Source organism: Chiroxiphia lanceolata, chromosome 1 (genome assembly GCF_009829145.1).
Source record: "Chiroxiphia lanceolata isolate bChiLan1 chromosome 1, bChiLan1.pri, whole genome shotgun sequence".
NCBI lineage: Eukaryota > Metazoa > Chordata > Aves > Passeriformes > Pipridae > Chiroxiphia > Chiroxiphia lanceolata.
In genome coordinates this window covers 86652761-86937769 of record NC_045637.1, presented here as the reverse complement: position 1 = coordinate 86937769, position 285009 = coordinate 86652761, and the positions used below count along the sequence as shown (strand labels likewise).

The window sequence follows — 285009 nt, the reverse complement described above, 5'->3', positions numbered from 1 at the left end:
GTTAAAGGCAGCAACTTGTTTGCTAGAAGAAAACAGATCCAGAACCCAGCTTAATTCAAGGTCATGAGGCTGCAACCATCTAAGATGGCAATTTTCCTTTTGTTTACGTTATTTGAATCCCTTTATTTAATACAGACAATAAAACACAATCTTTTGAACTGAAACTTGCATCAAACCTTCTGGGTTTGGATTGACATTCATTTACAATACTTTTAAAGGCTTATAAACAAAAGTCAGCTCAGCAGAAGTCCACCCACTTTTTATTTGATGTATTTCCTAATGCAGTCTGTTTGAAAACCGGGACATGAGAAATCATATCTCAAAACTATGTTGGTTGAGGAGGCAGATAACTAAACAAACACCTCCTGTTGTACAGATGTGCAGAGTGGATCATATTGCCTATGGCCACCTTCCCCCAGCTGTATGAGACCCTGGCAGAAACCAACCATTGCATAAAGAGCCACTAGGCCTGAAACTAGCGGCCCTGTTGTGCTGCTAACGGAGTACTGTGGTGGGTACTACCCTGAAGGCACAATTGAAAGCACTGTGCTGTAAGGGAAGGCCCTATGCTCTGTCCTGTGCCCTGTCTGGCTCAGTAAAGTGTTGTCTACATCCTCCACCCCTGCTGCCCTCCAGCGTGAAAAAACCTTTCAGTGGTACCTACCACTCTCCATCTCTATTCTGGTGTCTGAGGAAGTAGTGCTCTGGTGGCTGTTTCTTCCTTGATGTTTTGTACTGTTTGGACCTAACAGATGGATACCAAACAGCCCTTTAGGATACCGAACTATTTAGTGGTTGGCTCTTGATTTTCTGTTCAAGCGATAAAGAAAAGCTTCCTGTAAATCATGGCAATCTTACAAATTAAGCTGCAAAGCAGTGGCAAGAATTGCTCAGAGCTGGTCAGATGCTGTATTGGTGCTTCAGGAAGAACTTCTGTCTTTGTCTCCAATGGAAAATGACAGTCTTACTTGGTGCTTTTCCTCTTGTTTCTTGAGCACCCTGTCCTTTCAAGGAATTCTTCCACAAACCCAAGATCTCTTCTCGTTTACATGGAGGAAAAATAGCCCTTTATCTCTCTCTTTGTGCTACCTCAAAGTAAATCTCACCATAAAATTTGCCAGAAAGCTTCTCATTTTTCACTGCAAGTGCTCCACTCAAGGACTGCTTATTCTGTCTTTTGTTCTTACCCCTCCAGTTTGTTCAGGGTATGCTGTTCATGGGGTGCAATGGGTAGCAGGGGGCTGCAGAGCCTATTTAGGAAGGATCCCTGTTTCAAAAGAGCTAGCACAGCTGTGCAAGGCTGGCAAAGGCAGCTTTCATAGGAATTGTCTTCAGGATGGGCAAAGGGCATGATAGGAACAGCAAGGCTGTGGTTCATCTGCCATTGGTGTGTAAGTTATTTATTCTCTTGCCATAAAGGAGTCATTCTTAGCTAGTCTTAACATTAGAGAAATCTGACACCTGGCTTCTTCCTTGCCCAGCAGATTTTGGCTGCAGAGGAGAAGCAGGTTGCCCTCAGCATGGGTGCAGTAAGTCTCTGCAAAGCTGTATAAGGCCGGCCTGGGCGTCAGCATATTTGCTTAACAACATGGGAGGATTTGGAGGTGAGAGGGAATGCCACATGTAATTAGAGGGTGAGAGAGCATGGATGCTCATTCTTGGGCACTGAGTGTTAATAAGCTTTGACAAGAGTCATAGATGAAAGAAAAAATGGTTGTAAAGCTAAAATGAGGCTGGCTTCAACCTGGAGACATCTTGTGTGTTCCTGCAGAAGATATGCCAAATGAGCGTGCAAAATGATGGTCCCCCTCATTTGTGTCTGAATTGATTTTTGAAAGGCACTTGATGGCCAGTGTGGATGGGCTTGGGACCATCCATCAAGCCTTTGGCATTACAACAAACGAGGCTCCATGGAGATGATGAGTGCTGTGCAGGAGCAGGTGCCCTGAGAAAGGAGCAGGTTTAGCTTTAACAGCTCTTTCTTTACTGCCATAGCTGAGATGAATAAGAAGTAACAGAGGCTTCAGCAATGCAGGCTGACATTTTGTAGGTAGATGATGAGGATTTTTTTACACTTAATCTTTAAAGACCACTTACTGCTGCTAAGTGGCACACTAAAAGCTAAACAATGAAAGGAAAGTAGTTGGATTCACATCAGTTGCCCTCGTGAAACTGTCATGGCAAACAATATTAATACACTGGAAGGCAAACAGTAGTAATGAAACTGTGTTCTTAGCCTGGACAGCATAGACTGTCCAGAGGGAATGCCAGAAAAAAGTCAGTCCAGAAAAAACTGAAGCTAACTTAAACTCTGTAAAGAAATCTAGCTGAAACAAAAGAAAAATTCAACATAGCATAGCTGTGACACCTTGTGCCCTCCCAAAATAGTACAGGACTTTAAAAGCTTTTGTTCATGAAATGAAAAAAAATCTTCCACTGGTGATGAAATTGAGAAAGAACTTTCCACCTGTTCACTGAGCTGAAACACAACAGAAGTGCAGCATGCAGATTCCCTCCAAGAAGCTGTCAAACCCAGTTCATGAGGTACAGAAAAAGCCCTAGAAACCCTTATAGAGAGAAGCAGAGCAGGTGGCAGTGGACAGCATGAAGAGGAAAGCCTTAGCCCTGCACAGCATTGCTGGCCTTGGGCAGGTGCAATTTGAGTGTGATGCAAAAGGTGTGACTGGAGCTATTCACCTCTTGTAAAGCTATTTTGTTTTCTTGTGAACATCAGCCCCTCCTGAGACTGCAGACTGTACCCTGCATGGTGCAGCACAATGCTTTGCAACACTTATGTGCCCTGACATAGCCTACTTCAAGCCCCTCATCCTCGCTTTCTCCCTCTGCTAGCAAAGAACAGAGCTGTAAAGGAAAGCAGCTCCAAAAGCTCTCTGGCTCCCTGCCCCAGTCCTGAGTAGCTGTGCAGTGGCAGAAGCCCGAGGTGCGCCAGCAGCAAGCTCCACTCTGCCACCCTGGCAGCACAAGCTTACCTGTCCCATGCACTCCAGCCTGACCTGAGGGCGCCCTGCTCTCCAAACTGGTTTGCCATGAGTCCCAGGCTGCTTGCTGCTGAGTCAGCAGCAGATGAGGGTTTAATTAAACAAGCCCAGGTTGCCACCTATTTTTGCACAGGCAGCACCATCAGGTAAGAGTGTAGGGAGTGTCTTTGCTGCTCCTCTCCCATCCTAAAAATGAGGAGAAATCTTGTTTCACTAACGTTATTCAATTCTATTAAATAATTCCATTGATTTAATTAAGTTTTATAGCTAAGTAACCTGAAGCTGCTGGTTAAAAATAAAACTAGTTTAGGATGATCACCATAGCAGAAGCACCTGCTTTTAGCTGAACTGCTTCTTTGGTTTAACTTGTTTTCAGCAATGCAAGCTCCAAGATTTTGAGAGCATGAACCTGTTCCCTTGTATATCATAGGAGTAACTAGGGTGTAGTTACATCACACAGACAAGACCATGATTACTGGCTGGGATGATCATAGCAAAAAAATATGTACGTGGAACACAACATTTAATAAATGCTCTGTACTTGAAGTTGGGGGTCTTTGAGGAGCTATGGGCTGATGGACTGAAAGGAAAATTTGTACCTCAAATTCTTGACTGCTGTCATTTCGCTCTGATTCCTCAACACATTTTCTGTGTGTTGAGCTGTTGTTTTAAAAACAGCATCTACTACTGCCTGCCTTACCCTTTTGTTTACTTACCACAGTGACAGATGGATCATTCACTTGTGCATTGCTCAACATTTGAAACCAAAGACCAAAACTGGAAAACCAAATTTCAATTTCAAAACATTTGAAACCAAAACCAAATTGGAGCGGGGGATTTTGGACTGATCTGTACAAACACTTTAACTGATTTAACTGTAATCAGTTATGGAAAACATTACTTGGAAAGATAATATTTTGGCTGATAGAAATTATATCTTAGCTTGGTAGTTTATGAACATGAAAGGAAGTTTTAAATTGATATGACAACTCACCAACTGAAAGGTAAATTGCTCTAAGCCATAACTGTTATAAATGAATACAATGGTGTTCCCAGAGGAGTTTCTGAAGGATTAACTGAATCAGTTTAATATCTGATTGTAGTTAAACTGGTGGGAACTATTTTGTGCAAACCAGTCCTTGGGGCTGGGAGGTTTCACAGCAAATCAGGTGAAGATTTGCACAGCAGCACCTGGGGAGAAACATCAACAACTGTTTGGAGCTTAACGCAGAGATCTGCTTCTCAAGGAGATCTGTGTGTGTCAGCAGAGCATAATTTCTTTTGTTGTTATTAAGAAGACACAAAGATCTTCCTAAAACCAGATAAAAAATGCTTACAACCAAGTGACACAAATGGCTAGTACAGTATAGTTCTATTCTGTTGCTTCCAGTTTCCTAAAAACATATCAATGTAACACCTATTTTTTGACGGGCTGTGATAGATCAATTATTGCTTATCTATGTCATCAAAAGATGCTTCTGGGTCTACTTATACAGTTATCCTGTGAAGTGTATAAATTCTGCATTATGTGCATCAGCTCTTTCTGGCAGAGATATGTTTGTGTGAACATGTCTAATCTGTATCAGATTTGTTCTCAGTATGGATTCAGTTTTAATGACTTTTAGATCCTAGCCTAAGAAATAGCAGCCAGGGTATGCATTAGACTACTCCATGTCCCATGGCTGAGACCGTGTAGGTTGTGGCACACACATACTGGAATCATTTCCTTGGAAAGATAACGGCGTTTCAAAGAAAGCTTTGACTCAGTGATGAAGAAGAAGAAAATGTCCTCAATTATCCTGCTGTGTATGCGCAGAAAAGGTAAGCAAATGTTTTAAGGCAGTGACAGTGAGAGCACGGATCACAAAATTTGTAGCATCTCTGGGTAGTATAACTCATATAGCATTTCCTTAGGCATCCAGATGGAAAGGGTTTAAAACTTCATCTTGAATATTGATAGTAATGGGAACAGCTGTTTGCTAGCATGTTCAATTGTAAACAAGGTGTTTAACACGCAAAAAATCATCTGTTTGCAAAGAGCAACCCAATCTGGCCTGTGTACCAGACCCAGACTCACTTTGCCCGGGCGCTCAGTGTTGTATATGGGAGGAGCCAAAATGTGGCTCTGTGGGCCTGACTCCTGCACCTCAGTCTTGGGCTCTACAGCACCGTCTGTGCACCTGAAGCTGAGTTTGCCATCACCTCAGCTATCACAAAATGCCATGAACTCTTTTACATCATGAGACATCTATATTATACATTAATGAGTGCTATCTGGCACCTTTGAGAGCCCTCTTGGCAGAGAGCTTGGTGATGGATGGGGCATAAAGTTTAATTTCTGTTGGGTCAGAAAAGGAGTAAGTGAGAAGGGGCATAAAGATTAATTTCTGTTGAGTCAGGAAAGGAGTAAGTGAGAATCTGGACAGCTCAAGCCTGTTCTATCTACGTTGCAAGGGGTTGGGGTCTTCTTGTCTTTTTTTTTGGTTTTTTGGGTTTTTTTTTTTCTTTCGGTGGTTGGTTGGGGTTTCTTTTACATTTAAGCCATAGCCATGATCAGGATTGACTTCACTACAATAAGTAAATACCATACCCTTAATCAGGATCTGTTGGCCTGGACCCTTTTCCTAAATTAAGAGATGACAGGGTGGGTATCAGTTTCTGAGGAGTTAGTAATAGAAGGTGGGAAGCAGTATGATGTATTCCCAGTTCACCCTCAGTAAATTCACTGAGCTGTGTACACATTGCACAGACAGAGACTGTTTGTTCAAGAAAGGCATCGGGCTCCACTCTCACCACAGAAACAAGCTCATTAGGAGCTTGCAAGCATCAAAGGATAGTCCTTTCTCTTCTTTGTATTTAAATTATGAAATCCACAAGAAATACAAAACAATCCATGGCTACAGAACACTGTCAGCATCTCGTGTTTTAAGTGAAAATGTCCTGTCTTTTTCTCCTATACCACTGGTGGTACTGCAAAGTTAATAATTTGAAGTGGTGTATTTATCATTGAGTGTAGCAAAGAATTTTAATGACATCCTATTTATATCAAAAAAGGCTCTGTGCATGTGTAACCCTTGTGTTTTGATGTAGTTGTCTCTCAAATATCTTCTGATAGTCATTGCAAGGCAGTAGGAGTAAAATCTACTAGGACATTTACCACAATACCAAGTATCTTGACTTGTATTCCTTGCTGTGTAGTGCTCCAAACTATACTTCACTAATCAGGTCTGGGAGGGTTTTTCCTTGCCAATAAAGGGCTGTGCTACCGTGAGGTTCTTGTAGTTGTCCATTATCACGTGTTGCAAAACTGCCCTCAGACTCACAACCACAGGTAAAGTACCAGCATTTGCAGTCTGCTTGGACCAGACACAACAAAGAAATACTAAAAATATGAGGGAGAACTGGGTCAGAAGGACAAGGGTAAGAGCGTTAAGGGAAAGGGGTGCATGGCTGTAAACCCCTGCAGGTATGTATGCTGCATGAGTCAGCTCATGCAGTCCATTGGCTAATCTCATTGCTCCCACCATGATTCAGGGTTTAGGAATGAGGATGCAAATGAAGGCAGCCAGTACAGGCTAGTGAGCAGCTGTGTTTTCCAATCACCAAAACATAAGTCTGTGAGCAAGAACCTAACCCTGCTCTAAGTCCTCTGTCACAGCTTCTCACTCAAAGAATGTAAAGGAGGACAGGAGCCAATTGTTCTCAGCAGATCCCACCGAACTGGGAAAGAAGCAAACGAAACAGCTGCACTGATATCCAGCATCCAAAAGATAATTCCTATCACAGCAATTTTTAAGAAGGCCACACTTTCTTCTTTCGTATTTTGAGATTTCCTTTCAGTGACATATCTCACGGTATAAAATACATTCTGGTGGATAAAGACGATAATTTAGTTTTCAGGTGCTGTAAATAATGATATATTATGTTTATGCTGAAACTTCCATCTCAGAATGAAAGTGACCTTGCTGTGATACAGACATTGTACTCACAATAACCATCACACAGATGGGGAAATGACAGCTAACCCAATGTCACACACAATCTCTCTGTCACAGCTGGGAAGAAAATAGCAATCTGTTGGTCCTTGGTTCCCCAAACAAGATCCTCCTCAAGAAGAAATCGTTTCTTAACTATGACATGGCTAACAACTTTTGTACAGTTTCATGCATTAGTAGCTCTGTTCTCTATAGTCTTTTTTTATAGATGAGTTTGCCTCAACTGGTTGAGAAGTTATGTCTATGTATCAGGTGCACTGTACTCTGACAGAGTTTTTGTTGCTACTCCTTCATTTCTATCACACTTTGGGGTTTTTTAGGTTTTATAAGAATAAATGTGATCTTCACTGAGAAGAGAAGAAACAAATAAAAGCAAACCTCCACAGGGTATACAATCTAAAATATCCTGCACAGTATCCAAGAATGATGGTCACTTTAAAGAAAGGTGTCTGGCTTTTCCCAACCCTTTTATTTTTTTTTTTAGTTTTCAATGGCTGTTAAGGCTAACACTCTTTATTTTACATCTCTATGTAGCCATTTAGAGCTGTTCAAAGTGAGTATATTAAAAAAAAATAAAAAAAGATAAATCCTTCCATTTCACCCTGATAAAAATGACCACACAAAGTATCGAATGATACAGAATTTTTTTTCTTCTCCAAGCTGACTAGGTCTATCAGTGTGGAAGACTGAACACGCTGGCATTCAGCTCTGTAAAAAGCAAAACTCCATGATGTGCTCTGTTTCAGCAAATACTGATGTCCTTTGTTGCAAGGCTTTCTGTATGCATCATCAGTCACTTGACATTCTGTGTACCCTAGAAACCCAAAAACAGCAGCATCAATGCTTATTTGTTCATATATTTTAAGAAACATCATTTGTGGTTTGACTTCGGTCACATTATTTCACAAATTAATTTTCAAGTGCCTATCTGAAAAGAGAATAACTGGAGACCAGCCAATCTGCCCATGGCCTTATCATTTTTATTCCTTATTCCTCATTCCAGTGACTCAACTCACCCACACCACTAGGACCTCCATAGTACTCATGACCTCCCTGAGGCTTGCTAAACATAGTTAGGATTCACACACTGACTGGCACAGAGGACCACATTCATGATACATGGGTAGAGCTAAGCCCCTTTAGCTGTAGGGCTTAATCCAGCAGATGGAGCAGCTGCATGACACTCTGCAAATACCCTGTATCTTTGTCCTGGCCAATGTGATCTTGTGGCCTGGTGCACCCGGTAATTATTAACAAAAATGTGGTAATTATTATTTGCTAGCATCCACAGGCAGGAGAGAGAGCTCTGTTTCATTGGATGCTTTGAAAAACTTTTACTACTTCCTGTGTTCTTGTGCTTCCATTAAAATAGCTCCTAATTTCAGAGTTTGTCCTTAGGCTCTAAGAGCTAACAAGGCAAATGGGGATCTCTGCCACAGGTGTAAATCTAGTATGTCATCTGACATTGGCATGACCCATGGAAACTGATCTGAGATCCAGCCCACTGTGGGGCCTAAGAGAAACAGATGGTACCTGCTCGTTTTCTGGAATTATCAGTGACTTTCTTTATAGTCAAAGATAGCCTGATGCACCTTGTGAACTTAGGGACCTCAAACTAATAATGGCAAAACATGGATGCCTTTTACCTTGTATATAAGCTGTTTCACATCACCCTGTGGGGATGGGAATGCAAGACAAACTTAACATTCCCACAGTTTTGTGTGCTGGTACTACATTTCCCCTGCTCTATCCTGGATCACTTTTCTGTCTTATTTACTTTTTCTGTCAACCTTTTTACATGGTGCCCTTTTCTGTCGACTGGGTAAAGTGCTGCTAAATTTATTTCCATCTTGATATTGTGATATGTGCTCTAGAGATAATGACAATTTCGGAGAAACTGTGGCATGATAGGCCCTCATTCTAATACTGCTTAAAAGTGTACTTCTTTAGGAAACCAAAGAGAAGCAGATAATGATGCCATCCGTATCTTGACTATGAATCTGGGTCTATGAATGCAAAGACTGTAGCTGTCCTGAACACAGGAACTACTTTTTGTCATCTCAGTGCTCCAGGCAGGGGAGCCTGGAGGGAGAACTCACACCAAGCACAAGGGCAGTATCTTTGCATCCTCTCAAGCCCTGCTCATTGAGCCTACACAAAGCTCATGGGGCAGTTCAGGTGTTACAAGGCAGCATGCTGCCTTTCTCAAGAGGCAAACTTAGGTTGCCCGCTAAGGTTTTGTGCACTCATGCCATTTAAAGGTGTTCCATAGACATGTAGAGTTGTTACCAGGGTAGTAACACCTTGCAGGGAGGTAAAATTACCCTTTGATTTTCTTTTTTATATCATTTTAATGTGGGCAGAAATCCTTTGAGCGAGTGCCAGTTTGGCATACTTCACCAGCAGAACCAAGGGAAGCTCTACCAGCAAAATCATTCTGTTGTAGCGTCTTTTCTACAAGCACTTGTTCCTCATGTAGACCATGAACTAGTTTTCAGTTACAAGTGACTAGTTACAAATCTCTTGCTAACCTGAAACTACTTCTGGCAAAATCCTAGACCCATTTCCCACTTGTTTTCTTGCTGAGACTTAGTGAATGCTGTGGGCTTGGTTGATCACCTGCCAACAGTATCCTTGCAGGATTTTAGGCTAATGTCATAAATGAGAGCACTCCCTGGACTGCTTCTGCTTTTTCCATGCTTGGACTGGGATTTACAATGCATCTGGAGGTGATATAAATTTGCTCTTGCACTGAGCAGAGCTCTGCTTCCAGAGGCACTCTGGCTCTTTGTGATTAATTCTTTGGTTAAAGCCTAGGTGTCTTTGCTTTAGTTTTTTCTGCTTCTAAGACATCTTCTCATGTTGCAATATTAAATATCTAAACGCCTTAGGGATTAATTAGCAATAAGTAATACAGGATGTGGTATGAAAGCTGGGAAAGAGATCTTTCTTGACGATATGCAGAGACCATGTTTCAGGCAAGAGGCTGGCGTTTGATGGAGCTCAGGCTCCTACTTTGCATTCCTGAGCGCTAGCTTCTTAAAATACATACTCCTTTCTGTAGCTGTACCTTAACTGGCCATAACAAGGAGTGAGCAGTCTACTTTAAATACTTATTTCCAAATCTCTTTTTAGTCTTCATATAACAGTAATAACATCTCAAAAAACACAACAAGGCTGTGTTCAAATCAAGTATTTTGCCTTGGCTATGTAGCTTCCTGTTGTTTCAGGAATCTCAAAAAACCCCAAACATAAGAGATCTAATTTCTTGATTTTCTAATTAACTGCCTTTCTGATACTTCACAAAGGAAATATATCCCTTGTGGATAAATCAGTGGTATTTCTTTCTGATACTCTAAAAGCTAAGCTTGGACATGACCTCAGTGCAGGCAGTACTAACATCCAGTCTCTGCATTTTTTATCAAGTATTGTCTAAGATGCATAATCAAACTAAATCCAGTGGATTGGACTTCCTAAGGGGAGCCTGTCCTGCCTCTTCACATCTTTACTCTCTTCTCTTTTCTGAACAGCCAAGGTGCCAAGTAGTGCCAGCTGTGGTTTGATGTTATGGAAACTTACCCAAGCAGAACCAAATGGAGACTAAGCTGCCACGAGGCGATACTGATTGCTTTACTGAGCCAAACAACTCCTGCAAAGATGGTGTTAACCAGCCATGCATGTGTCACCCAATCTTTCTGTGTGGGTTCCCCCTTAATACAACTTTTCTTTTTGACTTCTGTCAAGCCAAGAAACCTAATATTTTCCCCAAAGCCAAGCTGTAGAAGCATCAACTGTTTGGAGAATTTTCTTAAGGTAATAACAATAGCAAAAGCCTTGTCTCTCCTTTTCTCTGCTCATGCTCAAACCATTCAAACTAGCCTTGAGGTAGAGAGCATTTGTACCAAAGAGAAATAGTGAAACCCTTCCCAAGCTGACAAGCCGTGACAAGCTCTGACATTTTATATTGCTGTTTCTCTGCTCCTGTAGCAGGGTAAGCAGATACCTAGTGAATGTTACTGGGAAATGAGCCTGTGAAGCTGCACGGGAGCTACGTCAGAGAAATTTGTGTGGGTAGAGCATTTGCTACTCAGGTTGTGCCCTGGTAGGGTGAACTGTCTTATTGCAAGAGCAGGATGCCTAACTCTTTCGGAATGAGAAACAGGCCTAAAGATTTTCCTCCGTGATGAATGAAAGCTTTGTAGTGTATACACAGATGTTTAGGATGAACTAATTTCCAGGCTGGTTTTATTATCTCTTTGCAGACCTTGGCATCTGCCTGTGCAGTGAATTGTTGTAGTTCATTGGTGAGCCCGCATTTCTGAGATGCTGGTCCCTGCCACCTGAGATGACCTCCTTTACCTGGACATGTCTTGTCCTTTCATCTGGGGAGTACATATAATTGATTATGACTTATTTCTTTTTGATTTAACATAAAGAAGATTGATAACTTCAGCTTAATATAAAGGATTTCCAGAGCAGAAATTGCAGACATTTGGGGGTTTTTTGTTGTTGCTGAGTTTGGGTTATTTTTTGGTTTTGGCTTGTTTTTTTGTTTTTTTTTTGCAGTCCAAGCAGTGACCTCTAGCTTTAGAAGCCCCAGGTTACAGTAGGCTGAAAAGCACATGAAAATGTTCAGCAGGTTAAATTCTGCAATGATTTAATTCTGGTATTCTTCTGCTGGCTTTTGTGGAGCTTTCCCACCAGGGCAGAATTTCTGATCGCTCAGGACTACTTCCATTCTCAGCAGGGAGTGGAAATGTTATACAAAAGTGTGGTGAGAGCTAAGACCTGGGAAGGAAATCTGTTCTCGCAAGATTTCTGTCCATGTCTCTGGAATCCTCCTCACATCTTGGCCAGTTCAGTACACAGCCAAAACAGGTTCCTGGAGCAGTTTGGGACTCAAAAGCACAGCTATTCTATTCTTCTGGCTAAGGCAGTATTGGCTGCAACTGTGTTGCTCCTGACAGAAATTTGAAGGAGAGTAGGGTTTGGCAAATACTAACTCTTGCTAAAATACTGTCTTCTAGAATGCTTGGAGATAGATGAACTCTTACAGCTAGGCTGCCAAGTGTAACCAGTATTTTTTTGGTGACATGTATCTCTATGAGCTTTATTGTTATAAACAACCATCCAGAGCAAGAGTCATGTTGTCTTTTGGCTGTGACTTGGGCCCATAACTTCCAAGGAGATGAGCAAATTCCAAGCTGGAAGTCCTGTGCATCCAGCAGGCTCAGATCAGATTGTGCTGCTTTTGAATAGGTTGAAGAAAAATCTGTAGGGTAGAAAAGAGGATAGTTATTAAAAGGCTTGGTAGAGGTCTCTGAGTCTTGCACAGGTCAGGAAAGAAACTGTAGAGAGAAGAGCCAGAACACTCAAGCACTGGACTTTTCTCCTGAAAGGTGTAAGGCAGGAATGAGAGAGAACCATTCACTCCTGGAAGAGCTCCAAAGAGGAGGTGAAGATACTGGCGGAAAGAGATCAGGAGAAGATGAAGGAGCAATCAGATGAAACCATGTTATGAGTGACCCTGAGGGAAAATCTGATGCCTGGTCATGCCTCACCAGCTAAGTCTTTGCTGGACAGCTGATTGTGGTTGTTTGTCATCAGCTATCTCCCTCAACTGGGTAGAAAAGCCTGTGCTGCAGGATCTCACCTTAATGTATATGATGTTTCTGGTGTCTGCCCTTAGACTTTGTGTTTGGGAAGAGTTTTGACTTAGCTAGTGGACTGAAATTCCTGCTGTGTTAGATCCTGATGGATGGAGAGACACTGAGGGACACACTGGGCAGACATAAGCTGTGCCCTTTCCAGGGCTCCACTGACCTATAGATTTCACAGAATATTCTGATTTGGAAGGGACCCACAAGGTTCATCAAGTCCAAATCTTAAGTGAATGGCCTATATGGGAATCAAATTCACAATCTTGGTGTTATTAGCACCATGCTTGTAAACTTTTTTAGATTTGCTTGAAAGATCTTGCTCTCTTGTATGATGAGCAGCAAATTTCTGATTCTGAAGTCCTCTGTTAAATCAGTGTGTCCAAAATACTCACAGATAAGCAGAAGTCTCAGAAATAATGCCATCTTCTGTAAAATTTGGCTGAAGATCAGGCAGGTGTTATTTTGAAGGTATGCTAGTAAATACACCCTCAATCAAACAAATTGAAAGAAATTTCTTGGTTTAGGAGGAAAATGCTAATGGAAAGCAGATAAGGTGTACATCCAGAAACGTGCCCTGTTACCAAAAGGAAGACATTTTAAATCTAATACTGATTTTGAAGAAGGTGTTATCCAAATTGTTGGCATTACAGGGAAGTAGTGGTCTTCAGATGTACTTGCACATGCTGCCAAGTTTGAAATTACTTTTCCTTGATACAAATATGTCTATGTGTAGAGCCTAGCTATAAACTGCTTCTTAAAAATCTCTATTGCCTTACAGTAAGCTGAAAATTAGATAAGCAAGTCTGGCTTTACAGTTTGAGCAAAGGCTCTTCTTGACTTCTCTATGCTATAATAAACTTCTAAGTACCTGGATCAGTTTTGCTGAACTAGGAATTTCTGAAATATCTGCATTTTATTGTGCTGCCTTAGAAACCTTTTGCTCTTGTGTAAAACAAAATGATGCTTTAATTTCCTGGAGTACCTTACAGAGATACAGGCAGAGCAGATGGTAAAAATGTCTGTATGCTTGGCAGTGTCATCAGCACTCTAAGAATCATTGAATATCTGTTACTTTATCAGGGACTATGAGAAATGAATCTCCAAGTGAATTTTAAATATGCTACCTTCTGCATGAATAAACCAAAATAAATATTAAGTTTTGAGATGTCCAAAAGCCAGCCAATAGTTGTTATCATTTACTTTTTGTTGTAGATTTCTAAACCAAAAGCCTTTGTTATACAAATTCCTTTACACTTACTTACACAATTTGCTGATAAAGAAGGCTAGTTTAAGTGCTTCTAACCACTTCTTACTTCCTTTTCTTTTCTTTGTAATGCTGTGTGGCCAAGTGACAATCTTTACTCCGGTGGAAAGAAAAGCATGTTTATCTGTTTGGTTTTTTCTCTTAAGATTTAGTTTCCAGTCTAATCAATTATGGTGTCACTTGATTGTGGTTGTATATAATTAAACCTCCCTCTGTGTTCTTGTTTTGTTTGGGTTTGTTTTTTGCACTTAAAGTAAGAGCTATGGATATCTTGGCTATGGCTTGGCTACACTGGTTCAGCAGCTTTGTAGCACGACCCTGAGAGCTACTGATTCTGAGAAGAGGAAGAAAGAAACCATGAATTTTGCAATATACCAAACTGCATATATTAGTATTCTGCACTATCTCTGTCTAGAATAAGGTAGCATCCAGAAGCCTTTCCCAGGATTAGCTGGCAATGTGAGAATGCAGAGTGGTCTTATCTGCTCAATACAGTGCAGTGATCCTGGTCAGGAATGAGGATCATGAAGTCTAGCTGTGATTATTGCCTTGGTTAATGAGGCAAGTTCTCAAGCAGGATCTACTACTTCAGGACTTAGCCTAGCTTCAAGTCACAGCTGCAGAGAAAGCCTATGGGTGCGGAAATCTCCCTTGAATATGTAGCAACACTGAAAAGATTTGATTCTCTTTTATTTGGTTGGTCCTGAGAAAAAAAGTAATACTACAGCTGAGTTAAGTTATGAGAATTCTTGCAAGACGAGTGAGAGGCTGGAACACAGAAACACTTTCAATGGAAATTACTATAGGCCTATTTTAGTATTCTAAAATTATTTTTTCTAATAGGTTGGAGTGTGAAGTTTGTCCAAGTAAAAAGAAGATGCTGAAGTTGCTGAAAAAACAAGGTGAAAAGGCTTCTCTGGTGTGTAATTGAGTAAAAATGGTCCAAGATGTGGATCTCAGCTTAAGAGTTGCTGGTGAAATGGTCAGTGTCACACTGTAGTACAAGCATGAAGCCTCCTTACTCATAACCTTTTAATGCTCTCCTCTGTCATTGGTTTGTAGGCATGGTGTTTTACTTGTTTATGCCTGGGTGATATATGTGAATGAGAGCTGGCAGCAGCTGGTGAATAATGGATGAAACACCCGAATTCTGCTGGTGGCAATTTCCACAGCATGGGAGTTGTGCTGAGGGCTTGCTGCTTCCTAGGCTGAGCATTTTGCTATTGCTTTCCTGTCAATAGCAAGAAACTTCCAGCAGGTCCTGAGGTGTCTCAGTGAAGTATGTCTTTCTGCAGAATATACCTTGACATCTACATCATGGTCTGTTTCATTTTCTAGCTGATTGCTCCCATTTCTAATGAAGTATCTGACTAGCACTGGTCTACAAGAACAGCAATCTCCTCTTTTCACTGCCTTTCGTAGCACTTTCAAAGTGCATCTTTAAAGATTTTATGCACAATTTTCAGTGATTAAGCTTTACTAAGAAAGACAGCAGAAATGTTTTAGTTAGAGTAACCTAATAGGCTGGCTGAGATCTGAATACAACAGTGGCAAAAGATCACTGAAAAGCTTCTACCCTTATCTGGCCTTAATTATATATCTTGGTTTCCAGGGCACTTGAAGGGTTTATTTTGAATGCTTCACAGATTACACTGACTAATATGAGAGCAGGGTCATTAGTATAATAAATCTCAGGTAAGTGTACAGCGAACCTTAGGAAACCTTTCTATATTTGGTCTCTGATGTTGTTTGCTCTATGAGTCTATAAAAAAATGAGTGTTGACATCTGGTGCAGGGTACCAGTACACATGTGTCAAATGCTAATGCTGCCATTTGTGCAGCAAGAATAGGCCAGTCAGTCTTAGCTTTGGCAACATAGCTCTGTAACGTCTTGCTTGCCTTGGAGGAAGCCAAGCTCTTCCTTGCTGAGCACCAGCCTATAAAAGACCAATAATGCTAAAGGTCTGATTACAGTTCAGTGGCTTGTTCACACATCGTTTAATTGTTTCCTCCACTAACTAAGGAACTAGCATCTATAGCACAGCTGATGAAATAGGTATTTATAACCTCATTTGTAGGAGGGACGGGAGTTGGTTGAGCTACAACAGCATGGTTAGAAACATCTGACCACCATCACATAAGCTGTGGTCAAGGACTTGCTCTGCTTCTTGCTGTTTTGGCCAGACGGGGCTTGACCTCGGACTTCATTTGCTTCACTCATCTGATGACCCCTGGGCTTGCAGTATGTGTGAGAGGGGTGCTGGCTGGCTCCTCTGTTTGTTTTACTCTTCGAGTCTGAAGGCTAATCTCAAAGTCCACACAGGATAGGAAGGGCTGGACAACCTGTGGAGAGGAAGAAGAGGAACCAGCGTGTGGGAGGAGTATCGAGGGTACAACCCAGTAACATTTGCAGTAAACCAGCTGCCCTCTGTCTGTGGCTGCTGTCTTAGACAAATTAATAAGGAAGGGGTTTTAATCCTTTTTAGTCCCAAACTGTTGGGGATATCCTATAGTATAGCAGTGGTGGAGAAACAGCTACTCTGCCCCAAGTTAAAGTGATCAAATATCGCCCAAGCATGTTTGAAAGCACACCAGCAAGATTATTTAGTGGGCCTGCCTTTTGGTGGTGTGATTAAATTGCATCCTAATAAGTTCGTTGCTAATTCCATGCTAGCTTGCTCTGTTGCTGTAAACTGATGGAGATATCTCTGCTGGCTCCCTTGCTCTGGCACACAAAGGCTTCTCTGTGTACATGTCTGTAACAGTGTCGCTATTTTGTTTCTTTTTTTTTTGTCCTTCGCTCCCAAATGATTCTGAACAGATTGCTTTCCCCTCTGTATAACTTTGTAAGAATAATAAAGTAGCAAAAGCAGCAGGGAGCTGTGGGAGAGAGGATTATCACTCTGTTCCTTGCTTTAGGATTAGTGATCAGACGCATGAGAGGGACCTGGCTCAAGGAGGTCTGTTCTCCTTACGGTCCTGACATGGCTCCTGCCCTTAGGCTGGGATGCAACTCTGCTATGCTTAACACCTGAATGGCTAAGGAAAGCTGAATGGGGGGAACGGGGCAGTGCTAAATTGTGCATGTGTGTCATTGGGTAACTTCAGCAGGACAAATTCACAAAAGCCAGCGCAATTCTCCTACAACATAAGAGCTACCTGTTTAGGGCTCTTTCCCATCATTTGTCACAGGCCTGGAGAAGCCTCAGTTCATCTCTGACCAGCAGGTTTGTCAGCAGCTGCTCCCTTTTTTTGGCTCTTTGGCATATGCCCACCAGCTGAGGGGGATGAAGAGCAGCAGCCAGTGGGGGTAGATCCTGTACAGGGTAGATCTTGTACAGGGCAGTAAGACCCCATGCAGGATGGTTCAGCCAGGCCCAGCGCTGTGGCACAAGGGTGGGAGATTGGAAAGCCTTTCTGTAGGACAAGGAATAAAGGATGGCACCAAAGGGGCTGGGGAAAATAACCCTTCTATGCAGATGTGCTGTGGATCCACCCTGACCTGCACAGCACTGCTGGGCAGGCACTTTTGGTGCTTGCAAGTCATCTTCTGAGAAGGGGAAATGGGGTACAGGAGTTTGTCTGTACCAAGGGAAGGGTTGGTCTGAGAAAACTGGCTTCCCTCTCCATGAAGTTATAGCATGAATAATGAGCAAGGTAAATGATGTTTGACCTGGAAGGACACCTTTAGGTCTGGAAATACCAGCTTTCTCAGACCACCAGGAGGCTTTCCTTTGGTTGCAAAGATGCATCTTTCCTACTTACTCTGTCTGAAATTTCTTACTGGATTTTCAACGGATTTCAGAGCATCACAGACCCTCTCTATTCCCCTTCTCTGTGGAAAATTAGACCTCAGTGTCTTCTATTCAAGACAAAACTAATTAAAATACGTAGGACATAAAGCCTGCTTTCTAGTCCCTCTCTCACATACTGGACTTACACTTCAAAATATCTACCTCTAATTACTGCTCATCCTGTGGAGATGGTGGCCAACCACAAGCTCTGGTGGAACAGGCTGCTGTGCTCCAGAGAAGGAAGCTGGCTGCTTACAGATACCTGGCTCACACTAATAGGACTTCTAGTAAATATCTTTAAGGAAATATTTAGCAAATGTCCAGAGCTACTGGTAAGAAGACAGAAGTTTCTGAAGCAGTTTAAATAATTCTGGTCCTCTGTGAGGTGGTGGTGGTGGTGGTGGTGGTGGTAAGGGCTCAGGATGTATTCCTGCTCCTCCGTTACTGAGTATTGCTTTCAGCATCATCCATTTCTTGGGAATATCCCACCATGTGTGGCTTCCCTCTGCCTCTAAAATAGTCATGCTCACCTTTAATCCACAACAAAAATGCTGATTCAGCCTATAACACATGCTGTGCTGTACCTTGCCCCCTTAATCTGACTCAGAGAGAGTGAAGAGCACTTTGGTTTGCTTTATCATTTTAATCTTTCCAAATCATGATTTTGCTTTAATCTGTTTTTCTTGGTTAAAAAGACAAAACATTGGCTTTTAACAGTAACTCAGGAATCCCGCTTCTGAGTAAAAAGCTAGTGTTATTTATATTAAACATGTTTGGGGGAGGGTTATATTTTTGTACTTATTTTTTGGCTTTTGTGTTTATTTACACTTGTACACACCTACTTTAGCTTTCTAAAAGGAACTAGGCCACTTGTCCAGCAAGCAGTTGTCTCCAAAGCCCAACTGCAGACATTTTTGGGGGACTTTCCTCCATGGACTCCTTCCAAGTCTGCCCTCACTGTTCCTCTCCTGTTCCTCTCCATCTATTTCCCTTTAGAGTTTGCTTTTTTGTCTTTAGTGTAAATGCTCATTGCTCAGCAGTAGAAAATAATCAGACCAGAAAACCTGGCTTTGTTCCATCAAGTCAGGTACTTTTTTTATGATGCTTGGGAGTGAGGGGGGGGAGGAGAAATGAACCCTTCTTAGCTATGTTTTCTGCATTGTCTTTTCAACATCTGTGGTGGTTCTTTTGCTGATAGTCACTGCTGGAGAAGCAAAATGTCTTATCAGTGCCTCTCAGGGCTGCTCTGAGGAGTAGATGAGCAGCAGCTGGTGGCTGCCTGAGCACAAAGGCACAGAAACCTGTTGCAACACAATACATGAGCCACACCATGGAAGATGATTACTTTTTATCTTTGAGTAAAACACAGAGAACTAGAAATGCTGTTTCTGAGGTAAGGGGGAGGAGCTATGGCTTAGGGGAAGGGTGATGTTTTCAGAAAAAATCAAACAAAACCTACCTTTTTTTTCTCCCTCAACCCCATTGTCTAATAATATGACTTTTCCAAAGCTGGCAACAATATTTCAAAGTTTTCCAAAAAATCAGGACAGTTTGGCAGGATTGCTATGGAGCTCTTCTTTTACTTTCTGAAAGAAGTTCAGGCAGCCCTCGTGACACTCACGTTATCGTTATTAGTCACCCTGTGTGGTCATGGTCTTTCAGAGGTTCTGTTTACTCTTGGTAAGAAAGGGGAAAGTCCAGTAACAGTAAACCTGGAAACACGAACACATGCTTTCATATTTACTTGGATTTTATTCCTGGATTTGGCTTTTCTGACATAAAAATGAGGATGAAGCACTCTGCATAGTTAACCTACTATTGTTTACTGATAGGTAAGATCTTATTTAATAAAGATCTTAGTTTCTTCTTCTTTGCCCTCACATGTATTTACCCTTTCCCTAGTTTTTAAGAGCATAGCGTGCTTTCTAGAGTCTGACTATCAGCATTTAGAGCAGGCTCAGGCCATAAAAAAACACCCATGAATTTAAAGTTGTTCTCATTGAAATCAGCTGCTGCTTTTTCGTGTTTTCTGTTTTCCTTCTTTATTTAAAATTTAAATACATGTTTATAATGACCCTGTTTAATTACCTGAACCACACAGATGTCTGAAGACGTGATGCATGTCTGAAGGTGTTATGCTCCTTCCAGTGGAACAAAACCTAAGGCAAGCCATGCAGACACTGATGCCTCCAAGGGCTAGTCCTCTGCTGAGGGCTACTAGAGTACAGTTGACAGCCATCTGAATAGGAGCCAAGAGGTTGACCCTGTACCTTCAGTGACATATTCAAGAGGAAGGTATTGAGAGGATTAAACTGTCTTTAAAATAGAGCTTTTAGAGTATTAGGCTTTTAGTTACATCTCTCTTGCTCCTAAACTGAGTCTGGTCTGATATTGCAGAAGCTTGACTGTTAATTTTCCTGCAAAACAACTCTCAACCTCTTCACCTTGTAAGGTTTTAAAAGCATTGCTGCATTTGAAACTATAGTTCATGTTGGATAGGTCCAAGCTGAGGTCATGTTGCAGATTGGCTGAGTTTGAGTATTCTGAAGGTCCAGAAGATAGGGTAAACAGGTGCTAGTCTTGTTTTACTCTGCGGAACCATGCTTAGCTGGTTGGCAGGGAGATTGTCTTTTAGTGCACTCCTTCACTTGTGGTTTGTAAGATTTTAGCAGATGAAGAGGAAGGAAAAATCAAGACCAGACCATCATACATATCATTAGTCATGTGAGCAAAAAAATTTAGTTGAGGGATTAGAGTGAAACAAAAGCAGTGAGTGAACACTAGGGTTAATCTAACTTTTATAGGGCTGTTAGTGAAAAGTATCTAATCTTACTATGTAACACATTTTTCAGATCCTTAAATAATTCTTCCACTTAAAAGGGAAAAAAAAAAGAAAAGAGTTAGGAAATGCTGACCTAGCTTGTATCTATGAATAGTCTTCTGGGTAAGCGTTCCAGCTTGTGAGAAAAGGCTTTGAAATCTTCCCCTGCTTGTAATGGAGCTGAATGAGTTCAGCAGTAAATATGCAACAAGTGTAATGCCTGTTTCCGTTCTTTGTTCCCCTGAGAGTCATTTAAATGAAACAAATTCAGTGCACACTAATAAAATGGGTAGGTAGTTATTGAAGCTTAATAGCTTGTCCTCGACCATTTTACTTGGCAAGGAATTTAAGCAACATTTCCAGCAAGGTTATGATATCTTCATCAGGGACTGTTATCAGGAGTTGCATATCCCAGTGTCAAGTCCTGGTGCTGAAGATGCGATGCTCTTTGGGAGCCTGGGACTGCTCAGTAGACACAGAATTAAACACAGTGTATTTGCTGCTCCCCATGGCCCATTGTTATTGCTGAAGTCTTTTCCACTTGCATTCAAAATGTTTTCCAAACGGAGTATTGGGAATTTATCTGTTTGCTTTGCCTTTTTTTTTTTTTTAACTATCTTTGACAACTGCTTTTGTCTAGCTTTACCATTTTTCGGCAATTCTACTTCTTTTCTTCAACTTCCTTTTAGTGAGAAGCAGAGTAAAAAATGTCCTGCTCATGGTGCCTCCTGGATCTGTTGCTCCGTGTTCAGTGCAGCTACCTGAGCAACACAAAGAAGTGTTGAGCAAATTTGCTTAGCTACAAAGAATGATGAGAGTATGTGTTCCTTCAGGTTGTCCCCTGCCCTCTGGAATTTGCCCAGTTCTGCTGTAGGAAACCAGATGAGTGACAGGACATGGAGGATGGGGGATGGGGTAATGCAGGAAGGTCTAAAAACTGTTTCTCACTGTCTTGTAGATAAAATAAGTGGGAACACATTAGGGGGAAAAAAACTAAGAGTCACAATATTCTCACTACTTGCATTGTATTTGTGCATCTTGAGCTGTGAGCCTGTTCAACACTTCCCTGCAGAAGAGGACCTGGGCCACATTTCAGCCTGACCTCGTGCCAGTTTTGCTGCAGCTCATCTGGGCAGTCCCCCCAGCCTAGCACTGCCACCTCCCCTGCACAGCTCAGGGACTTCTCAGTGGTGACTCTGTGCAGACAGGAAGTGGGGACAGCAGTTGTCTGAGCCAGAAATGCTGCTGGGATTTACTTGGTGAGCTGTGCTCTAAGCCGCCTGACCCACTCCCTGTGCAGATCTTATGCTGAGCATGTGCAACCAGTGTGAAACTCCCAAAAAAAGGAAGAGGATCATCTTTCATCTGCACATGGATGACTGTGTGTTACTTTTTTGGTCTTCTAGTGATCTTTGGCAAGTGGTGAAAGAAACTAGCTCTGTTGTCCTTCTCTGGACTTGCTTCAGCACTTCAATGTCTTTCTTGTACTGAGGGCCCCAAAACCAAGCAAAGGACTTAAAGTGTGACCCCACAAGTTCTGAGTACAGGGGTACAATCATTTCCCTGGTCCTGCTGGCCACATTATTTCTGATACAGGCCAGGATGCCATTTGTCTTCCTGGCTACCTGAGCACACTGCTGGTTCATGTTCAACTTCTGTCAACCAGCACCGCCAGCACTTGGTCTTGTTGAACTTCATGCAAATGGCTTTGGCCCATTGATACAGCCTATCCAGATCCCACTGTAGAACCTTCCTACCCTCCAGCAGAACAACACTCCCACACAACTTGGTGTCATCCACAAACTTACCGAGGGTACATTCTGTCCCCTCATCCAGATCATTGATAAAGACATTAAACAGGACAGGCCCCAATACTGAGCTTTGGAACCCCACTAGTGATTGTCCACTAACCAGACATGGCACTGTTCCCCACCACTTTCTGGGCCTGGCCATCCAGCCAGTTTTTAACCCAGGAAAGAGTACACTGTTCAAGCCATGGGCTGCTAGGTTTTCCAGTAGAATGCCATGGGACGCAGTATCAAAGGCTTTGCTGAAGTCCAGGTATACGACATTCACAGTCTTTCACTCATCCACTAGGGGGGTCACCTGGTCATAAGAGGATATCAGGGTGGCCAGGCAGTACCTGCCTTTCCTAAACCTGTGCTAGCTGGGTCTGATCCCCTGTTTGTCCTGTATATGCATACGCTTACACTCATGATGACCTTCCTGGGCACTGAGGTCAGGATGACAAGCCTGTAGTTCCCTGGATCCTACTTTTGGCCCTTCCTGTGGATGGAAAGCAATTAACAATAATTAACCTTTGGCTTTAACCTTATTGGCTATGATTCTGCCACTGTGCAAAGCAAAGCTCAAACATTATTTCATGTCCAATGCTGCTGCGAGTAGCTTGCTCAACTTTGCACACATGGGTGGCTGTTGTTTATAACAGTTTCTGTAGCTGAACTCTCAAGAGTCATTTTTTTGCCTCTCAGAACAACAGTATCTAAAATGCTTTGAGCCAAACGATGTGCTTTGGAGGTTGGTTTTATGTGCCCTACTTTTTCAAATGGCACAGACCACTGACTTAAGTAGTTCTGCTTCTGAAAACCCGTCCATCGCCATTAATGCTTACCTGTGGATGCAGGACCTGATTTTTTAGCATGGTAGCTTAAATGTCTGCATCACATCTTAGAGCATATTTTCCATCAACTATACATATTTTGCGTGTTCTGGTACCCTCCAGGCAAATGCACACCTACTCTGAACCCCTCTCCAGAGCACTCATGTTAATAGTTAATGGTCTTCAGCCACCTGGAAACTATGGCAACAGTTCAACTTTTCCACTCTTTCTACTTGCCCTTTAGGTATCAAGGCGCTGTCTCTGGTATTGCTATCTTCAAATCAAAACAGGACTGTTTTTTTGTGTCAGTGGATGTACTGTGCTCCCTTTGTGTAGCACCTGATTGCACCAAACTGTACAGGAGTAGGGAAAGGTGGTGGGGTGCAGATCTGGATGCCGCACCCTTGAGAGCAATGAGATTGAGACCAGATGTGTTCCAGGTTGAGGAAGGAAGAAATAGGGATGGGTGCCCATGGTCACAGCAGGGAAAAATGCTTCAGAGGTCTGTAGCATCTCCCACAAATTGCTGCAGTTGTCAGGATTCACTGCTGTTGCAAAGCCTGCTGTGTGGTGGTCTTCTGTCCTGCTAATGCAGGCATCAATGGACTGGCTATTCCATCCTCATAAAGGAAGCCTATGTTTTGCAGAGGACATGATGCAAAGAGTCTGCAAGCTTGAAATATTTGGATGCCTTCCAATTTCTATTCCCAGAAGTCTTGTTCTAGCAAATGCTGTTGAATGTGCACACAGTACAAGGGGGTGCAGGGAGCGGCTCAGCAGAAGATGGGATTGTACAAAGCATTATCAGTCGTGTCGTGACAGAATTAAATAGTCTTCACTAGATCTTTTTTAAGTTAAACTGGAGGGATTCCTTGTTTGTTGAATTCCATTACCTGACAAAGGTTTCACCCTGTCTCACATATGTGATCACCTACACTTTTGAATTGATGGGCTTATTTTCCAGTTCTCCTGTAGTCCTGCATGTGGATTTCAGGATGCACCTAGGCAGGAATATTCAACTTAAGTGAGAGCCACTAGCAAAAAGCCAGATGTTGGAAGTTTCCCCACCCACTCTTGCAGATGGATAGTTTTCATTTGTAAGTCTAGCACAAAGGAAAATCAACAAAACTTTCCCCCATTCTCAAACCCCCAAACTTTCTGCTTCCTCTATCTGAGTCCACAACAGTTGATAGTCCCCAAATTGTCCAAGATCATAATTGTTTCCTGTTTATTTAGGTTTTGAAATTCACAGACTCGGTTTGGAAAATGATTATACCAGAGCCAAGTAATGAAGTTTGCTAAAGGAAGTTTTGCGGTCCAAGAAGAAACTGGAAAAATTTTTCCCTCCGCCTGGGTGAACTACTGACAAGCACAACAGAGCCATTGGCCTTTAGGCTCTCTTCAACCTCGTTTAATCTCCTTGAAACTCAATATGCAGAGCCAGGCTCCTTTCCCATATGTTCCTGGGAATATGGTAACAAAAGCAAATGCAAGGCACATCCCAGGAGGAATTAAAGAACCACTTTGAAAAATAGGCATATTGGAAAAATAAATCATAGTAATATAAACGACCAAAGGAAGAAGAGCACAAATCTATTAGTCATCTCCTAATTGCTCTCGGAACCCAGTATGCTTAACAGCCTGAAATAGAAAGCCCAACATTTCAATTCTGCACATTAGTAATTTAAAAAGAAATAAAGTGAGATCTCCTGAGAATGAAATCATATATATCTATTCATATTGTCAAACATGTATTTTTCCTATTTGCAACCTCTCATCTTAATCCTTCATTGTATTCAGGACTTTTAGACAAATTCTTTATTGGACAAGTGGAAATTTTTTCCTGGGTTTCAAGGAAGCTAATTTCGTATTGCATGACCTGAGTGTGCCAACATGCTTTCAGGAAAACTTATGAATGAATAAACTTGAGAGCTGAATAAGAGCTCTCAGGCTTGAATATTTTCTTGCTTCACAGAACCGCACATATAAGAAGTGAAGACATCTAAAGATACATTCAATCAAGCAGAGTCATCAGGTGCCCATCAACAATTGGGCTCCCATCTTGAAAGCATTTTCATTTCTCAGCTGTCAACAAAATCTGTAATTTTTCGTGTAGTCTCTTCACCACTTATCAGCTCAACTCACTCTTTCCCAGCTGCACAGTAAACATAAAGGAAATACTCAGAGTGGGACTGTTTGTTTTGCACTTAATAGATGTCGTGATCTGCCCTACAGATCTCCAGGGACTGTACATTGTTCTCGTTCCTTTGGTGTGTTGGCTATGCCAAAAACATCATCATCTTTCTGCTGTCAAAGGACATTTCCCCCTCCCTTTCCTCCCTCCCACTGACTCTTTTTCTCCCATTCCTGCTTTATGCACTGGTAGTATTTCAGCTCTCAGGAGTCTTTGGTGAAATTTCTGGGCATCCACTTTGATGCACTCATTCCTCATATACAGTTCTGGTTTTGAGGCATCAGTCCTTTGTGCATGATGTACTGGGGCTATGAAAATGGTAGCCCTCTGAAATCAACATCTATGTGTATTAATGGCAGGCAGAGAGTTAATGCTGTGGGATCACAGGTGACCTATAATTTTGACCTATAATTTTTCTCAGTGTTGCTCACCTAACAGCCTGCAACTGTGACCAAGCAGGTTTGCTGTCTTTTCTATGTTTCTCATGAGCTATTGCTTGCAATATTTTGATTATGGAGAAAATGACTTATTGGGAAAAACCTTTAGTGATTGTAATTACATGGCTGAAATTAAAAGTATTGCATGAAGAACGGTTGTTAAATGAAAACTATCAATAGTGTTTTAAACTGAAGTGGCATTTCTAACTGTTTTCTTTGAAATTAATACCTAGTGCTTTATTTAGTTATTTCACCAAGAATGTGTGGAAACCTGTATTTCCATGAGTTTTAAAAGTACTTTTTAGCAGTAGATTAAGATATTATTTAAAAAGGGGTCAGAGTGATTACCAAGCCTTTTCACTTCTGAATCACAAGTCTGCTCTTTCTGACAGTTGTTCAAGAGTCTCTAGAAGGAAAAAAAAAGAGGGTCTGGAGCAAAATCTAAAGTCAGAACTCTGGGAGTGGAGGTCTGAAATTAGATTTGGGAGGTCAGCCTGATATTTTGGTCAGAATCCAAACTGTCCACCATCAGCACCACATTGCCATGTGGCACAGATATCCATGTGGCTTGTGATTTCCAGTGCAGGAACCAGCGGGACCTGAAAAAGCTGTTAAGTCTCAGAAGAAATGGTACATGACCCGAAAACCTTCTAAGTGAAGTGAATAAAACCAATGAGATAACGGTCTAAAGGAAGCACAAAGACACAAGAGTGACAAGACTTGTCAGCCCTGGAAGCAGAGACCTTTGAGGCACATAAACTGCTCAACAGTCGTCCAAGCCCCGAGTAGTGCACACGGCAGAGGAGACAGAGAAAGCAAACAAGATGGATCCAAGTTGGGTGTATAGAGTTGTATGGGGGGCAGCCCAAGAAGAAAGCATGAAGATGCTTGTTCTACTCTCTAATAAGAGGACTATGAAGTGCCCTTTGCCCATGAGAAACACAAAGTCAGACTTCGATATATCCTTGTAGAGAGGTTGATGACTGTCAAATACTAGTGGGTTTTGTCTCTGTACATTAATCAGAGCTTGGAGAAAACTTGGTTAAACAGTATATCTTGCTATACTAATTCCAAAAGGAAGCATAATTTCCTTCTGCAGTGCTCCCTGCCTCAGTACACTTCATCAGACCCAAATGCCATTGCACCGGTCTCTCAGATGAGCTCAGTGGGAGCAGTGGCATTTGCAGCACCTGTTAAGCTGACTTTCAACGCTCTGCTGCCAGTGGATTCTGTAGGTAACATTGGAGACAGAAGAAATATTGTCATCAAAGGGAAGAAATTCAGAGAAAGAGTATTTGAAATGAGGTTTTTAAATGCAGCTGGGTTTCAGGCATCTTCACTGCTCTTATATTACTGAGAGCAAATACTTAAACCAAGGGTCACTGAAGGAGAATGAATGGGAAAAAGCAGTTTTTGAACAACACCTGGGAAATAGAGTCCCTGCTATTAACTTTGTACAGTGGAGCCAAAAAAAATTCTTTATTTCTTGTTTGTGCCTGGTGCTATGTCCTACAGTCCAAGAGCCTTCTCTTGTTATGTCAGAGCAATTGCTCTCAAGTTTAGCTGTGAGCAAGGAAAACTGTGGAAAAAAAAAAGTGTTTCTTTTAGAAACACAAGATATCCATAGTGTGCTGGACTTGACTTTTAAAGTGGAGGTGTGGCATTGGCAGCAATGACAAGCTACAGCTACGGAGAGAGTTTTCACCTTGCCTCAACAAGGAGGGAGCTGGACATAGCATACCACATGGGAGCATAAAAATGGCCACTGGGCTTGAAAGGCTGAGCTCCTACAATTACTCTGAGCAATGCTCCAGACCCACATAACATGAGCTGTGTTTTATAGTCAGTGGCTGTGGAAAGCTTATGGTTTTGGGGTTGTTTTGGTGGTTACCTGCATCTGCTGGATGGTCCTGGCAGCTGAATGACAAGATCACAGGACAAGCTTGCAGGGGAGAAAAATGACATTATTCCTGGTGGAGTATCATGCTGACAGCCTGGCTTCCTGCTGCAAAAACAGGAAATGATGAGGTTTTTTTGAACAACGATGGACTAATTTCAGTGCTGGGGCATGTTCACAAAAGTCCCTGCACCTTTACAAGTGGTCGGTTTTTTGTTCCAACTGTCCCAGGAATAATAACTAAACCTTCATAATAAATGAACCTTTTAAGTAGGTTCATTTTGTCTTGCCTGTAAAAGGCTGGGATTTGTGTGCTTTGGTGTTTTAGCCAATCTACTCCTAATGGGTCTGGCTGGTTGGCCTTTACTAGCTGTTCAGAGACACTACTCCATAAAGTGCTTCACTGAGAATTTTTTCAGTACTGAGCTTAAATTTTCCTTTACGATTCCCCCTGCCTCTTCCTGGAGTACTTACAAGATGGCCAATGGGTAGCAAAGCTAGAAGCAGGGATGGTCAGGTGGTACCTTTTTTCTTTTCCCCTTCCCTTCCCAGCACTGAACTGTCAAAACTACTTGCCTAGTTTTCTGTTGTAAATACCCCTAGGTGTGAATTGCTAAAGAGTTTTTTTTATAAGCAACAGTGAAGTGGATTCTTTCAGATAATTTGGGACATTTACAATATACATTGTTGAAAGGCATATTTTTTTCTTCTTTTATGATTTGTGCCCTCTGGCTATTTATTATTAAAAAAATTAATCTGTACTGGTAGAATATGAATGTTGTCCACTTGTCTAACTAAGGGAATCTGGAATATCAGCTATTTTGTATGTGTGGGATGATGATGCAGAAGTAGAATGGAGTTAAGTGTTCAGTACAACTCTGGGGCAATGAAATTATCAGTGCAAGCTTTTGAAGCTGTATCACAGAACATAAATGTCTACAAAGATTGAATACAGTGTACACACTAGCTCTAGGAGTTTAGTTTGTTTTATTTTTTAAGCCAAACTCAACTTCATTTGAGCATAGTGAATGACATAAATAATTTCTTTCTGTACTATTAAACATTTTAAAATAATTATCCCCTCCCATCCTTAACATATATACACTTCTGTCTGATAGGTGCACTCAACAAGCTGAAAGCACACCCTCTCACAAATAAGCAGGGCTCTCCAGGCAGAAGTTCAGTCCCTCGCAGAGAGCCTCATCCCAGGCAGGATGAAGCAATCAACATCAAGATCTCCACTGAGCAGAGACTCACAGAGGGGAACTTGTTGCTATTTCATTCTGCAGCTGAAGAAACATACAGCAGTGGCAGGGAGCCTTGGGGCAGCTGATTTAAGGACTGATTTTGCAAGCTGTTCCTTACTATCTGGCATTCATAAAATTCTCCTTGAATAACTGATTTTCCTACTGAACACTTAAACTTTCACCAAAAGAGCATCCTGCTGACTGAACATGTTCAGACCATCTCTTGAGCTACGCTAGGTCATAGAAAATGCACTGAAATGTAGTGAGCAGGGATTTTTTTTTCCCCTGTCAATTGTAAGGGTCTGCTCTACTCCTTTCCTGGGAACTTTGCTAATGCGAGCCGTAAAGGCTCTCCCCAGAGAGAGCCTCCCCCTGGCTTCAGCTCTGTACTGAGAAAATGAGGTAGGATTAAAAGAGTACAATTGCTTCTGGGCAGTTGGTTTCTGGCCAGCCACGTGGTAGAATAGCTTGGACATAAATTTTAATTTAATGCAGAGTTGCTAATCAACATCAAACGTGACTGTCAGTGGCTGATAAATTAAATTGAATGTTTGTTTAGGAGCATTGCAGGAAGTATGTGCTGGAAGCATCAAAGAGTAAGTTTTAGAACTTCAAACAATACTTTGGCTACGTTTTTGGGAAGGGCTGTCACCAGATCTGTGCTGTTTGGCTGGTGCAGTGATACCTATTGCATCAGTTTCTGAACTCGCACGGTGCTTACTAAAATGTGCATGTACATGAACAGACTTATAAAGAACAATATGTTCTTTAAGTATGTAAACAGACCTATGAAGAATGATGTTAAAAAAACATCATCATGGTGGGCAGCAAAGATCTGGCTAGGAAATGCAATCATCAAGGATTCCTACCAAATCTTAGTTTGCTCCTCCTTTCATCCCGCCACCATATATTGTGGGCACGGATCTCATTTGAGCACACGCTACATTCCTAGCAGGATCATGAATGCACAGAGTGGCTCTGGTGCTCTCTCTGTCTGCAGTGGGTAGGGCAAAAGGTCTGAGCAATGTCAAGGAGATATAAGTTAGACTTCATGAAGAAATTGCAAACAATTCTGCAAGCAGCAAAATGCTGGCATACAGCCATCCGGAAAGATGGAGGAATTGCTGATCCTCAGAGTGTAAGGTAAGGCAGGGCTAACTCTTTCTGCATCATGGGAAGTGAGTGGACTAGACAGCTTCCAGGTTCCTTTTACACATTCCCATCCTGTTCACTCTGAATCCTTGTTTTCTACTTCTTTTTCACTAAGAATAGAAGTCAGAAGGTACGTGACAAATGGGGCAGGCACTGGTGGAAGTTTTGGAAGCCGAATGTGATCCTAGAGAAAGGCATCCCTTTCAAGCTCATGCCATGGAGCTGCTGCAACATGCTATAGAAGTTTTGCAGCTCTCAGTTGTTTCCAGTTGGCATTCCAGTTGGCACCTGCAGTCTCATTTGAAGGATTAAGTTTAGACTGAAATTAGCAGAATATGTACTTTGAATATGTGATTTTGACCTTTCCAGAAAAATACATCCTTCTGTGCATCAGTTGCCTTTCTGTAAAATGAGAGTAATGCAGAATTTTCAGCAGGATTGCATAAGTAAGTTCGTTAATACTTCAAAGAACTTGGATGCTGTAGTGTTGTGCGGTGAGCATGAGGCCACAAGGGAAATGATGAATTTTGTCCCCGCAGCGGGGTCTGAACAGCGCACCGTAAAGAAAGCCAAGGGCCCCATGCTGGGTGACAAGAAAAACAAAATATTGGATGACTGCTGATTGAGTGGGAACTTTTCATTCATCTTGTGGAATGAAGCAGGAATGCCAAGGAAAAAGTAGTATGTAGTATCTTATTGAAGACTGTATAATAACTCAGTCTCCTTTTGCATAAGTAATTAAGTGTCTGATTTACCTTGTCCTCCTGTGAGAAATGTAAAGCATTATTACGCTACAGACAAGTATCTACCTTAAACTAGGAAATACAAACCACCCAAACAACAGCAAAAAAATCAGCTCTGTAAATCTAATGTCTATGCGATTTGCCAGCTGGTGGATCCCTCAGCCCAGCACACAGAGGAGCTGACAGCATTGGCAAGCTGACCTTCTCCAGGCCAATCAGTGCTAGAGATCTGGAGCTCATTTACCAGCAGTTGGACAAATGCTGATGCATGACAGGGGAACAATAGGATTTGGGTAGCCTGCCTTCATCCCAGATTTGAGAGGCGTTATACTGAAGCAGGCATAGACTTTTGTTCCAGTTCTTGTCTTGTTTTCCCTGAGAAGTCCTTGGTACCTTCTGTGGCCACTGTCTTGGCTGCCCAACTGTGTGTCATCTTAGACATAAAATTAAAAAAATAGCAACTTCTGATACCCCCATCCTACAGAAATGGCCTAACCATTGTGGGTTTTTTGTGAGAGATGTTGGGCAACTTGCATGCAGTTCTGCCTGCAGCACCCTGTCGCTGTGTTGTTACTTGCAGAAATGGCTTGAGGCTGTGAAGCAGAAACTGTAGGAAGATTTAATAACTCTTATTGTAGCAACTGATAGAGTTCTTACAAACATTAAAAGCTCAAGATGGATTTATGTCTGAGAGCTCATTTATTTTGATATCAGCTATGCCACTGAGGGTTTCTACATACATCACCATATAAACCTCTCTGGTCTTCAGCATGTCAAGCGGGAAATCATGCTGTGGTCCCATAGATTAGGAGTGAGTTTGGAAGAGTATGTCTTGAGAAGTATGAGGCTTAAAGGTGGAGGTCATCTCTAATACAATGACAATACCCGGAAGTCCCTCATCTCTCTCTATAGAAGATGAGGTTGGGCCATGCCATGTTTTAGCAGCCCAGGGTCAAGTAGTCTGAACTGAATGAAAGCCTCCCAAGTTTTGAGCTTCAGGCATTCCTTCAGACCCCAAGCACTGAGGGACAAGAAATGAGTTGTATCAACCTCTCTCCCTCCTCCCTCCCTCCCTGCTGTCTCATACACCCCATTGTCTCTCTCCCTGCCTGGAGACATGTCACAATAGCCAGCCCTCACTGCAAAGCTGCCCTGGCAGTCCCTGTTTCGCTGTTTCATGTGATGAGCCAAACAACACTGGAAGAAAAAACATCATTTTCTTATCCCTATGGACATTCTTGCAGCAGAGGACTGGGAATGCTAAGGATAGGTGACTATGCCCTATCAAAAGCCAGAGAAGGGGAAAACTTGTATATAGAAATTATGACAAAGAGCTACATAAAAATATTGGGGAATTAACAGAGTTTGAGGATTTCCCTCCTCCACACCCTATCACAAAGTGTACTACGCCAGGGATCTATCTCCATGCTATGGTGGCTTTTGCATCTGTCATTTGCTACCCTTTTCTTTGGATGTGGCAATCAGCAGGGAAAAAACGCTGCTTTACACTAGCCATTCCTGTCAGCAACCATAAGTCAGTCTCTGGTTCCCAGATTTCCTCTGAACTGCAGGAACAAATGTAGAGCTTCTGTCAGCCATCTAAGAATTGCTATGCAGGGTATAACTACCTGCTAGAAGAAGGGGTTATCAGCCTCTTCTACAAGATAACCCTGCTCTAGTGATTAAAATTCAGGAATAAAGTTGAGTCTCTTAACGGTGCTCCTGGGAACTGTACATCCTTCTGGGGAGAGTATGGAGTGCTTTGTTCTTCATTCCAGCAACTTGTCTCCAAACAATCCTACATCCTTATTTTGCAGGACATAATCTGGGATGAAGTCAAATGCCAGGCATTTGCAGAGCATGTGAGAAATGCTGTGATACTCCAAATGAAATAGACTGTACCATGGACAGAGAGCAATGTATAGGTTTCCAAATGGATGCAGCTGGCATACATATATGACAAGAAAGTATAATGGTGGGCTGTTGTCAGATCAGAGGTTTTTTCCAACTTCTTAAAGAAAAACCTGAAAGAATGATGCAACCTCCAGTAAAACATCTCATTCCTCCTGGCTGTTCTTCTTAGGCAAATGATGCAACATCTGAGGCTGTTGACACATTGAACTGATCTCACAGCTGACTAATGAGAAGGCAGTCAATAAAAGGTGAGACTATGCCCATAACTTGATTCAATGGACTTGATTCCTTTGTACAACTTCTTATGAACAAATATTATTATATCAGCAGAAAAGAAGACCAAAAGAGATTACATTCCCCTGGGACTCCCTAATTTTAGATTAGAGAGTGAGTTATTCAGATAAGAGATGTTTCAAATGAATAGGATCATCTTTCACGCATGCTTGGAAATTCCTTGCTTCAATCACAAAAAATCACTAATAGAGCGGTGGTAAAGCAAAAGCTGAAATTCTCAGTCGATTTCTGCCCTCACTTACCCTGCTGCAGCCACAGATCTGCCTGGTCCCCTGGCTCAGCTGCAGCTAAGGACACTAGGTTACGGTTAAGGATCTTTATGGATGCTGTTGATGCTTGCACTGCAGAGCAACCTGCCCAATTAGAGATGGAAAAATCCATATTTTAAATATTTTTTAACTGAACGCATTGCATCCAGTGGTAGAGACACTGTAATTACAACAATTTGTCACTGTCTGTAGTGTTGCTTCTTTGAAAAATAAACAATGATCCTACAGTCTTTCAATATGTGACTTTCATCAGCTTTTTCCTGATTATAACTATCATCCTCAGTAGGTATTCAGTAAATGGTCCCTCTTTCACTGTGAAGCTTAAAATAACAATATTTGGAGTATAATGCAATGAATTCAAGGTGTCTTCTTAAATCTATTGGAACTCTTATTTTAGTTCCACCAATGTTATTAATGAGACTTTTGAGGGAACATGGATTTCTTTGACATTGTACTCCAAGACTGACTGTTTAACAATAATAAAATCTGGCCTGACTTGTTTATCTGAAATTTCAAGTAAAAAGCCGCTGGTGCAGCATCAACAGCTAATAGACTGAACAGTTTCCCCTCACTGGAGATCATAAAGATAAAATAAAAGAGATCAGGGCCTGATTGTTTTCTAATGGAGACAGCTGATACAAAAACTACTGTCGCATTAACAGTGTGCCATTTTCAGAGGGGAGGTAGGAGGTGAGCTCAGCATGTGAGAAGTGACCCATGCAGAGCAGCTCTGCAGTGTGATACTAGGCCTCCTGCAGAACGCCCTCGGGGTGGATTATTGCTCCTCTGGGAACAAAACTCCAAGTCTGTCAGAAAGGCAGGGCAAAGCCAACACCTGCTTGTGGCAGCTTAAAGCACAATTGGCCATCTGTGTCTGCAATACTACTGGTGAGCAAGGAGTGAGTCCTAAAGCACCAGCACACATTCAAAAGCAAAATCCCATAAAGCAAATAAATGTCTACAAAAGAGGCAGGGAAGAAATGGTAAAAGGTATCAAATGGCCTCCAGGACACTGTCACCCAAATATTAATAGAAACAAAGAACTTCTAGGCCAGGTACCTTTATGAATAGCCCAATCTCCAAAGCAAGCCCTTAGAGTCTCACTAGCATGCGTGTGAACTTTGTTGTTACAAACAGTCTCACCTGAGACAGAGGGCACACGCACATGCTTCTGCATCCCCAAGGGTGATCATATAGAAGGATGTATAAGAGCCCCACTCCATAATCCTTCCTATCTCAGTTCAACCCTAACTCTCTAATAACTGCAGGCTGGCTTAACACCTGAAGCATAACAATCTCTCTTAAGTTAGCATAATTATTTGTAATTTTATTCTCAGTGGTCACAAAAATTATTCTCTCTCTGAAATCTGCTGTGTTCACTGGTACCTGGGGCACAGAAGTCCTTGCTCTTTGTGAAGTGCTCATCCTCTCTCTTAGTTTTGTAGTTATCACCTTTTAGAACCATCAGCTGTCCCCTTGCTATTGTGTTGCTAGTTAGGGAAAATAGAATTTCTACATCTTGAATAATTCATAATGTATTATACTCTTCATCTCCTATTTCTAGCTCCTCCTTAGAACAAGAAACTCCATGGGGTTAATCACATTAACTTGAGCCTTTCTAGGTCTTTGATTCCCTGTTTTTCCTTTTGAAAAACATTTGGTTATTCAACAGCCATTTTTTTAGGATAAGCAACACTAAGCATGCTGTTGCAAGAGGCCAGCCCATTCATGCATCTTATGACAATATGACATTTTTTGATTATGATCTTCATCTCATTCCTTACAAATTCATCTTGCTTCCTTGTTTACTTTTGAAGTTGGAGATTGAGCATAAAACATCATTGAACTGTGTAGATTTGAAAAATGTGCCTGTTTTTCTCTAATTTATTTATAAGATAAGGACTAAAAAAAAAATCTGGGGAGAGGAAAAAACCAGAATTTACTTCTCCCCTGCCCACGTGCCAGCTTTTATTGTTCCATGCAAAGTTCATGGACTTGACTTACAGATGTGCAGTCTTCATCTAACTGCGGTGTACGCTTGAGGTAATTAGGAGCAAAGTAGATCATTGGAAGACCTGCAGGTTTTTATTTGAAATAAAATCTGTACCAACATAAAACACCAAGGTAATCAGAAATACCAATCTTGTTTTCTCTCCTCATAGCATTTTTTCTATAGACTTTTATATCTGTAACTCTACAATACTGCAACAAATAATGAAATCACAGTTTGAGTCAAACTATAGCCAAACATATAACAAAAGATGCAAAATCTTGAAAATATTTAACATCATAGCATTATTAATCTTTATCATTGAAGATCCAGTGCATAATTATAGTTCCAGACTTTTACATATATACTGAGCATTTGGATATCAAGACTTGTGATTATAACTTTATGTTGATACAAATACTTACAGTGTATTAACCATCCCCTGGATGCTGTTTTGTAGTGTCAGCAAGTTTAATGTTTACTAACCACGGGATGAAACAAGAATGTGAAAGCACTACCGCTTCTCGGTAGCTTCTCAGTTTACTATGCAGCACTCACAGGCTAAAATCCACCTGAAAACAGAGAAAGGCTCATGCAGTATTCAGGATCCAGTGCAGGTGAGAAATTAGATGCATGACAAGCTTGGTAGCCTGCCCAAGTTTTGCACAGTGGTGCTTGCTTTGCAAAATGTAGGATTTAATAAGGCAAGTGAAAGGAAGGGGTGATGGAGAACCTCACCTAAACCAGATTAGAATGCCGAGCTCATACTGCTCTGCAGACCGGCACAAAGCAGAGCACTGACCAGAGCCAGCAGAAACACTTGTTTCGTTGGTGGTTGCCAGGTAGCGTAAGCCTTGTGAAGGGTTTATTATCCAAATAACAAAAGAGGAGGGTAAGTTTTCACTGACATAGAAAGATTACATTGCTGAGGTTCATCTCTGCACAACAATTTTCTTCCTGTTGTTGCTTATTTTCTGTCTTCTTCCAAGTACAAATAGAGCATATCAGAAGTGGGAGAGGTAAAGCAAAGCTTAGCCTGTAAAAAGAGTGGAAACTTGATTGCAGACTGATTTTAAGATATTTCAGAGCTTTCCTAGTACCAGCAATTTGTAAGTTTGAGCTACTTTCCCACCCCAAAACTTCATTTGAGATTGATGAAGTCAGTGAAGCTGTGAAATAGTCCCTTATTTGTGGAGAAATATGCACCTCAGAGTAATTGCTTTAATGAAATAAAGGCTGGCATGTGATCTCCAAGCTCAAAGTCCTGGTTTCCCAGGATAAGGGACATGGTCAGCATCTGTATGTGTTTGGCAACAGCAGGACACACGTTTGTGCTGCTGGTGCCACCAGTGTTTACAAGGAGATGAGCAGGTTCATCGGTGAGGGGAACTGATGGAAGGAGGTTCCCCTGTTTTTTTATCAACTTCTTGCATAACCTCTTGGTCCGCCTACCTCCGCTAAGAATCACAGTTATGGTTCTGGTGATTTATTTGAGCTGCCTGCTCTCAAAATGCAGCCTCTAGCTCTCAGCTATTTTCATCTTCATATAGCTAAAAGTAAATGTTGGAGGTGGGGGGGATGGGTAGGGTATTTAAACCTTAAAAAAGGCTGAAAAAGTCTTGTCCCCTAGACAAACCAATATCCCAAATTGATAGCTTTTACACAAACCCCTTGTTTTATTCTGACTGTCCCTGCTGGAGTTACTGACCACAGCTGGACTCCCGTACTTCAGTAATGCTCACTTTAGAGCATGACAGTGTGTTGGGTGAGATGGGATCTGACCGTTGTAAGAAGCAGTTGAAATGGAGAAATTAGTGCCATATCTGGTCTAGGAATGTAAAAAAGAAGGAGAAACAACAAGCAACCTGAATCACTATGATGCAAATTAGTAATAAAAAATATATTGCTGCATTCCTCCACTAGTTGCCTTTACTTTTAGTCTCTTATCCCTCTTCTGTGCTACACAAGAGTTTCCCATAAAGAATTATTTTCACTACTGTTATCAAAATTGCTAACAAGGGACAGTTTAACTTACAAAATAATTGTCACTTCCTGCAGTCTGCATTGTCCCGTTAGGTGTGGCATCCCAGCCTGGCCATAGACTCCCATATAAGCTTCTTGCTTCCAGCAGGACTCCCTCTATCTCTCAGGAGCAAGTCTCAGGCCCTGAATGGCCAAAAGTGGCCCATGTGGAAATTCATGCTCCTGAATGGATTATACTTGTCCTTAAAATGATCAAAAGGCTTTTGTATTCAAAGTCCTCAAAACAGCAAGCCCATTTTGACCACAAGGCCATGAGGGCAAGGTTGCCTCTTGATGATGTCAGATGGCATCCAGAGTTGTAGGAGCAGACCTTTCTGAGGGCTTTCATTCAGTATTGTGAGTTATTCCTGGGCAGAAAAAGGCCTTTTGAAGGACACAAGAACTTGGAACTGCTATGATTTTTATTTTTTTTAGCCTGCTAAGAATACATCCTATGCAGGCTGCTTTTCATATTGTGTTTTCTTCCTCTCCTTTGGGACTAACACTGCTTTTCTTTATCAAAAGGAAGGATGTAGTTGCTTACAGACCTGGGGAAGAGGGAGTTTGCCTCTGCTGTCTTTGTTGTATTCATTTGTGGGTTTTGTAGCCTGGTTTCTTAAGATAAGCAAAGCCTGTACAGTCAAGTCGTCTGTCTTACTACAAATTATTCTGGAATTTATTGGCTAATTTCATTCTAACTTGATAGATGTCCATGAGATATCAATGTTACTATATTTCTGTAAGTTTTCAGAAATAGATGGCAGTTCAGCGGGATGTTGTATTAACATCCTTACTAAGGGACGAGCTACTGAACCAATCCTTTATACCAGAGAATCTGTGGAAAAAATACGTGCATGTACTTCTTCCATCTATGGAGATACTACAGAAAACTAGCTTACATGCCAGAGGGCATACAAAAATTAAATATTGTATTCTCAAGACGTGATTAGTACTAAATTATATATGTAAGTGGAGTATACAGGGTATGCTTTGCAGACAAGGTGGTGGTGCAGCCACTTCAGCGTGCAAGAGAAAACATAGCACACTTGTGCCAACAACACTTCCTGGCTATAGGAAGCCTGCTGAGGAATTTGGGGAATGACTACTTTCTAACCTTAATGAAGAGTCTTGGGGAGGACTTACCAGCTTACTGTCTTAGTTTTCATACTTGAAAACGAGCTGCTCTGAGCTCTGGTGAGGGTGGTGCCAGTGCAGCATCTATGGTATGCTCAGACTCCTCATGTCCTCATATTAATCAAGAGCAACAGCATGAAGGGCAAAGGTATTAGTTGCAGAAAAGGACAACGGGTCAAAATCACTTTTGTCATCTCCTATAAATCTCACAGCTCTACCTCTAGGACTAAAACCTAAAATTGCCCAGTGTGCAACTTCTGTGTATAACAGCACAAATCTTAAATTGCTGGCACTGCATTACTCTGCACTTGAAAACCCACTGGCTGTATTTTTAACTACACTTAGGTTGCATGCTGTCAAGGGAAGTTAGAAATTCTATCTCTTTGAATTCAATTATATTGATGATCCTTTAAATATCAGCAAGGTTCTTGTTCTGTAGTATAGTGGCTTCTGATTTTTGTGGGTTTTCAGTACACACAGATGAGGAAGCTCCTGCGAGTTTGTCTATCGTGGACTTATCACCAGCCATTACAGAATTATTTCTCTAATATTATTGCTCTAATTTGTGGCAGTTTATCTAAGATAGATGGATTTTTTTTAAAAATTATTTTTCTTAATTAAAAAAAGTCATTCTGGTAGAATAATCCACCAGATGCCTGTAAGTAACAGTTACTATGAAGCTACTTGTGGGCTGAGAGCAAGTTCTCCACTAGGATGTAACAAAAGCAGGGGAACACCTGCCACTGTCTGTGCAAAATGGCAGGTCCCAACTGTGTGTGACTGGGGAGGGAATGGAAAGGCGACCTCAGAGGATGCACCTCGCTGAGGCGAAATATCATACTAATGCAATTAATAAAAGAACCGGCATACTGTTAGACACCAGTTCAGTTATTATGGGGTCAGAACCCAGTGGAGTGTGTGTCTGTGTTGAGGGGGAAGGGATGGGTTGAACCTCACAGAGGTGGGGTGGCGTTGTGTCCCTCATGGCAGGCCTCTGGAGCCCACAAGGGGAAGCCCTGGAGTGGCTGTCAGTCACAAACAGTAACACATCACACCTCCTGGAGCCCCTAAGCCAGGGTCAGATTGGCATGGACAGTGAGGACACTGCCCTTCACCCTGGACCCCAGAGTAGCTGGTGGGTCAGAGATCCCTCCCGGAGTGGTTGGGCGTAGGAACCAGAGCAGATAAAACCATAGGCACGTGTTTGTCTCATATTGTGGCCCTGCCACTTGGACGTGTGAGAGCCAGTCTTCCACAAGGGCTCAGTGATAGATATCTCTCTCTCTTTCTCCATCTCTCTTTTTGCTCCCTCTGCTTCTCTATCTTTGCCCCTTTCTCGATGCTTAGGGTGGCTTGGAGCTGGAGGGATTGGATCTTGACTTCAGTGTTGTGGAATTGGTTGGATCTTGACTTAAGTGTTGTGGATTTATTGGATTTTGACTTAAGGGTTGTGGATTAATAGTATATGCTGAGTCAGTATTGTGGTGGAACATTTTTGTCCAAATTTTGTGGTGTCCTTTTGAATTTTGGCCAAGCTCCCTTATTTATTCACCTAAATTAATAAAGAAATCCCTTGGGAGCAAGTCTGTGGCATATTCTCTTGATGTTATCTCAAGGTATTAAAGAACCCTACATCTATATATTAAACTCCTGGTCAAGCCCATGAGCCTGCAGCTCCAGGGGCTGGAGTCTTACACATACTTGCCATGGAGTACACGTGCTGTGGTCTGAGACCTTCTTTGTTGTAGTAACATACCTGTCCTTCTTTGATGCTCTTTGAATAAGACTATTAAAACCACTAGTGTAGTTTAAATCTCAAGTTCAAGCCTGCTCAATGGTTTAACAGGTTGGGCAAGTCGCTGGCTTATGGTCGGACTGATATAGACTTCCATTCCTACCCTAAGTCCATGATCTTACCCCCTTAAGGTTGTCAGTTCATAACACTATAGGTCACTTCAAATGAGCTACTTGATGAGAGTGATGGGAATGGGGCTAGCCCTAATGTAAAATACTGCAGAGGCAGCAAAATGTCTGTCAGAGGAGGAAGTAAATCTTGCTGTTCCTAAATGACAGCTATAGTCAATTTAAAAAGGGGGGGTTATATTCTGAAAAGTAATTACTGTCCAGTGGTTTTTTGCCCAACCATGACCAAGCACTTTTTCTGTAGAAGCAGCAGTGCAGGAGGAAGGGATTGCTTGTCAGACCTCCAGCAAGGGACTGGAAGATTTGCGGAATAAATAACATCAAAAGCCTAATTAAAAAGTTGATTTTTTTCATAGTAATACTTTGGGATCCTTCTTCATTTCAGCCATCTTTCCAGCAGCACACAATTACTAATCAAACTAGCCAGCCTCTGAGAGTTGGGCCATTTCGGTGGAATAATTGAGCTTTATTGGCTGTCTCTTGGGGATCATTACTATGCTTACAAAAATGGACAGTACAGCACCACCTGTATTCTAAGTATATTTTAGTGGAGTTCCACATATCTACAGCCACCATGCCAATTACAGAGTCTCAGTCACACACAGTCTCAGTCACACACAGTCACAGTGGCTTGTGAGTGCTAAAGGGGGCCAGGAGAAGGCTTTGTTCAAACACAATTCTTGACTCTGGCAGTTCTTGACTTTCAGAGGGGATATGGAGTTAGGGAAGATGGATGGGTGAGGAGAGACTTGTCTTGTGTGCATTACACCCCTGGTACAGACAATCAGAATCCCTGGATCTTCATGCCAGACTTGGCACCATCATCGTGTGGGACCTTTGCTTGCTGTGCCTCCCTCATCACTCCCTCTGTGAAATGACCCCAGGGAATATATGACATGGCATGCTGCAAAGATTAGTCTTTGAATGTAGATTTATGATCTTCAAATGAAACTTGCAGTCCATGTAGCGTGTAATAGCAAGCAGAGTGGTGAAGTGAGGTTTCTTTTGTAGTTGTGTGCGTGGTCTAACAGAGAAAGTTTCTATTAGCATGTGTTTTGCCCTGTGGTAATTTATCCACGCAGTTAACCTTGTTGTTGAAATTTCTCACTTTTAACTGCTTTCTGTGTCAGAAAATGGATGTCAACTAAATATTCCCCAGCTATGCACTAATTGGCTTGGAAGACAGCTCTGGTGAAACTGAAGCTCAGTCATACGTGGGGATTGTAAAAAGTGAGCTCAGACAGAAAGAAGTCAAGGGGCCACAATGGGTTCTGCATGAAGGGACAAAACTGCCAAAATTTGTTTACAAAGGCCTAGCATTCAACTACTGAGAATTTATATTCTTATGTATTCTGCAACACACTGGTGCCAACTGCTAACCCAAAAGAGCAGACAACAGAATTCAGGGGCACAAAGACATATGTCGTTTTTCTGCTCTACCTTAGAGAAAATAATTTAATGTTCCATTCAGAAAAAAATTATTTCATAGAAATACTGGTCTTGTAAAACAGGAACTTAGGGCCAGACCACCACTGGATCTACTGTTTTAGCTTAATATTCACTTGATTTAAAATTCAAAGTATTACATGGGTCTTTTTTTCCATCTTTTTTCAAGAGCTTTTTGCCATCTCTCCAGTAAGCAAAGGGAAGATGACAGCAATATTCAAAGTCTAATCTATTGAGCTCAATTTATCAGTTTACTTGTGCTGAACTGATAAGCTGCACTTATTGTTTAAGTTAACTTCTTAAATTTCAAGCAGACAATACAAGCTCCCTCATACAATTGCATGAAATACCACTTGGCCTGTGGGGACACTCCTGCTGTGTCTTCTCCTATTGTTTTCATCTCATCTGTGGTATCTCCACCCTTTGCATGATACCAGCCACTTAACAGTCCATTCTGCTGTTGCTGACAGCTTAGTGTAAGCTGTCTAAAAAGAGATGTGCCGGTTTTCTTTGCATGTTGCACCTGATAGATGGAGAAGCTTAGCACAGCCATACTATTACAACACACAGCTACATATAGCTACACAGTCCATTTAAATCTTGATGATGCATTTAAACTAAAACTCAAAAATGCACTTATTCCCATTCCTTAACTATTCAACAAAATGCCAGCAGCTTGAGTAAGCTGTGAAAGAGTAAGCTTGGGATCCGTGGGAAGCCTTGCTGGCTTTCTCTTAGTTTGAGGAAACAAATAGAATTTGGAGTGCAGTTCATTCCCATGGAGAGTATGGACAAAAAACACAAGCATCTTGAAGACCTATTTTGTGGATTCAACCAAGACTTAATTGGTACATTTTGTGGTAAATCATTACCAGGCATGAATTGCAGTTCAAGTGAGCACAACTCCAAATTCACGATTTTGCTTGTTGGATTTAATTTTTTTTAAGATCTTTACTTTTGCTTTTAAGAGAACAATCTGAGTTCTTTTCCCTGACATACCCATAAAATTGTTCTCAAATTCCCAGTGAATTACGTTGTTCAAATCCTTTCAAAATCCTGAGGTTTCCATGGTGTCACTAAAAGGCATAATTAAAAGGAATGTCATTTCTCTTAAATAAATGAGGGTAGAAATTACTCAGAGAAAATTCATTTTTACCATCTTCCATGATAAGAGAAATAAAAAAATCAAGAAAGGCCTCACTTGAATGTAGTAACTCCAGACTCCATCTTCATCAGTGGCAATTAGAGAAATTATCTTTTTAGTTTGCATACCGAGCGCGTCGACTCCTGGATTACACCATGCTGCTACTATTTCTGCTGCAGTGAAGAACAATGTTTTCAGATGTGAGTTCCAAAGAAGTGAGGTGATCCAGATCTAGGGTACACTGAACTTGTATCCACTTAGCACAAAACCCAAGTGCCATCCTACCATCCACTCAGGTCAGCTGAGTGCACCTCTGTTTCCAGGCTATGAATGTGCTGGTCCTCTACATGTTGGCACTGAACCTCACAGTTAAGATGACAGAGCGAAAGTGCCACTCCACCCAGTGTAGCTAAATTGGAGGTTACAGTCAGCAGGTCTCTGTGCCCCACACAGCTCCTTGGAAAGCCTGTAAATTCACCCATTTTGTTTTCCAAGGATGCCTGGAAAGCATCACTGCTGAAGGTAGTGGCTGTCATGGCTAGTTTAATTAGTACTTATGCACTTTAGTTCTACTAAATTTAGCACCTGTGTCTGCTATCTACAAGGCAGTTGGAGGGCATTAGTTATCAATGCAAAATGGAAGATAATTGCTCTGACTTTGGGGATTAAACACTAAAATTGTGATGGAGAATTTAGTAAATAGATACTTTTTTTTCTCTCAGGGAAACAAAAAATTAGAAAATTATTACAAACACCCGCAAACAATCAATGTGTTGAATATCTGCATTCTATTCACACCCAGTAGGATACATGGTATTATTGAATGATTTTCAGATCAAGTCCCAAGCAAGATTTTACAGAGTGATCCTATTAATTACCACCTGTTCATTATCCGGAAGTAAGAACAAGGAGGGTTTTGTATATGGACGCTGGTGGAACATCAAGGTCTTTCAGTACATTGTCTCTTCCCATGCTGTATTTAGGGACTGAAAATTCACAGCCACAAGGTCCCTATGAGCAGGAGGCTAGACATATTCTCTTCCACTACATCCAGGAAGGACAATACGGTTAAATAGTTAAATGTTATTTTTCACACTCCCTCCAGAGACTCATAAAATTTGTTCTCTTCAGGCCCGAAGGCGTACAGACTCCTGATAGTCTCAGAGGGGTTTCAGACAGATCATCTCTCCCCAGGGTATCAGCCAAGACTGATCAGCCGAAGATCCCCAGGATGTACTCTGATTCCATTCACCCCTCCTTGAAAATTGAAAAAATGAAGAGGAAAAAAATTGAAAAGCTGAAAAGATGCCACATCTGTACTTGAAAAGGGTTATTCTCTTCTTGTTCCTTCCTCTCTTCCTGCATGAAGTCCCCACCAAGTGAGGAGATGTTGTCGCCCTACTCCCCACAGATCCAAGGCCAGGTGAAATAACTCTGCCTCTGCTCAGCTCTTCTGCTGCTTGGTGGGAGCCCCCACCTCACCAAGGAGAATGGGGAACAAAGGTACTGTGGGAGTCATACTTCACTGGGGCTCGGTTTTTGTATCCTTACCCTAGACTCACTGTGCCAAGACACAAAGGGTGAAGGGTATGACCTTGCTCTGCCATCTAGGTCTTTTGGGGTTCACTTTACAAGGAACCACATAAGCCACCTTTCCAGTACAGTCAATAGCTAAGGAGCAGGGTTTCTGTCTCACCACATCCTAGACCCTGACAAAAAATACAGTATGTGTGTGTGTGTGTGTGTGCGCGTGCGCGTGCACGTGTGAAGCCAACAAAATAATTCATGCTAGCTGGATAATGTAGATTTTTTAGAAAATGCATTTCCCTTAAAATCCTGAAATCCTACACTATTCCTACTGCTGACAGAATATGGAAGAAAAGCATATACTTTAAGGTGAACCATGCTAACATGGCTGATTGAAAAGGATTAGTGTGGATAGAAGACACACAACAACTGATGTAAGGTACGTAGCTTTGTGCACTCCGTGTAGTTCTCTGGAGGTGTCCAGCTCTTACCCTCAGCTTCAGAGGTATGGCAGGCTTCTACCTTCAGGTATCTGTATTGCATTTAAACTTGCATTCTCCCCCACCACTGTTGATTAGGATGAAATGACAACTGCCTGTTTGGGGGTTTGAGCATAATAATTTATGCTTAGTTTCATGTATAGGTCTGGAAAACTTGGCTTTTCTCTCTATTTGCTCTGGTTTATTTGGTTTTGTTTTATTTTGGGTTTGTTTTTTTTTTTCCAGTAATGTTTCCACTATTCAGAAACCCAGTGACAGCAGATTTAGTTTCTCTAACTAGAAATTTCACATTCAAATTACTTGTGAAGCTGCCCAAGAAAAGCTTTTACATTGCTTCTGTTTCTTCTTTTGGGTGTGGGAAAAAATATTGCTTGAGTCAAATTCTGGATGTGTCGGGCTGTCATATATCCCTACAAAACAGATTCTTCAAAGTGAAGAAAGCAAGTAGTAATGTCCTGATTGAAATACTAAGCACTTTATCTTGAAAAAAAAAAAAGAAAGAAAAAATATATTTGCCCTGCCATTATGCTGAACAAGGGATGTAGAGTTGAAATTCTATTCAGCTGCTTTGTGTGCAAGCAGACTGTGACCCTGGTGTTTTATTGCAACAAATACTCAACTTCATTTGTTTAAAATGAGATAATGAAAACCATAGCTCTTAAAACCACAAGGGGAATTTCAAAAAAAAAAAAAAAGAAAGGACTAAACTGTGGTGGGCAAAATTATAGCACTTTCTAAGAAAGTACAAGTGGTTCTGCGCCTGCTATATGGGGGCAACAGCATGAATGTTCCTGTATCATTCACTGGATTATAGAAGGTGGTTTCAGGATTGGTATTATTCCTGCAAAAGCTAAGACTTACCAAACTATTGAGAATAATATTACGATGCAAATTCTGAAATGGCAACCCACAGCTGACTGTAGTCAGGCTGTCAGGGAAGCCTGTAAGCTGGGAACTTGGCACACAGGGAAACTATTGCAGAAAGTATTTACCCAGGGGATACTCTTGAAAATGTTAATAAAATCTGAAAACAGAACTGAATTGAATGTTTAAAGGAGAGGGTACACTTTGGGACGTGAAATGTAAAATGTTACACAATTTGTTCCTCTCTACACAAAAAACAGCTTGCCAGCAACAAAGCAGTTCAACTTTTGGAAACTTTGTTGCATTGTACTTGATGTAGGAGGTTGAAAGAGACTCAGAAGTTCAGTAAACACCTTAAAGTGTACAGTCAAAGTTATACAGCCCTTACACCCCCATCCCAAAAGAGCTCAAATTTCCCCGTGATATTGGACTGGATTTTAAAAGGAGGTTGCGAGTACTACGGACTTCATCAAACCCATGTCAGAAGCCCTGCAAGGAATAGACACATCAATAAAAACTTGTTCACATCAGTGGTCTGATGGATCAAATCCACTTCCACTCCCCGAAGAGTGGGAGTCTCAGAATTTCCTTCCCTTTGAGGAAATGGAATTCTCCCAGAAAAATGCATATAGAACAGGAGACCCCAAATACCAAAACTTAACAGAGTATATGTCTAAATTCATCTCCTCCCAGAGATTATGTGTTATGTACAGTATCTAATCAAAATCCAATCAGAGACTCTATTTTATCAGAGACTTTATTTTAAAGCCTGAGAACATCACCACACCAATTACACCAGCAATGCAAGACGCACTACAGATGTATGGGTTAGATTTCAACCCCGTGCAACTGGTGACTCAGCTTTGCCTGTTGCAATCCAGCTATCAATTTGCAGAAGGTCACTGAGGTCCACTCCAAAATATTTTTTCTTCAGCCAAACCAAATGTTGACTGTTTTGCAAAAAGGTGAAGCTGACATTATTGCTTTTCAAGATAGTAGCAGCCAGCCCTAAAAATGGAAGGAATATAGATGCCTATTATCAGTCACAGTTCAGGAGTCTGAACCTTATGTAATGAAAATTCTGATTTAAACCTCGCAGGATTTTTGGGTAAATGCACTTAAAGAAAACAGCAGTTGAACTTTGTCCTACTTGGACTCCATTCTTCTTTTTGTGTTTTTAAAAGAAGTAATCATTAGCTTTGTAGCATTTCTACTTTGTCTACTTCTAAGATGGTGAAGAAAAGAAACTTTGTCCTAAATTTTAAAACTTACTATCTCTAATTTTCTTCCTTTTTTAATGTAGGCCAAGGCTCATTAAGCCCTGCACTGGTTTGCTCTGAGATCTTGGAGCTGTAGGTAGGATGCTTCATTCCCAGCAGAGTGAATAACATACTTTACATCTACATTCACCAGCTGGATAAAGGTTTGTCCTCAAATCTGAAAATAGTGGAAGGATGGGTTTAAGTATCTAAGAGGAAAACTTTAAAATAACTGACTCCAGGAGCATTTTCCCATAGCAACATGCTTTTAAAAATAATTAAGAGAGGTTAACAGAGAATTCCTGCATAATTACACACATACGTTTTTATCTTTTACCACTGGGTTCTTAATCACAAAAGCGTATTGCAGAGGAGAAGTTGAACTGGGCACCAGTCGGTCTTCTGCTCCAGGTAGGCTTATGAAAATAAGCAGGAGCCAGTGAGGTGCCTAGTCAGGATAACTGTCTGGCACTGAATAAGGAGATCACGAGTAGCTCAACACTACTCTGAAACTAGCCTAACAATCTCCCTCATGCCCAGGAACAGTACTAAAGTCAATAACCATACAGAGCCTTTTGTCAAAAGCCAAATGACCAGGGACATTTGATCCTTATGGAAAGGAACTGGAGACAGGAAATGTCCTGCCTAAGATATCTGGCAGGACAGCTAAGCTGCACAGAAGGCTTTTGCCAAGGTAGGTTTTGACTCATTGCCTATCTCATTCCAAACGAACATGAAACTGGTGGAAGCTTTTGATGCTCTCCCATGGTACGATCACAAGTGGGAACAATTTACAATGTCTACAGTCACCAGTACCGACTTCTTTATATTGTAAATCCTAGGTGCTTCAAACTCATTGCCCAGTTGATGTCTTCTTGAGGAAGATGGCTGAACCTCCGGCATGCCTGAAACAGGTTTGCCAGCAAGACTCAGCCTCCTCCTTGCTGATTGAGGCCATCAGTATTGCCTGTTCTGCTGGCTGACCATCCACTGACCAGCTGAGGAGGTAGGGAGAAGCAGGGAAAGGCCACGGCAAAAGCCACTCATCAATAATCCTTTGTTCTTTTATCTCTTAAACACAAACAGAAATCTTGTAACAATAAAAGCCCAATTTCTCTTTTCACCATCATCCTATATCAGTTTTTTCCCTTCACAGTATTGTTTACAACTTGCTATTTTCTTTGAGGTTTTAAGCCTGTTTTGGATTTTTTGTTTGTTTTGTTGCTATTTGTTTATTTTTAAAGACAAACCTCTCCAAGCCAGGCATTTATTTCCAGTTGACTCCTCCCTTGTAACACTTCTTGATCCAGGTGTAGCTTCTCATTCTCTGATTGCTTCTGGCAACTTTTCCATCCCAGCAAAACATTTCTAACTAGATGTCTCCATCTGCAAAGGAGCTTGAATTTTCAGACTGTTTTTTGTGTTTTCAGACTCCTCAGACTCAGCATCCCCACTGGGCAGCAGAGGGAAAAAAGGCTGAGACAACTCTGCAGTAAGTTATCTTACCATGTTGCAGTGTACATGGTATGACTGATGCCTCTTACCTTTCCTCAGATATGCTGGGTGAGTGCTGAGTAAACATCCTGGCAAACTGCATGTGTCAGTCAGACCCTACTGGTCCAGAACAAAGCTAGCTGGAATTTCACCCTTCACTTCAGATGCAGAAGGTCCTGGGGCTCTAGTAGTGTAAAATGTAGAGCCCCTTGGATGAATGAAGGGACTCACCTATCTCATTCTCTCCCTTTTTCTCTCTCTCTCTCTTTTTTTTTTTTAATTATATTCAAAAGTCCATGGACTCCTTGATTACAGGCTGCATAAATTCAGGGAAAAAAGCCCATTAAGAGAAGTGCTTGGCATTTCCAGGGTAGAGGCTAACAGCTCAAGACAACATTGCTAGCATGCTGGAAAGTGAGTTTTGACCTTTATGGGGTAAGGTATAATCAGTGGTTATGCCTGAAGAGACAAAGTCTGCCAGACTAACTGCACTGCAGAGCTGTATTGTGCAAGGCTGGCTTGGGTTCCAGGTAACTACAAACTATTTAACTCCAGCAGTGCAAGCCTCTTACCTCTCAGATCTTCAAATGTTGATAGAAAATACAACAAAAATATTAAATATTGTGTTATGATTTTTTCTTTAATCTCTTTATTTCCCTTTTTTCTTAAGACCATTATTTTTTTTCAGAACAATTTTCTTGAGCAAAATCATATACTCTTTCTACAACTTGAATTATGTTCCTTTTTCCTTCTTAAGCCATAGTGCACAGTCATACTTAGTTTGTATGTAGAGATGAGAGATAATATGCTCTTCTCCTTGACATTTTGGAAAGGATTTATTCGAAAGAACCACAAGCTGAGCTGTAAGCCACGGGTTCAGGTGTCCACCATGGATGGGCAGTGGGAGCGTAGCTAGGGCTGCACTTGTTCAGATCAAATTTAGCAAGGTCTGTGCAGGAAACCCAGTTATTCCTGCCTGAGAATAGAACAGAATAGTTGGAAGGGACCTACAATGATCAGCTAGTCTAACTGCGATCACAACTTGCAGGGTACAAGCAGCACTGGGTGCCGGGTAATGTATAAACAGATAGATGGATGGATGTCAACATCATGAGGCTACACAACATGGTTTAATTAAGACTTCGTCCCTTCTCAGCCTCTCCACATTTAACATCCAGTTTGGGCCTGTGTTGAAGGATAGAAGAAGCTCAAATCTTGCTTCTGTACCAGGGAGCTTGCTCCGAGCCCATGTAAGCAGAGACTGAGGGCAAAATCATTTGGTTACTAGGTGAGTCTGAGCTTGCATATACAATATAGGAGCAGGCATGGAAAGAACTCCCCATGGAGAATGTCTTTTAACCAGGTGTAAAGGGAAAAAAAAAAATCAAAGACAAATGTGCAAATAAGGTTCTTGATTATAGGGTTCCATTTTATGAAATATTCCAGTTAGATCCTGTGAGATTGGAAAACTTGGTGATTCATACATTTGAGGCAAATAGTCTTTGAGTTGCCATCCTTACATTTGTTTGGTTACTTTCTGTAGCATATACACATTCTTGTACAGTTAATCTGCATGCAAGGTTTAATTTGTCTGTCTGAGGACTGCACTCTGAGTCACTGAGTTCCCTCAGGGTGTCCTGATTCCTTTCCTCTGATAATCCTTAAGGAATACCCCAGGTACTGTTTGGTTTTTGCTTTCTCTTTAGAAACTGAGTTATACACTAAAAGTGACAGTAGACATCTGCATGTATCTGGCTGTGATTCCCATTATAGGTGGAAATACACCCATCTTGCTCCTGAAATAAGTATTACTATGTCAGCCTCAGTTTTTCTGTTAAGAATCTGTCAGCAGCCTTAGAGGAGGATGCAGGAAATATATACCTGTATTTGTGCTAAGTGGTTTTTCAACATCAGATGTTCAGCTACCATCTTCTGACCAAGGGAATGTAAAATGAATCCTGTTAAAGACTTTCGTCTCTTGAAGCGGGAATCCAGCTCAAAGCCTGTTTAATTTAATTTAATTGTTCATTTAATTTCATTTATTTAATTCTAGTATTTGAAGATCTGTTTAAAATAAAAAAGCCACTGGACTGACTTAATTCCTACTTGGTTTCACTACATTCCATTGAGGTATTCAAACAAGCTGTGTCTAAAAATTATGCACACTGTAGAACTTGTCTTGTGTAAGCACTCATTAGTTGTTTTGCATTGTTTTAATGTATATACACAGAGAAAAAGCCCTACATTAAAACACCATGAAGAACTCAAAATTAGGCACTTGAAAGTCAGAAACTACACAAGGTAAAATAGCTTGTGTAAATCTAATTTGGCTTCCCTGTGTGTTCACATAATGTCTATGTGTTACACATATATATATAAGGTGTATAATATTTATGTATGTACACTGAGAAAAGCCTTTAATTACATGACTACTTACTCTTTTGTCCACAATGTGTTTGCTTTACTCAGTGAACAGGATAGACTTGCTTTACATGTGGGCCACCTTAGTGAGAAGGCAGCTGTTCCCTACACGGCACTGCCCTGTTAATTATAGTGGTAGGTGAATCCCAAGTGAGGTGGGAGACTGGATGAAGAGTTAAGGGGTGTCACTGCTTCTCCAGAGAATTAAACTTACAACTTAGAAAGTTAACTGGCTGGCTGCTGACAGGTATAGAGGTGTCCGAGCAAGCTCTTGAGCTCCCCTTGAGGAAAAGTATCAGGATAAGGTTATACAATTCTTGTTGCTGTTCTGAGTGAACTTCACTGATTTACACTATTGTAAGGTAGGGATGCATGCAGGAACTGCTCTGCAGGCAAGTTGGAAAGGAAACTAATTTCTATCTAGCAAATGGTCAAAATAGCTGGTGGAGGTAAATTTTTCTGGTGCCAGAGGTGTGGTGTAATCTTGGTCCAGGCTGTGAACATCTATCTATCATTCTTGCTGTACAGTTACTAACAGTCCACATCAGTACCATTGTCTTCATTAACCAAATTAATAAAGTCATTAAAAAAAAAAAGGTAGTGTAACAAAGTATATTTTTCTTAAATGCAGGTTAACTGGCTCTAACTATCTTACCTAGTTTTAATTCTTTATTAATCCAGTGCTACATCAGCTGCTCCATCATTTTGCCCAGGAGTGATCTTGGGCTTCTGTCTCTTCCTCAAAGCACTGTATGATGTTATTCCAGTTGTATTTGTCTAATTTTGCGAGTACATGCCTTAAGACTCTGGAATCAGATTTACAAAAGCACTGCCCAATCACAGTTGCCAACAGGAACTGTGCTTCAAAAATGCAAAATGCTGCACCATACTCTAGAATGAAAAACTGCTAGGAGCTGCAAGTACCCAAAACATCAAGGTTTTTACCTTAACCTATGTGTCTCTGAGATTTCCAATATGAAAAGAAGGTAATAAACCTTCCCCTTATGGAGACACTGTGAAAATAAATGCATTAATATTTGTGAAACACTTGAATACTTCAAAGGGGAAAATTATAAAAAAAATCCCATGAGGACATTAATCATTCTTTAGAGCAGGGTTTGAAGTTAGTGCATTAAATAAGTCATGGGGCTCCATACTGAACAAGGAGAAAACAAAATATTGAATTGCTCCTCATTAAGACCCAGATTCTCAAAGGTATTTTAAGTGCTTAAATCCTTCTGAGAGTCAAGGCTTCTATGTGAGCATATCTTTAAAAAAATAAATATTTATTTTTGCAGGAGATTGCAAGAAAAATTATAAGTAATAATGTAATTATAGGTTCCATCATAATGCACCATTCGTTAAACGTTACATCAGAATGCATGTGCACTGATCCAGGGCACAAATTGACATTGCCCAAGCAATCTTAGTTACAGTGTTAACCAATGTCAGATTGCTTGATTTTGCAACATGTATGATTTTTTTCCCAATAATTAGTGGACAAATAATTTTTTTCTGGTTTTAGGATAATAAACAAAGCCACCCACATTCCCCAGCATGCTCACACCCCTAGCAGACAGGGGATGGGAATCCTTCTGCAGCTGGATCCCTTCCCATATGAGGTACACACCTCTGCCAGCAGAGTAAATGACAGATAATAGGTCATCATCTTCTATTTGAATCAGCATCAGGAGGGTCAGAATAGTTTGCCAGTGAGTTTTCCTAATGTTTGCTGACATCAGAACAATGGTGAAAGTCAGGTGTCTTTAGTTCAATCAGGATTGGAAGAGAGCACATTGAAATAAGCACAGGCTTTCCTGCCTGTTCCCCAAGTGGCTTAGCCTCTTTTACCACTTTGAACTGATTCTTCTTTCTTTCCGTTTATCTTGCTTCACATCTGGCACTCATCCTGCCCTCCTGAGCTGAAAAATCCCCTATAGCATTTTGATAAAGCACTGCACATCCAAATCTGACCCCATAACTGATTCTGCTTCAAGAGTAGTTGAGACTAAAGACCTCCTGATCCTTTGCAACTTGAATTATCATGCGATCCTATGAAGACACCGTGCTATTCTCCAGTATATAAGTAGTCTTCATTCCAAGAGGTGATATTATTAATCAAACTTTGTACCAAGTAGCTTTGGTTTATTGCACTGTCATGTTTTCACCTATACAGTATAGGATTCCTTTAGACAAAAAAGGCAATGAAGCATACATCCCATAAGCCAATAAAATATAGCTAGGATTGTTGCTATGTGGAATGAGGTTGTTTCAAATTCCACATAAACCAGGAATTTATGCCAGGAGTTCTTCAAAGTACTGCAGCTGGCCTTTCAGGAATGTGAAAATGTTAACGCTAAGGGAACTTGATTTTTTTTTTCTTCCTTTCTGTAAACATAATGATATTTTTCTGGGTCCCGGCTTCAAACCCTCTGAGCTGCGGTGGGGTACTACTGATAGACAGGGTGCTCATTCTGCAACAGGAGGCTTGTTCTGCAATAGGGCAATCAAACTACTCCTGTCAGAGTAGGCCATATTCATCTTTTCTGTTCCTCCTCCCCAAACTGGTGAGGAACCAGGTTGTAATGATATGCAATTTTCCTAATATAACTCAGTGAAAGTGGAAAAAATAAGCCAAAAAGACATTGATTCATTATCTTCTGGAATGCAGCTTATCTTTTAAATGGTATCTTTCTGCATTCCAGTGAAGAGGTATCCCAAAGGTTCTGTGTCTTCTGAGGTCGAAGAGGCACTGTTGGAGAAACCTTGCTTCATCACAAAACATAGCTCCTCATGAAGCCTTGCTCAGGAGAGAGAGGCTTGCCTCTTAACTTCAGTATTTGCTTATGTGTAAGCTCCACCACACAGTTGGAATATTCCTTTCAAATATTTTTCATTTCCTCATTTAAACCAAAATCAATTTTCACAGGAATATATAAAAGCATTTCTGTTACTTGAAAGATATTTTTCCATGAAGTTTTGCTTCAGTCGTATTTATTTCATCAAAAATTTATTTCTTAGCTCCTAGAAATGCGTTTTCTTTCCTCTTTTGTCTCCAGCCTTCTTCTATGCAGAAACAGTCTCTCAACCATTACCGTTTCAAGGGTAGAACTCCTACTATGTAAAAATACGTAACTCCTAGGAATATGTTACCTTTGAAATATTTTAGTTCCAAACAAAAACTCAGGATGTAGGGGGAGCCTAGAAGAGGCGCTGGGGATGAAAATGTTTGATCGGCTTGAGTAAGGGTTGTAATGACTTGTTATGGGCTTTTCATTGTACTGTATAACTTTATATATAACTATATAACTCATTCACAGTAATCCTACTTACTGCTCCAAGGGTTCTTCTTTTCCTTCCCATCTCTTCCCAGTTTTCAATTCTTTGCTTTCTTCAGCCAAATTTCTCTTTCCTCAGAACTTCAACTTGAGACCTCTGCTCCCAAAGTTCTTTTCCCCTCAACATTTCACTTTGCCGATCTCAGGCCATGATGAGGCCTTTCCTCTCTGTGGAAAAAGACAACAAGTGGTAGCTAGGAGTTTCTAGAAGACCTGTCTATCCCAAATGATTCCATTGCAGAAGAAATCTGGGAATGTTAGGAAGCAGATGATTGGGCTAATCATGAGCTTACGAAAAGCAAGCACAGAGAAAGCAGATCAGGTTTCCATGGGGTGAGGTGCGGAAGTGCCGCTGCCAAGAACAGATAGGGACAAATACAAAAAAAGCCAATTCAACAGACAAAACTTAACTATCAAGAGCTTTGCAAGTAACAAGAAATTGTTTGGTGACTACATAAGTGGTAAGAAGACGTCAAAAGCTTTCTCTTATCAGAAAGAGAAAGCTGTTGCCTGATGCTGAGAAGACTAAGAGTGCTTAGGCATTCTTTGCACCAGCCTTGGCTAAAAGAGGCCACTTGTAATCAGGTGATTGACATAATACATATTAATGACAAGGGAATAAGGTTTCAGCCCAGACTGAGACAGAACTAGTTACAAGAGTACTTAGATAACTTAGAGGTGTTCAAACCAACAATCTGGTTGCACTTCATGCCAGGGTAGTGAAGGAAGTGGCTCAGACAGCATTGGAAACACTAGTGTTTATCTCTGAGAATTCAGAGATGACAGCCAAGGACCCTGCTGATGGAAATAGGCGAAATTGATACCTATCTTTAAGATGGCATTTGAAAATAAATAAGTAAACAAATAAAAAAATAGACCAGCCAGAATTTTTCCCCAGAAAGCATCTAGTACAAATGGACACACTACTTGTAAACAGATAGAAGGAAGCAATAAGATAAACAACTATTAACATGAACTTGTCAACAAGAAACTGGGACAAGCTGGCCAAATTTCCTTTGGCAGTGGAGGAACAGACCTTGGTATGGAAGAAAGGCCTGCACTCACCCGTGTCTTAGTTAGACTCTACACATGTGTTCATGAATAAGGGAGTTCAGTTTATTCAAAAAATTTAGGTAGTGGGTACAAAACTGTGGAAAGAGCCACCATCAGTGGCTTAGTAGCAAGCAGGTGGATTATAAACACAATTCCAAAGGCATCTGTCCTGGAATCTTTCATTAGCAGCCTTTGGAGCTGGCATTAATTGGGGAGTGACTGCTAACACATTGGAGGATGAAATAAGAATTCAAAACAATCCCATGAAGTTGCTTGGAAAGCACAGAACATGACTAAAAAGCAATTAGAGGAATTGTTTTTGGAGGCAGGGCTACCTCCTGCACACACAGATGCTGGGGCACTGCTCAGTGCAGGCTGCAGGCACCAGCTGAGGGGAAACTGGAGGAGAGGTGAGGGCAATTGGTGGCCAAAGAGACAGCAGTACAGGTGGACAAATTGCAGCTGGTCATCATAAAGAAAACATGGCACAGGGACACGATAGCAGCCATCAGATGTAAAAGGACACTGCAATGCAGAAAGAGGATACTTTCCTGGGCAGGGAGCAACACATTCACAATTCAGCAAGAAATCTTCAGACAGGAGGATAAAGTGTTGCCTGGGGAGGCTTTAGGGCCTCTTGGGTACTGTGTCCCTCTCAGAGCAGGACCAAGGGAAGCCCCACAAAAGGGATCCAGAGCTACCCTGAAGTAGTGTAGATAGGAAACTTTCTGGTGTCCTCTGTAAGACAAGGAGTTAAAAGGAGTAAGCTTGAAGGCATTAATGGTGTACAATTTGCTTGCAGAGGCCAGATCAAGTAAATGAAAATCCACCAACAACTTGCTCTTCCATTTATATTTGGCAGTGATGCCAGTCCTCTTCTAATGCACACAAGCATTTTCTGCTCACTAGCCATGTTCATGTGTACAAGCGTATATTGATCTGTTGTCTCTCTTTCCCTCCTTACAAAGGAAAAAATAACCCACACAGTTCAGTAATGCACGGCTGCGCTCCACGATGGAAATAGTGTGAGGCACTTACATGCAGAAGTAAATTTAGCTTAACATAAAAATAACCTTCGAAATAAAATTCGAAATGCCTGTTTTACAATTAACGTCAGGTGCTAATTTTTTTCTGATGTGACAGGCTGGTTGAAGCGATCCAGACACATCTTCTCGCAGCGCTCTAGGGCTCAGAAATGCCCTCGTCGCCTTTCGGTTCTTCCCTCCAAGTCTCGTCCTCTCTTCAGCCACCCACGATGCTCCTGCGGCTCGGCGGTGCGGTGCGCTCCCGCCCAGCCCGCTGCAGCCGCGCTGCGTTATTAAAGGCACACACACACCGTGTAAATAATTGATATGGAAACAGCGCGCTGCAGGAGCGGCTGCGCCTCCTCCTTCCCCCCCCGGCCCTGCCCACCCCACCCTGCCCCGTTTCGCCGGAGCGCAGCGCGGCCGCGGGCGGCGCGGAGCCCCGCGGGGCCGCCCCGCGCCCTCCCCGCCCCGCGGCGCCGTCCCGCCCCCGGCGGCGGCGGGTCCCTGGCGGGGGGCCGGGCCGGGCCGGCGGCGCGGCAGGAGCAGGTGCGGCCGCCCCGCACCGCGGGGGCGGAGCGGGGGGCGGTGGCGCCGGCGCCGGGGCTGGGCCGGCAGGTGGAGGCTGCCGGGAGGCGGAGGGCGAGGAGCCGGGCGGGTTTGCCTGCCCGCCTCCGGAGGTGCGGCCAGCGGCACGGCGCGGGGAGCGGGCTGCCGCGGGATGGCGCACGGCGGGCAGCGGCGGCGGTGGTGGTGGTGGTGTCCGCGTCCGCAGCCCGGGCCGCGGAGGGGCCGGCGGGGCCCCTTGCTGCAGAGCTAGATGCGCGGGACGCGGGGCTGCGACGGGTCGGCGGGGAGGTGCTGGAGGCTGCCGCCGCCGCTGCTGCCGCGGCCAGGGGGGAGCCCTTAGCTGTGCGGGAAGCGGGGAAGCCGTGTCGGGAGCTGTTATTTTCTTCTCCTCCTTCCTTTGCCTTCCCTCTTCTCCCTCCTCCCCCTCCTCACCAAAACCGGGAGAGGAGGCGTGTTCGGTGCCTTGCTGCACCGGTTTTGCTTGGTTTGTTGTTGCAGGGTTTCGTTCGCGGGGTGGTTGGGTTTTGTTGTTTTGTTTTTGCTTTTTTCCTCCTTTTTCATCTCCCCCGCCTTCTCCCTTCCTCTCTTTTGGCTCATTGCATGCTCGGATCCGGCTGGATCCTTCCTTTTATTTTCGGCTGTGCCTCTCGGAAGGGGGAGGGAGAGCTGGGATGAGTGCAGCTTGACGCACAGGCGAGGGGAGGGGGGGCACCGCCGGCAGTTGCAGCGGTTCGTGGCCGCAGGGTGCGGGTGAGGAAGGGAGCGAGCGAGGGGCTCGCTCGGTGCCTCCCCTTTTCTTCGCCCCTCTCCTTCCTTCCCTCCTTCCTCTCTCCTTCCCTCCCTCCCCCATCCGTCTCCTGCCGGGTCCGGCTGGGAGCGTGTGTGCAATATCTTACGTTGCAAGGTGTGTGTGTGTGTGTGTGTGCGCGCGCGGAGCAGAGGGAGGGAAGGACTCGCGAGGGAGCCGGGGCTGCCCCAGCTCCCCCCTATGTGAGCCTCCCCGGGCGGCTGGATGGCGATAGACCGGCGCCGTGAGACGGGCGGCGGGGGCCGTCCGCTGCCGGAGGAGAACGGCTCGGTGCCCGGGGCTGTGGGGGGGGACGCCGCCGCCCCCCCGGGGCCGCCCCCCGCCAACGCTGCCGGGGTCGAGATCCAGGCGGTGCCGGTGCCACCGCCCGCCGCCGCCTGCAGCCCGCTCCTCCTCGACTACGACGGCTCGGTGCTACCCTTCCTCGGAGGGCTGGGCGGCCGGTACCAGCGGACCCTGGTGCTGCTCACCTGGGTCCCGGCACTCGTCATCGGCTTCAGCAAGTTCTCGGACTCCTTCCTCTTGGATCAGCCCGACTTCTGGTGCCGGGAGGCGGACGGGCAGGGCAACTGGAGCGGGACCCTGGCGCCAATCCACGCCAACCACAGCGGCAACGGCAGCATCTTCCCCCCCCCGCCCGGGCTGCCAACCCCCGCGACGGGCAACGCCAGCGAGTGCGGCTGCCGCGAGTGGCACTACCGCATCAGAGCCGGCCTCGTCCAAAATGTCGTGAGCAAGGTGAGAAAGGCGACTTCTCTCGGCACCCCCCTCCCTCACCAGCCCTCACGGACCCCCTCGGCCCGACCCTGGCCTCCCTCGGCACCCCCTCTCTCCAGGACAAAGGGAGCAGCTGGACACGATGTGGATCTGTCCTTGCATGTTGCTGCCGGGTCAGTCAAGTCCCTGTGAGTTACCCTCCCACTAGGATTAGGTGAATCCCACGTCCCCGCAGTCCTTTCCCTCCCTGGGTGTCAAGTCATGCCGGGTGTCCATCGTGTGGGCTTGTACCTGGGCACTGGTTGTGGCTCTGGGTTGCAAAGTTACGTCCTGAAACGGGATCCTATGTGTCTCTTTGGGATCCTGGCAATGGTAGATGTCCTGCTGTCTCTGGACATGGGTGTCTGTGGGAAAGATGCTGAGGGCATGTGTCTCTAGTTAGTAAGAGGAAAGGGTTGCGAAGCAGACTGCAGTTGTAATATCACTGATCTTTGTGCATGTATCCTAAAGCAGCCCTACAAACCAAAAACCAGGTTGGTTTTTGGGGAAGCTGAAGAGATGGTGATGAGTGAAATAAGACAAAGTTCTACTGAATTCTTCTGCTTTTGTACTTGATAACTGTTTTGGCAGAGCAGTTAAAGAAGAAATGTCTCACACAAGTTGTTTTACTCCAGCAGCAGAAAGTGCACGCTGCTCTGTTTTGTGTTACCTCATGTAATGGCTAAAGTGGAAAATTTCTAATGAGGAGACTGTGCCGCTTTCTGCACTCACTTTCTATTTGCCGAGTAGCGCATGCAAAAAACCCGCCTTGCCTTTTCACCTGAAAACTCTTGCGTGTTTGCGGTATCAGCCCTGTGAAAACCCTGCTGGCTGTGAATGGGCCTTACTGATATAAACAGGCACCTGGAGCTCCTGGAAATGTAAAATGAAATGGTTACACCAGGGAAGTAGTTCCCTTAATCTCAAGATCCCCTCCTAAGATCAGCAAAAATTACTTCCTGCCTGGGAGCAGTGTTTTGGCTTAACTGTGTTTATCTAGTTGGGATAAGAAATGCAGAAACAAATGGATGACTGGCATGATCGTGCTTTGGTCAGCCAGCACACATTTGTATTGAATCATTGAAAATCATTTTGGTTTCTCTTTGTGTCCCTTGAAAGCGTGTGCAACCGGGAAAAAGCAGGTAAAGCAAATCCCTCAAAACCTTGAACCCAGAATGGATTAAAAAAAAAAAAAGTAACCCAGCTACAGTCCTTTCATGGGAAAAACACAGGTGCATGGTAGACATGAATGGTTTGTGATACATAAATGCATAATGATGTTAAATATTTAAGAGGGTCAGATTTTGTTCTGTTTATATCCAGAGACTGAGCTATTCATATGTTTGGGTGTTTAACACTGACTCGTTGCATGAAAAAATTATCTTGAAATATATCTTTTTAGTCTAAAATGTGAAAAATTTTTTTTTTAAAACTTTGAACCTTTTGAAGGTCATCATGAAGTTGGCCACAAAAGGTCGAGGGAGAGTTAGTTTGCTGTCTTGCATGCTCCTTTAAAAATAATAAAAGAAGTGTTCTTTGGAAGAACTTGTGGTAAAGGGCAGATCAATTTTAAGGGGTAAACAAACATTTTTGGCCCCTGCTGTCTTGTTTTCTATTAGAAAGAATAATAATAATCTTTTGAGACTATGGGTTTTTCCAGTGTGGAGTTTTTATTTTTATTGTATGCTTGCTTCCAAAAACTTGGCAGCTTTTTTGCTTTGATTTGTAATCCCATGTAATTATAATTAGGTTGTTTTCTTGGGGTCAGGATTCCTCCTTAGTTGGTGCTTTGGTTTTATTTTGGGGGTTTTCTGGGTGGGTGTTCTGTCTGTTTTTGTCCTAATGAAGAAAGAGAAGAAAAATTCAGATAGAACAACAGCATAGCTTGATTTGGACTTCCTTTCTTATCAACCCCCAGGAGCTCTGATACTGTGGGAGCACTTCTTGTAACTGCTGACTCCTCTTACATGCATCTCACTGTCCTCTGTAAGAAAGGGCTGCTCTGGTCGAATTCAAGAGACTGGATGTTCAGATGTTCCTTAACTCCCCTCAAAAATACATTTGTTTCTGTAATGTATTATGCAATGTTCTCATCTTTCTAAATAGAGTTTTATTAAATCTCAGTCTAATATACGCATCTGTGTAGTAGCCAGGGGTTATATTGAAATATCATAAAGAGAGCCAAAAGTATATTAATAAAAAATGTACTTTTGTTTGGCTAGTAAATTCTTTTGTACTTATCTTCAGCAGTCTGAGCTAATAGCTGTTGGATGCTCCATCATTGCTTTGTCTTCAGAAACAATGAAACAATTCTGGTTATTAAACACAAAGCATATTTGATATACATGCTCATGAGACATCTCCCTGCCCTCACTCTGTTTTCTTTGGGAGTGGGATAGCTGTCCTTAAACTGTGTTAAGTTCCACTGTCTCCATAGCCTCTCTCCTAGTGGCACCCTTCATTAGATGCTGTATCTCTGTCCAGGCTTTCTCTGCTCTCCCTTCCCTGATGCCCATTTTCTCCCAGCCTGTGTCGTACTTGGATTGAGGGAGTGGAGATCTTGCTGTTTCCAGCCCTGCTCAGTGCTTTGTTTAGCCCCACTTCTGAGTCTTTGCTGGAGCCAGGGGTGGCCTTGCACCTTCCTTGAAGACTGGCATTTCTGTGTTAGATGCTGCCATTATCCTGACCTCCTTGACTGAGTCACTGGGAATGGTGCTTTTTTTTAGTGCTGCCAGTCATTGGAACTGGAAATGGTAATAAAGGATGTAGTGCTTATTATTTAACACTGCTGAAATACATACGGGGAAGAGGTCAGATGCATAATTTAACCACAGGGATTCCAGTGGCCATGTTAAATCACCCTTCTGAGCTAATGTCCTGACTTGGCACATAAATCTTGAACTTCAGCTTGGTTTGTACATAAATTTCTTCCTTTAGCACTTGCAAGGCTTTTTCACTGCTAAATGCTTATTTAAAGATTTTCATCTATTCTTAACACAACATCACCATACTGCTATAAACAGAGTACACTGTCCAAAGGAGGGATGCTGAGAAATACACTTTTTTTTTGCCATGGAGAAACCTGAGATCTCATTTTACCAATTTGCACAGTGATACTTCTGGTAAATTATTAGCACTAACACAATGAGCAACATAATGACAACTAAATGACAATGACAACTAAACATGAAGCTTAGCAGGAAGTTGGAGTTTGTGCTCAGCAGGGACTTTTCTAACTCTCTCACTAATCTTTAGTGCCTGCATCTTCGGACCATCTGCAAATCCAGCTGTCATCTTGGGACAATATTTTCATGGAAGCTCTTAGTTACAGGATTCATGTTTTTTGGTTTTTTCCCCTCTGTTACTTGGATGGCCTGTCCTCTGTGTTTGATTGCGTTAAGTGAGGTTTTGTTGTTTGGCATGCTAATTTGTATAATGGATACCAAAAGCTGATGATGGGCAAGGACTGAGGCTTGATTAAATTGCAGAGGTTGATGGCACAGCATCCCTCTGTGTGCGCCCCCAACATTCCAGATCATTCCACCCCTTGGGGTTGGCATAGAGGGAAGCGGTTAGTTGAAGGCTGCGTTTTAATCACTCAGAGCGATTATGTAATAATATTTCATGTCTAGTCACAAGGGAATTCCTGTTGTGGCTGCTTTTATGCTCCAGATGCCTTGTTTTCCTGCAATGCTGTTCTCTTGGCTCTCAACTTCCCACTTGATTTGGGTTGAGTCATCTTCTTTCCAAAGCAACATGGCAATCATTTTACCTATTTACCACTGATTTGATCATTCTCATGCCAATTTGGCTCAGCCTCTAGCAAATTGTCCCTGCCAAAAAAGCGGAGCTTGAGCCAGGAGACCCAAGTGGTCCAGTAGTAGTGCTGTCTTGGTGTGAACTTGGAGTGCTCTTTGCTCCTGCTGAGGGAGATGTCTGTGACGTGTGAGTCTTTCTTTTCCTTGTTTTTATTGCAGTTCTGGCACTTTTCTGGGCACACCTTCAGCTGAATCACCTTCTCAACCTGGTAGAAAACTTTCTGTTTAAATATGTTTTTTATTATTTTTTTTCTGGGTGTTTTGCTGAGTTAATGAAGTGAAATTGCTCTGTGCAGTAACATGTGCCCTAGTCTGTGATATTGTCTTGTGTAATTATTGTAGGTATCTGCAAGTAGCCAGAAATACCACAGCAAACAAATTTCTTTGTGATAGTAGTGATGATAAATTGGTCACAGCTTGTAGAGTGATATTTCTTGGGGGTAGAGGATAAGTGTGCATTTCAAATGAACTTTCAGAGCATAGTTGTTAATTACTTTGAAGGGATCACTCTGACAAGGTCCTTCCCAAAATAAAAACTATGCCACCCTTATCTCCTCCCATTTGTGCCTATTTGTAACCTCATTTGTTTCTGCATATTCTCCAGTTGGCTGGTCTCTTCAAAGAGACTTCAGAAGTGCTGATGCTTCTCTTTTTTTTTTCCCTGCAACTGACAGGATTTGTCTTGTCAATGTTAGTTCCTGGCTGACTGGCTTCTGTCTAGTCCCAAATCAGTAAAAACATTGTGTTATTGTACCTACTGCAGTAGTTGGGGCAGAAGTGTCAAGACTGAAGCTAGTACATCACCTGTGCCCTTGCTTCCATTGGACAGATTGAAGGGGGTGTAGGGACTTGCAAGGCAGATACTTACAATGGGCAGAAAGCATTCTAAATGTCTTTGTAATTACTCTCTCAGCTCCTCATGGGTGCTGAAGAGGTCAACGAGTCCCTGTGGTCAGAGGTATCCAGAAATACTGGCAGACCAGAGCAAACTTCTACTACTATTTTTTTTTCCAGCCTTCCTCTGCTCTGGGAGAGATCCCAAGCTTTTTTTTTCCTCTTCCCTCTGCAAGTTAGCTGATAAAGAGTCAGTGGTTGCTGCTCTGAGCCCTTACAGACTTGAGAAATCTTCCTGTTAAAGAGAAAGCAAAGGGGACCTGCTGGCTTGTCCTGTTGCAGCTGTCCTGGGGCCTGCTCATACACATCGAGTGTGGTGGAGTCTCCCACTTATCAGGGCACTAGTGAACAACACCCTGAAACAATGGGGCGAGTTTCTGGCTAAGTGGCATGAAGGAAGGGGACAGCTGTTTCGGGAACAGTACCTGCAATTTCCCGGTGGTGAAGAAATGTCCTCTGCCTGAGAACAGGAAATAACCCGATGTTTGAGATAACCAAGTATGATATCACCAGACTACTTGTTTAGTGAGCTTAGATACTGGTTTTGTTTATTTGGAAGTGTTATGTACTGGCTAAAAATTCTTGAAGGAGTTGGTCTAGAAAACAGAGACTGGATTAAGACCAATACTAACATCGGAACTCATGTAGTCTTAGGTTATCTGTCTGGTAAGGATTCTTTTTACTAGAGGGGATGTACATAGAGTTCATGTTTATTATCACCCTTAAGATAAAGCATCTCAGTTACAGGAATCTGATTTCAGGCTACTGAAATAGTTTGTAAATAGTAAATAGTTTGTAGCATTGGTAGAACTAACAATGTCATCCACAAAGGTAATTCCATATTGAAATCTCTTGAAGACATTCTCAGCTTTCTGAGACTTGCTATTGAGCCGTTCATATGCGTAATTTTGTGTGTGTCAAACAATTGCCTTTTATTTTTTCCTCCCCCTGGATGGACGTGATATTTGAAATGGTTGGGGTTTTGTTTGATTTTGCTTCCACTTCCTAATACATCTCAGTCATTTAATTTAAATACCGACTCTGCCCATGTTGTGGCAGAAGTTGCAGGCTACAGTGAATATTTCCCAGCTGTTCAGGCTGTCTAAATCCAAATTTCTGAAGTGCACTAACAGTTTTATTGCTTCTCACCCTGGCTACACGAGTGTAATTCTAAAAGGTGACCTCATGGTTTTTTTTAAAGTGTTTGTCAAAGAGGAGGAACTGGCACTTAGGAAGGCATGTAATTTGGAGCCAGTTCTGATGGTGATGTTGAGATGAGGATTACAGGGCAGTCAAACATGAATGGGTTCATTTTTTAATGAAACAACATCTGGAATAGCACGAGATTTATGGTTTTCTTGAACTTAAAAACTTTTGGCCGTACTAATGGTGAAAAGTCTTAAATTAAAGTTTTCCAAATAAATTCTAGAGAGCTGCTAAATTTAGAAAATGCTGAACGAGATAGACTGCTTTTGTGTACCTCATCTTTTGTTTTCCCTGTCAGGCTGTTTGTTTCTGCCTAGTTTCCCCTCCACGCTACCTGGCATCCCTGCTTAGGACAGTTGCTCTCCCTCCCTTTCATACTCCTTCCTCCTCCTGCTCTTCTGCAGCACAGCCAGGCTGGCACTGGCTTACCCACAAGTAACTGTGGAATTAATTAGGCTGAGATCTTGCTATAGAACAAAGGACTGGGGTCTGCTTGCAGACAATATGTGGAAGATCAGAGTAACCTGTCATAGAATATGCTGCAGCTTTGCAGCAGTGCTGAGTGTTTAGTTCTGGCACTGGATTCCCTCAAAGCCGCTTCTCTTGGGCTGCGGTCACTTCACTCAAATGTGTGCCTAGCTCTCATAGTGTAATTTATATTTTTTTTCCAGTAGACTTTCGACAGCAGGTGACTTTGTGTGTGTTCTGAATTCCCTTTTAAAGGCAAGGAGGAAGGAGGGAGAAAGGAGTTTCAACACCCTTTCAGGCCACATCATTAGAGGTCTCCAGGCAAACCCCATGTCAGTGTCTGATAACCACCCAGCACTATACTAGAGCTGCACCGGTCTGGGCCCGGTGTGGATGCTGGGGAGCCTGCCCTCCCCACCAGCCTGTAAAACCTGGCAGACAGCAATGATTAATGTGTATGCTGAGTAGTTCCCACCGATCTGGGCCATATTGTACCTGCTGGCAACACACAATAGGTCTGTGCCTATTCCCACCTGGTGGGAGGTGGATCAGTGCTGTGTTTGGTGCGACTGGTGCATTTGGGGTGGGGGGGGAGGGAACTCCTGTCTATCCTGTGAGCTGATGAGGCAAGGGTAAATGTGCTCTGGGGATGATGTGCTGTGTAGGAAAATTCGATGTAATAGTGCCTTGTACTACACAATTTTTTTTCCCCTTATAATCTGGGAGAGCCCCAATTGCCAGTTGTTATGCTGAAACACAAGAACAAAAGATTAGATAACCGAATGTATCCTGATACTCATTTCTGGGATGCCTATCTAGATCCACAAGGAGGAAAACTCCTTGTGGATCAGGAATGCTACTTGTGAGATCCAGGGAAGTGGTGTGTTCTCCTTCTCCAGCAGCATGTGATTTATAGTTACTCTTGTGTGTTGTTTTCAGAGCAGGGTGGTCTGATTCCCTAGAAGAGGTTCTTTTCATCCAGGCAGTAGTGGAGGAATTAATTTTCGCCCAAGTACTGTCTCTCTGCTACTCTGCAGCTCTCTGGAGCTGCCTGGTCTCCCCATGGCCTCTAGGTCAAAGTCCACGAACATTTAGTGTTGCAATGTTCACCCTGCAAATATTATTAAGGATAGGGACTGCAAATTAAACTGTAAGACCTTTTCCCTGCTATGTCTTCCAGTGCAGTGTAAAACATGGTCTGCCTGAACAATACAAGCTTGACAGACCAGTTTCATATTCTGATTTGTAAAACAGGTGAAATATTTTTTTCTTTCTTCCTTACCCTTAATATTTATTTAGGTCTGAATTAATGCCGGACCCCGGGGTTTTTTTATTCCTCTGCCTCTCCTTTTCTTCTTGCCTGAGTTGCAATAGCTGTAGTCTGCAAATGATGAGAGGGCAGGGTCATGGCAGCAATTGCATGTCAAAGTTAAGGTGTCCGATCTTTTTATCTACAATGGCAAGTATTTCTCATGAGGAATTACTTTCTCCTCTTGTCTACTGCTTCACCCTTCTCCATTTCAGAGTTTTATGCCATGCTTGACATTTTCATTTTTTTCCCCCTGGTTTTAAAAAGACCCAACAAGATAGTAAGCTGGGTTATGCCATGTCAGCCCTCTCAAGGTGGCAGCCTACAGCATGTTTTGAGCATGGTTGTTTTGGTAGGCTGAAAAACACCAGTTCACAAAGTGTTAACTTATTTTTGATAATGAGATGATAACAAATGTTAATATTTAACTACACTGTTGGGTTTTTTTTTAGATGTAGCTTCTATTTACAGCGCTTAGACCTGTTCTAAATACAAATTTGATAGCTACTTTAACTTTTTTAGTTTAGTTGCAAAGCAGCACGTACATTGTTCAGAATAAAGGTGGTGGTCAGCGGAAAACTGGGAAATGGCACTCAAATACCATTTTTCAGTGTGTGTCTCAGTCCTAGCGATGGGTGCGGTTACTCATGGTCTTCATGCAGCCAGAGGGACATGAACAGCTACAAGGTCTTATAGCAAAGACTGGGTTTTACATTAAAATCAGTTTTGTGGCAATGTCTCCTAATCATGTCAGAATAGTGTAGAAAAGATCCTTAATTGCAGCACAGAGATGTAAAAGAGATACTGAAATATCCTGATGCTGCTCTCTGGAAAATTATGAATATACTGTTATGAATAGAGTATTCAGGGAAGCTGCAAGCAAGATCTTGTATCTCCCAACCCTTTGATGTTAGCTGACATTATGCAGTTGGGATAAGCAAAGCAGATAACATCAGCTGAGAAACAAGTTAGTTGACTAATCTGTGGAGGGCAAGGCTGGAAAAGATCTAAATGTCTCAGAATAAAGGGAACTCCTACTGAAAATAAAAGAAGTAGTGATGGAGAAGTGGGTGGTACCTGGATGCTACTAAAGTTGATTTAATCATGTTAAGTATTCAGAAGAATGTCATATGATTAACAAATCATATTTTAATTGTTAGCATATTAGCAATGATTATTTACTTAGCAAACTTCCTTCTTCCCTCTCCCAGTGGGGAAAAGAAAGAGAGCAAAGTTGGAATAGAAGAGCTAATTGCCCCTGATTAAAGTATGAAGTTGAAGGATAGATGAAACTTTTCCAGTTTTGCAGTGTTTCAGATGCTATCTCATTATCTTGGGATTTTGGTGATGTACTTTGTGGATAGCTTGGAGAGTCTTTTTTGCTTATGGCATAGACTAAGCAATAATTTAGTGCAGAATGTTAAATCTTTTCCAAGTTAGTTTACTGGCTCTGAAATGAAGTCAGTCTGTGTCCTTTTGCATATTTGAAGTGTTGGGCTTGTTTTGTGATTGCAGTGGTTTTTGAGCCATTTCATCACACTGGAGAGATGGCTCTTAAAAGTGAGCCATGACTGAAAGGCCTTAGAAAGGCCTTTCTGCTTCTTTGGGGCAAATGGAGCCATGCACATGCTGTATGTCCCTGTGGGGCATAGTGGGGACAGCCTGTTTACCCTGAGGTAATTATTATAAGAGGCAATGTGCCTCTGCCTCTCCAGTTGCAAACAGCTTGATGCAATCTGTCTTAGGTATCCCATTATCATGACAGAGTTGAAGTTTGTAAACCAGGAGGAAGTGCCATGTCTTATATCAGTGTTAATGCAGTGATGTGTGGCATTGAGCCTGTGTGCTTTATTTTTAAAGCTGAAATACCAGGCTTAAGAAATATGCACCTAAAAAGCTAATGCAGAAATTTCACAGCAGTCATGTGTATCAGAAAATGCAGTTTTGAAGGATGTGTTTCAGCAACTTAAACTACATTAAACTTAAGAAACCATTAAGGAAACTTGTGAAGTCCATGGTTATGCAGTCCAGTACTATTTTGCGGGGTTGGAAGCTGTTTTCATAGGTTAATGAAACTGCTTTCATACTATGCTGCACAATCTAATTATATCTTTCTTGGAAGACAGCTAAGCATGTGTCCTCTGGCTCACATGCCTCTCCTCTTTTTCTCTCCCCACTCCTCTGCCTCCCCATGTCCCCAGAAACTTTGTGGTAGTAGTCAAAAGTAGTTTCTTTGCGTTACTTTTCAAATGGTGCGTTGCCCAGATGGTTGGTCATGTCTATAGTTAAAGCAACCTGACCACTTACTTCTATGACCTTGTGTTCAGTGATCACAAGTGATTTTTCTGGGCTGCAGCTTTCCTTGCCAGGTGTCTGTCATGGTCAGAAGTGGATTACTGGTTTCTGAGAATGAAAAGTGAAGAAAATGTTGTTTCCACTGCAAGAAAAACAAATTGGATAAGAAGCTGAACAAAACAAACCCTTGCATCTGTTGAGTTAGTAAGCTCTCTAGTGTATGAGAATAGGGCCCCCAGGTTTGTTGGGAATGGGAAGAAGGCAGATGTTGAGCTAAAGGTGATACTCTGGTACAAAAAAAATCTCTGTTGACAGTAAAAGTTCTTGCAAGTTCGGATGATTATAAACTTCTCAAAATACCAGTGTGTACTTGCTCAGTAAAAATTTGGTTTTGAAGTATTTATCTTTAAGGTTCTAAGCACTTAGGCACCAGTCAAAGCTTTTCAGCAAAAGCATCCACTTATGATAAAGCTGAACTGTGTTACATGTACTTAGCTCTTGGAGGTCTAGCATCACACAGAGAGGAAGTAGCTTGAAAGTCAGGTGTTGACTGTGTATTGGGTTGAGGCATTCAAGCGTAGGTGGTGTAGGCTTATTTGAGTGGCTGTTCAAAGAAAACAAACAACAAAACCCTCTCAATAGCTGGTTTGTTGTTTTTCTTGTGTGTTGTGTTTTTAATGACTCTTCTGGTTTCCAGTTCACTTGTGTCTGATTAAAAACATAAGGAAAGATGTAGTTTGGAGATGTTTGGTTCTGAATGTGACTGGTAAAAGAAAGAGCAAATCATTAATTTTTATACCTTCTCAAGTCTTCAAGGATTGTTACTTTTAGTTTTTTACTCTACTTAACGTCCTCATTTTGAAATGTGACCTTCTTGATACTTCCACCTAGCTGGTTGTACTGATGGTCAAAAAATGCCGTGTGTTCTCAAGAACATTTTATTGACACTTAAAATACAGATCAGGGAGTGCTTTGCCCAGCTGTGACCTGAAGGAAGAGGCATCCTTACTCTGAACGTTAAATAGTTTAAATACGCTGATGTTGCCATGGCTGAGGTGTTGCCATGGCGGTTTTACTACCACAGAGATGCCTGTGGTAGTAAAACCGCCCCAGCTTTAGGTGTTGCAATTGGGCTGGCACATCCCTCTGGGAAGCTTCTTCTGCAACCTCTTTAGTGTGGTTTTACTGCACAGTTATTTTCTGTAGAGTTGGGTATCACACCGCTTTCTGGAACTCGTGCACTTTCCTTAACATTAAATGCAGCCACAGTGTCATCTTTGGCCAGCAGCTGAGAAGGGGAGGAGAGAAATGTCCTGTGGCAGTCTGGATGGAAATTTTGCTACAGTGATCTCCTGTGTCTTTAACTAGGAGTGTTACTCAAATTGTTTAGTACTGGGAGGAGGCATTAGTGCTAGGTAGAAGTACTAACTTCTTTGCTTTTCTGTTTGTTTTGGGGTTTGTTTACAGTGCTTCATCTGCTGACTTTGAGATTTTCCTCCAGAAATAAGTACCTGGAGACTGCCCTGCCTTTTTTAATGTATCTTATATGAGAAGCATAACTTTATTTTTTTACTATTTTATTCTTTTTAAAAACAACTTTGGTTTGTTTTTTTAATAAGAATGCTCTAAGAGAATCTGAAAGCATCATAAATTTTAAGTCTCACTAGGTAAGGTATTTACATAGAAGATGGATTCTAGTGCTGTGTGGGGTAAATTGACGGGGTTTAGTTATAAAAAGATGGAGCAGGAAGGAGAAGAACAAAGAAACATGAGAACCAACACACCTCAGTGACAAATGATAGATTCTTATTTTCATTTATTCGTCTTAAAATCATTATCTAATGTGCAGGCAAGCTGGTGGCTTTTCCCCAGGCAGGGGGGACTTTGGGACTGCTGTGGTAAGCTGTGGCATACGTGACTGATATGCAGAGGCTGGGGCTACCACAGGGAGGCTTTTACCCAAGGGGTTGAGAGACCACATACAGTGTCTGGGACATGTTACCTGCGTTGGGAAGAGTCTGTGAAGGCCAGCACAGCAGCCAGGTGCTCTCTGGCTGGGGAAAGACCAAGGGTGCAGCTTCGTGCCCGGCTTAGGGCCTTCCAAGGCAGCAGCACTGGTGATCCTTTGGTGTCCTCTTGCTGAAACCACTGCAGAGAGCAGTCACGGCAGAGCTACCACCCACCTGCAGACCGTTTAGGAGAGGGCAGGCTTTCTTTCAGCAGCAATCTGGGCATGAATTGTTGGAAACAGACTGTGAACCCACAGTGTGGCAAGAGTGTGTGTGTCTAGTTCCCCTCCCGTGGGCTTTTTGTGCCAGACTCCGAGCAAGCATTGTACTAGAGCATCTCTCCTGTCTTATTGCTTCTTTTTAGGACAGAAGAGTCTACATTGCACTTTTTTGTGTTGTCAGGGTGAAGGTAGAAACCAAATCCTCGGTAGACATGTTACTATGACCTTTTAGCAGTGGGTATTCAGTGTGCTTAGATGCCACAGCCAGCCTCTGGAGGACGAGGACTTGCGGCAGCTTGTGTTTGTAGTTACAAACTTTGCATTTGTGACTTTGTAACTTCATTGCAAATACTGACTCACTGCATGAAACCTGTCCGGATTTTCACCCCTTGTAAAGAGTTACAGAATGGTTACTGTTTGGTTGCATTACCTTTTGCCAGGTGCTTTCCCGAGCAACTCATATTTTAAATAGTCCTCCATCTTGATTGTGAAGCATAGTGAGTCACAGCATGGGTGGTGACTCACTGATACCCGTTAAACATTAGGATCCTTAAGGTGTGATTCCTTAAGCTTTGACAAAAAAAATGCTGTCACAACATGAAAAAACCCCACTTGCAATATATTGCACATCTGCATAGGCGGCAAATTCTCTACAATGTACCTTTTCCACCAGCATATATGCGGTTATTTTTGTTTTGGCATAACAATACAGTCCTTTTTCTTTAGCAAGTCGTTTATCTGATCTCTTGTATTAGGATGATGGATGGAGGACAGAAAGACAGGGGCACACAGAGAAATCCCAGAGAAAGTTTAGCAGCATCCTTCCCTTAGGCTTGGCACTGTTAACTCCTGAGTGGGACACCAGGGAATTCAGCCAGAGCAGTTAGGGGATTTTAATGGTCTCCTGCTTGTAACAGATTAAACTACCTCTTGCAAGAGGTGGTAGAGAATTACTACCCAGTCTCCAGCCAAAACAACCTCCCAGTGCAGATTTACTTGGAGTACCAGTTGAACTGCCAGTCATCAGCACTGCCCACCCCAGTCTTTTGTTCTGCAGGGACATGGAAACCCATCACTCCTTTCTTTGTGGAGCAAACCTGAGTGTCATCTTTGCAGAATGAAACTACCAGCACTTGGAGCAGGACCTGCCATGGCTCTGGGCACAGCTGTGCCATGTGGGCACATGACAAATAAGTTCTGCTCTGCTGAGCCCAGGTGTATATAAGGGGAGAGCCAGCACTGTTGCTGTGTAATAGTTCCTGCTGTATTTCTAGCTCTTCAAAGCTGAGGTTTTTCCATGTGGATGGGAAGGGGCAACACAGGTCTCTGGCAAAATTTCTGCGTTTTCAGCATGATGAAACCTTACTGGTTTGCTCTGCTGCTGTGTTAAGATGGGTAGGGACGATATGCTAGCTATTAAATATGTATTTTGTCCTATTAATGTCATCTTTACCTGAGGCTGCTTTTGACTGTAGCATCCATTTTTCTTCTGTCCTCTCTCCTTATTCTCTTTGCAAGTTGAATGCCCTGGTGACACCTACCACTGTCGTGCCAAATTTATTTTGGGTAACTGCTTCATGGTGACCTCTCTGTGGTTTGTGACAGCTGCCAGAGGAGAAACCAGGATATACTTGAGCTCTTAGTACAGAGCGAGTAATTTGGGGTCATGGCAGATTCTCTGGAATTTTTTGTTAAAGCAACTGTTGATATATTTCACCATTTCCCAATTTACAAGTTTGGAGGGTTTTGCAGAGGGAGAGGTTTCAGGAAGGTCAGGGGCTGCCTGGTCTGCTAGCACCCGCATTAGACTGCCTGTGTGGGCTTGGGGGATCTGCTGTGATTTCTGCCGGCCTGCAGAGCGAGTGCTTAACCAAGGGCAGGGAAGGGCCAGATGCAGGGTTTGCAAGGAAATAAGTGTTCTTATTGTCAGAGCAGCTGGGGAGTTGGACAATAGCCTTAAAAACAAACAAACAAAGGATGACTTGCAGATAAGTTATCGAGAGGAGTGGGTGTATTTTGGGCACCACTGAAGGACAAGCTGATACATTGACTTTTCTTCTGCTTTTAAACTCTTACTTTGTGTGCCAGCGTGCCAGAGGGGTTTGACGTCTATTGTCCTGGCCTGAAATTTAACAACAGTCCTTGAGATTTTGGCTCTTCCAAACATGAGCCTTTACCTATGTGTAATGTGGCACTGCACATTCTCTACCATGGGCTTGTGTGAGGGCCAGCTACCTTTGGTTAGCAATGGCAAGCTTTGAAAATGGAAAGACGCCAGGGTATCTCTTTTTTCTTTTTGCACTTGGAGGACACTACTGTTCCTCTGACATCAATAAATTTAAAAATTAATTATTGAATTTTAAAATGTGTGCTTGTATAAATATGACTATCTTTAATAAATTGAATTTGTTCTCTACAAACAAAAATGATTTTTCATTTTCAAGTAGCATATACACCTTCTGGATTGTGAAAATGAAGCTGGAGCATTTTAAAGCCTGCCTGGAGCTCAGATATATTTCTTGAGTTTTGTTTTGTTTTCAGCTTGTCTGGGCAGATATTTTTATTTGCTAGCTGGAAATTGGTTCTAGAGTTGCAAGTATTGGTAATTGCATTTCCTCCACTTGCTCCTGAAAAGTCAAGGTTTTTGAAGAGCAATTCTCACTGCCTTGCTGAGCTGTTTGCTGCAAATAATTCATAGCTGTTTGGTGGAAAAAATCCTAAACTACTTGTTTATGGTTCTTTAGTGCCTTCAGTCTGTAGGGTGGAAGATGACGTGTATGTCCCAACTTGTACAGATCAGTGCAGTGGAGAACTCAAAAATACATTTAACTTAAACAAAAAGCCTGATCCTGAGAGCTGGCATGTTTCTTTTGGCCACAAAATTGTTTTACCTCTTGGTGACATGGTATATTGTAGTGAGGACATCGCTGATGTTGAACTAGAGGGCTGAGTCTTGCCTTATTTGTGGAAGGGCTGTGCGTCATGGAATTGTGCAGTGCACCTAATTGAACTGTTTTGAGGGAAGCTCTTTTTGAAGCTGCATCTAACTTTTAAAAATAAATTGCGTACTTCTACTTTGTGTTTTTGGCTATGAAACTTCAGTTCGTGGTGTCAGGAGGGCTGCTACTATTATATTACACACAAACAGCCATTTATTCTACAAAGTTTCAATTCTAGAGTATCTGACTCTCCAAAGTTAGCTGTACTTATTTGTCATGAAATGTGTATAGCTCCCATTACCATCAATATTTGAGTGCCTCACAAACCGCAAACAAACCTATCTTCTTATATTTATTCAAGGGTATAATAGTAAGTATCCACACTTTACACATAAGAGAGATTAAGTTACATCTCTGAGGGCAATGAAGTTGTTGGGCTAAAGCCAGGAATGCAGTCTGGTTCTTCTGGTTTCCTCTGCCTAGAAGGAAAATGTCTTGGAGTTTAGGGAAGCCTCACTAGAAACCTTGTTTTTCCTATCTTTCTCATGGGAATGAGGCAGTACCCTAATGACTAATTGCCTGAAATGGTTCATTTCCCCTTCTTTTGGACAGAAAGGTTAATTTCAGTTTTAGGCATAGCTTTATTGTGGAGGTTCTGAACCTGTCTGGTCTCTGAGCTATGAAATGTCACCATGAGGACTGCTGTCCCAAGAAGTTGCATGGCTGTGCTGGGATCTCCAGCTGCCCTGTCTGGCTCCATGCCAGGACTTGTCTTGACAAGCTGTGCCTTTGTTTAGTCTTCATCCCCCTTCCACCACCTGGGGAAATCAAGATGCTTTTCTGAAAACAAAAGAATCCTGACACTGAGAGCCTGAAGCTAATGGCCATCAGGGTCTGTGGCAAAGCAGCTGTTTTTCCCTATGTTTCCAAGCAACTCTGAGGATATCAGCCGGAGCACTTGCTCTTAAATTGTCAGGCTTACTGCTGGTGGGCTTCATGGGGCTCTGATAATGGGTGTCTGGGGCTGCAATGACAGTGAGATGCTTCAGCTGCAGCAGTATTGCCAATGTCAGATGGAGATATCCCCTTAGGCTAAACTCGTGTGACCTGGAGAGGGGGAGACTTAAGTGTTGGATACCGTCATCTTACAATTAAGGGTCTGATAAAACTCACTGAAGTAAATGAGTCTTTAATTTGCTTGACTTGAGGGGGAAAGCTTTCCTCTGCTGTTTCCTTGCACTTGTGTTAGGACTGACATTTGGAAGAAGCTCTGCACTGATATTACTATGTTAAAACACATCTGAGTAACTAATTTATTTCAGTTTATCTGTCTCTTTTTTTCTTCCAGTGGGATCTTGTTTGTGATTCTGCCTGGAAAGTCCACATTGCTAAATTTTCCCTGCTTGTAGGATTAATCTTCGGTCACTTAATAACAGGATGTATAGCTGACTGGTAAGTGAAAAATTCTTTAATGCAATGTAACTACAAATAAGTAACAGTATAAACTATTGTTTTGATTGTCTTCTACTTTATATTCATGAAGAACCTTTGCATAATGATTTCTCAGGTTCTGAAAGAACCATGATGGACAAACAGTTTAAAACTGTTTTAATTGTTTGAACCTGAGTAATTTATATCAAGGTAAATAACACAGACTCTTCTCTATTTGGCTTAGCTATTTCCTGCTGACACAACTTATTACAGCTGTAAAGCTAGTACAGAATTGAGTATTTTCTAATTATACAAGTGAAGCCTTTAGTTTAGGGTTTTCTTTTGCTTAAATAAGAAGTAAGGCCAAAAGAAATTGGAAGCGGCATTGATTTCACTGAAAACGTGACTAATGTAATGTCAGCCTTGTGCTTACACAGTATCTTTCAGTGAGTTGAAGGCTGTCTTTTGCAAACTTTTCCCTTGTTCTTCTTTTAAAGTTCTTGTTAAGCAAACATTTTGATGTAGTGTTAAGGATTTGCTGACTAATGTCGTGCTAGTATTGGGATATTAAACTTAAAAGAGTAGACTGCAATTCTTTAAACTGCTATAGTTAAAGGTGTTATTGGATACCCCAATTATGCTGAGGATTCAGCTTTTATTTTAGAAAATGGTCTTGTAGTGTAGAAGAGGGGAAAGAAAAATTAAAGGGATGACTCAAGTGATTTCAGTGGAAACTTGCAGCATCTGAAGCAATAGCTCTATGATGCTGTCCCAGTCATTTCAGTGGCTTCTAGCACAGTTGCCAATGTTGGTGCTTTAAATGGTCCCAAGTTAACTCTTTTGCCATTAACTAGAACAGGAAAGGAAGAAGAGTTGCCTGTTAGGGAAATCTTATAAAGCCTCAGCAACTCACCAGTCAGCTGGGAGAGAAAAGGCCCCCTGCAGCTGTGCAGTAATTTGGATCAAGCATTCCTAGTGAAATTGCATCTTAATTCTTGAATAGTCACTGAAAGTTCTTGGGCAAGCAAGGAATCATGACTTTTCAGTGAAATAGGGAACATGCATGAAATACAGTTGAATTTGATTAAAATACCACAGTAAAACGGGGCTCTAAAAACTCATAGCAAGTATAGAGGGGAAATGAATGAGGGATCTTGCTTGGCTTTCCTAAAAAGGAATCAGTGTGGAGAAAGCAGACTTATTACCAAGTTAGGAAAGTGGTGCTATAATTGACAAATAAGCCACAAATAAGTGAACCACTTGTTGCCTAAGGCACTGGCTTTGAGAGAGAATTGCAGTAAGCAGGTTTAATAGCTCTCTGCTACCAAAAGGAGCATTCTGTGCTTCCATCCATTTCTGTCCCCAGCGTGTACTTTGCGCTGCCACATGAGTTTGTTGGACCCCTCTGCGAGCTGCTTAGCTGAGCTAATGCAGCATAAAATTACCCTAATTTTAAAATACCTAGAAATGTCTAGTGAGTTTACGAGAATCTGGCTTCCAGCTGTGGTGCAAAGGAGAAACAGGGTAATATGGTGGCTGGAGGGAACAGTGACCCTTTTGTGGGTGACCAGAATGGACACAGTTTGCTGCTACCAAAGCTAGTCCTCACACTCCTGTTCAGTGCCTGTTGCCAGCTGATGTACCTAACCCAGCAGGGCTCCTGTGCTGGATAGTCTTTTCGTCATTTAGCAGTAGCATTTGGGAACTGGTAAAAGAACACCTAGATGGAATTTACTTTGCTGTTTAATCACAGCTTCAATTTCTGCAAAGGTGGAGAGTTGTGTGGAGAGATGGATACAAAGGGAATTGTACGGATTGTACCTGTAGAAAGAGAAAATTAAGTAAAAAAAGGATGTCAGTCCCAAGCAAGAGCAGAGGCGATTAAAAAGAGTAATGTATAAGAAGTGTTACAAAATTTCAAAATCTGTTCTCATTTCACTTATATGCTGCTCTCCAGTGTAGATAATTAGAAGATGCTTTGGGTTTTTTTAACCACTAGGGGTTTTGCTTTTCCTTTTTGAAAGAAGGTTTTAAAGGTGTACAAAGCAAAGGCATAGAGTGTATTAAGGCAATTTGCTAAGTAAAGTGAGTGCTCTCTGTTCAAAATACAGTTGGTGTGCATGCTGGGATAGCTCTGTGTGGAAAATCTATAGGAGGAAAGTCTGTAAACATGCTCAGATATGTGAAGACCGACTGTGTCCAGCGCCTGAATAAGTTACTTGTTCCACAAGCAAAGTGCTGCTGGCAATTTCACCAGCTCCAGACTGAGGTTTGTGTGGAAGGCTTCCTTCTGGAGCAGGTGGGCTTGGTGTTCATGTAGCATCAAGACAGTAGGTCGGTGCCTCTCACTGTCCTATAGTGCCCCTGCTTTGCCCCTGCTCTGATGCTTTTTGAAGCCTTTATGTTAGTTCAAGTCCCAAAAGCAAGAGAGAGCCTGCAAAGAATGTCATGGGAAGAGCAATTTGATCAGCTGCAACAGCAAGGTACATGCGTAGGAGCATGGGAAGAAGAGGTCTTGTCCTCAGACCGTTCACTCTTCCCCTGTGGTGCAACTCTGACATTAGGAATATCTTTTTGATGTATTTGCTTATCACACTGTGTGGGTTGCAGATTCTTCAAAAGCCTGGGGTTGCTTGTATCCCTAGTTATTTACCTGTGCAGGCAGCATTTAGCATTTGATCTAGATAATAGCATGCAGTGTAGGCTGAGACTTCCGTGATACAGAAATCTCTCTCTGGAACAGTTTGGATGGCAGCAGATAGCATCCTGGGGCTGTTTTACCAGCGAAATTGTGTATGGTTTAATTTCTCACAAGCATTTCCATGTACTGTTAGATAATTCTGTCTGCATATAAAAGGCTTTTTTTATGCTCTAAGACACCGTCCTGTCAAAACACTGCTGGATCACCAAATCTATGGCTGATAGCTGCCCTGGAGCTTTGTTTTTTGAGAAGTGTGCTGCATGCCGTGGAGAAGAACACTAGTTTTGTGTTTGTGAGGACATGCCTCCTACCAGAGGGCTTACCTGGCCTCAGTTGGCTTTCACAGGCCCAGGAGGCCCTTCGATTTTCTGATTTTTCATTACCAGCAACCATTCATTTGTATAACTGGTATAATGGTAGAAGAAATTCTGTGTCCTAATAATGAATAACCTCAAGTACAGAGGATGGGAGGAGGGGAAGAAGGAAACTGAAGTATGCTGAGCATGAGGTCTTTTTCAATCAACATCAGGGAATGGCAGGTCAGGCTTGTGATGAGAATTAAGTTCCTAATTCTGAGGGTTTGCATAATGCCTTTCATCTGCAAAACACTTCCACAAACACTAATTGGTATGAATTACAGCTTGGCATAACAAAAATGGGGCTGCAAAAGTCTGTGCAGATTGCTGATAACGCCAAGTTCATTGGCTTTTTGTCTGTAGTCAGGGTTTCATGTGAGGTACTTCCCTTCCCTGCCCAAGTGCTTTGTGTTCCGTAAATATAAAATCTGAAGCATACACAGCAGTAACTGCCCCCGTGTCCAGCATGTCCCCAGTGCATTCCACATCACCAATCCAGAGATGTTATGTTCCCACCCTCAGCTCAACACCAGCTCATCTTCTGGTGGGCTGGGCTTGTATGCTGATGGAAAGCAGCCTGCTCTGACCATGCTGTCTTCAGTTTGCACATTGGTTCTGTTTTAAAACATTGTTCTTTTTTAAAAACTTTTAATGGCTAATGCCAACAATTTAAATCTTTGAGGTGCCCCACAGGTGATGCTCCAGCTGAAAATTATAGTAAACCTGTTTTCATGCAAGGAGCCATGACATCACTTTCTTAGGTGTGACTTTGAAAAAGCCTGAATGATGACCGGTACACTCTTCCAGTTCCCAAAAATGTAAAAAATTATTCCAATGTCTCCTTTTCAGCCCTTTTCTCCCTATTTTATGGATCTTGTCCATTTTAAGTAATGCAACCCCCAAAGTTATAATTGTGAATGCATGTATATAATGTGTTTAATAACTACTGGTAACAATCTGCTGAAATAATTGAATAGAAATGCTACAGTATGTGAAGCTGGACTAAGTTGTGAGGTTTAAATGCTCTTTATTGTGCTGACATTCAACCTGATAGCTGGCTTGCAGCTGACAGACTGCTTTGAATGGGTCTGTGAAAGCTGCCTACGAAAAGCAAGTTCATGTATTCTTTGTGGAAATGGCATATGGAGCTGACTAAAAGGGATCCTCAGTTCCACTGGAAAACTTGTGGGAGTTGACAAGTTGAAAAAGATTTGGAAACCTCCACATAATGATCCAATTTTTGCTTAAAAATAGCCATGTGCTCTGGTGCTTCGTATCATTCTCCTTGCACAGGAAGAGAGGGGGAGAAGGGGAAATTATAAACACTAAGCATATGAGTAAGAGATGTAAAAATCTCATGTTCCTTGAACATAAAAGAGCTAAACTCTGGAGCGACTGCCCCCACATTCAGTGGCAGCATAATTCTTCCTCCTTGTCAGCACTGCACCAACACATGCAATTAGAGGTTGCAGCTGCAAAGGAGAGCTGCAAGTCTTCGTGCCCCTGTTGCCTGAAATTATTTTTTGGAGTGGTTTATTCCTCACCTTCCAGTCAGGCTGATTTTTTGGGTCTCTGCAGCTGCTGTGGGGATACCAAGTGGAGGGACTTGAAGCTCACAGTTTTCTTGTGAGTGTTACTTTCAGCTCTCTGAGGCTCAGCAAAGTGACATGAGTCCTGTTTTGTTAGGCTTACACTCAACAATGAGATCAAGAAAAGTAGTTTTTTTGAGCCACCTGCTCTTGCAGATGAGGCTGAGAAGCACATGTCTGTTGGGAAGCGGAGGCCCCTGCAGCTAATAATGTACTATACCATATATAATACCATATACTCTCCCATGCTACTACAGAAAACTCTGAGGAGTTGTTTTTCATCTCCAAGGAACTTATTTATGGCTTTGTGGTAGTTCCTAGATGTTTCCTTGTTTATCTTTGGTGTTTTGAAAAATGCTGTGTTTTGTGCTGTCTCTGCTTAATCCCATCTGAAATGAACTTGTCAATGCAAAGCTGGCAGAGAAATCTGGGGTTTAGTAAGCAAAAAAAAAAAAAAAAAAATTGGAAGACTGAAACAAGCATTAAAAATTGATGACAACATTTGGAAGGGATTGTATGACTTGTTCCCTTCTTTGCCAGTTTTAATGATCTAGCATTATGTCCCTCCTGGCTTTTAACTGTTTCTCCATACTTCCTTATTTTTAGGGTTGGTCGACGGCCTGTGCTGCTCTTCTCTGTCATATTCATTTTGATATTTGGACTGACTGTGGCACTCTCAGTGAATGTGACCATGTTCAGCACACTCAGGTTTTTCGAGGGATTTTGCCTGGCTGGAATAGTCCTCTCCCTGTATGCACTGCGTGAGTATACCTTCATCACCCATACAAATGTAACTTTACCCAATAAGTGGTTTGCTGTTCTCTGGCTTCCCACTTTTGTTCAAACAGATCAAACCAGGATCGTATGGACTGAAAAAGCTTTAGCCTGAGTTTTGGTAAAGAGGTAGGGATTTTGCAGCTTTCTCTTTAGGTTGCTACAGAGCAGTCTGCGAAGCTGTCTCAGAGCTCATTTTAAAAGAGTTATAAGACGGTTTGGGTTTGGCTGTTGTTATTTAAACCTAGAAGTTATTTGTGTGGTAGCCATAATGTGTAAGGGGAGTAGATTTCACCTTGCTGTATTGAGCTCAGTAGGAGACTTGCCACTTCTGCTGTCTCTAGCAGTATGTACTCTGGCACATTTTCAGAATTTCCTCTGTTATTTGGAGCAAGATATCCTGTGTCCCTGCCTCAGGATTGTAAAGTTACAGCAAAAATATGTGAGAAGTGCCTGAAGTCCTTTTATCAACTTTTTGTTGTTGTTTCTGTCTGTTTCATGAGGGGAAAAAAAAGAAATCTCTGAGAGAAACTTGAGGGAAAGCTTGTAAGACATATCTACATGCTTATATGTGAGGTGACTAGTAAACTTGTAGCCAAAACATTTGAAAACCCCTTTGGGAGGCCTTGCCTATGGAGAGTACATACATGCCATCAGCCTAATCTGTGTCCCTTGGATATGTTCTGGAGATCATCTTCTGCTTCCTTGGTTATCTGTAATTAACAGGTAGTACCACACCAACTGAGGAAAACACAAAATTTCCTCCTCTTTATTATGGCTCTGTAGAAGTATTATCTAATTATATCCTGGAAGTTGCTGTGCAGATCTTCATAAACTTTTATTAACTTCCTATTGTAGATGGCATCTAACCCATCAAGATTTAGCACAATATCGTTACTTTGTATGGAGTATTTCGTAGTATTAAGTTCCCCAGTTTTTGTTTTGGTTTTGGTCTGCACCAAGGGGAAAGGGCCTGACTGCAGGAGACAGGAGTTTGTTCTGTATTGCACTACTTTGTTATACCTGATATGGAATCCAAGATATGTGGGTTTTTTCCTTCTTCTTGCCTTTGCTTATGTAATCTCTAGTAAGAATTTTTTCACCAGACCCCAAAACTACCACTGAAGCATTATAGTTTTTTTGGGAAGTAATTTAGTCTGTGGTTCCCATGGGAGGGGGCTTCAGCCATTGCCAGTATAACATTCAGCTGGATAACAGGCTTGTTGGAATTTTTCACAGCCCAATGCAACATGTTAGATTTTCTTGGTTGGTGGATGTTTTTTTAACTTTTAAGAGAGTCATTGCAACTGAAGATTTTCATGCAGAAATGCCAACTAAGTAAATGTTTCATTACAGACCTTTTTATGATTGGAGTGAAAGCGTGTTTGTGTTGCCTTAAACCAGACAATAGCTTGCCAGCCAAGGCTTTCATTCAGAAAATGGCATATTCTGGTTACTTCATGCTCTTCTTGGTCCAGAGTAATGATTTGAGTCTGATATTTTGTCCCTACTTCCCCTGTAATTCAGGTGTTTGCTATAACCACTGCTGTCTGCACAGAGAACACATAAATAGAGCTAGTGGGTGTTAGGAGAGATCTGTGTGAAATTAGCTGCAGGCTGAGCATCAGCTCATTTCCACGGAAGTGAGAAAATGTGAAAGATGCAGCACCTGCACCTCTGATAAGTCTTCTGGCCTTCTGTCTCAGAAGATGAGGGGAGTGGGTTTTTACTGTATTAAAAACTTTCATTTAAACAAAACAAAAAAAAGGTGGTCACCTTGGTGTAGAGTAGCCGGAGAAAAGTAATCCCTAAGGTCATAAGAGAATGGGAGTAATGGGTTTTTTTGTTTGGTGGTGGTTTTGGTTTTAGCCCTTGTAATCTATTAGGCTTCCTCTCAATCTAGATTTACTATCTTTTCATTTCTGCTGGAGGCCATAGCATGCCATTGCACTCCTGTGTGGAGTAATCTTATGATTCATAGCCCCTCTTCCCTTTCCCTTAATGGCCTTGATTTCTTCCCCTGGAGGTTTGTTGCCCCTGAATTCCCGGCTGGCTGCCCTGAACAGAACAATAGAAAGTGGAAAGTTTGATCTGCTAGTCACAGTCATTAGCCAAAGTTTCCAAAGCTACTGTGCAGAAGCAAACTGTATAGGCTTGCATAGCCTGCAAAGGTAATTAGTGTGCCACTGGGATCCTTTTACGCTGTGTTGAGCTTGCTAGTTGATCTTGGATTTATGGCCTGCCTGAGGGAAATTGTAAATAACAGTTCTGAATGCTTTGGGAGTGGGAAGAGCACCAAAGTGCTGTCTTATTTAAAACACAGGGCTGCCAAGGTTGAGTTGCCTTCACTATTCAAACCACACTCCTTTATAGCCTAGTACTGTTTTCCTACCTGTCTGCCCAAATGTGCTAAGTGAGCCCAGAAATGAGTCCTGCCTTCTGTGGAGACACAGCACTGAGCCCAAGCTGCCTGTTCTCCTCTGCAGGCTTTCCTCGATGTTGTGGTGAGCTCACTTCTTGTGGCCTCCAAGTACAGCCTCTTGCCTGGAGCTGCTTGGAGCTTGTCTAAAGAAACCACTTCTGGATGTTGATTTATTAAACTGAAAAGTTTTCCTGCAGCTGCTGCAGTTTTGTTGGAAAAGGTGTTTCAGATGAAATTTCTAGTGAAGCTGCATCAAGAGACAGGCTTTGAGCAGTTGATCATGTTTGGTGTGAAGGAGGGAAGCAGAAGAGCAATAAACCTTGGGCTTTCTCCTCCTGGGTGCTGTGGGTCCTTGCATCATCTAGGAAAATGAAAGGCAGCAAATCCTTTTCCACTGAACAACCACACACAGCTTTGAAAGGCTCTTGTTTCGTGCTGATGTGGAACGTAAGGAGCTTCTGTCTTCCAGAAGTGGTTTCCTGCCTGGTACCAATCTTCAGTGGGTTCCCGTGCTCCTCATCAGCTGGCACACATCTTGTGTGGTGAGGCACAAGCAAGCTCCCAAGGAAGCTTTGCTCCTGGGGGATAAAGTAGTTCCCAATACACCACACCAAGCAGTCATCTAATGCACGGAGCTAGACCTGCCTGTTGTGATATGCCGGTGAGGTCCCCGCAATATTTGTTGAGCAGATTTCTGCAGAAACGGGCTACCCCTCGTTGGAGGAGTGTGCTGGGACCAGCAGCAAAATCTCCTGGAGAGAGAAGTGCTGAAAGGGTGCTAAGGAGCACTAGCTACAGTGGTTGGAAGGGGATGTATGGCCTGCCCAGCAGTGAAATGTAGAAAAGAGTGTAGACTGGGGGGCTGGAGGGGACAACCTGAGGGTGCCTTTTGTTCTGGTATTTGTTGCCGCATGCACATCCAGAGAGGAAGGATGGGCATTCTGTACCTGCTAGCTCAGCACAGCTGGATGCACAGCACCATAACCTGCTGCTGAGCTGAAGAAGAGGAGTTTGAGTTTAGCCATTGGGGTGGAAAGCCCTAAGCCGATCCTGAGAGGAGTTTTCCTTTGGACAGGCTGAGAGGGAGGGGAGGAGGTGAGGGAGCCCTAAGCAAGGGCACATACCTGAGTAATGCCTCTGCTGGTGTCTGCTGGACTCCTTTAGCAGGTGAGTCATGCCACTTACTGCAAATAGCTCTGCTTACTGGTTGCAACTCGTGGAACAAAGTACACTAGGGAAATGTGGAAGTCACCGGAGAAAGCAAATCTGATAATCTTGAGGGTATTGCTTCTGGATCACTTTAGTCCCACTCTCTCAGTGAGTGGCCCTGACAGCAGGGCAGCCTTTTCCTGTATCCTTGTGGAGAAGGGCATATACTGCAGCTGACTCAGCAAAGATCCCTTCCTTAGGGCTCACTGGCATGAACTGATGCAAGAGGTCTCATGGCTGAGGGCAGGAGTTCCCCCCTCCCTGTTCCATTCACGCCCTCTCCTCTCACATGCTGCTGCCCAAGTCAGGCTGGACCCAATGTCTTCCTGAGCCCTCTGCCAGGCAAGACACTCATCTTCCCTCTGGAGAAGACCAAATGTGCTGTTGTAAGTGGTATGTGCCCTCTGATCTTGTCCCTGCTTCCTTTGGAGATCTTCTGCTGGGCACAGTGTCTCTTGTGCTGCCTAAGCTTGGGGGATAGAGCTGGAATGTGGGCTCACAGCGGGCAGGGCCTTTAAATGAGTGAAGGGAAGCAAGAGTTTCCCTAGAGCTGTTCACATCCTGTGCTATGTCTGTTTCCTTGCCAGTGTCCCTGCTTTTGTCACTTTCTGGAGTTGAAGCTGGGATGATGGTATTAATTAAACTATTTAAGGGAGAGAAGAGGAAGAGATATATTTTTCTGGCAAATGCTACTGACAGGTTTAAAGAGCCTCCCATTAAAGTGCTATGTGCTATCACTAATGACTGTACCTGAGCTCAGCCATGGTGTGGATTTGCACACAATTGGAGGCTGTTCAGCAGTTTTATGGGTGACTGAGCTACAGATTATGCTGCAAAATTAGAATGTCTAGACTTGAATGAACCAGTAAATAAGCTCTGGAAATAGCTTTGCTGGAAAGGAGACGACATCTCAGGTTGGAGCGAGGAAGCAGGGGTGTCCCTCAGATGCATAGTAGCAGAATGAGTGAGCATGTTGCTTCTCTTTCACTGTTGGGAGAAATAAAGATAGAAACACTGTTGAAAATCATAGGTGTTTCAAAAGCCTGGAGAAGCTTGGCAAAGGCTTTCAGGCTGGTTAAGATGTCCAGCTGTGATGTATCTTTCTCATTTATAGCTAGGTCAGTCTAATCTGTTACTCCTGTAAGTTACATAGGCTCTGAGATCCTGAAGCATTCCAAGTTTACAAGTGATTTTCTTCTTAGTTTTCCTCTCCTTACTCTTCAGTAACAAGCATGGTCAAGGCAAGGCAAGGCAGGTGAAGCACTGGAAACCACAGACTCTGAAGCTATTCTGTGTAATCTGAACTGGCTCAATAAATAACTCTGCAAAGCGTTCCTAAATCGGAGGATGTGGAAAACATCTGACTCTTTTCCAGTGCATTGACATGTGAGTTAGCTCTGCAGTAATGTCAGTTCTCTCCACTGACAGGTCTGATAAGATCAAGGTTTTTAAGCCACCTACCTTCTGTTTATGTAACCAGCCTTCCCTTCTCTGAGTCACTTGATGCAGATCTGGTAGGAGTGATCACAGAGGGATCCACTGAACAAAAAATCTTAACTGGCTCACCTTAAAGTGACAATTAATTGTTAAATGATACAGAACCACTTTGTTTAAAGAGCAACCACATACTGTTCCAACATTGAGATAGGATGTGAGTTTCTGGAAACAGTACTGCTACATTTTGGATAGCTTTGTGTGAGAACTGTTAAAAAAATAGTATGCAGTAGGAGCTCTCCAGCTGCTCAAAAAAAGCACTAGGCATGCCTTTTATCAAATGCCTGGGGGCTCAATTTATGGAAGAGTGGAAAAGGTTATTGGAATTACAGTACTCTCCTTTTAAGTATAAATCTTCCTTGATCTACACTGCTTTCCTCACTACAATCAAATTACAACTCATAATCTGTTCTCCTCTTTCACCTCAGTACTTCCCCTGAATTTCCTTCTCTTTTCTCATGGGCAGAGTGGGCATAGGCTCTTCAAGGGACACAGTGTCTGCCATTAGGGTGTGGACTCTCATCCTAACTTTAACCCTACAAACTGTATTCTGGAGCAGAGATGCCCTTGAAGCATTGTCCTGAATCCTGGAAAAACTGTTCCATTTTAGGCAGCCGATTTGAAGTTAATTTACACAAAGTCTTAAAGTAGAGAAAAAGGAATATCTTTCTAAAGCTCCTTGGCAGGTTAGATGTTTGGTTAATGCAGGAATTGCAACAGAATCTAATTTTAATCAGTTTTTCCATTTCAGTTTCTGAAAATCATGTGTGTTGTCAATGTGACAAAAAGCCCAAGGAAATAATTATATTTGAGGTACTTTTTATATGACTGGTCAATTGGGAATGCAATTAAGATGGAACACTGCAGTTGTTACACTTGTGATGATGACAATCAAATGAGATTAGAGTACACTTGCAATTTCCCCAGTTCAGAACACAACTTGCATTTTTATCATTTAAACTGTCTGTCTTTTAATTGTTCCAGACCAGCTCCAGCAGTTTGGGTATGCTCAGTATACCAAATCTTACCTTCTGTCGTGCGAATACTTGTAACTGTATCTGTTCAGGATTGTAATTACATTTTTATGGATTTTTTTTTTAATTTCTTTTGGCTTTTTTTTTAATCTGAGCAATGTCAAATAGAGTCATAGGTCTGCTCATCCCTAATGCATGGCTGAAAGCTCACTGCTTTTGAAAGGAAATGAAGAGGAGCTTTTCTCTTTACTTTTTTCCTAGCAGGAAACTGAATTTGTTACAGAGAGCATCACAGAGAAGTAGTACATATAAAGCATATTATGCTATGAATGTTACCTTACTGAGTTTTAGCTACCCTGTTCCTTGTCTGTGTCCCTGCACTTGGCAGAACTTGAAAACAGGATGGGATAGTATTGGAAATGAGATGGGCAGCAACATTCTCGAGAGTTGCCCTTAAGACAGATAGCATAAAGGGCTGGATTTTTTTTTTCCCCAGATACTTCTTCCAGTGAGAGCACAGGCATATGCACATTTTTCTTGTGTGCATGTGTCAACTTTCTGCTGCAAAAGGAAGCACACACAGGTTCATAAATCACCTAGGAATGAATAGTGCTTTACTTCCCTTTCCTGCCTCTCCCTACAGGTTAGCTCGTCAGGAAAATGTAAGCCAAGTTATGGCAACAGGATGTGCATAGAGGAAAAGCCATGGGTATGAGGAAGGTACATTTAGAAGTTATCTGTAGTGACTTTGAATATTCAAGTCCGGCAACAAATGTCAGCACACAAATTCACATAAATATTTATGTGTCTTTCAAGAGGAACTATAGTTTAACAAGGCTAGCCAAATTTCCACCCCCAGTCACGCAAACATGACTCCTATTTTCTCACTTACAAATAACATAACCCTGTGGGATTTTTACTAGTTCGAGTTAATTAAATTTCACTCAAAGCATGAAATGTACAGGCAGTGCTCATTGCAGTAATTCCACAAGAGCGTATTATTTAGTCAGATACAATAAAAAGTTCACTTTTGTTTTAATTCTTTGTTTCATTTGTTGTCAGTCTACAGAGTGTGCTCATATCACTCATTTTTCTCTTTTTTAAAAAAAACTGCTTGATGTTGCGTTATGAATTAATTTGTTTGTAAGTCATATACTGCAATTACTGGTGGACCTAGAAGTATGAGCTATGTTTTTGTCTTTTGAGAACATCTGGTCCCTTCTTAAATGACTTGTTCATACACTTACGTAGTTTTTACAGATAAGTTGAGACCTAAGTGCTTGCTAGTATCTTGGAAACTTGTTTATTCACATTCTTTGAATTCTGGTTATGGTATGAATTGTGAGAGAAGAAATCAGTTTACTGAAGTCTAATGAATGATATGCAAATCTTCTCAATCACTACTCCAGTTTTGCATATGTGAGTTGTGTGTCTGCTTTAGTACATACATTCAGTAAGGAGTCTTTCAACTGTAGATAATCTTGAATTTAGACTTGATATCTTAGAGAGAAAGGGTGTTTGAAGAAGGTTCAGTGGCTTGGAAATATGTCTGTTGATGAAGAGAGTCTGTGCTGAACTGTGGCAGGAAGCATGGTTCAGTACTTGCATGAGAAATTCTGGATGCGTGTTCCTGTACCTCTCTGGCTGATTTCCCCAGGTCCTGGATGTCCCAGAATTTCTCTCTAACTGCCTTGTGTTTGGAGGAGTTCAGGACAGGCTAACAATTCTTGTGGCTTCTCCTCCCAGCTTTCTGTCCTAGTCCCATGGCAAAGCCAACCCTCTTGGACAGCAAACTACTGTCTTGTAAAGTGTTGCCTCAGTCCTCTCCCATGCAGTCAGGCATTTAAGTGCAAGTACGTCTCCATCAGTGCCTTACCTCACGTATTCAATATAATAGTTTAAGGACATACATTTCATTCTGCTGTTGTTCGTTCTCTGAGGGGAATAATCTCTCTGGCAGAAGCAGCAGTGGAGCATAGTGTTTGCGCATGCCTCGGCTCAAGGACGTAAGAAGTGCCTTGGTTCAGTGGATGAGGGCAAGTTCTGCTGGAGTGATGTACACTATAATTGATGAATTTGTTAAAAATGCAGATGGGAAGACCTGTGTGCCCTGGTACTAAGACATAAGTAGGTTACTTTATGTACTATCTGTTATCCAAACACTTGAGATTAATTCCTTAGAGAAACAAGGAGGGCATTCTCTCTGTGCAACATTGAGTTCAATAGATATTTAAGCACCAGGAATTGTTGTCCAAAATAATTAAATAAAGAAATCCCTAGAGTTTTCTGCTTGATGTGAAACTGCTGTCCAGAAGGAACAAAGTGTCAGTCTGTCAGCTCTTCAGGGACCTTTCCCAGTTCCACTGTTCCTACCTCTCAGATTTCAGTCCTCTCCTGGTAGGCACCATAGCTGTCTTCTGGATATAGAGCACTCAGTTTACGGAGTCAGAAAAAAGAAAAGTAACAAAAAACACGCAGGAAGCAGAATCAATAATGTGGTGAGGCAAAAAGCAATATAAGGGAAGAATGTTTTTTATTATAGCAAGTAAAAATGGATAGAAGGCAGGAAGGAAAAATAAGAGCAACTTTAAAAGATTGTATAATGCTGGAAGTAGCTTATGTGGTGAAATTGCAACCAGCGTTCCTAATAAAATCCCATTTTTGTTTCATTTATAGCTTTGACTTTAAAATGTTTGGGGGTTTTTTATTGTGTTTTTTTTTTTCTGCTTAGAGCTTGACTGACTTGTTTTTCAATGCAGAAAGCCAAATCTGTATTTCTAGGAAGCTTGAGGAAAATTAATTAAAGAGATTTTGAATTATAGATCCATTAAAAATGACTCTGCTTTGAAAGTTAAATAAATAAATAAAGCTGTCAGCGTTAGTCATCTGTTGGAAAAAATGGCTTCTCTTGTATCTTTACAACAGAGAAACTCAATTACTGCACTCCAGTGCTTTGGAACTTGGGCAGGAGAAGCTTTGATTATATCTACCTTGACTCTACCCATATGAGTCTTTTCAGATGTCATGTGCTAGTTTAGATTTGTGAATCAGCCTAAAGTGTTGTCCCATTCTGCTTATTTTTTTTGTTAATGTCTGTGCTAAGTCTGGAAGAAAATACGCAAAATTCCATCTGTGTCTTGTAAACCTTTAACCTGATGGATTTGACTTTTTAAGGAGAAAGCTTCATCCTTTTTGACTGAGTGTTGCATTTCAATAAAAAAGTATTTGTGCAGGTGCCTTTCCTCCTTTCCTGACCTTTTCTTTAATGGTGATCTTTTCCTTAGAGTAAGTGTTCTGTGTGGGTCTAGGGTCAGTAACATGTGCCAAACAGAGAAAAAGAATAGCCAGTGCGTGACCCAAAGAGGGAGAAGAAAGAAAATAGAATATACAGTATGTACCACAGCTGCCTCTTCTCTCATACTGCTGATAGGAGACAGTGTGACAGTTACTTTTCTAAAATAAGAAATCTGTTTCTATCCAATGAAGAATAATAGCAGCAATTAAAGATTTCATGTCCTAGTTATTTTGGAAACAAAAAGATGGCCAGACAAAGCTGGCAGCATGTCACGCTAGCATGTATTAGTGTGAATAGTACTGCTGTCTCAGTGCTGTCTTTTGCTGGGATCCTGGCTGGGATTTTTTTTTAGTGCCTGGTGGGACTTGCACTGTACATACTAGTGCGTTTTTCTGCCAGGACAGCTTTGGGCTTGATTTCTGTTCTGATTAGGAAACATTTATTTACCTGTAATCTCTGACCCTCCTTCAGGCCACTGAGGCATGTCCTGCTTGCCCAGTGCTACTTGTCTGCAGGCCAACAGCTGCAGTGTGACTCTGCCCATGGCTGCACAGTCAGGTGAAATACCTCACAGGAGTGGACTTCTGAGAGAAATAACCCACCTGCCTGTCCAAGCAGGAGAGGGTCTTTTATTTATGTGTCTGATCTTTTCTACCCTGATTGCTGGGAGTAGTCAAAATCTCAAAATGACAGTGCAGGAACTGGCTGGAGCTTTTGCCCTGTGGGAGAATCTCACAGCAACTCAGGGACAACCTAAGCTGACCTGACTCTCCTGTTCTGGGTATGCCCATCCTGCCCTGACTGGTGCTCCCACCTACTGCTGACCCTACAGTGATTCAAGGGTGTAAACAAGCAGAAATCTGTTTATTGTTTCATTTGGGTTTAAGTCAGTTTTCCCCTGGTCTTTCTCCCCACAAAAGCTCACCTCTAGATTGAATAAGCATGGGCAGACAAAGGAGGAGAGAAGGAGTGGGTGCCTCTGGAGTCAAGGAGAGACTGCTATGGCTTGCTTTGCCATAATGCGCTGCTGTAGAAGCAGTTTAAGAGCCCTTGTGGCTTGCTTGTAGTGCAAATGAATCAATTCTTGCAGGCTTACTGCAGGAACCTTGGGTCAGGAAATTCTCTTAGTGTAAACAGATTAGGCTGTTAAAAGTCATCATGAAGCTTGACTTTATTCAGTGCAGGTCATTCTTCAGTTTGGGATTTAAAACTTATTTTTGCAGGCTTTTTAAAGATTAGATAGTGTTTAATTGCATCTTGGCAGAGACAGCAGGTCTAATATGTTTAGAAACATATGTCTTGGACAGGTTGACATTTCCTCTCAGGATAGCTGTCTTTGAAGTAGTAACAGATGGAAGCCCTTCCACTTCTTCCAGGCGCTGACTAACTAGACTTTGAGAAGAATGGATAAACTGGCAGCAGAGAAAAACGATTCTTAAAAATAATTTACAGAGGTCTGTATGGCTTTAACTTTACTTATTTAAGCTTTGAGAGTGAGAATACTGGCTTTGGATTTACTTAAAACTTCTAAAGCTTAGTTGGAGAACCAAATATGATCAGGTCCTGGTTACGAGATTTCCCCTTTTCTGGCTGGCTTTTCTTGGCAACATCCAAATTAGTGAATAAATAGAACCTTCCAGTCCACCAAAAACAACAAATAATCTGTGATTCAGAGTAAAACATTGTGATCATGAACTTGGCAGTGCTAACCTTGAGCAGCAGAAATACAGACCATCAATCTGATATTTCAGTATTGGAAAGACACAATAGCTTTGAAAAGGTCATTTTCTCGCCGTCCCATCAGTTTTACTCAGTAAATTTTACCCTTCAACAAGACTAAATTTTATTTTTTGCTTTTGGGATAAAAAAAAAGGTTAGGTCTTGAACTGAGGGGCACACATGACGATGTTTGTGTCCAGGATAAAGATTCTGAAAGATGCTCTCTGCACTGAATTGTTTGACCAGATGTATGAGCTTGGTCTCTTGCTCAGAGCATTTGCAAAGTCTTTGGAATTGTCACAATGTTTGTTTTTGGGGGGTTATTTGTTTGTTTTGTTTGGGGGGTGGACTGTTGTTCTCTTTTGCTTTTTTATTTTTTCTGCTTGCTGAATTAATTTTTGATTGCTATTTAGGTGACTGCCTGAGAACGTCTGACTACAGCATATCCATTCCTGTTTGAAAATACACTGTGTAAAATAGGAAATACAAAGGGAAATTTCTGGATTTATGTGTTTAGGCTTCAGCTATGTCCTGTTTGTTTTGTTATAAATGGTAGTACTGAAAAGAGTGAGTTTTGCTTTCTCAACACTGAAACAGAATAGTGCTTATTCTTTGGAGAAGACATCTATGAGAAAGGTACGCTACAACACTTGCTATAATGTATTAGGAGTATTCACTAAGATTTATGTGAAAACAAATTTTACCTGATGATTCTGAATTAGAATACTGATCTGCAAAATGTTACGCTCAATTCTAACTTCAAATAGGATTTTAGTGACTTAAATTTAAGTTACTACTTCAAGAAGGCTAAATGCCAAAGCGAATAATCTTTAAGTTGTCTTTTTTTTAATACTGCATGATAGTTATACTTGTACAACTTGTAATTGGTATGAAATGGTACTTTTGAAATGTAAACTTTGAGAAAATTTCAAGATGGGCATTCAATGTAAAATGCTTTAGGTTTAATTTCACTTAAAAGCTCTACATATTTGAGGAACCTAGACATACAAATTGTCAAAACTTCAATTTTCTGTTTGTTCTGCAAATTTGTGGATTAGGACAGGAATAGGATATGGTTGGCAAAGCCATCCCACATTGTCTGTACCTGGAGAGGCTGGCAGCAACGTTACCTATGAAACTGTCTGATCCTGCCCCAGCACAGGTACATGTTGAGAGGGATGCTGTCAGTGTGGTGTGGGTCTAGAGGACAGCAGAACTGCTGCCTATATATCCACTAGCGTGGTCCTCAGAGTACTGGTGTTTCCCTGGAGAACTCCAAGGAGAAGTGTTACTGCATGGGGACTGTACTGCAACTGTGATCCCAGTAAGAGGCTGATGTTCAGTAATTATTGGATATACTGTTCCTGTTACTGCAGTCGCCATGTAGAACTGGGTTTGCACTCTTGTAACTGCACCCTAACTCCCCAGGTGAACCCTTGGGTAATCTCCCATCAGCTCCTGATGTCAGAAAGAGCCACCCTGCTCACCCACATCCCTCTTGGTAGCCACTTTCTCTCTGCTGGGTTTGACATTTGCTGTGTTCAGCAACTTAATCCAGCCAACAAATAAACAAAAACTCACTTTGCTGAGCCGATCTTCTGCTCTTTTGTTGAAATATCCAATTAGAGAGCAAACAGATGCAAATGCCAAAGGTAAATGTCAGGGGAGGTGAGAATGCAGGAAAGTGGACTTTTGTGATGGGGTGACAAACTGCATCCTGACCAGCACTATCTCTTGAAACTAAATCTGAAAACAGAGCAAAGGTGTGGTGACACATCACAGCCCTCAAAGCACTGCCAGTGTCAGAATTTTTTGCCACGTTGCCATCTCCCAAATTTTGCCAGTTTAGCTGGTTTTGTAATTGCACACAAAATCAGCCATGCAGGGTGATGTGGCTTAAACGAAATAAATCAAAAGTACCTCTTGAAATATTACATTGTCAGTTCCTCTGCTCTTTTTTATAACAGATCCTCTTTAGGATTACTGTGTTCTTGCAACAGCAGTGGAAGTGGTGCAGATAAGAGAAACATAATCAGTAATGTGCTCTTTCCTTCTCATACCACAATGTCTGTGTGCCTTCAGGATGAACTCTATGTAGATGAGTTTCCTGTGTACTTCAGCGTACGCTTCAGATGGAGCAAAATCAAAAGGGAAAAAAATCTGAGCATCATTCTCTGATGAAAACTGAATTCTTGAAGTATAAAGTTTTCTAACAGAGGGACACAACTTTGGACTGATATGGCTACAGTCTTTGGACCCCACTAGAGGAAGTTTAAAAAAAGATGGGTGAGGAATAGTGTGTATATGGGTGTCAGCTGAGCTGGCCACCCTCCCATGGAAAGGTTAGGGAAGGGAAAAGACTCTTTCACTCAACTGTTTTTAATGGCAAGTCATGGTCTTTTTTCCTTTGGAATTCTGAAATATTAGCAGCAGACTGATGAAGCACTAAGTGGAAAGTATGGCATATGGGGGGATGTGTCTTAGAGGAGGGGAGGATTGCCTAAAAAATAAGTACATATATACATTTCTTCTTTTAAAACTATACCGTGAGATAGAGCTTTCTACAGAAAATGTTTGACTTCTTTGGCATCTTCCTGTACTGAAGAAACTGTGAATGCTTTGTTCTGGGTCAAATTTAATATCTGTGGTCTCTGGAGATAATGTGGTACTTCCAAATGCTATATGTGTGTTTTTTCTAATGCCTTGATTCCTGGATCACATATTTTCACTGCAGATTCTTTCACTGCAAACTAGTCTGTTGTATCATGGGAACCCTTAAACAACAAGGACAGACTGAGGTGAAAGTAGATGTTAAAATATTAAAATTTCCCATGGAATAAAACCTCCCCATCCCACACAGACAGCATATATAATCTATTGTTGGCATAGTCTCCCATGCCTCTCCTCTGCCTCAAGTTCTTAGTGACCAGAGACTGGCTTACAGAAAACACTGTAATCCAAAATTGCCTGAAACAGGCACATGATGTGACTCTGGGGAATGGTCCTGTGCAGGGCTAACACCTGGACTCGATGCTTCTTGTGGGATCCTTCCAACTCAGCATTTTCTGTGATTCTGTGATTTGGTGATACTTGTGTGCAGCATGTTGCACCTCATAGCCCCATGAGTATTCTTTCATTCATTCATTCCATCTGGGATAACTGAGGGTGGTAGTCCAAAGCCTCTGCATGGGAAGTCAGAGCTTTTCTTTGGAAGCTCCTGGAAAGCCTGTGAGCTGTGAAGTCCAAGTTGAGAGATGCCAGGCTACCCTGCTTCTGCTGTCCTGCATGCTGCTGGAATTTACTAAAACAAATTCCCAAGTGCTGGCTTGGGCTTTTTCTTCAATTCCTTTGTAAAATTTTTGCAGGATTTGGAAACATTTAATCTTTCTATGTACCTTATCTCCCAAATATAGTGTGGTGAAGAAGCACAATGCAAACTTAGTTTTGCCTGTGATGATAAAAATGGTGTGAGATCAGGTGGTCACTTGACAAAGAGATAACACAGGCTTTTTAATTCTGGTATGCTTGAGTGCTTGATTCTTTTTGCCATGTTAATGCATGTCATGTGACACAAGAGGAGACTTTTGTGTATGCATGATCTCTTAAGCTTGTCTTAAGCAACAGAAATTCCTTACTGTGGCATGGCACCACCTATTTTCTCTGTGGGCCTGGAGCCTTTGACTGAAAAGGCAGAGGGCTGTAGGATGAGCATTAACGCCTGGGTAAACTGTCCACTGTCCATTTGCATTGCCCGGCTTCTAGCAGGACTAAGCACCCTGACACTGCTGGTGGTGCTGTGATGAGGGACAGAGACGGAGCAAGCCATACCTTTGGGAATGTTTCCTTTCAAAATAACTGCAAAAAATGGGCTGGCACACCGAAACTATGTGTAAAGCTATGTCCTGTGCTGTGCCTGGACAACGGGTACACAGACTTGTGCATGTGCACCTGTGTGACGCAGGAATACTTCTTTGTATGTTAGCCACAAACTAATGAAATGTGACTGGAAAGCACCGGGAGGTTGTGGGTGGGTTGTGGAGGTGGTATTTTCACCACTGGTCCAGGCTGTGATCTGTCTTATGCTTTCCTAAATTTTTTGTTTTCTGGTTTTTTATGTTAGCGAAGGATCACATAAATTGCATGTGTGCAGGCTTTGTCATAAAATCGTAATAAAAAATGCAACAGCAAAATAAAAAGCCCTAAATTCTCTGTTAATGCAGTTTTTTAATTCCCAAGTTGGAAAGTAAATTGGAGTTATTTCTTAACTTAGGAAACTTTTAGTGTTTAAAAGAGAAGAGAAAGAAGGGTTTAAGTTCCAAAGGGTGCTGTTGCCTTTAAGTGTAGGTATCGAAAAAGATTATGGGATGCAATGCAGTCAGCAAATCCCTTTTGATTGGGTTTCAGTGCTCCTCACCTGAATAAAAGCACATGATGTGTGTGTGTGCCTGCGCCTTACTGTTGATTCTGATTTCCTGGTAGTGTGACTTAATGGCTTTTACTTGTTTGGAGGCAGACCTAGGCTGACTTTCCCAGCCACACCGATGTGATCTGTCCCTGAAATGTCCTCCACTACAGAAGTCACCACTTTTCCCGAGGCTGCAGCAGCTTGTGCTAGCATTGCTCACTGCATTTGGTTTCTTCCTTGACACAGCTCCTTAATGAAACACCTGATGAGTCAGTGTTAACTAATCTCATTTGGGTATATGACTGTCACCTCCCTGGAGGCCAGGGAGAAGTTCTGTCTGTGTCTTGAGAATGCTGTGAACCAAGGAGAGATGGTTTGCATGCAGCTACTGACTTCTTTCTTCACACAGTTTTAAAATTCGGTACCTGTAGGGATAGCAAATTGGAAGTGAAACTGGCACAATCAGAGGGAAATGTATGTGTCTCTCACTCCCTCAGGCATCACTTTTCCATAAGAGGGACACTTTAGAGATGCATATTGAAATTGATTTCATCTTTCTGCCCCATTAAACAAGCAATTGGTTTTCAACAGGAGCTCACAGATGAATCTGAGTCAAAGCAGGATGATCAACTGGAGGATAGCCAGCTTGGCAATTGTTTGTCCTCTCCTGTTTAATACTCACAGTGTATAGTGATACACACATCAGAGACTTCAAACTCCTCCCTTCGAGAGACAATGCAGTAAATTAATCGGCTGAGAAATTGATGAGATTCCAGCCTCCCTACCAGCTTCTTCATTTAACCAAGTTAAATACTGCTAGCTGGAGTTGCTCAACTCAATGATGTACAGCCAGTGCTGGAAAACTTTATTTTTGCTTTTTTGCATTTCCTGCCTATAAATGGGTAGTTCGGAGTTCAGTTGGGTTGAATATGCTGAGGTGAAACTTAATTCCTATCAGTTAATAACAACTACTCCTCATTTGAACACAGGATATACTCTGTTTTTACTCACAAAACTGGGTGATCTTTGCAAGTACATGGGTTCTGACATCCCCAGAATTACAATGACCTGAGGGCATATGTGCCCATTCCAATTCTGAATATCTGAATTTCAGATATTCTAGTGACTAACCTGACTTCTGAAGGGCAAGGGTGTTAAGGAGTGTCTGTTCAAACTCCAAGTCTAGTCTTAAGTCTCCCAGTATTTGTCATCCCAATTATTCTAAAGGAAAACTGATGTATTTAAAAGCTCTTAACAATTGTCACGATCCCTTCTTTGGTTTGTTGGTCAGTGAAGTAAATGTACTCTAGTCTTATGGGGGCTGAGAGGAAATAAGGTGGAAAGAGGGAGAGAAATGCTACTACTGTGTACAGTGTGCCTCTTAGCTATATTTTCTAATTCATTCTTAGAAGGGGAAATTGATGAAAATGGTGGGGTTTAAACTGGCTGTGTTGCTACCTGCAGGGAGGAGGGAGCAAATCTATAAATTGGACTTCAAGGTTATTGGAGCATTTATGTGCCTATAATATAGGTACATGTCTCGAACTGCTGAATATTTTTATTGCTGCTGGTTTAATAATTAATCTACCCTTTGGAAACTGCAGGCTTTTTGCCTAGGATTAATGCGCTCTTAACATCCCCATGTCTACCACCTTGTTCTGAAAGCAAAGTGGATCACAAGAATGTGCTGCAGGGGGCTTGTTCCATCTTTGACCACATGTTCATATGTCTTCATAAAGAGCATTTTTAATCCTTCTCTGCTGCCAGGTTCAGACATAAAACCTCCAATGCTGTTCTGCAAATCTCTTCTATATTAGCTTGGAGGGCTGGTCCATTAACAACTAACAATAGTAAGTGGCAGGTTTCTCTGAACTAGGCTATGAAAGAAGGCATGTGGGTGACTGAAAGGGCTGTTGCATGCCTGCCTCTAACTGGGAGTGAGGAAACACTCACCCTTAAAACAAAAATCTTTCTGTCTAGAGGATAAACTCTTTCCCCCATGTGAAAGGCTGAGTCTGTGCAGGGCTTTCCCATGCTTTCTGGAGAGAGACTTCGCATGATGAGGCGTTGTTTGGATCTGTCAGCAGGCACTGCAGCTTGTTGGTGCCTGTGTGCTTTGTGTTTCTCCTGTTCTGTCTTGTTGGTGTAGAAAGGTGATTAATTAATATAAAATGTCTGCCACATACATAATGTGTACATAAATAATACATAATGTCCCAAAGTGAAAGTAGGATGAAGCAGGATGCTTGGCTGCTCCCATATGTTTATGAAGATCCTGTTAGGTTTCCTGGTGGTGTCCTCTAAAATGAGGAGCTCTTGCTTTTGTCAGGTGGGAAAATCAATACTGCATGCCATGCTTTGGCCTGTGCATGCTTCTGATTTCCATTAAATACAAGTGATGCCTGCCATGGATTGCATGTTGTGCGTGCTCCAATGTGCAAGTCATGAGGAAGAATTTCCATCTGTATGTTGAGCGTCATACTGGGCAAGATGGGGTGAAGGCAAACGCCTTTTATGGTTTAAGGCACATTTGGTGTATTTCTGATCCCTGTGCTGAAGGGGAAAAGGGAAGTGAGGCTGGGAGATTGGCTAACAAGTGTGAAGGGTGGCAGAGGCAACACACCTGTCTCAAGGTAGCTTTTGTGCCTCCAAGAAGAAAGTGCCTTGCTGAAGGCAATTACTTTGGGGCAATCAATTACACAAGTCCTCCTAACCATGAGTGGAGGGGATACCGCTATGCCAGGGTGGATGAAGCAGAAGGAGTGAAAATAGGAGCTGCTGAAGCTGCATCTGTACATTGGAAGAGGAAAGGACAATAAAACTTATGGTAGAAACAAATAATAGGAGGATTCTGACTCAATGACTTATTTCTGAAACCCAAGGACTGGAAAGAGAGACAAAAAGGTGAAGAGTCCTGATTTCTAAGACGATTTGTTTCCAGGTAGTGCACGGAGTGACTTAGTGGCCAGAATAAACCCTTTGAATCAATCCCCTCCCTGCTGTGTTTGTATTTAATTTTTTCATATATGCAGAGCTTAAATCCTGAAGGTCTCTTCAGCACCTCCAATTGCATCTAAATGAAGTTTTCCTTGGGTGGGTTCTTTTTCCTGTTTGCAGCAGCCTATGCAGTTAAGACCACATGATGTTTACCTCCATGGCTGAAACTGTGTTTTTAACCCAGGTTTCCAGAGGCAAAAGATTATATTTTGCTGCCTCATTGAACTGTTTTTAATTCAGTTGAGGCATTCTTCAGTCTCCAAACAATGTTGTACAGGTTGTCTAGAAATAATAGAACAGCTCAGTTGTATGGCTACTGCCCAGCCTCACCAGCAGGCAATTTCTTTCTGAATCAGCAAAGAAAATCAGTTAAACCAGGTCTGTGCTTCTTTGTTCCCTGTGGTGCTGTTGTTAACTGCACACACAATGAGTACTGGCTAGAATTGATGGCTAGGAGAAAAAATGACTCTATTTTTCAGTCTGGAGCACTTTTTTTTTTTTTTAATTTCTGTCAGTCTGCAGCACAATATCCACCACTAATTGAAGGGTAGCCCATCAGAATAAAGTCATCATAAGTCTCATGGTGATCATTGACTCTTCATTTTATTTTAACTGTGTTTGAACACAAATTTCTAGGATTGCTGCTGTATACAATTTAACTTGACTTGTTCCTGTTGCAGTGACACTTCAAGTCATCAGAAATACTGAATTTTTATTGTAAAGCTATTGGATTTTACATCAGAAACAAAATAATTATGATTTTTATTCACTAAAATGTAGCTTTCTGTAAGGAATAGTTGTATAAAATCAAACCAAAATCCTAATAGCTCACAGTTTAGTTGTGTTGGTGATGTGGAAAACTGAGTTGACTACCACAGGCTCAAGTACTCTTCTTTCCAGCAGCTGAAGGGGGTGACTTAGTGGCAGGTTTAGACACAGCTTCTCTTAGAGAGCCAGTTCTGTGTAGAGCAGATTAGTATACATGGATTCACGAGAGATTTGTTTTGAGACAATACGCTATACTTATAAACAACCTTTGTACTGCTCTGGCTATAGCCCATCTGCATTGTAGGGGTAATAAGGTGTCCTTCTTGCTTCCCTTTGTGTTAGAGAGAGTCAGTTTATCCACTCTCCCTGGCTACTCCACATGCACCACACAACTTACTATTGTCTATAATTACTATCTGAGCTGTTCTCAGCTTATAGCTATTTATTTGTCTTGGAAACTGGCCAGCGTTTTCCATGGGATTATTTCTCTTTATTATAGTTGTTACAATCATGAAGGTTTAGGCAAAGCAATGCAATGGTTGGTTTTGGGGCACCGAAAGCTAATTCAAGTCTCAGAAACCTTGATTTACAGCCCAGAAGTGTGCACTACCCCATGTATGGGAGATAGTAAGAACTATCTCTTTCATATATGCACCTAATATTTTGTCTTCCTTGAAAATGTGAGGGGTTTTGCTTGCAGAGGTCGATGTTGTTTTGTGATAAGAGAGCATGCTCTAGGAGGTGATCATGCTAATCTTTGGCCAACTGACAGCAGAACAGAGCAAGTGTTTGCCTGGTGGAAGGGCAAAGCTGGCAAGGGGAATGACCTTCAGTAGTCTGGAAATGCCTCATTTACGGACATGGGGCGCATGTAATTAAGCAGTTCTCATTGGACAATGTTAGTTTCTCAGTTCATCTGCAGTGGCTCTTTCAATTAGGTTTCTCACTTGTCTTAAAACTGTCCTAGAGTGCCCTGGGTGCAGGTGTCAAACTTTGTTTGTCCTGAGGGCAATGGTTTTTACTTATTTGAAACCAAAGGAGTCCAGGAAGCCAAGTTAACTTATTGTGGGTTTCACTTGTGAGGTTTCTGGTGCTTTTTTTTTTTTCATAGCAAAAATTGGTGAAGTATATAAAGAAGTCTTGGTGACCTCATAATTGAATACAGTGAGACTGCTAATTATGTCTGGGAGGGTTGTTTAGATTGTCATAAATATTTCTCCTTACATTTAAGCCCACATACTTTCTTTTTTAAGAAGAGGAGAATTCAGGGTGAATATCACTGCAGTCTATGGACCTTACTCCTTGCTTTTTCTTTTGTGTGTTTCTGTGTGGATTTATTTTGGAAGATTAATTGCTGAGTGAAACTACCTGTCTTGACAATCAATGGTTCTGGGCAAACAGAAGAGTTATAATTTCATTATTCCACCAATGAGACTTGAAAGGTTTCCCTTATCTTTGTTTTCCTTGCCCTCTGGAGGGGGGCAGTTTGGAACGCTGCCCTTCGGGTGGTGCCTTCTTGTTCCCTGCCCCCAGAGGAGTGGAAGGTCTCATACGAGGAGCACCACAGAGGAGGAGGAACCCCAGAGGCTTCCCTTGCTCTGTTATAGCTCTTCAGCTTTCCTATTCAGAAATGCATAGAGGCAAGGAAAGTGCTGTGCTTTGTGGGTGCCTAGGTATTTTACTATTACCAAGCTGGAGGGAAGAGGAGGCAGCTCGATCCAGATTGCCTCTTGTTCACTCTCATCTGACTCCCTTTCTTTGCTTTCCTACCCCCTCATGCCTCTCCCTAACTTCCTGGGAGCCATATCCTATGGTATCCTCTTTTCACCCCATTTCAGGCCAAGCAGTAGTACCACAAGAGAACCTTTGTTTAGCTGGAATGTTGTATCTGAATGCTGTGGAAAAGCATTATGGCAGCCACCTATGTTTGAGACTCTGCACTTGGGGACACTTCAGAGGGGATCTGTGTAGCTGGCACCCTCTGAGCTGAGCAGCAGAGCTGTAGGGAGGTTTTGGGGATACAGGAGGGATGCTATAATGTGAACTGCGTGAAAACACACTGGCTGTCAGTTGCTGTGGAAGTGTTTCTGTAGAGCAGCTTTTGTGTGTTGACATCGCAGCAAAGCAAATCCAAGGATATCCATGAAATGGAAGAATCTTTTTTATGTCAGGCCAGCAGTACAGAGGCCAGAGAGAGCAGCGGTGGCAGCTGCATCGTCCTCTTGCAGGAGTACCTCTTTTTGGGAAACTTCTCAGCTCCACCTGCAAGGTGTTTTCCGTCACTGCGCAGCTCCTTGGCCGTACTGTGCCCTGCCGCAAGCCTGTGTCTGTTATTATTGTGACCCAGCACTCTATACCAAAAGCCATTGAGAAGAGCTGTCCTGGGGAGGCCACCAACACTACAAGAAACCCTATTTTGAGTCAGCATGTTGATACTGTGCTGCAAGTGCATCTTGTTCAAAGGCTGTACTAATTATAAATTGGTCTTGGGAGATGAGGATAAAAATATCTTTAGTCAGCCTGTCTCTGTAAACAACCTGTGATGCTATTTGGAAACGTGGTATAGTTTTCATGTTGCAGGGAGTGTGCGTGCTGCGTTTGAAAGGACTTTAGCAGCCATAGTGCAGAGCTTCCTTGTGGTCAGGCTGATGACTAAAGCAGGGAATGAATTTTTTTCAATGCTAGAGATGGCAAAGTGGATATTTATGAGGTTCTTTTCCATGCAACTGGGCAGAAATTTGAGTTTACCTCAGAATTGGAGGAGGAAGGGTGTTAATTATACTTACTGTTTATTACACTTATACCAAGTGCACGCTGTAATAGTACCTACTTTTTTAAAAAAGAAGATACCCTTGAAGCACCTTCTCTGCCCTGACCGTATGAATTTGGGTGGAATCTCTCCTGTGCATTGCAGTAGAGGATTTGCTTCTTTGTGTACAAAAAATCAGCTGGTTCACTACTATATCAAATGACAGCATGTGCTGTCATCTGCAAGGTAACGTGCCCTACTGGGAGGGAATGCCAGAGGTGAGAAGAAGAGGCAGGTGCCATCTGCCAGCGACAGACACTCAGGGAGCACTCATAAGAGGATCCAGTGGAAATGATGCTGGGTGAGGCTGTTGGTAAGGCCGCTATCCCCACAACAGGACCTGTCTGCACAGCTGGAAGCTTCTGTAAAGAGGAAACCCCACAGTCTCAGGGCTGATCCTGACAGATCTGCCACTTGGCTCCTAGTGGAGCTGACTCCCCAGTGAACCCCCTCTGTGCGTGCCTCATGCAAACCTTCCAATGCATGCTGGGTGTTTGGGAAGATGAATAGTGTGACTATGCTTTTCAGGGAGGTAAAAGCACTTTGTCTTTCCTTTGTTCTTCAACTCCACCATGTATCTTGCCGTAGGTCCTGGGCTGACCTATGTTCTGCATTCTACTTATTACAAAATGGGCAAAATAGGAGGAGAAGAGGGAGGAGCAGCTAACAGCCACAACTGGGTGTTTTCCAGTTCCATACTTTGGAACTGCGTCAAGAGTCTTGAGGAGAAAATGCCTGAATGCAAAAAGGGCTTGTCGTTGGAACTAAATTATTCATCAGAATATTTAAAGAGTATGCAAAGATGTAAACTGAGCACACCCTAATGCAAGCTGTAATGAGCTAAAATTATAGTCATGGTCTTGGGAAAAGACCATAGAGTCTCAGTTAGCTCAGTGCTGGCGGCTGCCTCAGTGCATATCAGTACCTTCTACATAAGGATGATGCCAGGCATTTGTCAACTTTGTACTCATTTATTAGTAGCTTTAATGAAGTAGGATTTAGGTATTAGCAATAGATAACCCCAGTGCCAGTTAGTAGAGTGCTGTAAATCTGGAACTATTTCCTGCTGTCTTATAACTTCCCCCCCTTTTCTCATTTGTTTTTCTCCTTGCTGTTTGTCCTGTAAATGTGTATATCTGACTTGTCTGAGATGCCAGCCTCCTGCGTGTCCCTTTCTTGCATCAACTCTGTTTTGAGCTGCTGAATGCATATATGCTTGAATCTGTCTCCATCAGTGTTTTAAAAATTGATGACTTCATCCTTTAGTTCACAGATTCTCTTTTTTTTGACCATTTCTGTTCAACAGTCTATTTTCTGACTCTGTTTTAAAGGAGGTGAGAGCCCTGCTTCTCTTGCTAGACAAGAGCGTGGTCACTGGCATGCATCTTCTGCATTTCAGAGCAAAGGAAAATGATGTGCTGAGAGCTTTAGAATGAGTGAGTGATGAGGTTTTGCTCTTGTTTATTTTGGTCTTTTTTAATGCTGTTGTGGAAAGCATTCCAGAACAGCAGAGGTTCAAGAACCAGGTTCTGCAGGGTTTTTTAAATGCTGTTAAGTCTGTTCCCTATTTGTCATTAGCAGTGCTTCAGGCAATATCTTTCTCCTCATGAACCTGAAGGTCTTGCCTTAACTGATGACAAGCTCAGATGTTACAGCAGTGTGATTTAATTCTGAGAAATGTTATGGGTTGAAATAGAAGTCAGTCTGCATTCAGGATAGTAGTTAATATGCTTGAAACTGTAAGAGGACATGTTTCCTAGGATGAAGATGCTTTTCTGTGCATTTCTCTGTTCTCCCCTCCCCCTGACCCCACTTCTCTCTCTCTCATATATTAATTAATAATAATCATTGTGTGGGTGGGGATTTGTAGAACCAGAAATGGAATGAACTAGAAATGACCCAGGAAACTTCTGCCATTCTGCATGTATATATAGCTCCTAGACAGCCACAACAAAGAAGACACTGCTAATTATTTTCCAAGTAACTTTGACAGAGACATGAATAGAAAAATGTATGTGAATATTTTTGGAAGATCATCTGAGCAAAAACTCTAAATTTAGAAGTTGCTTGATCTGTTTTTAAATAACATTCAAAAAGTCTTTAACAGAAACTTAAACAAAAAAAGAGAGGGAATTTTTCATTGAAGAATGAGAATCAGTTTCAGGCTTAAGTGAAAATCTGAGTCTGGACAGATTTGTATTAGATATACTTGGGAAGGCTGGGGGAAGTGTGGAAGAAGTCTTTTCCTGAGAAGTTGTTCTGTGTGCACTTGATACCAATATCTCATATGATGCAGAGCTCATCTGAAGCAATAACAGGAAAAGAAAGCTATACAGAGAACTGTAAAATATGCTGATTCAGGGATAAGAAACATTTATTTGGAACATTCAGGTTGTGAATTTTAGGCTTCCTTCATTTTTGATGAATTCATTTATATTCAGTCATGCTTCTTGGCAGTATCTTGGTTTCCACACTGCAAGAGAATCTGAATCTCAACCAGAAAAATAACAGTGCAGGAAGGAGAACAGAGGGGTAGAGGTAGGTATGCAAATAAAATGTGAATGGCTTTCTGCAAAGGGGAAGACTATCATGCAGGACCTACAGTGGAAGCCACGGATCTTTCTCATTATTATACTTTGCCTGGGAGACATTACAGAGACCTCATGTGAAACTGGGAAAGTAAGCACATATGTTTTTTTCCCAAAATTATTAGGGTTGGAGTTGTCCCTACCTACTTCACCTGGGAAAAAATGTAGTCCTGTGTGCCCAACTCTGAACTCAAGAACTAAGTAGTTATCATTGCCATCTCCTGTTGCTGCAGCTTTGGAATGCTCTGGTTTTGGTGGATGACATTCTGTTTGTGCAGTTTAGCCATCTTTCTGGTCTTTCTGCATTTTCATGTGGTCTTGTGTCCTGGGACAATGCTGCAGTTGTTTGATTTAGCCTGGTCCATTGCTTGTAGTCTTTCAAACTGTAAGAGCCTACATTTACCTCAGGCCGTCAGGCACTTCCTTGTCTAGTATATTTTAGGCTTCTTGCTCGTAGTGTTCCAGCTAATTTTGCAAGGCTCTGGTTTTATGTCACTTTTAGTTCTGCACAGAAGTCCATTACTGTTCATGTGGCCCAAAGGAATGGGTGAAAGAGAAGTGTCTGAATACTCAGTGCTTGTAGCTTCCAGTATCCAGCAGGGTCAGAGCCTTCCATGCATGTAGGACTGTGACACAGTGTCTCTGAAGAGATGTGCTTTCTGCAAGGATCTAGATTGTTTATGTCCTCTTCTTGTTATAGCAGGATAATGTTCTTGATTGCAGCATCATTCAGCTTTTTTAAAAGGTGAGAGTCAGTGGGTTGTTGACCAAACTTTTTTGTAGTTTTGCTTAGTTTTTTACCTGCTCTTTGGGGTTGTTCCATTCTCCTTTCATTAAAACTGGGAAAAGCTCCTGAGGGAAGAGTGTGTCATTTCAAACATGAAGCCTTTCCTTAAACTTATATGCTTTTCTTATGGACTGCCATTCAGAATATGAAACTTTTTTTTTTAACTTCTTTCAGTCCAAGCTGTAGCCCAAGATGATGCAGGCAGATTGACTGTGGGAACAATTAAGAGCTTTCATTCTCGTAACTTTAAAATTTACAGTGTTATTAGAGTACAGTTTGCATGCTGACCTGTAAGCAGTGATCTGATGTGATATGTGAAATCTGTCACTCCCAGCAGCTTGTGTGCTCATTGGCAAGTGTGCAAGCCATCTGAAGTAACTGGATGCAAATTGGCTGATTACTTCTTGTACAGCTGAGGTGCACATAAGCTGCAATTGCATCGTGTTCGGGGTGACATTCTCTGCCCACTGGAAGTTTTTTATGTATGGGGAGAACAAGTTGCTCTGGATCATAATCAAGAGGCATCAGCAAACCATGATCTTCAAGTCTATTTGCTTGCAAATGAGAAAGGAAAAAAAACTCTTAAAAAAACCCAAACCAGCCAACCAACCAAACCCCCCAACAAAACCCAAACAAACAAAAAAACCCTACAAAAAAACTCAGAAACCCCAGAAAAGCTTCCCAAACAAACCACTGCATGTGGGTTGGCTATGGATTTGTGAGGTTTTTGCTCATACTGCAATATATTTCTCTCTGTGTTTATTGTCATATAGTTGGCATTGTGAAAAACTGGTATCTTGCATACTGGGTCTCTGTTATTTAACTTAATTTCTCATGCCTTTTTTATTAGTAATCATCATGTACCTGTGAGCAGAGGTAATGGTAATACGTGAAATAAAAATAGCTCCAGTGAAATCAGATGGTTGACAGTAAGGGGGAAGTGCAGGGAAGACAGCTTGCTTGGCTGCCAGCTTGACAAAGCATGTTAGTTCACTGGGGGTTTTTGTTTGTTTGTTTGTTTTTCCTTTTGTTTTATTTGCTCTTTATTTTGATTCCCTGTTTGTGCTCTGTCTCCAACTGAAGTGTTCATTATTTATGTAAGACAGCACTGTTATTCCTTCAAGGTAAATGCTTATAGCCACTTCTATAAATAGAAGGACTGGGACTGACAGGTTGATGCAGAAATACAGGTATCAGACTGGATTTGCCTTGTGTGCTAAGTTCTCCTTACTCTTCTGGGCATCGTCACACTGAACTCTTGCAAAAAGTACTGCTTTTTCTGAGTGTTATTGTAGGGTCTTGAAGCTGCTTCTGAGGTGCTGAAGTGAAATTCAGTTCAGTAGCTGATCTGTACCACTAAGCCTTCGGAAAAAACGGGGAAAATATTTTCTTTAGCTTTCATTTTGCCCTGTGCCAGACAGAACTGATAGTCTGTGACAGTATTGAATGAACCCTGCAGAGGGTGGAGAACCCCTGCAGAAGTGGAGGGGGGGAAAAAAGTTTTTCCTGGTGTTGTGTTTTTTCAGTGCTAAGAGTGTTGAGCAAACATGCTTGCAGGGATTCAACAGAGTTTGCAAGTAGTAAGTATAAAGGTTTTTTTTTCTCCAGGCTTTAAGTACTGCATAATTGAAACTTTGTTAAATTGTTGAACCAATTTATATATCCTTCTCAAAAGCAGGGGTCAAGCTTTCTTGGCACAGGCAAACATTTAATACTTCTTATTATTTAATCCAAACAGTCTTTCCTGCTGTCAGCCAAATTGCCCATATCATTTCATGCTCTGTGCTGCCAACATATTCTCCCTTCTCCGTAGTACATGTTATCTCATATTGTATTTACTAACTGCAGATTCTTTTCTGAAATACCAAACCAACTTGATCTGAAGGAGAAATAATTTTCTTTTTGATTTATTGCAGCTTTCTCTACATTTTTACGTTAACTGATTTTATACTCTTAAGACCAAATCTGTCACTAGAAAACAAGTAGGAAATGTAGGGGAAGAGTCATGAGCAGCTTATGGTAATTACTGGGACTAGGTGGACATCAGAGGATAATGTCCGCCCTTGGTGCACCAAGGCTAAATTATGGATATTTCTAATGGTTTGGTAGCTAATTCTGGGAGCACAGATCTCAACTGAACTTTTTGGATGTTCTTTCAGGCAAGTTTCATGGCTTACTCAAGTCAGTGACAGAGTAAAGTAGTGTTAATCAGAACCAAACCATTTTAAACATGCTGGCAGGTCTCCTTCACTTGCCAAGAAGGCCAGAGCACTCGATGTTAAAGGTGTGACAACACCCACAGGAGCAATGAGCATTTCCTTTAGGAGTATCATTTCTCTGGCTTTGTGGTTTAAAAGCAGCTCTGTAGCTTGTCTTCTGTGGCTGTGTCAGGGGGAGACTTGCCTTGTAAAGAAAATATCCCGAATGAAGTCTTTCTGCATGATTCTAGCACAGACCAAAGTCAGAAAACAGTACTCTGAATTTCCCAACTTTGCCTTAAATTTTCTGTCTTCAAAGCAAGGTGCTTGTCATTCCGTGTAACTTATATTTCTTTTAAAGCTTGTTATCATAAGAAAGATCAACTAATGTAGTCCATTCAGTCACAGTATATTCTCCTCCTTGCTCCACTGCTTTCTCTTTTCCCTACATTCACATCACTTTTGAGCCTGTTGACCAGATTCAGTCATACAAAAGCAATTCAAAATCTTCAAGGTTTTCTTCAAGGTGGAGGAAGGATCTGGCATGGTTCAGGCTTTGTTAGTGGCTCTGCTTACAAGCAGCAGAAGCCATCCAGAGAGAGGAACAGGACTTGAGGGCCCTAATTTGGATGGGGAAGATGCCTGCCTTCTTCTAAGTCCTAACTTGCAGTGAAAGCTGAACTTATGGACAAGATGTGGGCTGCCCCAAATACCATGGTGAATCATGGATCCCTTCGGGGATTTGGTTCAGCCTCCTTTGTTTACAAGGCTCTCTGCCATCAAGACACCACAAACTTGGCATGCAGCTCCTCGTCATTACCTCGGCCTTCTTTGTGAAGCCAGTTCTTACCAGGCTTGAAATTTGGAAAGTCAGAAGGTGAAATCAAAGAGGAAGTGCATCTGAAATCAGAGAGGCCAGCAGACCTGCAGGGCAGGGTACATTGGCCCAGCTATGTGTGTTGTTTCAGGGCAATACCATCCCAGTAATTCCAACATGCTTGGCATTCAGCACCTTCAGAGGACTCTCAGCTTCAGCTGAAGGGCAGGAGGAGGGACTTGCATGTGCTTTAAAAGTAACTAACTAAATAGGTAAAAGCTCATAAGGCATTTAAGCTTTGCTCACCATTGCCAAGTTTCCACAGGTTTGAACATTGAGTGCTCCTGTAAACAAGATCTCAGCCCGTACCCTCCTCCTGTATAGGTGGCCACTGAGGTTTCACTTAAAACTCTGTACATACCTATGTGTAACCAAGGCAATGATTGACCTAATGACTCTGCAAACTAAACGCTAATGTTGAAGCCTTGTTACATGGCTGACAGGGCTAGAAAATGCTTGTGTGTCTTGAAGCTTCCTGGGCAAACTGCTCTGATGTGAAATATTTCCAATTGCTGGAGCAGAAGAGTCCACTAAAGGCAGCTGAATAAAAAGAGAAGTGGTACAGCCTGGAGATGAAAGGAAGTAGCCTCTCCTTTTAGGTTAAATACCACACCTAGGTGTGGAACCCTGAGGCTGGTGGCTGTTCTGACTTAGTTCACAGGAGACTTTACTGAAAGCCATGCTGGGCAGATCTTGCGGTGCCTGGCTCATGTGAAGTCTGATGGAGGTTTGGTCACTGGTGCAGGTGGAGATAACCTGTTGGCCAGAGGTGGTTGGTGCCTGTGGAAAAAATACATCCAAGTGTGGCAGCTGAGTTGAGCAAGGAGCAGCACAGCAGTTACAGTGAAGGGTCTCCATCCTCTGGGCAAAGACCGTTGCCTGTCAGGACTCCATGTTTTTCCCAAACCTCAGTCTCTCAGTGGGTTCTTCCCTGAGGGAAATGAGTCTCCTGTGAGTTATGTCCTTTACGCTTCATATATAACTCCTCTCAAACACGGCAGAGACCTCTGTTTCCCAATCTCGAAGAGCTGAAATGGAGAAGATGGTACAGTCCCATTTGATCCCAGATTAGTTCCCAGTCCTATCTTTGGGCTCCCTTTAGATATTGTGCTGGTTTAAGAGAAATGTCAGAGTGATGCTCTTATCCATACAGTGTTTCTGAGGTTCCATACCAGCGAATGGTGCCATGGACTTTACACTTATGCATTTTCATTGTCTTCTCATATACTGCTTACAATATGCTCAAAGCCTTTCTTTCTTAGGCTTCTTTGGGAGCACTAAGTGTTGACTGGTATCAAAGCAAGGCTGCAGCTTTTTTTCTGCCTTGCTGCTAGGGGTCTGAAGATGATCTTGAGAAGGAAAGTCAAAATACTGTTTCTTAAAGCTTTTTCAGAGTTCACCATAGTTTGTAGAATCTCTGCATTTCAGATTTTTACTGATGTACATTTGGCCTATTCGTTTGTCTGAAACTGTAATTTTTCAGAAGGCCAAAACCAAACCCACATGTATGCAAGCATATTGGTTCCCTTTTGTTCTTTTGGAACAGGCTGGAAATAGGCTGTTTGTGAGGATATGTAATTTCTTGTTTATCTTTGGACTTTCCCTTAAACCTGAGGATGAGAAGAATGTGTTGTGATCACCAAACTGTGCTGAATTTACATGCCTGGCAATAAGACTGTGTTGGGAAATGGAATGAGTCTGCTTTGGGATATATTTAAAGAGGGAAAATGTAGTGAACCCACACACAGGTGAATTTTAATTTTATTTAATGAATTTAAATACACTTGTCTAATCTTCCTGACAAAAGTATAATTTGCTCTATAACTGCATTTTACCTGTTAGGTTGGTTTTGTGTGGTTTTAGTTGTGTACTGTCAATTTTTGCTTCTGAGATGTCAGAGCCTTTTCCTTTTTTTTCCTTTAATGCATGTTAAAAGCTTCATATGGAGTTGCTGTTTCTGAACATTCTTTCTTATATCTCCAAACGTTGAATGTCAAAACACTGAAATAAACAGCCCTCCCAGACTAACTGAGGAAGAGCTTTTCTAGTGTTAGAAAATTTGGAAAGTTATAGCAGCGGCCAGGCCTCCCCTCACTGCACCATAGCTGCACAGCTCTTTGTCTCAATGAAAATCACATCAGTAAAATATAGTTACAGTGTGCAAGAATATTAAGGTTGTGGGTTTATGATTCAGTAAATCTGGATTTAAGATGGCTTTTGTGGGATCAGAGGCACACTGCAACCTTGTGGCTTGATAAGTTTATTCAGTACAGTTTCACTCTGAAAAATATCCTTTGCATGCACAAGAACATTTGAAGGCTATTTTAAGTTTTTTAATATCCCCCCTCGTCAGAAGAAGAAAACTTTGATCCATTCTCATCTGTCCACCACTGTAAGACCAGTCAGATACTGCTGTAAGACCAGTCAGATACTGCTGTCCTGCCTTGGACAATATTGTCTGAGTCCTGTGCAGCATTGAACTTGGCTGGCTGTTGTAAGAGAACTGTGACTGGTTTTGCATACCTGACTGTTTGTTGATGCTTTTTAAAAATTATTTATTTTTTTAACTTAGCATCAAGACTAAGGTTTTTCTGTCTGAAGGAAGCAAGGTCTAAAGCCTTTCTTGACATTTTTTAACATGGCTGATGGCAACCATCAACATCTAAGCCAGAAAACCTTCCTGTGTCTGTAAAGAAAGGATGGACAGAGCAGTTTTAAAATGCGAAGGTCTTGAATGTTTTGTCTATCTGCCAGAAGTCAAGAAATAGTTGATGGGAAAGGCAGGAAATTAAGTAGACAGAGTGCTTCACATAATACACAAAATTGCAGCAGGTCTGCTAGTCTGTGTACGAGGTGGTTCCTGCTGCTGACTCCAAATCCCAATTTTGGATCACATCTTAAAGCAGACAAGATATTTGGTATGGAGAATGTCAAGGATTTGGCTATAGATTTTATATTCTTGTCTTCAGAAAGCAAGGCTGAAACTTTAAGGTAAAGTCAGAATTTTTTTATTTAAGATGCTTTTCAAGAGGAAGTAGGTGATAACTGGCTGGTAGTAATTCAGATGTGTTGACTGGTAATTAAATATAGTTTTCACATTCATTTGGCACTATTCCTGGAGAACTGGGTGGGTGCATGCTGTATGTGTACACATGCTCACTGAAGTAGTTGTAGGGCTCAGTGTACACTTGTTTAGATCTCTGATTAATGGTTGTTTTTTCCTGGTTGTCTTTGCCAAACTGCACTTGGATAGAAAATGAAATTAAAAAGCACTTCATTTAAAGACTAATTATTAGTGAAACAAAAGCTTGTTCAAATGATCTTCTCTTTGGGCAAAATAGAAGTTTACCAAAATATGGTTTTGTTCTTTCAAGTTACCCAGTGTCATTAAACAAAGGAAGCTTTGTGACTTTTTGTTTCTGGTCACCATGCCCTTCAGAGTTTAGATATAGCAGATAACATAGTGGATACCGGAGGGAAGAGAAGGATAAGCTTTCCACATCCTGGAACTTCCCCATTCCCACAGCTTGCTTTCAGGGGCAAGTTCAAAGCCCATATGTTAATTTAAACAAACTTAAATTTACAAATTGTATTTTGGCCATTTGGGTAAAAGTGTAGCTGTCAAAAGCTGAGTTAGACCTTCTGCAAACTTGTTTGCATTGGTCTATGGCTTCTGCAAGCTCAGTGTCTGACTTGCATTAAATCTTTGAGAAGCAAACCATTGTTTGCTTGAACAATGTTTTGAATTAATTTAGTTTTAATATTTTTAGAATTAATTTAATTTATGGTAAAAGTACTGTGTTTCAAATGTAGAATTAAGAAGATTTGATTTATAGATTCAGATAGCTCTGATTTAATTCCAGCTGTAAAAGTGCAGAAAAGTGTGATTTGGATTTAGAGGGTTCCCCCTCACTCCCTAAACCACCACCCACCATTGCAGCTCTTGCTTTTGCTTGTTAACCTTTTCTTAAAATTAAAATCAGCCAACTGTCATACCTGAACTATTTCCATATGAAAAACAACACACCTGAATAGGTGTTCTTGAAAGGAAGACTAGTCCTACATATTGGAGTGCAGTATTGAAGTCACGAAGTAACTGGCAAGGGAGTATGTCTGAAAATAAGGTGAGGTTTTCTTGGACTATGTGGTATCTCTGCAATGCACTTAGCTTGTCAGCAGGTTGAAACTGGAGCTTTTTATCAACTGCTGGTTGTGTAAGAAGGAGCATCTCTCACCCCGTCTTGGGAATGCCCAGGTCATTTCAGGGTGCAGGAGAGCAACAACAGAAATTTCTTTCAATGTATTCGGCTTTCTAAATTTATCTTTGTCCCTTATCTGACTCCTGTGGTTTGCAGTAGTTCTTGCATCAGGGAAGACTATTAGAGTGGTGTTTGCAGGGAGATCGGCACAAGTCCTCTGTCAGGAGTTTGGGAATGAGAAAGGTCATGAAATGTTTATCTCTGTACGTGCGTGTGTGCCCTGTGAGAAAGGAGAAGTGGTGGTTTAAGAAGAAAGGATAAGAATTTTTTTTATGTGTTGAATTTCTCTGGGATAAAAACATGAAAGGTCTCAGTCTTAAGTATTGTTCCTGTTCTTTAACTGTTCCTTGATTTTAAATTTATTTTACTTTTTTTTGTGATGCCTGAATGAAATTGCAAAGTCAAAGGTCACCGTAGCACCATCAACTTACTTCGGAGCACTTTAGGATTTCAACAGGCTTTAGATGCTGAAAAGCGTCTCTGTCATAGGAGCGTAGGTCTGTCTTGCATATTGAATAGAGACCCAAGTGTTCTCAGTGCTGGAAACAACTTAGCCATAGCTATAAAATTGATACAGAGGATGGTAAGTCTGTACTAGAAGCAAGGAATGTTTGGAGGGATATATGGGATTTGGCTGTGGGAAGCGGCTGGGTGCCAGGCTACTTGGGATGCAGCTCCTTTGGAAGAGAAGACTATAATCTCTGAACAAGGGTGTTTCCCTTTGCTCACTTCTTGGCTCTACTCAGTGCAGACATCTGACATGCTGCCTGGTCTTGGAAATAAACAGGACGGTACCAATGAAATAAGCAAATTTTGTATTTTGGCTAGTATTTTCAAGGATGTCCCTTAGGAAGAGAAATGTCTTAATTCCTTCACAGCACCATTCATGTCCCATGAAGAATACATCCTTCATCTGGTTCCCGAAAAAGAAATTACTCTTTTCCAAATTCTCACTTCTTTAATCACTTGCCTCTGTGTGCTTATGAGACTTAAGAGAGGAAGATCTTACTCTTTGAAAGAGCTATCCCAGAGGAGATTCTGGCCTCTCTCAAAGAAGCGTCTGGTGGTGGCTGCTGAAGCATTTCAAATGCACACAGTGCCAAGGCTAGATTTGGGAAAACACAGTATCAAACAGGTAACACAGAAGAAAATGGGAAGAGGGAAAGAGAGCAGGGCAGGGCAGGCTGCTTCTTTTGGGGGATCATTTATTAAGACTCAGATCTATGCCTTTGGATTAGGAGCAGATTTGGCCCACAGCACTAATTCTGTAACACCACAGATTGGTATGCCTTTGTTTTCTAATATAAGATACAGAAATCAGCTGCATTGCCAGCATTGTAAACCTACTAAGAAATTATTTCTCTATTGCCTCTCCTAATTTCATTCCAAAGATGTTAAGCCCCTTAGTGTCCCAGGGTGTTATGTTCGCTCCAAACAGACACTGTGTTTGGAGCTCATACAGCACTTTGTAGTGAGCTTCTTGTGGGGAATACACTGTAGTCACTGAGAACTTAATTTTTTAGCCATGGCTTTGCTTTTCTAATTCTATATGCAGTGCATTAGATCTTGGGCTTTGGGTCTTCATACCCTTAGTGTATACCTTATTATAGGGATTGGTTTTAATTCAAGTAATAGTACGTATGGAAAATACCAGTACTGTAATACTAGACGCTTTCATGATCTTTTATGGAATGCATCATCAAAAAATCTCCTATAAAGCTTTCAGACATCACCAGTTATCTTAAAGCATTAGAAAAACCATACCTGCGTACCTCATCTCATCTGTATTTGCACATGTATTTGGGAATTCACTGTTTTGGTTGCTTACCTGCCAAAGACTGTGGTGAGGATCAAATTTCACAAACATGAGTGTCTCCTCTGCCATACCTGTGGTGCTTTGGTGACAAACATCATTCCCCAGGGCTGCATGGTCAACAGTCTTTCTGGCATAACTCAACAGCTTGCTTTTGAAACAGTAGTGATATGTGGTGTGGTAGGTTTAGCCCTGAACTCAGGTATTTGTTTTGCACTTTACAATTAGAGAAGGTGCCTCTAATTGCTGCCATCATCTTCCCATCCCTGCTCTCCTTGTTTCATCTCCTGCTCCCAGTCTCCCTGTGTGCTCTGTTTCCCCACATAACCTCCGTCATCTGCCCAGCGTCAAAGCAGCCCCAAGACCTGGGGCAGGGATGAGAGCCCGAGGTGGGTTGGCTTCTGTGTAAATACCCAACAAACCTCTGTGCTAGAGGGATGCTGTTCGTTTCACCATGGGGATGCACAGCTTCTCCCAGGTGGCCTGCGGTCAGATCCAGTGTGCACAAGATGTTCTCAGTTACGTGCATTTGCAGAAAGGACCACAACTCCCATGCTGGAGACTGCTAATTTCTGCTCTTACTTATCATTACCTCAAGCATGCAGTAGTTTTGTGTGTGTTTTTATTTTAAAAAAAGCAACCAACCAACCAAACAAAACAACCTCTTTAATGCCAAAGTGGTTTTCTGTGCTCACTGCAAAAAAAACATTCAAATGAGGGGAGAAGTTCACTTAAGTGGAAGAAATCTAGCCCACTTTCCAGAAAAGGGGGTCAAATAGTGTGGGTGTCCCAGCAGCAAACAGCAGTGATGTTGATCATAGCCCAGAGAATTTTGCAGTTAGCTGTTTTCAGACATGTTTTTAATTAATATGATGTCTCAAATATTCCTTGTTGCTATCAACTTCTAGTCATCCAAACTTCAGAAAACTTGCTTCAGCTGCTGTGGGGCCCAACTTATGAATCTTTAAGAGGCTGGATATCTTTAATTAAACCTAGTTTTTGGGGAGGGACTGCAATAGAAGTCAACTGTTTTCTGATGCTTATTGATACTCAAATACATGTAGTTTGCCCTTCTTCTGAAGCATATAAATAGTTTCCAAAATCCATGGGCCAGTTGCAGTTGCCCTGCTTAAGTCAGAGGAGTCAGGAGATGAAGTACTGTTCCTGCAGCCCACCACCTTTCTGGTAAGATGTGTAAGAGAAACTCAGACCACTTCATAGTGAGGGAGTATTACAAGCCAAGTTCACACCTTGGTAAAGTCACCATCTCATTTAAGAGCAAGGATTCTTACTTATTTTCTATTTGGTGCTTCCTTGAGCTGGGGTAGAGTATTTCTGTGGATTTATATAGAGCTGCTCTACCCCATCTCAGGAGCTGGCAGCCCCTAAGCAAACAGGAAGATACTGATAGAGATTTTGAGAGAGAGTACTTTTTGTATTAGACTGCTTTGGTGATACAAGCTAGGTAGTGTAAATGTGGATAAATATTACCTGACTGCGTATGCTGTAGCACATAGTCACTTAGTGGTTTATGTGTGAAACCATGGAAGGAAGAGGTTGGAAAAGCAACACTTTCTACTGTTTGATGTGAAATACCTGTTGGTGGGAGATATAATCAAGATAAACACATTCTTAGAGTGGTTGGCTATACATTGTACTCTTGTTTTAATTAAACCGTGTCTGTTACTTGTGGCAATGCTTGCAGTGCAACAAGTGTCCATTTGACTCCTTTAACATTCCAGCGTGTTTTGTTGAAGGAGAAATAGCATGGTCAGTCACTAAGTGGAAGCATAACTGAAGTGTCAGGTTTACACTAACTTGTTTCACAGCCTGCAGGAGTGTTTTTAATGTAAGGTGCTCCTTCTACTGGGCATACGTTCATTAGTTGAAAATGTTGATTTGCAGATGCTGTGATCATATGGCTCTTTCAACATCAAAAATAATGTCCATCTGAAGCTCATTCTAATGTTGGCTAGTTAACTGTCTCATTGCCTTACGTCTTGTTTCTGTCATAAAGAAATATTAAATTCAGATGTCTTACAATTTCCTATTCTTCCCAAATAAATTGTGCCTCCTTTGAATGTTTTTAGGTTAATCAATAATTGACTACTGAGAAAGATACTTTTAACAGTCAATTGAAGCTTAGAGTTTTTGTATTTAGAACTTGTACTTGAATGCAAGGGCCTTTGTTACATTATTTGTGTTTAGGTGAGGGGGAGAGCGGGTTTGTTTTTGGTTTTGGTTTGGGGTTTTTTCTCTTCTGCCTTAACATTTCTTTCTTTTTTGTTATGCTTCTGCAGGCATTTGCTCAAATTGAAAAATCCGCTTTGAGTCTTTGTACTTTCTAGGAAAGAAGAGCATGCAAAGATTTTTTTAAATGAAAAATATTTTACATCTGTTGCTTTTATAGTTGGTTTTATATGTTAGCTCCAGATAAGCTGGTAATAAATCAGTACAAGCCTCACACGCCTACACTTTTCTTTCTTTGAACAGAACTTGGATATTTTTTGCTCCCTGCTCTTCTCTGTGTGGTGAACTGCACCGGGAGTTTTCCTATGTTGCAGGAGGATTTGGAAATGAAGTTGCTACCACACTTTGGATCTTAATCTTCTTTGCTGTTTGCAGATGATTCTTTGCCAGTCAGCTGGGTCAATATTAAGACTAAGCTGTGCTGCTTAAAACCAGGCGATTCAATCTATATCAGTTTTTCCAATTTCTCATATCTGGAGTTCAGAAATTGCCTATAAATTAAGTTCCCCTTAAAAGGAGGAAGACCAGAAGTTAGAAGGCTTAGCCAGCCAGCCAGCCAGCCAGTGAACTGTGCTGCTGGCCGGGGGCAAGGCAGGGGCTGATGATTTGCTTTGTTCCATTTCTGTTCTACCCAGTTTTGTCTTGTCCTTTTAGGAGCTTGCATATCGCCTTCTGTCAGTCATAAGTGAATATGTTAATGTGATTAAGCTTGTCCCTGGTGGTGGTGGTGTTATTATTGTTATGGTTATATTTCTGTGTTGTTCTAGTTTCCACACCCCCTACAAAAAAAATCCTTTTTGCTTTGATTTTTTTTTTCTGTGATTATGCAGAAACATTGCCCATGATACCAGGACAGCAGTGGAGCTGGCAGCCTGAGAGTAACTAGCTCAGCAATTCTCAGACTTTTACATCTTCAACCCTTCTGTATCCATGTTTCCATTTCAAAGGTGGTCTGCCTTTTAGTTGACTTTATTTTAATCAAATGCAAGTGAGTACGAGGCTGTGTTGTGGATGTGTTATTTATAGCCCTACAGTGTCAAACGCAAAGTGATCTGAGCAACAGCTTCTATTCAGGTTAAAAGAAAAACCACCTCAGGGTGAAGGTTATACTGATGACTTAACTTCATGTAGGCAAAGGTTGCAGGTGTGTGATGTCTGGATGGAGGTTTTTCCACTGAAATGGTGATCTTAGGAGCTGGGGTTTTTTGGTATTTAGAATTATTACAGCATCATACAATAACACAGCACCAAGTAACTCTTTGCAAGCACATTCTCTGAGGCTCTGTCAGGCTGGGCTCTGAGCAGCAGATGTCCAAGCACCTCACTCACCAGGAGCTGGTCAGAGTTATGTCACCCAGCCTTTATGAATGCATGACATTTCCTCTCCTTTGGGCAAGAGCTAGAAAGGAAGTCAGTTTATTTAGAAAAGGGCTTTTTTTGTTTACTTCTGTCTATTCATACTCTTGGTAGAAATTACATTCCTCCTTCCATGTGAAACATCTGGCTAAATTATAAATCTGAGGAAGTGGCTCAAGAAATTGCTTAACTGAATTGTTGTTTACACAGTGATTTTTGTGGCTCTAATTTCTAAATTCTGTATTTCATTGCGACTTAGCCATATATAGCCTAATATTCCTGTTAAAATAAGCAAACAGCTATGATAACAGAAGCTCCTGCTCTTAAAAACCTGAGCTTAAATTTGGTGTTCTGCATTGAAGCAGGCAGTGCTGCAGGAGGGCACTTCCTGGTGCAAACCCCTCAGGAGTCACCTGGAGCAGACAAAGTACCTGGTGGTTCCAGCCTGAATTCCAAGTTTTCCGGTTCTTCCAGCACTGGCCCTGGTTTTTAGATGAGAAAATACTGATTAAACCTTCCCTATGTCTGGGAATGTTGTGCAAATAGACAGGGATGTGTAAAGAGTTCTGTCCAGTTCCAGACAGCCTCATGTAGTGGCTTTCTCTGGGGGGGTCCTGGCGAAATTCTAATTTTGGTTAAAATTACCACTCAGCAAGACAGAGGAACAGTTTTCATTTTCTCTGCTTCTGTAAACATATATAAATGTAAGTGGACGTTAATTTTATTTTTTCAAAATTATGTCTCCACTGTCTTTTTTTCAGTAAGAACAGATCTTGCAGATTTAGTTCTGCTTCTTTCCCACGTAACCCAGAATACCTTCTGGATATAGTTCTTTAGCTGCTGACTTGGTTAAATCTAGATTTCCTAATTGGACTGTGCAACTTGAAAGGTAAATTTGAAGCCAGGAATCCGTTCCTCCTTGTTCCCACAAATTTTTGAGACAACAGTTTGTAGGTTTATGATGTGAATGATCTGGCGAAGAGCTCTGCCCTCCTTCCCTCGGGATGCCTTGCCCTTGAGCCACATGCTGCTCTGGAGTCAGAGAGTGTGTTGCATCTTCTGTTGGATATGTGGTTACCTGGTTGGGGAAATAGTCAAGTCCCTAAGATGTTTCTGTGACACTTTTCCAGGGGAAACACAGTGTGCTCAGATTTGCTGCTCAGATTTGCTCCATGCCTGGAGGTATGGGTGGGGGTGCTAAGGACCCCTTGTCCTACCAGGAAAGGCAGGATCAGCCACAGAGCCTTTTTTCCACCCATAACTCAACCTTTTTCTCATGGATAGAAATTCTCATGTAGTTTACCACATTCCTTTAAATGGATGATTATGGTTACAAAGCAAATAGGTTTTTGAGTTGAAAACTGAGCTCAGCTCTTGTATCTTTCCAGTTCAGCCCTTTCTTATCCACTTACTGTCTATGCAAGAAGACTGAAAGGAAAATTTGAAAACAGAAACTGAATTATTTGTGTTGTGTCAAGCAACATGATTTATTCATAGCTGAATGTGGGAAAGGAAATCTGATATGATGAGCTTTATTATATTTATGAGTTTATTCCCCCCTCCCCTTCCATGACCATCATCTTCTTTCTGCTGCTTTTCCTCCCTCTCCAACCCTCTGCATGCTTTTCTCTTGCTACAAAAGGGTGGTAAATACAGGAGGATTTTTTTGATGCACCTGAAACTGTTCCCTGAGCAGGGACAATCTAGCACCATGCACCCTGCACCTCTGGCATTGCATGCATAGGAAGCAGCAGGTAAGAGTCATGTTGTCATTTATGTACTATAAGAAACCCAAGTATTGATGCACAAACAAAAATACAATTATCTTCATGGATAAACTGCTTGCTGTGTGCAGTTGTCTTCAAAGTAAGTAGCAGAACTTACTGCAGAGAAAACCTCCCTAGAATCCTCTGACCTTGGCTGTACCTAGGCAAGGTGAGGTATGCACCAGGCTCTGCTAGCTGGTCTCCTAGACAGCATTACCTCCATCCACAGGTCTTGTCTTTGACTTTGTACAGTCACAGGTACAGTGAAGGCACCACTCAAGAGGAACTTGCATTTGAAACAGAAAATAGAGAAATAGTTAAGAACTGTCAAGAGGAGGTTAACAGTCATTCATTTCTCAAGCTGTGCGTATGAGCATATATCATCACAATTTTAGCTGTATCTGTGATGCGTGCAAAGTTTGCTAATGTTGTAATTGGAACAACCGAAATCCATTTTCATGAATTGCAGCTGGATTCTTTCCAAGGAGGTCGGTTTCCTTTTAATGTTGTGTTATTAATTAGCTCAGTAATTCATTCTAGTTTTATTTGGAACAAATCAGCAATGTTGCCATATTTGAACTCTTCCGTAAGTGGCAGGAGTTTTCTTGAAAGAGGTCTTTCACTGCAGAAAAGCAAGCATACCCCCATGACAGGATGTCTTCTATCCAGGGAAATCAGTCTATTCCTAGCCTACTTGCCAGCCTCAATGGAAGGAGGACGTGAAGGAAAGTGAGCTTTCTCTTTCCAAAGTTATTGCAAAGCAATAGGAGGTTTTCTGTCCATTCAGTAGAAGTATTAAGCTCTTCCCCCGGTTTAAACTGGTAAAGCTACATATTCTTCTTGGCTGTGAGAAACTCTTGTACAAACTCATATTTTTCAGGGATGATCCTGGGGAAACTTTGAATCCCAGTGGATGATTTTGGGTCATCTGGTTCAGTATTGCATGGACATCCTTATCACAGCAATTTACATGGTAATATGAGATGCTGGAAGCATTGTAATACCAGTTTCCTTTTTATTATTCTTCACCCCCAAGTTAGGTGTTACCAAATCAAAGAATTCTTGTACTTTTGGGAAAAAAACTTTTCACGGATGGTATTTGTAAAGATAGCAAGGGAGAAATTTAAGGAATGTTTAGGCTTTGACAATTATGAGGTCATTTTAATTATGTATGTGACAGGATCATGTGACGGATGTTCCACCGTGTTCACCTCTGTGTGTGCAACTACAGGTGTTAGCCTGTTAAGTTAACCTTGGCTTGAAATAGAGATGTGCTTGAAGAGCTAGAAGGGGAACACTCTTTCCCCAACAAGTTTTCTCACTGTCACTGAGCCCACTGAATTATGCTGTTTGCCGCAGAACCATCCACAAACTAGCTACAAGCAGACCCCACCCTACAGATCACTCCATGTGCACAGAGTGGTGAAAAGTGTTCTATACAGCATAGAGCTCATGCATTTAATGGAAACAATAAAGGCCTGTGATTAAAAACTTAAGACTTAATTTTGAATGAAAAATACATCTTGAATTGCTTCAAGAAGCAGATCTTCTCCCACGGTTGGATGTCATAGTTTTTTGCTTGAAAGTCAGCTGACCAAAAGGAAATCTTCACTGTTCTTTCCTTTTTTTTGCCTATAATATTATTTTTTCTTCCCTTATGGGAATGTGACTTGGAAAATAAAAGTTCATTGAGAAATGCAAGAAGAACAATACCCGTACTACTTTTAACTGTGCATCATCTGTGTTTATATCTGAAGGAATTTTCTCAACATCTGTACATTACCACAGTCTCATTTTGATTTTTGTATCATCATAGGTTTAAAATTAGAGGAGATCTGACCAGGGGCTGTCATGCTTGTGCTTATTCTGGCACAATGTTTGAGTGCAGCGTTCAGCACAGTACTTTCTTGTTGGGTGGGTGTTCCCATTCTGTCTGCCTGCCTTTGCCTTCCTCAGACCTGTGTCAGGCTTGATGCTGAATCCCAAAGACAGAGACCTATAATTGCGAAAGTCACCCCTTAGTTTGAGTGGCAGCTCCTTCTCTGGTGAATGCACATGTTGCTGAAAGCACCCAAAATGTAGCAGCTCATTGGCTCCGAATCCCCCCAGTTCTCCTTTCACAGTGGTCATTAAATGTCTATCCAGAGTGCCTGGCATAAATCTTTAAAAACAAGGGTGGCCCTGGGGGCCTAATGTGTGACAGTCTTTCATGAAGAGGCTTACTAATTGCTTTTGATTTAATCACCTGCACTTCTACTGGCCCTTGGCGCATGCTTTCAGCCAGCACTGTGGTATTGTGGGCTCTCTCTGATGCTGGGGATGCCACCTGAGCAATTCAGGTCCTCTGAGATGAAATGGGGTTCTTCCCACTGATTGCTTCTGATATCACCAAGGGATCAGGGAAGGAAAAGGAACCAGGGGCCTTTACACTTATATATACGTGTCTATATACACACATATTCATAGATATGCATGTGTGTGAGTTTATGTATTCATGTGTGTATGGGTTACAACTGTATTTGTGAGAGTTTAATAACAGCTACCCAAGTGTTTGCTTAGTCTCTGAGTATGTAAGCATATGGAGGGCATGTTATGAAGTTGACACAAGCGAAAGGAGCAAGGTGCTTTCCTGGAGTTGTGCCTCTGGATATGTAGTACTTCACCTCTGGGTGTGTGGACAAGCCACCCCCCTTTGGTCTGAGGGAGGCAGGCGGTGCTTTGTTAAGACTTAGAGAGCACCAAGTGCATTTCTTGGTCGTCCATTTAGAGTTTTCCTCCATGCTTGTGTTTTCTGCTTGATAAGCTTCAAGGTTCCTGTGTTAAATTCTTGTTAGCAATATGCAGTTCTGTGAGAATGTGCCCAAATCCGGGGCTCAGTGCATTTATTCACTTGTCCAACAGCATGATGATAACGGTGAAAAGATCCTGCTTGGAGGAGCACCCCATGGGGTGCTCAGCGCTTGGGTAGAGAGGGGCTGCCCTGCTGTCTCAGCGAGCTGAGAAACATTTAATAAACCTGAAACAAGGTGTTAGGCTGTTATTTCTTTGTTCCTGCCTTTTTGAGAACCATCATCCATCTGGAGGCTGCAAACTGAGCTTTATAAACAGCTGCTGTTGGAATACTGGTTGCCACTTGGTAAATCAAGAGACATGCAGATTTCCAGCTATTGAATTTCTTCTCTGTTCTTATTTTAAGTGACTACGATATTATTAAAAATTCACGAACAAATACAGATGCAGATCCCTTTCATCTAAAGCATCAAAGAAAACAAGCTTCTCTGATACATCTCACACCAGTTTTTGTTTCAGCTCCTCTCATACATTCCTGTCAAAAAGATGCCAGTTATGATTTAGATCCTGCCAAGAGAAAAGGGGCCAGCTGTTGTGAACAGTAGAGGTGTTAGATTTGCAAAATATTCCTATGACTGGTTGTGCATTTCCTTTAGAGAAAGCCACCTTTTTGGAACAAGAAAAAGTCTGATATATTTCTATGCAATCATAGTTTTGTGCAAAAATAAACAAATATTGGTATGGGTTTGGAGAGTCTCTTAAGGGGGATAGGAAATTATAGACTGAAGGTGGAAGACAAATTTTTTCATAGCACTTAACATATATGAACACATTATGTCATGGCAAAGGTTTTTAATCACTTTTTAATTCCATTTAAGTCATCTTTATTCTGAAATGAGTGTGTTCTGTATCTACCAGATTTTCATGCTCTTCGTCACTGCCATTTAGGTTTCCAGGGGCATTCTCCTTGTTTTGTTTCATAATGCCTTTATTCACATACAGGAACTGTCACCAAAAATCAGTGTTGGCTGGGAGTTGCAGAGATGCTGCTGCTCTCCTCTGGAAGTAGGATAGATGGCAACTGCAGTACCACAACTGTGATTTAACATTTCTTTGTTTTTATTACTTTGTGAATGGCAGGCAGCATGGTATGTTAAAGGTTTCTCATGCAGTCAGCCGTCTGTTTTGTAAGATGTTGTATGTCTTGTGCAATGTAAAACTCAGCAAATACAGATGCCATGGGATGAAGAGGGATGACACGTGCTTCCTTCTCTGCCACTCATGCTCCTTGGGAGACAGCTTGGATCCAGAGCATGATTGCAGACATCTCTACATCCCACACACTAGTCAGACAGCCTGTGATCAGGGTCTCTTGTGCCTGGAGGAGCCGAGCTCATCCTTGCCCTGCCCAGCTCCCTGCACAGCAGCACATGCATTGTGCCTGGAAAGTCCACAGCTCCTGCATCTGAGTTAATGAGGGCTGAGCGAACACCGTGCACTGAACCCAAGATGGCTCCATGTTTGTGGTCCAAACCTTCCACCCGTGGGTAGCTACAGACTGTCTGCAACTCGGAGGAGAGCTCCTCCTGAAATATCTTGACATAGTTTAGCAGTACCAGGCCTGAAATTGGGTTGGTGTGTTACTCATTTGTGCCTTACAGGAGAGAGTCAGGTGTGTGGAAAGTAGGGAGGGAAGGTTGTGTCTTGTATTTTGGATGAGAGGTGTAGCCATGTTTCCTTTTTTCATACTGTGTCTCTCTATGCACGTTGTAGTGTTCACAGCAGCAGAGGCTAAGTCACGTCTCTAAAGGGTGTTTTGCCTAGCATCAGTTTTAGCAGTATCGTGGTCCTTGTATACCAAATGAACATCTGATCTAGTTTTGGTAAGAAAGGTATATGTTCTGATGAGATATTTACCTATCAGATAGCTCCATCCAGTAGACACGGGATGTCTATCCAGGTCAGAAATGAAGAGTGCCACTACACATCTGCTGAGGTGTCATGCTGGCTGCCTGCCCTGGTGCCAGGCTGACAGCCCCATCAGCTCAGCTTATGTCAGTTCACGGATGACTGATTTGACACATATTAAATGTGTTAATTAAATGGCGGGCTAGTATGCATTTAAAAGAACCTCTCACCAAATCTATTGTATGCAGAAAAGTACCTTCGAAGAAGCACCTTTGTCATTTCCTAGATGTATCTTAGAGTAAATTCTGTCCTCATGTGCTCTTGAGGGGGGAGAATAATCCTATTTTTTTTACTAAGCCATTGGAGGTTCAGTCTATTACTGTTCTCTTTGCTTGGCAATGGATTGGATTTCTCCAGAGGGGAAATTAGATTTTTCCTTCCCTTTCACTCTGTCTCTGTCCTGTGTTTACATCAATTGGCGGTTGTCTGTGCACTCCAGTGCGTGTGATAACCTTTTCTTCCACGGCCTACTTCATTTGCTCTTCTCTAATAAACTGTATGTGCACGTGATGCTTCTTCCCTTCTGGTGACAGCAAAAACAATCAAGATGTGCTCCTTGTCTAAACTCAGCCAGAAGCAAGTGCTGGTTTAACTGGGGCCACTTCAGCCAGTACTGAATCAGAAGTGCACTAGTTGGGATGAGAAGTGTACGTAGCCCATGGGTAGGGCTTGCAGCTATTTGAAGTTTGTGTCTAGTAACTTAGTGGAAATTTGAGTATGAAAGTAGATACTCTGGATTTTATGTACCAACAGCCAGCTGCAAACTTATCTGGGAGTTACTGATAATTTTTGCTGTAGTTTTATCTGGTTGGCTAGCCAAAAGCTAGCTTGGGGGCCATGTTATTCTAGGACTATCCAGTGAGATGATTTGTTTACAGCAGAAAGCAAATCCCACAGAGAGTGTTGGAGGAAGAAAAGGTCCCTGAGGTTTGAGAGAGCTTGGTGGGAATTAGGAAACACAGCAGCAGCAGGGACAGGGTCACCTCCGAGCAGTGTTAAAGATCATTGTGACGGAGGTAGTGGAGCTCACTGTGCCAAAAGGGTCAGCTCAGGGAACATGGAGGTGGTGGGACATGCTGGAGGTGCTGAACAGCTTGGGAAACTAAGTGCTCTGAGATATTTTTCTTTCCTTTTGTACTCTGTTAAAAAGCAGAGTCCAAATGCAAAATCCTAGCTCAGGGCCGCAGCCTGTACATGACTCTTGGCTGAGCTGAGCAGCTGGTGGGGCTGAGAGGCAAACAGAGCCCTAGAGCTATAGGATGCTACCACCACTAGGAATTTCTGGTGTCCCACATTTTACACCTAAAGCTGTGTTGCCTGAGCATTCTTCTGCTCAAGTGATAGTACGGGTCTTGTTTATCTGACTCTTATTGCTTCTCTCCCTTTTGGATTAGAGGAACATGTTAGAGGAGCAATTAGATGGAAGAAATTAAGAGTATGGGGTGTGTAGTAATATGAAGGAAACTGTCAGAAATTGGGGGATTTTGCTTGGTTTTTGTTTTTTTTTTTTTTTTTTAATATAATGTGAAATTGTGAATGTGAATCTAGAATCAGACTGTCTCCTTGGGGATTTTTTTTCAGTGTGAATGCTGTTAGCCAGACTTCAGGTGCTTTGTCTTGACCATTTTCTCCAAGGGGTACTCCTATATAATTACAGTCTTAGTGGCTCACAGATGGAAACCGGGCAGGCAGAGAAAACTGCAAAGGCACAAAAAGCTGCTACCTTGTGGTTTCTCATGAAACTTATGCTTGGCCTGCAGTGCAAGAATTGCTTTGTGTTTTGGGACTGGAGATGGGTAAGTGAATACTAGGGAGTTGTTCAGGCAGTGTGATGTAACCTCTTTTTCTTCTCGATATATTATTTGCAAATGACTTACAGCTTTATTTTTTTTTTTAATAAAAGTATTTGCTGTTCATCCTTGTGCAAATATTCTGAGAATAAGTATCACCCTTTTAAAACAGACGAGGATTTCTGAAATCTGAAACAGATTGTTACGAGTGTGCTAATGTAAGATCAAGTGAGAAAGGATGAGATGTGGCTCTTAGCCCCTTCATGGCAATGACAGCTCACCTGGTAGGATTTGGAGGAGTTGGGCTACACAGGGCCATGCTCTGTGGCAGCATGAGCTGATGTTAACCCAGTGTTACTGCAGTCCTCCCCCATCTTCTGTCTGTATGTCTATCTACTCTAAACAGACTACTCCTTCCACAGCTGCAGATGGAGAGGGTGAGAAAGAAAAGCCGGCTGGAGAGGGAAGAGGGCAGCACTTTCAGATGTCAGGCTCTGGCATACTTGGGTGATTTTAACTCTATTTCCCGTGTTCTTTTCAGAAGAAGTTGCCTGAAAAATTATTGTGAAGGATATCAGCCCAGTGGGTTGTCCATCCCAGAGCCAGGGAGAGAAGCTGTTAGCAAAGGCAACTTGCCCTTTCTGATGCAACGTTCATGTACCCCTTGTCACCAGTGCCTGTTGCATTTGCAGTGGGTAACCTGTTGTGTGACCTGTGGTTTTATGTTGACTTTCTCTGCTGATTCCCAGGGCAGCAGCCTGCTGCACGAGGGAGCAGCTCCACATGCAGTGGGACTGAGCCCCTGGGCCGTTGCAGAGGTTCTTCATTAGCTCCCTCTTCACCCATGTCCCAGCAAGTCTGAATGCTTGCAGTTGTAACATGTCTGGCCCCAGGACTGTTTCCCCACTTCCCAGCCAGAAGTATATGCTGTGCAGTGAGCCTTGTGTGTTCAGTGTCTTGGGCCTGTGATGCGTGTGGAGCCCAGGTCTGGATCACACCTGCAGTAAGGCATTTCCCTTCAGGCTGAGTTGTGCTTGCAGCGTGTGGAGCAGTTGTGCCACAGGATTTGAGCTGGGTCCAGCTTCTGTGCTTGTGATGTCCACAGTTTCTTAGTGCCCATCAACAGTGAGAAAGTCTGTCCCACATGTCCTGGGCGTCTCCAGTTTCACGGCCCAAATACTGCAGGCCTGTTTTGCATACAGGTTTCAACTTGCCCATATGATCACTTGCCTGGGACTTAAAGAAATTAGGCATCTAAGTTGGATCTGCTACTCTGACTGTGCTGCATAGAGTAGAAATGCTGGGCAAGAAAGCAGAATTGTTTGCATGGCTGTCTCCTTGCTCGCATAAAATTTTCCAAGTAGAGCAAATGGGTGTATCTGGGAGTTTTTTGGTACTGATGGTAATTTCCATGATTTCTGTGTATGACAAGGATTTGCTCTGTGCTCCACGAAGTAGTTGAGGTAGAAACTTTTTCATTGTTTCAGGGAGATGGAGCTTGCTTGCTCAATTTGCTGTGGGTGGATAAAACTGATCTCTGTCTTGTACTGATTTTGCCTGAGCTGGTAGTTTATGGTGTGAACTGAGTGAAAACTGTTGCAGCCCCAGAGGCCTTGTGCCTAGGTGCATCACAGCATCAGTGTGAGCATCAGCAGGGTGCCTTTCCTGGGTCCAAAGCAGAGCTGCTATAGAGAGTGGCTTTGCTGCAGAGGTGGGAAAAGGTTGACTGATAGACGGTTGCTAAAAACTCCAGTGCTGAATCTTTTATCATGTAAAATTGAAGCCAGATATGTTGGAAAGTCAGTAGGCTGTCCTAATATGTGGAACATTTCAACAGAAATGTGATATTTCATATACTGCTGCCACTGCTTGAAAGTCACACTCACCCAGCTAGAGCAGGGATTATTTTTTTGGCATCTCCAGCTTTCTTAGAGGAAAGAGCAGAAATTGATCATATGCATGTGATAATCCAGAGAAGAAAATAGATACTGAACAATCTCTGAAGCTGTTTCCTTTCTATACAATTAATAACTGCTGCATATGGAGTTATTTACTATGCACCAGTGACTTAATAAAATATGCTTTTATTATTTGGACACCTTTCCTGACTTCATATGGAAGTTGATATCTTGGTGTATTTTTTTTTACCTGATACTTACCTGAGCAATGCAATTGAAATGCCGAAGCATATCTAATGTAGACTTCCTGTTTCTATAGCAACAAAACTTGAGCTTGTACTTAATGAAGGAATATATATTGGAGTGTGAGTAACTGTGACTTTAAGGTTTAGAAAAACAAACAGAAGCACTTTTTATTTGGAGATTAGAGAAATAAAACGGAAGTGACCTCTTTGCATAGAACAAAAAATGTTTCCTAGGCTTGGGATACTTCATTAGTAGAAATGAAACCATATTAATGTCATAAGGAGCTCTGTGTTTTAATCTTGTTTTCCTAATTAAAATGTGAAAGCCTTTCATAGCATGTGAGAGTCTTTGAGGGCTTTTTACCCCTCTTTCTTTTCCAAAGCTGCTATGTTTGTGGTTAGGCTAATGAAAATTTGGGCTGCCTTACAACAGATACATTTTACTTCTGTTTTGGCAAAAATTCATTGATAGATTTTGTATGGGCTGAAAAGGAAGGGAGAAAAATGTGTGGTGTTTAATCCTGGATTTGATCTACAGGCTAGTTTTTGGTCGGTTAGTTTAAATCTGTGTTACAGTGATAAATGCTGACAAGCTACAGATGAGAGAGTGAATGAAGGAGCAGCTGTCATCTCTTCCTATTTTCTTATAGCTTTTCAATTACAGTTTTAATAACCATTAAATTCTAATTTAAAACAGCCACAGGAAATATCCCAAAAAAAAGGCAACAGCGACATATCACAAATGTTTATCACAAATGTTTATGAGCCTGTTTCTGTATCAGCATTCCAATAAGTACTACACATTTGTGGCAGGTTTATTGCACTTCAGTATTAATCTGTAGAAGTAAGTGTGGGCAAATGGCAGATATGTTGCAATCTGACCGGTGAAAAAATTTCCACAAGTTAATCCAATTTTTCTGTTTGCTATTTCTCCTGTGACTTTTTAATTTTGTTGTTAAGCTGTGATTCTGATAAATTCATCTTCTGACTGAATAAAGATAGCCAGAATTCAGGATTTAAGGAGATGTTTTATCTACTGAACTCACTTGTCAGCAGGCAGCTGAGACAACCTAAGACACCAATGATGGTGGTAAACTACCCCACAGCAAAAGGGAGGGTGGAAGGCAGGATAAGACAGATGGAAGGTTGACTTGTTTGAAAGTTGATCAAGATAAGCTATTGCAAAAAGCAAACCCAGAAACAACCCATTCAGCAAAATCCAGCTTGAAACTGGCTGAGTTGGAGCGTATTAAACTGTGGACAGGTGGCATCCTGTATGAGCTGGGAGCCTGCATCCTGCTGAGAGCTGTGCTCTTTTGCCTCCCAGCAAACTGATTGGAAAGGCATGTGGTGTCTCTGAGAAGTGTGAAAAGGCATGACCCAAAATCTTTGGCTCTTATTTTATTCTACATTTCCTTTTAAAGATAAATATGTTACAATTTGGTGAAATGCTTCTCTAGGCGGAGACTGAAGGAAATCTGGCAATGAGGTTACAGCAGGTCTGCAGGAGAGGCACTAGGTATGGAAGTTGTGATGTTTCACCATAGCCAGCTGATAATGAGCTTCTCTAGAGCTGCTAGGGTGTTTGAAACCTAAATACAGGAGGAAACAAAATTTATGTGATTCTGCATAGCTTTGTCCAAAGGTCTCAAAGGACATGAACTCCTGAGAGTTTCACAGAGGTACTCTGGCGGTGTCTTTGCTGGTGGGGAGACTAATGTGTCTGTGTGTGCTCTGTGTTTCAGGGATAGAGCTCTGTCCTCCTGGGCACCGGTTCATGATCACCATGGTGGCGAGCTTCATTGAAATGGCGGGGCAGTTCCTCATGCCGGGGCTGGCTGCCCTCTGCAGGGACTGGCAGGTCCTCCAGGCAGTCATCATCTGTCCTTTCCTGCTGATGCTGCTTTACTGGGTGTAAGTATTTCTTCCTCCTGTCAGGTCAAAGGCAACATGAGCTCCTAATGCAGGCTTGGGACTTGGGCAGTGCTTCACTGTCGGGAAGTGTGTGTGCTTCACAATACATATGAACCTTTCCCTTTATTATTCCATTCACCTTGTGCAAAGACTTGACTTTGAAATAACAATAACTTTATAATCTGCTGTAGCACGCACATACGTTACATGCTGTGACAAGGTGGGAACTTGGGAGATGGTCCTCTTTGATTGAGGTGCAATTTGTATTTTGCTGTTATTCTGTCTGTCACTTCCCCTTTAAAGACAAAAACAGTTTTGAGAGGATGCATCTCAGCCTAGCTGTTGTCAGATTATGACTGCACGGCTACATTTGCCCTTAATACCTGTGTTGTGGTTCTGTACTGTCACTGTTCGTTTCTTTGGCCTGGGTTATCCAAGAGAGGTTAAAAATAATGTGTGTCAGCTCTTCAACAAACACACTTGGATATCTTGTGTACATGAGGTAGTCAGCCCTGAACTAGACTTGATTTTGCCCAAATTAGCTCACGCTATGCTGCAGTCTGTGTGGGTGGTCTGTTCCAGGCAGTGGTTCAGGATTGTTCCCACAAGGAATTCCCCACTCCTGCTGCTCCCACTCCTCTCTGCCTGTGGCGGGGCATTAATACAGCTATCCTGAGAGAAGTAGGATGGCTTTCACCTTGGGGATGGTGCCAGGTCCATCCCCACTGTGACTTTTTAAACCTCCCAAAAATCTTGCTTTGTTGTTCTGTCTTAATAGTGACACGCAGTGGCGGCATAACACAACAGAGGCTTATGAGAGCAGTGTTGTACAAAGCCATAAGAGTAAGAACAGTCTAGGTCATTCATTTTAAAGATAATACTAACAAGTCTAAAATATTAGTTGCTGTGCACTCAGAAAAATGGCCATCACGCTGTGCAGGACCAAGTTGTTTGCGTACCCATGGGAGGCTAGGCTGCTAGCTTTGATGCCTGACAAGTTGCAATGTGTGCAAACTTGTTACAGTATGTAAGAACTTTTAACAGTTATATTCTTGTATCAACTTCTTCCAGAGTTCTCTTGTGTCCATGATGGTGACTCTCAGTGGGGATTTTATTGCTTATTCCCGGGGCAGGCATGCTGCAGCATGGGCGAAGTGCAGCACACAGGAGAAAGTTACAAGTCTTTGGCAAGATAATGGCAGGGGTTTTACCCCTGTATTCCAACATAACATTTAAACAGTCTTATCTTGTCAGTGCTAATCTCAATGAATACTGCAGAGTGGGGTTTTTTATGCATGATACCGTTCTCCCCTCCCGTACCTGCGGTATGTTATCCGTGTGCAGGTCTGCTTCCTGTTGCGATGCCACCAGCTGAAATGCCTTATATCCACCAGTGAACAGAACCCAGTATCAAGCATAATGTTTACAGATATGTGTCCAAAGGACAGTACACTAGTATGAAGATGCCTAATGAACACAGTAGATGGGATGGACAGCAGGCACCCCTCAGCAGTCTTCTGGACGTTGCGTGTTTTCCAGGTGGCTGTGGCAGGGTCTTGTATGTTCCTGGCGAGAGGTTGTTCCTGGGTGACATTGAAAGCAATAGGAAATGTTAAAATTTATTTTGTAATCTGCAAGAGCTCTGTGGCTTTTTGGCTGTACAGGACAGGCAAACCAAGGAAATAGATCCCCCTCATATAATGTTGGTTATGGCAGCTTGATAAATAGTGGTAACAGCCAAAGAATCAGGATTTGCGTTGCCCAGGGTTTTTCCATTTGCGGAAATGGGCTCTGGTTAGGATGCCTGTTTAATTATACTGTCAGTACAGTATGTACTTTTCTCTTAGGCTTTTCTCTTCCATCTGTTGTATATTCTCTGGAAAGTGCTACCATTTCATTGCCTCTTTCCTTTCTTCCAAATGGAACATGGACCCTCAGCATGTGTTACGAATGAAGGAAGAAAACTAACTAATGGGTAATAAAAGAAGAACACTGCTTGTTAATTTGCCATCATGTACCCAAAGCAGTGAGTTCAATAACAGATGTTGTGAACAGCCCCTGCACTGCCTCCTACTTCCTCTATACTCTCTTTACTTCCATCTCCTGCTGTGAGAGTGGTGTTTGCCTCTTCAGGCTGGGGCTTAGCCCCCTCTCACCTATAGATTTGCTCTGCTTTTGGCCACATGCACATGACAGACTATACGGTCCCCAGGTGGTGCATGGCTGAGCAGATTGGGTAGCTGGGCATGGATGGGGGAAAGGGGAGACAGCAGATATGTCTAGGAGGGATGAACAGGTGGGTTTGGATACAAAGGTATCGAGCAGATGCCACTGCTGGGCTCTTAGGTCATTCTGGAAGGGCAAAAGACACCCATGTAAGCCAGACTTGGGCAAGAGGTTTGTGACAAGTGTATAAAAATAAGTCAATAGAAGTTAGACTCCTTTTAAGTGTGTATGTATATTATAGCCATGAGGGAAAGGGAGTTCCAGTTATACAGAGACCTTATTTTCTCTTGCTTGGAGCAGGAAACTCCAGACAGGATGATGCCATGAATGTCAGCAAAGGTATCAATAGCTTGAAATAAACTCCTGCTTCACTCTAACAGAAATTGAAGAACTGGGAAAAGGTGGCCAGTTCTTTTCTAGTACCGATAGATAGGATTTACCCTCACCAGACACAATGTTGGACAAACTGGGCTTACTGCCTTGGGGCAGACCCCTGATTGACACATTTTACCCTTTTCATGGGCATCCATTTTCCACCCATCTGCACAGAATCATGGTTTTCCTTCCAGCTACGTGTGGTACCATCCTAGTTCTTGTCTGTCAAGGGTTCTTCTTCTCTTAGGATTTCTTGGACTTGAGATCTTTTTTTCCCCAGTGTCCCTTCCACTCATTCCCCTCTTCTCTCCCAAGCAGCAGCAGCTGCTTGGAAATTAATGTCTCCCCGTACTCACTCTGTGTTCTTTTCCCTGACTGGAAAAGCATGGCCCTTTCCTCACTGATGGTGGAGGTAGCAGACTATCAACCAGCTATGTGGGGAAAATACTGAAAAACAAAGTTCAGCAGGAAGAAATGCATGCATTGGCTATAGTGTTCACCAAGGACAAACTGTCTGCACACCTTAGGGGCAGGAACACTGAGGGAGCTTGATGTACCACTCTAAGGGAGACATGAAGCAAAGGATGGAGTGGCACAGAGGTGTTTAAAACAATGCAGCTAATGGGAACTGTAAGCCAAAGGAATGACCCAAAAGGTGACCAAAAGCTGAACTTTGCTACATCAGCTCAAAAATACATATTACATTTCACACCTCCACATAGGCTAATGGTTAAAGTCACTCAAACACCAACCTAAACATGAAATTACATTAGCTGTAGCTTTACCTTTTCCCCTCCCTCAAAGAAAACAATATGAATATAGCTTAACTGAGGATGGAGGTCAGAGGAGACTCCATCTTTGTATCCCGGGGTGGTCAATGGGCTGTACCTATCTTTTCTCTCATTGCCTGTTGTGTAAGAATCGAACACTCAGCAATACCAAGTGTTTCTTCAGGAAATTCAAAAAGCAAGCTTGTATTTGTGATTATAGTTTTAGCACTATTTAGTCATCTTACAATTTAATATGTTTATTGTTGGCTGTATTATTCATATTTTAAGTATTCATGTATGCTTCTGCAGACAGTGTACTTATCACCAGCAATCCAAGAAGCTGCATTTCTGTTGCTCAATAAATGACACTTTTGTACCTGGCCATGAGAGCTATTGAATGTGACCAGACTTCTAGTCTGACCATGAGAGTTCATTGAGTGCAACCAGACTTAGTGTATCACACAGTCAGCTCAGCCTGCTGACCTGGGCAACTGCCCACCCTCAGCAGTAACCTGTCTCAGCTTCATTCAATTAGTATTTATTGCCAGGTGATAAAGCATGAGGTGGTGAACAGATTTCTGTGCAGAAGTCCCCTGGGACCAAGGGATTGGGTTTGTGGTTTTTTTTTTTCTTCTTTGTTTTAGCTTTTGAGTTTGTGATGGTACTTGGTACAGCAACAGAAGGTGCAACAGTAGGTGCATACAGGTGATGCTTGGCTGCAGGATCTATGCCCCACAAATGAGCTCAGGTGCTTGCAAAGAGATGGGGTGGCCAGTGCTTCCCCTCGCTGTGCCTGGTAACCTGGGCTCAAGGCAGCACACAAGTTTTTAAAGATCCTTAATGAACCTCCCATTGCTCACACTTAATGATGGAGTAGCTGAAAGATGTGAGGCTTTAGCACTTCCAGTTTGAGAAAACTACAGGAGCTGGAAGATAGAGACAGCATTTTTCCCCACTGTGCAATGCCCATCCCTGTGGCTCCCTCTCTTTTCGTAGATGCTGGTGGTCCTTACCGGAGTTGTTTGGGACCTTTAAGCAGACTGTTCAAAATCTGAAACTTTTAACCTAGTGTCTGAGGCTGTCTCCTCTCCAGAACCAAGCATGCAGAGATTTTGCATTCAAAAGGTTTTTAGTATTTCAAAAAATGCTTTTGCTATACAAGACATACTGCAGGAGGATATGCCAAAACATCTGTGCAGCACGATAGTAGTAGGGAGGTAGTAAATAAACTGTCAAGCTGAATGGCTGTCATCAGAGCTGTTATATATTTTTATTGGCTGTTATCGTTTAGACTGCAGTCTGCCTGACTTCTCTCCTTTCTACTTCTTTTTGAAAAAATTACTTAATACTTTCTTTGTCTCGTTTGGAGGTTTTGCTAAGGGGTCTTCCAAATTGTATCAGCCTAAGAGATGGTGCAATTGATTGCTTGGAACTATAAGAACTGAGCTGCATCCACAGCAAAGATCAGTGCTTTGTAAAGGGAATTTGAGGTTTATTATATATTTGAAGTTAAAAGTAGTTGTTAAATTGTTCTTAGGTCTTTTGAAAGAGTAGTGAAAGTGAAGCCTTAACATGAGAGAAAAATATGCTTGGAGTGAGATCTGAAAGTTTTCATATCTATAGAAGTATGGGAGATTTTGGTTTTTTGTTCTAAGATCTACATGTTTCTTTTGGGTTTGTATTAAAATAAACTCATCTGAAAAAAAAAAAGGAAGAATGATCAGTTAAGCTCATGAATCTGGTAAACATCAGCACTTGAAGGAAACAACTGGACAGAAAAACTTTTTTAACTGTATGCGTGTATATATTTTTAAGGCAACTCAACTAACACAATATTGTCTTTACTAAGGGAAGCTTTTAAAACATCAACTAAATATTGTCTGGAACACACACGATACTGACCTGTATAAAGAATGACTGCATATATGGGAGAAGGTTTTTAACATGTTTAAAACCTGAGAAAATATGTTGCAATATAATCCTAAGAAGTAATTCTTCTCTTTCTCTGTCTTTAGAAGAGAACCCAAATTACTTTTGTTAGCTATTTTCCTTCTTTGGTCTGAATTACCGTATGTTAACTGCGCATCTCATTCATTCTCTTCTTGGCAGCAAACGTCTGTTGCAGACAGCACTGCCTCCTCCTCCCAGTTTTTTCAAAGTTATATTAATGGACAGAGCACCTGGAATATGTTATAAAATTCTAATTTGTCCTATTTCTATGGGATAGGACAGTTCCTCTATCATTTGTGAAGCAAGGTAAAAGAAAATGTCATTAATTTGCACATTCTGAATTGGTTTTCCCTCTTTTTTTATTTCACGAGTGATTATTCTGCATGTTGAAATAATTACATGGTTCCTGAGTGGTTAAATGAGCGGGTAAAACTCTATCAGTTCATCCTCTGACAGAAACTTGGAAGAAATCATAACCTGTTTTCTGTCTTCAAAGTATTTTCCCAGAGTCCCTTCGGTGGTTGATGGCTACACAACAATTTGAGGCATCCAAGGAACTGATCCTTCAGTTCACACACAAGAACAGGATGAACACAGAAAGCGACATCAAAGGAGTAGTGCCCGGTGAGTAGGAGAGAAAACTGTGAATCCCCCAGCTTTTCTGTAAAGGCTGCACGTGGCATTGCTGCCCAGAATGAAATTATCCATTTACTGCCTGTAAAATCATCCCATTCATTCATTCATTTTGTTCTTCTTGAAAATCCATTCCAAACTCCAGCACTATGTTTAAAACTACTTGGCCTGTTGAACAATCCTAGTAATTATAGTCTTGTCTTGCAGTGCCGTGTGTCTTTAGAGACATCTCTTGAAGAATTTTACCACGGCTACAAGAGTGCGCCTTCAGCTCTGTGTGCCTCTGGAAACTGTGTTATAAGGAAGCTGCTTGCTGGGATCCTGCCCATCAGCCAACATTTACTTTTTTAGTTTGGAGAAGCAGCAGCACTCAAACCCCCTATGTACCAGCCCCATGGGAAACTTAAACCACAGTTTCTCTTTAAAGCTTTGCTCCAATAGCTGTTTTGCTTTCCTCTGCTGCATCATCTGAGTGATGCTGCTTTAGGGATGGGGAGTTGCTGCAAGTGGCAGCACTAGGGTGCAGTTTTTGCTTGAGAGTCTAAATTATCAGTTTCTTGGTTTTCTGGTGCTTTTGGAAAGAGCTGGCTCCTCTCATCACCAGAATTGTCACTGAAATAGCCAAGATCCTGTCTTGCAGGGTGCTTTGCAGAAGAGACTTTTGTGTGTGTGTGTGTGTGTGTCTCTAATTACAACAAAGATAAAGAGTTTCTGGATCTTCATCTCACCAGTGCACCTGTCAGATACGATGCAGGCTCCCGCCCCCTCCTTCTCACAAGCCTGACTCTGCCCATAAACACCCATTTTGCATTGTCACTTGCAATCTGTGTCAGACTATGCACTAGTCAGAAAACAGTGAAAATATATCTTGTTTTCCCGTTTTTTTCAAACCCTACTTCCTCTGATCCCAGGAGCTGCAGGGAGACCTCGCCCAAAAGTGATGCTTCTGCACTTGTCTGATACTTGCTGTCAGAGATCTCTGGGGTAACTGTAGCTTCAGTCACTCACTGTTAAAGGCATCAGTCAGCACTGAGACAGACTTCATGCAGGATAGAAAAAGACCATTATCAGTGTCTAATAAAACAGTCTTTATCAGTGAGCAGTGAGAAAGCCTGGCTAGAGTCTGTGGTATACATACCGCCATAATCATTGGTGTGATTTTTGGTGCACACTGGTAGTAGTTAGCTTGCTTGCATGTAATTGTGTGTCTGGGGTTGCAGTTCCTGGATTTGCATCACACAACATGCCTTTGCAATGTAAATGCTGTTTTTCTGGCAAAGTTCTGAAAAGCATAGGGGTATGTGAACAGCCATTAACCTGGTGATCTGTGTCCCCCTCATCTCCTTTTTGCAGGTCTTCCTCATAGTAAATGGTGGATCTTGAGAAAACCTATCTCTGAGGCTACAAAATGTCTCACAATTTGACTTGGAGTTTCCCAACTCCTAAGTTTGATTTTTCTCAATCAGCTTCTTGATTTTGCAGATGAAATAAAATATATTTTAGGGGAAAGAAAAAACAAATTACCTGAGTTTGCTTTAAGGAAAATAATAAAGAGACAAGTGTATCTAGAGGGATTTATTTAATCCATGTATAAAGTTATTACCCATAGAGGAATGCCAAGTGTCAAAATGGTTTTATGGCTATTATTTGTGACTGATTTACTTCTATCAGCAGTTTCATGGTAGGAGTATACTCCTGCTTAAGGGAGGGACTCCCTTTCATGTGAAAAACAGAGCATTATTTCACATCTTGATACTGTGGATTCTCTTGACTGCAAATACATTTAGATATAGCAGGTGTCAGTACAACACCTTTTGCAAACTATAAATTGTTCAGAACATGGTCATTTCTACCTCCTTGTTGATTATGGGTTTGTTGGGGATATTGTTGGTATTTTTTTATTATTTCTTTCCTCACTTTTTTCTTTAAACTGTTTTCTGCAGCCCCACACTTTAAGGCTTTCTTGACCCAGCTCTAGAGGCATGCTGCATTGCTGTAGGGGGGAGAGTAAGAGAGGAGCAGTATCAAAAGGATGAAGATTAAGCTGTTGAAGGAAGGACCTTCTCTCTCATTCTGGTTGCATGGGAGTGTTGATGGTCTGAGTGAGGACAGGATAAAAGTAGAAATCCTGAATTAGGAATGTGATCGAAGCACAGGCCATGTGTTCTGCAGTGGATCAGTAACTAGAAGAAAGCATTTCTCTGCTTTTGTGTGTTATAATCATATACCCGTAGTTGCTGTAGCAGGGAATGGGTAAAAAGCTGGTATTTGTCTGGGAGAAAGGATGCCATTGAGCCTGATGCAGATATCCCCTATTTTCCCTTGACTCCATTGTTGAACTTTCCTGTCTGTGTGGAGAGGGTTTTGTTTGTGATTTGTTTTATTCTTTGTTTTCCATCTGAAAGGGCTGGAAACTGTTTTGCTCTAGTTAGGGGCCATTGTGTTCCTGTTTATTATTCCTCGTTTCATTGTTGTATCCACCTCCTGTGATTGAATTACTCCCAATACGTTTAAATGATAAACTGCTCACTTGTGGTCCCTTCCAGCAGAAAACACCACTGTAATTTTACTCATACATATCGGTCAAATTAGTGTATCCAATATAACAGATCATTACAGGAGTTCCAGTTTCATATGTACCTATTTTGGCAGTTGATATGAGTTCTATAATAAAAAGAAGCAGCATTCTAGAGGGTAACATATTTCTGGGATGGAAGAAAATTTAATTTTGAATTGCTCTCCGAGCAGTGAGCAGGCTGATTTTCCTTTCTGAAGAATCACATAATTCCCTTTGCCTGCTGAAAGCTTTTACTTGTCCATTTGGCTGTACTGCCCATAGTGGAGAGTGCCACTGTAGGGCCTGCTTCTTCTTGGGGAGGTGGCCATCTACGTGTTGGGTGGGAAAAAAAGGAAGCAAAATTTATCTGCTGGTTTTGATGGTCCGTAGGGTGGGAGTGGTTTTCCAGTGTTCTTGTGGGAGATGTCTCTAAAGAGAACAACTAAATGTCCAGACAGTGGTCCAGCTGCAGTTGAAAGATCTGGCAGCTACAGAAACAACCTCTGCCTGGAGAAAATGAGGGTAGGCAGCTGATGGGCAATGCTCAACCAGTAAGATAGTATGGGACTGTGCTTACATGGGAAACTAGGTGAAAGAAGGGACATTGATAGGAGTCTGAAGTGTTGTAGAGTAACATTGCCCTTATCTTCGGTGGCCTGTCCCAGGGGAGATGTTGGTTGCACAAGGGGAACTGATTCCTCAGCATCTTTAAGTGGCTTTATTTTTGAGTGATTGATATACTTTGTGATTTCGAGCAGGAATAATTTGCCATTGTAAAGAGATCTTTGGGTTTATGTGGTTGTGGTTTTTTTCTTTAATGGTTAAGAAATCTAGGTGTGTTAATTAGACATGGTTAAATCATCCCTAATATGTTTTGAGTCTTAAAATTTCATCAGTTGGCTTAACAATTTATCTTCTTTTAGAAATAAAAGTTAAAATTCATTTTTGCATCAAGGAAATTATTTTTATTCAACTATGTATTGAAATATTATTTTTAAAACAGACTTATTGCATTTTGTGGAAAAATATTTCAAAACGTTATCCAAAAAAGTCAACTTCAATCAGGAAAATATGAAACATTTTGATAATATTAATTCAGTACAGTCTTTTTAATACCAATTGATCCAGAAACTTCACCATCTCTTCCCTGTGGAACAAGAAACAAACGTACATTTCAGTGCAGCTGCAGGACAGTCATTTTGACTTAAGTGAAATAAATGCTAAGGAAGTATGGAGATCTGTTTAACAAACAGGAGAAAAGAATATTTAAGGGAATTGGAAATCCCAAAGCACCAACTGTCCTTACACCTTTTAAAGGTGTGTTACACTTTACATGGCTTTCATCATTTTTATAGGATGCATTCTTTTCCTTTTGTGGGGGTGGAGGGTCTGTTTGTTGCCTGGAACAGGTCATGTGCTGCAGGCTGGTCTTGGCTGCACCAGCACCCAGCCCTGTGGTGTCTGGGTGTGCTGGGAAGTGCACTGCTTGAGACACTGTATCATCAGTTACCTAAGTGTCAAACTTGGTGCTTCCATGGAAACCCACCCCTGTGCGATTCTCTTTGACTTCCTCTATGGTGGGAGACATTTCGGATGTTCCTTAACATAAAAATAACTGCTTGACCAGACTAAGAAACAAAGCTCCCTTTTTGCTAATCTCTAGATGAAAACACAAACCAGAGTGCTCCTGTGGTCAGATAACTTGTAGCTGTTCCTTTCCAAGCTTAGAGAAATAATATTGATGTAATCGGAAAAGGTGGCCCGGAAAGATCAAGTGTCCAAACAGATACCAATACTTTAGCATGTAGGACATAATGTGGAGAGGATGAAGGGATACAGTGGTGATGAGTACTCTGTATGTGTAGATGTGTGGATTGCAGTTAGGAAAGCTGTGGTTTTCAGGGGCTTTGCCTCTGAAGAAAAAAAAATCAGATTATCTTTCACCTTTCTTGCTACTGAGCAACACGCTGCCATGACTTTTCTTTTGAACATAAGCTGTTTTTCTGTTTTGTTTTGCTGTATTTTTTTTTCCTAAGCATGAGTCTTGGATCTATGTAATTTTTTCACTGCTTTTTCCACTGGGTAAATAGCAGAGGGAAGGGTGAAAAAGCTTTATGTCTGAAAGTCAGTCTCTTTCCCTGTAAAGCTTTACTCATATCCTTAGACCATCATACCTATAACTACACTACTCTTTTAAAGCCTGTGTTAGGTGAAGAGGGTATTAGCAAATTTCCTGGCCCCATAATACAGGTAACTCCGTGTGATACTACTGTGTACAAACCTGACAGATGTGTTCCTTTACCAGATCCTGTTTCTTGAGTGTTTAATGGTGCCAAACTTTTAAATATCCCGTGCAACTCCCAAGGAGTGGCCAGCTAAATGTGGGAAGTGTAGTTAAAACAGTTCAAGATGGTGCTTGAAGGCAGACATTAAAAAGGATTTAAAAAAGACATCTTAAAAAAGGCTGTGTGTCAGCCACAGAGATATCCATCTCAAAATTTAAAAAAACCCCAACCAAACAAAATAAAACAGCCAGTGATTTCTGTTGCCCACCTGTATGTTTAATCAGCTTTCAGGAGAGTCTGGGTTTCTCCTTATGGGTCCCTGTTGTAGGGACTGATGGAGCCTGTGCAACTCTTTCAGGATGTGCTGTACATGATAGTGATTAACAAGGATAAAACTGGTCCGCTAAGTCCTCTTCTCCTAGCTAGGTCTACAGGAATGGAAGAGAAGAGCCCATGCATGCCCTGACTATATCCCTGGCAGGGGTGGTAGTCATATCTGACAGCAGCAGGTTTCAGAGGGGACAGGGGAAAAAGGGTGCACTCTACTGTGAATGTACCTTTCAATGCCACTGGGAAAAGCCAAATATGCAGGAAAATTTAAAGAAAAAGAAAAAGAGGGGGTTGCCAACCTCTATTTAGGCTTAAATTACTCTTTCTCACTAGTTGAGTTCTCTGCAGAGTCTCACTGGCCACACTCCAGCCTGTTGATTTGTGCCAGGCTGGCACTCTGGGTCTTTGTCCGTGGTACTCCATATCCTCCCAGAGGAGCTGACTTTACAGGGCAGGAGTCATGTGCAGAGGGCAGGCAGCAAGCCCTGGTGCTGCTGGCACTTCTCCAGCCCACAGGCACAGGGAGGGGAGACGATGGAGAAAGTGAAGGTAGGTGAGTCCGGACGTGGATGTGAAGGGTAGGAGAGGAGACCTCAGGAACCAAGTAGGGGTGAAGAGCAATAAGAAGGGACCAGTGGACAGAGAAGAGAGGAAATAAGAGACTTAAACAAGTTGTGGGAGCAAAGATTAAAGATAGTTGGAGGGAGCTTAGAGAGGCAAAGATAACAATGGAGACCAAAGGAGCTATGATCATATGCTTCCCCCTCTTTCTAGAACAAGCTGTCAAGCCCAAGGATTCAGTCTCAGCCCTCTTCTCTTGTGAAATCCACTCCTCAAATGTGTGCTTCACCCCTCCATCCTGCCCAACTTGCTTGCTCTGCCTGCTGAGGTTTCCTCCATAGCTCTGGCGGCAAAGAGCAGCAATGCACGTGTGGGTACCTGAAACCTCCTGATGGCTCAGACACAGCTCCACACAATGACATTTGAGGTGCTTTTTGTGTTATGGGGGTTTTTTTGATTTTTTTTTTTTTTTTTTTGGGTGGGGGGTTTTTTTGGTGATGTTAGAAGAATGTAAACGTCTACATGTCACACCCTGGGAAATGGAAGAAGTCAGGTTGCCTGGGCAACCCTTGCTTGGCCTCCTGGCATGAAGGCATGTTGATACAGCCTTTAATAACATGATTACGACCTATTTTTTCCACAGGGCATAGGATGGACGAATCAGTGCATAGGATGGACGATGATGTGGGAATGAAGCTGTTGTCTGTTCCTCATTTGTTGCAGAATTTGGAAGGTGTGTAGTGAATGAGGCAGAGGGTTGCAGGAGGAAAGAGGATAGTGTTGGGGAAATGAAGCTGAATACCTCCTTAAGAACTGTACTTGTTCTCTGTCTGACAGGGATGTTTTTGTATGATGATGGAGATTTCCCTGGAATCAGACCCTTTCAGTCCTGTTGCTAATCACAATTTCTTCAGTGTCTGTCTCTAGTGTGTAATTCTGGGGCTTGATTTGCAGAAAGCTGGGAACATTTATATCAGCAACTACAAGGCATATTGCTGCATGATTTTTCTCATTCTGGACAAAAATCCTCTGTATTGTGTCTCCCTGCCTGCAAAACAGGAATAATCCTTGCCTTTACTCTTACAAGGCGGTAGAGATTATTTCATTATTATTTATGAAATACATGTATATTCTGACAGCACTGCAGGATTGTCTCTGAGGAAATCTATGATTTTTTTGTACTCACTGGGAGGTTTGGATAATAAGGCTGAGAGGCACGTGTTCGATGGGAAAGGTAGAGATGTCATTACTACCTGCCCATTTGGTGACTGCAGTGAGCATTCTGGGGGGGAAAATTAATGTGTGATAACCTGAGTGCTATATCCTAATGCATATGAGCAATTGAAGATTGCAAAGGCGCCCTTATGTCTGGCTTTTTCTTACTTTTTTGAATGTAATTAGAAATACAGGATTCAAATAAATTATTACAATCAGTCCTTAGCTGTTATAGCCATAAAGTTACATAGTTACTCTCATGAAATGAGATTAATTTTAAATGCTGTTAGTATTTATGTGCAATGCTTTTGTTAGAATGCCATTCCGGTCTCTATATTGCTCTTGTACTGGGGTACATTTTAGCGTTCAATTCAAATACACTGTAGTTGTCTGTGTTCATTCTTTTTTTCCCTTCCCATTTGCTCCTGTCTGTGCCTATCTTAAATATCTTTTCCCATGCTTTGTGAGAAGGCAGCAGCCCCATTCCTTCACTGAGATGAAGTTCTCCTCTATCTCCCCTCCTTTTATAAAGGGACTTGCCAAAGCTTTAGTTTCTCAAATATTGATGACCAGAATTGTAAGAGAGTACCAGCATTTCGTTGTCTGAATTACAAATACCTCATGGTCTCAATAAGCTGGTGTCATGTAGTCACTTGTGTTCAAGTAGTACATAATCAAGTCCAACATAGCCTTTGCTTATGTTGGGGAAACATTTCCCCTTAATGACTGAGAATCTTACTTTGGATTATGCATTTTCACTTGCTTTTGCAACACAAGGTCTCAGTTTCACCTAGTTCCCTCTAATGGCTCATTTCTGTGTTGTACTTACCTTTGGTAGTAAGGCAATGCCTCGCTTTGTCAACAGCAGACCTTATTGGTACATTTCTAGGGTTTTTGACAGGCTCCCCCCTGAGGTTATTAAACAAGATTTTTTTTTTTTCTTTTGAGAATAAGACAAGTCACCCTGCCACTAATGTCCTACTATCTGCTTATGATTTCTGTTTTTCTATCCTTTATTGTCTACCATGAGTCAACATTTTAACCCGCCTCATAATTTCTGTATGTGACTTGATAGCCTTCAGTATTTCTTCAGTATTAGGCTTTTCAAAAATGCAATGATTCAGACTGCCAGTCCTCCGTGATAACAAATAAATAAGTAAATAAGCACAAAGGGAGTTCACGGAGACAGAATTCCTGGTAGGTATTAAAAAACCTGTGAACCTGTAACTCAGTCTGCCTGAGAGTAGATTGCTTCAGCTCTGTGTTTCGGACTGGTTTACCTCCTGCTGCAGAGCTGTCATGCTCTGTGGATTGATTGAGTCTCTGTGCTGGGCTTCCATAGCTCTTTTCACGTTCAAAGAGCTACTGACAGTATCGTTTAGCGACCAGAAAAATCCAGCAGAAGTGCATCGCCACAGGACACTTGTCATTTTGGACATTCTTTTTCGGCTGCTTGATTTGGGTTTTTGTCTATTTTGTTTATGCCAAGTGATGCAGAGATGTGTGGCTTCATTTGAAGGCATTAAAGATACTTTCTAATTTTGAAAGCCATGCTCCTGAAACACAGAGGATCCCATGAGAATTCAGTAATGTAGGGAGCTAGAAGCTGGTAGGATTCCCCATCCCATTAGGCTTTCAAAGTCTCCCATTGAATAGTTTTAATTTCCATTGAGATATAAAGAGTTAGCTTGTTGACAGTTTTCCTACCGAGTCCTTGAATAGGAAGCCCAGAGTGTGTGTGGGCTCTGGAGTATGGGAAAACTTACTAGGGGCCTCTGAGTAAATGGATAAAAATATTTTTTATTTTCTACACTCTCCCTTATGGTAAATCAAAACTGAAACACTTAATGCAAATTCCTTCTGAACCGATGACTTCAGTGCAAAATCAAACAATAAGCTGGGGGTAGAGGGAGTTTTTCTGGTATTAGCCCTGAGAGAGCAATAGTTTGCTTCCATGGAGCTCTAATAGGCTTCAGCTTGACTTCTCTTTTAATATCTGAATGTTGACATATGAAGTCCAGACAGCCTAAGAGCTGTTGCTCTCCTCATGCTCATCGCAGTCAGTCAGAGCAGGTCCTTTCATGTAAGCAGGCACCCTCCAAAGACAGCAGATCATTTACAGGTGACTTAGATTTGGAGTTTTAAAAATATCATAGAGAGATGGAGGTATAAATAGCTGGTAGAGCCAGAAGGCTTTTAGTAAGAAGTCAGGCATTCTTTGGTGTAAAGTTTGAGGCCAGATTCTTTTTTTTTCTTCTTTTTTTTTTCCCTTTGTTTTTCTTTTTTTCCCCCTTTTTTTTTCCTCCCCCCCCTTTTTTTTCATTAATGTTTTTAATGCTGTTACATCTGGAATCTCCTTTGAGGAATTTTCTTATAATGATGCAGGGTATTCACAGAGTACGACCCCCATCAGAGCAGAAGCAAGGGTGTGCTAAAGAAAGACTGCTGCATAAGACAGGATAGAGAAGGGGTGAAACTCCCCTCGTGTGTGATCCTCACTGCAGCTGAAGCTGAGGAGGTGTTTGTCAGTTCATATAACCCACCAACTAGCCATTACTTGGGGGTAGAATAGCGATTCAGTGCGAAACACTGACAGGAATCAGTTCAGAAGCACTGAGTGCACATGAGAAGGATGCGTGACAATAAACAAAGAATTTACAGATTATGGGAACCCCTAATGTGTGAACAAGAGAGGAGGGCAAAATAATATCTGGTTCCAAAGAGAAGTGTAACCAAGTTAAGTGTTACTTCTCTTAATTTTTTTAAGTTGTAGCTCAATAAAGCATATACTGACAATGAAATCTGCTTTCTCTTCTGTAAGAAAAAATTAAAATTACTCTGCGAAATGAAAAAAAAATCAAGAAAATCTGAAGGATATGGCATTAGGGCCTATTTTATGCTGACAGAGGATGAGATGTTTTAGTTTGATAGGCCAGATTGTCCACATGAAATCTGTGCAATGTGTGTTGTTTGGGTAGTGATTTTCCTTGTTACCCTTCAGATGAAATAGTAAACAGCCACCAACAGCTTTTCAAAACCCTTGTGCTTCTTCTAGTGCTTGCTTTGACTATTTTACTGTAGGTGGTTTAGCTTGGGCTCGATTATAGGCTTTACAACTGCGTTTTATCTAAGTGCTTCTGTTGTTCTGAATTATTTTATTTGCACTTACTCCTTTCCAGAATCTTGCTACAAAAATAATTTTGACCTTTTTCTTTGAGATTAAGTACCACCTTTCTTTATTGCCTTTTTTTTTTTTTTTTTTTAATAGAACCCCAATCCATTGCTGAGCCTGCTGAGGGCTTCTGTAATACAAATATTAATTTAACCAATTTCTTCTTTTGCTCCACCTCTGTTTTTCTGCTTTTGTGATCTTCATGCTGCATAGATTCTGGGGAGAAATAGCCATTATCAGGTAGTAAGGGAAGTAGTATGGCAATATTCTGCTCAAGTACAGTCATTAATACAGAATACCCTTTGCTGCTTTTGTCGGAAGCATTCCCAGTAGTAGCTCTAGAGGGAAGACCAGGAGTGACCTGTGAGCAGTGAATAGCTCAAGTATTTGCATATAAATAGTGTTTGTTTGATTTATTATTTTTATGATACACTTTTCAAATAACAACAGGCAAACAGCGTTTTTTCTTTAGTTTGTAAATTCAGGTGAATTCCCTCCCCATCCCCCTCCCGCCCCAGCTTGCTTTTCTTTTCCTGTGTCTTGCAGCTCTTTAAGGAATTGCTATTCAGTGGAGTAAGGCAAAGGTCAAGGCAGGCCAGTGTGGACAAGTGAGGACACCCGTGCTAATTATGTATGCACGAAGGGAACGCGTGCACCGTTCAGAACAGGGCCATGCTACTGCCTTTAAACAGAGTCAGTCTAGAAAGCAGCAAAAAAGCAGTCCTAGTCTGCACTCTTCAAAGGCATCATTTTTGTGATGGTTCTTTATAACTACAGCTTCTTCTGTTTTTATTGAACTTGTTGCTGTCTCACCGATCCAGTAGCTTGGAAACAGGCTGCTTTGGCATGCTTAGGTAGGTGTTCATGCTCTAAATTAATGATACTTGGGAAATAAAATGTCCTTTGTTATTGTCCCATGTCAACAAGGGTGTCGGATGCAATATTTCCAAGACTTCTGCGTTCTTAACAGCACTGCATAGAAAAGTTAGCTTGGAGCTGCCCAGCACTTTAAGAACATGATGAGACTTTAGTTCTGAAATGCAAAGACACCACAGCTGCTGATACCCAAAGATTTTTCTTTAAGGAAATGTCTTAATGTTTAGGACATCCGTCAGAACAATTTTAAATATTTGAAAAGGGAGTGGGGTGAAAGAGGATAAGCTGACATAATGTCCTAGCCACTTTATTCTGAAACCTGCATTTGAACAAACCTCAAAAGAATCCCCTGAAAAATGAGTTTGAACTCCAGTCCTTTCCATGGCTTTTCAGGTGTGCATTGCACAAAGGCAGCAGGGCTTTTGCTGCACAAGTGCAGTTCTGCCTGTAGAGGGGTTTAAAAATTAACAGAATCCTGAAGTTTTTCAAGAAATTTGATGTCATGCTTGCTGGGACCAAGCTCCATACTGCTCCCCTTTTACATATACATGTTTAACTGGAAGAAGATTTGCAGTGTGAAGGAGTTCTTAGGTAGTTCTTCCGCTTCAAGAAGGTTAAGGGAAGTCTGAAAGAACAGGAGGAACTGTGGTGGACTTGGGACAGGCTGTTCAGCATTTTTATAGTTCCTATTAGTGTAATCAATAGTATCCTGCTCTCCAACACCTCCCTCAAAATATCTGTAGTTCATAAGCAAATCTTCTCGTTCTCCCCAGTGAAAGGATAATTTTGGTTTGGTTTGTTTCAGAGCTGGAAAAGGAAATCACCAGGAGACCGAAGAAAGTCTGCATTGTTAAAGTGGTGGGAACAAGGAACCTGTGGAAAAACATCGTAGTATTGTGTGTGAACTCGTAAGTTTGATCTCCTTCTGTATGAATAGTTGTGTGGTCAGTCAACTGGAAGCAGCAATGGGAAATGATGAGGGAGCTCCTTCGATTCCTAATGTGGGACCCTTCACTAATGTCTCTGATAAACGATCCTGGAAGAACACCAGCTGTTGCAGGGAACTGTTTTTACGGCAAACATGGAGGAGCTCATTGGCGGTTTCAGGCAGCAGAACCACATGTCTTCTCAGGTGCCATGCTGCAAGTGCATTGCTATCACCAGTGGTCTTGAGTGGCCATGTGCTGGTACGTGCTCATGCATGCAGACATCTACTTGGCATCCTGGATGGGATTTTTGAAACCTTTAATGCCACAGGAGTGCAGGTTCAAGTTGTTTACGTCTGATAGGGCTGTGTTGCAGAGGAAGATATTGCTTGCTAATAAACACAAGCCTCCTTCCTTGTATAACAGCTGTCCTTGATAGGTCTTCAAAGGCAGATTGCAAAGTGCTTCAGCACTCCTAAATAGTGTATGGGACACGCAGGGAGAATGTTCTGTGGGAGACTGCACAATGTGATGCTTTCGTCCTAAGGCTTCCATTTGGACATGCTTATGAGGGCAAAAGCAAGCATCAGCCTGAGGGTTTTGCAGGTTACAGGCTCTGAGACTTTCTGTCCAGAACTGACCACCTTGTAAAGAGGAAATAGATGGCCTTGCAAATTCTGGGAGGACACCAGCAGTGGATTTTCTAGTTTTTCTATCTAGTAAAATGTCCATTTGTATTTCTTTCATGATTTTTTTTCAAATGGGAGGTGGGAAGGGAGAAGAGTGGAAATCCCCCAGGTTTAGAAGCATGTAGCTCTCCTGTGTAATTTTCTTCATGTCTTCAGGACACTACTCTGCAGCCCTCACTCCTGTTAATAGGCTTATGGATCAGTCATAACCCAGAGGAGGCAGAGGGGATGAATAGTCACTCAGAAGCACCAAGACTTCATGGGTCAATCTCCAGTACTGTTGGTTGCAGAACCAGCTCTAGTCTTACAAGTTTTGTCTCTCTTCCACCCACCAGTGACTGATCCCCTCTGCTCTGAAACAGTGTTTTCCTATTAGGCTCCACTGGTACATTTAATAGCCTGTGTTTAACTGTATTTGTGAAAAATGTTTACATGGGGAATTCTCCCCTTCTCCCTCACCCTCATTAATTTTGCATATTTGGAAATTCCCTGAACCAGAACTAGGCAGCCCAAAAAATAATTTCTGGCATTAGCACACAGAGGCTGTTTGCCATCCAAACAGAGCATGAAGCAGATCTATGTCTGAGGAAATAGATTCCATGTTTGTTTTTAGGGGGCGGAAAAGAAAATATTTAATTTTAATTCTGTTATTCCTGTTAGATGGGGTTGTGCTGAATTTTAGTATGTGGAGGAGCCTTTTGCAGGGAATAATAAGAAATCAAGGAAGATAGAGGTATTTAGTTTTAAAAGTAACAATTCTCTTAACTGCTCACCAAGTTAAGAGAATAGAGTAATTCTTGAGGAAGCAGGCTGGAAAGTAAAGTCCAAATGATACAGTAATTTAGTTTATAGATCATGGCCTAAATAACAACTTCTGCAGCTGTGTTGGCCTGCATAGAAGAGAAAGAAGAAATGCTGGTTAACTCTACCCTTTTATTACTATTGTTTGGCTGATTAATATTGCTCTTATGGGAGGATTCAGTTATAATCTAGCTATCCAAAGCAAATGTCATTTTTGTGTAACAGCAAGCACTTGTACTAGGTTTTTACCAGGGTGAAAGTGTTTGGTATTGAGGGTGAGGTTTTGTACTAAAGCATTGATTAACAAGTTTGCAAGAGGAATTCCTCAGGCCCTTGGCTGTCATGCACTTGGTAACTGCCAATTCCCCCAACTGTTTCTATGCTTATTTTGTTACCCAATTTACACTGACAGAGCTTCAAATTCCTGACCTCCAGGAGGATAGAAATGTAATAGTGTAATGTACCTGCCATTCATTTTTTTTTTTTTTTTTTTTTGAGACCTGGATCTGTGCCTGCCACTCTGTCGGGCACAATTAATTTATGACATGAGGTTTGTCTTGTCTGAGTGCCAGGGACAAGAAAGAGGCTCTTCCTGGCAGAGGTATTTGAGCTGTGCTGGGTGCAGTTGAGAGCACTGACCTTTCCCATAGCACCTCTGCTGCAATTTTGCACGACATCAGCGGTGATGCTGGGGCTTCTCATCTGTATACCTCCGACCGTTTTGGTTTTTTTTTTCTTTTCTTTTTTTTTTGGAGGGGCAGGGTAGGACAGGAGAAAGAGAGAGGAGTGAAATGAGGTGGCAAGATGTTAATCACTGGCATCACAAAGAAACTTTCTTTTAAAAGGGGAGACACATTGCTATGAAGGGTGATGTAAACGTGTAGATTGGATTAGAGCTTATTGTTTCAGAATTGTAATAATCATTGCAGCACATAATCATTGCAGCACACGGGACTTCAAATACTCCCTTTTCAGGGGTTTTCAGTTTTAACAGGCTAACTTGGGAAGTGGGATGTAATGGTTGTATTTAGTATGACCAAATGCCACAGGCCAGTGGGTCTTCCTGGAAGACACATCTGTATTGCACGGTGCTTTGCTGTCCAAGCACACAGACTGCTTCATCACAGCAATGCTGGCTCTGTGGTTGTCAGCAGGTGCACTGGGAACAGCAAGATGTCCTTCTCAGGGTACAGGAGTTGTCGAATACAACGGGAAAACCAATCACACACTAGGAGTCCTTGTAAAGTTGCTTGTACCCCGATCGTACTGTGAGCAGCAGCTATATGAATAAAGTCAGCGCGAGTTTGGTTGAATAGAGGTTTTTCTTTTGATCATTGCTTATTTTTATAGTAGAACCTAGAAGTCTGAGGTAAGTTTTTTTGCTCGAGGTACTTTATTCCTGCAGCAGAAGAAATTTTTTCTGCATTAATGTGTTCCTACGTTGAATTATGTTGCAGTGCACATCTGCCTTGTCAGCAATGATCTCCTCTTGCCCTATCCTGTTTCCCCTAGGCTGACTGGGTATGGCATACACCACTGTTTTGCAAAAAGCATGATGGGGCATGAAGCAAAGATGGCAATTACCCACAACTTCTATGCGGACTACTACACCATGGCTGGGATTGCACTGGCATCCTGCCTGGCCATGTGCCCAGTGGTCGGGTTTCTGGGAAGGAGAGGAGGACTCCTGCTTTTCATGATACTTACAGCTCTGGCATCACTTCTGCAGCTGGGCCTTCTCAACTGTAAGTTGGAGATGAGAGCTTTCCAGGACCACACAAGTTTGACATGCAAATAAGGGACCCGGAAATATTAGCATTTCCTTTGCCTTTCCCAGATTTGTCATGTCATACATCTGCATAGTTTAAGAAGCTGAATTTGTTTGAAGGTTTCCCCAAACACTTGTTGTCTTAAGCTCATGAACAAAAGGCATTGTGTTCTGGATGATTCCTCTGGTGAAGCTCATTGGGCATTGGTGCTTCATTAGGGTTGTCACTTAAAAGCAAACAAGGAAATAAAAAACATTTTTTATTTTATCCTAGTGAAATAGCCTCCAGGGAAAGAGCTGGGTAGGGATTGGGAAGGGAAAACTTCCCCAGTTGAGTCTACTTCTTAAATGGCTGCTAAACCAAACAGAAGTTAGACCGGTAGGTATATGTCCTCTGCCTATTCTGAGCATCTTTCTATGAGTAAGTAATATACAGGTAGCATGGAAATTATGCCACTGAAAGACCCTAATTTTAACACAGTGTGTATGTATAGTCCATGTGAATGTATACACATAATTTTGAGAGGTGACAGCTTTTCAGATGGGTTGTTCCTCTCAAAAGCAAGAGTGTCTCACCTCTTCCTTTGCAGGCAGTAACCTTTGTCTGGCCCTTTTGAGCAGGTTCAGCTATTAAAACTGCTATAGAAATATTCCCTTTCCTTTTTGATTTTATTTTCTTGTCTTCATTTATTGTTAGTTGAGAAGGTTGAACTTGATGAATCAGAGAGGTGCCGAAGCAGAGAGAAGGTGCTTTGTCACTCTCACAGTCACCAAACATTAGACCCCTGTCCCATGAAACCCCACCCCAAGGAAGGGGGAAGAGGGTTGAGACATGCTTTGGACAAACTGTGAGACAAACACCAGAACACTGGTTATTGCTGTTTTTCATTTCTAAGTTTAGAAATAATTGAGGGCTTTAATTAGAGCTTTTTGCATTGAGGATGGAAAGTTTTCACATTCCCGCATACTGAAGGCAGCTCCAAGCTAGCAAGAATTGTCCATATTTACAGACTGTGTTTCCTGAAGGCATTTACTAAGTTAACCTTTAGCAAACACACTATTTGTGGGAGTGTAGGAGGGAAATAGGGTACCTCTTTCATGACATGGATGAAACTCCAGCATCGCATGTGTTTGCTCCCAGGTTGGCACAGAAGTTTACATTCCCCTTGAGCAGATATTTACCATGTGCAGCAATCCCAACTGAAAGTGGGAGAAGTCCCCTGGCCCCACCTCATCACCAGTCTGTTGATGGACTGTGACTGCTCACATGCAGGTTCACACTGTGCATGTCTGCAACCTCCCAAAACTCCAAGTTCTTCTGGTGGTGTCCATCAGGGTCTCTCTACACTAAATTCATCCCATTTTATTTTTATTTTTTTTTAAGGATGTCAGATGTTTGTTTGAAGCTGTTGAGGTAATAAACATGCAGTTGCTTAGTTGAGAGAAAGTATGTCAAAGCTGTTAATCTGCTCTAGAGCCATGAAAATCTGGTTGCAGTTTTTCAACAAAAAAAATTAGTCAGGGAAGTGGAGAGGGAACACCCTGTAGGAATCATTACAACTTTTTTCATAGTGGTGGTTTTGTGAGCAAAGTTGCTAAAACTAAGAGCAGGCACGGGCTCTCAGTGTGTTGTGCTACATTGGTACTCTCAGCACGGTGCACCCATCAGCCTTCCCCACTCTACCCTCACCCCCTTATTTGTGAGAAGAGGAAAGAAAGGCAGCCTTGAACTTAAGGGCAACTCAAGTCCCCCCACTCTAGATCATACCCCCTTCTTCCTCAGAAGAGCTAGACAGTGTTTGGAGAGAAGCAGTGACCCTGCTGCCACAGCATCCTGCGTGTTTTAGCTTAGCATAATGTGGGTGTAATTGGTAAATGAAATTAGAATTTGAGAACAGTGAGAGAGAGGGATATTCTTCACCAGCCACAAACCTGCAGCAGACCTTGGGGCTTGGCATGCTTGGCCCTTCCTCTGAACTCTGGGGTGTCACCTGGGAAGTCACAGAAGCCCAGAGGGAGATTAGCAGCAGCGCTATGACCAGCTTGTGCTGCTGCCCTTCCCCTTGCTGCCCAGTACTGCTGTGTGCTCCTGTGTGGTTAGGGCACGTGGCAGTTGGTGGCTAGGGTGACACATGGACCATCCGCTCAGGGTTTTGGTGAAGAATAAGTCTCCCACCAGCCTGACGGCTCTGATGCCCAGACTTTTTAATCTCTAAAGCTTCTGTTGGCCATTCCTTCGGGGCTGCAGCAGGAGGGCATTTTTTCTTCTCCTCCTTCATTAAGAGGGGGAGAACACAAAGAGGCCTTTGTGTTAATCCCAGTGGTAATTCTGGGGCTCTTAAATATGCTTTACTGCTGGTTTGTTATCACTGTCTCATTAGCATGCTGTCCTCCAGCTGAAATGTGCCTGGAAACAGCATGTCCTATCTGATGGCCAGGGAAAGATGTGCCAGTTGTGGCATGGGAAAGAATTGTGGGAGGGGCTAGGGTGGCATGTGGGATTTACCATTTTTTTTTCTTTTCCTTTGGATAAATATATATGTAAAAACAGTACGTTCTTGTTTTTTCTCCTTTTCTCTCTTATTTTTATCTTACTCTGACTTCCGTGGTCTTGGATCCAGTGATCGGAAAATACAGTCAACTTCCAGACTCAGGTATGGTTTACAGACAAATCTGCATTATGCTGGAAACACTCCCCCAGGAGCAGGTAGATCCGAAAGGCCTGAGCCAAAGCACCCAGAGCAGAGCTACTGCCACAGAGGGTTGCAGGGGGAAAGCCCAATTCCACACAGTGCCTTGAGACCCCACTCATAGGCAGGTCTGCTCATTTATATGCAGTCTCTTGGTGTAGCATCCCCTCCACATAGTCTGTCTTGCCTCTGCGTGTCAAGAGAGGGTGCAGAGGTTTATCTTCAGATACATGGTAAGACTTTCTCAGAAAATCTCCTTCTGAGAAGCAATTCCCAGTTCAGGAATCTCAGTTCTTTTTTTTCCAGAAAGATCTGAGACGACAAAGTCACTTCTCATAAGGGGACTTAAACACCTTCAAAAATACTTTCCCAGGCACCTTATACCAGGCTGAAGTACTGTAATAGCAATGCAGTGACATGCTACAGGGGAACAAAATTTACCCTTCTGTATTAGATTCGACAGACCTGTCCTTGCCTAGCTTTTCCAAGGTCTGTTCTGCTGAGCAGTTATGACTCCCTGAGGGATAAGTGGAGTAGCCTCACCTGCTCTGCAAGAGTGGCCAGGGAGCCTCAGAGACCCATATTTTACAAGGTAGTACGCTCACAACCTTATCTGCTGGCAGTATTTGCTCTCTCTCCCAAACTTGGGGTGCACTGCAGAAAGGGCTTAGCCCTGAGCAGGCTGGAACATGTTTTGGAAGATGTAACCGAAGAACTCCCAAACACCTTTTGCTCTCCTGACAGCTGATATATTCAGTAAGAGCAAAACCAGCTGTTAATTTTCATTGGATCCAACCCAGAGACTCCACCTGCTTGGGATTACATGTTGATGAACAGTTCTTTCTTCAGGCAGGTCTTGGGATTTGGCTGTAGAAAGGTGGGAGAGCGTTGGCTGCAAAGCTCCAGTCCTTTCCCCAGCGCTCCTTTCAGGCACAGTGTGTTCCCCTTGTATGGTGCAATAGTCTCTGCAAGTGACATGACCTCCTCTTTGGTCAGGACAGACCAAACAACTCTGGATCAGATATCCTGCCCCTGCCCACAGAAAGTAGTGAGCAGGGATCAAGGGTGAGATGTACTATCATCATGACCAGAAGACAGTTTCCTTTAGCTTTGTTTAAATTTACTGGGGTTTCTCCCTGTGCTTGATAGACACTGTTCACCCCGGAAGCCTTGCTGCCATCCAGCCATGAAATGATTGCACAAACAGCCTTGACTTCAGGGAGTGCTTTACTGTCCTTGGCATCAGCTGTTCTCATCCAGAGTTGTTGGGCAAGGCTGTAAAGCTGGGAGTTATGACAGAGTTTGCAGACTGATCAAATGCAGGGGCTTAGCACAGAGATGGGAGCACTTTTATTTCTTTCCCCTCTTGCCCTGCAATGGGAGGGAAGCAGCTGGTGCCTAAAAGACTGCCCAAAGATGTGTTTTTTCTTGGGTTTTACCTTTTTTGTGGTGGCCAAGCATAAAAAATTTGGAGATTGCTGCCATTTTTGGCATGACATTATGATTTTTTTCATGTATGTTCATGTCTCGGGTGCTCAGGGAATGGATACTATAAATACAAGTTTTAAATTAGTATTACAAAATAACTCATATTCTTGTCCAGGGAGATGAGTAACATAAACCATAAACCTCTTGGTTTTTTTCCTTGGAAGTTTGGCCTCATTCTTACTTTTTATGAACACTCTTGTCTTGTCAGGTATGAGTGACAGCGTCAAAGACAAATTCTCTGTTGCATTTTCCATCGTGGGTATGTTTTCTTCGCATGCTGTTGGAAGCCTCAGCGTGTTCTTCTGTGCTGAAATCACACCCACAGTAATCAGGTAAGACATTGGCCCTGAGCTCAAAAGATGGGGACAGAATTATCCTCGTTAAACTGTAAGGGCCTGTGTAACTTAGCATATTGTATGGGAGGGGTAACACCATGTAATTGGAGACCTCAGCAATTTTGGAGCTGCTCTTTAGGGTCACTGCAGTCAGTCTGCCTGGGTAAATGTGTGTCTGTGTACAGAGAGGCTTTGTTTCCCATGGCTCCACCTTGTGTCCCATCATGGTGATGTTCAACAGGCGAGACAGCACATGAATTGCAGTGTATTAGGGTCTTAAATACTCAGCTGAACCAGATTGTGTGGTTGAATGCTGTCATTGCTTCACTTACTCTGTGGGATTTATATAACCAGTGACCAGGTGAGTTTACAGCATGATATTAAAGGAGAAATTCCATGAGTGTGCAGAGGAGGACATAGGTGCCAGCAATCCCCTGTCCCCATAGAACAGGTTAACCAGGCCAGCTATAGGGGTGCTTCCGTGGAAGGCAGGTGTTGAAATATATGGTGTTAAATGCTTTTGGTGTGTAAAGGTGCTCTGCAAGCCTTCCTCTCCTACAGCAGCACCCCTGTCAGTGGTCTGCCTTTACTGAAGGTAAAGTCACCTTTCTCTTTGCACACAGATCTATCTTAGCAGAGACTCAAAGTTTTTCTAAAGAGGAGCGCTTTCATCCTGGGAAGTAGTAGAAATCAGACAGATGATCTTTGTTAGAGAATTTCCCATAACATATCTTTACATAGTCAGGGGTTTGTGCCATTTTATATATTTGCTGTTATCTTTCACAAAGGTTGTGCTTTTGTGTTCTGGATATGCTTTTAGCAATACCACAGCAGTTCAGGAGTCCTCCCTGACTCCATTGAATTTTCCAGGAATGTGGGTCATATGTGTGGGAAGGAGAGAAAGTGGAGGAAAGAGCATATTCTTTTTTTTTTTTTTCCCCTCCAAATTACATGCCTTTTGCACTTTGCAAAAGTGTTACTGCAGAACTGTTAGCTGAGTAGCTAGAGTCTCCTTGATCCATGGCCTTTTCTTCCAAGCTATCTCAATTTGTGAATGTATTTTACAGATAACATTATTTCCACAGGGAAAGGCAGTGTGAGCAGTGAGATTATACAGCAACCCAAAACACTAACAGCTATTTATTTATGTGCGTGTCAGTCAGTTTGGTGGTTTTATGCCTCTTTAATTTTCTCCTTGTCTCTGTTTGAAAGAAACATAGATAAGGAATTGACTATGTCAGACAGAAGAGAATCTGCCAAGTAGGGTCACATGTGCAGCGTGAACTTAGCAAGATTTTTTTCCTTAAGTCACTTATGTTGCTCCAGGGAAGGGGAAAAAGTCCTGGCTGGGAGCTGATATTCTGCTTCCCTCGACTCTGCTGAGTGACACCAGACGAGTGACAATAGCTGGATATGCCTCAGGGTCCCTGTTTATTTATAGGGATGATGACACTGCAGCGCTTTGCGGTCCTACCACCGCAATAAGATCCACTTGCGGCTGTAATTAGGAGATGTAGCTCAGGATGGTGCATAAACCTGTCTCGGGCAGAGGTGTGATTAAGCTGCCTTCTGTCTTGCATTTTGGTGGGATCTCGCTACTCCCTCGTAACCTGCTCTCCAAAATACTGCCTTGGATGCCCTTCAGGGGTTGGAACTAGATGATCTTTAAGGTTCCTTCCAATCCAAACCGTTCTATGATACTAATATGCTTTTGGTTGAATCTCAAGGAACCTTAAGGAAAAGGGAGGCAAAGAGAACACTGGGGTTGTCTCAAGGGTTTCCCTAATCAAATTCTTTACCTGTAATCCCCCACCCCTGAGGGTGGAAAACAGCACTATCATTACCTGAGGTAGTGGTGGCATAATAGCAAACTCGTAGTGCCCATCCATATCTGCTGCTGTGGTGTTGACATGAACAGTTACAGTAGTAGAGGAGGAAAACAGCCATATTCATCACCAAGAGGTGCCACCTGCTCCAGCAACGTGAAGGTTTCACGCTGTCATGTGGCACGGAGGGGTCCTTCATACCCTTGCACTGTATCCTGGTCTCCTGGCAGTAGGCAGGAGGGCTTCACCAGGAGCTGCCCTTTTTTGTACCAGGGGCTACAGTATGGAGCTCCATCCAGATGCTGAATTAAAGCACCGAGTGGCGCTGACAATCCATCTAATAATCTTGACACCACTGCAGTCTGCATAGCTACTAAATAGAAATAGGCTGAGGAAAACACAGTGTCCCCTCTCCTCATCCTCATGCTCAGTTACTATGAAGTTGAAGAGAGATCTGTTTCTTTCTGTCAGTGTCTTGCTTTTGTATTCACTTTGCTAAAGAAATGAAGAGTAGGCAGTGATGGCCGAATCAGGAGTTTTACCCATCAATAGTTGCCTGAAATCAAATTTCCAGTTGTTAAAGAAACTTTCCTGTCTGACCATCCAGGAGTCACTCAGCAGTCACACATGGACAAAGGGTCCATGCCCCTGCATGGCCTCTTGCCTTGGGATCCTGCCCCCTAGAGCTCAATCTGCAGCTCACACAGCAGCTCACACACCCAGCTACCTGCACTGAGCATATTCCTCAACACAGTGGGGTGCTGGGCTGTTTACTGGCACCTGAACCAGGCCTGGCTTCTTGAAGGTGTGGCCTTACTCCATGAGGCCAAGGGCATCCTAATGTATTACTGAAGCTCTGGCGTAGGACTGAGCGCACAAAAAGTCACTTATGTATGGGCAGGGAAAAACTGTGGAGGTTTTCAGGGACTGACTTCAAGAAGTGGCCAAGCTGACCCAGCAAAGCCCAGAAAACCTGGTCTGATTTCAGAGTTGGCCTTGCTTTGTGCAGGAGGCTGGAGCAGATGCTCTCCCAAAGTCTTCTTTAGCCTGGGCAGCTCTCTGGCTCTTTTGTACTCTGAACCGTGCCATGTGTTGACCCATTTGCTCAATGCAGACAAATGGCCATCTGAAGACAGGATTAATATTTCTCTGCTCTGCTGAGGAATGCTGGGAAGGGCAAAGCCCTTTCCTTAGAATGTCAGTGAGGATGTTTTGCTGCTCCCTGAAAAAATACTGCAGTAACAAGCAAGGAACTTCCCCCCTCCACGAACAAGCAGGACCTTTCTGAGGACAGAATTTTGGACCAAGGTCCCTTTGTGATTTGCCCTTGTCAGGACCATGAACTTCATGCTGAGGTTTATGTACAAACCATCCCTCCCTTCTGCCAGTGGCTGAGCAGAGGTTGAAGAAGTGGTTCTGGTCGATCATCCATGGAGCCGTGCCATGGGAAAGCCCCCCACAGCAGCCACTGGCAGGCAGAGGTGTGAGGGGGGAAGCTGGGGCTCACCATGGATACCAGGAGCCCTCACACCCCCTCTGCAGGCTCCACTTTGAGAGTGTTTGAAGTACAGTAGCTGGCCCCTGCCATGGAAGACCTCAAGCTGAGGAGGAGTAATGTCCCAAAACACTCAAAATGTTTTTGCTTTCCACCTGCTGCCCATGTCACCTGCAAAACCAGTATGAATTATGAGGGCACTGCCTCTCTTGTCTTGTAGCTGTTTTCCTGATGTGCACAGAAAGAACAAAAAATTCTTGACAGTATTTTCAGTTTTCTCTTTTTTTTTTTCCTTCACATTTTCATGCTTGCAATGTAGTCAAACCTTAAAGAAACCCCTTCTAAGACACGTACCAAAATGTACTTTCAAGCCACCTTCTGCCAGATTTTGATGGCACTGGATAAAGTAAAGCCTGCTGTAATTAATGACATCATATGGAAAACCATTTTTCTCCCCCCCAAAATCTGAAGCCACTTGACCCATAAATGACAGAGCCGTCTTTGTTGTTGCCTTTTTCCATTTTCTTTCAGTTTGCTTGATGTCCTTCTACAGCAGCTTTTAAAACTCACCTCAGGTCCTTCTTAGGGGGCCTGAGATACAATTCAGCTGTAGTAAATGAGCTGGGCTTTTGTATCCTGAGAACCAGCTTGGAGTGAGATTTGCCATGCATTTGGAACTGGTTGTGTCGGTTACTCATGTGAGTGTATAAATGAAGTTGCAGGGAGGCCAGTAGCACAATAGTCGCATTCAGCTGGGTTTCTAAATTGCCATTGGAAAGCTGGCAAGTTTTTAATAAGGGCTTTTGCAGTATTTGAGGAAGTTGCTGTTGTCTGTGAAAGATGCTCTGCTGAGTCTGGAGAACTGGAACATACATGCGTGAATTTTTGTCCCAGTTGATGTCCCAAGAGTGTCTTTTGAAAGCTATGCTTGCTGCCCTTCAGCTGTCAAGTAAGCAGCAGTGGATTTTGGAAAGGATTGAGTGAAGATTAGCTTTAACACGGTGGCTGGCTGAGTGAATTTGGCATTTGTAGGTTTATGGTACTGTGATTTCTAGTATGGTTAAGTCAATGAAACTGATTTTTTTCCCAAGTATTTGACATAAAGCAGTCCATTTGCCTTTTGCAGTCATCTGCTATAAGGGCCAGTTATTGTTAATAATTACAACTCTGCATTGGGCCAGAAACTGAAGCATCTGAGCCCCTCTGATCTCCAGAGGGTTTGTGAGTAGATAGCATATCCCAGAGGAACTGCAGGAAACATACTGCCTGCACAGGCTTCTTAAGGAAACAGGGTGCCAGTGATGAAGCTCACAGGGAAACCTCCCTCTGCAGGCAGCAGGGTCTTTGGAAAGTGAAGGACAAGCTACCAGTCTCACAGATTTTGTTAGAATGAGTCACTTAAGGGTGACACTCTGCTGGCTGGAGACCGCAGTTGTGCCACAGCAGGAGGAGGGAATGGCCTGCCCCACAGAAACACCTGCAGTGCTGCTTTTGTGTGGGGTCATCCAACAGAGACAGACCCAGGAGCATGAGCTGTGCCTCAGCATAAGGTGTGCCAGTTCTGTCCACACCAGGGCCTGGAGAGAGATGCTGATGAGCAAGATGAGGAATTGCAAGAGAGGTTGCTTGCATCAGGAGAGAACACTGAATTGGGCTTGCACAAGCAGCTTCATTGCTTGTAACTGGAGGAAGATGAGTCTATTTTCACACTTTTTTTCTGAAAATTATGTATTTTATTACAACATCAATGTGTTGAAAAGTTCCAGCCACAACATATTTTTGTGTAGAAAATATTTCAGCGCTCAGTGTTTGGTATAAAAGATCGAGGCAGTGGCGTGTGAAGTCTAATCTCCTGCCTCCACTGCTGAATGATGCCAGGTACCTTAGAGGCAGCCAAAATTGACTTCTGCACCTACTGCTTCTTGGTGTGCCTTGTCTAAGTGGAGAGAAGGCTGGCATGCTAAGCAAAATGTGGTTTTCCTTGACTAAATGTGGGAATACTTGGAGTTGAGAATACTTTAGAGGGCTGTCTACACACTCAGATGATAAAGCTCCTCCTCTTCTTATATGGGGGCAGTTAAATGGCTGTGAAATGATACTTATTTCCCCACACTGAGGCAAATAAGCAGCAGTTATCTACAACAGCAAAGCAACTCCCTGCTGGAGTGACTGTGCGGTGTGAAAGCTCGGAACAAACCAGGTTTGCCTTCAAGACTTTGGATGCCCTGGGTGCATGCCAGACAGAGGGTTAGTCTGGAGGACCTGTCAGGTCTGTGGGCTCCCCAGCCCAGTGCCAGTGGGGCTAGGCTCTCATCTCTGCCTATGTTTGCAGGGGAGGCGGATTGGGGCTGGTCCTGGCCAGTGCAGGTTTCGGCCGCCTGACCGCCCCCATCATGGAGCTCCACAACCAGAAAGGCTACTTCCTCCACCATGTCATCTTCGCCTGCTGCACTCTCATCTGCATCATCTGCATCCTGCTGCTGCCAGAGAGCAAGAACCAGAACCTGCCCGAGAACATCCCAGATGGGGAACATTACACCCGGCAGCCCCTCCTGCCGCACAAGAAGGGGGAGCAGCCCCTGCTCCTGACAAACTCTGAACTCAAGGATTACTCTGGCCTCCATGACTCAGCAGCTGTGAGTGACGGGATCCCGGAGAACACTACTGCCAACGGGATGAAGTCAATGTAACTGGGTGGATTTTTTTTCCATTTCTTTTTTTATTATTATTTTATTTTTCCCTTCTATTTCTTCTCTTTCTTTTGTATTTTATTTTATGCTGTTGTGCGGGAGGAGTAGCACTTTGGGCAAAGGTGTTTTGCACAGATTTTACAAACCAGTGATGGAGCAGACGCTAACTTGGAGGAATTCAACTCTGCTACTAAGGCAAATTTTGGCATCTTCAACTGTTGTGCAGATTGCTCTTGAAAAAGTTTTGGGGGAAAAGACTCATTTGAAAAAAGACCTGGCTGGCAGTAGCCCTTCAGAACTCTTTTTTTCCTGCCATTAAATATGTATATTTATTTTGATTTATTCTCAAGAAGCACTTTATTTCTTTTTCCTTTCATAGATCACAAAAATGAAGCCATCTTATTATAAGAGGTGCAGCCATTCCAAGAAAGAAACCATGGGGGGAGGGGAGTGTTGTTTTCTGTTTTGTTTTCGTGTTTCTTTAAAGGAAAGAGGGATCAACCACAAAGTTGAATTGACTTAAATTTAGACTTGTGCAACATTCTTCTGCCTGTCTAGAAAGTCCAAGTGCCCAAGTTGCCTGCTGTGTTTGTATACACAAAAAAAAAAAAAAAGGAAGACAAAAACAAAGCAAAACCTGTTGTGACTCAAACTCTGACTGCGTTTTAGGCAGCTTATGTTTGTCTTTATAGCCCATGTGCACTTAAAAGTTACTTTCTAAATTAGTCCTTTTCTTTTTTTCACCAAATGCATTGAAGAAAATCCTACCCAAATAAGCTGATTTTTCAATGTGAATCAGCTTGCTGCATTTTAAGAGTATATTAGTCTATTTTAGGTGGTTCCCAGTGGTCTTTAATAGTAACATAGATGATGCAAATAATTTGACTAATGATGCAAAAATTAGTTTTGCTGAGAATGGCTTTAATTATCAGGAGGCCCAGGATTTCTGACTTCTCCAGGAGAAGAGCATGAACCAGCAGGGATAAACAGTAAGGAGCATGGGCTACCATCTATACTTTTATTCCAAAAGGCAGCACAGCTAGGATTTCTGCTCCTGGGAAATGAGTGTCCTGGCATTGTGTTACCTGTTTTTAGAACCAGGGTTTGGGTTTTCCGTTTAAGCGGACAAACTGCTTAAATGACTGTTGGAAATGAATTAATTGATAGGCTGTGAATAATGTCTTACTGAGCTGTCTTGGGCCCTTAGAGATGTTTTCGGGTTCTGACCCAAGAATATACAGTGAACTCACCCAGATTTCCTCCTTCCCCAACTGCTCTTATAAGATTTTAGATCATGAAAAAAGTTTACTTAAATTAGATCAGTGCTACACAAAGTGAACATCCAGTTTACCTCTTACTGAGGAGATGGCACTTTGATGGTGGCCACTTGACTTCTCCAGCCCCCAAAATGAACTATTTCCTTTGGCCATCGGCTTTTGGTTCTCACACAAGAGAATATTGTGAGGACCTAGTTCAGTGCAAGGACTCTGTAAACAGCTTTCTTGCATTGTAGTTAACCTCCCCACTCTCCCTCCCTCTTCTCCTTTCTCACTCAGGCCATCCATTTGTGATTGCTTGGTAGTGCAGACGTTCAAACAGAGCAGCAGGATGTCAATGTTGTATTGAGTGTCTGTATGATTGCCACTTTGTTTGATGTACATCTTGCGTTCATATGCATGGAAAGTGCTCATTTGCACTTTCCTCCTCTTCCTTCCCTTCCCCTTCCTCCTTTGCTGTATATATTGTCGATTAACTACTGTACCTAACAATTTCCATCCTCCATTAGGCTGCCAATGTCCTCTTAAAGTCCCCAATAAATCAGAGATATGTGCTTCCCAGCGGGCAATGCAGCAAGTAGCACAGCCTCAGACACCGACGAATGCAAGGGGACAGGCAGGCCTGCAGAAGCGACAGAGGTGGTTGTGTTCAGAATAACAATGTTGTCCTAAAGCTGCTAATTTTTACAGAGGATGTGGACATTTGGGTTCTTCTTGAGCCTCGTAAGAAACACTGGACCAGTTGATGGTAGTTTTGCCCAAAGGTACACTACTTGGGGTTTTTTTCACCTTTGCTAGACTTGCTGTGACAGCAAGAGCCCAATCTTCCTTACACTCAAGTTTTATTGTCAGACTTGAGTACGGCTGCTTCTTTTTGTTCTGTGCCGAGACCTTTGCAGTCTGCGTTCACCCAGGAACCCAGCCCTTCCCCACTCATGCAGTATTCACGTGCCAAATTTGTGCAATACCTTTTGCCTTTGATGCGAGATGCTTATTGCAAGCCACACACGTTCAGGGAGTTAAAAATGGGTTCACAACAAAAAATTGAAGAAGCAAAACGAATCTTAAGGGAAGAGAAAAAGGGCTTGAATGTGGAGAAGGTGTGAGCACAGAGGCGGAAAGCAGCTGCCATCCATCATGCCGTGGAGCCAGCAGCTCCTTCGTTTGTGGTCTTGTGTGCCTGTATGCTCAAGCTGTGGTACAGCTTTTGTAGACCATCCACAAGCCTTACAAAACTGGCTGCTTCCAGCACTGTCAGCAGTCCTGGTGTGCTCACCGCTGTTGTCCACAGCACTTTATTGTTTCCTATTCTGGTGGTTGCTCTCCCAGGACAGACAGGCACAGGGAAAAGAATCATTGTTTAAACATAGCAACATTTATATAGTAAAGTAACTAGGTGACAGGAATGTGCAGCAATTTACTTAAAAAAAAAGATCTTATGAAATTGATTTGATTTGCTGGTTTTTTGGTTTTTTGCTTGAAACCAGGTAGTCGGTACTGATCTTCTGCAACAAAGGGAGACCTAGCTTCTCTAGTTGGTCTGGCCCTCTGCCTGTGTCACGACAATAAAACAAAAACTAATTTCCTGTCATGGCAGCTCCAGTTTTGCTCCTTTTCCTGAAAACATGAACACTTCTGCGATGATTATTTTCTTCCACACATGCTCACAGCGTTGGAAGGCTTTCGCTAAACATATCTTTTGTGGAGGAGTCGGGTACCGGGTGATGCAGCAGGGCAGAAAGGAAGCATGGAATGCTTGCCCTGCCTTTCCTAGTCCTGCAGCAGGACAGGGCTCTTTGCTGGGGTCCAAGCCAGCTGCTCCATTGGCTCCTTGGCTGCATCCCCCCTCCAGCCATCACCAAGACAGGCTTTTCTCAGGCGGCTCTTTCTGGCCACCACAACAGGGGAAGCAGTCCAAGCTGTCTTCTCCATTTTGGCCTTTTTCTGTGAACCTTCAGTAACCTCTAAGCCCATCAGTAGATTTTTCTTTGGGTTTACCATTTAAGGGCTTTCTTCCATCTTTGTAAGTTTAAACAAAAATGTGAAGTGACATTATGCTTGATCTTGGGGGGTTTGTCCCCTTTTAAGGTTTCAGTACTGCTTTTATTGCCAGACACACTGCAAATGGATAACAACAGTCGCCTGTTTGCAAGTGTTCTGTGACCACTCTGAAAGGGGGTTGTGTGATTTACTTTTTGGTTTCATTGAGCAGGCTTTTTTTGTTGTTGTTCTTTTTAATGGAAGTATTTTACTTAACTGTTGCCACTTCCTGGAGCCAAACACTTTATTGGTCACCAAATTGGAAGCAGAAGTGCCATTAACTGAACTCTGTGAATGTCAAGTCAAGTTGCGCCTGTAGCTGGCACATAAGACAACACTATTAAGTGGGGGATGATCTCCCTCACTGTAACTTTTTTTAAATTATTTTATTTTGTAAGGAAAAAAATTACAAACCTCATTTTAAATGTATTGTGTAAAATGTTTCAGGAAAGGAGTACGGTGTGTTTTGTCTAGTGGGTGAGATCTCCCTCCCCATTTCAGTTTCTAATGAAGTTTTAAAGAATCGTGTTACTGTATGTTTTGACCATGAATAGTCTGGTGGTGCTTCCTCATAGCACAAGCTTAAATCAAGTACTGAAAACAGTCTTACAAGCTAAATGTCTGCATGATGTTACATCTGTTGTACCTACTGAGAAGAACTTTGTATGTAAATGTACAGAATAAAATGACATTGTCCCATCGGTTTGCTCTCGTTGGTCTGGCTCCCTCACAGTGACTTCTGAAACACCCAGCAGCAGCTGATGCCTCAGCAAACAGTCCTACCCTCCTTTACAAACAGAATGAGCTGTTTGTAAATCAGACTAATTAAACCAGCAAATTGATTTACAACTAATTATCAGTATAGTCCATTACAGAAGAGTAGTAGTTGACTGTTTCCTGAGTGGTGTAAATTAAAAAGAAAATACCCTCCAACAGTTGCTTTTTGCAATTCTGATCCTGAACTGTGGCCAAAGACTGACAGCTGTTCCCACCAGGTGAGGAGGAGCTTTCTGCACCCACATCAAATACATGTTGAAGCCACTGGCTGTTCAAACCCTTTTGGACAAGAGACTCAGTAGCAGTTGTACCTCCTACATCAGTGACCTCTTGGTTACAGTTTTTAATTGCTGATTATGGCACCACAGCAAGGTAAATTCATCAGTTTTCTACAGGGGATTAAGATAGTTGTCTAGAAGCAGCACTAGTAAATTTTGTTCGTATCAAAAGCTTACGTTTGAGTCAGGGCTCAACTTGCAATGGAAAAAAAAATAACCTGGATCATTAACTCCTAGCTGCCCTCTCCTTAAACAAAACAGCAGCAGTATACTTTGCAGTGGTGGTCATGGTAGTGGACTGCTCTGATTTTTCTAATGTATATGATGAATTTACACGTGGAATGCTCTTCTAGCAGCCTGACAGATTTATCTATTGCTCTAGAATTCAAGCTCTGCTTTTTCCTTCTATATAGTCCTCAGGGATGTACAGATAACACTTTGTGAAACCCTTCTAGTGGTCTTAATGCCCAAGGGACAGAAGGAAATCCAGTATTTAGCACTAGTACTACAACCAACAGGGGCTAAAAGGAGAAAAGTAACACTCATGTCACAGCTTTACAATAAAAAATGTGGGGTTTCTTTATTTGAACACTAAAAGCTGCTATACTGTGTTCAGTGCTAGTACACAGTAGATTAACTGTACAGATATAATTTGGAACTGATTACCCAGCAGATCCCAGTACTGCATGGAGGCCAGACACTGTATGCATTTTTACAATGATGTTCATCAATTGTAGTATCCATTTGCTATCCTACTTAGCAGGGTAGCAAAAAAAATTTTGCTTTGAAATTTTAAATTCAAATTTTATTTGCAAAAAAATAAATTCCAGGTCCAGTTGTATCTATGTCCATCTATATTTAATAACAACCACAAATGCAATCAAAATAATACAAAACAAATATACTAATTTAATGTCAGTGTGAAAATTTCCATCCGTTTTTCTGAAACAATTCATCTTATTTTACAATGATGCAAAGTCAGAACTTCTCTGGAAAAGCTGTCATTTCTTCTTTGATCCTGTTTTCTATGAGTAAGGTGAAATTGCTGTCTGTGTTTTGAAGATTGTAGCTGACAAATATCTGTTTTTTGGTCTTGCTGGCTAAAATACAAAACAGAGTAGTCAGCCACATTTTGTTCTTATATAAAAGTGATGATAGTATTCAAGAAAGCCTCTTAAAAAGCCATATCATGCAGATTTCTAAGATGATGTTCTCCACTCCTGCTGTGCTGGCTGCAGTTATTAAGGAACAGCAGTACAATTATCTGACCATTGGTGTGTTGGGCATAATTTTGCACATCACTGATGTAAGCAGTATAAAACTGGTGACTTTCAACTAGTTTTTGGCCTGATGCAAAAGGCCATTAGTCATTGGAAAGCCTTGCAGTGTTTTTAGTGGATTTTCTGGACACTTCTTAAATATACTATTTTAAGTGAAATTACAGACTGTACTGGAGTAAGCACTGAAATAAAGTTTATGAGTTGGTAAGTCTATGCTATGTAAAACATTAATAGAGGGAAAGTGTACAAAAAAGTGACTGAGCCCCAATTAACCAAGTTCTGTTTTATTATGAACCCCTTAAAAGGTCCCAAATAGTATGTCTAAGCCTGCTGTCAATAATTTTGTTTCCTTTAGCCTTTGTTCATAGTGTCCATGATCACTCCAAGAGACTGAACAGCCTCAGTTGAGTGTCATGCAGACAAACACGAAGTTCCAGGCTACCCTAATGACAAGTACTTGGAGAGAAGTGCTACGAAATTAAGAGCTGCTTTCCATGAAAGAGCTAATTAACAATGACAAAAAAAAAAAAAAAAAAAAAAGCAAAACTGTCCACTGGGGCAGGAAGACTTAGTTATCAAAATAGAAGAGAGAACACCAAGAAGTGTTTTATAAAAAAAATGGACTCCTACTTAGATTTTACCACAGTAATATAGCAAATTTTTGACTCTGTTCTTATATTACTAAAGCTAAACTTCGTAAAAATTTAAGCACCATGCAGGAAAAACAGGCACTAAATTTAAATTAGTTGTGTAAAATAGAAGACAAAAACCAGTATTTGGGTCATGAGATATTCTTTTCAGGGAATGAGCTGGGAGCTGAAGATCCTAGAGACAAATCAGACTGTTCTGCTTGAATATTCAAAAACATAATCTGAATTTTTTAAACTTGAAAATAGAAACACCAGGACTCCTAATATCTTGATCCTTTCTAAATAGGAAAGTTAACTACAGAAAAGATAGAAATATATGTGTGTGTGTGTAAAATGTAGTTAAACAATTCCTTTGAGGCACTTTCATTATGCAAATCAATTTATTATTATTTTTCTATTCTAACAGGTTACCAGCTTCCTGTCTCAGAAAGTAGAGCTGCTTCTGAAATGCAAGGACTAGTTTGCCTTTTAAGACTTGGCACTACAAAATGCTGATATAATGCAGTGTTGCTCTGATTGCAAAAATTAGCACCTGGCACTAAATTTTTGTGGTATAAAGCAGCATGTTCTATAAGTGCTAGTGCTTCATCATCATGCCCTAAATGAATGCAATGCTAATTCTGAACTAATTAATACCATTATCCTAGCTAACAAAACTATATAGTACACTGCAGTGTCAAAACTCAACTTCTTAATTATGTTTGCCTAAGGTCCAATAGCGTCTCTGGGATGCTGTTCCAGATCCTGGGAACACTGTGAATCCCTTAGGGTCACCTCTGCCAAGGACCTCTGCTCCTACCACTGGCTCTGAGGGGCAGCGGGACCTTTTCCGTCCCTACTTCGTGTGGATTAGGTTGGACATGTGGACTCTTGTGGGAAGGATAGAAGAGGAAAGATCTTATGGCTCCATGGAAGACCATCTGCAACCTCAGAGTAAAGCCAAAAACTATAAAGGACAAGGCTTACCTAAAAAGCCCTCCAGTAGGTCTGCTTCCCATGCAGCCTGGTTAATAACCCCTGTTGCACCAGCTCTTCACAGGGGAGGAAAAAATCCTCAGTAGCCATTGTCTGGGACACACTGAGTGCCAGGAGAAACTACAGCAGCACAGACCCACTCCTATAACCCCATGTACGGGGCAAAGGCCCAAATCTAAGCTTGAAGAGAAGCTCAGTGGGAGCACAACAGACAGGACAAGTGTTGGCCATAAGTTTGTAGACTGTGCTGGAAAAGAGGTGGTGGAAGGGAACTATGCCTGGATAATAAATACTCAAAGAGTTAAGGTGATCTTCACCAGGAGTCTACCAGTCCCTACAGAGGGAAGATGAAGATATGGCACTAATCAGTAGTCACTTCAGCCCAAAGCACTGTGATTTCAGGGTATGCAGGTAAGGGAGGCACCAATGGACAAGTCGTCCTTAAGAACTGGCCACCACTAACCTACAGGAAACAATCTTCTAGGATTTGGGTTTCTTGACTAGTGAGACACATCTGGTGCCAAAGCAATTGGGCAGGATGGTGAGAAACAGTCCCTGCACCTCATAGAAGCAGATATAGATAAAAATATGTAGAAAGAGAAACAGGAATGAGGCATGTGTGTCTTTAGCAATAGAAAATTTTAAAACAAAAATCAGAAATAAGGAAGAAGATAGAGCCAATACACCAAATGCAGCTGTTGTGGCTAGGACCCCTACCAGGCTATAAAGAAAACAAAAGGAGAATGTGTACACTGATGCATAGCTGCACTGAAACTCCTGCTCCAGGGAAGGAAACCTGACATTGCAGGAACACGCAGTAGATGATGGAATGCAACTGGCAAGTATAAGAAATGAAAATAGTTATGTGCAAATGGCATTGCATGCTGCTTCACTGAGAGCCTGTGAAGAAGACCAGAATGGAAACATAGAAAAAACGGTGACAAGCATGGGGGAGGCGGGGGGGGGTAGGGTTAGAAGGAGAGGGATACTGCCTGCCTGAAGATTACCACATGGCAGGATGATTAAAAAACTACCTTGGAAGTACAGCTGCAAGTCTGTTATTACAGAATTTGTGGAAGAAACAAGGGTTTAATCTCCCAGATAAAAACAACACCAGTGACAGCAAAGCTTGCTATTTTTAGCTGAGGTGAAAAATAAATTTTCTTACCGAGCACTTTGTGAAACAAAGATACAGCAGGGATGCTTGTTGATCCACTGGTTTCAGGAGAATAAATAATAGTTTTGGACTAAATGCCCATGAGTTCACTTAAATTGCTGGACTGACAAAAGCCAGCCAAAATACTGAGGTGTAGGATTTCAGAAAGATGTATTTCTTTTTTCAGAAGCCAGTGACACTCAGGTAAAAAGGAAACATATGATTATTCAAAGCAAGAAGTGTATTATTGACTTTCCCCTTTGAACCAAGGGTGAAAAAGGTCTACAGGCCTTCCTCAATACAGTATACTTTAGCAGGATCACACAAGCAAGAACAGTATCTATAAGGAAATCTGCAACCCAGCGGATAAATGGCATAGATAGAGAGGAACACTGATCAAAAGCCTAGCTGGGCCACAGCTGGTACAGGAAGTTTAAGATGAAATAACAAAAGACAATTAAGGCACACAAACAAAAAGAAAATAGGAAGGTGCCTTACACTCCAAGGATAAATAGTAACCTATAGCCCAGTACCAAGCAAAAGTATCAGTTCTCAGTAACAAAGTATGGGAAATTAGCAATCGAAATAATAAAAGCACCTCAAGGAAAAGAAAAAAGAAAAAAAAGGTTAAAAAAATAAGGGAAAAAAGGCAGCAAAACTGAAACTACTCACTGGGCGAAAAATCAGGTTACTCAGATAGCCTCTGTCCTAGAACACTGAAAGAACTAATGTAAGAAATGGCAAGTTATTACAAACTTTAGCTATGAAATCTGTAATAAATCTTTTAAGAGTGAAGATAGCAACCACACGTACAAAAACAAAAAAAGACAGGAGAGAGTGGGAATCACAGAGACAACTTAGAACTGTCAGCTGGGCTCCAATGCTACACAGAAATTTAGAGCAAGATCAGAAGAAATTCACAGAATCACAGAATAAGCCGAGTTGGAAAAGACCTCCAAGATCATCAAGTCCAACCCTTGATCCACTACCACCATGGTTACTACACCATGGCACTAAGTGCCACATCCAGGTCTCATCTTAAAAACCTCCAGGGACAGAGAATCCACCACTTCCCTGGGCAGCCCATTCCAATGTCTGATTACCCTCTCTGTAAAGAATTTTTTTCCTAATATCCAACCTAAACCTCCCCTGGCAGAGCTTAAGACCATGCCCTCTTGTCTTACTGATAGCTGCCTGGGAGAAGAGACCAACCCCCACCTGGCTACAACCTCCTTTCAGGGAGTTGTAGAGAGTGATGATGTTTCCCCTGAGCCTCCTCTTTTCCAGGCTAAACAACCCCAGCTCCCTCAGCCTCTCCTCAAAGGACTTGTGTTCAAGTCCCTTCACCAGCCTTGTTGCTCTTCTCTGGACCTGCTCCAGCACCTGCTGGAGCATTAGTGACAAAGAGACCAAATGGAAAGTAGAATAAACTATTACACTTTATCTAAAGTAAATCCTCTCTGAATACATTTTTACTAACTGACTTCTTAAGGATAAGGCACTAATTACATAGAAAGAAATCATGTTATACAGTACCCTATAAAATTATTACTTGAAGTAGAAATGTTTGAACCCAGTGCGTAGAGAAAATGGTGCCAGCAGGGTAGACAAAAACAGTATTTATTAAAAGAGAAGGTATTGGAAAGAAGAAGATACACTAGTACAGTTTTTCAAAGATCTTGTGAGCAGTCTTTTTTTATATGTGCATTAGTGGCCATAGAGGAGAAGAAGGTGGAGACTCATGGAAGTACCTGATGATACAAAGTCAGGACACACTGCCTGAAATGGAGATCAGCACACAGATCATTAATAATTCTGTGGCCTTTCCAACTGAAAAATTAGAAGTAAGGTAAGGTTGTGCAGCTCAGCATGTTGCTTTTAAAACCTGGTAACAAGTACATCAGCAGTTCACCAGCTGGAGCTGCATCAGCTATTGGTAGGCGATGGTGAGTAACGACCAGGATGCAGCTGTCAGAGCTGTGAAGGTGCTAGGATGCATAAGGCCATGTATTTTTACATTTTTTAGTACAGTAACAGGAGTTTGAAGTTTGAGTCCTAAGACTCAGGAACCCAGCTACATTGGCATTGGAAACATGATGGAAAAGGAGACATCCTGAGCAGTGCTCATTAGGATCAGTCAGATTAAGCATGGGCACCTGTGAGATGACCCTGGACTTCCCAGGCCAGAACTTCTCAGAATGTGGGGGCTAAAAGGTGCAAGATTGGATACAGTTTGGCTTCATCTTCAGGGAAAGTGCATGTGCCTTGTATGATGGCCACCTCACCCACAGCAGACCAGTGTCACGGGTTTTATCATCATCAAATTATTTGGGTTGGAAGGGGACCATGAAGATCATCTAGTTCTAAGCCCCCTGCAATGGGCAGGGACATCTTTCACTAGACCAGGTTGCTCAGAGCCCCATCCAACCTGTCCTAGAACACTTGCACAGATAGGGCATCCACAACTTCCCTGTTCCAGTGCCTCACCACCCTCACAGTAAAGAATTTTTTCTAAATTCTAGTCTAAACCTACTCTCAATTTGAACCCATTCCTCCGTGTCCTGTCACTATATGCTCTTGTACATAGTCTTGTCCCATCTTTCCTGTAAGTTCCCTTCAGGCACTGGAAGGCTGCAGTTAGGTCACCCTGAAGTCTTCTCTTTTCCAGAGTGAACAATCCCAATTCTCCAAGCCTTAAACAGAGTTTATAGTGAAGAGGTCACTGGAAACCCTGCCCCTGCCTCGCACCCAAAGCCAGGGTAAGGATATTAAATAATTCGCTTTTGACAGTGCACAGCGTGCCCAAGGCCGCTGACTCAGGTGCCGCAGACTCGTACAGGGATGATAAAAATAAAAAAGTGAATCTGTGGACTGGATGGAAACTGCCGCAACCTGCAGCGGTGGAGGCTCTGCGACAGGGGCAGCACCCACCGCATCCCTCTGCGCCCACCCAGCCCGGGCTGGTGTCCCAGGGCCACCAGATTCGGCCCCGACCCACGTGTTCCCAGCGGGAGGCGGCCCCTCCGCCCGCCCCGCCTGGGGCGCGCAGCCCCCGCCCCGCACCTACCCAAGCGCTGCGCCAGGCAGGAGGAGGCGGTGTCGGAAGGGTCCCCCAGGAGCGAGGCGGCCACCGGGATGCTGTCCTGCAAGCGGAGCAGAGCAGAGGGCACGACTTAGTCCCGGCAGCGCGGGTCGGGAGCGCCGGGGCCACCCCCCCCACGGCCGCAGGGCTCCGGTGGGGAGCAGCCGGGACCCTGGCGGCGACACTCACGCGGGGGCTGCACATGGCCACGGCCAGGCTGGCGAGGGCGGGCGCGGCGCCCACCCAGAGGAAGAGCGAGTCCCGCAGCCGCATGGCGTGGAAGTGCACCCGCTGCTCTCCCAGCTGCCCGCTGAAGTCGTGCAGAGCGATGCCGCCCCCCGCCGCCGCTCCGCTGCCGCTCCCCGCCTCCATAGGCCCTTCTCCCGGCGCGGCCAGGCCTGAGCACGCAAGGCCCAAGCGAGCGCCCTGTCTCGGCTCGGCCCGGCCCGCCCCGGGGAGGCGGTGCTCCGCTCTGCTCCTCTCCGCTCCGCTGTGCCCGCCCCGCCCGGAGAGGCCGCCGCCGGCACCGCGCAGCCGCCCGCCCCCGCCGGCACCCGGCGGGATGCCGCTTCCCCCTCCCACAGGGAACAGCAGCACGCGCGCACGGATCGGTGCCCGCACCCCGCTCCGTGCACGGCCCCTCTCCGCTACACGCACATGCACCGCCGGGTACGGCCCTCCGGGAACGCGCCTCCACCGCGCCCCCCACCCCTTGAAGTGTGCCCTCCCCCCGGTCGGTGCACACCCCTCCGTGTACCACCACACCCCCCACCGAAAGACACAACCTCCTCCCGGTGCATACGCGCACACACACACCCACCCCCTCCCTACGCGGCTTACCCGGAGCTCACGCCTCCCCGAGCGGTGCCCCCTGTCCGCCCGGGATCGGGATGCAGGCGGAGGCAGCCGCAGGGATGGGGAAACCCCACTAGATGGCAGGTGAACCCCTGTATGAGGAGGCGTGCCATGTGGCAACCGGGGCTCCAGCGGCTCCGGATAGTCACCCGAGTGGAGTCCCGGGGTTTCAGACTAAAGGAAAGGGGATGGCGTGGTGCTGTGTAGCCTCTGGGAAGGGGAGGAGGAAGGGCACGGCGACCTTGGCTTCATTCAGCTCTGGAGATTTTCAGGGTTGTGTGAGATTACAAAGCAAACCAGTCGGGTTTGCGGAGCTCCAGAGAATACGGAACCATGAATAATGGAAAGCTTTGCTCTGGGTGTGAATTTTGTGCTCACCACGCTTTTAGCTGGACTTCGGCTAAGTCGGTCATTACTGGAAAGGATTTTCTCTAAACTGGTACCGTCTGTTGCTGATAAGAATGTTGTTGACTCCCTGATGGCCGTGGGCCCTTTACAATGGGAAACGTGTATCTTAATGCCACGGGTACAGATCATCTCTGCATAAAGAACATGCAATTTAATGATACAGTTTGGCTTTTTAATCAGCATTTCCTCTGCCTCCAATTTCTTACATGCTTCTAGAAATCAAAATTTCCATTTTCAAGTGCTAAGACTTCATTTTCCCGTTGAAGAAATGGGGGGAGGGAAAGGAACTGCTCATCACTTTTCTTCCTTGAGCCACTCCAGTTCTTCTGGCATCTGCCAAAAGACAAAATCCTCGGCCCTGCTAATATCTGCCCATGCTGCCGGATCGACACTAAATCCCGAGAGGCAGCTAAGCCCAGCTCAGCTGCCAAACCCCAACATCCCACGGCACAGGATCAGCTTGGAGAGGGGGGGGGGCTGCAGGCCACCTCCCCTGCCCTACATTTGTCACTCGCTGCTCACAAAATGCGTATGGGATGTATGGTGTCAGACTCTTGTTATGTCTGTCCCCAGCCTCACTGCTGAGGCGGTATCAGGCTCGTGCTGTTACCTACCTCTCCCCCGTGCTCCTACCCCACTGCCAGTCCCAACTCTTTGCCTTGGCCTGGGTTGGTCTTTCACAAGGTGAGGTAGTGCAAGAGTTGAGGCTTGTGTTGGGGCTCAAAAATCAGTCTCTCCCTGTCCTAGTACCCTGTTGCAAACTGACACTTCACCTATGCCAACTGTGAAATCAGGCAGGCAAATATGTGACAAAAGCCACCTTGGAAGGGATCGAGTGCTGGCTGCATACACCAAACACTTCCCTCTCTCTGCTTGTTGCAGCTGCAGGTTCACTCTGCACTTAGTGGGTGGGTAGGGCTGCCAGCTAAAACAGTAAAAACTATCATAGGCCAGGAACATTTCAGGAATAAAAATCTAGGCACTGGATAAAACGTCTGCTGGGAGCCACCCAGGTGGTGGTGGTAGTGGTGGTGGTGAGATTCCTATGATTAGACACTTGCAGGTGGTGGAGGAGATTTGCCCCAGGCTCACTTGATCAGGGAAGAGAAGAGGAAATATTAGGGCATAGTTCACCTGAGCTGCTTTAGGTCTGTCTTTTGAGTGAGAAGCAACATCTCTTGACTGTTTTCCATCGACTCTAAGGGAGGTGAAAAGTAAAGTGTAGCACAGCTTTGCAGACAGATTTATTTATGTAGGCAAATTCTTCTTTAAGTGTTCAGGGTCAGTTTCTCCGCTATTCAGGGACAGAGATGGCTTCTGCAGTGAAGTCCTAGTGGAGGATCTGTTCTAGCAAAGTTTCAGCCCAGTGTGTCTCTTCCCGCCAAGCAGAATTTTTGGCCTCCTTGTGTGCTAAACCTATGTTTAAGTTGTCTGCTAGACTGAAGTAAGAGCAGTCTGTTTTCTTCCCTTGTCTTTCCACATCAAGTACAAATTTCTTATTTTTCTTCCAAAGCTGTCTACAGTCTTGCTTTTCCCTATGGGGAGCTGCCCCTATTTCATCATGCTGTGGTCTGTTCCTCTTCTCATCAGGAGTCTTCTCCAAAGTGATTATAACTTCCTTCTGTAAGCCCTGCAGACCTCTAAAAGTAAGTCACAGGGCTCCTCTGCACATAAGCAGTTCTGTGTATTTACTGCTTTTCTGTGAAATGCAGCTGCTCTCCATAAATCATGCTAAATTCTTCTTTAAGATCAAGAGAGGAAAAACATCTAGCAAATAAAATGCTGTTTAAGCATTTTTATTTGCAATGCAGGTGTGAAGAATGAGTGGAGTTGTGCAGAACCAGATCATCAAGTGTGAAATTAATTTCTTGATTACAGCACTGCAAGGTCATTAGAGGCCCTGCAAAATGTGTATGGGAGGCCTTGCGTTTCCTTCAACATGCTCATCTTTTTTTCTGTGGCCCTGAAAGCAACACCCATAAGTCTGCCTTATTTGTCAGGTCTGAGGCTAGAATGAGCCTCAGCTGCTGTGAGACACTGGAGAGCAAACTAATGATCTTAGCAAAAGTACTGCGTGTGTATATGGATGTGTATATATATTGCTGCTCAGATGAGATCCAAGCCCCAGGAAATGTGGTGTAAATGTATATACTTCTATGCTCCTTGTTCTCCAAAAGTTAGATTTCCCACGGGAGTCACTAGATCCTAAACTGTGGTTTTTACTGACCATGGTCTCCCCTCCAGTACAGTTTAAAGTCAGGAGTAAATCTTTCTGGTAACCATGGAGTTACGAGACGTAAAGCGCATAGTTATGAACTGGGATATCATTGGGAGAAGCAAATGTTTCTGATTCCAAAACACATTCTGTGCTTTGGCTCCTGCATGAATAAAATGTGAATCTGACATGTGAGAAGGCAGTTGACCATTAGTGTGTGTCAGTGAACCTCCTATTAATGCCTCAGGATGTGCTAGTTTTCTTGATTTGTTGTCCTTTATTCAGAGGAGTAAATGCTCAATAAAGCCAAAAAAAGCCTACCAACTCCTCCAGTAAGGCTTCATGGTACCGGGCTGCTGCAGCAGTAGCTGTGCTGCAGTCCCAGACTTTCAGAGGCCTGCTTCATTTGAGACTTGGAGTCTCATTGTGTGTAGACTTCCATCAGTGGCTGAAGGGGTCCTCTTCTCTCCCTGTGCCAGTGGAGTACCTGAGGAGCTGGAAAAAATACTTCGTTTTTTTGTCATCATTGGATTGTTTTTCTCAGCTAGATCAGTCCCCTGATGTAGCTTGCTGTGCCACTGCTCAAATACTTGTGCTGGCATCAGGGAGGGCAGAATCAGGTGAGCAAGAAAGGGAGAAGTGTCTCTGCTTACACTTTACAGTCACCATGGTTGTGATGCTGTGGCTATCTAAACTAATTTAAGATGGGGCTGACCCAGTCTTTCTTTCTAGTGGTCATCTAATATGATGATTAGTCAGTTTGGGTAACCAAACTGCTCAAAACCTTTTCCTGGGATCCTGGCACAGGGTATTGGTTTAGACGTGATAGGCAATTGCTCCTGAAATGTCTAACCACGGCTACAGGGGTAACCTGAGGACTCAAAACACTTTGTCAAAGTGTTGATTAGTCTGACATACAGTCCTATAAAAGAGATAGAAAGATAATCCAGGCTGGACCTTTTGAAAGAGTTGCAGAAAATGGAGGAATTACACTCATGAACTTGTATGAAAATCACAGTTTAAGAGATCGGCAAGAGGACTGCACCAAATTCATGCTATGAATCTCACAATCCAGATAATATCCAGGCCAGATCCCCCTCAAAAAACCAACCAAATAAAAAAACCCCACACAAACAAACAGAAAAACCTTCATATCTGGAAACCACCAGTAAGCAAATACAAAATGTAGATGTATAAACAATTCCACATCTGCTGTAGCTACTCTGACAGTATTAGTAGAACTGCTACAATAGGTCCTTCGTGCACCTCTTGGTCCTTAGGCAGGCATGGCTCCAAGGAAATTCAGTTCCTGATTTCCAAAAGACTTGAGGTACCAGCTTCCAGCTTTTTTTTTTTTTTTTTTTGGAGTTTGTAGCCTCCGCTGTTAGGATTTCCCTGCAGGTGAGATGAGGCCTGGAATGCACCTGGTGCAGTGATTCTCTGCCTCTTGAGATCACTTTGCACAGTGTGTTTGACTAGAAATCAAGAAATTACAGCTCTTAGGTTTCGTACCTAACTGACATGGTGGCCTTGTGCAAATCCCTTCTACTCTGCTTTATTTCACTCCCCTGCAGACTGGAAGAGCACAATAACCATTGCCTATCTCCCTGCAGCTGAATAAAGCTCTGTGTAATACACAGCTCATAAGGACCTTTGTGAGTCCAGCCTAAATTCCTGCTATTATCAAATCAGGCAGTTTCCTTTTATTGTCATATGAGTCATTGGAGGAACTTGTCTTTGATCTGTTGGAGCATTTGAGACATGTGGGTTCGTAGCACTGGACAGGAGGCACTAACACAGAGTGACTCATCGTTCCCCTCGGGGACAAGAAGAGGTTTACGCAGCCGACTGGAAATCATATTTTATATGCAGATAGACCACTTCATGCTGGAGAATCACAAAGCAGCTCGCCAACACTGACTCTGGTGCACAAATGCCAGCAGCTGTAGTGAGATCTACAGGTGCAATGGGTTATTACGTACCTCTGATCTGACAGGGAAGGGCACAGATGTGAAAGCCTAAAAGAACTGACCTTTTGAAAGGCTGAGAAGGGAAGAAAAAAATATGAGATAGTGTTGAAAAATGTTTTCCTTTATATTGCTCAATCCAGTTCCTAGATCTTATGTGACATACAACACAGCTGCAGTTTTTCTGTTCTTGTGTCACCTGACAGGATGCAAGGCCAGGGTACAGAACATGTGTAGAGTATGTTGTGCTCTTGAACCAGAGGGAATGTCAGTGTGCTGCAGACTCAAGGGTTGACTTGTCTGCTCAGGCTGCAGAGAGTCATGTTCTTAGCTGTGGAAACTACTGATTCAACAGGCAGCACTGGCAGCCATATAAACAAAGGTTTGACCAACATTTGGTTTTGGGAGTAGAATGAAATTCCTTTTTTTGAAAGATAGTTTGCTGTTATCATGGTTATAGGACTTGCTAAACTTCTGGTCTCTTCCCCACCCTTCTGGGTACGTTCCCTCTGCTGATGCCAGAATTTCCATGAAGATTCTTTTGCTCCCTAGACTGGGCCACGGACTTAATAGTCTCTGTCAGAGGACTCTTAGCCTGAAGGTCCAACTGGACTTGGCTGCATACAGCTTCTCCCATTCTCAAGCATGCCAGTAAGGGCCTGCCTCTTCATCTGGTTCTCCAAACAGCAACTCTCTTTCATTACTTTTTAAAGTAACGCCATGGCCTTTTAATTTTTCCTTTTGCAAGCAAAACTAGCTGTACAAAATCAGCTTTGATTATTTTGCATCCTCCTCCCTGGAAAGGATGGAAGCTAACAGGCCTAGCATTGTCCCTTAGCAGCCCTCCAGTGTTTGCTCAGAAGAACCTCAGCTCAATCCAGTTTTTTCTCTTGGCTTTTCCTTCCTGCTCTGTTGAACACAGTGGTTTAGCAATAAGAGTGAATATCTCAAAAGTAGTTTAATACCTGTACATTACTAAAGAACAACCCAATGTTACCTGATCCATAAGGATATGGCTGCTTCAGCCAGGCTCTCCACATTCCTAGTACAGAACTTGAAAAGCATGATTTAGATCAGGGATGTATTTTGTTTCCTAGCACAAGTATGTCAAACAGCCACTGCTACCACCTAGTCAGTGTATTTGATGTTATTGATGATAACACAATATAATTTTTACAAACATCACTTCAGTGATCTGTTTCCAGTCTCCTAAGTAAAAAACTTTTAAAATAATACTTCATACTAGATGGGGGTGTTACCTATTTGCATGACAACAGAACAGACAGAATAGTTTCTCTATCAGAACATACCACCCTAGGAAAATGTTATCAGAGTCCTTTTACGGTATTTTCAAAGTCCAATAGGATCCCAAGAGGCTGAAACTGTGTCTTCAAAAAATCTTTGTCCCGCCCTTGAACAGCAACTGAAAAATATCTTTCCCTGCTGCCTCTCAGAAACCATGAGAAATTATCTCCCTTTTCTGCTTGATGTTTGAAAAGCTGATGCCAGGTGCTGCTGCTGCTGTTGTTAAAGCATTCTGGGATGGATGGTGGCCTTTCTTACGATTGAAAGGTTAGTGTGTGCATGAAGTCCCATAAAGAGATATTGTTATATGTTTCTCATGAGGCAAACACAAATCAGGTGAAAAGTATCCCTAAATCCTGTGGAGAACTGGAAATGGGAAAATGGTAAAAGAGTACAATGGAGTTCATGGCATTTGGGAATGATATCTTTTTTAATACATTCAGGATCTGAGCCAGCCTCTACAGAAATCAATTGAAAAAATATCTGCTAGTTCCTGAGAGCAGAAGATAGACCTTGTAATAATGAACTTCACTGAACAATTGTGCAAAATGCTGCAGTGTGCACTCCTGACGTACTGCTGGATGGCTTGCTTGCCTACCTGCATCTCCACCCGTGAAACGATGAGGCCTCAACCTATAAAACCCGTGCAACTCTGCGGGCGCAGATTGACTCCCTCCCCCGCACTCCCCTACAAGCACCTACCAAGCAATTACACTGCTCTCCTCGAGTGACAATGTGGCTCTGTGTTACCACACCCCAGTTTTGCCACCTTTTCCCCATCACTGCAACCCCAGCTGCAGGGAGTCCTTAAAACACAAGGGAAAGGAAGGGCTGGAAACAGTGTTTTCGTCTCTGCTGCCGGTTCTGTCTTGGTAAGGATGCTTCCAGCTTTAATAAAACAGATGATCAAAGCCTTTGTGTAAATCCTGCCATCAGGAGAACGGTTGTACTGTTGAACTGACAGCACAGCCGAGCCCTGTGCGGTTCCCCCAAATCCTGCTTTTTTCGGCTGCAAGCTCTTGATACTCAGATCATCTCCCTCCAACCCAACGCGGGAGGGCAACTGATGCCGGGGAGACAGAAATCTCTCGAACAGTCATTTTCTTTGCCAGTAACACAGAGATTTAGTACGCATATGAGTGATCTGGGGCCATTTTTTTTTTCAGCCTTCAAAATTGTATTTCTTTTCTTTCCAGTCTTCTGAATATGCGTATCAGAGGCGCTGAGAGCAGCCAAAGCAGCTGCCTGATAAGATCTTCACAATTCATTAGCACAACCATGCCTTTAGCAAAGGGAAAAAGAAAGTGTTAACGAGTTGACAAGCACACTCTTCCTTGCAGCAAGCAGCGCTGCCAGCCGCAATGTAACTGCAGGGAGGAGAGAGCAGGGTGGTGGCAGAAGACCTTGAAAAAATGCTTTGTTCAAGCCGGTTACAAAGACTCTTGCTTCCCTAACCCACCAAATCTGAGTTGGACGAGGGAGGCAATGGATTCATTAGAAACTCGACTTGGTACAGGCGCAGGACAGCGTGTTGCTGTCGGGATTTCAAGGATGAGTCGTTGGGGTGGAAAGAAAAATTGTTTAACCAAGAAGAATCGAAAGAAAAAAAGGAGTATTTGCTAGGCATGTGGCTCCTGTGTTGCTGCGGTTCCAGGTTTGGACCTGACGATTGCAAATGAGAGTCTGACAGCTGTTCTACCTTCTGACATTGTCATTTGCAACAAGATCCTCAAACTATGCAAATTCGCTCCATTTCACTTCAACTCGAACACACACACACACACACACAAAATCCTGCTTAGGAAAGAAAGGAACGAGACCAGATTTCAAGAATAACTCAGACAAGGAAGTGAATATTTTCTTTCATGCCTTGCTCTTTTGCATTTACTGAATTTGTTCCACATGAATGTAGAAACAGCTGCATCAGCACCAGCACTGAGGCTGGAACCTTATTAATATTTATGCCTGGTGAGCAGAGTACATAGGAATCAAAACGCCTTCCCATCATTGGTTCAGGGACCCAAGCGTCCATACAACATCTTGTCATGTTTGGTGGCCAGGCAAGGAGATTTATTAGAGAGCAGATCAATTTCTCATCAGCACTCTTACCCAATAGCAGGAAAACTGCCCTTTGCCTCCTAACCTACTCTTTGCTTCTCGTCATTTAATAATTTCCTAATTAGGGAAACCATTTTTCATCTCTCTTTTGCACTTCTGCAGTTTATGTTCTCATCTATTAAATATGCTTGAAGACATTATAGATGTTTGAATTATTATTATCTGCCTATGTGAGGGCATACTCATAAGCCTTAGTGTGAAGTGAAACAAGAAATTACATTGTCACAGGTCCAGGAACCATTGTATGTGCCCAGGGAGACCAAGTATACAACTCGTGGCACTATGCACATGAAAGGTATAGTGTGGTGCCAGGGTGTCCTTCAGAGCCTCCTTTGGGACTTCTTACTGCTGTAATTTTTGCTGACAAGGTGCTGCAGTGAGAGTCCTTAGTCTGAGGCTGGGGGGTTTCCTTTCTGAGAGTGCCGAGTGGAGTTCTGGCTGACAGCCTTGCTCCATCTTTTGTTTCACTAAAGAAATCCTTATGTTGTCTAGTAAAGAGGAACTGGTGAGCAGGCAGGTGCACTCAGCAAAAATGAGACAGTCACATATTTTTAGCTATTTGCTAGAAAAAATGGCTTGTAGCAGCAGTAAAAGAGAAAAAAAATAATTGTGTCGTGGTTGAAGCCAATTGTGGAGAGGATGTGTAGCAGTCCCAGATGGCCACACTAGCAGACCCTGGCTTTACCCCTGCTGAGGCCAGGCATCCCCCAGGATGGGCAGCACTGACAGGGTCTACAGGGCAGCAGCCCTGGCCCTGGGGCCCACTGGCAAATATGAGAGCACTGTACGGGTGACCTTGCTGTCCTGGGGTGCTGCTCAGGAGGGCATGGGGGCTGCAGATACAGCACCACAGCTCAGGCCTCACACACTATGGCTTTTTGGGTGACCCACCCAGCAGACAGGATGATGTGGGACCACCACTGATGGTGTGGCCATCCCTCACTGTCCAGTCCTGGGTCACCCTGCACATGTGTCATTGGGCACACACTGTTGTCAATCCTGGGTACAGTGGTCTGAAGATAGCTTGGCTTTGGTGAGCTCTGGGGTTTAAGTGTTGCACTGATGGGTAGAGACAGACCAGGCAGGTGCAGACAGAGGGAGGAGGGCTGGCCTTTGCTTCTTCCATGAATGCATGCTCAGCTTTGATGCAGTTTTCTACCACCTCCCTGTTTTCTTCCTTTAGGATCTCAGAGCTTTCCATGCTGGTGTTGATTCTCCCCTGTCCTTGAGCTACTGATAATCATGTTCCTATAATCTTCTCTCTGCCTGTATTTGTATCTATTCTTATTAGGTTGGGTACTGTGCTGCTGGTTTTCCCATAGCTTTGCAGTTTTCTCAGGAGCCTGGGTCTAGGCTGTGCAGTTGGGCTGTGTTATAGCCAGGATTTTTTGTTGGGGGCAAGTCAGTGGATCACAGCACACAGCCATGGCTACTACCGGTCTTGTCCTTTCCCACCAGCTGCCACAGGTGGGTCCAGCCACTGGCATGGCCTGAAAGCAACCCATATGCAAAACCACAAATACATATGGGAATGGAGATACCCCAAAAAAATTTTGTTAGCAAAATGTTCCCACTTCATCTGCACCACCCTGACTTCCTCTAAATGTACCCAGGCTCCTCCCAGTCCATGCCTTCTTGATTGTCTGCTAAGTTACAGTAATGCATGCTGAGAAGTGAAATATTGGTTTGCCATAAGTGACCTAATGAGCCACCCTAGATGTCCAGCCTGGCATGTGGTATAAGCCCTCAATTTATGAGAATCCAAAATTCTTTCTCTTTTTTTTATACTGCAGCATCCTGGTCCTCAAGATAGAAAAAGCCTAGATGGTGCTCGTGAGGGTTTGGGCATAACTTCAAGGTTTGTAAGATATTTCCATCCTTCTGAGAGGAGTCACAGACAAGGAATGGGATCCCCGTGAAATGGGATGCTGAGCTATGGGATGGGTGCATGTTTTCTCAAAGGAAGAGCAAGTTTCTTTTTAGGAAAAACCTTTCAATGACCCACAAAAGTCAGTGCTGCAGTACATCCCACAAATGCACATGTTTTCTATTATAAAGTAAAATGAGTAAGTCCTTCCCTTGGGCTTTTGTTAGCTGGCTTTTGCAACCTTCTGCATCTAGCAAGGAAGTCAGGAGTTTCTTTCATCAGTGACCACTTCAATGGCTTAAGACAGAGGCTCTGTCACGCCCAACCTTGCAGATGGGAGGATGGGAACCACCAAAGGGAGTGGGGAGAGGACACATTAGATAAAACTAGGCTGATCCTCTGAGCTTCTTTAAACAAATTCTTGTATGTGGTCATGTTATTCGTCCTCTCTTAGGTCCATCGAGAATGGCTGTGAACAACCATGCGAACTGGCATTTCACCCGCCCTGCCGCCATTTCCACAGTCTCCTACCCGCAGTGCTTTTACACTCTGGGAAATCAGCCTGGCGAGTGAAAACGTTGCAGGCTTTTTTTGTTCCTTTCTTTTTTTGTGCAGCTCGTTTCTGCCGGGGAGGCCGGTTGCCGGGGAGATGGGGATGGAGGAGCCCAGCCAGGGCCGGCCCCGGGGCTGGGGCAGGGGCTGCGCTGACAGACACATCAGTGTGAGGCGGATACAGAGAGGGGGTAGAGAGGCACGGGCAGCTAACAGCTGAACACTTCATTTCCCTGCAAAGTAATTTCCAACAACATATGCCGAACCTTTGGGAAACCCTCAATCCCAAACACTTACCTTCAAATTAAGCTGGATCTTGTCTGAAGTCTCCTGAAGTGATTTGAATGGCTGCTGTTCACCTCTAAGGAGCCTGGTCTAGGGGCTGCAGAAAACCTAGACCTGGATTTCCTCCCTCGGCTGCAGAAAACCTAGACCTGGATTTCCTCCCTCATCCCTCTGAAAAGCAGATGTTATTTTAGAAATAAATATTCCATGTGGTTTTGGGGGTTTTTTCCCTTACAGTCTCAAAAAGTTCTATACAGAATATATACTTGAATCCCCCCTCGCTTCAAATATATGGGTTAGTTTATTTTAAGATAAAGCAGTTAGGGTGGGTTTCTTTTCTCCCCTGTGAATAATCTGTTTTCCTTGAATTGGATTTTAAAATGGCTTCCTCTGAAGTCTCAAGCTGTTACGAATGAGCTTAACGTAGGTATGGAGGATGTGTAAAATCAGCTTCTCCCCTTCACGCTGAAATGTCAATAATTCCTTAGTAAAAAACTAATATACAGTGTGCAACACACAGAATACTTGAAAATAATAGTAGCAAGCAGTTACAATACTTGTATTTTGCACCAGCTGTAACTGAGTTTTGCTGTGACAGTGTTTTCAGGAACACACCCACCGCAGCCATGGGAAAGACTGGTATTACTTTGAATGATTACCTGAGGCGGTCAGTGGTCCCCTAGAGTTGTTAATCTACAAGCTATTTTTGAACAAGTAATTATAGATATGGATGTTGATTATGCGGTTAGCGTGCCACAACAAAATGTTCGCCTGGAATTACAGCTACACATTGTTTGCAAAGCGTAGTCAACCAAATAATTAAATTGCTCCTGGCTTAGGCCGGTTAAAACAGATTTCACAAGAAGTGCAAGTGATCAGATTTATCTTTCTCAAAATCACCATTGAAGAGATAAACGTGAGAGTGTATTTTTCTAGCATGCTTTTTGAGATGGGATGCCTTCTCACCGTAAAGCGAACAAAAGAAAGGTGTGGATGCTTTGGTATATCAATCAGAGGACGTCAGGCTGTGCTGCAGATTGCCTTGGAAAAATGTAAGACCCGATCTGGAGTGATCCATAGGCGGGGTTATCGATCTGCATAAACCAGGTTAGAAAGATTAGGGACATCTGCACGTGGATAGAACAAAGAAGAGAGTATATTGAAGAAATATGGGTCGGAAATGGTGATGTACTTTTATCTGCACCTCTAGAATAGCTGAAGTACAGAATAAATGAAGTAGCCTTCATCTAGCGGGTCATTAAAACGGGATTTAGTGGAGTCCCGCCGGGCTGCGGGGAGCCCTCCTGGGCTAGCCTGGACTAGCCGAGGCAGCGTCTCGGGGGGGCCGCACCCTCCGCCGCTGCACACGCAAACCCAGACCGCAGTGTGAAACAGGCGATGCCGAGGAGGAGCCGACACACCGCACTGACCGCCCCGAAGGGCACCGGAGACGGCGGGAACCGTGCCGCTCTGCCGTGCTCTTCCTCCCCCCGACCTCCTCCTCCAGCGGCGTAGGCATGTGCCATGCCCTGCCCTCCTCTTCGGCCCCCACTTGCCCTCCCTGCCGCCGCTGTAATGCCCACGATGCCGTACTGGGCTGCTCGAAAATGAACGACGGGACGCATCTCTGGGGAGCAAATGTTCAACTCTCCCCTGCCCCCCTCTTTCCTTTCTTCATCCCTCAGCATCTGGGAATCCGCAATGAAGCGACGAAGATCAAGACTCTCTTGCTGCAGAGCTAAGGGAACCGCCTCCCTGAAGCCCCTCGGCCCTGTGCAGCAATAGACCCGCGCCGTCTATTGTCTGGCTGCGGGTCGCTGGTAGCTGCGGCCGGACGGGAGGCAGCGCGGAGTGGGGTCGCTTGGCTGGAGAGCGGCTCCTGGCTCAGCTGTGGGGACTAAACCCGACCTTTTCAGGCGTAGAGAGAGAAGACGAGCTCGGCACCGGGGCAGAGGAAGGAGGGGATCGCTCGGGGGCAGGGCTGACGGATGAGAGGTTATGCAGAGGGAGAAACCCCCCCGTGTTGTGCCGGGGGCAGATGAACCGGGTCAGGGCGCGGGACTCCCCACCGCCAGTGCGGGCTGGTGCAGGCGGAGGGGCGGCAACCACGGAGATGCCGGCGGGGGCGCGGTGCCCCCGCGAGGAGGGGAAGGGAGTCTCCCGCCGGCACCGTGTGAACGGAGGCATCGGCGGGGGGACGGGGGCAGCCGCCAGGTCTCCCCCGACGGCAACGCCCGCTGCTGCGGCGGGGGAGGCTGCGCGTCTCGGGGAACAAAAGGCTGCGGCGGCGGCCGCGGGAGGGCGGGCCGGCGGGCGCAGGGAGGTGTCGCGGTTCGCACGTGGCCGGCTCGGTCCGGTCGCTCCACGCCTTTGTCCCCGCTGTCAGCGGCACCGCCGCGACGGGGCGGTGCCCTTAGCCACGCCCTGCGACCACGCCCCCCGCCGCCGGGACACGCCCCCTCACGGCACACAATGCCGCGGCTCGGCCCCGCCCCCGCGCGCCCATTGGCTGCGCGCCGCTCTCGCATGACGTCAGTGGCGGGGCGGGGCGCGGTTCCCCATTTAAGGGGCTCTTGGGGCGCGGCCGCCGCAGCAGCGAGAGCGGGAGCGGGTGGAGAGGGAGGTGAAGGCGGCAGGAGCAGCGGGGCGGCACCTTCGGATACCGGCACCATGCGTGAGATCGTGCACATCCAAGCCGGGCAGTGCGGCAACCAGATCGGCGCCAAGGTACGGGGCTGGCGCCCCACTCGTCTTGCCCGGGGCTCTGGGCGCGGGGCGGTGCCCGCTTAGCCGCGCTCCGCGTGTCCCGGAGGGACCCGCTGCGGGGAGAGCCTCCTTTCCGCAGCGGAGTACCGTCGGGATCGCCTCTCCACGGAAAGGTCTGCGCGGGGCAGCTCCCGGCTGTTGCATCTGGGCGGAGGGAGCGCGGTGGGGTTTCCGCGCCGAGGGTGTGGCGCGCCCTGGTTAAGGGGGTGCGGGGGCATCAGCTGCCATCCGTCAGCCCCTCGCGGGCTGCAGGGGTCCGGGGCGGGCGGGGGAAGGGGGCGCCAAGCCGGTGCCACACCCCTCCCATCGGTGGCGGGGGGTGTGAGGGGCGCGGTGGCGGCTCCGTCTGGCCGGGGGGCCGCACCCACGCGTGGCGAATCCCTGGCTGCCACGTGGCGGGGATTTGGCCAGGGGGCGAGAGCGAGGCGTGGCGGCGCTGACCATCCTCACGCCCATTCATTCCGGTTCCCTCAGTTCTGGGAGGTCATCAGCGATGAGCACGGCATCGACCCCACGGGCAGCTACCACGGGGACAGCGACCTGCAGCTGGAAAGGATCAATGTCTACTACAATGAAGCAACCGGTAACGCCCCTCTGTAATGAGCTTCCCGGGGCAGGGGGCATAGGGTGTGCTGAGAGGGGTTTCCCAGCCATCCCTGCAGTGGGTGATGCCCCTGCACAGCTTAAATGACTGCTTTGTCTTCCCATCCCCAGCTACCTCCCTCCAAATTCCCACACCCTCCATGTCCTCAGCAGCAGATGGGAGGGCAGCAGGGCTGCTGTGACACTGGCTGCTTACTACAGGGCTGTAACACTGGTGCTGGTTCCTCTCACAGGTAACAAGTATGTCCCACGTGCCATCCTCGTGGACCTGGAGCCTGGCACCATGGACTCGGTGCGCTCTGGCCCCTTTGGACAGATCTTCCGTCCTGACAACTTTGTCTTTGGTGAGTGAGTGTGAGACGGAAGAGTCCCAGAGTGGGAACTCAACATGCAGAAAAGACTTGGAGCGAGCATGCAAATGACCCCGGGGGACCTGAAACCCAGTGGCAGAGTGGGGATGGAAGTGAAGGGTGGAGGCCATGGGGAAGGGGAAAGTGGCGTCATCTCTGTTTGTCCCCGGGGCGCTAACGTGGCACCATGCTTGTGGTCTGCCCTCCAGGTCAGAGCGGGGCTGGCAACAACTGGGCCAAGGGGCACTACACGGAAGGCGCCGAGCTGGTGGACTCTGTCCTGGATGTGGTGAGGAAGGAGTCGGAGAGCTGTGACTGCCTCCAGGGCTTCCAGTTGACCCACTCGTTGGGCGGAGGCACGGGCTCTGGGATGGGCACCCTCCTCATCAGCAAGATCCGGGAGGAGTACCCCGACCGCATCATGAACACCTTCAGCGTGATGCCCTCGCCCAAGGTGTCGGACACGGTGGTGGAGCCCTACAATGCCACCCTCTCCGTGCACCAGCTGGTGGAGAACACGGACGAGACCTACTGCATCGACAACGAGGCCCTGTATGACATTTGCTTCCGCACCCTGAAGCTGACCACTCCCACGTACGGGGACCTCAACCACCTGGTGTCGGCCACCATGAGCGGCGTGACCACCTGCCTTCGCTTCCCCGGCCAGCTGAACGCCGACCTGCGCAAGCTGGCGGTCAACATGGTGCCTTTCCCCCGGCTGCACTTCTTCATGCCGGGCTTCGCCCCTCTCACCAGCCGCGGCAGCCAGCAGTACCGCGCCCTGACGGTGCCTGAGCTGACGCAGCAGATGTTCGACTCCAAGAATATGATGGCCGCCTGCGACCCCCGCCACGGGCGCTACCTGACGGTGGCCGCCATCTTCCGGGGCCGCATGTCCATGAAGGAGGTGGACGAGCAGATGCTCAACGTGCAGAACAAGAACAGCAGCTACTTTGTGGAGTGGATCCCCAACAACGTGAAGACGGCCGTCTGTGACATCCCCCCGCGCGGCCTCAAGATGTCCGCCACCTTCATCGGCAACAGCACGGCCATCCAGGAGCTCTTCAAGAGGATCTCGGAGCAGTTCACGGCCATGTTCCGGCGCAAGGCTTTCTTGCACTGGTACACCGGCGAGGGCATGGATGAGATGGAGTTCACGGAGGCAGAGAGCAACATGAACGACCTGGTCTCCGAATACCAGCAATACCAGGATGCCACTGCTGATGAGCAGGGGGAGTTTGAAGAGGAAGGAGAGGAAGATGAGGCGTAAAGTTGAGATGGGTAGGCATTAAGTATAGTCTGAGCAGGCAAGTATTCATTGAGAGAAGGAATCTGTGCAGTTGTGCTGAAGCATGCATTTTTTAATTTGGTGCTCTCCACTGTTGCTTCTGTCAGCAGTTTTGTATCCTTGACTGTCCAATGTAACAGTAGTTGCAAAAATACTTCAGAGTCTTCTGTTGAAATGGTTAACTTCTCAAACATAAAGGCTTTTTGTGTCCTAAACTGTCTCCTCTGCTTTATTTCTCTCTCTATTAAGCAAGTAATTCCTCTGTAGTTTTTTATAACTTTACTTCTCAGTTTATTTCTTAACCTCAGTGAAAGCTTAAACTCAATAAAACAAGAATTCTCAGGCTGTGATTTAGCAGCATGTTGAAACTGTAGTAGCTCAGCTAAGAATGACAGCTGATTTATGAAAACTCCAGCTTATCTAGTTGGTGGGATGAAAGCTGCTTTAGCTAGTAGAAACGAGACACTGCACTTGAGAATCCTGCAACTCCTATTTATGCTCATACGTGGTAGTGAGGTCAGAGAGAAGGTACTGAATTCCACATTACAAGCTGTCAAAACTGATTTGATAGGATAGCTGCAGGCTTCCCCACTGCCATTCAGCAACTTATTTAACTTGTTCCAGGGCCTATAGTACATATATATGGGTGGCTGACTGTGATTTGACTCGATATCTTTCCCCAACTCTCCTCTCTAAATACAAAAATTGCATGCAGAGAAGCATAGGTCTGTACTAGCAGACAACTTGAGAACTCAAGACCTGAACTTTCTCTTCAGGAATAAAATTCATGTGTTTCCCAAAAGGAGCCACTAGCCTGCCCAGTAAAAAGATTTACTCTATGGGGCAATCAATTCTCTTTGGGAGATATGAGGTGATGGGCATGTTTCTAGGTGATGTGTCTCAAAAGGCTGTCCAGAGCATAGTGTATAATCTTAGTCACCTATAGATACCCTGGCAATAGCTGTCTCCAAGTTACATGTTTTCAGGACAGTTGTTTGCTCCTGGTCCCTGTGGTAGGAAATGAACCTCTACCCAGGCAGGGGAGGGAAGTGCAGCAGCACACTGTTGTGCATCTTTGCAAAGGTAAGTGTAGTTTCCTTACAGTGAGGGAGGGGGGGATTTATGTTGCTGTGCTTGTAGGTTGCAAGAACCCTGAATGAATCAACTATGCTGTTGTCAGTAGTTAGCAAAGTCTCACAGACCCTATTACTTCTACAAAAATCCCTCAAGGAGTGTAGCAGTAACCCAATAGTTTAGTCTTAGTTAATCGAAACACCACTTAGGGGAGTGGTCCTGTGCTAAAAAAAGTGTTGCTTTGAGAACTGCTACCAGTGCTACAATTACTGTGGTCCTTACTGCTCTGAAAGAGCTGGTATGCACATTTGTGCAGCCTCTATTGTGATCCTTTACTGAAATGCTTGCAAGGCATTACTGGAAGAGAGAATTAAAAGGGAGCTGCTGTGCATAACTAATATCTTGCCTGTTTTGACTCCACTGCCTGTGGACACTGCTCTGAGAGTACCCTGTTCTGTTGCTGATGGGCCTGTTAACCCGGTGTGCAGGACAACAGGCACTTGCTTTTCTCTCCTCTGTATGCTTGATTTCTGACGTACAGAGGAGTGAGAAGCACTTAAACTGCCTGAACTGTCAATAAACAAATACAGCTGTGTATATCCACAATAGTACTTGTATTTCTTAGCACTTGAGCAGTTCTAGGATTAAACATTAGACGAATTGAGGTTGTTTTAGTAACCTAGTTAATATATACTGCCTCAGGCCCTTTGGGAAAATAACACTTTATCTGGTTGCCAAAGTAACCTTGCCTTGAAATTACCTCTCAGAGTTGCACTTGCAACTGTTTATCATACTAGCTTTGAGCCAGCAAACAAATCTAAACTAAGTTTCACTAAAAGATGAGAAGCTTGTCTTTGATAGTAAATATCTTCTTTCAGCTGTGACACTCTAGCAGGTTTCGCTAGTGTTCAGCATGTCTAGCTTCTAATTCATAGTGTAATTACACTCTGTCTCTAGCTAACCCTTAAATATAGCTACCCAAGTGACACATTTCACTACAGCTTCCTTAGTAGAAACTAGGACACCCGCCTACATGGCTTGCTGCTTGTATTCTGTTTTTTTGTTCTAGGGGAAGAAAAACCATAAATAGAAATACTTTGACAGAAACATGTCCTTTCATAAATCCTACACAGCTTATTTGCCAGTCATAATAATTAAAAAAAAAAAAATCAAAACCTCATTTCAGTAGGAGTTGAGATAAATATAGGTAAAGGGGATAGTGAAAGATTTGAAGGGAAGGTTCAAAGCTTGGTTGGAACAGTAAGTGAAATATAATGGAGAGTGAGTCTCATACTGGACCTGGGGGCTACAGTACCTTTTTTTTTTTCTTTGTATCTTTGAGCTTTGGCTGCATTTATAGCCCAGGAGAACATTCACTATAAAAACTGGAGATGACTGCTGTATGCCAAACAACAAAGAGATGTCTTAACGAGCGCACGTAGTTGCAAATTTTCTGTTTCACAAAGAAAGCAGAACCACTGAAAGAATTTCAGATTAGGCAGTCTGACTGCCTTAACCTCTCCTGGGTGTTGATCTGTATTTGCCCATGTGATGAACAACACATCTAGGGCTAAAGGTCTTGGATGAGACATCCTGTTTGGAAGAAATGGGCATAGATAATACGGACTTAGTGGTGTGCAGCTTAAGCCACTTACAATGGCTGATTTATGTTGAGATAGAAGTTAATAATATAAAGCAATATATTTTCATTTCAATATATCAGTTGTGGCCTGAAGGGAAGCATTCTCCTCTGTTGACAATTAGAACTGATGGTGCTGGGGAAGGGAACATTTTATTTATTTATTTATTCCCTTTGTTAAATGAGTGGAATTTTTAAGCATGTTAGTAGAATGCCTTGACCAAGGCAAACAACTCAATGCTTGTCTGCTGGTAAATGCAAGATAGTAAAGATAAAGGTTGTAAAAACAACTAGGTAAAATGTCGGTTTAATTTATATTGAAATGGCATTAGGATGCCATCTCTTCTAATTTCTTTTCCCTGCTTAGTTCTAGGATTTCGGTCTAAACCACTGAAGCAACAGTGTTGTGGAAATATAGTACAGTATGTGGTCTGGTTCTTCAAAACCCTAAAAAAAGGTAACGTAGGCCAACATCTGTTTTCCAACAGATGTTTTCCATTCTGTCAGGGAGGAGCAATAATGATTTTCTTCTTCCCAACCTATGTGAAGTGCCTGTATACATCAGAAATTAGGTTGCATTAAGCATACAATGGTCCTGGTGATGTGATAATCTAAGAATCAAACCTGAGGCCCATCCTGCTGACAGATGTATCTTTCCAAAAGGTATGAGGCAAAAAACACAGTAAGCCAAAGTAGCAATGGGATTTATAACCTGGAGAAAGAAGAGAATCCAGACATTTGGTCTCCTCTCCAGCAAATTCTCTGCAAAAATGGGGCAACCCCTTATTCTGTGTAGGGAAATCTCATGGATGATGATATCATGTGCCACATACCTCAAAAGAGTATAATGCTAGTAGGCTCTTCTACATGTGCAAGCACTGTCTGCTTAAAGAAACTGTGATGGACTGATGGAGTCCTTAGGGGGTGGTGCTGCAATGCTGCAAAACAGTTCTGCTGCCTGGAGCAACTGTGGCAAAGTGGTGCAAGAGGGACAAGTTTTCTTATCTCACGAGGAAGAGTTGGTGCACCTAGCAATACTCTGCATCAGAAAGAGTTCTCTCCTTGTTTCCTTTGTCCTTTTCCCTCCCTGTAAGCTCCATGGCAAAGTTATGTATAAGATCAGGATGAAACCCAGTAGTGGCTTTGAGCAGGGCAAGTTTCATGGTTGTTCAATTGAAATCACTTCCCAAACATCCCTGCCCTGCCTTCCCATCCCCTCCCTCTCCAAAAAAAACCCCTAAACCCCACAACCAAAACTCCACATCTTGTTGTCTTGCTACTATTTTTTTTTTTAAGAAGGGCTGTTAAACTATACTAAATTCTCCTTCTCAGTGGGAGGTGCTTTAATTACTGCTTTTCGTTTAATGAGGCCTAATAATTCTGTTTGTATTTAGCAATGAGAAGGTAAAATCCTCTGGAGAAATAATGTGACTATGCCCTACATTTGATACACATCCTTTCTCCCAAGGGAAGTTATTCCATTTTTCTTTTTGACATTAAAGCATAATGAGCATATACTTTTAGGGATTGTTCAGATGTGGCAGCCGGAATATGAGGCTATAGGTAACGCTGTTCTCCTGAACCTGCTTGTTGTAGGGAGGCACTGTTTTTCATTTACAAATAATCCCCTTCTCCGTCTTCCCATGTGTTTTTTCAGTTACTTCTACATTTTCACAGAACAAAGCTTGACGCTTTTGATGTGTTATACATGCTTGAGGTAATCAAAGTAAGGTTATTTTTCTCTCTTCTCTTTAACGCCAAATGAACCTTTATAAAAAAGTATTAGGAGCTGATCTTGTATGACTAAAAAAGAAGATTTTTGAGAATTTCCTACCTTTTAATCTACAATCCATTCATAATAAGAACCTGCCTTTTCATACTCCAGCAATCACCTGTCCTAGTCTGCTATTTATTAAAAGGGGAAAGAGCAGACTATTGGTTCGGAGATAACTTCCATTTTAGATGGTTTTTTATCTTTAGCTTGCCTACATGAAAATGGAAGCATTTGGTCACAGGAAAGTGCCTGAGGACATGATGCATTTTGGAAAAAGACATTTCTTGGCCCTGACTCTCCTGGACACTTCTCCAGCTGGAGCCCTTTGAGTATTTGAAACCAAGGGAGTGGGAGGATATGGGGGGAGCTGGGAAAGCCTGCCCTTCCCCAGCCATTCTGCCAGCAAAGGACACAGTGCAGGTGACAATCCTTTCTTCTCCCTGAGCAGTTTAACAAGAAGTGAACTGTTTCCCTGCTCCTAACTTCCACCCTACTTTAGGTATTTTATTTTTGAATCTGCCAGAAAGGAAAACTGTGTCTTTTTGAAGTGTGTGTATAAGAAAGGTATTTATTTACAATATCTGAGTAAGAAAAGAAATAATTTAACAGTAGGTCATTCCCTTCTCTCCACTCAAAGTCATTTTTCCCTTACGGGCAGAATTCCACTTGTAAGGGAGGAAATCAAGTTAGGTCTGTTAAATTCTTGTTTATTAGTGTTTGATTCTTGTAGTGTAGAGATTTTCCAACTGGTTTTAATTTATCCATATGTCATTTTTTACAATCAGGTTATTTTTCTCACTTGGCTTCCTTGGTAAGTTTAAGGCATATTTTCTTTTCTTTTTGGCAAGATTGCCTCTATCATTGCAAACAAAAACATTAATAATCATCCAGCTTAAGCAGAATGTGAAAACACTTGCTCCAGAGGATGAAGTGGCTACCCTGGCAAAGGTTGTGTAGCTTATTCAGTAAAAAGTTCTGTGTTGTCTTGCACTGAGAAATGTTTCCACATTTTCCATGACTTTAATAGAAAGATACTGCCTGCCTTCATAGTGAATAGTCGAACAGGGTTTTCAAGCCAAGTTCAAATGGTCTCAAAACAAGCTTTACAAACATGAAATGAAATTCAAGCATTGACTTCTTACAGCATGCTTCTCTGCATCCAGCATAATGATGGTCTTATAATTAATAAATTTATTTTATGGCTGGTTTTTGGAAATACCAGCTAGGATTCCAGTTCCACCCTAGCAGGCAGGGATTAGAAATTTCCTGGGCATAGAGAACACTTCCATAGACAGGGCTGATTCAATATTTTCCAGCTCCTAAAAAGGGTGGTCCTGTTCCCCTTGCCCCACTTCAGCTGTTACCCTTTGTTATTTCCTCTAGCAGCTCCAGGGAATGTCTGAGCCCTCTACCTGTCTCTTCATTTCCCTGAATGTCCTCCCAGACTGGAGGGGTGGAAGAAGATTTTTCTTCAATTAGGGAGTGGGTCAGAAAGAGAACTTATGCAAAGAAGGAGGAAAGGGCAGACAGCTGGAAGCAGGAGAGAGCAAAACAAGATATTTGGTTGATTCAGCCACCTAGTTCGACAGCACTCTGAATTCTCCTGCAGAGAGCCCTGGCAATTTTAAACAATGTATGTTGAATCCCACCACAAACTACTGCACTTCTTAGCAGACATCACAAGATGAAGTTCGGAGTTTGCTCAGTGTCAGTCTGAGTTACAAGTAACTATCGGATTGCAAGATAAAGCAAGGAGGCTAAGGAACAAAAGAAACAGTGACTAGCAGATCAAAGTCACTATCTGTGCCTTGTTCTCAATGACATGCAGGAAATAAGCTGCCCTGGAAAACGTGATATCAACATTTCATTTATATTGATGCTGAAATCTTAGTCATCTCTTGACTGGAGGACCCACTTTGTAGAAATAGCAGATGCATTTCATCTACTGAGCAATCTTAAAAGGTAGATGCAGCCTGGATGGGGGCAGGAGCCATCTGGCTGCTACCTCATCACATCTGGTGTGCCAAGAGGAAATAATGAGAGGCTGTATTGTTTTGTCTTTCTTCTCGGTAAATTGCTGCCTGATTATGATAAACATATTTTTCCCTTTTTGGAGTAATTTTATGACATGTGATCCTGTTTATTATGGTACCTTTGGAAGTGAGATGAGTGGGGTTCTGTTTGCTGTATCCTGTACAACCACATTCACAGAAATGCCTGACTCTTGGAGGTTATAATCTAAGTTCACAAGAGAAACTATATCATGTGGAGGAAATATTAGGTTCATGGAGAAACATTTCTCCCCTTAAAATTTGCATGGGTTGTTTCAGAATTAACAGCATCCCAAATTACTCTGTAATGTGATTTTTCTCTCACATACTTATGCTCTCTCCTCTTTTGTTCTTGGCCAAACACACAGACACCCAGCTATAATAAACCCAAGTATAGAGGGCTCTATGATGAAACTGCTTTTGCTCATTCATAAAAGCATGCTCACTGTTGTTATATTTAATTGCTTCTAATGCCTGCAGTGGGTCATAATTTTGAAATAAAAATAGGTTTTCCCTTTAGGTATTTTATTGCTAACATTAAAAACACCTTCACAATTATTACACCCTCTTGCTGGCAAAATATTCTTCTATCTTAATGCACATTGAAAATGATCGAGCATCAGGTTCCAAAGGTGACCTCAGACTATGTTCATCAGGTGGGAATATCATAGTTACCAGGGATAAGATAAACAATAAGATAATGAATAGAGCCTGTTCATTTGAGTATCAACAGAAAGACTCAAAAAGTCATGTAGTCTCTGATATACGTGCCTGAGCAATACATGACATCACCCATTGCAAATAAGAGAGAATAAAGCCATGGGCAGATATTTTATATGTTTGACCAGCTTTCACATTTATACATTTGTGCTTCTTTCTCAAACAATGGGAAATCATGGACAGATGTGAAAATGTTGTGGGATCCCTGTTGCCTCCCTTGTGCATCCATTACGGGGCTCTGCCGTTGCCTTGGAAACTGGGAAGGCAGGGTTTGATAAAGGCAAGGAGCAGGCTGCCGAGGACTTTCAGCTGCTGAGGGGCCTATGGGCATTCCTGGGCACATGACCTGCCTTTGTATGAATGGGAGAGTTTTGGCTTTTGCTTGCAATTATGAACGTTTAGAAATTATGGAGCTTTTATAGATTTTTTTATATTAAAAAAAAAACCAAACAACTGCGAACTTCCATACCTATTTAAATACCATTGATGGCTAAGATTTGTTGAAGTTTTTGCCATAATAGAGGGTTCTGAACTGACATTCAAGTAACTGACATTTAATGTGGTTCACTGTGTGTTCATGGATGTTCAGCAGTGCTGTAGGTGAGCAAACTTGCACACACAAACATGTACTTCCCTTTAGGTACTCAATTTAAAACCTGGAGATACATCCCCCCCCAAAAAGAGTAGGAATCTACAAAGAGACCAGTGCTGTAGCATCTAAGAATTAGTTTCCTAATAAAAGCTCAAAATCCTTAGTGGAATAGCTATAAAGCCTTAGGAAGCCACTGTATGTAGGAAGAAGACATCTCAAGGAGTGTCCAGGTGCCTTCAGGAGAAGAATCATAGTGCTTCAAGTCAGTCTTTTGTAGATTGCCAGAAATACTTTTCCACTCAAAAATCTCTTCAGTGTCTATGTGGATACCTCAGAGATGCCAGAGATGCAGTTATGTTGCAGTTCCACCAGTAGTGAGAATATGTAGTTACCTGCTGCTGCCGCCCAAAAGGGTGGGTTATGCCTATAGCAAGTACAGATGTGTATGCATGAGTTGTGCTAGCAGGAGCAAAAGCTACCTGTTATTAAGTACAGCAGAAATATGTCAGAGGAAAATACAACAACTGGGATATAAAGAATAAACTTCAACAGAATTTGGTGAAAACATCTCAGTGCCAGCACAGTCCTGGATATTTTGTGTTTGCAAAAGCCACATGTAATACCACCACACTTAATTCCCTGTGTTGCAAAGCTTAAGCAAATCTGTGCACGTGACATTTCACAGCAGATGAGGTTTCTGCACTTGGAAAGGAAAAGAACCACAGTTGATAAGCAGGTCAATTCACTGGAGCAAACTGAGAGCCACTTCTGAAAATACGATCAAAGTACATTTCCAAGGTCACAGCAGACAAATGCCAGGCAAAGATATGGTACTTCTTTAGCCACTAGTATTTCCTGCCATAGATGAAAAAAAAAAAGGAGTAAAACTGGTGACATTATGGATTGATTTATATTGTATTAAGCACAGCTAACCTGAGTAATATGTAAACAACTCTGATCATTCCGGCTTTCTTCTTGATAGTGGTATGATTTACCATATCAATTATTGCCTCACCTTTGCAAAAATCTGCTGGTTCTGAAAGTGTTATAACTGCAATATAACATCATAGTGTACTGTGACAGTGAGATTAATAAACTGTTTGGTGTTTCTGGTCACCTACAGCCTCCCACTCCTTTCTCTGCCTTTCATACAATCACAGAATTTTTGGGATTGGACAACTCTCAGATCATCTAATCTTTTGCCTGACAGGGTCAACTACAGCAGGTTAATCAGGGTTGTGTTCACTTGGGTTTTGAATATCTCCAAGAATAGAGACTCCACGATCTTTCTGGACAACCTGTACCAGAGCAAAGTGCGTTTTTTTCTTATGTTTATATTTCTTGTATTCTAGTCTGTGCCCATTGCCTCTCCTACTGTCACTGCATGCCACTGAGAAGAGCCTGGCTCCATCTTCTTTACTGCTTCCCATCAAGTATTTATACACACTGATAAGAATCCCCTGAGCCTTCTCCAGGACAATCAGTCCCAGCTCTCAGCCCCAGATGCTCTAGTTCCTTAACCACCTTCATGGCCTTTCATTGGACTCACTTCAATATGTCTCTTGTACTGGGGAACCCAGAATTGGATGTAAAACTCCAGATGTGTCTCACCACAACTTACCCCCTTCCTTGACCTGCTGGTAACAATCTTCCTTATACAGTCAAGGATGCTGTTGGACACCTTTGCTGTAAGGGTACACTGCTGACTCATATTCAACTTGGTGTCCACCAGGTTCTCCAGATCCTTTTTTGGCCAAGCTCCTTCCCATTTGTGTGGCCCCCAGCATGTGCTGTTTCAGGGAATTGTTCCTTCCCAGGTTCAGGAAGTACCCCTTGCATGTCCCCTTGTTCAATTGCATGAGGTTCCTCTCAGCCCTCTTCTCTCTGGATGGCAGCACAACCCTCTGGCATATCAGCCACTCCTCCCAGTATTGTGTCATCGTCAGACTTGCTGAGGGTGCACTCTCTTGCCATATAAGTCACTGATGAAGAAGTTAAATGGTGTTGGCCGAGGATCAATCACTGGGGTACATCACTAGTGGCTGGCTTCTGAAATTTGTGTTGCTGATCTCAAGTCCTTCAGCTTGGCAGTTCAGCTGGTTTTCACTCCATCTCACTTGTCTGTTTATCTAGGCCATACCTCATCAGTTGGCCTATGGGGATGTTATAGGAGACAGTTCAACAGCCTTAACAAAATAAAGTGTTAACTGTACTGAGCCTGCTGATGCTTGGGAAAAGTTTGAGAGTTTGCCTTATCATGCTGTCCCTCTTGGCACTTTAATATTGTGCTTGAGGTGAACCGCTACCAGCTCCATTATACTGAATACAAGGTGCATCATTTTGCATCCTCTTTACCAACCTGTTCCACCACTTCCTTGCTTGATTGTGAGCTGTTATCTCCCTTCCTTTGTGCTAATGTAAAGCTGTCCTCAATAATTTGGCCAGCTGTGTGGCAAAACTACTTTCACTTTTAAAATATTTACAGCTATGAATCAATTAATGTTTTATAGTCAAGTTCAATAGTTTCTCCACAATCCATTACAGACCCTGCTGAAATTTGTTTCAGATAAAGTCCTTGGAAGCAGTGCAGATATAGGTGTGTATCTCCGTTGCTTTAGTTATATTCTCACTGTTGTTTTTGAACTGTCCCTCCTCCCTTGGTCATCCACCATATACTTAGCTCATTTTTTTCCTATGAGAGATCAAGCAGAGATGTCTGGAGCAGGATCCAAAATTTTTCAAAATGAGGTATATGGCAGGTGTCTGGTAAGATCTAACATAATTTCACTTATAGAAAAAAAAAAGATATCCCAGTCCTATGGATGCTAAACTGCTATCACTGCTGGATAACTCCCAGAAAAAAGCATTCTTTAGTATCGGCATAAAACCTTATGCCAGTCCTCTGTGTCGCTGAAATCAGAACCCCACAAATACAGGTTTAGCAGCACTATCTAGAACAGAGTTGTGCTGCTTGAAAGTGGCTGGAGGCTTTAACATCGCCACCCAATCCCTGCTTATTTCAGGTGCCTGAGTTATGGAAAAAATTGATTTTGTGCTTAAAACATACTGAAATATGATTAAGCAGGCCTGAGCTAGAAATACAGGCTTGAGGGTGCTAGTAAAACACAGCTGCACGTGCTTTGCTGCTGCAGCGTGGTAGAGGTCAAAGAAAGCATGGGACGAGTTCCAACAGGTGTGCAAAAAGTAGTCAGGTGGTTTTGTTTTCTTTTTTCTCTTTTTCACCCCAAGACGTGCCATGCCTTGTCCGATTCCGGCCTTTCCCCCGACGGCTGAAGGCGAGGTTCCCCCGGAGTCTCAAATCAGCGGCGTTCTCCATGTGGAGGGGGCCGCAGGCTGCCGCCTCCCCAGACCCGCACCCGCCGCCGGCTGGACGCGGGGCCCGCACGGGGCGCGGGAGACAATAAGCGGGCCCGGCCCGCCCCGCGCGGTTTCTGCAGCACGTCAGCAGCGGGGCGGGGCGCGGCGCCCGATTTAAGGGGCTGCGAGGGGCGCGGCCACCGCAGCGGCGGGTGCAGGCGGCGAAGGAGGTGGTAGGAGCAGCGGCAGCTCCGTAGACAGGCACCATGCGTGAGATCGTGCATATTCAGGCCGGGCAGTGCGGCAACCAGATCGGCGCCAAGGTACGGACCGGTGCGGGGAGCGGGGCGCTCCCCCCGGGTAGCACCCCGCGGGTAGCGCGCGGCTCCGTCCCGAAACGAAAAGCGCCCCGGGGCAACTTGCTAAGGCGTCGCGGTTCCTGCCCCTGTGCCCCCTGTCCCCGGCGGTGTGAGGTGCCGCGGGGCTGGGCGCTGGCTGGGATGTGCCCGCGTCCAGGTCAGGCGCTGCCCTGCCTTCCCGCAGGCAGCCGCGGAAACCCCCTCCCTGCCTCGCCCCTCTGCAGCCACGGCGCCGGCTCCCGAGGGAGGGAACGGGAGATGTGTTAGTGCCGTGGGTTACCCGCTTCCACCCAGGGAGTGCAAGTGTTGCCATCTTGTAGTGGCTACAGGGTCTTAAGCCAAGGCTAGACAACGGGAGGAGGACAAATTCAGATAGCCAGGGAGGGTCACCCTCTGGATACGAGCTACGAACGAATTAACTTCTACTTCAATGCCCTGCCTTCTTGTCTGCCCTCTGTTAATTCAGCTGCTGTGGCCAGTGAAGCCCTTGAGCACTGACTCACCTTCCTGCCCAGCAGCTGCTCTGCCATGCAAGGGAGTGGTCAGGGCCACGGCATGCACAGACTGCACTGGTGTGTGTGATTGGCACTGGCCAGCTGTTTCCACTGGCACTGGAAATAGCTAATTGCCGTTTTTCAAAAATTTCTTCTAGTTCTGGGAGGTCATCAGTGATGAGCATGGCATTGATCCCACGGGCAGCTACCATGGGGACAGTGAACTGCAGCTGGAGAGGATCAATGTCTACTACAATGAAGCTGCTGGTAAGTTTGCCTGATTCCTCAGATGTCCTTAAATAAATGGGGCAGGCATGTCAGTTCACTGAGGCTGGAAATATCCCTAAACAAGAGTTGTCATCTGCCAGTGACTCCTCTATGAGACCTTTGTTCTCAGAAAGGTACTGATAATACAGTAGTCTTGATTGAGACAGTGTGTCTCTCCAGTGAAATGTGGGGAGGTGGATGGGAGAACAGCAGGGGTGCTGTGACACTGGCTACCAACCTGTGGGTTCCTCTCACAGGTAACAAGTATGTCCCACGTGCCATCCTTGTGGACCTGGAACCTGGCACCATGGACTCTGTGCGTTCTGGCCCCTTTGGACAGATCTTCCGTCCTGACAACTTTGTCTTTGGTGAGTGAGTGTGAGACGGAGGAGTCCCAGAGTGGGAACTCAACACCCAGAAAAGACTTGGAGCAAGCATGCAAATGACCCCGGGGGACCTGAAACCCAGTGGCAGAGTGGGGATGGAAGTGAAGGGTGGAGGCCATGGGGAAGGGGAAAGTGGCGTCATCTCTGTTTGTCCCCGGGGCACTAATGTGGCACCTTGCTTGTGGTCTGCCCTCCAGGTCAGAGCGGGGCTGGCAACAACTGGGCCAAGGGGCACTACACGGAAGGCGCCGAGCTGGTGGACTCTGTCCTGGATGTGGTGAGGAAGGAGTCGGAGAGCTGTGACTGCCTCCAGGGCTTCCAGTTGACCCACTCGTTGGGCGGAGGCACGGGCTCTGGGATGGGCACCCTCCTCATCAGCAAGATCCGGGAGGAGTACCCCGACCGCATCATGAACACCTTCAGCGTGATGCCCTCGCCCAAGGTGTCGGACACGGTGGTGGAGCCCTACAATGCCACCCTCTCCGTGCACCAGCTGGTGGAGAACACGGACGAGACCTACTGCATCGACAACGAGGCCCTGTATGACATTTGCTTCCGCACCCTGAAGCTGACCACTCCCACGTACGGGGACCTCAACCACCTGGTGTCGGCCACCATGAGCGGCGTGACCACCTGCCTTCGCTTCCCCGGCCAGCTGAACGCCGACCTGCGCAAGCTGGCGGTCAACATGGTGCCTTTCCCCCGGCTGCACTTCTTCATGCCGGGCTTCGCCCCTCTCACCAGCCGCGGCAGCCAGCAGTACCGCGCCCTGACGGTGCCTGAGCTGACGCAGCAGATGTTCGACTCCAAGAATATGATGGCCGCCTGCGACCCCCGCCACGGGCGCTACCTGACGGTGGCCGCCATCTTCCGGGGCCGCATGTCCATGAAGGAGGTGGACGAGCAGATGCTCAACGTGCAGAACAAGAACAGCAGCTACTTTGTGGAGTGGATCCCCAACAACGTGAAGACGGCCGTCTGTGACATCCCCCCGCGCGGCCTCAAGATGTCCGCCACCTTCATCGGCAACAGCACGGCCATCCAGGAGCTCTTCAAGAGGATCTCGGAGCAGTTCACGGCCATGTTCCGGCGCAAGGCTTTCTTGCACTGGTACACCGGCGAGGGCATGGATGAGATGGAGTTCACGGAGGCAGAGAGCAACATGAACGACCTGGTCTCCGAATACCAGCAATACCAGGATGCCACTGCTGATGAGCAGGGGGAGTTTGAAGAGGAAGGGGAGGAGGATGAGGCTTAAGCCCCCTGGTATCAAAAGAACTTCTGTAAAGCAGGCATGCATACTGAATGACTTCTGATGGTGGTGGTGAAGCATGTTTTCTAGAAACTGTGTACTAATTATCTTCTCAGCACTTGTAACTTTGGCAGATTTCTCAGTGTAACAGTTCTGAATCCTAAGTATCACAATTTTTTTTCGTCCTTTAATGTTAGGAGCACATAAAGGCATGTATTCTAGATCATGTTTTCTGTCTTTCTTAACCCCTCTATTGGACGAAGAACAGCTGCTCAGCCTGTGTGGCAACAAGTAGGTTTAAAGACATGTCAGAAATCTTGCAGCACAGTAGTGTGCTCTGATCCACCGAGGCTTACATATTCTCAAAACATATGCTTCTCATGAAAATGTGTTTAATGTTTTTTCTTACAGGACTCAGACCTACCTATAAATTGAATAAAAATGGAAAGCCACCCTAAACTCTTAAACAAGTCAAAGGACAAGCATCTCTAACTTGTTTTATAGTTCAAGTCAGCGTAGGAAGTCTTCCACTTGTCTGTTGAAGTCCTCTGCAAAACGCAGGTGTAAATTATGCTTTCCTTCTGGCATCAGAAGCAACCTTAAAAGAGGAAAAAATCAAACACAGATTATACATTTTATTCCACAAGTATAGGTGATTAAAATACTTGTTGCCTTTTCCTTGCTCTTGCTTACCCAATAAGGAACTGAAGTAACACTTAAGTACTGTTTCTAGGTATGTGGTTCAGAATGTGAACCACAGCAACAGCTGAAGCAACAAGCACACCAATTGCCCCACTTTGAGAAGGATAAAATAAGCTTGAAACAAATTTTGCCCAGTTTCTAGAAGCCTTTTCTATGATCTACAAAGAAGATAAGATTCCAAAACTTATGTGAACAGCTTGCATCTTTCAAAGGTATGTGAAGTACCTGAGCACTTTGTCTCTCACAGAACAGTAGTTGTGCTGGGCAGTGAACACACTGAAGAGATCACTACAAAAATGTAGAGTTCTTGTCACAGCTCAAACTTGGTTAGTGTTTGTACCTTGTCTAATCTTTCTGCAAAAAGACAATCCCAACCTAACGCCATTCATTCATTAAAGTAAAAAGGGAAGTCAGAACTTCTTCGGTTATAACAAAAGCTTAGAAGTGGTAGCTCCTAAGAAGGTTAGATCTTTGTAATATGGATATGTGTGACATGCCTAAAATGCTACTTACTATTGTTTTCTGTCTGAGACAAACTTTATACATCAGGTATGTCCACTTCTTTTTATGAGGATGGGAAATTCTTTAAGTTGTTTTTGTTCTACCATATACTAAGTGGTTTCAACAGAGCTAAAGCCATTTTGACTGGTATGTCATTGCCTTCATGTCCTACTACAGCAAGGGGGATTAATCTTTTAGTGGTGACAAGTGCTGTTTTGTTTTAGGAAAAGAGCCAATAGGACGTGAACGTACCCAGCTTTTCTACCAAACTTTATCTGAATTTCATTAAGTCTCTTTCTTCAAAGACTAAGCAGCACAGATGCACAAACCTATAGCACTGTGTATGCTATTTTCTACTGCTGTTAATGTTTCCTACTGCTGTAACACTACCTAACTCCAGCCATACCATGCAAAGGCAGAGTGATGGCACGCTCTTCTACCATAAGAGAAACAAGAAATGTATCTGCATTACAGAGCAGAAAAAGCTTTTTCTAATTTACTAGATAAAAGTCAAGGCAAGAAAAGCTGATGATAGAAACTTGTTACTGAGAATGTGCTAAATTTATGGTTTTCCTTCTGCTTCCCAATGGAACATGTCCAATGCAACCATGTCCAATGTCCAATGCATTTCCAATGCAACCAGGCAAGAAGGGGACCATGTACCCAAGTATTCATTTCTGAGAACATCATTAATCTGGTTTGTTTTCTGACAAATATGCATACAGGGGAGAACACCAGCACAAAGGCATGCAAAGAATCACTGGTTTACATTTTACTGGATGGCAATTTCTATCAGTGTTTCCTTTTGGGCTTGTTTTCCAAAAAGAAGCTATGAGATCCTTGTCTAGTTTTTGTCATGACTTGGCTTAGTCAGTATCTGGAGCATTTTGGAGCTCAGTGAAACCAAAAAGGATGATATGTGTTCTGAGCAGGCCACGTAGGGGTAACTAACCAGCAGACATGGAACAAAACACTTGCATGTGATTGTTAGGAAGGTCTCTTGTTCTCATCTTCCCTATGGCATAATGCATTCCTATGATCAGCAGGGCTGACTTTGAGATAATTATATCACTCATTTTTGCACAGACATGACACCAATAAAACAGTTTCCTATATTTTGCATTCATAAAAATGTGCTTGGTGGTTTTTTTCCCCCCTGCTACTTCTGTACTCTATCACTAGTCATCACAGTCTCTTACTAAGTAGTAATAGAACTCTTGCATTTGTGTGCAAATTTATGAAGAAAATTTAGCTGGTAGAATCCTAACTTTTAATAGGAAGCATTTCTGGAATTTTCGAATTGTGTTGGTTTTGGCTGGGATAGAGTTAATTTTCTTCACACTAGCTGTTATGGAGATATGTTTTTGTCCTGAAAACAGTGTTGATAATACAGAGATGTTTCTGTTATTGCTGAACAGTGGTTGCTTACACAGTGTCAAGGCCTTTCCTGCTTCTCATACTCCCCACCATCAAGGAGGCTGAGGATGCACAAGGAGTTGGGAGGGGACACAGCTGGACCCTAACTGACCAAAGGAATATTCCATACCCTATGGCATCATGCTCAGCATATAGAGCTGGGAGAAGAAGGAAGGGGGATGTTTGGAGTTGATGATGTTTTGTCTTCCCAAGTAACTGTTATGTGTGATGGAGCCCAGCTTTCCTGGAGATAGCTGAACACTTGCCTTCCTATGGGAAGCAGTGAGTTAAGTCCTTGTTTTGCTTTGTTTGCATGTGCGGCTTTTGCTTTACCTATTAAACTGTCTTTATCTCAACACATGAGTTTTTTCCCTTTTACTCATCTGATTCTCTTCCTGATCCCACTGGTGAGGGGTTGATCAGTACCTAGTTGCTGCCTGGGATAAAACCACAGCACACACATGAAGCACATTGTGCCCTCAGATTTTTCTTGTTGATAAAGTAATATCTTAGAGAACAGTTGCACCTTTTTTTTTTCTCATTCTGTTTTTCTTAAGAACACTGAAAATTCATGGGGCAATTGGAAACCTAAAATTTTGAAGGTTGTGGTTCACATCAGCAAGGCAGACCAAACAGAAGTGTCCTGTGCTTTTCTCTCTAATAACTGGGAGTCTCTCCCCATTCATATCATCTAAGTTCCCTGTTCTACTGAATGGGATAGAAATGAGGTCTCTTACAGCAAAAAGAATGCAATGGTCACAACAACTAAAGCAGAAATTTGCTTGTTTTGATAAATATTGGAGAGTGCTGGTTCTGTGTGACTAGTCAAAAGAGGAAAAGGAACTTGGTTTCTCTCAGAGGGCTTTAGGAAGGAGCTTATTAAAATACTGTACTTTTTATATTGCAAGAAAGGTTCAGCTACACTGTTTGCATTGTAACTTGCCAGGGATGTTTAGAATAGCTCTGTGGCAGAGACAACTTGTCCAAATACTTTTTTTTTAAAAACACTGTGGGTTTGAACTGCTTCATCTCTTCAACAATGGTTTATAAAAACTCCATCATATAACTTACCGAGAGCCTTTGATGTGCTTATGAATGTATTCTGCATGAGCCTGTGGGACCAAAGGGTCTTTCTCACCATGAATTATAAATGTGGGGCATTTAATATCTGGCAGCAACTCTTGGCAGATATTACCTAGGGAGAAAATAAATGAAGGTCACACTTTATTTTGAAATTGTATGAAAGACTGAAACTGCTTTTGTAGATGCGTCTGAACTCCACTGGGTTCTAGCTATTGCCTCTCCTTGTTGATACTGTGCAATTAATCTACAGAACTAGGTAAGTAGGACTATAGCTAACCTTTCTTTCTCCAAAATGTTACTTCACTGCAATTTGCTTCATTAATGGATACTAGCACAAAAGGATAGAGAGAATGAAGTACCTCTGTTCTACATTTCCCCCAGGCTCTCTTTGACTCTTCAAAGCCAATACATGCATCTCCTTCCTGGCTTTGTTCTTTTCAGCCTTAGTCTTACAACCCTCATGTTAATGCTGTATTTTGTTACATCAGTTGTCAGGTTACAAGATTTGCTACTTCTATGAACAAGTTAACTTGGGTGGTACTCAGGCCTGTTGCACCTCCCAGACCCTTTGTTGTCTGCGATGATGTAGTGGGTTGACCCTGGCTGGGTGCCAGGCACCCACCAAAGCCACTCTCACTTCCCCTGACAAGTGGACAGGGCAGAGAAAATATAATGAAAGGTTCATGAGTTGAGATAAGGACTGGGAGGGATGACTCACTGAATACCGTCACAGGCAAAATAGACTGAACTTTGAGATATTAATGGAATTTACTACTAATGAAATCAGAACAGGATAATGAGAAGTAAAACAAATCTTAGAAATTCCTTCTCAGCTCCACCTCCTTCCCCACAGAGTGCAGTGAGATAGAGAATGGGGGTTAGGGTCAGTTGTTTCTGCCACTGCTCCAGGAGAAGAGTCCTCCTGCTCCAGCGTGGAGTCCCTCCCATGGGAGACAGGCCTCCATGAACTTCTCCAGCGTGAGTCCATCCCACGGGCCACAGTTTTCCACGAACTGCACCAGTGTGGGTCACCTTTCCACAGAATACAATCCTTCAGGTACAGCCAGCTCCATTGTGGGTCCCCAACAGGGTGACAAATCCTACCAGGAGACCTCCTCTAGGGTGGGCTCTCTCTCTATAGGTCTGCAGGTCCCTGCTCCAGCATGGGCTTTCCATGTGTTCACAACCTCCTTTCAGGCATCTACTTGCTCTGGCATGAGTCTCCTTCACGGGCTGCAGGTGAATCTCTGCACTCCTGTTGACTTTCATGGGCTGCAGGGGCACAACCTGCATCACTATAGTCTTCACCATGGACTGCAGGGGAATCTCTGCTCTGAAGCCTGGAGCACTTTCTCCCCTTCCTTTTCCGCTGACCCTGCTGTCTGCATAGTTGCTCCTATCACATAATCTCACTCTGCTCTTCTCTGGCTGCAAGAACTTTTTTTTTTCCTTCTTAAATATCTTATCACAGAGGCATTACCACCATTTCTGACTGACTCAGCCTTGGCTAGTAGCATGTCCATCTTGGAGCTGTCTGGCATCGGCTCTGCCGGACACAGGGGAAGCTTTAAGCAGCTTTTCACAGAAGCCACTCCTGTAGCCACCACCCTGCTACCAAAACCTGGACATGTAAACCCATTACAAAAGCATAACCATTCAATACAAATTGTACTAAAACTATTCAAAGGTTATTTTCCCTGCCCATTCAGAACCTCAAGGATAATTTTATGCTTACTAGTTGTTAATCTCATTAGAAGCAATTTTAATGCTTTTGCTTAAAGACTCTTCTGAATATTTCCCCCTTTCTTTTTTCCTCATCCCTTAGTAACTCAGTATCCAAACTCATTGCCTAACTTCTCACAAGGGAATCTCTGGGCAAAACATCCTTGATGAGTTTAATATTCCATTTCTCTTCAAGCTAACTTTGTCCTGTGTGTAGTTGTCACCTTGCAGCTACCAACAGCTGTAAGGTTAATGCTCATACACACACACTTTCCTTAGCTCTACAGTCAGAGGCCGTTTCATAGAGTTTTTTCCAGTTGCTTCCTTATTTATAGAGTCTTAGTTTGCAGTTCTACTGGTTAAATATTTTCATTTAGACCATTTAACCCACAGTCCTCCAACATCTGCAGAAATGTTGACTGTGTTTCAGAATAAGTAAATTTAAGTTATCTAAGGTCATAGTTGGCAGTTATTTCCTAGTAAAGGAAATAACAGCAGCAAGAATCTTGGATTTTGCAACTTTATGCAACTTACTCAGTTTCGTTAAGTGTTGGCTCCTTCTAAAAGTTCATTTCTTATGACATTTCACACTAAAAGCTGTCCCATTTAGGGCAGATAGTCTACATCTTAAAAAAGAGCCTGAGTTGAGTTTTTGACCAGTGTAAACTTTGCTGTCTTCCTTTTCTCTCTGATGGGTTTTATTAAGCCCTTTTCTTACATCTGCTGTATCTGCACCTTTGTTTCAGTGTCTTAACTTAAATTTAAAAATAGCCTTGGCTGAAAACCTCTATGTAGAGTAATTGCAGAAATCTTCAGAGATAAACAATTACATCGTCTAGTTGAACTATTTTTTTTTAATTTTTTAAACGCCTAAGATATAGCAATAGTGTTCTTTAAATGTGCTTTTTTAATTCTGAGTTCTCAAAATCTGACATTCCTTCTTTTTTAACACATATACTTCTAGGTCTGAAAGAGTTCTTCAGCTCCAGTTTGCAAAAACAGGAAAGAACACACTTTTGGGATATCTTAACAGTGTCACCAAGAGATAATCCTTTGACACAGAGACAGAAAAGGAGAAGAAGATTCTGCTTAAGCAGAATCTCTCCTGTTCAGTCTGCACAAAAGCAATGACTTGATAATGCAGTTTTGTGGTGGAACAAGAGGAGAGACTCATCAGCTAATGTTTTCCATAGATGTGTTTTCCTCCTGTACCTTGCTGGTTCTGTGAACCATCTACAAAGTAATTGCTTCATTCCTGAGTGTGAGTCAGACCCAGCTTTTAATGCCATATGCAGAGTCCTTCCTTTACTGGTTACTGTGAGTACTGTTAGATTTTTATCCAGAACTGCTGCTATAATTGCTTCAGTTCAATATTGTAAAAGCCTTACCATCTGAATTTCCAGCAAAGCGAGATATTCCATCTACCCAAGCCTCACAAGTTTTTGCAAAGTAGTTATGTCCATACATCTCTTCCAGTGGTTTCCTGACCTTTTCACTCCATTTTGAAACATCTCGGATGCCTACATAAAATAACATTGAAATATGTTAAGTCCTTTCCAGCAACAAGATACAACCCAGTTTTCAAACCAGACTGCAAATATGTCTTTCGAACTTGAAACAGTAATGAATGGTTTTAAATAATTCATAGTATCAAAACGGTATAAAAGAGATAGTTGTGCAATCTCTGCTGGGGTCTTCTGAGTTGTAAAGGACCATCTTGTTATTATGGCCACAAGGAACAACTGAAAAAAATTGTAATCAAAGGACTCATTGCTAAAACTTCCAATGGTCCTTTTTAGAGGGCTTTCAGAAGAGAAGCTCAAGGAGGTACTTTGTGTATAAAAATGGGAATGTTTTATCAGCATGCCAGAGCTGGCAGTTCTTTTTTATATCCCTAAGCCTTTTGCACTGGCTCATGGATGGAAGTTCTTCCATGGCTCCTACCAGTTCTCAGAGGAAGGAAGCTCTTATTAAGGCATTCCAGCAGGCTGACATCACGGTACATTTGCCATAGTCTTACAGAAAAACAAGTGATTCTACTTAGTAGAGTTCTGTGACTCATGGCAGGCCGGCTAAAGCTCTACAAATAATCTGACATTCTAATCATTTATTTATCAGATTTACCAAACTTTTTTTCCCTCTAAAATTTTCAGTACTGCTCACAAAGTCCAAATGAGTGACTTTCACTAAACTGTATTTCAGGTGTACAGCTTTGTACCGATAAAGCCTGAAACAAAGTTGTCATGGCAGACAGTCTGAAATTACTGAATCATCAAACACCATATATGCCACTAGCAAAGCTTTTAATTGGTTTCAAATGGGAATTTGGGAAAGAAAGGAGTGAGGTGTTAATTAACAAACAGAACCTGTCTGGCCAAATGACAAAGGTAGCAGTGACTGAAAGTGTTTTATAACAGCATCTGATTGGAAATGAGCTTGCTCACCCCAGGCTAGGTGTTACTGAACAGCTGTTTCCCATATAGAATCTACTGTTTTCTCCTTGTGGCTGGCCTCAATTTAAAAAGAGAAGGGAGAAGCCAATGTTGAAAGGACATAAGATACCAAATAAACACCTTTCTCTCCTATGAAACACTCCACTGCAGCTGAGATGCACTGATGAGTCAGTTGTAGAAGACTTGTGCTGCTATTCGCTAAGCTCCATCACTCAGAGATTTTGAAAGCACCAGTCCACAAAGAGGTCAAAGGTCAGCATTGCAGTGGATGTTCCATGTAAAGTAGGACTTAATTTATTTGTTTATTTATTTATTTATACATTTTAGCCTGCTGGCTGATACTAACTGATATGCATTTCATATTTATATAATAAAAACTTCATAAATATAAAAACATGTAAAGAAATAATGCGGCACTTTTACAGAGCTAAAAAGCATTTTGCTTTCTGAACTAAAAAATATACTACTACTACCACTGAAGGTGTTTTAATATAGGTGAGCTAAATACACATGTGCAATACATACACTTGTATATTAGCTGAAGCTAGTCAGATTTCACAGCTGGTTTAAATCAAACTCCAGTCACTATAATGAAATTATACTGGGCTACATTTGTTGAGAGCCTACATGGCTAAGTCTTAATTTCTATGTTCAAAAGGAAATATGTTCCCTTTCTGAATTTACTACCAGTTTTTTTGCTATTTTCCTTTATAGTAAGAAGTGATCAAATTCTATTTCATGTGAGTGGAATAAGGATCGTAAATCCCATGTTTCTTTACTTTGCAAAGACTTTGTAATGACAATAATTAACTTTAAAGGAATTCAAATTATAAAGGTATCTTGGGACACTTACTTGAATGATTCATTTGCTTCCCAAACTTAATAGGTAAGTTATGAACTTGTTTTCTTACTGTCTATATATTATTATATAGGCCCTAGAGGCAAAGCTGTTATGTGCTAGCCCAGTGATTATCTGTGGATCTTGTTTAAAGGTTGTGCAAGATGTGAGAAAAGAAATCAAACCTGTTGTCAATAGTATTATTTGGAATTTATTTTTAGGAGTTTGTTATAGCGACAAAAATTTGACTTTCTGAAAAATACTATTATAACTTACACTTTTCAGCTGTGTAAGTTGCTGAGGATTTGTTAAAAAATCTGTTATATTACCCCTAAAGTAATTGTTAGAGAGTTTCTCACTATAACTTTAATCTATCCCTATACTCAGCACTGTAGCGAATTTTGTGTCCTATCTCTTTAGGTTTGTGGTATCCTCAACTCTGTCTCCTCTTAGCTATTACATGACTAAGATTCTTGGGTCAAGAAGAAATTAAAATAATTCATTTAGGATACGATATTCAGTTTGTACATACCATTATAAATTCTCACATCCTCTTGAGTAACGCTGGCATTTGCTCCCCAGACAACCAACTTGTGGATAAGATTTGGATACTTTGCAGCTGCAATGAGTGCTGTGATTCCACCATCACTCCACCCCAGCAAAGAGAACTTCTTAAATTTTAGTGCCTTGATTTATGCAAGAAAGTTACATGCTAATCATCAGCTGATTTTACAAGCAAACGTCAAATATTTCTTGAAAATTAACTTCACAGTTTTAGATACAACACTACGTAGTTGAACTATAGTTAGCTTTCATATTTAGAAAGCATAATTTTCCTGCTATACAAAAAAATACTAGAGAGAAGGTCTATTTAGAAGAACTATTTAGAAAACAATAAATTACACCCACCATTTCAATTTTCTATAAACTCTTTTATGAAACAGGCAGTAGTCCTAATTAGAACCTTGCTGCATTTAAAAAAGGACTCAAAAAAAAGGAAAAGAAATGTTTATTTACAATGGAGAATAAAGACTTTTCAGAGAGCCTGATGGTATGAAGAATCTGTGGATTCTCTTGGTATGAAGTCGGCAAAGACTATCACAGTGTGGATGGTAGGTAATCAAAGATCAAGCTAAACTTAAGAAAAAGAAAAGCATAAGACTTAAAAAATGGAACCCAGTGATCCAATTTTCTGATGCTAGCTGAGCTAAAAAAAAAAAAAATCTGCTCTGTAACAACCAAAAAATGCTTAAAGTATTTCCTAAAGGATTGTATCAAGTTTTAGTGGCTAAGTCACATTTTCTGAAGCTTTTAAGTGTATATTTTAAATGTTACTTCATGGTGAATTGCAATTCAAAACATTATTAATGAAATTCCTCCTCCTCAAAAAGGAAGGCTCAGGGCAAAAAATACAACAACCAAGACCTTAATTTATTCTGACCAGTGCCAGGACTTGAGGAAATGGCATGAAGCTGAGTTGGGGGAGGTTTAGCTTGGATATCAGGAAAAATTTTTTCACCCAGAGGGTGATTGGGCCCTGGAACAGGCTCCTCAGGGAAGTGGCCACAGCACCAAGCCTGACAGAATTCAAGAAGCATTTGAACAGCGCTCTCAGGCACATGGTGTGATTCTTGGGAATTTGTGCAGGGCCAGGAATTGGAGTCAATGATCCTGATGGGTCCTTTCCAACTCACCATATATTATGATTCTGTGATAATGCTTTCCACTAGAATTTGAAACTCTTGTTTCTTCATAAATCAGAACATGTGGTAGAGGGTACTGGAGCAAGAGGTGAGAGGACTTTGCGTGTGTTATGTTCAGTGGGCAAAGAGTGTCGGGAAGGTAAAGGCACTCAGGAGTAAATGCATCTGAAGGTTGTACAGGGACAATGCTCAGTGGTTAAGTGATATTTGCAGTTTTGCATATAGAAACTTCAGTTTGTGAACTCATTAACAAGCAAATATAAAGGTTTCAAAGTGGTTTTTGGTTTTGTTTTGCAGCCTTTTAGATGTGATTAAGGAAGATAGTGTACTTTGGTAGGAAAAGGAGCAAGTTAGCTGAATGATTTTCTCTGGTGCTTGGTGTTCTTGGAAGCCCAGTACATTGTTGGTATAGAAGAAAGCAAAAATACAGGCAATGAGAGAAACAACTACAGAGTGAGAAAAAGAAGTTTCTAGTCTGCTTATAAACTTGATGCTCAAGTGAGGCATAACTATCAGTCAGCTCGATATTTAGCAAACTTCTATCCCTATAAGGCTTTTCTTGTTTGGGCTTCTTCCTTGTTATACTGCTCACTGTAGTGCTGAGCAATTTTAGATTTCACTCTGCTGAGCTATAATTACTAAACAGAAAAGAAAAAAGATAGGGGAAAGAAAGGGACATGTAAAGTAAGAGCTGACAGCAAGAAAAGAGAGAATCTTGAATTTTAGTAGCTGACCAGTTGGGCCTGCTCTGCTGAAAAAGTAATCTGTGACCAACTTCCATTATTGTGTTGCTGAAGGATTACTGACGTCTTGGCAGATTTTGGGAGCTGGCAGCAGTGCTTGTAAAAGTTAAATTTTTGATGTTGTTCCTACTGTTACCTTACTGCCAATAGCAAATTACGGAGCTCAAGGCTGGCTGATGGGTGGAATAACTGATAAAAATTTTTGTTCTTTATGCCAGGTTATTTGAGATCTATTTGCCTCTCGTTCACTAGCCATCATCTTGATACATTCCTTGGGTTATCTCAGGATGCCTTTCCAGCAGGAGGAATTTAATTTATCCTTTGCAGCCTTCCAAAAAACAATGTGATGTAAGAGATGTGTTGGATAAGGTATGCATGTTTATTTGCTTTAATTTTGAACTACTTTACAGTACAGGTCTCTACCTAATATTGGCAATAACTTGAAAGCTGGTTGTGCAGCGCAATTCTGTGGGGGATTTTGTGCTGCCTTTACTCTCTAAGTGAACAAGATTTCTTTCAGTCACCTTCTCCATCTAGACCTATGTGAAATGCAATCAAATGACCAATATGCTGTGAGAGAAAAAACATACAACAGTGAGTTGCAATACAAAGCACTCTGCACGTTATGTTTTAACTGGGTCACAGGGAGTGTATCACAAGCCAAAATTACAACTGATCTACAAAACCATGGAGAAGCCCAAGCTCATCCCTTCACTAGGACAGTAGCTCTGAAGAGTAAGAATTTCTTAAATATCAATACTAATTATTTCCCTAATGATTGTTTTAATGCTATTGACTTTGCTAGCATTAGACATTGGGGTGGAGTGTGGGGAAGTGGACTTATATGCATTGTACTCCTTTTATTTCAAGCAAGCTCCTTCAGAGAACACATACAGAGATACAGAATAGTGTCATCTGCATAAAGGTGCTAAATACTCAGTAGAATTTCAGCTTTTATTATTTCACAGGAAGCTTGCAGCACTCATATCTCCAGTAGAGATACCAGAATTGGAAGGAGACTAGAACAAAGGTTCTGAAGGCTCACCTATATGGATGTGTTTTCTGTCTGAGTGTAGGCTGGATGATGCATGTAAACCATTATATTCTGCATATCACAGCTGGAATGGTTCCTTGGGATTTGTGCTATACTTTATAATATGCTAAAATAGAAGCAAGCAACCCACGCTTGGGAAGATTTTAATAATTTGTTATTATACACTTATATTAAGAAACATCTTCAAAAAACCAGGATGCTATGTCTCATTTGTTTTGGCAGCTCTAGAGATTGGTAGGCTGCTGTCCTGTTTGACTGGAAGCTACATGGTTACGTTCCCTTTGGGGAAAGCTCTGTTTTCTATTTTGCATTTATTAGTATTTGAACAGGGTCAAGAAAGGGGATTAGAACCATTTAGACTGAAAGTTTGTCACCTATTCATGGCGGCATCTTTATTTTCTTTGCTAGTGTAGCAGAAGAAATTGAAGATTTACAGTGCAGAGGGATTGCTTTTATGGTTAGAGGGCAAATGTGTGTCTTAATCCCGATTCTCCTGTCAGACTTATTTTGTTTCACTATGCAGAATATACCAGGAAGGCTGCATTTCCATTTCCAGATGGGTTTCTGAAAGGTTATTTTTTATTACAGAAATACAGTTGGATTGACTGTCTGAATCTTGTCTCATATTTTTGGAATTTGAATGCCCTGCCAACTTCCTTAACATGACCAAAGAGACCATATAGCTTAATATAACAAAGCTAAAATATTAGTTAAAACTAAACCAGAAAATTGTGTCGGCACTTATAGGATAGAATAAAAGAAGAACACAAAAACACAGATTTGAATAAAAAAAAAATCTGCAAGAAGGAGAAATAATAACAGCCTTAAGCCACATTCTTTACAATCACAAAAGTTGTATTAGTTATTAAAATTTGGTATGGTCATAGGAACCCTTTGATTTCCCACAAAAATTATTTCAGTAATATGCTGTAAAATGCAAAGCATCAGGTAAATTTTTAGAATCAAATGTTTCTTAAAATGGGCTGTTCAAGGCAAAATTCCAAGATACTATTAGATAGAAATTTTTCTAAGAGCGTTTCAGTACTGTAATCTCTTCAATTAAACCACTGCATAGACTTTGGTTTTAACATATACTTTACCAAGAACTTATATGGTTCTTGGCTGCAAACCTCTTAGGGCAGGTCTTGGAATAAATGCACATTGCTTTATAATTAATTCCCACTGCTGAACCACTATGCATCTTGCAGAATAGATGGAAGAAGAAAATATTTTCCATACTAGTGTGTACTTGCTCACTCCAAAGTCTTCATTTGTACCATCTTTTGCATAACTTGTTGTCTACTGGAAACAACCTTCCTCCTTCCTAAAGTTTAAGAAAGACAGCTTTTAAAAAAAAAAAAAAAAAAAGAAAGAATAAAATCTCAGAATAGATTTACCTGCATAAGATCCACAGCATCTTTTGCATCCCTTTCAAAGAAATCTGGAGGAAAGTCTCGAGATGGAGGAATGGACTTTCCATATCCCCGAGGATCCCAGGCAACAATTGTGAAAAGTTGCTTATTCATAAACTTAAGCTGAGGTCCAAAATCAGTTTGACCACTTCCTGAAACAGAATTTTTCAGTTTTATTAACCACCATAATACATACATAGTATATATACTCTAAATGAAAACCTGTGGAAACTTGTAACTTTATTCTAAAAAAAAGATTATCCAACAATTGAAGTACTCTTTATCTCTAAGTGTAACTATCTATTGCAACTCTCAGACAGGAAGTACCCCAATTAAAATCTTTAGAACCATCTGCAATATGTTCAGAGCAAACCATTTCTGGTAGGTATGTAAGCTTATCACAAACTGTGCTCTACACAGATGATTTATCTCAGACTTACCTGACTAGGGATTTATCTTTGACAGATTTCAAGCACTAACATGGTCATTGCTGTTTACCTGGGAAGCACAGGTGAAACTGAAAGGGAGGAATATGCTGACTCTAGCTACAAATTTGTAGTTGAAAAGTACTGAGTCAGACAGTTGTTGCTATTTGATAAAGCACTTCTGTGAGGATATTGGTACTTAAAGCTGACCTTTAAATACTTTGTTGCCTGAGGAGATAGTGGTGACACAGAAGCATAAAACTGTAACTTATGATTTGCCTAATATGTATAGTTCCAAGACAAGCCAAATACAGCCATTTCTTTTCCAATGCAGAACCATTTCTTTTATTAATGATTCAGACATTCAAAGGATTTAAAGATGAAGTACTCCAGTCTATTGTATTAAGCTATCTGTGAACATTAGCATGAAGGTAAGACTGCAATTTATGTCTTATTTGCATAATGGTCATGTGGTAACAGTACCAAATGCTATTTCATTAAAACTTGTTCAGATTTAATATGCTCAAATGATGGAAATCAAATATAAAATTGGCTATGCATTGTTATATTAGAGTCAGAAGCAAAATATCAGGTTGTTTGAAAAATGCCAACAACAAACTGACTCTTACAGAGGCTTTGTATCACCTCTACACTATCATGTGCATGCTTGTTATACTATATTTTCATCACTTAAAAATTACACAAGACTGAGAGCATATCTGAGTGCTGTGTTTTCATGGTTTTCTTAGTATTTTTCTACCTAGATAGAGATAATTCTATTTTGATTTAAGGTAGTTTACAAATAGTCTAGAGACTAATTAATTCTGTTCACCTGAAAATACTTATCTTGTTGCTACATCAAACTTGTTAGTCTAACAATGAAATAATATTGAAAACTTAGTGTCTGTAAAAGGGAAGAAGGATATGACAGTCAGAATGTGAAGTTCATTCCCATATGTTGCCCGAAAATACTAAACCATAAACTCAACCATGATAAAGATCCTATTTTTACTAATGTTAACTGCACAATAACAATGTACACCTAATAGTAATAATATTACTCACAACTGAAGAAATACAGTATGTCTATTTAAAGAGTTAATATTGGTAACAGCATTACTAGTTTAACAAGCTGTTTAAAATGAATAGGTTAAAACATATGACTTTTTGAAGCATGCCTAGCATTAACTTTTTTCCACTGTCCCCTTGAGAATTCTTTGAAAGAAAGAACCACTTCATGGAGACTTGAAAACATTGCTGCCAAGAACAAATGTTTCCTGCTCTTCAGTTCTTGACATTCTATCATCTTGATCCAGCAATTCAGTCAAGCATTAGCCCAACTCTGAGCACAATAACAGTCCTACTGACAGCCTGTTATAAACTGTTAGTAAGTGATTGGTTCTTTAGAACTGCAAGAACCCAGAAAAAATAGTCTGTGTTAATTTTAAAAGGCTGTTATCAAAAACAGATGGACAGATAGCATTCATCTAGCAAACCTGTTGTCCACCTCAAAAAGCCACTGAGAATCTTAATGATGTTGCCCTGAAAAGTCAAAACCTGAAAATACTCCTTTAAGCAATAAGCAAGTTTTAACTGGGACTTTTTCATTATAAACTGCAAATGCTGCATCATGTCTATTAATTCAATTGGAATGCATCTAGCTTCTAAAAAGGAATGCATGATTCAGTCTGTGTAACAAATATAACTGACCTGATTTTCACCACCCTTCTGCTATTTCCCACCTTGTGTAACTCTTTGCCACCTGTCCGAGACACTGCCTTTGCACAGTTAAATCCAGAAGGTGAGTGACCATCACACAAGCCAAGACCTTGTATAAAAGCCACCTGGTGTGATAAATGAAATCTTTAAAAACTGTTAACTGATGGCAATAACTCTGCATTTTCCTATCTGTTGTATGTGTAGCAAAATTTTTTTTAAATTATGACGCTCCATAATCAGGAGTTGTATATACTACAAAACAGTTTTGTGCATTCTAGCTTGACAGGTGATTGCTCTACAAAGATAAGATAAAATCTCCAGACCTAGCATCCCGGGAAGCAGAAGAACTGCATGACTTCCTTCTCCTGTCTGCTGATAATGCAGGTGGACTCCATTCACTTGGATTTTGGCAGATGTTATTGAAGTACTAGGGGTGAGGGAAGGGGAGAGAAATAGAAAAACATTCAGATAGTTGATTTTCATTAATACATGGTCACTTCAGAAATACAGAATAATCTTCCTAGATATTAATGACAACACTTGCCTTTCATGGCTGCACAGGAGGTTAAATAAAAAGCTTTACAGGAGCAGAGAAGTATTCAGTTGTGACCACTATGTAGTATTCATACTTAGGTTTCACAAATGTACTTAAATGACTAAGTTAAAGCGTAGTCTTGATGGTGCAACAAGGAGAATAAAAAAGCAGCTTTACGTGGCTACAGGAACATATTGAAATAAATACATTACAGAGGAGAAACCTCATTCTGTCACAGCATATCTTTTGAAATGGCTGGTGTTCACCTTGTTATTACTAAACTGAGCCTCTCCGTCTGCCAAAGAAACCACAATCTATTGTTATGGTTTCCCATGAACCACAGGGTCTACAATGGTCTCACTTTGCACTGAGATGAGAGCAGAGAAAAAGAATGTGATAATAATATTTCTGTCAGTGTAATCGCAGCAGGAGATAATGTTTAACTGGAAAACACCACATAAATCCACACACTAAAAAATTATCACAGAAAACGACTGCATAGGCCACCTCTCAGCCCCAACCCTTAAACCCCTACATTAACCTTCAGTACAGAGGAAGACATATGTGTAAATGCAAATAGGTGACCTGAGATACCATATCTAGATACAAACACCTAGTGAGAAAGCAGAAGCAGCATAGATTGAAAGTACGTTCATAACAGTATAAATCATTGCATCTCTTCTCCCAAGCAAACTTGTGCCCTAATGGTTGCAAGAAATCTTTTCAACAACCTAACGCATTTTATTTAAAGGTAGTAGTATGATAAAAATCTTGCCATGAGTTATCTAATGATTAGCCCTCATTCCCTGCACTTCTCAATTTACTTAAATATTCTTGCCTTATGAATTCATCAGTGTGAATTTCACACGCATACAGACATTCTTAGATGTAACAATAATCTCTATTCCATGATAGGCACTGTGCAATTTATTAAAAATTCAATTTTAACATATAAAGTCTGAACTACTTAGAGTATGTAAGCATAGTTCCATCCATATATAGGGTTTAAAATGCTGGATTACAGGTAAAAAATCCCACTAATTTAACACCTTTTCATAAGGAAAATTAACAATAGCTTGCAAACTCAGGTTCACAATACACAAGTGGCAGTTAAACCACAGAACCAGTTCAACACAAAGATACTTGGATTTTTACATAAAATCTTAGGTCTACATAACCTATCATGCCTCATGCCTGAATATAAGCAGTGACTGTGCAGAATAGAATCAGGACCTTCCACCTGTGCAGACCCAATTTGAGAACTAGAGTACAAATGCAGATCTGTGGCAAGAGTACAGCTCAAAGAAATTCATTGTGTCAATATAACTTCAGTGAGTTTTGCTGAACTGTTATGCTAATGTGATCCAAGTGACTGTAATGTTAAACTTCCTTTAAGTGTATATTTCATACCCGATGTGGCTTATACACTTCCTAACTTGAATTCTGAATATAGTATTCAGGTGGCTGCCTTGTCTCCTTTTTTAATAACTTTCACTTTTTTCTCCTTATAAAAGAATGTTTTAATTCTTGATACCATCTTTTGGTTTGTCATTATTTTCAACAGGTATTTTATCATAGTTCTCACCACAGCAAATGAGCATCTTGCTCTTATTAAATTTTATAGCAATATGTAATTTTTTGTTCTGATTAATAGTTGCCAAACCTCTTTCAGTTCCTAACAAAACAGTAATAATCACCATCTTGTTACCTTTTAAAAAAAAGGTTAGCAACACGTAGTATCAACAGACAGTTCTATGTTCTGCTTTCCTGATTCACATGCTTGCTTTTTTTTTTTCAAAGTTCTACATTTTTTATGATTAATTATTAACATCAGAGGCTTGAGAATTTTGCTGAGTTTGTGATGCTTTTCTATTCTTGGATTGTGCCTCAGTGTGAAGTCCAATGAAATCCAGGAGTTTCACACAGAGAGTATTTACAATACTTTTCAGACTAAGAACAAATAAATTGTTTTTTTTAATGCATTGAGAAACTGTGTTGGAACTGGCTACACCTAAGGCAGATTTGGTCTCCTCAACACCAAGTTTCTGTGAGCCTGATATCACTTCAGTGGCTTGTCAGTGTGGTGACTTCACTTCTGTTAAGTTTTCATAAGGACTGTATTTTTCCATTGGTTGGCATAACCGGAAACCATGGTAAAACAAAGCAAACCCCACCCTGCTATTTGATATCTGAATTAGTAATGTTAAGGTTTATAGCTCTTGAGAAGCATTGGATACATACTGCCTATGTTTACCAAGACAGCACAGATGCCGAGTAGGCAGATCTTGTACTTCACCTCATACTGCTGTAGGAGTGCAGCTTAATTTGAGAACTACCTCTGTTGCAGCTGTGCTACAATACAACCTAGCCTTTATCTGTGCAAGGGGAAAACATTATCGTAGCATGTCAGTTTTCCTTGGTAGGATTTGCAGAAAAACCAGTATTTCATATATATATATATATATATATATTAGACATATGTATTGTCTTTGCAACCTCGGTGCCCTGCAAGGAGCCTCTTGTCAGCAGCAGGTGGGCAGAGGAGCAGTGGGTCAGCAGCACGTCCTGCCTTGCGGGGATCGGCAGAAGGGAGGGTGGCAGGCACTGCCTGAGGAGAAGTGGCTGCGGAGCCTTCCTTGTACAGCTCCTTGCAGCACAGGGAAAGCAGGAGCAGGATCCTCAGGATACCAGTTTGTCACCCCCAACCCGACCTAGTGTACACCCCCTCTGCCAACACACCTTGTTCATCCCGCGCCGCCGACTCCCCCTCCTCCCGCCCCCGTCTGTCAAATATCCCCTTCCCCGAGCCACGGGTAGGGAGGAGCGAGCTGGGGAAGTGGGGAAGAAGGTGGCTGTGGTTTTTACCCGTAGCAGGCGGCCGGTCCCCGGGGCATGAGCGGCGCTGCCCGGGCCGGCGGCTGCCGCTGCAGCAGCACCCAGAGAGCCCGGCCCGCGCTCCGACAACACATTTCGCTCAGCGAGGTCGGCCTGGAGGGCAGGGGAGGAAACGGGAAGAGCCGTCCTACCTCCCCTCCCCGGGGAGGGATGCGGTGCCACCCCAATCTGTCACCTACGCGACGTGCAGCGAGAGGCGCTGGCCGCTGCCCGCGCTCTGATTGGCGGCCGCCGCTGTCACTCAGGGGAGGGCGGGGAGGGTTTGGCGCCTGGGCTGCGGCGCCCGCCCCCCCGCGGCGCTGATTGGTCACCCGGGGGTGGGAGCGGGGGGAAGGATGGCGTCGGTCACTCCGCCCGCAGCATTTTCCTCATGCGCAGAGTGATCCCTAATCCCGCCCTCGAACCCCAGAAGGGATAGTGCTGCCGCCCAGCGCCGCTCCGGTTGCTGGGCTGCTGGGCTGTGACGGGGAGCGGGCGCTGTGAGCGTCTCCATCCTCTCCAAGAGGCGGAGACCCACGAGACACGACACCACCTGCAGATGTCTGCAGGGAGCAAAGATTCTAGCCCTGGGAGATATATTGTGGGACCTGAAACCGTGGACTGCGCCTCCAGCACTGCCCGGGATGCAAGAAGCTCCATGGACTGTGAGAACGATGGTCATCTGTGGCTCCAAGCCTGCCCGGAGAACAGCTTCCCCGGCAGCTGGGACAGTGAGGGCAGCTCTGGGGACTGCAGCTCACCTGTGGTGATGCCTTCAGCATCCCAGAGCCCAGGCATTTCCTCGGCAGGAATCATTAACTCTGCTTCACCAGTGTTATTTGTAAGGCCTGCTTGTGAGGAGCATACTCATCTCCTGGCCAAGGGCTTTGGCCCGGCAAGTGCCTGTACTGATCAGGGCCAGCCACCTCTGGAGCAGCCTGACTGCATTTTTTCACCACAGCACTTAGTCTTGCTTTCCTCTGGACCGTCTCGCAGTTTGCTTATAGAACACCAAGGACACCGACTGCTTTCCCTGGTATCTGCTTTCCGAGTGTGGAGGAGAATGGAACAGCCTGAGTTACAGCCAGCCAGGCTGATGGTGGAGAAAGTAGTCAGGAAAATAGCAGAAAGGTGTAGAGCTGAAACAGACCTTGGGCTAGAGGTCTTCTGCCTTATAGTGGATGAGAAGAATTTCCTCAAGACAGGTCAGTGTTACATGTTCACTGCAGCCCAGTGGAAACTCAGTGACTGCCCTGAGAGGGAATAGTTGTCAGCCTTCCCACCCCACTGCCATATGTGTGCATGGGAGTAACAAGTCTTAGAGGTGAATGACAGTCATAACAAATCCCAGTGCATAAAGAGATTAACTCAGCTGTGTAAGCATACTGGTTCTGTTTATCCCCTGAGCAGATCAAACTATATAAGATTAAGGTCTTTAGGATGGCTAAGTACAAGGAATCCTTCATCAGGACAAGCTGCCTTTGCTCGGTGAAATCTACAAGTCCCTACAGTTTACTTGGTTCTTAGGCCACTTTCAGAGGCTCATGGTTGTTGTGAGTGTCACTGTCTACATTTCTTTCTGGTGAAAAATGACTGGAGGAGATGGCTGACTATTCTGTGTTTAGGAAAAAATTAGTAGCTTGGTCTACTGCTGCAAAAACTTAATTTTTTTTCTGAATTCTGCGTTTTCCACAAATCACAAGGGGCTCCTATCTCATGTATTACAATGAGCTTTCAGAGGGAAAGGTCTCAAACTTGTATCCAACTCCATTCCTGTTAAAATACCTTTCAATCTAATCTTTCTACATATCCCCTACCTACTGTGGCTGAAGGAAATGTGACAAATTTTCAGAATGTGTGCTGAGGCATTGGGTAGAAAGGGTTCATTATACAATGTAGGGGCAGGGGAAGAAGTAATTAGTAAGGTAAAACCAGAAGCCCTTCCCAGGTGAGAGAAAAGGGAGTTGAGGAGATTCATGTACCACTTAAGGTTGGAGTGGTTTCAGATGGGTTAACTCCACTATCAGTGTGACAGAAGTTGAGAGGTCCCTCTGTAGAAAAAGCTGTCACGGTGTTGCACCGTGTGTTGTCTGCAGGCCTGCAATTGCAGCTCTGAAGCACATGAGGCCTGTAAAGTGGCCATTCCTCTCCCAAATGCCTGGACCACGCAACCCCTCCCAAAGGCAATGGAAGCAGGACTCTGACAAGGCAGAATGCAGGGGGTGGATGATCTGGGGACAAACTGAGTGCTAACTCACATATTCAAACCGTGTTCAACCTACTCAGTTCACCAGAACATCCAATCTTGTTAATAAAGCAGATTTGCACATAATGATGAGCACCTGAGAGAATTCAGTATTTCAGCTCAATTATTTCCTCCAAAAGGTTCTTCTCTTAAATTACTGAATGAGTGGGGAGAAAACACTTTGAGCAAGCCAGACTTTGGCTTACTTTTACACAGCCTATGAAATAGTTGAGAACAACTGGAGCACTAGTTCTCCTGTCCACTCCCATAACATGTTTTTATTTGTCTGATTACTACTGATGGTTCGGGTTCTGGAGAGTACCTGTATCTGGCCATTGCATGGAAAAGAAAAGAAAAAAATATTTAAAAGAGGTAGCACTGCTCTGCCAGTGATGTGTCCCTGAACACAGATTTCCCTTTACCTCTTAACTGCCATGTAATTTTTTTGGCGACCTTGGTGTTACCCCATCTCTCCACTATGGCCATCTCTACAGGCAGAAACTTGCATTTAATGGCAGTTTCTGACTGCTGCTGGCAGGATTTCTCTCTAATATCCACACAGTGCTCTGGAGGGTGTCACTGCTGTGCTTTCAAAGAAAGCCTGACTCATTTGTCAGGGCCGCTGAGGCACTAATAGGCTTTAATGGCCATGATCAGCCTCGGCTGGGGTGTCCCCCACACCCTGACTCCTGCGCCCAGGAGTCTCATTTCAGCTCAGCACAGTGGCATCAGTTTGTGCTTCAACTTTGTTACAGCTATGTCTGTGACTGGTTGGGATCTCCAATGATCCAGGTGTTGCTGTAGACTTTGTTTCTTTGAGTCTGTGTATACGCTGACTGATCATTTATACCTCATTTATTTCAGCTACTTCTATGAAGTGAAATATGCTGCTATTTCAAGCCTGTTTTGATGCTTGGGCTCTTGAGCCTCTTGGATGTTGATTGTTAGAGCAATGTTTTCACCTTAGGACAAAACCTTGTTGCTTCAGCTCCATAAAGAGGTAAGATTTGAGTAGTGATGAATTGCAAAATTCAGAACAAAGATATGAAAATGCTGATGTTTCTGTGATTTGGTATTGGCCTTCCAAACAAGAAAGACTCAGTGAATGTGGCATGACTTTTGAAGCTGCGAAGTGTGGAGAGTAGCAGCATGTGTTTTTGTAGCAGGAGGCCTATTTAGCTACAATATTAGCCAAATTGAGACCAATTGGACTTATATCACAAAGAAAAGGATGCTTTTTCATAAGCATAACAGCTAGTAGAAAAAGATCCCAGATATCTTGCCTCAAAGAACATTTTAGGCTGATTAAGAAACTAAAACACAGACACATATTTAATGATTTTCTTTATGTTTGCCTGCATTTTTCTTTAGCTAGCAAAGGATAGTTTTCTGTCAGCTCAAACAGTGTCTGCATACCTTTCATATGTTTGTGAATAACTGCATTATAAATCACAAGTGCGAGCGTGTCACTGTGAGATGGTCTTGTCATTTCAAAGTTGAGTATGGTCTACATTTTGTAAATCCAGGCAGAGTCTTGGCATAATTTCTGCTCAGATTCAGGGCATTCTAGATTCAGAGATATGAAATTACTCCAAATACTCTGGTACAAAAACAGAAACAGCTTCTCCCTTGGACAGGGCAAGAGCAACATTTGGAAGATGGTTCTTGGTTTGTTTATGGAAGGAGTTGTACGAACTCGGTGACCAAGACATCCTTTCCAGTGCTACATTTAGTTCTCTCAACTAATGAGGGGGGGAACACAGGAGTTGAAACCTATCATTCAAAATCCAAGCAGTATTACTGGTTTGTTAAGGTGATTAGCGTGGATTTTGGTTTCAAACAGCTCTCATCAAGCATTTCTCTGAGCTCTGTAAGCTCTAATGCTTATTATCTGATCATATCTTAGTTCTGGTACAGACACTAACTTCTGCCAAAGAGATGAGGAAACTGTTCTTAAGAGAAAGGAAGTGACCTACTTAGAGTTATAGCGGAGGGGGAAACCCAGCTTAAGTTAGAACTCTCGTCTCCTTTGTTTTGCTCATAGGCAATACAATACTTCCTCCACCACAAAGATAGACTCTGCACCCTAGACCCTGAACTGATCCTAACTTCCCCCTTCTCTTCTCCCCAGGGGCTGTATTAAGGAGCTCCACTTTCACTAGGTGCTGTTTTGTGCTGGGGAACAAATGAGCACCAGTCAGCTGACTCCTGATGCTCATTAGTATGCCAGGAGGGAAACTGGCATGCTGCAAGAAGCACTTTCTTTAGTCTGTAGAGTCTGGGATGAGGAAGGGACAGAAAAAAGTGCCATGAGGGCACTAGGATCCAGTGAAGAAAGCCTTCCAAGTGCTAGTTAGCTCTAATATGTCCCTGCTTGTACTGGATGATCTTTCCTATTTTGTTTCCCTGTAGCTCCGTCTCACTGTGTACATAGCAGGGCATGTTTTAGAGGCTCAGAGATTCTTACTTTATTTTCCATGTGCCTGAATGCTGAAGGATGGTTTTTGTTTGTTATTGAACAGTGGTGAAAACTCAGGGAGAAGTGACACAGTTTACTAAAAGCTCAATCAGTCAGAGACCAAGTTCTTGTGTATCGTCTCTCCTTGGAAACTGGCCTCTGAGGAAGAGGAGCTGTATGTTGCCAGCTCAGTTTGACGTTCACATACCAAATACTTGCAACACTGTCCTCTCTGAGTTTTTAACTCAGCATTATTAATTGGTATTATTTAGCAACTATTTTGGAAGGAGTAAAAATTCCTCAAACTTCTTAGCTGCCTGTACACTGTTAATAAGGGCAGAGTAACAAAATCAACCAAATAAATTGCTCCGAATTGCATGGACTCAATCCTCTCTGCATTTAAGAATTTCAGGACAGGTTGGCTGCTGTGTAATGATAACTGTAGTTACCAGCTGGAGGTCGTACTTGAGTGGTATTTGATCTGAAGTCTGAAAGCACTTGCTCTGTTAAAATGGAAAAACATAATGTCCTTGTGCATAAGTGGATGAGTTCACCTCTTGTTCTTCAAGGGGAGACCCTGAAGAGGAGGTCTGATGCTGCAACTTGCAGCCTTTTTCTCCCTGTCTTGCACCTCACCCATCTTATGAAGAATCTCTGTAAGGCTGCTGCATTACTGCTGCCTCTGCCCTTGAGGCTGATAGCTTGCCAGTTTTATGTGAAATTATTCTTCTGTCCTTCCTCTCCTTTCTTTTGCCACGAAGGGTATTGGATCTGTGCCATAATACATCTCTCTCTTTCTTCCTTGCCCCCATTATTTTCCTGCATTTTTGATCTCTCAGGATAGGTTGCTTTTCAAAAATCAACTCCATCCTTGATTTTTTTTTTTGATCAGAGGGGGTGGGGCACAGGTGGTAGATGAAATGAGCAACCCAGTAAGTTAATATTATCTGATCTCTCTCTGCTATACTTAATATTTATGTACATTTTTAGGTCAGGGGAGAGCACTAACTCCTTTCTTTGGACTTCTTGTACACCGTTTACTTTCACATTTCACCTAGTTAATGTTGTATTGAGACCTATAGCTTTGATTTCAACTATATCCATCTTAAGAAACAAGAGCAGTCTTAATTAAAAGATACCAAGAGGATACACAGAATCCCTTGGTGGTTTATTCCAGTAGTTAATCATCTTTATTATTAAATATATATTCTAATTTGGCATGCCTGGCTGCAGCTTCCAGGCATTGGGTCCTCTTTTATTTGTGGTTTTCCACATTATGCTAAAGGGTTTGTTGTACTTCAGATTTTCTGCCCAGGAAGCTCAATCTTCTCTGTGATTGAGTTCTGTAAGGGCTGTACTGAAGGAGTTTGTCTCTAGCTCTCAGTTTAGTGGTTGTTTTCTATACCATCTACAATGTCACCTGAACTATGAGCACCAGTCTAGAATTGGATTTGACAAAACATCAAAGCTAAAATGACCTTCATCTCCCATGTCCTGCTTTTAAGATCTAGGACTGCCCTATGCCTAAGTCTTGTTCTGAAACGCTTCTTGTTTTTGTTCTACATCTTTGTTGTTGTTTCAGAAAATAAGGTCTGGGCTTGCTTTAATAAAGAAGAAATGAAGCACTTAATGTATGCCCATTAAATGATTACCATTCTGTGTAACAAATAAGACAAGGATCTTATGGTGGAAAAATTGCATGTTGTATAATAAAGACTACAGATATGGGAGACTTTAAAAAGCCAATGGGGACTAGGGAATTGATGTAACACTACAGTGCAACCAATGTTAACAGGACATAAATGGACTTTCTGATCTTTCTGGAACCTGTTTCATGAAATAACATAGTAACATAGCTGCTAGCTGTAACACTCTGTGGACTGACATAGAGAAGATACCCCCTAGTCCATTTCTCTATCTACTTTAAGAAGAGTAACTGTTTTTCTTCTGGAAAGTGTATGCTCATTATATTAGACAAGTAAAACATTTCATTCTCTATTATACTCAAGAATTTATATAAAATTTAGCATGTTGCTAAGTGAAAACAGTAAGGCAATGCAATTAATTCTGAGGAATTAAAAATATAAGTATTACTATAGTACATACTGATACATCCCAAGCTACCCTCCATGAAAGGAGAGTTTAATGTGCATTAACAATAAATATAGAAATGCTCTAGTGTCTGAATGGATGACATGCTCTTTGTACAGGTTTCTGCTAAAGTCGCCATTTTGGGGGGCCATTTACACTATTGCCTTGTAGATTTAAAGATGACAAATATGTTGATGCTTGCTTTGGTTAGTTTCATTTTGATTCCACTAAAATGGTAGCTGCTGTATCAAGGAGCAGAAATCCATTCTAACTACACTTTCAGTAAATTATTAGCCTTTTTTGACGATAACAATGAACATTTATGAACACTAATGAAACTTAGTGCTTTAATCTACAGCATAAACAATTACCTGCTCTGAAACATCTGTTGGAAATACTTGTAGATTTGATGGAAATAGGAGGTATCATTCTTCCTCGGAAAGGTTTTGCATAATTATTCTTCAGGCATAAAAACTTACAGCTCAGTAATTCTTTCACAGATCTTGCACAATGAGATCATGTCAATACCAGGAAGTCAGAGTGACAAGGAACATCTCCAGGCACTGGGATACCATCACTTAGACTACAGAGTTTTTCCAGTGTTCCCCAAAAGAACCTGAGCGCTGTGAAAAAGCCTTTGCACAAAATTTTGGAGGTTTAAAGAATTTGCTATCCTGGCAGCAGGCTGCAGCATCAGCATGCTATCTTACCCTCAGCACCCAGAAACATTCCCAGGCACATTTAACCCACTAATATAAATGCAGTCCAAGAGATTAAAAACTAGTGACATTCTAGTCACTATGAGCCCCAAGAGCGAGTAGGAGAATGGGTCTTCTGTCAAGAGGTAATAAGGCACCTTTCCCTTCCCAAAGCTGTTGTATTCCAGAGTTCTTACTTTGGATTGAATACAGATTGAATTTATTTTTTCACTGTTTCATAAAGCAGATAAGAAACTTGACATGTAAAATCTTTTGTACCAAACAATGTAAAAAACTAATGCAATATTAATCTGTAAAATACCAAGTATAGCCTTTTTAAGCCAGAAATAGTTTTTGCTCTTATTTATGCTGCTGTTCTGCATAATTCTAGACACATGTATTTAATAAAAATTATAAAAATATTTGAAAAATAATGTTATTGACTTAAAGCAATTGGCACTTCTGGCAAAATTTAACAGTTGATTTAATTTTCTGTACAAGTTTTTCAAGAAGTAAGTCAGTCTTTTGCATATTATTACTCATATATTGCTTTGTTGAAATGACATGCTTTTGTTCTGAACTGAACAAGGGTCCCAAAATGTTTCAAGACAGAATGTAGAATCCAGAAATTTTGGGTAACACATTCTCCTTGAATCAATATTTGTATTGCATTGTTGTTGTTATCTCTGGACAATCATTCTATTCAGAAGGAAGATGCTTAATTTATTTTGTCCCTTGGAAGGCCAAATATCGTGACATAAACTTTTTGATTTACTGAAGGTATTCATTGAAAACTGCTTGGCAGAAAAACTATGTTCCAAAAAGTCTGTGCAAGAAGAAGAATTCCAGAAAGTCTGTTCAGAATTATTTGTTATTGGAAGGTCTTCAGGAAAAAATACCCTCACTTTCCCACAGCTGTCAGTCAAATTATTCATCCTTGATTAGCATCAAACTAGTAAGGAGATCCAGTCTTTGGCAGCCAAAGAGGGCCTTGGCAAGTTTTCCAACTGTAGCACCTTTGGAGCCTTCCCTCATTTCCCACTTAAGCAGCATTTGGTAAACTTTTTCTTTTAGTCCATCTCGTTCATAATCATGATCGATTTCATCAATCTCAGGATCACAGAAGCCCAGTTTCCGAGCACAGTGCTTCCACTGCTTAGCCAACTTTTCTCTCACTAGATTCAGATGTTTGGCAGTCAGGACAGTAGTATCATCTGCAAAAAGAAGAAGAGTGTAAGAAAATGGCATTTTTTAACATTTCTTCTGCTCCTTTTGCTATCTCTCCTGTCCTCCCACTACTATTTATTGGTAACGTCTGGAGACAGAATCTTAGTGATATAACCAGAATTGGACTTCATGGAGGCAGCATAACCCAGCAATGCCAGGAAAGAAATGCCCAGTCAGAACATGTGTATTCACACATCAGTTGCTGGACTTGCTCTTTGATCTGAAGCTATCATGGTTTGTGACTTAAACCTGCAAGACTGAAAAACCCCTTCCTAGAGTTCTTAAACAGATGTATGGTGTGTTTTATATTCCAGGACACAAATGATTTGTTTACTTAAGAATACACAGAGATAGTTTAATTTAGTATTGACCAAGGAAAAAAAAATTAAATTTCAAAATCTTCCAACTTCTACCTGAGTGAAGCGGTCACAGCTCTAAGATATACGGTTTAACTTTAAGATTTCCCTGTGTGATGTCAGACACTGGACTCTATGATCTTCATATCTCAGGATATTCTAAAATTTAAACTGTAAGTCAGGTGAGGACCTCCAATCATAGCCTTGCTTTTACCAGTTTGAGTGTTTCATACATTCCAAACCAAATGATTCTTGGATAATTACATAGGGAGAATACATGAAAACTAGGGAGATATTTTTCTTACCAAATATACCCATTGCTTCATATTGTCTATAATTTGCTTCTGTAGCAGCAGGAGAAGTGCTGATGTGCTGATTGTGCTCTTCAATCTTCATGTGGTTGTAGGATCCAATTTGAATTCCAGAGCTGTTACTAATGTTGTATTTGATTGAGTCGTCTGTATAAGGGACTTTAATACAAATTTATAAACAACTGCATGTGGTTCAAAATGTCAAGAAATAACATAAGGAGGAAGAAGGTTCTACTAATAAGGGAAGGGATTAAATGTTTTCATTGCATTAATGCAGAAATAGCCATTTATGGCAACTGTGAGCGTATTTTCACTATGCAGTGTGACACAAATGTACTTCAGTGAAAGCCCAGTCTGTTCTGTAACAAAGTGCCATAACCAAGCTTTACATGCTGGTAGTTACTGGACTGTAAATAATGTTCCCTGTGCTTTGGAAATGTGTAGCAGCAGTCTCACTTTCTGTTGGCCAACAGCTTCAGGGGGTCAGCCTTTACTTGAATGCTTTTTTCTTTTAAACCTTAAAGCTTCACTTCTGCATCTCAGCTTTACTTTTTATAGATGTAGGTTCAGGTTTACAGTTATGACTTTGAAGTTCTGTGAGACTACAGTAAATTACTTCTTTTTGCTCATAAGAAGTGATTAGTTAAACATGTAATTTGGTCTTTTGCTTACTCTTGTCTGATTTCCACACATAACATGAAACTAAGTCACTATCTAGCATAAGGTAGGAAAATGTGTACAAAATGCTTTGTCAATATTAACAGCAAAACTTATTGTGCTTATAAATCTCCTTTCCCAAGTCTCTACACTTTGCTGCTTGTCATGTTTGTGTCATCATCTAAAGACTCTAAGGGGTCCAAAGTCAAGAAGACAAAAACCTGCTGTTTCAGCTTTCCTTTGTAAGTGTAGACCATTTACAAACTGGACAAGCCTTGAAAGGGTTAATTAAAGAATTCAGGGTGCCCCAAGCAACACAACTTGAAAGAAGCATATATTAACAACTCCTGAAGGACATAACACCATTTCAGGGGTTCAAGACAGTTGAACTGTAGAGACCTGTGCCCCAATGAAGGCTGATCAGATGAAGCCTGCAGCTAGAGATTTGTATTAAAAATCCAGAGCAGGATAGGACAAAGTGTCCCAAATGCATGTGTGGTTCAACAGTTGGGCAGAGTCACAGCAGCTTGACGCTTAATCTAAGAAAGTGACTAGTTTAGGTGTGCAGGAGATTTTGCAATGCCTTCATGTTTTTAAAAGAAGTTCTTACATATAAGAAGATGTTATCCTTGATTCATCATGTTTGATGGTGTGTATAGGTTCTGCTAGAGACAGGAATTAGTTTTACATACTGGTACTGATAACTTCAGCTGTGGTTAGAGGTATTTAGCAATAACATATATATTTCAAGTTCCTAAAGTTTTTTGTTTTGCTGGTCAGGGTGCAATGCATAGCAGGTTGGCTACCAGGATAGATGAAGGCTACAGCACTTACCCGGGCTTACTCCTGGTGAGCTAGGATAATATGCAAAAGTTCCCCTTGTGAAAGAAGTGGAATCCTTGTTACCTATACAAAGAGAGAAAACAAAAAAATGCCAAAAGCATCACGTAAATAAAAAAGCAAATGTACTTAACAATGACTGCCATATTTGTAAAAGTGAAAGTACACAGTGCTCTCAAATACAGAAAAATGAGAAGCTTTTTAATTAGCAGGATTGTATCTCCTTGAATAACTCTAATTTAAGCAATGATCTCCTTGTGGTTTTTGCTCAGTGACTAATAGCCTTAACCATCCTTGGATCCCAGTGAGGGCAATGGGCTCTCACATGGGCGTATGGATACCTGGCGGTGTGGATCGCAGCACACCGCAGTTATGGACTGAGCTGCCTCGTATCAGGTATTCCAATTGGAAAATTCCAAACTACCAAGTGTGTTCCTACTGCTTAGTGCTGAGATTGACTGTGGTTTATATTAGCACATTGCTTGTGAGCAGCTCTAGCAAAGGCATGGGACATCACTGCATCTTCTGTCGGCAGTAATATCTGGCAGAGATATAACTTCCAGCTCAGGGATGCTCACAGATGAGCTCTACAACTCATGATAGGGCAGCAAGAGCGTCTGGGTTACAGTCACCAAACAAGTCAGTGGAAGAGCTGCAATGCTGTTCTGCATCTCGGTCTGGTATCTGCTACACTGCTTCACACAACCTCCCTACAATAACTGTTTTCCTTATTCCTTTCCAACAGAAGGTTTTCCTTTATTAGTGATGTTGACAGTTCTAATGCCTGCCTTCTGACATAACAGTTCTCAGATTCATTTCAGCAAATAAACTCACAGAAACAACTAATCAGAGTCTCTGCATGAGTAATTTAACAGAATAACACCTTTGTGGCATTCTGCTTGTAAAAAGCTAGGCATTCTTTATTTTCTTGTGAGATGACCTGGAAAATAATACCATACTAAAAATATCCAATATTTAGTAAGAGCAGGCTAATATATCTCATGCTATCTCTAGTTCCTAAAAGTTCTATCTTGTAGGTCTCTTATTACCACTTATTTATGTTTTGCCAATGCTCAGTGTTCTCTTCTGTCTCTGTCTCCATACCTTTCTACTACATGGCTTACTAGCAAATACCAATAGAAGCTCCCCCTCAGTACCAGACAGAGCTCTCTGGAGAAACCAATTACAAGCCTTAGCTCCTTGCTGGCTCCCTGAACTTAGGAGTCTCTTGGCTTGCTGCAAATCAAGCTCAAAATACCCATCTAATTTCTGAAATGCTACAAATGCTGTTTTTGAATGAGCAGAACCTATGGTATGAATGTCACATTTCTGAGAGTCAAAGTTCTCCTTTCCTTTCCTAAAATGACTGATAGCAGCTCTTGGTTTTGGGAGCTGCTGTATCAATACTTCCTGTGTGCTATTACTTGGCTGGTAGCTGAGGAGTCAGGTGTTGGTTATCATGCTCTTCTATAACACTGGTGCTTAAGAAATGGTTCATTTGAAATTAACAGCCTGAAATCAGTGAAAGCAGCATAATGAAGTCAAAGCTAGAGTGTTTCAGAGAGCTAAGTAACCTCAGGTAAACAAAGAGAATTTCATGAAATAAATTCACCTTTGCTACGAGTTGTTCCTTAAGCTGCAAAATGCTCTCGACCACTTCGTTTAATAAACGAAAAGTGAGTTTTCAGAAACATAGGTGTTGGGCAAAGAGGAATCTCACCTGTATCTGTGTCTGAATTCTTCGAATACCAGTTTACATTGGTTTGTGACTGCAGGTTTTGGCCAGATTCTGGCACAGGAGGTTTACTTAGGCTAAAGTTACTGGCTAAACACAATCCATAGAGATCCTCTGGGTTTCCTGTTAGAAGACTGTTACGGTTTGGCCCATAAAAAACTGTTCCCTGGTTTGGTGTTGTTGCAGCTGCCCGTGACCAGAAGTTTGGATCAGGGTTTGATCGAACATGTGGTTTAGTGTTTGATCCTGCCTGTGACCAGAAATTTGGATCGTGGTTTGACCAGACATATGGGTTAGTGTTTGATCCTGTTTTTTCAGCTCTTGGATGCAGTTCACTCTTCTGGGAAGTAGGAGATGGCTTTGCAAACGGATCGCAGGAAACTCTCCGTCTCCTTTCTTCCTCTGTCATTTCACGGGTGTGTAGTACAGGTGGAACTGCTTTATCCATCCGGCTCCCAAATACATGATAGTTGTATTCACACTGAAGTTTTCTTTCTAGATTATCAGCAGGTGCAAAAGAGGTCTCGCAGCTCTCAACAGGCTGGTTCTTGGGGGAGGCAGCAAACAGGGCTTCATTAACATGACTGGTCTCGGGACCTTGAGAGCTGTGTAGAGAATTAGGCTGATCTGAAAGGGAGGAAAATTAAATATTTGGAAAACATCCAAATTGAACTTGTTGCAATGATACTAGAATCTATTAACCTACCTTTATTATTGTGGTATATATAAAAGGTGAAAATATAAAATTACTTTCAGCAAAAGGCATTCTATAAAATAAAACAGCTCTACTGGTGAGTATAACAGATTTATATCTAGAAGTACAGATTTGTTTAAGCTGTAAGTGTCAAAATCTCACTCAAGTGGTGTGAGAATTCACTGCACACTCTGCTTATATTGACATTAAGTTTTCAACCACTGAAACAAACATTCCTCAAGGCATTTGCAGGGTCTGATTTACTGTGTGTCGCCACTAGCACTGGAGTTTAATCAGTGCAAAACTGAAGTGTAACAGGATGGAAAATAACACCTCTGTAATAACAGGTATAACTTCATACAGCACAAATAATTTGTCATTCAAATCTTATTTAAAAATGATTGTGTAAAGTATCCTGTCTGGGTATTTCTTGATGAATACTTTTTGTCTAGTTTATTCTTTGTGGTCCCAAAGAATACATTTTTACAAGTAATGTCTACCAGATAAAATAGTCTGTGCCATCTACATCTTTCAAACTAATTCTCAATATCAAAGGAAGCTTTACTTCAGTCTTGAACCAGATGGAGTATGATCTGGATCATGCTGCAGCATTCCAGGTAAGAATGTAAAAATCTGCTTGTTATAACTTGTACTTATATTTTTAAGGGTAAGACCACAGATGCTTTCTTCAAGTTCTGAAAGCTTCAAACTTTTCTAGAAGACATATTACAGTGCCTAAACCAAGTGAGTCTTACAAATCACTGTAAAATTGGAATAAAATGTATGTATGTGCTTCTATTTAGCTCAGATAATGCTAATGAACTGATTTTTCAAATTTTTTTTTAATTTTTCTTCCCCAAATTACATGATTTCAGGCCATATTAGGCAGCACCAAAATTAGTTCCTTTTGATGGTTGTATATTAGTACACCTTCAGTCTGACTTGCTCTGCTTCTTCTATTGCCACTGCTAGAGAGGGACTGGGAGGAATAAGCTAATACAGAAATAACCCCATCAAAAGAGACAGTATTAGCATAAACGATACGGCATCTGTTCTCCAGGGAAAGCTTGAGCTGTATGAACAGATCCTGTGGGATGCCTTTCACTACCACTGTCTGAGTAATGCCCACTGATTACAGAAAAAAACCCCAACTTTGACTGACAGGCTGCCAAGATAGCATCTTTCTGCAGTGTAGATTCACAATAAAGCTTTTCATACGTAAATCACAAGAGCATCTGCAATCTGCAGCAGCGATACATGATTGTTTCTGCTAAGCAAATGTAACTGTGCTCATTTAAAAATACAGCAGTGGGGCTGCCCTAAGTCCATCAGTTCCACTGAGGAACAATTATGTTAAACCTAGCTCTGGGAAAGATTTATTAGTTGCACGTTACAGTTTAACATTATTCATTTAATAATGTATTTCAAGTGGTGTGAGTTAACGTAGCAGAATTTTATTTCTACTGAATTTTATATCTTGTAAATCAGTTTTGCAAATAAGATCCTATGTCCTTTGACATTAGGAAACTTTGGTAAAAGAATTCCAGATACACTACTACAAAACTTTATCATTAGATATTAGTGAGACACCTCTATAAAATCACAAAACATGCAATTCATCCAAGCCTTGATAGAAAATAGGAGAGGAAGGAGAGAAAAATTAGTGCTCCTCAGATTCCTTTGAAAGCAAGGTAACAAACAAAGGAATATGTTACAATTATGCATCCTGGTCGTATTCAGAGCATTCATAAGAAAGGATGGAGTGAGAAAAAAAGTAAAGCCTACAGAGCAAGCAGTTGGCATAAACAAAAGGATGGGAAGAAAGATGAAGTATGAAAAGTAATTATCACAGTGACCATTGAAAAGTCTAATGTTGAACAAAATTTTCAGTGTGGAAGATGAAAGCAGAATACTGTAAAATGGAATGGGTTTGAACTGTAGATGATGGAAAATTTATAGTAAGTATGACTTCTGGGAAGAAATTTATTCTTTTCAGTGATTACAATTCTTTCTGAAGTGCTGAATAATTGAGTTTCTTCATAACCCCTTAATGGTAAGGTTACTTGCTTTGTACACAACTTTATCTTTGGCAAAATACACAGGGACTTACCTACTTCACCATTACTGGTATCTTCTGGTACAGCATCTATTTGGAGGGATTCCATTCTATTCAACAGCTCATTTGACTCAGGCCATATTTTCTGCACGTGAGAAAGAACAAATGATCAAGTCATAGGCAAAAGCTTAACTAAAGGGAGTACCTGTAGAACAAGGAGTTTAGAGGAAATTTTCAGGAAGAAGCAGTACAATTTCCTTTCCGTAAACACTCATCCTCACTTCACTATAATGAGGGCAAAATCTGTTCCTGTTCTATTCTTGTGATGTTCCCATTATTCAGACTTTATTGGAAATAATTTTTTTTTAACGTGGAAAAATTATCTCAAATTCACCAAGTGCTTCTTACTTGTAAAATAATTTCCAAAAGTAGGGTTTGTGTTTGTGTTTTTTTTTTTAAATTAATTAAACTCAAGAAGTACTTTCACAGATTAAAAGTCAACAACTCATATCTATCTCTTCCCCAAAAAATCAACATCCTTCCGAAAGCAAAAGGTGACATTCTAAAGCACATTATAACTGTAGGTCCTTGGATTTTACCTGAGCAATTGAATTGCTTGAGCAGGGGGGTTGGACCAGATGACCTCTGATCCCTTTCAACCTCAACCATTCTGTGATCCTTTTAGTTAGGAGGCTGTGGACTCTGCTTGCATGATTGCTGGGGAGGAGGGAAGGGAAGTTATGCCCAAACCCTCTAACTCATGTTGCTACTGAAGCTGTACTAGTAATTCACCATATTGACTTGCCTTGCATGCTCTATTCACATTCTGTGCCCTCAATGTAATGGATGCTTTCCTTCCTGAGAAAGTAATAAACTCACAGTCCATTTTCTGAATAGTCATTCTGTCCCTATGACTTGAGAGGTACATCTGTAGAGAGCTAAGGAAGCTAGTACAATTGGCCATGATCCTGATTTGGGGCTGCTATCATAAATTAGACATATATACTTCACATTGTAAGTCTGGTCAAACCAGACCAGGAAATCTGTTTCAGCAGTTTCATTTTGCAAAACTCTGTTGCTTTTTTGAACAGTCACTGGTGCTTTGTAAACATCACATGAAACGAGAAACTTTCATTACCACAATTAAAGACTTGGTGACAGAAGGAAGCACTTTCAAAAAATTGTAAAAGAGTGGTTTCACAAGGAAGTTTTTTTTTTCCTTAGTTAAAAATACTGTGTATGTACTGTTCTGAGCCTCACTTCACTGCAAAGGAGTGAATGCCAGGAGTTCTCGCCAACAGCTGTCAGTACTAGTGAAGTGAGTAAATTTGTAAAATCTGTAATAAAAAGGTTCCATAATCAGCCTAATTGTTCAAGAAGTTCTTATTCTCTTATTTTCAGTCAGGAAATGATTATTTTTATCATAATTTATAAAGTTACAGTCAAAAAAGTAAGAGAAACCAACTTGGACACTCAGGAAAACCACTGAATTTAAATGTTACCTGTGGTATAGCTTTCTGGTTTCAAGCAGGCTGAGATTCATTAGACACTGCCTGAACACAGGACAAAAATTACCAAGAATTTTAAAAGTTACTTTAAATCATAGTCTGCTACTTTTGAATTGCTAGGAATAACATTTTATTTCATGAGTGAGACTTAATGAGGAGCTTTTGCAAAGTATCATCATAGAATCAGTGTGTCACTCAGGTGGAAATGGACCTTGGGGGATCTTGGGCCCACCTCCTGCTCAAACAGGGTCATCTATGGGATCAGAGTTGGTAGCTCAGAGCTTTATGCAATTGGATATTGAAAACCTCCAACGATGGTGACAGGACAATCTCCTTAGGTAACTTGTTCCACTGCTCAGCTGTCCTCAGAGGGAAAAGTGGGGTTTTTTCCCCTCTTACATCCAGTTTGAATCTCTCGTTTCCATTTATTTCTGCTGTCTCTAGTCCTCACACTATGCACTGCTCTGAAGAGCTTGGCTTTATCTTCGCAATAAACTCCTCATACATAGGGGCAGCTTGCTATTTCTTTATGTTCCCCAAAGCCGTTGCATGTCTGGGCTGAAACAGCCCCATCTCCTATGGCAGGACTAACAAGTGCTGAGCTGATCTGCTTCATCTGCTGCCTGTGACTCTGCTGGTGGTAGTCAGGCCTTGGCTGGTGCCCAGGTCACTGCTCACTTGAGCATCTTCTCAGCAGTGCTGCTCCCTGGCTGGGCAGCCATTGGTTGGCACTGAAGCCAGGGGTTATTTAATTCCAGGTGCAACATGTTGTATTTGACCTTTCTGAATCTCACAAGGTTTCTGTCACCACATTCCTCCAGCCTTGTCCTTGTGACTGTATTGCTTTGTCCTTCTAGTTTGGTGTCACCTCCACACCTTATGTGTGGCTCCATTGCTTTCTATCACCTCACTGATAAAGAGTACACCAGGGAAGGTCCCAGACCCCTGCACTACTGCACCTGCTACTGGCCTGCAGGCGAAGTAGGACCAGTTAACTGCTGTCCTCAGAGACTTGCCATCCAACCTGTTTTCATTTCCTCATCCAGACAGTAACATCTGAACTCAGATACAAGAGTATTTTGGGTGAGAGTGCTGATCTTCCAAAAGTTGAGATAAATGACGTGCACTGCTCTTCCCTCATTTACAAATCATTTTATCACAGAAGGAAACCAGGTCGGTCAAGCATGATCAGTCTCCAAGTGGCAAAATCTGGCCATAACTGGGGTTGGGAAGAGGGGATGTGGGGAACTGACACCATAAAATGCTTAGAAAGTTACTCACTTTTAAATTCTTCAGATCTTCTTCGATATTTTTTCCTAGATTTTGGTAGTAAAATGGCTTGTATCTTTCACTAATTTCTGCAAAAAGAAAATAACTAAGTGAAAGTGGTTTTCAATGGAAAATAAAAGTGACATAATGTTAACAATCTTGATGGATAAGGATTGAATAAAGACTTCTATCAGGTCAGAAACAGCAAAGTTATACATATATTTGGAATTTGTTCACATGGTACATTTATCCTTAAAACAGTAATAAGAACAGGATAACTTCCACGGGGTTTTTTTTGTTGTATTTCTTTTTAGGGTGAAACCTCTCTGTATGTGACCTGTAGCTGAGAGCACCTTTCCTTGACTTGCATATGGGAAAATTAGAAGCTAAGACTCAGTACTAGCATAAGCTTAATCTATTAGCAGTAGATTATGTATGTTAAATATGGAGATAGTAGATGGGTTCCTCCTGGTACACAAATTTCCTCTGAGTATTTAAGTACATGCCTGCCGTATATGAAGCTGTTGGTGCCCCTGTCTAAATACAAACCTCAATTTCCTGTTATATGTTGGGGTTTTCTTGGTGGGTTGTGTTTTTATTGTTGTTGTTTTGGAGGTTTTTTTGTGTCAGCTTTTTTTTTGGCACTATATATTGAGATAGAAAGAAGAGATGAGGAGACATAGGATTTTGACTTGTTTCCTGAATGCTCTTATAATTTCTCCTTCCCAGACCATTCAGCTAAGACTTCTACTGACTGCAAGTGTTTTGGGATCTGACCATATGAAAGGATGATGAGCTAGTCAAAGTCAGTTGGATTGCTTATGGAACAATTACTAGGACAGCTTTTGAATCTAGACTATTTTGAATAGGATATTTTCTCAGTCATAGTCAAGATATACTACATCCCTTAATGTTAGCTTTTCTAAAAATTTCAGCAGGAAGATTATACTACACTGAAGAGAAATTATCATCAGGTATAAAGTGTCGTAGCTTCACCCACTCACTAGTATTTCTCAAATCTGTAAATGCTTATCCCTGACCAAAAATGGCCAGGGTACAGGAAGCATGCTTTACAGGGCATGTGAATTGATATTTTGGTTTTCAAAGAAAAAAATTATATTTCAGGAGGAAAACACTCAAGTTTGTTTTGCTCCATTGCAAACTATTGATGGACATGAAACAAAAAGAATGCTAAAGCAATGCCTTACCTGCAAAGGTTGGCCGTTTCTCTGACTCTTGCTCCCAGCATTGTTTCATTATGTCAATAACTTCCACTGGACATTTATCAGTGATCTCCTTTAAGTCTGGTCTGTTTCCATTTATGACGCCAAAGCAAATCTGGGCTTCATTTATACCATCTGAAAAATAAAATTTCCTATCAGATCCTCATCACAGGTTTTGCTACCTTTCCATAGGTAAAATAAACGATGAAGCAGCTCCCTGTGTGTTTGTGGATATGTAAAATATGGTTTCAAAGATGTCCAAGTTACATCTACAGATATTTCATATTAGTGAATTTGAATCCACTGCCCTAACTTCCATGGATTAGAGATTTAAGATGAATGGATTTACTTTTATGTGTAAGATATGCCCAGTGTGAGTAAGGGTGACAGAACTAGCTCCCTAGAACCTGCATCTTGCTTATGCTCTGCACTGGGTATGAACACAAAGATGGCCACATAGGTAACATTTAGCCATTTAGTTAGAAAAAAATCCATTCAAAATTATAAACGCGTTACTCTGGAATTCCACAGTTGGCTCCTATGTATGGCTAACATTAGTGCATGTTGAGAAGTTAGCACCACGCAGCTGAGAAGCGGTAACTGTGTGTGATCATTCCTGTTGAAAGAAAAACCACACGTAACTAGTCCACCTCAGGAAACAGTGGACATCAAAGTTTCCATTCTGGCCCACATGAGGTTTGTCTAACTTCTGCCACTGAGTCCAGTTTATGCCCACACCATATAGATGTGAATAGATTCAGCTCACGCCTACATTTCATTCAGATGTTCTTGTCCATGCTTAGGAGTGAGGAATGATGCAACTAATGCCTCTTGCTGGCCATGAGGTGCCAAACAGTCCCTTTTTTAGGCCATGGGTGATTTAATCTACTAATCTTAATTTTATAACTTTAAATGCTTAACATTTGTAACATCATTTTGTCATAGCATTCTTTCAGAAGTAACTTACTTTCATATGGTTCCTTGTTAGCAAAAATTGCCCAGATCACTATGCCAAAGCTGTAAACATCTGATTTTTCCACTGGTTTTGCATTAACACTGAGTAAATGCTCTGGGGCCATATAGAAAAGAGTCCCAGCATTGTTCTGGCAAGTGCTCTTGATTTGCTTCTGTCGGACAGTTTCTTCATGGGTTAGCTTACTCCAGTTCTTAAAGGAGGCAACACCGAGATCTGCAATCTGAAAAATTGGACATGTCAGAGCTAGTGCTGTAATGAAGAGGAGATAAACAAGTACTTCATGCAGTGCTCAATTTTATAATTATTAATAATAATATAATAACTTACCTAAAAATGAAACACTAGAAAAAATGCAACTAAAAAAAGGAAAACAAACTATTTGCTTTTTTTGTTTTGGTTTGGTTTTCTTTGGTTGGTTGGTAGGTTTGATTTGGGTTTTTTCCCCAAATAAAGTATCACTGCCAACTGGGAACCATTAAGCCTTCATTATTAACTTAACCCTACTTGGAACAATTGCATAATGTAAGGATAGAAGAAGTTTGGTTTTGCCTGTATTGACAATCATGTTTGAGGTCTGTCTGCAGTGCTTGTGGGAGAACAGAAATTCATACAAAAAGAAGCTAAGGTTCAAATCTAGAAGCAATCTATGAGATGGGCAGATATCCCTCCTCCCTCACTGCCCTTTCCATTTAGATTCCATTTAACTCAACTTCCTTAGATCTTCCCACACAAAAGGGGAAGAAGGGGATCTAAACCAATGTGATGTGTATGACAAAGAGAGATGGAAAAGGATAGCATGGAATAAGTTAAAGCAGGGATACCTGGGTACTGTATGTTTGACAAGGTGACATTACCAAAACTTTAGGGTGCAGTTTTGCAACTAGACTAATGGCTGTTGATGAAGAAAGAAATCCCTCCCTCCTTTTCCCAGTCTCCTGTTATATGCTCCCTCTGCTCCTCTTGTTCCAGCACGGACACTTATCTGGGAAGAACTAGTGCAAGGCATGCAGCCAGCTTGCTGAACCAAGTGCACCCCAACGGAAAGGTAGCACTGCCAACAAGGTAAATAGTAACCTGCTGGTTTGGCTTCCTAAATCAGGACAGGGTGATCAGATTAGCACCAGTGCTAACACAAGGGAACAGAAGGTCAACAGGAGAGGAAAAATGAAAGAAAATGAGACTGTCTCCCTTGGCCACAGGCAGCTCTCAAACAGAGCTGTGTAACCCAATTACTTCAAGTGAAAACTGAGGTGATATCCTGGCTCACTTCTAGCACATTTTTCCTTTCTCTCTTGTTGCCTCTAATTAGCTTATTGTTCTTCTTGTGTTTCTGAAGCTTTGGGCTGCATTTAGAGGTCATGTATTCAGAGGAAAATGTAGGTGACATGCTGCTGAGGAAGTAGCCTGTCCAGAGAGTCTAAATTCATGTCTACAAGTGAGAGGAGGTTTAATGTGATAGAGGAAGAAGATATGATATAAATCTTTCTACATTTGCAGTTTCCTAGAACAACTACTTCCTTTTCTAAATATTGACAGTGTTAGACACATTTAAGCAGATGGCTTAACAACAGCTGCCTTAAATGATATTTTTGATCAACCTGCTTATGGAAATCTGACCTGATTCTGAATTTAATCTTAGGTTCCACCTCAGTTTGTCATGAAGTGTGATGATAGACTAGTTTGGTCTGGTCATATAAGCAAGCTGAAACCCCAAACCCCATCCAATTTATATTTAAAGCAGATCATGATGGGGTTTTTATTTTTGGAAAAATAAAAAAAAAATTTAAAAATTCTTATCTGCAAACTGCTCATACTGCACTTGTTACTATATTAACCTATTATATTAACAATTCACTAATTTATGTGTGAGAAATAGAAAATGACAGAGCTCTCTTCACAGAAATTTATTCTGTAGTTTCAAACTGTAATGGGGTGGTTATTTCAACAACTCACCTTGACCAGAAACAGGATATTTGATGAGGACTGCTGCATATTCCACTCAGGTTTATTCCGCAGTAGCCTCTATATCTATGTGTCTTGATCCAAACCTCCTCTAAAATTAATAGAAGGGCTTTGGAACAGGCTTATAAGCCATTCTTTGAAGTAGTGTCCTGATGTTTTTTTCTTTTTGTAGCTGCTGGATGTCATTTTAAAAGGATGACTAAGGAAAAAAAGAGGGATACAAAAGAGGAAAAGATAATAGGCAAAAGAAGGAAAGAAATAAAAAGAAGGAGCTAAAGACAGGAGGAGAGATTACAGCAATCTAGGACAAAAGACATGATACATAACACATTCCATTTTGTTTCAATCTCTGTTTTAATGTTTGTTTTACCTTTCTAGTTGTTTTGTTATTTATAGCTCATTAATTCTCAATAATATTATTTTTTAAATGCCTTTAGTGATTTTTTTCACAGTTGGGGGAATACTCTGCAAATCTCAGACTCAGAGGTTGTATAGGCTACCATACTTCTACGACTCATGGCTAACACTCTCTTAGTGACACTCTCATCATGATAGCTCACTAAACTACCAATCCTGCCACTTTAGGAACACTATGCAGTGCAGCTGAAATGAATTCTTCAACCCATATCACCAGCTTTCTCCATTTACATTTTAATAAGTACCTTAATGTGGAAGTCTCTGTCCACAAGGATGTTTTCTGGTTTTAAGTCTTTGTGTACAAAGCCTTGCTCATGCAGATAAAGCATTCCTTCTGTGATCTCCAGCACAAAACGCCCTTTCACTGACAAAGGCAGTGAGAGCTAAAAGAAAGAACAAGAAATGCCATCTATTAAAAAATGCAGCTACAACCATCAAATTAAAGCGCAATCTTTAAAAAAAGTTTCTTTCTCAGTCTCAAGAGTAACTGCACTGCCAGCTGATCGAGAGGTGATTGTCCACTGCACACTGGTGTGGCCTCACCTTGAGTCCTGTGTGCAGTTTTGGGCACCACAATATAAGAAGGATATAAAGCTACTGGAGAGCATCCAAAGGAGACCTAAGAAGATGGTGGAAGGTCTAGAGGGGAAGCCATATGAGGAGCGGCTGAGGTCACTTGGTTTGCTCAGCCTGGAGGAAGCTAAGGGAAGACCTCATCATGGTTTACAGCTTCCTCATGAAGGGAAGTGGAGGGGCAGGTACTGTTCTCTTCTCTGTGAGGACCTTTCTGGGAGAATAGCATGAAGCTGGGTCAGGTGAGGTTTAGACTGGATATTAGAAGGTTTTTTCCCCCAGAGGGTGGTTGTGATTTTGGGGTTATCCTGTGCAGGGCCAGGAGCTGGACTTGATGATCCTTGTTGGTCCCTTCCAACTCAGGATATTCTAGGATTTTAAGGCCCTTCTTGGATCTAAATTTTGCCATTAAAGTAAATCTAGAGTCACTCCGTAATTACAGAAGCATTTTTCTTTAGAAAATTCTCCACATATCTCTACAAACACTTCTATAACTTTTTAACCTGTAACTGGTCTGCTCCTCTGTGATGCACAGGAAAGCCACAGTCATTGTCTGCTCTAGAAAAGGCATTGCTGCCATTGGCTTTTTAACACAGAAGGAAGAATGAGAAAATAAAGGCTCCATTCTCTGGAGATGGCAGGAACATCCTGTCCATTTCAAGCACCTTATCAACCCTAAGAGATGAAGTAATTGACTGCTCACTTGCTGTAGCACTTTCATCATGTTTCCCCGGTCCACATACTCCATCACAAGTGAGTAGTTTCCATCTTCCAAAATGATACCCAGTAGTTTTACCACACGGTCATGCTGCAATCTGCGCATAATCCTGCCTTCTTCAAGGAGGGAAACGTTGTATCTGTAAAACAGAAATTACATTGAACTTAGGTGCTGGGCTAGAAAGAACACAGGGATGAAAAGGACATTGACTCATAAGGAAAACAGTGGCCAAAAATGTCAACATCCTTAGAGCCCCTGTACGATTAACCATACCTTCAGCTGATTTTTAATTGATACAGCTTTGTTCAGGCCAGATTATATTCTCTAAGACTCCACTCTAATGCCTTACATAGAGACTGTCTGCTCAGCCTGATTTTAAGGCCTGCTTTTCAGAAAGTGCATAAGCATTCTTTTTATAGTTGCACTGCTGGTTGTGTATGTCCAAATCTTTGAACAGGGGTGGGATCAGGGTAGAGGTGAAAGAGCCTTGGAACAAGGAGGGTCAAGACCTCCTCCACTACCTCTTCTACAGGAAACTTACAGAGGTCTCGTTTCTGAAGGGCTGATATTCATGTTCATGTTCAAAATGGATTTATTATAAGGGATCCATCCACACACTGGATGATAGCATTTGCTAACAATTACTGGTTGAGGATGAGTTCAAAGCCCAACTCTTTACCTGGGCCTCAGTACAACCCATGAATAATCACAGGTACATAGCTGGGAACTCACTAAGGGTGCTAAAAAACGGATAGTATCCATTATATAATATAGAAGGTGGTATTTTTACTATTGCTCCTGTTCTAGTCATCAGACAAAAGCATGTAAGAAAATCTCGATACTGTATTGTTTGCTAATGCTTTCCTACCCTGTGACTTAAAAGGACAAAATTATGAGCCTGTCTAGTGAGAAAATAAAAACACAAACGCAAAAATAAACTTGGCAGGCTTGTCTGTTTTAACTGTGTTCATCCCAAACTGTCATTGCAGTCTACAAACTACTAGAATCTCTTAATTTGCTTTCTACTGGCAAAATAAAAACTCAGTTCATTTATTATAACCCAAAGTAGAAAGAACATGGACTTTTGTCTCTCTCTAGGGGATGACTCATGGAAGAGCTTTACAACTGCTATAGCTGTGAGGTAGTAGAGCTGCAACGTGACCTGAATCCACTGAAATCAACAGCTAATTCAATCCTTGAATTAAATCAGTGGGCTTAGCTCGCTCTGCTTTTTTCTCAAGGGAGAAGGTTACATTCTTGGTATTACACATGAGCAGTTGGAATCCTGTTGGTAGTTTATGTGCGTTTAGTTTCTTATCTACAGTTGGATAACTGTATTGTAAATATATCTGCAAGTCTGAAAATATCATGTGGCCACTGAGTTCCTGCATTTCCTGAAGTGTGCAAGAGTCCTCTTGATTCTTAACAATTCACAACAGTGCTCCCCTCGAAATGAAAAACAGGAACTTCACTTGAACAATAAGCTAAAATTTAAAAAGTTGTCTCGTGAGGGGAAAAAAGGAAAATTTGCAGGACAACTGCTAGCATTATCTTATTTGCCTCATGTACAGTATCTCCAGAAGCCAAAAGCCCGAAATTATTACACTCTATTTAGATTTATCTCCACTGAGTTTAGCGGACTTACACTAACTGAAAGATAAAAATCAGAACTGAGATCTGTAACTTACTCAGTGCGCTGTGGTCCTGTATACACTTTTTTTAATACTACATATCCATGTTTCTTGTGAAAGCATAAAGAAATGGTTCCAAATCCTCCAGCATCTAATTGTTTTTGTTCAAGCAAATCCTGGGTGTTCATGTGGATATCTTCCAGAGACATGTTTGCAGTCTTTGTGGCTTAGCAATGAAAACTAAATCAAGTACCCTAGTGCTTCTGGACCTGTAGCATAAAGGAGGAAAAAGAAGTGTCATGATCAGGCATTTAGCTGTTCCACTAAATAAGTGTATATGTAAGCATAAACTCTTGTGATCCTTATGAACAAAGTTGGAAATCAAGGATGCCGTGGTTCTTGCAGAATCATGCCTAAAGATCACAATGATTTATCCTGTCAATCCACTACAGTTATATTAAGTTGATGTAAAAGCATTTCTTCACCTGAGGATCTCAAAGTGCTGTTAATAAATAGGTTTTATCCATATAATATGCAGTAGATGGGTACTGTCCCTACACTTCATATGTGCGAAACCCAAAACCTTGAAAAATCAAGGGCAGCAGTCCCAAAGGGAGGTAGTGCCCAATAATTCTGATAAATATTTATTTCACTTTCTAAATTGCCTTGACATGGGCCTGTCAGGTGCCCAGATACTTATATAACTCTAAGCCATGTTTTAGGCATCTTTGAAAACAAGCTCTAAAGAGTTTGCTCGAAGCTTAAACCAAACAACCAAACAAAAGTGTTCTCTGGAGGGTGAAATGAAGAACCCAGCTTCTGTGGGAAACTTATTTTCACAGCTGTCTGAATTTAAGGAGACAAGTGCTAGGAAGGAATTTGGTGGGGTGCATGGCAACTTCTCCTCCACCCCTCAAAAAGAAGAGGAACAAAGAAATTTTGAAGGCTTGTAGTAACTCTTAAGTGCATCAAGACAAAAACAGCGTTTGGGAATGTATGAAATGGGTAGATAAGTAAACCTCAGTGGATGCCAGATTAATTTTAAGCCTCTGGGAAAGCTGTGATGCTCTCATGCCTAACATGTCCCTCAGGAGGTAAAATTTTGAAAGAAGGCTAGACACCCCATACCTTCGGCACATGCCGGCAAGCTGCATTGGCAGCAATGGTGGAAGCCACAAGCTCTGCTTTTCTTCCTCACTAAATTTTTAACTTAAGCAGCTTACATCAGGTAAAGAAAGAGTTTGCTGAGAAAAAACAAAGTCCAAGAGACTGGCAGGGTTGTTCAGTTTCCATTCCTCTTGGGTAATTACGACACAGATATACAGAGCTGGGAGAAAGGCACCATTTCAAAGTGCCACCATCAGTAGACTGGCTTGTTTGGGTAACTAAGAGCTCTAAATAGTGTAGCAAAGGGATTCCCAAATTTTTCAGACTAACTAATGACTGTTAACTCCTGTAAACTACTGTGCACCTGTATCATCAAACCTCTAATTGAAAAGATTGCTTGTTGTGAACATCAGCTGCAGCCTAATTACAGCTGTCCAATTACCACAGCCTCCTTCTGGAGCCTAGGAACTAAGGAGTTAGTGAAAGTGAGTGGGGAAAGTAGGTATCCACAGGAAGAGATGAGTTTAAGTGCAGAGTTGGAAATTGTCTAATCAGTTCAATATTGACAAGCCAAAACAGAGAAGACTAAATTTAATTAAGAAAAAAAAAGTTGTGCCCGTAGAAGAATAAAGCAAGAGCTTCCTCTTCCAAGGCTCTATGGGCTGTTGCAATACAGATAGGGAACAATCTCTCTACATCTGGAGCCATGTACTGTCTTCAGGGTTTTCTTTGGCTTTCCTGACTTCAAAAGGATGCAGATTTTGTTTTACTGGAGTGCTAGCCTGCATTATGAACACAGGACTGAGGGCATGACTGCGTTCATTTAGTAAGAAGGTAAGCTCTGCTATGCATAATAATTGTTAGAGGAGATTGTTGTTGTGTTTTGTTTGTTGGGTTGTTTTATTATTTTTTAAATTCCTTTACAATTAATCAAATAGCAGAATAGCAAATTACTCATAGCAGTGCCGAGCTGCTTCTCTCACAGGTGAGCTTTTGTGTCCCTGGAAGTTTCTGGTGATGGTTCTCTAGATTTCTTGGGGTGGTGCTCCTGACTTTTGTGCAGATGGGGTGGATGTAACAGGTACAAAGGCCTGAATTCAGTCACGAGACTTTAATGTTTTGCTTCTTTATCTGGAGTCTCCTCTCAAGAAATTATTTGAAGCCGTGTATCTACGTTAATTTTTCCGTGCTAACAGTAATTTTATGCACCTAGGTAGTAGTTATTCCTGTAAGAATTGTATGCACTTTTCTTGTAAATGCAAAGTAGATGTGTATTTTTGAATGGTGAATCTCTAGACTTGCACTAATACCACTGATAGCTTGGGGCTGCCATTCAATACCTGACAAAAAAAATACCTGACAAAAAACCAGCTCTGCCTCAAAGTGCAACAATAAAAAATCTTGTTCCTATTTACATTGTGAATACCTGTTCCTACCAAGCAGCATATAACTGTAACTAGAAGTCTTGGAAATTCAGAAGAAGTAATAACTTCTGAAATCATAAGCTGTCTGCTGAAATGAGCTGGATAACATTCAAGATGGGAGGGAACCCTCCTCCTTGGGTATGCTAGGATACTATTACTGTTTTTGTTGTTGTTATTACGTAATGAGGTACTCTGAATAGAAGCTCTCTGACCTAGTGACTTATTTCAAAACCAAAGTTTTTTTGTAGATTGAGTATCACAGGAAAGCAATCTCTAGCCAGGCTTTAAAGCAAAGATTACTTATTCCAGTATACTATTTAACATGAGATACTGGTTTATGCTACCTTGAAATGTCAGATGACAAAAAAATCAAGGCAGGAAGCTCAAAGACTCAAGTTCATTCCAACCTTACTTCTTTTTATTGAGATACAGGGTAATTCATGTGTATCCTCAGTACTTAGGATATACCAATGCATACATTAAGTATCTGTGATTAAGAGAACAGAAATTTTGCAGTTTGATTTAGCCTACCCTTACAGAACCTACACATACTTCCAGGGGTTAATTTGTGTTCTATGAGGTAGCCCTCAATACCTGATTGATTATACAGCAATTTTTAAAATATACTATTCTGAACATCTATATTACAATGGGTTCATATTTACCACATGCCAATCTGTGTTATGAAAATTCTGAACACTCGTTGCTAGAAGAGAGGAATTTTTGCCCACCAGTATGACTGATGTTCTTTAGAGAGGGATAGGAGTGTAATAAGTATGTTTGTGGCATTTTTCTTTGTAACATCACGGTTATGTCCTCTCCTCTAGCCCCTAAGGGGCACAGAAGTTCCCTAGAGCCATGAGCTGGTTATTAGGTCATATCAGGCCTGACCACCATTCAGAAGCACTTTGCTTGGTTCTATTGATTTGTTACTGACCTGATGCAGATCTGACATGGCCTGTGTAGTTAAGGAGGATTGCTGTGCACATTAGTGCAGTAATATGAAAAATGGTGACACACTGATTGCAGCCTTTGTGGTCTAATGATGCTTTCAGCACATAAATTCTTGAGAGGTGTTACAAAGTATAATTGGAGGAAATGAATGTGTTTTCAAGCGTCAAAACTCAAGGCCACTTAGTTATCAGTAACAGAAGGGAATAAAAAACAGGAGGCAAAACAAGTATCTCCAATATGGGTACCAGGAGATAAATGGAAGAGTTGCTACAGCTGAAGACAAAAAGACTGCACGTGTGAATGATGTTTCAAAAGCTGTCAGGGCATCTCAACTCTACTGCTGCAACTTTCATAACCAGTTCCATCTAAACCTTTCCCTTCCGCTCAGGTTTTTCAGCTCATCTTTTCACTGAGGAATGATTTTTTCTTTTTTTTTTTTCCTTTTGGAAATAGCAAAGAAAATACCTGTGTCAAGATCATGAGTACGTTACATAAAGGGGAGGAGGAGCCAAGACAAGGGAAGCAAAGGTGTGACAAAACATGAGTTATATTAGGAGCAGAGCAGAGGGAGCACGGAAGGGGAGAAGTGTGGGGTCTGTGCAGTGGCTGTTCTCGCACGGGAGTTGGAACAGGCTGTCTGGGCAACGGCACCTCGTAGGGCCGTGGCTGTCAGAGACAGGCGCCGGCAGCCGGGCCGGGAGCGCCGAAGGATCCGCTCGCCGCAGGGCCGGGAAGCCCTAATGCGGGGCTCCTCCGGCCTAGTTCCTCGTTGGCCGACTTGCCTCGTCGCCCTTCTCCTCCTCCTCCCGCGGCTTCCTGCCGCCGCGGCCGCCTCTCCTCGCACGCACCGCTCCCCCGCCCGCCGCTTCCCGTTCCCCCGTGCCCGGGCGACCCTCCCCGGCGGGACGGGATGTAGCGCCGCAGCCCCGCCGGGCCACCTCTCCTCGGGGCCCGGCACCCCGGCAGCCCCCCGGCACCGCCGCCGGCGTCGCCGCGGTGCTTTCGGTTCCGGCGTGTCCCGTTCCCGGCCGCCGTGCCTTACCGCGGGTGCGCCGGTCTCCTCCGTCCTGCCGCCTCCCCCGGAGAGCCCGGCAGCGGGCTCCGCCCTCGCCGCCCCCTGCGGAGCGCCCCGGCCCCGCGGCAGCGGGAGGGGGGCCCGACCCGGCCCGCGCCTTCTCGGAGCACGGGAGGTGCCTGGGCTCGCCCGAGGGCACCGCGGAGCTGCCGCTGCTGCGGATGCTGTGCAGTCACTCGGTCCGTGCGACGCAACGCGCGCCCTCCCACCGGGAGAGAAGGGCGGGAGCCCTGCCCGTGCTAGCGCCGCCGCCTGGGTGAGCCCGGTGCGCAGTGTGAATGGTGACAACCTGGCCACGGTACCGAGCCCGACAGCAGCTGGGTGCGTGTCGGAAACGCCTTTCGGTGTTGAGGATTTGGTGCTGAAGATGTGTGGGGGAGGTTTGTTCGGGAAGGGTGGAGGCAGGAGTTTGTCAACAGGGTAACGTGCCAGTCCGGGGGACAGCTGGCGGAAATAGATAACCTAAAAGGACCGACAAATACCATTCTCCTCGGGAGGTCGGGTACGTTGCTAACACAGGTGTTTTACATAAGACCGATGGCTTTGCTATTCTTCCAGTGAAATGAAGGTGATAATAAGTGTCTACCCCCTTTGCCGTGATCTTTCCCATTAGATCAGTCTGGGACGGTGATAGCAGCCCACAAATTGTGTCCTTCATTTCTCCCTGTGATGGCCAGCAATGTAGTATCTGAACTCCTAAACCATCCATGTACCCCCATCTGCTCTTCTAGGAGAAGACATGGTCTGTTTTGTGTCTTCTGGTGGCCAGCACGTGCATCTGCCAGGGGCAGGGGACTCCTGCCTGCCAGCTTCCTGAAATGTGTCTCTTTGGAAAGACAGAAAGGACACAGTTGGATGTGGGCAGCTGTGGTTTTGGAGAGGTAGAATAACCTTGGTGATCACTTTCAAGATGAAGTTTTCTCTCTCAGTATCAAAACTGCACTGTGTTGGACAAACTTAATAAATGGTTTCTATACAAGATCTCTCCAAAAAAAAAAAAAAAAAAAAAAGCTGAGTGCAATGGTTTCCCCTCAAAAAGAAAAAAAAAAATTTGGCAGTGGAACTGGCGCATGCCGTTTTCCACTGATTCTTGATCAGCTGCTATTGAGACAGGAGTTTAATGCTCTGACAGGTCCTGATGCAAGGGCTGATCACACCTACTGTAATGAGGAGACTCAGGATGGAATCCCAGATCACCAAACTAAGCTCATTGCAGTTTGTATACAGCCATTTCATGTACATTGACACTGCGAGGTATCACAAGGAGAGTGTTACTGAACCTGCAGTCCAGAGACACTGGGACATTTGTCAGCTAAATAAAGCAAATGTAAATATGGATGTGGTATCTCTGGTGGGCCAATCGTGCAGCTTTGGTCTTTTGCAATCACAAACATTACAGAAATCTTTTGATAACATTTAACTTCTGAGGGTTTTTTTTCTTGTTTTGGTTTTGCTTGGTTTTTCTGCTTTTGAGCTTTGCATTAAGTATGGGGCTGAAGGTATGGGCTGAATGCAGGGAGAAAGATGGCTGAATTTTTAAGAATTGTGTGGTTAAAGAGTTTGCATTCTCATTCAGTGATGTTTTGCCAAGCAGCAAAACGAGGCAAAAAAAGACAGAGACTGTCATTTATTTGCTGGTGTTTAGAGGTCAATGCTGCCAGTTATGACATTCTCTCTTTAAATGAATAGGGAAAATAAACTGACCCAGAAATGCAATCTGAATTTACAGAGAAATCTCTTAATTCTGATTGAGAAGAAAGGAAGGTTATCTTGAAATAGACAATAAGGTCAATACATTTTTAGTGCTTTTTACAATAAATGCATTTACATGAGCAGAAGTCTTCAATTTCAGTATTAATGAAAATTAAATAAGGCCATTAGTTATCTTTTTACTTTAACTGAAACTTGCACTAATCTCAACAAAACTTTTACATACTTTGTACTAAAAATCTCAGCCATCTTATTAAAACTTATAGTAAAGAAAATATAAATACATAAAATGCTCAAAAAAACCCCACGTTTGACATATAGCTGATTTTATTGCCAGCAGGATGAAAGTTGCAGGTTTCATTGCATTACTGGAAAAACTGTAGGGTCTTCTGTCACCTTTACTGAGTTTTCTGAAGAGATCTGAAGAGAAAAAGATTTTGAAGGGCTCTGGAATAATGATTGAGGGGGCAATGAGACAGAAAGTGAAGTTCAGGTTATTAAAGGGAGAAAAGAATTTACCCTAAATTGATGTATAAAATGATGGGCCTTGAGCTGATCATTACCACTGATGGCCAAATTGTAGAGTTACAAGAGACGGAAACATTAGCTAAAGCAAACCATGTTTCAGAGATTATTATAAAAGGAGCAAAGAAAGTCATGGAGTTGACTCTGCATGTACCTCTGGTCCCCTCTTCTCAGTAATGGGATAGTGAGACCGGAGGTGTTCAGAGAAGAACAAGGGTGACCAAAGGCCAATGACTTCTCTTGGAAGAACAACTGAGCAGGACAGGACTCCTTGGCCTGGGAAGGAGATTATTTAGGAGTGGAGGTGATGCACATGTACAAAACTCTGAGCAGTGTGTAAAAGAACAGATGGGACCGATCATTACTGTTGACTGGGAGGAACCAAACAAAGCTACTGGGAACTAGGTGCTTCACCCTCCAGGGCTCCCTCCCCACTCCAGTGCTTCATGAAAGGAAAAACTCACCTGCTGAACTTCGCCAAAATATATTGGCTGCTTGAAGTTGACATGAATTCAAGAGAATGCTAAACAAAATTCAGAACAGAGATCTATTATTTGGCTTTGTAAATATAGAGAAAGTGTATGTACTTCAGGAAATCCCCCAAACTAAATGTAGTTAGCACCCAGGTCAGTATTCATGGGAAGTGCTTGCTATTCCTGGCCTATAACCACTGTGGAGAAAAAACTCAGGGCTGCAGGATCCTTGTTCTGACCTAGCACAGCCACCGTGGATACTTAGATTACATATATCCAGGCTAATACAAGCGCCTAATGCTACCATGTGTTTGGGATCTAGCATGTATCTGCCAAATAGTGTCAAGAAGTGTATCCTCAATATACAGGTCAGTCTATATTAGATTCTTTATCTAACAGTTAAACCCACTAAGCTCTGCAATTGATCCAAAGCAGTAACATTGGGTTTCACACTTGCAACTTCTGCTTTCACCTCAATTTCCTTGTTTCTTGAACAGTCTGGTAACTGTACACAGTGAACATGAGGATGATTCCTCTCCTATGCAATTTCAATATTTGAATTTGTCCTCCACTTTCTCATCAGGTAAGTTGTTTACCTTAAGTCTTCTGGCATGAATCTGCTTTCTCCACAACTTAGATGTATAACACTTTCCCCCTTAATAACTTTCACTTTTCTTTTCCTGTAACAGAGCTATTGAGCCAAAGCAAATTTTCTGCTTGTGTAACCTAAAGACTTTGTCTCACACACCCTGAAGTAGACATCTACAACAGCTTTGGGCAGCACTGCTTCCCAGGGAATGTCTCTGCAGGAGGTGGCAGAGACGGAAGAAGACGGAACAGGAACATGTGACTCTTTCCCTGTGGTAGCACTTCCCAGTCTGGTGTATCAGCTTACACTGTCAGTGCAGAGTCTGGGCTCAGCATGTTTATTATCCAAAGAGCCCTTAAAGAACTGTGAGGCTGGGGTGTGACAAGACTGGCAAAAGAAGGTATGGCAGATGCACATGCTGTATGCAGAGGCCTAAGCGTCATTTGGCAGTGACTCAGGAGACCGTTCCTTATTTGGGCCACTTTCTTTTAATACCAAAGTGCAAAGCCAGCTGATAGGTGAGCTGGTCAAAGCAAGAAGTCGGATAACTAAGTGAGAAACCTGCCCTTGCCATATGCACCAACAGGGTTAACAGCTCTCAAAAATAATCCTGCTACAATTCAAGGTAAAAATCATGGATGTTAAGAGCCAGGCAGTCCTTTTGTCCCACTAGATCCTGATCCATAGACAGACAGTGCTCCTGCAGGTTTTCAGGTCGGCATCCTGCCTTGCCAGCTGCCAGTGCTGGAGATCTCCAAGGAAGCCCATTGACTCTGATGGTGGAGGGGATGCAAATGCCCTCCAGACCCAAACACCAACCCTGACTGGTGTGAAGGGGCAGGAAGCACACAGGATTCCTTTTTGTCTCCACTGAGGGCAACCAAAATAGAGAGGTCCCTTTGATTTTAGGAAGCTACTTAGTTTACAAATGGGAGGTGCAGTCTACAAAGGAAGGCAATTCATGCACATACCACTATACAGTATTTGTATTTGTTTTTCCCTTTTTTTGATACGTGTTGTAGCTTGAACATTGCTTTGTGAATATTTGGAAAAGCACAAGGCTACCCACAAGGCTTTCCAGCTGTCAAAGTCACTGTGCAACTGTACATCCTTTTGCACTGCTCATGATCTGGCTTCATAGCTCATGGCCCTCATGGCCACTCCTGCTCTTTTAAACAACAAGTGTGAGTAAGGGCAGCATATTCCCTGGACAATTAAAAAAAGTGGCAGCTGGTACAAACAGCGTTAAAATAACCTTGGCCATGTACTTTACTGTTTCACAGGCAGCAATGGTATAATCTCCCATGAAATACTATATGTCTTATCAATCACAGTTAGGCAGGATGATACCACTGTTTATGTGAGCAAGGAGAGCTTCACAAAGAGTTTTGCACCCATCCTTCATGAGAATCCCTCAGGAATCAATGAAGATAAATGCTATATTTTCAGTTAAGCTGCTAGCTGCTGTATTCTAGATTCTTAAAATACATTTGAATTAGGAGATTAGCATTCAGGTATTTAGATAGAGCATCCAAAAGAATGGAGAAAAACAATCTTCTCTCTGTAGTCTTGTACCTGAACACTACTTGAAATACCACTCAGGAGAGCAGTTTATGGGTTCTTCCTTCCAAAGAGTCTTCAGACGCTGGGTCCAGCCAGTCAGCATCTCCTTCCTCTTCCCCTCAGAGACATTTTCTGGAGCATAACAGATGTGAGGTTCAAGGACTTTGACACCACAGAAGTGCATGATTCCATGCTGGATGCAAAACAAAGAAAGAAATGCTTCAGGAAATAGTGACTCTTTCAATTGAAGAACATGCATGATTCAAATCTGAACCTGTTTCTCTGACCCAGGATCAGGCAGGTTCTGTAAATCTGTGCATTTATCAGAGAAGGGAAATTAATTGCTTTTACACCAACAGAACTCTTCTCTTTGGCTGCTGTACTCTGTTCAATGTGCAAGGATCAGAGACAGCCTAACATTCATTGTCCTGGTTGAACATCCTCAGATTGTTCCTGAACTGCAGTGTCTTTCACATCTACTTCCAAATTAGGGGTTTGGATTTTTTTTTAACCTTTGCCCTCTGGATGAAGGCTACTACTGCCTGTGGAATCAGCTCAGCTTGCCATTTTCCCTCTGCGTATTTCTGAATTCAGTGTCGTGCTTCATGTTTTTGTCACCTTTATTTGGGAGCTCTGGAGCTGGACAGCTCCTCAGGGGCAGGCATCTGGTAACTGCAGGGGGTAGGAGATCATGAGTGACTCCCCTCCTGCCCTGCATCCTACATCGGGTGACCTTGGGGAACAGAAATCCCACACCCTGGAGATAAAGGAAATCCTGTAACATCAGAGAAACTGAAAAGGCTGACAGCATAAGCTGTCTCCAAATTCTAATCTGGAGGAAGGGGCACAAACCAGCTTTAAACCTTACTGGACTTTTAAAGTAGTCTTGAGATTTTAGGGCCCTGTTTATAACCTGCAGATGCTTGGAGCGGGCAACTTAATAATTATTTCTTACTATACTTCATATGAAATAAACAATATAGGAATTTCTAAAAATAATTTGGACAATAAATATTGAGATATACAACAATGAAATATTCATACATTATACCTGCATGGGCCACAGAACATAGCGAATATCACCACCGATACCTCCATTTGAATACATTTCTTTGGTTCCTCCAGTGGTGAAAGAAAACAGGGATAATTTGTCCTAGAATTCAGAAAGTGGTGCTTCAGTTAGACACGTTTAAAGAAGAGTGGCTGAACAATTCAAGAGATATTCATGGAAGCCTGGACAGCATTGATTTCTAGAAGAGGGAGTGTCCTCTTCTCTCCCAGACCTTACAAGAACTGGCAGTTCTGAGGCAAGATCAGTGACATACAACTAGACAGTTGACTGTGTGTCCAGGCTTTGAGAAGAGACAGGTTAAAAAAAAAAAAGAATTACATGTCTGACACCCTTGTGTGAAGCAAGGCTGATGCATTATTTCAAGACAGCGAAAAGTCAGAGCTTTAAACAACTGCAATGGAAAAGAAGGACCATTGCCCAGAAGAACATTGTGCAAACCTTGACCTTAATAATCTCAAAAACATACCTGGAGCAAACCACCATCATAACACTTTGACAAATCATAAGCAAAGCCTTGGACCAAGACTCTGTCCATCCAGCCCTTCAGGATCGCAGGCATGCTGAACCAAAACAAGGGAAACTAGGCAAAGAGTAAATTACCTGGTTAGCACAGAGAGTCTGGACCACCCTTAGACCTGGTTCACAGGCCAAATCCTATTCTCTGAGTCTGTTCAGATCTCGCACCCGCCTTCTTCCAGCTCTCTGTCAGCAGAGGCAGTAACTGTGCTTGGCAACAGGACCTGAAGTGCTTTCTGATTGTAGGAGTCTGAGGGCCATATCTCAGCATCCACAGCACACTAACACTAGGATGCATGTGAGAGCTTCCACCCAGATTAAAGTTGGAAAATGATGAATCAGGAAGGTGCCATTTAATTCAAACTTAAGACTGTACAGAATCACTGTACAGAATCCTATGTGTGAAATGCAAAGGCAACAGATGATCTAATGCCTTATTAGCAGGACTGACATCAGGTGACCAGTTCTGATCTGACAGTCTGCTGACAAATGCTGGGGCATCTTAAGATAGACTTACTTTCTCACCCTGATGATATCATGACTCCAAATCCCTTTATTGAGAAGAAAACTACTACTTTAACACTGGGACCCTTAGTGTATAGATCTTCCAGTTAGCCTGTGGGACTACATCCCAAAGCTATCATGTCTTAATTGCATTATCTTGAATGCTTTATGGACTGTTTTTCCAGGAAGCATCACTATCACTAAACCTTTGTACACACTGCAGCACAGAAGAAAAACTCTAAAAGCATTACCACATTTGGGTTAATTTGAGATAGAAACAAAGTGGAAACTGGACAATCACCACTGTCTCTACAAGTGGTCAGTTTAGTCTGCAGCAAATTTTGAATGACTTTATGGTGTCTTTCAGAAGCTTTTTCTTAATAAATAAGAGATAAAGTGAACAACATAACTGAAGTCTATTTAAAATAATAACCTGAAAAATCAGCAAGTCTGCTTCCTGCACCTTCTTTTGCTCTTCAACCAGATCTTTGGACAAACCTCCCCTCTTGTAAGCTTCCCAGGTCTCCACACCATAATTGAACGCTTCTGAGTTGTGCAAGCGACCTGTGGGTAGAAGTGAAGTCATTCCTTGCCCTGTGTCCAGCACCAAGTCAGATAAGACTTAACTACAGGTTGCCATCTACAGCTGTAAATGGAGTCACTGCTTTCCATTTTTCCCCATTTCCTTTTCTTTGGTGGATATTCAGCATCATCACAGATGAAGGTGATTTGATTTTAAAGCGGAGAGGAATGTAGAGCCTTGGAGTCCTAAACTTTCACCTTCCTGTAGCAACATACCAAGTGCAATATGAGGACCTAAGCTTGGCTCAGGACTCTGGTGATGGAGGTGGATGATTTAAGAGAATTGTGCTAATTGTTCTGCCTCTGCCTTAGGGTTTACTGAGACCATCATGCACTCCTAAGCACGATGGAGCTGCTTTCCAGCCTCTGTAACTGGGAAACTCGGCAGGTGCTGGGGAACCACTATTGGCTGTCTCTGCTGATCCCACAGCAATTGGGTGAGCTGATTCAAGGATGTCTGAATCAAGCATCCTTGATTCCTGTCTGTCGCTTCAGCTGGCAGATCATCAGCCTCTAGCAGAAGACAGAGGCAGTAGCCTTGTGAACTAAACTGTAGCAAGTCACAGAATGGTATCTGAAGACTTTTCCTCCCCACGAGAAATGGACTTCAGAGATTGACTGTGGACATGTGCTAATGAATTTTTCCCTCTCAGTAATCTGACTGGGAGACAAAGTTCATGTTCAGGAGTGGACTTTTGGAAATGCTGTCTGGTTATATAGAAGTTTCTTATTAATGAAATAAGTTTCTTATTAATCTCTTGATGGTGCAAGGGCTGGAGCACCTCTCCTATGCAGACAGACTGAGACAGCTGGGTTGTTCAGCATGGGGAAGGCTCCAGGGAGGCTTTTGTCAGCCTTCTGTTCCCTAAAGGGGGGCTTACAAGTTAGTATTGTTGATAAAGTTGTATTTTGGCTAGTCTCACCAACAATGTCATTTCTTGTTGCTCTTGGCTCAAACTGCATTGCATATAAATCCGACACCGTGACACTGCAGCCCTGCTTGGTCAATTCTTCCACAGCAATCTTCAACAAAGATCCGTTGAAGGACTTGGGCTCTTGATGTGCATAGACTATCAGGACCTTTTTCCCTGGAGGCAGAAAGAAAACCAGAAGACAACTTGGAATACAGGAGGCAGATGCAGAACAATTTGTGGAGCTGGGGCTTGGTCCTTCCTTTTTCTCTAGTGTGTTTTCCAAGTGGCCCAAAACTAGTTGGAACAGAGTGACAGTGGCAGGATTTGACTCCTGCTCAGCAGCAGTGAGTGACTCCTGAGGCATTAATCGCTGAATGCCCCCAGCCCAGCAATTCTTTGCAACACTGGGCTTTCCTAGGTGGAAGTCAGTGGACAGTGGATGTGGTCCACGGCAGGGCAGCACTACTCAGTGCTACACTACTCAGTCAATGTTTCTGTTGCTCTGATTCCACTATCCCCACAAAGCAGTGCCAGCCTAGATTTCCTCCAAGTGTTGTGGCAACAACTGAAAGCTCAGAGTAACTTCCCACTGCAACGTGGGATCGCCTCATCTTCCAGTTCAGTGCTGCGCAAGTGACGACATCGGGGTAGATGTTTAAGATGCCACTGCCCCATTTCAGCATCACAACAGTGACTTCAATAGAAAGCAACAGGATTTTTTCTCAGAGATTAGGCTGTCTAATGTATCTCAAACTGCTGTCAAAGTGGATTCAAGGTAAGCTGAGTAGCCAGGCAGATATGTTGGGATGGAGCTTTTTCAAGGGATGTAAAAAGATGTATTGGAGCTTACTTGTTCAAGATTTTACTGAATATGGGCTATTTTAATAATTCTCTTAAAAATCATTCATGAGTGAAAACAAGGAAAAAATGAAATACTCTGTATGGGGTAGTAATTGTTTATACATAACCAGAGATAGAAATCGCCAGGGACTGTTGAAAATGACTGGATTTACAAGACATGCAGCTCTTGGTTCCTGACTGCCAACACTAAGCTTCAAGCATCTCCTAAGCTCAGTTTCTCCATGACACAGCTCCTGATGTACATCCCAGAGCACCACCTGCTAAGTGACAGGCAAGTTTAGGCTGTTAGGGATAGTTTAGGCTGTTAGAGAACCCGAGCTGAATGTTTGAAGAGACAACAGCTCATTTTTAACCTAATTTACAAGTACTGACTCTTTCTCCAGGGACCATAGTGCCCATGAAACAAGAGCTTTGCAAAAAACATTATTAAAACTTGCAGGTCAAACACTATCATGAATTCAAGGCACGTATAAACTCTGAAACCCCTTGCTCCATAGCTTAGTCTGGAACATCAGGAGCAGTGACCTCTTTGCTGCTTTGCTGTTTCTGCTGGCTCTCAGCAAAAAGGGAGCTCAGTACCTGGAGATGCCAAAATTTCCAAGAGGGGGTAAGATTGATTCTGCAAAGCTGATGGATTGTTTTCCTTTCGCTGGAGCAAAGGGCACTTGGACACAGTGTTTGGGGAGACCGGAGTTATCCGAGGCATCACTTACTGAAGTGATCACTTACCTAAGGCGACTCAAGGCCCACACTAAGACCTTAAATGATCTCATCTGGGAGCTGCTCTATGGTGATGACGCCTCCCTTGTCGCCCATACAGAAGCAGCTCTGCAGTGTTTAACATCCTGCTTTGCAGACGCTGCTGAGCTCTTTGGGCTGGAAGTCAGCTTAAAGAAGACAGAAGTTCTCTATCAACCTGCACCTCAGGAAGTCTTCCATCATCCCCATATCAGAGCTTAAATCAGTCCAGCAGTTTAATTACCTAGGTAGCCTCATCTCCTCAGATGGTAAGATTGATGGGGAGATAGACAACAAGTTAGCAAAGGCATATAGAGCTTTTGGAAAACTCCATAAAAGAGTATGGCGTAATAAACACTTGAAGAAAAGTACAAAGATCAGTGTTTACAGAGCCATAGTGCTGTCTACTCTCTTATATGGTTCTGAATCATGAATCATCTATCATCTATCGCCACCATCTGCGTCTCCTAGAACACTTCCATCAGCGCTGCCTCCGTACAATCCTGAACATCCACTGGTCAGATTATGTGACCAATACATCTGTTCTAGAACAAGCAGCAGTTACGAGTATTGAGGCCATGCTGATGAGAACACAGCTGCAATGGGCAGGGCACGTCTCAAGGATGAAGGACCACCGCCTCCCTAAGATCTTGCTTTATGGTGAACTTGCCACCGGCTGCCGCAAGAGAGGAGCCCCGAAGAAAAGATACAAGGACTCCTTGAACCAACATCTCAGCCTTGGCCATATTGATCACCATAACTGGTCTACTCTGGCCTCAAATGGGGAGGCCTGGAGACACACCATCTATAATGCTGCTGCTTCCCTTGAGAACACGCGCAGGATCACTCTCGAGGAGAAAAGACAACGCAGAAAGAATCGTGCCCTGCAGAATACACCACCTAAGGAGTCTTTCTGCTGCGCCTTTTGCAATGTCTATCTCGTATTGGCCTCATTAGCCACCAACGTGCTTGTAACAAACGTGGACAGAGCCTTCCTAAATCTTCGTTCGCGAAGTGTAACCATGACGATGATGACTTACTGAAGTAATTTCAGTGGTTTGAAAAAGTAAGACCTCAAAGTCACACCTAAACACAGCAGCGAGGCCCCATCCCTGAGGTGCCCTTTGCCCAGGCCTAGAGTGAGCAGCATTTTTATTCGCATTTCCTCTTACCTGCCATTGTCCGGGAGCACTGGAGAGCTTCTCTCCTGAGAATCTGGTATGGCCTGAGGACTCAAAGGAGAGACGTGCTAGTGAGAAACACCAGGAATAGGTGCGAGGAGAATCGCTGTTGCAGTGCGAAATGTACCGGGGTGTGTGTTTGCACACACACTCACGCACAGGCTGGCACTGGCCAAGCACGACCTGCCGGGAAGGGCCGGGCCGTCAGCGTTCCCTGGGAGCGCGAAGGGTGCCTCTGGCTTTCGGCCCTGGCCCTGGAATTCGCCTCCGGCCGCCGGCCCGGCGCTGGACGGCCGCGGCACGGCCGCCTCGGCCCGGGGCTGCGCCGGGGCCATCGCGCCGCTCCCGGTCTCGTGCCGCCCTCTGGAAAGCGTTTTGGGAGCGGCCCCCGGATCCCCGGCCCCAGAGCAAGCCGGGGTGCCCTCACCTGCTCCTCGGGGCCCGGCGCACACCTGCGGCGGGGCTGGGAGCGGCTCTTCCCGGCGGCCCCGCTGCCCGGGCCCTGGGGCAAGGCCAGCGCGGGGCGGGATCGGGATCGGCACCGCCCGCGGCCGCGGTTCCGCTCTAGTCCGCGCACGGCCGGGTGCTCGTCCCCGCTGCTGTGACCGCAAGTGACACCTACATCATCTGTGGGGTTATTTTTTTTTTGGTTCTCTGGTCTTCTACAGGTACAGAACTCGATCTTCATTTCTCCCCGTGGTGGTCAGCAACGTAGTGTGTGAATTCCTAAACAACCCACGTACCCGTATCTGCTCTTCCTAGCGGGAGCCATAGTCCGATTTGTATCTTCTGCTGGCCGCGTGCATCTGCCAGGGGCAGGGGACTCCTGCCTGCCAGCTTCCTGAAAGGTGTCTCTTGGGAATGGCAGATGGGACACAGTAGGACGCGGGTGGCTATGGTTTTGGAGAGGTAGAACAGCCTTGGTGATCACTTTCAAGATGAAGTTTTCTCTCGAAACCATTTTCTGCACCTTGTTGGACAAACTTAACAAATAGCTTCTTTCCAAGATCTCAAAAAAAAAAAAAAGTTGGCAGTGGAACTGGTGCGTGCCCATCCCTGTTTTCCACTGATTCTTGATCAGCTGCTATTGAGACTAAACTGGAATTTAATGCTCTGACAGCTCCAGTTGCAAGGGCTGATCACACCACTGTAATGAGGAGACTCAGGATGAAATCCCAAATTGCCAAACTAAGCTCATTGCAGTTTGTATATAGACATTTTGTGTCCATCCACATTGTGAGGTATCGCAAGGAGAGTGTTATTGAACCTGCAGTCTGGAGACTCTGGGATATTTGTCAGCTAAATAAAGCAAATGCAAATATGGATGTGGTATATCTCTGGTGGGCCAATCATGCAGTTTTGGTCTTCTCCTTCAATCCCAAATATTATAGAAATCTTTTGATAACATTTAACTTCTGAGGGGTTTTTTTCTTGTTTTGGTTTTGCTTGGTTTTTCTGCTTTTGAGCTTTGCATTGTGTATGGGGCTGAAGGTATGGGCTGAAGGCAGGGAGAAAGATGGCTGAATTCTTAATAATTATGTGGTTAAAGAGGTTTCATTCTCATTCAGTGGTGTTTTGCCAAGCAGCACTATGCAAAAAAGAAAAAAAAAAGACACAGAGATTGGCATTTATTTGTTGGTGTTTAGAGGTCACATGTTTGACAGGAAGCTGGTTTTTTTGCCAGGAGGATGAAAATTGCTTTGTGTGAAATTTGCAGGTTTCATTGAACCACTGGAAAAATTGTAGGGGCTGATGAATAAAAAGCACCAAACCTCCACAGTGCTAGACCAAGGCTACCTGGAATGGTTACTTATCTCCTTAATCTTAAGTAAAATCCAACCACAGTAAGCTTTTGTCATAATGGGAAGGTGACTTTGCATATATTTTCCTGGTATGAACTTTAAAGACTGTGTTGTAGTAGTAAGTTTTGCAAAGAGAGGTTTAATTTTTTTCTGCTTCTTCCTCTCCATTTGTAGTTTGCTGCCAGGTATCTCTTTAGAGGCTTATCCCTCTCCATGTCTCCGATGAATCCCAAATTCTGTAGGGTCCTGAGCATAAGCATGCTCTGGCAGTCCCTTTCTGGCCCAGCTCTACCTGGCCCAGCAGGGATGAGTACTCCCTCATAGAGAAGATTTCCATGTCTCAATGCTGAAACGTTAATTCTGGGCTCCATACCCAATTTTCACTTTCTCAGAATTTCAATTTTCAATTTTCACAATTGCCACAAACTTTCACTGCAGTTAAGTTTGGAAGACAACCACTTGAGGTCTCCCCTAGATGCTGAGCTGTGGCCTAGCAACAAGTGACAGAAATACAAGGGTGTACATGTAGAGTATATTGAGAGGATTTTGTTTCCTCTTGGCTTCTTATTAAGTTCCAGTAAAGAACCACCTTTGCTCTGCATATCTCACTGGGGTACAATAGCATTTTCAGGTGTGGCAATCTGTTGTGTGGACAAGCTGGTTAGGTCTTGGTTTATTCTGTGGATATTAACGAAATGCTTTCTCATTTCATCAGTGTCAATTCAGAAACAGCTATGGGATATTTTGGCTGCACAGTCCTAGGGAAGAAACTGGTCTTCTGTCTCCTTCCTGCATTTTCCAAACAGATCAGAATTCCTGTGCATCCTGCTTTAACTGAGTATTTTAATACTCTTAGAATGATGAGACAATTATCCAGCACTAAGTTGAGTGCAACCTCAGCTTAAATTCTTTGCATCTCTTCTGTGTAGCATAGACTCTTTAGGCTTTAGAATATCTAACATAGAAGGATTTTTCTTTAAAAAAAAAAAAAGAAAGAAAAAACAAGCAGTACTTCCATTATGCATGGTGTTTGTTATTGGCTGTTCCTCTCTTCAACACAACCTTTCGATAACTAATCTATTAAAAAGTACATTCCTCTGCAAGCAGGCAGCTCACCTCGGTGACATTGTTCCAGTAATCAAATATTAAAGCCACAGAAAGAACTACCTATACCTGCCTTTAAGTGTTAGGTTTTTTGTAGACCTGCAAGAAATCAGTTTTGATTTCTCTAGGCTAAGAGGCTTCTTGGTAACACAGTTAAGATGAGGATCTGTTTGTTTCCCTGTGTTTTTCTGAAGTTGCAAGCATGTTTGACCTGCCATTTCAGAACATCAAATAAAAGGAATTCAGTTATGATTTCTGGAAAAAATTGTCAGAGAAGAAGACCAGAGCATTGCCTAGACATCTGTGGGAGAGAAGCACTACTGACAAAAAAAAAATAAAAATCCCCAGACTAAATGGGAGAGAAAAACATGTTGCCCTTATATCCTTCTCCCCAGCTTGAAACACAGGTACAAGTTACTCACCTAATTCTAGTTTTATTCTGGTGAAATCAATGCTGTTTTGGCAGGATGACATTTTACTTATACCATAATGTGATTTAGCAGGAAAATCATTCTTAATTCAAAATGGCTGTAACATTTCCAGTACTACTAAGAAAGTAATACTGCTACTTAGTATCTCTCTCCTTATTAATCACAGACCACTCACTGTTGTTCCTCCATGTGGTAAAATTCTCCTTTGAGTTTTGCAAAGCCATGTGCCCCAGCGCAGTGTGTTGCCTAGCAGGCACTGAAAACATGTCAGAACAAGGACAGTAACTCCTGGCACAGCACTCACTGTCACTGCACACTTGACTGGCTTCCAAAGAATTGCAAGAGCAGCACCTTGTGTAGCCTAAAGACAGGGTGTCTCTCACACACCCTGAAGCAGACACCTACAACAGCTTTGGGCAGCACTGCTTCCCAGGGAATGCCTCTGCAGGAGGTGGCCCTTCACTTCATACCAGACAGAACAGGAACATGTGACTCTTTCCCTGTGGTAGCACTTCCCAGTCTGGTGTATCAGCTTACACTGTCAGTGCAGAGTCTGGGCTCAGCATGTTTATTATCCAAAGAGCCCTTAAAGAACTGTGAGGCTGGGGTGTGACAAGACTGGCAAAAGAAGGTATGGCAGATGCACATGCTGTATGCAGAGGCCTAAGCGTCATTTGGGAGTGACTCAGGAGACCGTTCCTTATTTGGGCCACTTTCCTTTAATACCAAAGTGCAAAGCCAGCTGATAGGTGAGCTGGTCAAAGCAAGAAGTCGGATAACTAAGTGAGAAACCTGCCCTTGCCATATGCACCAACAGGGTTAACAGCTCTCAAAAATAATCCTGCTACAATTCAAGGTAAAAATCATGGATGTTAAGAGCCAGGCAGTCCTTTTGTCCCACTAGATCCTGACCCATAGACAGACAGTGCTCCTGCAGGTTTTCAGGTCGGCATCCTGCCTTGCCAGCTGCCAGTGCTGGAGATCTCCAAGGAAGCCCATTGACTCTAATGGTGGAGGGAATGGAAATGCCCTCCATTCCCAAACACCAACCCTGACTGGTGTGAAGGGGCAGGAAGCACACAGGATTCCTTTTTGTCTCCACTGAGGGCAACCAAAATAGAGAGGTCCCTTTGATTTTAGGAAGGTACTTAGTTTACAAATGGGAGGTGCAGTCTACAAAGGAAGGCAATTCATGCACATACCACTATACAGTATTTGTATTTGTTTTTCCCTTTTTTTGATACGTGTTGTAGCTTTAACATTGCTTTGTGAATATATGGAAAAGCACAAGGCTACCCACAAGGCTTTCCAGCTGTCAAAGTCACTGTGCAACTGTACATCCTTTTGCACTGCTCATGATCTGGCTTCATAGCTCATGGCCTGTCAGAGGACAGAAATTGTGTGAACAATTTCTATTGCATTTCTGCGACCTTTGCCTTGGTATGGCTGGGTGCAGATAGAAATAAATACTGTGCCACTGATATGGCTGCAGGCCTTGTGCCAAGGTGAAGGAGGAATTCTTTTGACAGGAAAACAAGTTTTATGGACACCTGCTGTTATCCAATTAGTACTGTGCACCACAGTATGTTTTCCTTATGTATCCAATGTAACCTGGGGAAGAATCACATGTCTCTGTGCCACAGGCAGCATATAAGCTGCCTTTCCTCTAATAAAGGGGACATTTTTGCCAATTATATTGATTTGTGTGCAATTCTGTCCGAGCCCCTCCGCCGATAATGGCCCTCATGGCCACTCCTGCTCTTTTAAACAACAAGTGTGAGTAAGGGCAGCATATTCCCTGGACAATTAAAAAAAGTGGCAGCTGGTACAAACAGCGTTAAAATAACCTTGGCCATGTACTTTACTGTTTCACAGGCAGCAATGGTATAATCTCCCATGAAATACCACATGTCTTATCAATCACAATTAGGCAGGATGATACCACTGTTTATGTGAGCAAGGAGAGCTTCACAAAGAGTTTTGCACCCATCCTTCATGAGAATCCCTCAGGAATCAATGAAGATAAATGCTATATTTTCAGTTAAGCTGCTAGCTGCTGTATTCCAGATTCTTAAAATACATTTGAATTAGGAGATTAGCATTCAGGTATTTAGATAGAGCATCCAAAAGAATGGAGAAAAACAATCTTCTCTCTGTAGTCTTGTACCTGAACACTACTTGAAATACCACTCAGGAGAGCAGTTTATGGGTTCTTCCTTCCAAAGAGTCTTCAGACGCTGGGTCCAGCCAGTCAGCATCTCCTTCCTCTTCTCCTCAGAGACATTTTCTGGAGCATAACAGATGTGAGGTTCAAGGACTTTGACACCACAGAAGTGCATGATTCCATGCTGGATGCAAAACAAGGAAAGAAATGCTTCAGGAAATAGTGACTCTTTCAATTGAAGAACATGCATGATTCAAATCTGAACCTGTTTCTCTGACCCAGGATCAGGCAGGTTCTGTAAATCTGTGCATTTATCAGAGAAGGGAAATAAATTGCTTTTACACCAACAGAACTCTTCTCTTTGGCTGCTGTACTCTGTTCAATGTGCAAGGATCAGAGACAGCCTAACGTTCATTGTCCTGGTTGAACTTCCTCAGATTGTTCCTGAACTGCAGTGTCTTTCACATCTACTTCCAAATTAGGATTTGGGATTTTTTTTAACCTTTGCCCTCTGAATGAAGGCTACTACTGCCTGTGGAATCAACTCAGCTTGCCATTTTCCCTCTGCGTATTTCTGAATTCAGTGTTGTGCTTTATGTTTTTGTCACCTTTATTTGCGAGCTCTGGAGCTGGACAGCTCCTCAGGGGCAGGCATCTGGTAACTGCAGGGGGTAGGAGATCATGAGTGACTCCCCTCCTGCCCTGCATCCTACATCGGGTGACCTTGGGGAACAGAAATCCCACACCCTGGAGATAAAGGAAATCCTGTAACATCAGAGAAACTGAAAAGGCTGACAGCATAAGCTGTCTCCAAATTCTAATCTGGAGGAAGGGGCACAAACCAGCTTTAAACTTCACTGAACTTTTAAAGTAGTCTTGAGATTTTAAGGCCCTGTTTATAACCTGCAGATGCTTGGAGTGGACCACTTTTTAAATTTCTTATTATAATTCTTATAAAATAAACACTAAAACAAGTGTTAAAAATAAATAGTAAAAATGAAAGGAAACAGTAACCAAATATTCATACATTATACCTGCATGGGCCACAGGAGATAACGAACATCACCTCTGCTTGCGTACTTCTCTTTGGTTCCTCCAGTGGTGAAAGAAAACAGGGATAATTTGTCCTAGAATTAAGACAGTGGTGCTGGAGTTAGACACATTTAAAGAAGAATGGCCCAACAGTTCAAGAGATATTCAGGGAAACTGGGACAGCATAAATTTCTGGAAGAGGGAGTGTCTTCTTCTTTCCCAGACTTTGCTAAAGTCCACCTTCAAACTTGGGCTAGCTTGTCACTTGCCAATGAATAAATAAAGAACAAATTATTCCCCAGGTGTTCTAAACCACCATGTTTCTTTGTTTCTGTAACTACAGCATTAGCCATGGGCCTGTGTTCAGATTCTCTTAATCTCAGTTTTAGCTTCTGTAATTGAAATAACAATTTTCTAGTGCAGTATCCCAAGTGCCTTGAGCCTGCACTCTGTATGCAGCTGTGATCACTGGGGATTATGCCTATTTATGTCAGTGAACCAGCCATTTCTGAAAATTAAAGAAACTGAAATGTTTGGAATTGTTGAGAAGATCAGAACTAGCAGAGATTAACATGCAGCAAACATAAATGTGAAACTGATATTGATTGTTTCCGGATGCTGCAGCTGTTACTAAATAAGATCCATCAGATGCCGGACTCCAGAATTTTCCATGCTGTGTAGAATTAAAAATTTATGAAACATCATCAAGAGAGGCTGGTCTTACCTAATTTAGAAGTTACAGAGAAGAAAAGGTTCAAAGTAGATAGTTGTGACAGAGGCTCATACACTGAATATTCCAGATTTCTGATAAAGTTTTATAGTTCTATTCTAAACTTTAAGACATCTAATCTCAGAACAGGACTTTGACACCTATTCTAGTATGTCAGTCATGACAGATATGTGCAGTGCTGTGGTGGTGGGAATAATGACAGACTTAAGTTTTAGGAAATGGATCAATTTAAACTGTTTGCAAGCTGTATGTTACACTGATACTCCTGCCAAATGATAAATCCCATATAGTAGGCCAAGTAAAGGTCTCTATGAGATGGTTGAAATCTTTAGGAACCACTGCATTCTCCTTATTGTACTACCCTCCAGACAGTCTGAACAAGCCAGAAAGTTACTCAACATGTTACTTTATTTCAAATAAAGTAACAGTATTTATTTATTGAAAGCCTTTATTTCAAGACAGCATAGAGTGAGAGCTTTAAACAACTACAAAGTGAAAGAAAGACCAATGCCCAGAAGAACATTGTGCAAACCTTGACCTTAATAATCCCAAAAACATACCTGGAGCAAACCACCATCATAACACTTTGACAAATCATAAGCAAAGCCTTGGACCAAGACTCTGTCCATCCAGCCCTTCAGGATCGCAGGCATGCTGAACCAAAACAAGGGAAACTAGGCAAAGAGTAAATTACCTGGTTAGTATAGAGAGTCTGGACCACCCTTAGACCTGGTTCACAGGCCAAATCCTATTCTCTGAGTCTGTTCAGATCTCGCACCTGCCTTCTTCCAGCTCTCTGTCAGCAGAGGTAGTAACTATGCTTGGCAACAGGACCTGAAGTGCTTTCTGATTGTAGGAGTCTGAGGGCCATACCTGAGCATCCACAGCACACTAACACTAGGATGCATGTGAGAGCTTCCACCCAGATTAAAGTTGGAAAATGATAAATCAGGAAGGTGCCATTAAATTCAAACTTAAGACTGTACAGAATCACTGTACAGAATCCTATGTGTGAAATGCAAAAGCAACAGATGATCTAATGCCTTATTAGCAGGACTGACATCAGGTGACCAGTTCTGATCTGACAGTCTGCTGACAAATGCTGGGGCATCTTAAGATAGACTTACTTTCTCACCCTGATGATATCATGACTCCAAATCCCTTTATTGAGAAGAAACTATTTCTTCAGCATTTGGACCCTTAGTGTATAGATCTTCCAGTTAGCCTGTGGGACTACATCCCAAAGCTATCATGTCTTAATTGCATTATCTTGAACGCTTTATTGGCTCTTATTCCAGTATGCATCGTTATCCCTAAACTTTTGTACACATTGCAACACAGAAGAAGAAATTCTGTAGAAGTTTAACCATGTGTGGCTTAATTCGAGGTGGAAAAAAAATGGAAAATGGGCAGCCCCTACTGTCTCTACAAGTGGTGAGTTTAGTCTGCAGCAAATTTTGAATTACTTTATGGTGTTTTTCAGAAGTTTTTTAAATTTCTTTTTTTTTTTTTTTTCACTGCACTGGAACATACTTGAAATTAGAAAGCAACCACTTCCTTTGGGGGATGTTTTACTGCTCTTTTCTGGGAAGCAATACTGTAAAAGTGATGATGACTTACAGCTTAATTGAAATATGGTCACATCCTAAATTTCATCTAGAATCAGATAGAGGAATATATACAGATGATGTCAAAGGCCAATAGGCACAAAAGAAATGTCAGGCTACTATTGCCTTATGCAGTACTTCTGGGACATGTAGACACTGGGAACAGCGCTGGCACAGCAGGAAATGGAGAGTGGTTGTAAAGATCCATTACCAATTACCAATTGCTTTTGCAACTCAGCAACAAATGAGAACAATCTCGTTTGGGAAGCCCACTTCCCTGACCCTGCTGGCTGCCTCGAACTCCTCTCTCAGAAAATAAGCCTAGCCCTGCTTTCTGACAGGCTGCCTGACACCATGGTCATGTATGTCTTTGTGTATCCAGACAGTAAGTTTGGCACAGTGTTGGTGAGTTAACAGTTTTGCTGTTAACTTCACTTGGATCATTGTGCTACTCAGTTACTGGATTTGCTGTAGTAATGATCCAGATAATTGTACTACTGATCTGCATTTTTTACTGTAGTGTTACTTAGAGATAATGCGAACAACACAACTGAAGTCTATTTAAAATAATGACCTGAAAAATCAGCAAATCTGCTTCCTGCACCTTCTTTTGCTCTTCAACCAGATCTTTGGACAAACCTCCCCTCTTGTAAGCTTCCCAGGTCTCCGCACCATAATTGAACGCTTCTGAGTTGTGCAAGCGACCTGTGGGTAGAAGTGAAGTCATTCCTTGCCCTGTGTCCAGCACCAAGCCAGATAAGACTTAACTACAGGTTGCCATCTACAGCTGTAAATGGAGTCACTGCTTTCCATTTTTCCCCATTTCCTTTTCTTTGGTGGATATTCAGCATCATCACAGCTGAAGGTGATTTGATTTTAAAGCAGAGAGGAATGTAGAGCCTCAGAGTCCTAAACTTTCACCTTCCTGTAGCAACATACCAAGTGCAATATGAGGACCTAAGCTTGGCTCAGGACTCTGATGATGGAGGTGGATGATTTAAGAGAATTGTGCTAATTGTTCTGCCTCTGCTTTAGGGTTTACTGAGACCATCATGCACTCCTAAGCACGATGGAGCTGCTTTCCAGCCTCTGTAACTGGGAAACTCGGCAGGTGCTGGGGAACCACTATTGGCTGTCTCTGCTGATCCCACAGCAACTGGGTGAGCTGATTCAAGGATGTCTGAATCAAGCATCCTTGATTCCTGTCTGTCGCTTCAGCTGGCAGATCATCAGCCTCTAGCAGAAGACAGAGGCAGTAGCCTTGTGAACTAAACTGTAGCAAGTCACAGAATGGTATCTGAAGACTTTTCCTCCCCACGAGAAATGGACTTCAGAGATTGACTGTGGACATGTGCTAATGAATTTTTCCCTCTCAGTAATCTGACTGGGAGACAAAGTTCATGTTCAGGAGTGGACTTTTGGAAATGCTGTCTGGTTATATAGAAGTTTCTTATTAATGAAATAAGTTTCTTATTAATTTCTTGATGGTGCAAGGGCTGGAGCACCTCTCCTATGCAGACAGACTGAGACAGCTGGGTTGTTCAGCATGGGGAAGGCTCCAGGGAGGCTTTTGTCAGCCTTCTGTTCCCTAAAGGGGGGCTTACAAGTTAGTATTGTTGATAAAGGTGTATTTTGGCTAGTCTCACCAACAATGTCATTTCTTGTTGCTCTTGGCTCAAACTGCATTGCATATAAATCCGACACCGTGACACTGCAGCCCTGCTTGGTCAATTCTTCCACAGCAATCTTCAACAAAGATCCGTTGAAGGACTTGGGCTCTTGATGTGCATAGACTATCAGGACCTTTTTCCCTGGAGGCAGAAAGAAAACCAGAAGACAACTTGGAATACAGGAGGCAGATGCAGAACAATTTGTGGAGCTGGGGCTTGGTCCTTCCTTTTTCTCTAGTGTGTTTTCCAAGTGGCCCAAAACTAGTTGGAACAGAGTGACAGTGGCAGGATTTGACTCCTGCTCAGCAGCAGTGAGTGACTCCTGAGGCATTAATCGCTGAATGCCCCCAGCCCAGCAATTCTTTGCAACACTGGGCTTTCCTAGGTGGAAGTCAGTGGACAGTGGATGTGGTCCACAGCAGGGCAGCACTACTCAGTGCTACACTACTCAGTCGATGTTTCTGTTGCTCTGATTCCACTATCCCCACAAAGCAGTGCCAGCCTAGATTCCCTCCAAGTGTTGTGGCAACAACTTCTGAAAGCTCAGAGTAACTTCCCACTGCAACGTGGGATCGCCTCATCTTCCAGTTCAGTGCTGCGCAAGTGACGACATCGGGGTAGATGTTTAAGATGCCACTGCCCCATTTCAGCATCACAACAGTGACTTCAATAGAAAGCAACAGGATTTTTTCTCAGAGATTAGGCTGTCTAATGTATCTCAAACTGCTGTCAAAGTGGATTCAAGGTAAGCTGAGTAGCCAGGGATGGAGCTTTTTCAAGGGATGTAAAAAGATGTATCGGAGCTTACTTGTTCAAGATTTTACTGAATATGGGCTATTCAATTTTAATAATTCTCTTTAAAATAATATTTCATCAGTGAAAACAAGTGTGTATGCGGTAGTAGTTGTTTATACATAACCACTGCAGTGAGGGAAATTCCCAGGGACTGTTGAAAATGACTGGATTTACAAGACATGCAGCTCTTGGTTCCTGACTGCCAACACTAAGCTTCAGGCATCTCCTAAGCTCAGTTTCTCCATGACCCAGCTCCTGATGTACATCCCAGAGCACCACCTGCTAAGTGACAGGCAAGTTTAGGCTGTTAGGGATAACTAAGAGAACCCGAGCTGAATGTTTGAAGAGACAACAGCTCATTTTAACCTAATTTACAAGTAGTGATTGTTTCTCCAAGGGCATAGTGCCCATGAAACAAGAACTTTGCAAAAAAACATTATTAAAACTTGCAGGTCAAATGCTACCATGAATTCAAGGCATGTATAAACTCTGAAAACCCTTGCTCCATAGCTTAGTCTGGAACATCAGGAGCAGTGACCTCTTTGCTGCTTTGCTGTTTCTGCTGGCTCTCAGCAAAAAGGGAGCTCAGTACCTGGAGATTCCACAAGCTCCCAAAGGTTGTAACTGATTGACTGATTGACTGAAAGAGATTGATTCTGCAAAGCTGCCAGATTGTTTCCCTTTCAGTGGTGCTGAAGGCGCCTGGACACAGTGTTTGGGGAGACCGGAGTTATCCGAGGCATCACTTACTGAAGTAATTTCAGTAGTTTGAAAAAGTAAGACCTCAAAGTTACACCTAAACACAGCAGCGAGGCCCCATCCCTGAGGTGCCCTTTGCCCAGGCCTGGAGTGCGCAGCGCTTTTATTTGCATTTCCTCTTACCTGCCATTGTCCGGGAGCACTGGAGAGCTTCTCTCCTGAGAATCTGGTATGGCCTGAGAATTCAAAAGAGAGCAACATCAGGAACAGGTAAGAGGAGAATCGCTGTTTTAGGACGGCCCTGGGCCATCGCGCCGCTCCCGGTCTCGTGCCACCCTCTGGAAAGCGGTTCAGGGGCGGCCCCCGGATCCCCGGCCCCAGAGCAAGCCGGGGTGCCCTCACCTGCTCCTCGGGGCCCGGCGCACACCTGCGGCGGGGCTGGGAGCGGCTCTTCCCGGCGGCCCCGCTGCCCGGGCCCTCGGGCAACGCCAGCGCGGGGCGGGATCGGGATCGGCGCCGCCCGCGGCTCCGGCTGTTTTTTCTCTCTGCATCTGATTTCTATCAGCTTCATTTGATACCCCTTAGTTCTAGTTTTTGTACTTTGAGTGACAGTGAAGAATCAGTCCGTACTCTTCCCCTCTGCCTGCTCTGTTGATTTTGTGAACTTGCATTGTGTGCTGGCTGAATCACCTCTTTTCTGGACTGTTCTTCAGGGCAGATCTTTATTCAGAAACTGCTCTGCACTTCCAGTCCTTCCTTGTGCTCTTTTCTATCTTTTTCCTGCTGTGTCATTTCTTGAAGCAAGGGAACCAGCTCTACATATAGTTTTCATGCTGTGGACGTGCCTTGGATTTCCCCAGTGGTATAATTATTTTATGCTTTGTGGTCTTAATTCCTACTGTAAAATTTGCTTTTTTTTGACTGTTGTAGAGTGTTGAGCTGAATGTCTGTCTAGCATTATGTGTCATAAGATTTTACTCCTGTGTGGTAGTAGTCATCTCGGAGCTCTTTATTTTAAAAGTGAGGTCAAGTTGGTTGGCTTGTCTCCCACAAGCTTCTCTTAAGATTCACCGAGACTGAAAATAACTTTTACTTGTCTAGCCTCCTGAGGAGCATTGAGAACACTATACTGGTCTTAATTCCCATATAGGTTAGAAACAACCCTTGTGATTTATGAATGACTCACCTATAGGAGGAATTTGGCACATGTTGGTAGCTTAAATACTATTCTTCAGATATATTCTAGGTACATTTCTCTACTGTTACCTAGAATACTTTTACTCTTGATTTGTAACTCCAAACCCTCTACTGAAGATGAATAACTGTTTGGTTTTTTCTCTGAAAAACTAACCAAAGAATGTTGCTTTTATTGGGGCAGGCGTTGGACATATAGATGAGGAGGGCAGAGACACCTCTTTTTTTACACGGCTGCAATATTTGCGCACTTATTGTCCACTGATTTAGGAAGTTCATGAACTGGACTTATTTCTGCCTTCAGCTTCAGGGAAACCAACCACCCGTTTTTAAAGAGTGACCTCCACATCAAACTGCAGGTTGTTTATTCTGGAGTGGGCACATCATCAGCTCTTATTGAAGGCATTTCAGTGCAGAAAAATGTCTTGGGTTTTGATGAAGGAAAGGAGAGAATGCAGGCATGATTTTATCACTTAGGCACTGGGATGACCTTGGAACATCAAGGCTCCAGTCTTTGTGTCAAGCATTGCTGAAAACTTTAACATACAGCAGCAGTTGCATGCATACACAGTTCCTGCTGTGCTGTAGAAGAAACACCCATGCTTTCTTTACCTAAGATTATGCATCAACTCGGTGAAAGATTTTAAGGTAGCAGTAGCTCATTTTTGCTTGTCATTTATGTGATTTTAAGCCTGTGTTTTTTTATTTATTATTAATTTTTACTAAATATCTGGCCTAGAAAGAAAATAATTTGTTTTGTCACAGTTCCCTCTGAGAACTAATTCATACCTACTGCAGGGAAACACAGTTAGCATTAACTGAAGGAAAAGAGAAAGTTCTCATAAGCAGGAAATTGTGGTTTGTGTCAAGGTAAACATTTAAACTGTAAACTAAGTGACTGTCCCTGGAAATCACAAGCAAATGTCCTTAATTTAGGAATTTTCTTTGCATATTAACCTTACCTTTTTCAATTTTTTTTTTTTTTTTAAGATATGCTTTAGTTCCCAGGTCAGATGATTCTATTGCTATGGTTCCAGTGGTGTTGTACTAGATGTCTTCTGTAGGCTTGGAGTTTGGTCAGATTAATTCACCTTACGTGACAAAGCAAGCCTGAGATATGAAAAAAAAAGGCAAACAAAGCACCCAAGAAAATAGAAAGTATGAGAAAGGCAGCAAAATAGCCCTAGCAAGATGATAATCCATTATAGAGAGATTTATAGCCAAATGGGACTCAAGAGTTTGATGTGGGCCTAGGTGGTTTTCTAAGGCAAAAACATGCCAAGCACTGATCAAAAAAAATCCCTCCCCTCTCTTCAATGCTAGTGGAAGGAGACCGACTGCTTGGCTTACGGCAGGCATCTGGCAGCACTAGGTGATTACAGGGAGATGAATGCTATCCTCCCCTCTTAGAATACTTGGACTCCCACAGCCTTTCAAGCCATAGCTATTGTTAGGAATATGTGAAAGGTTATCTGAATACCTAAAACCAACTAAGTGCTTTTTTTTACATTCTCTTCTAATATCTTACAAGCGTTGAAATAAAAATGATGAGTTGATTATAGGAGAAAGATAAGAAAATCCTGCATTTCAAACACATCTAAGAGAGAGAAAATAACTAACACATTTTATTGCCTCCAAGTTATGTTAATTGGATATAATGAAACTCTATTCCATTGAAGAACTAAACTACTCTGAAATAGTGAGGCTTGTTGCTTCAAGCTGACAATGAAAAGAGTCATAAACACAAAAAAAATCATTATAGATGCCACTGTAAAGTACAAACACATACAGCACTTAGGTTAATTGATTTCTTCAGCAACTGAACTAAATGAACATTTGCCTCCCCCAACCCCCCACTTTATCAGATGATACAGCACACAATTCTGTGATCCATGATAGCTGTTAAATAAATGCCTGTGGAAATGCTAATATTATACATATGTGTGTGAATTTTCTTCATATAAATGACATACTATGGGTTAGAGTGCAAGGTACAGTAGTCTATCTTGGAAAAGAAATTAATTCGAATATAACTGTTCAGGAATTATTTTAAATTTTCGTATGCCTTTTCCTAGGATTAATATGAAGTTTATTGTACACATTGTTCTGTCTTGGTGTAGTATATTGAGGTTTTACGATACCCTGGATACAAAGGATATTTGTTGTGCCCTCTAGCGCCCAGTGCAAAGTTTTGTTTTTATAGCAGAAGCGAAGCTTACACCAAGGATGAGTTTTTAATCCTTAATGCAAGTTCTGTTCTAGATGAAATGTTTTAAGAACCTTTGTTGCCAGTCATAATAATCAGGAAGGAAAAACGATGCTAACAAATTGTTAGTGTAAGAGAAATCCTATTTAAGATCAGTTTTCTGTGACTTTTGCAGAGAACACAGCCACTGGGAGAACAGTTGTAAGCAGTGAGCACTGTGGTTCTGCACTGAAAAGGAAGAAAAAAAGAGAAACTGAGAAGTAATATCCAACAGAAAATATGTTTGTATTGGTCTGTATCCCTGTATGTGTCACAATAACCCTGTAGCTATTTTTAGCCTTGTTTTGTCAGATAATAAAGGTGACAGTCACTCTTATATTGATCTAACACCTTAGAGCAGAAAAGCTGACAGGCTTGTGCAACAGGAAGGAAGGAAGGAAGCAGGAGGACTGTGTGACTAACAGCCTCTCACTGTGACCTGTTTTCTTTGCAGCCTCCCTGTATGGCAATGAGTAACAGAAATTGAAAATGGTAACCTCTGGGTCCATAATATCGTCTCTAAATCAAAAGCAAACCATGAACAGGGATAGTGTCCCAGGAAACAATCAGTTGTTTATCTTATTTTTAAACCTTGTGATGTTAAATACTTAACACTATGAAAGTATATAAATGAAATATCTATATAAGGCTTTTATCTGTTTGAAACTTAATTGCAGTTTCTGCTAGTAGATTTTTGCCAGGAGGCGAGGGGACTAGTTCATTCAAATACAAATTTGTTACTTTCAAATTGTTAATATCTTCTGTACTTTTTGATTGACTAACCTGGCCTGAGATACTCTTTCAAACAGAGGCTGAAATTTCAAATCTGACTATGGACTCAGTCTTTGTGTGTAACACACATCAGACCTAGGATTTGTCTTCACATCTGAAAAATGAGAATCTTCGCTAAACATGACTGTCTTTCTTTGCCCCATTTGTGATAGCAGAAGGCAATAGGAAGTGTCTGCACTCTCCCTCAACTTCGTGTGGAATTTTTCATGTAAATATAGAGTGGTACTTAAACAGGTAATAAATAAGCAGTTTGATTTCAGGGCAAGGCACTTTATGGAGTATTTGAACTGATAGTGACAATGTATTAGTTGTGATATTAAAAAACTTGAATATATCTGAGCAGAGTTTTCTGAGAAGGTAGTTTAAAATCTGCTGATATTCTACAGCTCTACCTATTTGATTTTAAACACTAGTTCCAAACAGAATTTTAAAGGTTTGGGGTTTTTTTTCAGGGGAGAGGTGGAGAAGGGAGTAAGTAGATTTTCTATGCCAGTAATTCTTTCCTGAGATGAAAAAAAAAACTTAGACAACCTCTTTCTACAGTCACTACACATCAAAGTTACTTTCCATCCCTAATGTAAGATTTACATTTGTCACTTTGGAGAAAAAATAATATATCATGTTGGCATTCTGTTTTCATATTCAAGTTCATGCTTCTTTAGATTTGAAAAGTGATACTGGAAAGGAGCCCAACTGCTTGCTGAAGTCTGTTGTGGAGGGGTATAACATAATTCTATACAGCTGATCCACTCTAGTGAGGCAGCACCAGGTACATAAGGTGCTGCCTCTGGTAAGTGCAGTGTGACATAATGTATTTCAAAAGCAACTAATTTCAGATATTCTTTCCAAAAGAATTTTTACAGGTTCCTCTTACATGCCAGAGTACTTGTCTGAAATATCTGCTGACAGGTCCCTCTGTGCACCTACAAACCATGTGGGGAGAAAGCCAGGAAAATGAAGAGAGAGCACTTGCTTGCTCAAGGTGCCATGACCTCATCCTGGCAAGGTTTGTTATGGGATGTATGCATGACAGTAACTTGGTGATTGCTTTCCAGGTACTGTTGAGCCTTTCATTGACTTGGAATCAAGCTGTAATATGGGATTCGAGTCCTGTACGGGAACATATCATCCTGTGATCTGAATGCTAGCCATCAAGGTAAAAGATTAATAAAAGGAAAATTGTTTTAACACACTCATGCTCAAAATTAACAACCTGGCATTGCAAATAGTGTGCAAATAGTGTCAGGGATGATTGGCTTCAAAACAAATCCAACTACTTAGCTTGCGTTCAGAAGAATAGCTTTATGCAGAGGACATAAGGCTCCTCTGAATTTCTGCACACACAAAAAAAAAAGTCTTTCTAAGGCTTCAACAGGAGCAAAGAAATGTGTCATTGTCTTTAGTGCCCTGACACTAACTAATTCAGCCAGCGATGAGCAACAGAAAATGCAGGACGGCGCTTGGCCGGCCGAAGTCCAGATGAGGGTGCTGGAGAGCTGAGAACAGCACCGTGAAACGCCTTAAACTCCTTGAGCCGCGCGGAGCAGTAGATCCACCCTCATACCATTGTGTTTTCTCCTCTATCGGTGAAGCTGCAAACCAAATAGGGAATTAATAGAAATCTTTCTTATGTTTACCAGATACTTATGTATGTGGATGCTCGTCCTACACTTGCTGTCTTCCAAATTTATTTCATGACTCTTTTTCATCACTTCCTTTCTGCATGGCTCTGCTGAGCAGCTATTTTATCTCCACCATCCTTTCTTGGTCTATTTTACATGTCAGATAAAGAAACTTGATATCCTCAGTTTCACCTGTACGTTTAACTGTTTACTCATAGAACAGATATTGTCATAAAAAATGAAGAATAATAATTTATATTTGAAGGATAGGCAAACTGGTGCTTAGAGACTAAGAGAGAGTCAGCAAAAAGATATAGCCACTTCCAGTCTGCCTATGTGCAAAATTTAAGCCCTTTAAACTGTTGTGTTGGCCAATTTGCTATGCTTAAAATCCACCAGGAGAACATTTTCTGACTTAGGCTTTGACATGGAGTTTTTTAGGTAATGATTTTGTAGCATGAAACACAGGGACGTCCCTGAAGCTAGAGCTGGGATCCAAACTTCTCTTTGCACTAACAGGGCCAGCCAGCAGGCTACAGCAGAGTGGTGTGAGAGCTGCTGCTGCCTCAGCTCTCTGCAGCTTGGAGTCTCTTCAGCATGGAGGTTCCCTGCCTTCCCCCCATCCTCACCTCCTGCTCTTCTGCAGTATCGGGGGGTTTGGTGGCTGAAGTGTCCTGAAGCATGAAATCTGTGATTGAATCCTCTCCAGGGCGACAGGGTTTCAATTCCAGTCTTAATCATTGGGCTGTAATATAGAAAGAGAAAAATTAAAAAATTGGCACGTGCATCCTTGGGAAAAGATATATGCCAGCTTCTAGGTATGGGAGTGGAGGGCTGTGGATAGCTGTTCACCAGGGATGTGCCAAAATGGTTAGGGAAGCAGATGATTCAAGACATATTCCTGATATTACTTGCTTTTGCATTGCTGTTGGCTAGCTGCAGGTAATCTGCCCTTCTGTGGCCCTGTGACTCCCAGGCCTGACGCCTCTGTGCCCAGATGTCTGTGTTGGCTCTTCTCTGTGAACTGCCCCTCTCTGAATGTAGGCTGCACCCAGCAAAGGGGCTGTCCTGGGTGGCAGCTGGGGTTTGGTTGGTGACCCCCTGGAAAATGACCGTTTGTATCTCAGCCTCTCAACCCCAGCCTAAGTGCTGCCATGGACTGCTTGTGACTGCAGCAGGCCTGATCTGTGATCCTCTTGGATAAATACTAGATTTTATGATATTAATATATAATGTAAGCCTTTGCAGGACTGGAACATTACTATATCTGACAGCCACTCCTCCCCTCTCAGGATTCCAGTCATCAGAGGTGTGAAAGAGTAGTCTTCACAGAGATGTAACCACTGCCCAAATATGCCTCCTCTCTGTGCACAGAAAGGAGGAAGGCATTCCCACAGAATGGAGGTGTTCTTCCAGTACATTTGCAGAACCTGGCTTGGTAAGCTGCCCTGAAAGGTGGCCTATTACAGTTTTACAGAGCAAACAATACAAGTTTTCAACAAATGGCAGAGTCGAGGTACCTTAGAGTGATGTAAAATTACATATTCATACAAGTTGTCAATTCAATGATTTGCATGGGCTTAGTGTTTACTCTTTGAGAGTTCTGGTTTGATAAATACTAAGTTTGTTGCTATAATGTGAGCTAAGATCACCTCA

General features: G+C 42.5%; 10 protein-coding genes and 1 long non-coding RNA gene across 22 annotated transcripts in view; 6 read left to right on the top strand and 5 right to left on the bottom strand.

The window, feature by feature from the left end:
- The first annotated feature begins 56767 nt into the window (after window positions 1-56767).
- On the top strand, window positions 56768-57711 carry LOC116784665 (translation initiation factor IF-2-like). The gene has a single exon (XM_032683528.1). The coding sequence runs from the start codon at window positions 56768-56770 to the stop codon at window positions 57683-57685; it is 918 nt and encodes a 305-aa protein (XP_032539419.1). The 3' UTR covers window positions 57686-57711.
- A 286-nt stretch (window positions 57712-57997) lies between these two features.
- On the top strand, window positions 57998-171160 carry SLC22A23 (solute carrier family 22 member 23). Of its 3 annotated transcripts, none has more exons than XM_032693333.1 (11): window positions 57998-58556; window positions 75082-75185; window positions 80417-80571; window positions 131007-131175; window positions 136993-137120; window positions 143506-143595; window positions 148931-149033; window positions 152054-152286; window positions 154931-154963; window positions 156696-156819; window positions 169542-171160. In XM_032693333.1, exons 1-11 carry the CDS (start codon window positions 58023-58025, stop codon window positions 169567-169569), a joined length of 1701 nt encoding a protein of 566 aa, XP_032549224.1. In that variant the 5' UTR covers window positions 57998-58022; the 3' UTR covers window positions 169570-171160. The 3 variants fall into 3 exon arrangements, with proteins under 3 accessions (XP_032549224.1, XP_032549077.1, XP_032549136.1); XM_032693186.1 differs by lacking the exon at window positions 169542-171160 and adding an exon at window positions 162476-166851; XM_032693245.1 differs by lacking the exons at window positions 143506-143595; window positions 169542-171160 and adding an exon at window positions 162476-166851.
- Window positions 167989-174843, bottom strand: PSMG4 (proteasome assembly chaperone 4). The gene is made up of 3 exons (XM_032693449.1): window positions 174538-174843; window positions 174334-174409; window positions 167989-168305 (listed from the first exon to the last, which is right to left on the bottom strand). Exons 1-3 carry the CDS (start codon window positions 174718-174720, stop codon window positions 168184-168186), a joined length of 381 nt encoding a protein of 126 aa, XP_032549340.1. The 5' UTR covers window positions 174721-174843; the 3' UTR covers window positions 167989-168183.
- Window positions 174844-188506: 13663 nt separating this feature from the next.
- LOC116793045 (tubulin beta-2 chain) lies at window positions 188507-191142 on the top strand. Its single transcript, XM_032700631.1, has 4 exons — window positions 188507-188647; window positions 189161-189269; window positions 189523-189633; window positions 189849-191142. The coding sequence occupies exons 1-4, from the start codon at window positions 188591-188593 to the stop codon at window positions 190907-190909; spliced, it is 1338 nt and encodes a 445-aa protein (XP_032556522.1). The 5' UTR covers window positions 188507-188590; the 3' UTR covers window positions 190910-191142.
- Window positions 191143-202296: 11154 nt separating this feature from the next.
- Window positions 202297-205076, top strand: LOC116793109 (tubulin beta-1 chain). The gene is made up of 4 exons (XM_032700745.1): window positions 202297-202418; window positions 203107-203215; window positions 203473-203583; window positions 203799-205076. Exons 1-4 carry the CDS (start codon window positions 202362-202364, stop codon window positions 204857-204859), a joined length of 1338 nt encoding a protein of 445 aa, XP_032556636.1. The 5' UTR covers window positions 202297-202361; the 3' UTR covers window positions 204860-205076.
- BPHL (biphenyl hydrolase like) lies at window positions 205030-224215 on the bottom strand. The gene is made up of 7 exons (XM_032700868.1): window positions 224025-224215; window positions 220948-221051; window positions 218466-218632; window positions 214101-214254; window positions 211666-211797; window positions 208544-208667; window positions 205030-205451 (listed from the first exon to the last, which is right to left on the bottom strand). Exons 1-7 carry the CDS (start codon window positions 224126-224128, stop codon window positions 205364-205366), a joined length of 873 nt encoding a protein of 290 aa, XP_032556759.1. The 5' UTR covers window positions 224129-224215; the 3' UTR covers window positions 205030-205363.
- An 85-nt stretch (window positions 224216-224300) lies between these two features.
- LOC116793609 lies at window positions 224301-245430 on the top strand. 2 transcript variants are annotated; one of them, XR_004359561.1, is made up of 3 exons: window positions 224301-225238; window positions 227143-227278; window positions 245347-245430. XR_004359561.1 is itself a non-coding variant. In XM_032701593.1 (3 exons), the coding sequence occupies exons 1-2, from the start codon at window positions 224593-224595 to the stop codon at window positions 227157-227159; spliced, it is 663 nt and encodes a 220-aa protein (XP_032557484.1). In that variant the 5' UTR covers window positions 224301-224592; the 3' UTR covers window positions 227160-227278; window positions 232851-233097. The 2 variants fall into 2 exon arrangements, 1 of the variants encoding a protein (XP_032557484.1); XM_032701593.1 differs by lacking the exon at window positions 245347-245430 and adding an exon at window positions 232851-233097.
- RIPK1 (receptor interacting serine/threonine kinase 1) lies at window positions 230816-254439 on the bottom strand. 4 transcript variants are annotated; one of them, XM_032700287.1, is made up of 12 exons: window positions 254206-254309; window positions 249736-249947; window positions 248033-248186; window positions 247002-247139; window positions 244369-244597; window positions 243387-243536; window positions 242191-242267; window positions 239456-239546; window positions 236637-237278; window positions 234911-234982; window positions 233414-233578; window positions 230819-232739 (listed from the first exon to the last, which is right to left on the bottom strand). In XM_032700287.1, exons 2-12 carry the CDS (start codon window positions 249885-249887, stop codon window positions 232453-232455), a joined length of 2157 nt encoding a protein of 718 aa, XP_032556178.1. In that variant the 5' UTR covers window positions 249888-249947; window positions 254206-254309; the 3' UTR covers window positions 230819-232452. The 4 variants fall into 4 exon arrangements, with proteins under 4 accessions (XP_032556339.1, XP_032556261.1, XP_032556412.1 ...); XM_032700448.1 differs by lacking the exon at window positions 249736-249947 and having other exon boundaries at window positions 230816-232739; window positions 254206-254439; XM_032700521.1 differs by lacking the exon at window positions 254206-254309 and having other exon boundaries at window positions 230818-232739; window positions 249736-249898.
- Window positions 254440-255847: 1408 nt separating this feature from the next.
- On the bottom strand, window positions 255848-265969 carry LOC116793250 (ribosyldihydronicotinamide dehydrogenase [quinone]-like). 6 transcript variants are annotated; one of them, XR_004359476.1, is made up of 9 exons: window positions 265894-265959; window positions 265458-265510; window positions 262696-262860; window positions 261624-261754; window positions 260637-260750; window positions 260150-260251; window positions 259111-259291; window positions 256938-256996; window positions 255848-256368 (listed from the first exon to the last, which is right to left on the bottom strand). XR_004359476.1 is itself a non-coding variant. In XM_032701025.1 (8 exons), the coding sequence occupies exons 2-7, from the start codon at window positions 265462-265464 to the stop codon at window positions 259118-259120; spliced, it is 693 nt and encodes a 230-aa protein (XP_032556916.1). In that variant the 5' UTR covers window positions 265465-265510; window positions 265894-265959; the 3' UTR covers window positions 255848-258405; window positions 259111-259117. The 6 variants fall into 6 exon arrangements, 4 of the variants coding, with proteins under 4 accessions (XP_032556916.1, XP_032556995.1, XP_032557073.1 ...); XM_032701025.1 differs by having other exon boundaries at window positions 255848-258405; XM_032701104.1 differs by having other exon boundaries at window positions 255848-256996.
- A 4847-nt stretch (window positions 265970-270816) lies between these two features.
- Window positions 270817-277968, bottom strand: LOC116793700 (ribosyldihydronicotinamide dehydrogenase [quinone]-like). Its single transcript, XM_032701749.1, has 7 exons — window positions 277903-277968; window positions 277684-277736; window positions 275983-276147; window positions 274941-275041; window positions 273290-273403; window positions 272002-272094; window positions 270817-271151 (listed from the first exon to the last, which is right to left on the bottom strand). The coding sequence occupies exons 2-7, from the start codon at window positions 277688-277690 to the stop codon at window positions 270978-270980; spliced, it is 654 nt and encodes a 217-aa protein (XP_032557640.1). The 5' UTR covers window positions 277691-277736; window positions 277903-277968; the 3' UTR covers window positions 270817-270977.
- Window positions 277969-282789: 4821 nt separating this feature from the next.
- Window positions 282790-285009, top strand: part of LOC116793758 — a 25474-nt gene continuing 23254 nt past the window's right edge. The window contains exons 1-2 of the long non-coding RNA XR_004359588.1: window positions 282790-282887; window positions 284646-284791. This is a non-coding gene — a long non-coding RNA (uncharacterized LOC116793758). The remainder of the gene's footprint in view (window positions 282888-284645; window positions 284792-285009) is intronic.

Coding starts and splice junctions, on each gene's coding strand:
- LOC116784665 (XM_032683528.1), top strand. CDS start 56,768: ATGGAAACAGCGCGCTGCAGGAGCGGCTGCGCCTCCTCCTTCCCCCCC.
- SLC22A23 (XM_032693186.1), top strand. CDS start 58,023: ATGGCGATAGACCGGCGCCGTGAGACGGGCGGCGGGGGCCGTCCGCTG. Junction 137,121..143,505: donor CATCAAAGGAGTAGTGCCCG/GTGAGTAGGAGA, acceptor TTTTTTCCACAG/GGCATAGGATGGACGAATCA. Junction 143,596..148,930: donor TTTGTTGCAGAATTTGGAAG/GTGTGTAGTGAA, acceptor GGTTTGTTTCAG/AGCTGGAAAAGGAAATCACC.
- PSMG4 (XM_032693449.1), bottom strand. CDS start 174,720: ATGGAGGCGGGGAGCGGCAGCGGAGCGGCGGCGGGGGGCGGCATCGCT. Junction 174,410..174,537: donor TGGCCATGTGCAGCCCCCGC/GTGAGTGTCGCC, acceptor CTCCGCTTGCAG/GACAGCATCCCGGTGGCCGC. Junction 168,306..174,333: donor CTGCCTGGCGCAGCGCTTGG/GTAGGTGCGGGG, acceptor TTTGTATTTTAG/CCAGCAAGACCAAAAAACAG.
- LOC116793045 (XM_032700631.1), top strand. CDS start 188,591: ATGCGTGAGATCGTGCACATCCAAGCCGGGCAGTGCGGCAACCAGATC. Junction 188,648..189,160: donor GCAACCAGATCGGCGCCAAG/GTACGGGGCTGG, acceptor CGGTTCCCTCAG/TTCTGGGAGGTCATCAGCGA. Junction 189,270..189,522: donor CTACTACAATGAAGCAACCG/GTAACGCCCCTC, acceptor TTCCTCTCACAG/GTAACAAGTATGTCCCACGT.
- LOC116793109 (XM_032700745.1), top strand. CDS start 202,362: ATGCGTGAGATCGTGCATATTCAGGCCGGGCAGTGCGGCAACCAGATC. Junction 203,216..203,472: donor CTACTACAATGAAGCTGCTG/GTAAGTTTGCCT, acceptor TTCCTCTCACAG/GTAACAAGTATGTCCCACGT. Junction 203,584..203,798: donor TCCTGACAACTTTGTCTTTG/GTGAGTGAGTGT, acceptor TCTGCCCTCCAG/GTCAGAGCGGGGCTGGCAAC.
- BPHL (XM_032700868.1), bottom strand. CDS start 224,128: ATGTGTTGTCGGAGCGCGGGCCGGGCTCTCTGGGTGCTGCTGCAGCGG. Junction 218,633..220,947: donor TCTGCTTCCCGGGATGCTAG/GTCTGGAGATTT, acceptor ATTCTGTTTCAG/GAAGTGGTCAAACTGATTTT. Junction 214,255..218,465: donor ATGCTGTGGATCTTATGCAG/GTAAATCTATTC, acceptor GCATAAATCAAG/GCACTAAAATTTAAGAAGTT.
- LOC116793609 (XM_032701593.1), top strand. CDS start 224,593: ATGTCTGCAGGGAGCAAAGATTCTAGCCCTGGGAGATATATTGTGGGA.
- RIPK1 (XM_032700287.1), bottom strand. CDS start 249,887: ATGTCTCTGGAAGATATCCACATGAACACCCAGGATTTGCTTGAACAA. Junction 244,598..247,001: donor ACAGAGACTTCCACATTAAG/GTACTTATTAAA, acceptor CCAATTTTTCAG/ATTGCAGATCTCGGTGTTGC. Junction 242,268..243,386: donor GAAACGGCCAACCTTTGCAG/GTAAGGCATTGC, acceptor TTCTTTTTGCAG/AAATTAGTGAAAGATACAAG.
- LOC116793250 (XM_032701025.1), bottom strand. Junction 261,755..262,695: donor AACAAGAAATGACATTGTTG/GTGAGACTAGCC, acceptor TTCTACCCACAG/GTCGCTTGCACAACTCAGAA. Junction 259,292..260,149: donor ATGTTCTGTGGCCCATGCAG/GTATAATGTATG, acceptor TTTTGCATCCAG/CATGGAATCATGCACTTCTG.
- LOC116793700 (XM_032701749.1), bottom strand. Junction 275,042..275,982: donor AACAAGAAATGACATTGTTG/GTGAGACTAGCC, acceptor TTCTACCCACAG/GTCGCTTGCACAACTCAGAA. Junction 272,095..273,289: donor ATGATGGTGGTTTGCTCCAG/GTATGTTTTTGG, acceptor TCTTAATTCTAG/GACAAATTATCCCTGTTTTC.